This window comes from Ixodes scapularis, unplaced genomic scaffold (genome assembly GCF_016920785.2).
Source record: "Ixodes scapularis isolate PalLabHiFi unplaced genomic scaffold, ASM1692078v2 PGA_scaffold2__306_contigs__length_199485367, whole genome shotgun sequence".
NCBI lineage: Eukaryota > Metazoa > Arthropoda > Arachnida > Ixodida > Ixodidae > Ixodes > Ixodes scapularis.
In genome coordinates this window covers 163,832,210-164,034,131 of record NW_024609857.1, presented here as the reverse complement: position 1 = coordinate 164,034,131, position 201,922 = coordinate 163,832,210, and the positions used below count along the sequence as shown (strand labels likewise).

Here is a 201,922-nt window from a genome sequence, read left to right as displayed (position 1 = left end):
TTCACGAGTGGTAACTTTGGCGCGCACCCAAGTTTCCCACAAACTTCAAGTCGTTCTAAAAAGAGTTGATTTAGCGGTTTTCGATTACGCTCAGTAAGTTTCTAATTGGAACCATAAGTTTATTTGCACTAATTATAAAGTTAATTAACGAGCTTAGTTATTTACTCACCACACTGTGACGGTTGTTTGCCGATTACGAGACGGAATGTCCAACGAGCCTGAATGTCCAACGAGACGAAAGATCCAATAATGGATATTCAGGCACGTTGGACATTCAGGCTCGTTGGACATTCCGTCTTGGTTGGATCTTCCGTCTCGTTGGACATTCAGGCTCGTTGGACATTCCGTCTCGGTTGGATCTTTCGTCTCGATGGACATTCAGGCTCGTTGGACATTCCGTCTCGGTTGGATCTTTCGTCTCGTTGGACATTCAGGCACGTTGGACATTCCATCTCGCCTGTCACGTGCTAGAATGATTTGCCCTCTTAAATGTACTATCGGGGAAAAACGAAATGCGAACAGAGGAGCGCGTGGCTCGCGGTACAGGCTGCGCCGCCTGGAAGTGAGCCTAGGAGCGAGGGTGCGTGGCCTACTCCGACGTGTTCACGCCCTTCCCTCTGCGCTCCCCAAGCTTCAGCAGTGCACCTCTTAGTGCGCTGAAAGCTATCACCGCTATCTTTGCTGGCTCAGCGCGTGCAGCGCAAAGAAGCTCGCCGCACTCGCCGAGCAGGCAAAGATAGCGGTGACAGCTTTCAGCGCACTGAGGGGCGCACTGCCGAAGGTGGGGGAGCGCCAATCGAGAGGCGTGAACGCGTCGGAGTAGGCCACGCACCCTCGCTCCTAGGCTCACTTCCAGGCGGCGCAGCCTGTACCGCGAGCCACGCGCTCCTCTGTTCGCATTTCATTTTTCCCCGATAGTACAGACTTGTGTGTATATTTAGTCCGCGTCCCTGCAGGCATTGCCGTAGTTACATCATACTAAAATGTCGTGCCACAAAAGCCGACGTAGACGGACCGACAAAGAAGCAGAGCAGACACAAATATTATAATTTCATCGATAGGAAGGCTTGATGGTTAGTTAGCTGAGTGCCGATGCGCAGCTATGTACCAATCGGTTAAAGGTGTCGATTGTACGACGCCAAACGCTCCTTTGATATTAACAGTTCAAATGTTTGGAATATTCCGATGATATAGCTCAGCCAATATGAAATATATAATAGGGATGCAATGTACGGGTGTTCTAGTGGATCGCAATTGGGGGACGTCTATAAAAGCCGCGCTTCAGAACCCAGGAATTTCTAGTTCAGTCCTCATCCCTGACCGTTTCGATCTATAGATGAGCTACGTACGGAGATCCGCATCGCAAACATATGACCGCCCGCCAGCGCCACTGACTTTGCGGAAAGTCAATATTTAATTTTTTTAAAAGGAGCTTTGGGAGCTGTGGGTGCGAGGCATCAAGAGTTTCCACAAGCGTAATTTCCCACTAATAAAAAAAAAAATAAAGATATTTTTTTTTTAAATAAGATTTACATTTAACGCGCCTGTAAATGCATGGGAGTGGTGGCTGGTGTGACCCGACAATTCCTGAGTAAATGCGGAATAATTGTGTGAATTTGAGAAATTTTTATTTTGGTTCGTTTATCTTTGGAACAGACAACTACTCACTGTACAGTGCAATTCTCTGTAGTTTACATACGCATCCATTCCCTACCAATACGTTTGTATGTCAGTGACTAGAGCGATAATACTAGTATCACACAGTACGCATATTTTTTTTCCTTTTTTTTTTTTTGCATGTGACATGCATAGTGGTTTCCAGAAGCCCATGTAATTTAACTGGCTTCTGGAAGCACTCCAAAGCTCGCCATTTTGTCGAGGTAGTTCATGACGTCTTGGTAGGTCGGAGCTTGACTGCTGATAAAGGAAGCGAACGCATCCATCTCGGCGGGCAGCAGAAGGTTCACACCCGGATGTACTAATAGCCTGCATCATGTGTGAATATAACAAAAGATCGTTCCACGTGGCTTTCTATTCTTGTAGGGGAAGCGTATTGCATCACGAATCCGGTCACTTCGTCGAAATTCCATTGGTCTCTGGACAACTGGAAAGAGGACAATTCGTCCCGATTCGCCAAATGAAGAATGGGGCGAAAGTCCCCGCTTGTCGAACTGTCGACCATTTCCATTTCGTTGTTTACCCTGAGACTGGGGTTTTTTTTTGAAGAGCAGAAGTAACAGAAAAAACAGACAAGTCTAGCCTGTCTGTACCAGCTAGCCTGTACTTTGACTCTTTTCTCGTTGTCGAAAAGAGTTGATTAGGGTTGGGTGTGTAAATTGCCGGTGACAGTGGGGGTCAACAGTGAAACCTTTTTTTTAAAAGAGAGGATGACAAATGCAGCTCTTAGGATTGGCAAGGGTCCGATAGTGAATCGTACCCGGGTTATTCAAAATGATAAAAGTCGGGTTCTTCGTGAGTATGCTCACTCGCAACTCTAGCATTAAGGAATTTGGGAAGACCGAGCGAGGGGCTGACCTCCTGATGCCGTGGACATACGTGCACTTGTAATGTACGCATATGAATAAATAACGGTCGCACTGTCGCAGCGGCTCTGTGACAGAGTTAGAACCAGTTGAAATCCGATCGCAGCCTTGGTATGATACCTGGGCGCGTATCGGTGCGATTGCTGCATGCCACGTGACCAGGAAAGGCAGAAACGACGGAAGCCGACCCTTAAAAAGTATTGTAATAATTTTTAGTGTTACCTACTTGTTGCTTAATACATGGTTCACTGCGACAGCAATCGCTTTGGTGGCCGAAGCATACGAAACTAATCGTCGCGATAAGCGTCAACGCACAATTACCGGACAAAAGCTCACCAATCGAGGAGATTAGCTGCACAAGGGCTTAATGGAAGGAACGTTGTATTCTATCACTGATTTTGATATGAGGATCGAATTTTTGTTTCTGGGGACCGAGAAGTTTAATCAGAAATGTCTAAAACTTTCACGTACGTTATGTAAAAAAGAAGAAAAAAAACTGCAATTTAGAGTAATTACACATACTACACCGACTTCACCTAATAATAATCATAATACTAGGGACACGAATAAGAAAAATACAGCAACTCGTACAATACGGAAAAACGGTGGCTGAGGACAGTAGGGTGGAAAGTTGGGCTAGTTGGTAGTTATTCATCTTGGTTTTAAAAGTGCACAAAAGACGAGGACAGAGTAAGAAACACAAACGACGGACGAGCGCTCGTCCGTCGTTTGTGTTTCTTGCTCTGTCCTCGTCTTTTGTGCGCTTTTAAAACCAAGATGTGGCTGAGGACGCTCGTGGGTCCCACATTTGTTTCCGCTCCAGAGGTACAACCTTCTAAAATCAAACGCGTGACAGCTAGGTTGTCAATGGTCAACGAGTTCGGTCTTTGATCTTGTAGGATGTGTGACCTTTTAAACATCTTTTTTTTTTAATTATAGATATCATCTTTATATTTCGATATATAAGACGAACAATAAATTAATTGTTTTGGGGATTTTATGAAGTCTACAAAATATACGAGCATAGTTTTAATTTCATTTTGGGGACTTCACGGAGGTAACGTCAGTGGGACAAACTCAGCGGCATACCAAAATAGCCGTGCATCAAAAATCCCGGTACTGAAAAGCCCGGTGCCGAAGCGACCACATACCGAAATAATCGCGTACCGATATCTCCGCACCGAAACGTCCGGTTCTCCATTTCATCGAACGCATTTTTCACCGCCGTAACTATCAGTAGTCCTACAATTCAACAAAGAAATGTCTCCTAAATTCTTTGCAAGGTTCATTCTATATCCGTTGGATATTCAGGCACGTTGGACATTCAGGCTCGTTGGACATTCCGTCTCGGTTGGATCTTTCGTCTCGTTGGATATTCAGGCACGTTGGACATTCCGTCTCGTTGGACATTCAGGCCATAAGCGTTGTTTGCCCCTCGAGTATCCGCCGAGCTCGAGAAACAGATAGCGAAAACGGCATTAACGTAGCACCAAATACGACGTCTTTCAAAAATCTGTTCGGAATAAAAAATACCACCCGACACACACACATATATATATATATATATATATATATATATATATATATATATGTGTGTGTGTGTGTGTGTGTGTGTGTGTGTGTCGGGTGGTATTTTTTACTATATATATATATATATATATATATATATATATATAACATGGGCACTTTTCCTTTTCCATCATCGTACGTGGTCTCCGAGGAGGAAATAAACGAACACATGCAGATGAATGAACCGTACCTAATCCAATGAATCAAAGAATCAAAGTTTCCACGAACCCGCCGGCAAACTACTTATGCCGAAATGGCTCTTTAGTTTGCCGAACGGCAAACAAAAGAGTCATTTGGAACACATATGGTCCACAGTCCTATCAAGCGTAATAAGGTTTCAGGCGCACGACGTGGACGACTTCAGGTCGTGGTGGGCGGCGTGATGCACTTTGTAGGGTCTGAAGTTGCGCTTCAGGAGCTTTTTGCTCTGCCTGCGCCGTCGTATCGGGGTCCAGAACCGCACACGGTCTCCGGGCTTGAAGCGAACGTCGATCCGCCGAAGGATGTACCGGGTAACGTCGTTACGTTGTTGGTCTTGAATCCGGAGTTGGGCGAGCTGGCGAACTTCTTTAGCTCGTTGAGCCGCCACCCAGGCGTTGTGGCTCCCATCGCCAGCTGGTTGGTGGGGCAGCATCGCGTCGAGCATGGTCGTTACTTTTCGGCCGTGCGCCAGCTGAAACGGTGTTACTCCAGTGGTCTCTTGCACCGCCGTATTGTAGACAAACGTCACGTAGGGTAACACCTCGTCCCACGTCTTGTGCTTTACGTCGACGTACATGAAGATTATATCGGTGATGTTTTGTTTCGCCTTTCCGTTAGTCCATTTGTTTGTGGACGGTACGCAGTGGTTTGACGGTGGCTGGTGCTACTGATACAAAGAATTTCTTGCGTCAGCTGAGCTATGAACGATGATCTACGGTCTGTAATGACAACTTCGGGAGCGCCGTGCCGGAGGACGATGGACTCGATGAAAAACTTGGCGACCTCCACAGCAGTCCCTGAAGGAATGGTTTTCGTTTCAGCGTACCGCGTGAGATAATATGTGGTGACGATTATCCGACGGTTTCCTGATGTTGACGGCGGGAAAAGGCCACGTAGAGCCATTCCGATCTGGTGGAAAGGTGCAATAGGCGGAGGAATTGGCTGCAGGAGACCGGCCTGCGTCGCTGGCACTCGTGACATGATCGAGTATATAGGTGGACGGTATTGGGGAGCTTGGGCCAGTAATACTTTTCTCGAATACGGACCAGTGTCCGACCGTAGCCAAGGTGTCCAGACGTCGGGCAGTCGTGGCAGGCTTGAAAGAACAGCTCTCGAAGGTCGGTCGGGATTACCACCAGCCATGGTGAGTTGTAGTTTCCGAAGTTCTCTTTATAGAGTACACCTTGTCGAATGGCGAGGGTCGGCAGGGTTCGTGAGAAAACACGTGGCATGGTACTCCCGCGTCCTTTCAGGTGCTCTATTAGGGCGCGCAGCTCAGGATCGTCTCGTTGACGTCGTGCCATGTAATCGGTGTTCAGTGCGCCTAGGAAGCACTCGTCGTCATCACCGTCGCTGCTGCCGGGAGGTGCCTCGACTGGGGCTCTGGGCAGGCAGTCGGCGTCGATGTGCTTGCGGCCTGATTTGTAGACCACGGTCATGTTGAACTCCTGTAGTCGAAGACTCCATCGAGCGAGGCGTCCTGACGGGTCCTTGAGGTTCGCAAGCCAGCAGTGCGAGTGGTGGTCCATGACTACGCAGAACGGGCTTCCGTACAAGTACGGGCGAAACTTTGTGATTGGCCAGATGACCGCAATACACTCTTTTTCAGTCGTGGAGTAATTTCTCTCCACCTTGGAAAGTGTCCAACTCGCGTAGGCGATGACTCGCTTGGTGCCTTCTTGCACTTGAACCAGTACCGCTCCAAGTCCTTCGTTACTTGCGTCCGTGTGATTCTAAGTTTCCGCATTCTGATCGAAGTGTTCAAGAACTGTAGGAGCCGGAAGTCGTCGCTTCAGCTCGTGGAAGGCCTGCTGCTGCTCCTTGACCCATTCGAACTTCTCGGTGTCCGTGAGGTTTGTGAGCGGTGTGAAAATCCTGGCGAAATCCCGAACGAAACTCCGACAGTAGGCACATACTACCAGAAATCTTCGCATGGCCTTTTTGTCTGTCGGCGGTGGAAATGCTGTGACGGCGCGAGTCTTCTCTGGGTCTGGATGAACGCCTTCGTTACTAACAATGTGACCTAGAAACTTCAGTTCGTCATAGGCGAACCGACACTTTGACGGCTTGAGGGTGAGTCCGGTGGTCCGTGTGGCTCGGAGAGCAGATCGGAGTCGTCGCAGGTGCTCGTCGAAGTCACCGGAAAACAGTACGACGTCGTCGAGGTAGACGAGGCAGCTCTGCCACTTCAGTCCTGCCAGTACGATGTCCGTGACACGTTGGAAGGTTGCTGGCGCCGTGCATAGTCCGAAGGGCATCACCTTGTCGACTTCAGTCCCGTTAGCACGGCATCCATGACCCGCTGGAAAGTCGCCGGCGTCGTACAGAGTCCTAAGGGCATCACCTTAAACTCGCAGAGTCCACCGGGCGTGACAAAGGCAGTCAGTCTTCTCGCGGTCCCGTTCATTGACCTCAATCTGCCAGTAGTCACTCTTCAAGTTCATCGACGAAAAGTATCGGGTGTGGCGTAAACGGGCGAGGGTGTCGTCTATGCGGGGAAGCGGATAGACATCTTTCTTCGTAACAGCGTTTAAGCGCCTGTACTACACGCAAAACCTAAGGGTTCTGTCCTTCTTCTTAACCAGCACGACTGGAGAGGCCTACGGGCTGCTTGAAGGTTAGATAATATCGTCCTCAAGCATTTCTTGGACTTGTTTTTGGATGGTTTCTCTCTCATTCACCGAAACTCGGTACGGCGACTGATGAATAGGGGGCACGTCATGGTCAGCAACAATTCGATGCTTCGAAACCGCTCTTTGGCGTAGCCTTGACGATCTGGCGAAGAACTCACTGAATTCAGCTAGAACGTCAGTCAGCTGTCGTCGCTGTGGGGCTGGGAGAGACGAGTCAATGTCGAGCTTTGACGGCGTGGTTCTCTTGTGCTGCGTCGGAGGGGCGTCTTCTGAGATCACGGTGATCGCGGCTGAGTCCTGAATTTCTTCGGCGTAGCCCACAGCTGTACCCTTTATAAGGTGCTGCTGCTTTTGCAGGAAATTGGTGGCAAGGGCTATGGTACGCCCTTCCTGGAGCTCGGTTATGCCTCTTGTAATGCCAATTCGTCGTCGAAGGAGAAGTTGAACGCTTCCTTCCAACAGTGCTACACCGCAGATGGCTTCTTCTGTCCCGACGGGCACAAAGACACTCGACAGCGGCGGCAGGTTTACGTGGCTGGTAAGGACTCGCACTGCAGCTAAAGTCGCTTCGGGATCTTCCGGCGATGGAACAGGTTTCCGAAGCGTCAGTTGTTCTCTGCAAGGTAGATGACGGCGCGGTATTCACACAAGAAGCCCATTCTGAGAATGACGTCCCTTGTACAGTCTTGCAGAACGACGAACTTCAAGGGCAGGTTTCACTGTGGATCTCAACGCGAGCAGTGCACCTGCCGACAGGTGTGATGAGATGTCCGCCGGCGGTTTGTATCTGCGGTCCGTCCCACGACGTCGTAACTTTTCGAAGGCGACAAGAGAGTCTCCCACTCAAAACGGAGTAGTCTGTTCCGGTGTCGACGAGTGCCGTCGCGTCGTGGCCGTCGATGATAATGTTGAGGTTATTCGACACTGTTAAAGAAACGTCGTTTCGGACGTTGCGGCGTTAGCGCGGGAGAGCTCCTACGATCTTGAAGGATCTTGGCATTCAGCGGAGTACCAACTTCTTTTAAGGGGGGGGGGGGGGGGCAAACCAGACTCCCCCCCCCCCCCCCCCCGGAGTAGGGACTTCTGCCAACAAAGACCAGGCAGCCAACGAGCCCAAATATGGACCACCAGTCGTCGCAGCCCCCGACCGCCGCCGCTGTCGTTTACCTGCCCGTCGCACCGCGGACGGCTGCTTCGTTCCACGGCGAACAATACGAAGACGTCGAAGACTGGATCGACCATTACGAACGCGTTGCGCGCCATAATGGGTGGACCGACGAGCAGTGCCTGCACAACCTCTATCTCTCAATGGGTGGACCGAGCTGCGCGTGCGGCTGGCCTACTTGGCCAGCCGCGCGCGCAGCTGGCCAAGTAGGCAGCGCGGCCGTGGCCTAACGGTTGTCGTGCTTGCCTCCCACGCGAAGAGAAATGGAATCACTTAAAAAAAAAGGGGGGGAAGGGTTCTGTTATAACAAAATTCATAAAAAAATTTCTTTTACAAAAAAAAGAAGGGACGACAAAATGCTCCATCCATCCAGCCAAGGTTGGATTCCTGGGAGCGACGTGTCTTTTATTTACTCTTTCTACCTGCCATTCTCGCAAGTTCGAGAACTTCCTCGTCTCACCGAGTTCCGAATGTACTACGCGCCGAACGTTCTAGGCCGAAATGTTTCAGAAGTCCACGCCGGTTCAAAAGGTGCTCCACGTGGCGAGCCAGGGTCAGTCTCGCCCCAGAGTACGATCCTGCTGTTGCGCCGCCATCGACGCCCGCGACGCTCTATTGTTATCGTATGTTCCCTTTTTGTTTTGTGTTGCATCGGGTCGATGCACTTTTTAAAGGGGGGAGTAATGCCGCGCGCGCAGCTGGCCAAGTAGGCAGCGCGGCTGTGGCCTAATGGTTATCGCGCTTGCCGTCCACACGCCGCTCCCAGGAATCGAACCCTGGCTCTTCGCGTGGGAGGCAGGCACGATAACCATTAGGCCACGGCCGCACTTCCTACTTGGCCAGCTGCGCGCGCGGCATTACTCTCCCCTTCAAAAAGTGCATCGCCCCGATGCAGCACAAAACAAAACAAAGCAAATGAAAAGACACGTCGCTCCCAGGAATCCAACCCTGGCTCTTCGCGTGGGAGGCTGGCACGATAACCATTACGCCACGACCGCGCTGCCTACTTGGCCAGCTGCGGGCGCGGCAATATCCAAGGCAGCAGCGTTTCAAAAAGTCGGTGCTAATTTGTAGCTAAGTAGGAGGTTGATGCTTCGAATGAATAATAATTTGTCATACCTGTTATTTTGGCTGATTTGCAATTGACAAAAATGCCCTACATTCATTAGTTCTGCCCCAGGGAGATGTCACTGATGAAATGAATTTAATTCACTAAAACATTTGATGTGTTTCATTTCACTTAGGTAAATACAAACATAGATGACTTCACTTTCATTTAATCCGACATCGACTGTTTTAAAAACAAACACATATGATACAATAAATCTTCGTTCGTCATTATTTATATTAGCTATTTATACAGGATGTTTTTGCCCAACAACTGTCAAATCCCAGCTGAAAAAGGTGGCCATTATTGGCGCAGTCGATTTTATCTTGCTGAGCATAATAGAAAAGCTCGGTTAATAATAAATCATAAGATTATAAAATCTGGGATAATAATGAATACCAAGAATTTAAAAATGCTTTATCATTGGTTGCCAGTATAGGAGAAAACTGGTATGTAACTGGATAATTACATTGGAGAAATTGGTTTGTGATTGGGTTACAATATTGGAAATGCCGGAATATAAATGGTTCACATTTTTGCACCAACGTGGCGTATCTTTAAATATCAATATCCGAAATGTTTGCATGAATTTGAATGTCATTCTTGAAAATCGAGGCATAATATTGGATATTAATATCGGAAATCCTGGTGTATTATTTGATAACAATTAATATACAAAATATTTGCCTATCATTGGACACCAATATTGGAGATCCTTGAGTACTACTGATATACAATATTGAAAATAATGCCGCTATATTGGTTAGATATATTTGTATTTCGTTGGATAAATGGGAATGCCAATATTGCAAGAATAATGACAGTAACCCCTGATCGGCATTGGCCCAATATCGGAAATATCATTAGTTCAACGTTGGAGCCGGTTGCGCTCCAACACTAGGTTCAATATTGGAATCCAATCAATCCAATATTGTGCAAATGTTGGGCTAACACTGGTGGGCTGATTAGGTAGTTCCAAAAGAAAGAGTCGTTGACGTCATAAAGTAGTTTATTTTTCTCATATAAATATACATTTAATAGAGACGTTATGTATTATCTTACACTACATGCTGTTAAGGCTGCCTTATTTATGAACGGTCATACATTTTTGCTGTATTTTTTTCAGTGGCTCTTTTTCAGTTTACAGTATTTTTTACATTTGGATATGCTTGCGTAGTATACCCTTTTCAAGGAAATATTTTCGGACTAAATGTTACTTCACTGAAGAAAAAAAAATATTTTCCCTCTGGACGAGGGTGAATCAAGCATAATTCGGAGTTTTGTGCTTCCTCAAACTGTACGTGGAAAATGGGTGCGGAAAAGTTTTAGACTGAATAATAATTTCCAACCATGCTCATGGGTGCTACGTGTTCAACTTCGAGAATAGTTTGCCTATCTCTTCATATCTCGCCATATCTTGTTTCATGCAGCCATCTCGACGAGTATCGAAAATATTCTTTGTCACCTCACCAACGGCCTGCTTTATCTTTTATGTTTCATTCAGGGTTTTTATCTTACATGAGACACCCATGTGGGTTGCAGGGGCAAAAATACAGACGTTTGACTTCTCCTATTGAATACCTAGCTACTCCCAAAATCACCAATTGTGGATCTTGGCAAAAAAAAAAATTACGTTTTCAGTACACCATTTGTGAGTATAGGTATATACTCTGAAATGACGTGATTCAATCTATCAGTAATCATTTTATATATTGCATGCCTTTCTATTATAGAATGTATTTGTCTGTACAGATTGCTAGTCGTCGAGGCCATATTAAGACGGTCGTGTGTTGTTTTTCGCAGTTACATTTTCTGTCCGGCCTCATCTCGGGTTTATATGCTGGCAAGATCAATGTAGTTTTTTTTTGTTTTTTTTATTATTCGTGCAACAAGCAGAGTTTGATTGTTTAGATTAGGTGCGCAATTTGTGCATCCAGATATAAAACCTAAGAGGGCCCCGGCATGCGCGTTCACTCTGGGTCATTTGTAGCGGTCCTCAGGAGGGGCCAGCTTGAGGCCTCGTACTTGAGTCAGGGGGAGGAGGAGGTGCTGAAGTTTTAGGCAATTCCAGAGAATGTTTAGGAGGACAACTGCGGACGCCCTGGCAGATCAGTATGGGCAAGCCGGGCTGGCATCATCGGGGCCCCGGCACCAGGATGCCAAGACGGCTGGGGTGACCGCGGAATCCGTCCTGATCCTTGTGAGGAGGACCTCCTCCTGCCGGGGCAGGCCCTCCGGAGGGGGGGAGTGGGCACGCGGGAACGAGTGCACGCGTAGTTACCCTTCTGCGGGCCTTGCCCACGATGAGTGAGGCCTCCGGCTCATCTAGAGTAGAGGCGGGATCAAGGGGGTGGGGGCTGTTCAATCGGGGCTCGAGCGACTTGGTGGGCTTTGTCCTGGTGAGTACCGTGCTGGTGACCAGAGGTCCAGAGAATCCGGACTTCTTTAGCAGATGTACGATGCAGGGCATGAATATCATGGCGGATATGTAGCAAAGATCGCGTTGATTTAAGATGTCAGGTGGCAGAGACACAATCTGTGTGAACGCGCACCCGAGTGACATCGGGCATCCGCGTTAGTGCTTGTATGGTGTCTTGAATTACGTATAACTCCGCGATAAGCGGATCATCCGACTGTGTGGCGTAGAACGGCGATGTGTCAATGGAAGGCTGAAATGGGCAATGCACTGTGGTAGCGATCCCATGTCGGCACGTTGCTCAGTCGGCGTAGAGATCTATCGCCGACTCGTCCGGGCTCGGGGCCGCGACCTGCTCCCCTCGTGGTGGCGCGGAGCCTGACGGATGCGTGCGGACGGTAGCAGGCTTGTTCTTAGTAATCGTAGTGTAGTACCAAGGTGGCGGTGGAGCCCCAATGTACGGAGAGCAGCGGGGATGCACCTCGTGCAAAGGAGTGGTGGTATGTTTCAAATTGCGAGCTTCTCTTCGTTAAGTGACAAGCTGCTCAATAGTGTTTAGTTGCGCATACTCGCACAGGAGCCATGTAGGGGTACCCCGAGGGAGACCAGTAATGCCGCGAATGACGTCTCTATGGATGATTTCAATAGCTTTCCACTGAGATGCAGTGAGACGCTGGGATTGAGCTTGGTATATCGATCGAGATTGAAGGAAGCACTTAACCAGGCGTTGGGCTACTTCAGTCCCCGCTCCGCCACATCGTTGAGAGGTACGTAGGATGAGGTGTGTTGTAGACGCCGCCGTCTTGCGTGCCGCTTGAAGCCACTGCTTGGCTGAGCCGGACTGGTGGATGAGGAGTCCCAAGATCTTGGCTTGTACAGCCATCGGAAGCTGTGTCGCTCCTATCCTGAGGGGCGGTCTAGTTTATTCAGCCCGCCCTGTGAGGCATTTTGTTCCATCTCTAGGAATAAGGTGGACTGACCACATTGTGACATCGTCAGCGTAAATTAAAAGGAAAGGAGGTCTTGTATATCAGCAAGAGCTCAGACCAGGGGAAGGAATGCAATGTTATATAGAAGTGGCGCAAGTACTGAGCATTGGGGCACGCCATAGTTTGATGGTAAATTTGACGACTCGCCATATGATAGGCGGACGGCTAAAGTTTTGTCGGTAGTAAAGGCGTGGACAGCAATTACGATATCAGGTGGGAGGCCGAGGGCCACCATCGCCTCCAGCAGTGGGGCCTGAGCGATATTGTCATAGGCCTTTTATATATCAGTAGCTACAAGGGTGCGAACCAAGTGGCTATAGGATGACAGATGAAGGACTTCCGTTGCAAGGCGGTCGAGGCCATCTTCCGTTCGGAGATGTTGCCGGACTCAAATTTGGTTGGGGTGATAGAGACACTGGGCCTCAAGCTACCAAGAGATAAGTTTAGCCATCATCCGTTCATAAAATATGCAGATGGTCAGAGCCAGTGATATAGGCCGCAGAGATGTGAGGACGGTCGGTGCCTTGCCCGGTCTGGGAATGGGCACGATGTAGTTAAATGGACTAGAATGTTCATAGTTTAAAAAGTACAAAGCGCTGAAACCAATAAGGACCAAGACGATGAACGAAAACACAATGTGCACTCGCAACTGTTTATTCGAAAGAAATACGAATATTATATAATTCCCGTCGGCCTGTCTAGGAATCACTAGTCGGTGCAAAGCTGGCATTTGCTTGAGAATTGAGGCCCAACTATCCCTGATGCCGAATGAACAACCAGCAGTGAAGCCTAATTCTAGCATTTTCTTGAACATTGAGGCGCAAAGATGCCCGATGTAAACCAAACGAACCGTAATTCTGATATTTGCTTGGGAACAGAGGCCCAAAGATACCCGGTGTCAACTGATCAAACGGGTAGTGGAGCCTACATAATGTCCGATGTCAAACGAACAAACGTGAACTGGAGCCTGCATTTGACATTTGCTTAGAGTCTGAGGCCCAATAATGTCCGATGTCAAACGAACAATCTTGTAGTGAAGCCTAATTCTGACATTTGCTTAGGAGCTGAGACCCAAATATGCTCGTTATCAGCCGAACAAAGGAACAGTGAAGCCCAGTTCTGGAATTCGCTTGAGAATTGCGACCCAAAGATGGCCTGATGTCAGTCGAACAAACCGGCAGTGAAGTCTTATTCTGGCATTTTCTTGGGAATGGATGCCCAAAGATTTGACAGCCGAACAAACGGTCAGTGTAGCCTAATTTTGACATTTGCTTAGAAAATAAGAGCCAAATATGTTCGCCGTCAGCCGAGCAAGCGGGCGCTGAAGCCTAATGTGCATCTTCTGCAGGTTTTGAGCAAACAAAAAACAAATCTGGTTTGTTTTGTTTGTATATTTTAACCCGCGGGCTATAACGAAAAAATACGGTTATACGTCTAGCAATTGCCGCAGCCTTTGTCCGTCAGCTTTCTTGATTTTCGCAGGTTCTACAGTGGCCATGAGACGAGGCACGCCGAAAACGGAAGCATTTTATCTCGGTTTTACAAGCGGAGCCTAAGCTGTCTGAATTACCGATAAGCGTTTTTCTTATTCGGGGCTTTTAGTTTGTAACAACCCCGCTGTCAGACACTTTGGTAGCCTCCGCACTCGTCTCAAGCAACCTTACAAGATCACTGTTTGTTTGATTCTACTTTCTGGTAAGTGTAGCACATGTAGTTTTTTCGCAGTTCATTTCAGAGCGCAGTTCTTAGGTGTCCGTTTCCGGCTTGAGCGGCGTCGGCGTCACCGTGGCATCACGTGACCCTTTATTTATTTATTTATTTCAGTACCTTCAAGGCCCAGGGGGCGTTACAGAAGGAAGTGGTGGAAAACATAAAAACAAAGAGCAGGTAGTTAATTCAAAAATTTAACAGAGAATGAAAAATGTAGACAACGCAGGTTATTGAGAAAGTACATAACACTCAATGGCGGATCTGAAAGTGAAATCGTCAGAAGTCGTTGCGATAGAGGCGGGCAGGTGGTTCCATTCGTTACTAGTCCTTGGGATAAATTAATCGAAAAACAAGTTAGTGCGACAATGTGGCACGCCTACTTTGTTATGGTGGTCCAAACGAGATGAGACGTATGATGGCTTTGAAAAGAGTTCGGTTTTGAGGTGCGGGCTATAATGATATATTTTATGAAATAGCGTGAGTCGCGATATTTTTCTACGCAGAGAAAGGTTCGGAAGGTTCAACGTTGCCTTCATAGAGGATGCGCTAGATGAACGGGAGTAGTTTGACAAGACCAAACGCGCGCTGCGATTCAGTATCGATTCTAAGTTATTAATAAGAAATTCCAGGCCTGGGTCCCACACCGAGACGCGTACTCCAGTTTAGAGCGGACGAGAGTTTTGTAGATGAGAAGCTTTAAAGATGATGGTGCCATAGAAAAGTTACGACGCAAATATCCAAGCATACGGTTAGCGCTATTTGCTATATGTTTGACATGCATTTGCCAAGACATATTAGCTGTATGTGAACCCCTAGGTATTTGTATGACGTTACTCGTTCAAGTGCACTGCCTGAAAGTTGATAATCGTAAATGCTGCCACAAACGGTCTGACGCGTAATTCTCATTGCTTTATACTTGTTAGTATTCAGACGCATTTTCCAGATTTCACACCAGTTAGAGATTATGTTCAGGTCATACTGAAGAACATAGGAAACGGAACTAATAGAAATGACTCAAAAAATGACACAGTCGTCAGCCAACAACTTGATGGATGAGTAGATAGAGTTAGGAAGGTCATTAATGTAGACGAAAAAGAGAAGAGGGCCAAGCACAGACCCTTGTGGCACACCTGAATTAACGGGGGACGAGGATGATTTGAAGTCATTAGCAACTACAAATTGGGTTCTGTTAGACAAGAAACTTTAAATTCATACGAGCATGTTAGGGTCAATATTTAACCTGCTTAATTTCAAACAGAGTAGCTGATGAGATACGAGGTCGAAAGCTTTAGAAATGTCGAGAAATAGGCAGTCAAAAGCAGCAAAAAGTTCATCTGTAAATGAAATGAGTTGTGTCTCACAGGAGAACGCCTTACAAAAGCCGTGCTGGCATGATGTAAAAATGCATTACTTTCAAGGAAACTAACAAGCTTAGAATAAATTATATGCTCTAGTATTATACAAGGAACACTAGTTAAAGATATCGGTCTGTAATTAAGGGGAGAATGCGAAATTCCTGATTTAAACAAGGGTACCACTTTGCCCACCTTCTAATCGCCGGGCACAATACAGGTATTTAGGGACTGTGAAAGAAGTTTCGACAAAATTATGGAGGAGTAGACTTCGGTGTTCTTCAGAAACTTTGAGTTAATATTATCAGGTCCAGATGACGAAGAAACTTTTAAATTTCGGATTAAATGCATCACACCAACCCAGTCAATCAGCACAGGATCCATAGGAAAAAAGCTCGAATCAGCAACATCAGGAAGACAAACGGACTGTAGATTCAAGAAAGACTTTGAAAACACTTCATTAAACACAGAGCAGAATTCATACTGAGGAATAGTCACACCACTGTCGTCGTTTAGGTATATCTTATTCTGTTTCGGACCACCAACGACGTTCCAGAACTTTTTAGCGTTGTTTATCAGTAACGAAGGAATTGTGTGATTAAAAAAAACCTCTTAGCTTCTTTCACTGCGCTTTTAAACAGAGCTGTAAATTGACGATAAGCACACCAGTGGACATGAATTTGACTTTGTTTGGCTTTGCGATATAATCGCTTTTTCTTATTTGAAAGACGCTTTAATGGAACGTTGAACCAAGCGGCTCGATGCTTGCACGAGTTTACGCGTAATGGCGTGTATTTTTGTACTAAATAATTCACCTTGTCCCTAAAAAGATACCAATTAGTTTCAATAGTACGTTCCGAAAAATCCAGCATGTATTCACCTAAAAACGCTTCAAGCTCTCTCTTTATAGAATGATAGTCGGCCTTGTAGTCCCTAATATATTTTGGTTTACTGACTGAACGATGAACAGATCCTTTAAGAGTGAAATTAATAAAGCAAGGATCACTTAGACCGGGCAAGTAGGTTATTGAGCTAACCAAGTCAGGAGATGTCGTCAAAATGAGATCAAGAATATTGGCACTCGATGATGAAGTTCGTGTAGGTTCTGTTACCATTTGGGAGAAATTAAAATCAGAGCGAAGGTTTACAAATGCCGTGGATTCACTATGTGACTCGGAAACAACCGGGCATGAATCGTTCCAAAGCATTTTCAGAAAAGTAAAGTTCCCTAACAAAAAAAAAAAAACAAAAAAATAGGCGAGTGAGGGTACCTTAGACAATATTATTTAACAAGTCATGAAGGTCATTACAAAACGTGGAAGATGCGTGTGGTGGCCGATAACAGGCGCAGAAAATCACGTGACGGTGGTTAATACGTATACCTGCGCAGACCACCCCTAAACACGGAACAACGGGGACATAAAAACATTGTATATGATCAGCAATACCGATTAGGGCACCTCCTTCCGATCTAGTACCGCGATCATAGCAATAGATACTAAACGATTTTTCACACTCAAACACTTCATTGTTAGAAATCTTGGCAGATAACCACGTTTCTGTTAGTATGCCGACATGAGCGCTACAAGTAAAAATAAGGGACGACAAGTCATCACGCTTGTTTTCAACGCTCTGAATTTTTGAAAAAAGAAAGCAGATGTCACGGAAAGGATTATATGCACGAGGTGATTGCTATGTCGAATACGATTCAGGCTCGTTTGGCACAGTTTCAACATGGCTGGTGGAATCAGGTCCATCATTGTGGGAATTAAGGCATTTCACAAACACTGTCAGATGACGAAAGATAAACGTAAGACCTCTTGTTAATAAATAATTTATCGTACCGAATTGAAAACTGCTGACCGCTAGCCTTGCTGTATTCAGTTAGTTTCCTGCGTGAAGTGCGAGAAGCAATGCAAAAGTCTTAGCTGACACTGATACCGGCAATTTTCAGTTTTGATCTCGCCGCAAATATAGCATCTTTAACCTTAAAACTGGAAAATTTAGCGATCACTGGGCGACACTTGTTTGGTAGGTACTTTCCCAATCTATGTGGTCGTGCAATCGACTCTTCAGAACGCTGCATGTTCAGCGTGTACGAAAGGACTTCACGGACAAGTTTTTCTGAATCAGACCACGACTCTGAGGGTACGTCGGGAAAACCGTGAAAAAGCAAGTTTTCTCGCCGCGATCTGTCCTCGATTTCGTCTAAACGACGTGCAAGTCTAGCTGTTTCAGAGCGTACAGCAACGGATACAGTGCTGGCAATGTCTTGCTCAGAGCAACCCTCTGAGGCAGCCATCTTTTGCTCAACGGTTGTTTGCCGCTCATTGATGTCGGTCATTTGTTTTTCCAGATTTATTGGAAATTGTTTAACTTCACTAAGTTGCGAGAGGACCTCGGAGTGATTTTTATCCATTTTCGCCAACAGTTCTTTCAAAAAGAATGTTACATCGTTGGATTTCACGCCATAGTCCCCCTTATTAGGCCTGGGATTTAGTTCAATGTCCCCACCCAAAAGTAGAAGCTTCGTAACATACAGGCATTCACAGGCAGTGTTAAGAAGAACGGTTGGGCATGGAAAGAGCAGCAGATTCACATTGTTTGTTCGTTTACAATGCAAAGAAGAGCTTGGACTAACCTGCACAAGAAAGCAGAACATGACCTGGCGCGTCTGCATGGCTGCCGCTCTTTCATGCCCACTGGTGAAACAGGTCGACAGCACTTGCTTTAAAGGCCGCTGGAAACATGATGTCTGTGCCGATGGAATCGATGGAGCCGAAGATGGTGACGTAACGTAGGCGGAGCCAACTAATGAAGACGGTGGACAACATTGACTTGTCCGCGATGGGTGATCCATGAGATTTGACGGACTCGCTGACACACCACGCCCAAAAGGAGGGAGGCACGTGCCGTTCCCCGAGAAAACCTGCACAAGAAAGCAGAACATGATTTGGCGCGTCTGCATGGCTGCCGCTCTTTTATGCCCGTGTGACCTTCGTGAGGTCACGTCACATGACGTTACGAAGGTCACATGACGTCCCGACTGTCGCGTGACCTCACGAGCGTCACGTGACCTCACGGGGGTTACATGACGTGACGCCACCTGACGCGACGTCCCGCGTTGCATTATGGAAAACGTCCGATGATGCAACGCGCGGAAAGGAGCAGGAGCGAGGAGGAGGAAGGAGCAGGGAGGATATGGAGGAGGAAGGAGGAATGGCAGGCAGGATGAGAAGGTGAGGAGGAGGGAGGAGGTGTATACCCTCCCCTCAGTACTCTTGCCTCCTTCTTCTGGGGGCTTTTATCGGCTAATGCCCCCATCTCATTGACTTTTAAGCGATAATATGCTACCATTCCCTCACTACATCCTGGATTTTTTAAGCTGTCAGAGACTTTAGGCGCCAGAAGGAGGCAAAAGAACTTTATCCAGATCCCTGATGGTTGTGGCGGAAAGTTCGCCTACATCATCGGTGGCGAACGTTATTGGGTACCAGCTGCATCGAGTATTTAAAGAAAATGAACTTTTCCACCAATGTTTTTCTCTGAGTTGAACCCCATTCGTTTTATATTTCTCCGATGCGCTGTACGCCACATTCAGAATAGTGTGTTTTCAAAATTATACCTACTGCTTTAAGCTTTGGGCGTCCGTCACAAAATCTGGCCTCCAGCCTCATTGACGAGGCCACTCTATACACACTTTATATTGAAGGCGTGACGGGGGCATTATTTTTTTACCACAGGCCATGTCTTAGCGGGCATACCTTCCCTTGAAAACGCGTTCTTTCATGCCCAGTTTTGGAAACGTTTTTACTAGTATTATATTTATTGAGAACTTAAGAAGCACGTATGGAGCGTATCATCGCTCCGGAATCAACAAGATTTCAATCAATTAGAGAATTGAAGATACGAGGAACAAATCACAAGGCAAGAAGCGTCATCTTAATAGACCACGCAGCACTCGAAAACAACAAAATAAGGGTGTAGCCGTTACACTCCTTGTCACATGTAAGACACCCCGAAACTTCAGTTGGATGTACAGCGTACTGACATTGAACTGACGGCCCTAAATTTTACGAGAGGCTTGATGACGGTGCGATGTAACATTGTTAACAGCTAAAAAGTACTCATCAAAGACTACAATAGAAAGAGAAGAACAACAACAAAGGTTTTGCGGTACACGACCAAGAAAACCCGGATTACTTTTTTTTTGCAGTCAGTCACCCGTACATTAGCTATTTTAAAAAGTTTTACAACTCCGTGATTAAGCCGCTCGTGAAAGTTGGTACCGTCAGTTCAACTGCGGTACGTTGAACTGGAGTTTTGGTGTGTATGACGTGTGGCAAGGGGTGTAAGAATATACCCCTTTTTTATTCTGCCTGCGCCTATTGAGCTGTAGATGAATATGCAAAAATGCTTATTCATCGACAGAATATGTAGCGTGTTTCCTCTACATGGAAACGCAGAGTTTGTGAGTGTGTCAGCCGAGTTCCGATGACTTTATTAAAGGTGCTTAAAGGGACCATGAAACAATTTTGAAATTGAATTTCATCCCTCGCACGTCGTAAAATGTGTGAAAAGAAACCCCAAAACGCCAAAATAGAGAGTCAACAAATTCTTTACTATATAACTTTTTAAAAGAAAACCGGACTCTTTTACGCCTTCTTTCCTTCGAAAGCTCTCTGCCTTTTCACTGCGATGCTCCGCGGAACCGCAGCACGTCAGCCAAATCTACGTCGCCTATTGGGTAAGAGCCTACCTCACTAGCACTGCGATCATAAACAATAAATAGCCGGCGAATGTTTCCTAAAAGTGTTGTTAAATAACATTCAGATCCACATTTTGTAGCATATTTAGAGATGTGACGAAAATTGCCGAATTTGATAATGCTGAGAGCCAAGCGCCATCTATCTTGTGGTAAACGAAGCAAGAAGAGGACCCGATTGCGCTTGCGTAGTCAACCCAGTCAACCCACGAGCGTCATCTGCTGCTTGGGTTTTCTCCTGGTCGCGCTCGCAGAGCAGACTTTCGTCTGGATGGTGGAGTAGTGTTTACATTAAGGAATTGTAGTAGATCGTTTTGCTCCTCCGCTACGGTATCCCTGAAGAAAACGACGCAGCTGCGCAGGCGCGCCGCCAGCCTTATCTGCATAGTTCAAGGTCTTGTGGCGGATTACGGAGCGCTATCCGGGTGCTTAGGGGGCTGCGGAAACGGTCTACTACAATTCCCCATTGTTTGTGATCGATCGCTCGGTCGCTATGCCGAAAGGCTGCAGTGTACCGAAGTGCCCGAATCAGAGTCTCTGCAGTCCGGTGGTTAAAAAGAAACAGTTGCAGTTTCACCGCTTGCCACTTGATGAGCCACGTCAAAGCACTTGGCGCAGGCTCATCGGTTTGAGCGATGCCGGATCTGAGGTCATTCTTGTATGCGCGGAACATTTTGACACTCAGCGTATTTACAGCACCATTCACAGTGTTCTCCACGAACGCGGGAGGTTCCAAAAGCCGCCCGCCTAAAACCCGATACGATTCCGACGCTTCGGCTACCGTCGCCCCACAAACAGGAGAGAGTTGGTGGCATCAGCGCCATCAGCGCAGCAAAAACCTACCGGCACACCGCCAACTCGCCGTCGCTAACGCTCCCATTCTCCTACTGCCGAGAAAACTTTTTGTTCCGGTGCCGGCGGACGTCACGACCGTCAATATTACACCGCAGCTTGTTTTGCGGTGAGTTGGAGGGGAAGAAAAAGTCGATATTTCATTATGTTTTTGTGTAGAAGTTAATAAACCGAAACGATAACGGATGCCTGTTCGGCAATTAGTGAACATTGAAGGTTTAATGTAAAAGTTATTTGGCAAAGGTAAAAAGGTAATTTCGTGTTCTCTTTAATTCTTAATGGGCGTTTTTGTCTTTAATTTAAGCGTAGTTTTTTTTTTTTCTTGAAGGAGACGAGCACGCTTTTTCGCCCACGCATTCTGTGATTGTGCTGCTCTTAGCAGCCTGCTCGGGTATCTGGGTTGGAAATGTTTATTGAGTATGGAAACGAAAATGTTTTATTTATTTTTTTTGGTTTGTTGATGATCCTGAGGTCATTTGCCCTTGACCACACGGGGAATTTTGATAATGTAGGTTTTCTGTCTCCACGACAGTAAGAAATAGTCGTTAGAATGCAAGATTAAATGCAGGTTTCTGAAAATATTTCCAAGATCGTTCACATCTTTACGTTGTGATTGCCTGAAGCTCAGCAGGTTAGTTATTCATGCTTGTGAGATATGCCAGCATTCAAATTGAAATAACATTCAAAAACTGCTAAACGAGAATTGGCTACTACAGCTGTTGTCTCGGCACTACAGAAGTCTTGCTCCATAGGCGCGAACACAGTTTTCAAACACAGATATCTAGGCTTCAAGACTCCAGATACATGAGCACACTCCTCCTACCTGTTTGTGAAAACATCTGCAAGCAAGTACGACGCAAACCAAGGGAGACTGCACAACCATCAAAAAAGAAGTTTCCTAAACCTCTAGTAGTCTTCCCATATATCCACGAGGTTACGCATCATCGGAAAAAGATCGCTGGCCGACATAGAATACAAGTCGTCTTCTCAGCTCTCAACAAGGCATATGCCATGTGCCGCAAGGTTCGCGGTAAGGCCGACAACGAAAAGAACACGTGCGGCACCGCACTCAGGACTCAATACGCGTCATGTGAAAGCGCTGTTGTTTACAACATCCCGCTGTCATGTGGAAAATGTTACATCGGACAAGCTGGGCGCTTTGTCAATGACCGCACCAGAGAACACGCCGCCTCCATGCGCACAATTGCAGCAGCGGGCCATCTTCCGGCGCATTGTCGCCAATGCCAATGTGCTCCCTTTTTCTCAAACATCACCATCGTGAATAGACATAAAAAAACAGATCGCAAGGGGAATTCTAGACTCCCTAGCCATTAAGGAGAAGAAGGACGATTGTGTAAGCACTGCCTCCATTGTGCTACATACAAAAGAAAGGAAGTATTTGCAGGAAACGCCCCCTGAGTAAAATTACCTGAATGAGCCCACAGAAGACGTTAACTCTGGGGATGCAAGGTTTTTCAAACTGAAATTGATGCAAATATAAATGTATGCAAGAGACACAGAAAAGGTTACGCAGGCGACCTAGTACAATGTACCAATGGACATTGTACCATTCAATTCACAAAACCGATCAAATCATAAAATTGTTTGGACATAAAAGGCGAGCTTAATAACGGGAACATTTATGGACAGGTGTCTTAGTTATTATTTTCTAAACGAAATTGTTAAAACAAGTTGGGAAACTATGTCATCCTTGTTGACGACTTTAGCATTTTATTTAGTCTGCTTAGGATGATTTGTTGTCGATGAAGTTCATTCCGTTTAATCCAAAGTAGGGAACAAATCCTAGAAACATATTTTATTATATTCCTTTTCTTATTCACTTGCGAGATTCTAAAAATCTCTAGAAAGTGGGGGAAAAAAACTCTTGCTCGAAACGAAGACTTTAAATTATCTCCATTTGTGCTGTATCACCGCCCTGCATGTTCTCAGGATGCTGCGTTATCAGGTATCAAATCCCTTCACACATGAAGGAACGCGCATTACCTGAACTGAAGGTCTCAACATTTCTCTTTGTGTAAGCGCTAAAAAATGCTGAAGAGTAAAAAAATATGATTAAATATCACTTACATCCCCCCTCATGTCTATTTGCTTTTCATTTCTCTCGTGCCAGAAAAGCAGCCGAGTACCCGCTTTTCGTGCGTTCCGAGCGTTGCCAAGGACGCCAAAATCAGCATCTGCACCTATCGCCTGTGACAAGAAATAGTGAGTTAAGTTTACGTGCTATTCAACCAACAACTTGAAGCAGCTAACACATAACCACATAGTGGCGAGACAACTTCTTGAACATTCGTTTTATTTATTTACTTTTTTTTTCAGAGAAAGAAACAATCGAGGTGCTTTCCTAAATGCGGATTTAGCCAAGTCCCGTGACCTTGTGCGAGGATTGCTTATCATAGCCGGGATCTCCATTAATTATGGCTGTGTCCTCATTCGGTTTGTTGGACTATCTGGTTCTGGTCGGGTTCCTTGTGCTGTCTTCGGCCATAGGCATCTACTTTGCCTGGACCGATCGGGCCGAGCAGTCTAACCGGACGTTTCTCACGGCTAATAAGCAACTAGGCTGGCTTCCAGTCTCACTGTCTCTGATGGCCAGCTTCTTGTCGTCTAACAACATCTTAGGGTTTCCCGCTGAAGTGTTTGTGCACGGCACTACGCTCTGGGTGGGAGCTGTGAGTTCCAGCGTTGCAATTCTACTAGCCACATTTGCCTTTCTGCCAATCTATTACGAAATGGATGTCACAAGCATCAATGAGGTATGATATTTGCTTCAATTTCTGATAGATGCCAAAATAACGATATTTAGTTTCAGTGTAACACTTTTGAGTCGTTGAATTTGAGAGCCATGGAGTCAAACCACAATGCGTATTTGAGGTCGCTATGTTGGAGTTGAGTAATTCATATTCCCTAAGTTATTAGCGTACTGGTAAAGTTTATGTATTAATGACCCTAATCATGCAATGCGATGAGAAGTATTATTCCATCGACCTATTTGTTAATTGCAACTTATCTGGATGCTGTATCTTTTCATTTGGAGGTATCTAAAGTTTTTTTTTTTTAATTGCTACAACTGTTATCAATGTTTTATATGCATCTGCAAACTGAATGGGAAATAACTTGCACACAATGCTTTGCTGGCTGCTTCTTATAGTACCTCGAGAGAAGATTTAAGTCGACTGCAGTCCGAAAACTGGCGTCTTTTCTGTTCCTCCTCGAAACGGTAAGCACCAAACTTGAACATTTAAGTATTTTTAATTATTCACAATAATATGTTGAAAACGCTTTAAAATAAAGTTAAGATTTTTTTTATGCAAATTCTATTAACGCATTCTGGAAAACCTAGATTTATAATCATGCGCAGATTTTTTTTTTTTTTTTTTTCTATGGAAACGCTTTTTTTTTCGTGATATATTTTTAGAGGAGCACCCCGGGTGTTCGGTCGCGAGTTCAGTGCAAAGAAGGGCCGTGCATGATTGCAATTATGGTCTCTTTAAGATGCATAGTGTAGTTACATTAATAAAAAGGCCATCTCAAAATTCACTGTTGTGCCCATTTAGCAAGAAAGATACTGTGTGCTGTATATCTCAAGAGTTGTTTGCCATTCCAATCTTGCAGCTAATGTACCTGGGTGTTGTGCTTTACGGTCCATCCCTTGCCCTCGGATCCGGTATGTTGGGAAACTATAAAACTGAATTTATGTAATGAAATCACTATCATTATTATGACACATATTTATCTTTACTAAAATAAACAAAGTGTAATTAGCAGGAGAAGCTTTTGTTTCATACATGTTGTAAAAGTTCTAGAGTATTTTGTATGCCGCCAGATACACACACACACATATATATATATGCAGTGTGTTTCAGAGAACGCAGGCCAAATTGCTCCTGCAGAAACTAGTTATCATAACGAAAAAAGGCTTGTGGCGTTTGGTCGCCCGGGCCGAGATGCGCTTCGATAGTGCACCGAAACTTAAAAACCCGGCGAATTTGTGCGGTTTTTTCAGAAAGCCATAAAATGCTGCGCGTGCCTTCTATCGTTCTGCAATTTGTTGATTTACTGTTTTTCGACGATGCTGAACAATTTTCTAATTGAAACCATGCCCTTAAACACAATATTAAAAAATTAATTACGCAAAAATAATTAACAACTTAATTATTCCGGACTTGAATCATTTTTCTTAATGGGCCCCTGGCCCGGGACCAAAACGACACAAGCCTTTTTTTGTTGCGATAAGTAGTTTTCGCAGGAGCGATTTGGCCTGAGTTCTATGAAACACCCTGTGTATATACAGGTGTTTCAAGAAAGGTGGACAAATTCGGTATTGCGAAAGCTATGCGTCTCAACAAAAAGGCTTGTGTCGTTTTGGTCCTGGGCCAGGGGCTTATTTAAGAACATTAATAAAGTCCGGGCTAATTAGATTGTTAATTAATTTTGCGTAATTAACTTTTTTTAATATTATGTTTAAGGGCATGGTTTCAACTAGAAAATTGTTCAGCATCATCGATAAACACTAAATCAGCAAACTCCAGAAAGATAGAAGGCACGCGAAGCATTTTACGGCTTTCTGAAAAACCTCACAAATTTGAAGGGTTTTTAAGTTTCGGTTTGCAATCGGAGCGCATCTCGGCACCGACGGGACCACGCCCCGTGGAGAAATAGTGCAACCAGCCTCTGCTGCGTTGCGCGAGAACAGCGCAGCGGAGGTAATGTCCTCTAATGCACCGCGCGAGACGCTTGTGACGTCACACGTGACGTCACGAGGTTCCCCCGCGGTGCATTAGGGGACATTTCCCATAATGCACCGCGCGGTTACGCCGACGGCGACGCCGCTGAAGCCGGAAACGGGCGCCTAAGAGCTGCGCTCTAAAATATCATTTTCTCTGGACAGCTTTACTCGTGGTAGCGGACGTCAGAAAATGTGGGATACTTACTAATTAGTTCATTGATTATTTAAAATTACTAATTAACTTTTTTATTAGTGAAGGTAGACATGATTCAAACTAGAAACTTGCTGCGTGTCATCGCGAACATCACTAAATCGGTAATTTTCAGAAATACTTTAAGCGCGAGAGAAGCGTAGTAGTGCGCTAAAGTTACCAATCGTCGAGCAGGTACAAGCCTAGCGGCTGTGATAAGGCGCCCGCGTGATTTTTCCGTCTGTTAACTGAGCCCCAGTCTTGTACCTGCTCCATGAGTGGTAATTTTAGCGTGCTACTAGCTTCCCACTTGTTTAAAGTGTTTCTTAAAGTTACTACTATAATGGGGTTCGAGGACGCTCAGAAAGTTTCTAATTGAAACCATATATCTATATTCACTGATTAAAAACTTAATTTGTCATTTGTAAATAATCATCGAACTAATTAGTGAGTATCGCGCATTTTCTGACGTCCGCTGAAGCATTTTTTTTTGCACCAGTTTTGGACGTTGATATCGGATTCTAGTGCCACGCGCAAAGAGGTTCCTATACGAGTATATCCAATTTTTAACTTGACGTTTTTTTTTCTTCTCAAAATCCCAATCTACAATCGTTCACACACGTCTCCGGGCCAGGGGCGTGGTGGACGATAAGCATTGCTGCGCGTTTTGATGCCGCGGCGCCTGCTGTCGAGACCGGCGCTTGGCGCACGTGCGTGTTTTCATAGTCGGAGGGATGCCAATTTTCTCGCTTGCTACAGTTGCGCTGCGATTGTCGGGAACTTGCCCCTGGGCGCCGCTTCGTTGGAAGCCGCTGGCACCGACGAAAAAGCTCGCGCGATTTACGAATCCTCCCTCTGCTGATTCACAAGAGTGGCCTGCTAACGCGGGGTCTTCTGGAGTCTGAATTCGGTCTAGGTGAGAGCAAGAACGTTCTGGGCTGCTGATTGGACGAGGCGCAAGAGCTTTGTGCGTAATCAACCAATGAGAATTCTTTGACCCGTTCGAAAGTTCACACTCGGGCAGTGTTTCGGTGAGAACTCACCGGCATATAAATAGGGAGAGAGGTCTCGAGCCTCCCTGTGCTTGTCCTTAGTATTCCTTCACCAGCCTTCAGCCACCGGTCGATGTCAGCTTGTGTACGGCAACAGTAAAACTTGAGATTTGTAAAGGAAGCGCAGCGTCGGTTGTCGGTGGCTTCCAACACAAAATTGCATATAAGCACAATCCCAGCCTGCGTCCGGTCTCGCTTCATCGCGGCGCTCGGATCGTACAAAGGTTCCTTGTTTTATTTTCGTCTGAGGATGACGCTTTGTAGCCGACGAATTGCCATCTTCACTTGCGTAGGCAGACGAACTGTCTACGGACGATACCTTAGCTCGATCCGCAAGAGACGCAGAAGATATTGATCTCCCTCTTGCGGTGACTAAAACCAGACCACTGAAGTGCCACCACGTGGCAAGTGACCGACAATCCAAGGGCGGTTGCCGCAAGCTAGGTAATAGGCGTCCATGTGAGTGTACAAGAACGCCCATATGTCAAGCACCGATATAGTCAGCATGGTTCCGCGCCATTAGGAGGCGGAGCATTGCGTTTCGTTCAGCCATCTTTTGGTCCGGAAGAATGACTCCTAAAGCATACACATACTAGATGCTTTCTAACGGAGTCTTTATTTCGTTCGGAATGATTTTACCATCTTCCAGTCACCGGAATCCCTGTCTGGTCGTCCATTCTGTTCAATGGCCTGGTGTGCACTTTCTACACTGCCATTGTAAGTTGTTGTTTCTTTGTTGTTGTTTTTTTTTTCACCTTAACAGATCACACTAACCTGTTGAAGGCTAGTGCTGTTTAACTTTCCTGAACAATGCAGGTTGGTTCCCCAATATTGAGGACATGTACATGACAAATTTGTATCCCAAGCAACAACCCGGCTCGTTCAAATGAATGCGTCCGTGGCTCACCTTTATACGTATACTGCGCGACCCTAACAGCGGGTGATACTACATCGGCTAGTTTCCTAGATTTTACTCAGAATAAGGACGGACAGCGTGCTTTACGCTTGGATTACTTCCCTGAAGGAGGACTTTCCGTCACACTGGCAGTTCCTATGACAGCCGTTTAAGTTTATTAAAAACAGGAACAACAGGCGATCGCTTGTTCAGATTACCCATCCCGTAGAAAAAAATATATTTAACACTCGCATTTCTAGCTTTGCACGTTTCGTGAGCTTGACCTTGCAATATTGCACTTGGTCGTTTTTCTTTCCTTTTTCTTTTTGGATGATCACTTAGCACGGTAGAAAGTGCATTGGTTTTGTTTATATTCAAATGCACCATAAAAACACACAAAAAAAACAATGTCGCGCTGTGCACATGTGCTAGCGAGATGGGTGTAACGGAATAACCAACGCAGGCTCCGTCCCGAGTTTTCAGAGATAAATGGCCGAACTATAGGTTAAACAGCACAGACGTACAATTTTCCTGACGTCACGGAAATGGACAAGCATTCGGCAGCGTTAGTTTTCAAGATCGGCGCACACAAAAACACTTTGTGCTGCCTAAAGTCACTGACAGCTGAAAGGGACCATGAAATCAGTCTTGGGATGCGATAGATTATTTTAAGACTATAATCTTACCGATCGTGCATCGTTTAGTAGTAAAAAAAAAAAAGCTAGTTGCTGAAAGTAAAAAGCCAAAAGCCTGTTTCTTAAGTACGTACATTTGAAAATATAGCCTGGGGCAACCCTGGGACAAGACTGTAAGCGCGCAGTCGAGCTGGTGGTAGCTAATCGTGCCGTTTAACATTCGAGACGTTCCGTGTCTGTTCCTTTCACTAAAAGATTTTTTTTCCTCTTCTGCACCACAGCATAGCGGGTTTCACATGCAGCGATTCCACGGCCGAAATCGCTGCTGCTAGCGGCGCTGCGTCACGGATCACGAGGTTTCATTCCACAGGAGCGTTTACTGCCGTTCCGATGGCCAATGTTGCTTGCAGCAAGCAGATGCGCACTGTCGATTACAGTGGCTTCTAACACTTTTAATGCCTTAGTTTTCAGTTTCCCCTTTAATTTCACCTTAATAAAAAAACAAGCGTTTACAATACTAAATAAACGTTAGTCTTATTTTTTTTATGGTTTCTGTTCCCTCTGTTCCGATACCAATGCCCTTGACATTTGCTGAATACTTCATATGGTTAAACGGTGTAAACACTTTAAAACCCGTAGAAGTGCAGTGGTTTCATACCGGTATTGTCGATCACTTTCACGGCCTCAGTCACCTCTACCCAAAGTTTCTCTTTGGTCCCACTGTTCCCAAATTCTTTGAGGAGCGCGTCCCAAAGAACCCAACGCTTGTACACTTCACTGAAAAGCAGTTCATTGAACTGGGCGGGATACATTTTGCCTTACTTGGTGTGACAATCTGTGTTGAAAAAGACACGTCAATGTCGCCCAGTTCTTCTTCTTCTTTTTTTGTTTTTCTCACTAGCGCTCGCACAAGCCGCTTTCAATTAGCGTCTCTTGCGCTCCCTACAGTTGGTACTCAAGCAAGTAAAGTAAAAAAGAGCCGCGGATTTCATTCTGCTGAACAGTTTCGACGTGACCACTGAAGCAAAGAAACTCCACCCGCCGGAAAAAAGAAACCGTAAACCAGTCGCTTGCGTACTTTCTCTGCTTGTCGTCTGCTTCAAGAACGTGAAAACGCCGCCGTCCTGTGCGCCAGCTTTCCTGCAATGTTTCTCTTCCTGTCACGTGACCTCCCGCCTCGCTGTAAGTGGCCAGCGCGGAAGCTGCCGCTCTGCCGCGGCGAAAAATGTCCAACCTGGTAGAACCGTGCCGCTCAGCTGCTGCGGCTGGCCAGAGCGCCGCCGCGACGGCAGAAATCGCGCCGCTTTAGGGCCGAAATCGCTGCATGTGAAACCCGCTTATCAGGCGTTAATCGACATGATTAACCCTGGGACGTATGCGCTCGTCAACATTCAATCTGTCGACGAACATTTCGATTCGCGTTCGTGACCGCTGAGTGTCGTGGCGTCACTTAATATGATCACACGCGAAAAACAAATTCTATATTCTACATAAAAAGAAGAAAAAAAGTTTAGAAGCTTGGCGTCATCGCACGTGGTGAAATACTACGTCACGACCATCGGATGTTTTGTTTCGCTTCTAGCTGAAAAAGGAAAGCTAAGGATGGAAGAAGTTGAAAAAAGCCTTTTGCGGTCTCTTTAACACACGCATGGCGTGGCTCATTTCCTTCGTGCTTTTTGCTCCGTAACTAGTCTTCAACGTTCTTGTCGGCCAATGCTCTGAACGTACGCGGAGCGACACTAATGAGATCACGGAGATAGGAAAGCCTCAGGAGGTGACATGACATCACCAGAGGTGAAGCCACAAGTGTGGCGAGGCACGTTCCCAAAGCGCTTGTCCGTGTCTACTCGCTTGTGATTGTCCCTTGTGTTGCGCAAAAAACCACCAGACTGCATGACCAAAACCGCAGCAGTTTTGGTCACATTCGGTTGTCCGGGCGCCCGAGGGTGAACAGAACAGCTGTGGTTTAAGTAATCGTTGGGGACGTGTCCCTCCACACTTCTGGCTTCACCTCCGGTGACGTCATATCGCATCCAGAAGCTTTCCTACCTCCATGACAGAGAGGCTCGAAACTTGCCACACACCCCGAAAACAAGGACTGCACATCACGTCATTGTCTAGCGAATCCCCAACGCGCCCCAAGCGTCAACAACGCTGCATCTGAACAAGTGTATCCGCAAAAAGTGGCAGACGCGTCCGTCATGGCGTCACCACGTGCTGAGGTCACGCTCATTGTGAGACGCTGCAAGACGCGCAGACGGTGACGATAGGCGGCGCTGCATGGATCCACTGTGCGAAGAGCGAGTCGTCTGCTTCTTGCGCAGGGGTTGTGGTGACGTCAAAACGACGCTGAGTTTTAATTGACTTCGATTGGAAGAATAGTGGGTATACCCTAATGCTAAATGTATTGAGGTCTACCGACTGTTTTCTTTTGTTTCTTCAATCAGCCAATAAGAGCTGGGCGTTCTGACATCATCGCAACCATTGTGCAAGGAGCAGACAAACCTATGCTCCGCATAGCGATGGCGTTTGGAGGTAAAAGGACTTATGTTGTTAGTGGTATCCAATAAGCGGGACGTCGTGTTTGGCGAGTGGAGTCCTTCGTAGAGTTTTTACTCAGCCGAAGAAATCTGGACAGACATTGAGGGAGAGGCGGAAAGAGAGCGCACGGAGACTCCAGAACGTCGAGCTCAGACTGCAATGATTAGTGGGTAGAGGCAAAGCTAGCTGCCTTTTTCTCCGCTGCACTCGTCGAACGCTCTAGAATGCGAAACGACGGCGTTAGAAGTTTAGCACTTGCGTTAGAACGCGTTTGACGAGTGCAGTTGAGACAGGAGAAACTAGCTTTCCACTAATCACTCCAGTAAGAGCTTAACGTTCTGGCGTCCCCGCACGCTTTCCTTTCATCTTTTACCTCTGTTTTTGCTGGCATAGGCAAAGTTCCGCTTAATTCATAAAAAAAAAAAAAATGCAAGCCACATTCTTTATAAAAGTAATGTGGCAGTTTGATACTTTAGCCCCATTTTTCATGGGAAAAACCCGGCCCTCAGATAGCCGAAAAGACGTGTTTTTTTTCGTTTAAGGATCGCAAAAGTATTAGGCGCTGGAGAAAATCAGCCATCTGCGTTAAGCCCTTATCTCGAACTCTTTTTGTTCAAGTTACGCCCATTCAAACGCACGGTGAAAGAACCTGAGTAGACACCTGATTTCGCTACGCCCTCGTCTCCTTGCTACCGTCACCGAATGTAGACGCGCACGCGAACGCCGCGACTGAAGCCAGGCTGCAGCCACGACATCTTCCGAATTCCGTCTGCTTCCAACGCAGCAACTCCAGCTTCGGCTCCGAGCTAGGTAGAACCACTAAATGAGCTACGCTTAGAGTGTCAGTACTCTGTTCCTGATATTGTAGTGCGCGCCGCCATCTTGGTGCATAGTACAAAGCAGACGCAACTACCGATCGTTATGATTCAAAAGTGCAACTATCTCAGCATTAGATTTGGAGCTAGGAGGCTCACGTATACTATTGCTTTCCTCTGTCGCGAGCTTTTTAAACATTTGTGGAGAAAGGAAAAGTGTTTCCTATAATTTCAGATGCAATTTTAGATAAGTGGCCATCACGATTTTAAGCCCCGGGTCAGTATCGTTACTCTAAAGCGTAGCTTATATAGTGGATCTAAAGCAGGGGTCCCCAAACCTCTGCCCGCGGGCTGAATTCGGCCGGCAGAGGTCTTCCGACCGGCACTTAGCTTCCAATGAAGGCCGGCCCGAGGCCCGCTCCCAGCAAGTCCACTGCTGCTGAAGGAAAAATAAACGCGCGTAAAGAAAAAAAGAAAACACAAAAAAACGGCACCACGGCGTGCATTGAAGTGTAAAAAAAAGATGTCAATTAAGTACAAGAGGAAACCGCCATCGCACTGACTGTACTCTCATTATATTATTCATCAGACATTGTCATTACCAACATCATTATTCTTAGTCTTGTGTTTCATATCTGGGGAACTACGGATGTTTAAATTCCCCTTGTGTTTCCATGTATGAAGTGCTGAGTGTCCTTTAACATATCTCTTGAATATTGCCTTTATTATTTTTCCTCTAGTCTTTCTCCCCTATGTGAACATGCCCAAGTTTCTATTCTCTTTTATTTATGCTTGGCGATTGTTTGGGGTCCCTTGTATTGTGTAATATCATAATTAGCTAGATATTGATTTTTAAAATCATGTATATGTATTCATCCAGCTTAGATTTTTTTAACTCTTATTTTGTACTTACTTGCTTACCTATGATAATAGATTTAGATTTTCCTCATTTACATTTGCTTCTTTATCTTCCGGCCCTGGAGGCAGTGACAGATCCCTTATCCGGCCCCCCAGCAAAAAAGTTTGGAGACCCCTTCTAAAGCCAGGTTGCGAAACAGACTGCGCTGCGCGCGGTCACCGCTCGCTTCGCTCGGGGAAGCTTTAATATAATATCAGGCCCGAGCATGCACCAGGCCTCGCCGGAACCGCCAAGGGTTCGCCAGGCGACCGCCTCCCGCTCTCGGCGTCGAGGCTCCACAACGGCGCGTCCGACCTTGGACCTTGGCGTCGAGGCTCCACAACCCCGCAACGTCCGACGTTGCGGCGTTCAAGTTAGCAGACAACATTCGAAATATGGCGTCTCCCGTTGCTGGCTTCAGACGCTGTCTTTGCGCGTTCCTCGATCAAAAGACGCTTTGCTGCCATGGCGACGCTGACCACAGGAGACGGACCATGGAGGTAGGAAGCCTCAGAAGGCGGCACGAGGTTACCGGAGGTGAAGCCAGAGAAGTGAGGAGGGACACGCCCTTAACGATGACCAATACCAAGAGACGCCATTAGACGAAAAGGCGAGAGCGTTCCTTTTCGTCCAATAGTGTCTCTTGAGTTTTGATCATCCTCGGGGACATGTCCCTCCTCACTTTTGGCTTCTCCTCTGGTGGCCTCATGTCGCATCCTGAAGTTTACTGTAGGGACGGTGGGGTGGCGAGAACAGGCGTGTTCTTTGGCCCCTTCACCGCGCTTTTCAACGGGCGGAACGTGAACGAAAAGAGTTGGAAATAAGGACTTAACACAGAGGGCTGATTGTCTTCAGCGCCTCGTATTCTCACAAGTTTTACCCGAATAGTATCTTTTTAGCTCGCGATTTGGACAAAGTTTTGTTGTACTAAAACATGGGGCTAAACTACCGATGTGCCCTCTTCACTAAAATATCTTGCCGTGTGACGTCGCTACCAGTGCAGAGATCCCTGGCGACCCCTAGCGTATACGCCAACACGCGGTTCTAACGTCACGCCGCTGCAGTGCAGCGGCTGTCGTCAGAGCGCTTGTGCAGATCGCAAATCTGGTGTCTGCGCATGCGCATGCGCATGCACGAATCTGGTGTGGGCAAACGCTGGCTTGCTTTTAAACAGTAAATTGGCCTATCTATCTATTCAAAGCGCGCCGGTCTCACCCGTCAGTTCTTGCGATAGACAAAGGGAACCGGTGAATTGCAACGTTCCTGATTCAACAAGCGATTAGAGTGGGACTAATGAGCGCTTGAATGTCATTATCAGCGCCTCTGAGCAGGACGCTGTTTTGAATGTTATCGGTCTGATCTTTATTTGCTTTCTGTGGGGGAGACTAGGCAAATGGGCGCAATTAATACAAAAAAAATTAGAGGAATGTCCTAGTTTGAAATAAAAGTAGACGTCTGGAGTAGCACCTAAAAGGGTCATAAAGCGATAACTACAGGTTTTCCCGCTCATTTTAATCCAAGCGACGGCCAAGTTAATCCAAGTGCCACCCAATTTGATCCAGGCGCCACATATTTTAATCCCGGGGTCAGTCAATTTAATTCATAATATATATATATATATATATATATATATATATATATATATATATATATATATATATATGGGTGATTTCATTTCAAATCGGGCAGGCTAAAAGGGTCTAATTTTTAATTTTCACGAAAAAAATATATATTTTGGGGGCATTTTTCAAATGAAGGAGGGCGCAAACCGCATGTTCTCCGGATTTTTTGTTCTCGATGTACGAGCCGTAGAAGCCGCAGTGGCAGAAACTAGTGTTTTTGCCTGCCGTCGCAGGTCGCGTGTTTGACACCCTCTGCTGACGCTAGTGTTTTATCTACACCATTTTAACTTTTCCTCCTCGTTTAATAGGTACTATGAAAATACCTTACCGTGTTCAAATATTTCTAACAGTTTGATTGTTTTCTAAAGAAAATGTCAAACTCGTCACTCAGGTTGATTTTTGGTCAACTTTGACAGGTCATTACTTTGTCTGTACTTAAGGTAAATTTTATTTCTTGGACTGAATAGAAAGCTATAAGCATGCCTAGTATGGATATAGTAATATCATTTTGATCAGCTGAGTATCCGCTCCGCTATCTTCACGTAAACGTTGTGAAAAATAACAAATGTTCACACATTTCACGCGATTGCGGCTCGAACAGAGGACATACAACAAAAATATTACATTTCTTGACTGTTTTTTTTTTGTAGTTGACTAAAACGTCTAAAAGAATTTAAAAAATAAAAATTTACAAAAATGGGGTTTTTGAGAAAATCGACCTCAAACTTTCAACATTTGTTATTTCTTACAACGTTTATGTGAAGGTAGCGGAGCGGCTAGCCGACAGATCATAATTATATTATTATATCTATGATGGGCTTGCTTTGGGCTTTCTGTAGAGCCAAAGAGAGAAAATTTACCTTAATTACAGACAAAGTAATGACCTGTCAAAGTTGACCAAAAAGCGACCGGAGTGACGAGTTTTACACATATTTTAGAAAACAATCAAATTCCTAAAAATATTTGAATACGTCAAGGTATCTTTATAATACCTGTTAAATGAGGGGAGAAAGTTGCAAGAGTGTAGAAAAAACACTAGCGCCAGCAGAGGGTGTCAAACACGCGACCTGCGACGGCAGGCAAAAACACTAGTTTCTGCCACTGCGGCTTCTACGGCTCGTAACTCGAGAATAAAAAGTCTGGGGAACATGCAGTTTGCGCCATCCTTCATTTGAGAAATGCCCTCGAAACATATATTTTTTTTCGTGAAAATTAAAAATTAGACCCTTTTAGCCTGCCCGATTTGAGATGAAATCACCCATATATATATATATGTGCACTTATTGGGGGGTCTTCAGTGGTCGTGTTTTGCTTGCACATTTGTAACTTCGAATAATTGTTTATACAATTAGACTTTTTGGGGGACAACTGATCATTTTATCACTATTGTGATTACTTGCAGTTACTATTCCTACTATTGACGAGGCTTAATTGCTATGTTGATTACTTGTTTTGTAACCTCGAATTATTGTGGCGCGCTCGAATTTATTTGAGCTGAATGGACGTTTTGTTTAATTTTTCTTATTACTCGACTAACATTGCTACAGTTCAGATGATATAATTATAATTGCAATTTATGATGACTATTTTGATTACTTCGTATTATTATTGCTCGAATTGATTTATAATGAACTCCATCAGCATTAATATTCCTCTTTTGATTACTTCGAGTTACTTTTGACCCATTGGCCATAAATTCGAATTAAATGTCATTGTGATGACTCTTCATTACTTTTAGCTAATCTTCAACGAATTGCATTTTTATGTGATGAATATTGACATTATGATCACTCTTTTGATTACTTTGAGTTACTCTCAATTCAATAGACTTTAATTCGGCCTAAATGACATTTGGTGACTCTTGTTTACTTAGTGTAATTATAGTGCCAACTTATCGGTTGTGAGCGCAATCATACATTATTATTAGTCTTGATTACTTCGGGTTACTTTCGATCTAAAGGACTTTAATTCGGCCTCATTGATATCGCTATAACTGTTTTAATTTTTTGGACTAGTATTTAATAAAATTATGTATTATTAGCTCAGTTGACATAACAATTACTTGTTTGATTACTTTGAGTTACTATTGACCGAATGGACTTTATTCGGCCTAATTGACATTTTGGCTACTCTTTCGAGTACTTCGTCTTATTATACCTCCAATTGATCTATTATGAACTCAGTTCACATTATTATTATTCTTGATTACTTCGAGTTACTTTTAACCAGTGGACTCAAATTCGACCGAAATGACATTGGGATGACTCTTTTGATTGCTTTGAGTTTATCTTCATACGAACTAATTTATTATGAGCTTAATGTATATTATAATTATTATTCTGGTTACTTTGAGTTACCTTGACCCAATAGATTTGTACTATTTCACAATTTGGTAACTCTTCTGATTACTTTGAGGCCACATTCAACCAATTGGTCTTTTAAGAGCTCCATTCAAATTTGTATTACACTTTTGTCCCAATTAATCTTAATTCGGCTAAATTGACATTGTAATGACGCTTGATTATTTTCTGCTAATTTTCAACCAATTGATTTATTGTGAGCATAATTGACATAATTATTTTTTATTTACTATTGACCCCATGGGCTTTAAATCCGCCTAATTAACATATTGGTGACATTTTTAAGTACTTGGAGTTATGGCGCCACCAATTTATCTGTCATAAGCTCAATTTTGATTGCTGTTACTCTTGATTATTTCGAGTTACTATTAACCCAACGAACATTAATTAGGCTTAATTGACAGTTCGATGACTCTTGATTACTTTGAGCTAATATCAAACCAATTGCGTTCTCATGAGCTAAATTTGAATTATGATTATGATGATCCTAGACGTCGTTCTCAAGGTCTTCCCCGAGGTCTTCCTAGAAGGAAGTCGTCCTTGAGGTTGTGCTAGACGTCGTCGTCTAGGCGTCGTCCTTGAGGTCATTCACGAAGTCGTCCTTGAAATTGTCCTAGACGTCGCCCTCTAGGCATCGTCCCTAGACGTCGTTAAAATAGCCTCGCTGGTCCCCCATCTTCAGGTGAAGTGGAAGGGCTCAATATTTGCTTTTTTTTAAGTATCGGCATCAAAGATTGCTTACCTCGGAAGTATCTCGGACACCAAAGGCAGCCGTCGGACGAGGAGAAGGGCTCACTGGAAAGACTTCTCGTCCGACGCCGCCCTCTGGTGTCCGCGGTGATTGAAGGGAAGTATAAAGTAACTCCAAGGTTACTAGAAGTAATCGAAAAAGTAATCAAATCATCAATATAGCTAATAATTATTACATTTGCTGTATAATACCCAAAGTAATCAAAATAGTAACCAAACTGTCTCTTAAGCAGACTGGTCTACTGGGTCAGTAGCAGCTCAAACCTTCGGCGGCATCATTCTGGCGAATGATGCCGCCGAAGGATGACGTGTCTAGCGGAGAGCCCTGCCGAAGGTCGTTTGTGGCTCTTGTGCTGCACGCTTCTACTCGAAGCAGCAATTCCTTGTGTGTTTGGCAGGCTGCAGCTGAAAATTCCACTGTAAGTGCCTCAACGTGGGGCTCGTGGAGTACAACACGTATATGGAAACCGGGACAATCACTTTCATGTGCTCTGGCTGCACTCGGCGTTACAGCTTGTCACCGAAAGCTGCTCGCGCTTCAACGTCCGTCAACAACGAAAACTTGAACGTCATGGACGGTGAGTCGGCCTCTGCGCAAGAGAACTTACTTTTTCCTGCAAGTTTCATCCGTGTCTTGGAAACTTTGAGCGGCAAACTGGACATACTGACGGCGGAATTCCAGTGCCTCCGCGCTGAGAACAGAAGTCTTCGTTCTGAAGTTCTGCAACTCCGCAAGAACGTCTTTGACAGAATCCCTCTCATTCCCTCTTCCCGGCCGCTATACGCTACTGTCACTGGACTGCCGCCAGCTACGCCTACACCTGTACCCAACAGCCCTTCTCGGTCAGCATGGCTGCCCCAGAACGTGCAACATCAACCCTCGTCCACCCTCCGTCAAGAAAAGCACCCTGGCCAAGCGACTTCACATCCGGACGAAGTGAGTGCTGTTGAACGTGATTTCCCAACGCGGAACTTTGGTTCGAATGGACTACAATCAGCGAATACGGTGGATGACGGTTTCGTCCCTGTCAAGTCTCGGCGACGTGTGAAACCTTCGACGGGCACCGCTAAACCTGATAAGGTAAATGCTACGCCACCGCCCGTACGCCATATGGCGTTATTTGTATCTAGACTCGACCCAGAAACGTCTGTGAATGATATTGGAGCTCTGATAGAGCCTTTTCTGGAGGGACGAACACCTGTCTGTTCAAAGATGAAAACTAGATTTCCTTCATACTCTTCACTTGGCTTGTGACGAGGCAGTTTTCGCAGCGCTAAACAAACCCGAAGTCTGGCCGGAGGGTAGCATCTTCCACCAGTTTTTTGGCCGACTTAACTGTACGCGTGTTTATAACGTGGAAACAGTAGCACCCGATAATGGAGTCAACGCTTAGCGTTTTCCACCAAAACGTGAGGGGCCTTCGTACAAAGGCCGACGAGTTTATGTCTAACTTGATAACAACTAAGCTTGATATTGTCTGCATTACAGAAACATGGCTGTGCGATGGGATACCTACCTCAAACTATTTTACACCTAATTACAAAGTGTATCGAAAGGACCGAGATTATCAAACCACTGGTCAAAAACTTGGTGGTGGTGTTTTAATTGCTGCCGAGGCATCTCTTTGTTCTCATCGTCGTTTCGACTTATAATCCTATTCTGAATGTGTATGGTTAGAAATAAAATCTCGTGATGGTTTTAACTATCCTAGTTGGTAACTACTATTTCCCACCACTCTTTGATCAAATGGTCTTCGTTGAGCATCTGGAGGCACTTAAGATTCATATCGATTTCAGCAAGTATAGAGTACAGATTTATGGCGATTTCAACCTTCCAGGAGTAGACTGGACACTTGGTTATGTAAAGAGCAACAACCTGATAACACGCTATAAGGCCACATGCTTGTTGGAGTTTATGAACTTTTGTGGGTTGAATCAACTGAAAACAACTGAGAACACCGCTGGAAATACCCTTGATCTTGTTTTATCTAACGTGTCTGTTGACTATGTAACTCCTTCTTTGAGTCCAATTGTACAAATGAATCTGTTTCACACACTTTTTTACAGTTGGGCTCTTTCTTCCTCGTAAGAAGCCAGTTTCAAATCCCTACACTACGTACTGCTATCATAAAGGCGGTTACCTGAATATGTACAAATACTTCCAAAACTTTGACTCGAGTGAACTTCTTGTCATAAATGATGTTGAGCTGGTGACCGAGACGTTTTCGTCCATAGTTAAAAACGCAATTGATGCATTTGTATCACGGCGCATTTCCAAGCCTTCAATTCACCTTGAATGGTTCTCCAAAGAGTTGAAAATCTACCTTTGTAAAAAAAGACCATTTTCAAAGATTTCAAACGTACTGGTTTGTCTCTATTTTATACTGAGCTTAGCATTTACAGGGCTCTAGTTAAAAAGCTGTACGCTAGGGACAAACGCTTGCACCTTGAACAAGTGGAGTGTAGCCTAAACAGGTGCCCTAAAAACTTTTGGCGCTATGCCAATTAACACACACGCATCTTAAACCAAGGTCTTTGTCTGCGCACAGATAACAACGCTAACTATGTATCTTCACCTACAGAAGTTGCCAATGTTTTTGCTGATTACTTCAGCAGTTGTTATTCAACCTGTTAGCAGAGCACCCAGCCGCAAGAAATAAAAAAACAACTGCCATGATTTCTTGTCTGGTATTAGAGTAGATGCCGTTGAAATTGCGGAAGCAATAAAAAAATTAAAACCGAAGCTATCTATAGGTGCTGACTCTATTCCATCCTTCATTACTAAAGCATGTAGCAAATTATTTATACCTATTTTGTTGCGCATCTTTAACCTCTCTCTTATTTCTGGTGTTTTTCCCTCCCTTTGGACAAAAAGCGGTTGTTGTACCAGTTTTGAAAAAAAGGTGACAGCTCTGTGAAAAGCAACTACCGCCCAATATCTTTGCTATCTGGATTTCCTAAAGTTTTTGAACGGGTTATGTATTCCCGGATTTTTTTTTTGTTTTCGGCATAAGTTTGTAGATTGTCAGCATGGTTTTTTGAAGGGACGTTTGGTTGAAACAAATCTTTGCTCTTTCTTAAATTACTCTGCCCCTGTTGTTACAAACAGAGGACAAGTTGATTGTATCTTTTTTGACATGTCTAAAGCCTTCGATAAAGTAAACCATGAATTGCTGTTACACAAATTATCGTCATATGGTTGTTGCCCAGAGCTATGTAACTGGTTCCGTAGTTATTTATCATCTCGACGGAACACAGTTCGTGTAGATAACAGTCATTCCGACCACTTCTTTTCCACATCTGGTGTCCCTCAAGGCTCCATCCTTGGCCCCTTGTTGTTTTTGATATTCATCAACGACTTGCCGTCATATGTTAATAACGCTCAAATTTTGTTGTTTGCCGATGACATCAAGCTTTTAATGAATATTCACTCTTCTATCGACTGCAACGCTCTACAGCATGATGTTTCACAGATTGCTATTTGGTGTACAGCGAATAACTTATCTCTGAATCCATTGAAAACAAAAGTCGTATCTTTCTCACGGCGTCACATCATAATAGACTGCGATTATGTTTTAGAGGGGATGCCTATCAAACGTCTTTCTGTTATAAAAGACCTCGGCGTATACCTTGATAATGTTCTAACGTTTACTGCCCATGTGTCACTTGTCGTTGGCAGTGCAACAAGAATGCTTGGTGTTATATCTCGTATTACGAAGCACTTTCAATAACCCCGCTTCCTTGGTTCGGTTATTTTGTGCCCTAGTCAGGTCTAGACGAATTTGCTTCAGTAGCTTGGAATGCGTTAAATAAAACTCAGGCATTGAACATTGAAAATGTACAGAAGAGGTTAATACGCATTGTGTATGATCGATACTCTCATCGTCGCTTCTATTTTGATTATGAATTTCTTCCTAAAAACGTTTCGTTGACAAACTTGTCCGATAGAAGAGCGGAACGTGGCTTAGTCTTTTTTCATAAGTTAGTAAACGGTGTATCTGTTTGTGGCTCGCTTTTAAGTGATGTTAATTTATATGTTCCCTCCCGACCCACTAGAAATCATTGTACTTTTTACATTAATACTGTCTGTGATCTCTCGCCTTTATCACGCTGCCAACTGCTTTTTAACCGCATCAACAATGCTGAAGTGGATATATTTAGCGACTCTCGGGTGTTCGCGATGAAAATGAAAGTACTTGTTGCCAATTTGTAACGTTTGTGTATTTTTGCCATGTCTCTGTTATTTTAATTCCTCATTTATTATGTGTACCAAAGAAAAGACCTGTTGGTTATGAAAATAATCCCTGGAGAAGGGGAACAAGAGGGACAAGGGACAAACATAAATCTCCAAACACAGCTAGGCGACTGGTGAGCGACCGAAAAAATCCGCCTGGTCCGGGTATCGAACCCGGGACCTCTCCATTACAAGTGGAGCGCTCTACCAACTGAGCTAACCAGGGGTTAGACGTCAGTAGAGCAAACGGGTTTTATCAGCTGCCACCAGTTTAACACCAACAAGGGTGAAGCTTGCAATTTAATGTTATAATTATAATGCAATTAAATGCAAAGGGGCAAGCGAGCTGGACAATAGTGATGAAAATAATCCCTGGAGAAGGGGAACAAGAGGGACAAGGGACAAACATAAATCTCCAAACACAGCTAGGTGACTGGTGAGCGACCGAAAACATCACTATTGTCCGGCTCGCTTGCCCCTTTGCATTTAATTGCATTATAATTACAACATTAAATTGCAAGCTTCACCCTTGTTGGTGTTAGACTGGTGGCAGCTGATAAAACCCGTTTGCTCTACTGACGTCTAACCCCTGGTTAGCTCAGTTGGTAGAGCGCTCCACTTGTAATGGAGAGGTCCCGGGTTCGATACCCGGACCAGGCGGATTTTTTCGGTCGCTCACCAGTCACCTAGCTGTGTTTGGAAATTTATGTTTGTCCCTTGTCCCTCTTGTTCCCCTTCTCCAGGGATTATTTTCATCACTATTGTCCAGCTCGCTTGCCCCTTTGCATTTAATTGCATTATAATTATAACATTAAATTGCAAGCTTCACCCATGTTGGTGTTAGACTGGTGGCAGCTGATAAAACCCGTTTGCTCTACTGACGTCTAATCCCTGGTTAGCTCAGTTGGTAGAGCGCTCCACTTGTAATCGAGAGGTCCCGGGTTCGATACCCGGACCAGGCGGATTTTTTCGGTCGCTCACCAGTCACCTAGCTGTCTTTGGAGATTTATGTTTCTCCCTTGTCCCTCTTGTTCCCCTTCTCCAGGGATTATTTTCATCACTATTGTCCAGCTCGCTTGCCCCTTTGCATTTAATTGCATTATAATTATAACATTAACTTGCAAGCTTCACCCTTGTTGGTGTTAGACTGGTGGCAGCTGATAAAACCCGTTTGCTCTACTGACGTCTAACCCCTGGTTAGCTCTGTGGGTAGAGCGCTCCACTTGTAATGGAGAGGTCCCGGGTTCGATACCCGGACCAGGCGGATTTTTTCGGTCGCTCACCAGTCACCTAGCTGTGTTTGGAGATTTATGTTTGTCCTTTGTCCCTCTTGTTCCCCTTCTCCAGGGATTATTTTCATCACTATTGTCCAGCTCGCTTGCCCCTTTGCATTTAATTGCATTATAATTATAACATTAAATTGCAAGCTTCACCCTTGTTGGTGTTAGACTGGTGGCAGCTGATAAAACCCGTTTGCTCTACTGACGTCTAACCCCTGGTTAGCTCTGTGGGTAGAGCGCTCCACTTGTAATGGAGAGGTCCCGGGTTCGATATCCGGACCAGGCGGATTTTTTCGGTCGCTCACCAGTCACCTAGCTGTGTTTGGAGATTTATGTTTGTCCCTTGTCCCTCTTGTTCCCCTTCTCCATGGATTATTTTCATCACTATTGTCCAGCTCGCTTGCCCCTTTGCATTTAATTGCATTATAATTATAACATTAACTTGCAAGCTTCACCCTTGTTGGTGTTAGACTGGTGGCAGCTGATAAAACCCGTTTGCTCTACTGACGTCTAACCCCTGGTTAGCTTTGTGGGTAGAGCGCTCCACTTGTAATGGAGAGGTCCCGGGTTCGATACCCGGACCAGGCGGATTTTTTCGGTCGCTCACCAGTCACCTAGCTGTGTTTGGAGATTTATGTGTGTCCCTTGTCCCTCTTGTTCCCCTTCTCCAGGGATTATTTTCATCACTATTGTCCAGCTCGCTTGCCCCTTTGCATTTAATTGCATTATAATTATAACATTAAATTGCAAACTTCACCCTTGTTGGTGTTAGACTGGTGGCAGCTGATAAAACCCGTTTGCTCTACTGACGTCTAATCCCTGGTTAGCTCAGTTGGTAGAGCGCTCCACTTGTAATGGAGAGGTCCCGGGTTCGATACCCGGACCAGGCGGATTTTTTCGGTCGCTCACCAGTCACCTAGCTGTGTTTGGAGATTTATGTTTGTCCCTTGTCCCTCTTGTTCCCCCTTCTCCAGGGATTATTTTCATCACTATTGTCCAGCTCGCTTGCCCCTTTGCATTTAATTGCATTATAATTATAACATTAAATTGCAAGCTTCACCCTTGTTGGTGTTAGACTGGTGGCAGCTGATAAAACCCGTTTGTTCTACTGACGTCTAATCCCTGGTTAGCTCAGTTGGTAGAGCGCTCCACTTGTTATGGAGAGGTCCCGGGTTCGATACCCGGACCAGGCGGATTTTTTCGGTCGCTCACCAGTCACCTAGCTGTGTTTGGAGATTTATGTTTGTCCCTTGTCCCTCTTGTTCCCCTTCTCCAGGGATTATTTTCATCACTATTGTCCAGCTCGCTTGCCCCTTTGCATTTAATTGCATTATAATTATAACATTAACTTGCAAGCTTCACCCTTGTTGGTGTTAGACTGGTGGCAGCTGATAAAACCCGTTTGCTCTACTGACGTCTAATCCCTGGTTAGCTCAGTTGGTAGAGCGCTCCACTTGTAATGGAGAGGTCCCGGGTTCGATACCCGGACCAGGCGGATTTTTTCGGTCGCTCACCAGTCACCTAGCTGTGTTTGGAGATTTATGTTTGTCCCTTGTCCCTCTTGTTCCCCTTCTCCAGGGATTATTTTCATCACTATTGTCCAGCTCGCTTGCCCCTTTGCATTTAATTGCATTATAATTATAACATTAACTTGCAAGCTTCACCCTTGTTGGTGTTAGACTGGTGGCAGCTAATAAAACCCGTTTGCTCTACTGACGTCTAACCCCTGGTTAGCTCTGTGGGTAGAGCGCTCCACTTGTAATGGAGAGGTCCCGGGTTCGATACCCGGACCAGGCGGATTTTTTCGGTCGCTCACCAGTCACCTAGCTGTGTTTGGAGATTTATGTTTGTCCCTTGTCCCTCTTGTTCCCCTTCTCCAGGGATTATTTTCATCACTATTGTCCAGCTCGCTTGCCCCTTTGCATTTAATTGCATTATAATTATAACATTAACTTGCAAGCTTCACCCTTGTTGGTGTTAGACTGGTGGCAGCTGATAAAACCCGTTTGCTCTACTGACGTCTAATCCCTGGTTAGCTCAGTTGGTAGAGCGCTCCACTTGTAATGGAGAGGTCCCGGGTTCGATACCCGGACCAGGCGGATTTTTTCGGTCGCTCACCAGTCACCTAGCTGTGTTTGGAGATTTATGTTTGTCCCTTGTCCCTCTTGTTCCCCTTCTCCAGGGATTATTTTCATCACTATTGTCCAGCTCGCTTGCCCCTTTGCATTTAATTGCATTATAATTATAACATTAACTTGCAAGCTTCACCCTTGTTGGTGTTAGACTGGTGGCAGCTGATAAAACCCGTTTGCTCTACTGACGTCTAACTCCTGGTTAGCTCTGTGGGTAGAGCGCTCCACTTGTAATGGAGAGGTCCCGGGTTCGATACCCGGACCAGGCGGATTTTTTCGGTCGCTCACCAGTCACCTAGCTGTGTTTGGAGATTTATGTTTGTCCCTTGTCCCTCTTGTTCCCCTTCTCCAGGGATTATTTTCATCACTATTGTCCAGCTCGCTTGCCCCTTTGCATTTAATTGCATTATAATTATAACATTAACTTGCAAGCTTCACCCTTGTTGGTGTTAGACTGGTGGCAGCTAATAAAACCCGTTTGCTCTACTGACGTCTAACCCCTGGTTAGCTCTGTGGGTAGAGCGCTCCACTTGTAATGGAGAGGTCCCGGGTTCGATACCCGGACCAGGCGGATTTTTTCGGTCGCTCACCAGTCACCTAGCTGTGTTTGGAGATTTATGTTTGTCCCTCGTCCCTCTTGTTCCCCTTCTCCAGGGATTATTTTCATCACTATTGTCCAGCTCGCTTGCCCCTTTGCATTTAATTGCATTATAATTATAACATTAACTTGCAAGCTTCACCCTTGTTGGTGTTAGACTGGTGGCAGCTGATAAAACCCGTTTGCTCTACTGACGTCTAATCCCTGGTTAGCTCAGTTGGTAGAGCGCTCCACTTGTAATGGAGAGGTCCCGGGTTCGATACCCGGACCAGGCGGATTTTTTCGGTCGCTCACCAGTCACCTAGCTGTGTTTGGAGATTTATGTTTGTCCCTTGTCCCTCTTGTTCCCCTTCTCCAGGGATTATTTTCATCACTATTGTCCAGCTCGCTTGCCCCTTTGCATTTAATTGCATTATAATTATAACATTAACTTGCAAGCTTCACCCTTGTTGGTGTTAGACTGGTGGCAGCTAATAAAACCCGTTTGCTCTACTGACGTCTAACCCCTGGTTAGCTCTGTGGGTAGAGCGCTCCACTTGTAATGGAGAGGTCCCGGGTTCGATACCCGGACCAGGCGGATTTTTTCGGTCGCTCACCAGTCACCTAGCTGTGTTTGGAGATTTATGTTTGTCCCTTGTCCCTCTTGTTCCCCCTTCTCCAGGGATTATTTTCATCACTATTGTCCAGCTCGCTTGCCCCTTTGCATTTAATTGCATTATAATTATAACATTAACTTGCAAGCTTCACCCTTGTTGGTGTTAGACTGGTGGCAGCTGATAAAACCCGTTTGCTCTACTGACGTCTAATCCCTGGTTAGCTCAGTTGGTAGAGCGCTCCACTTGTAATGGAGAGGTCCCGGGTTCGATACCCGGACCAGGCGGATTTTTTCGGTCGCTCACCAGTCACCTAGCTGTGTTTGGAGATTTATGTTTGTCCCTTGTCCCTCTTGTTCCCCTTCTCCAGGGATTATTTTCATCACTATTGTCCAGCTCGCTTGCCCCTTTGCATTCAATTGCATTATAATTATAACATTAACTTGCAAGCTTCACCCTTGTTGGTGTTAGACTGGTGGCAGCTGATAAAACCCGTTTGCTCTACTGACGTCTAACTCCTGGTTAGCTCTGTGGGTAGAGCGCTCCACTTGTAATGGAGAGGTCCCGGGTTCGATACCCGTACCAGGCGGATTTTTTCGGTCGCTCACCAGTCACCTAGCTGTGTTTGGAGATTTATGTTTGTCCCTTGTCCCTCTTGTTCCCCTTCTCCAGGGATTATTTTCATCACTATTCTCCAGCTCGCTTGCCCCTTTGCATTTAATTGCATTATAATTATAACATTAACTTGCAAGCTTCACCCTTGTTGGTGTTAGACTGGTGGCAGCTGATAAAACCCGTTTGCTCTACTGACGTCTAATCCCTGGTTAGCTCAGTTGGTAGAGCGCTCCACTTGTAATGGAGAGGTCCCGGGTTCGATACCCGGACCAGGCGGATTTTTTCGGTCGCTCACCAGTCACCTAGCTGTGTTTGGAGATTTATGTTTGTCCCTTGTCCCTCTTGTTCCCCTTCTCCAGGGATTATTTTCATCACTATTGTCCAGCTCGCTTGCCCCTTTGCATTTAATTGCATTATAATTATAACATTAACTTGCAAGCTTCACCCTTGTTGGTGTTAGACTGGTGGCAGCTGATAAAACCCGTTTGCTCTACTGACGTCTAACCCCTGGTTAGCTCAGTTGGTAGAGCGCTCCACTTGTAATGGAGAGGTCCCGGGTTCGATACCCGGACCAGGCGGATTTTTTCGGTCGCTCACCAGTCACCTAGCTGTGTTTGGAGATTTATGTTCGTCCCTTGTCCCTCTTGTTCCCCTTCTCCAGGGATTATTTTCATCACTATTGTCCAGCTCGCTTGCCCCTTTGCATTTAATTGCATTATAATTATAACATTAACTTGCAAGCTTCACCCTTGTTGGTGTTAGACTGGTGGCAGCTGATAAAACCCGTTTGCTCTACTGACGTCTAACCCCTGGTTAGCTCAGTTGGTAGAGCGCTCCACTTGTAATGGAGAGGTCCCGGGTTCGATACCCGGACCAGGCGGATTTTTTCGGTCGCTCACCAGTCACCTAGCTGTGTTTGGAGATTTATGTTTGTCCCTTGTCCCTCTTGTTCCCCTTCTCCAGGGATTATTTTCATCACTATTGTCCAGCTCGCTTGCCCCTTTGCATTTAATTGCATTATAATTATAACATTAACTTGCAAGCTTCACCCTTGTTGGTGTTAGACTGGTGGCAGCTGATAAAACCCGTTTGCTCTACTGACGTCTAACCCCTGGTTAGCTCAGTTGGTAGAGCGCTCCACTTGTAATGGAGAGGTCCCGGGTTCGATACCCGGACCAGGCGGATTTTTTCGGTCGCTCACCAGTCACCTAGCTGTGTTTGGAGATTTATGTTTGTCCCTTGTCCCTCTTGTTCCCCTTCTCCAGGGATTATTTTCATCACTATTGTCCAGCTCGCTTGCCCCTTTGCATTTAATTGCATTATAATTATAACATTAACTTACAAGCTTCACCCTTGTTGGTGTTAGACTGGTGGCAGCTGATAAAACCCGTTTGCTCTACTGACGTCTAACCCCTGGTTAGCTCAGTTGGTAGAGCGCTCCACTTGTAATGGAGAGGTCCCGGGTTCGATACCCGGACCAGGCGGATTTTTTCGGTCGCTCACCAGTCACCTAGCTGTGTTTGGAGATTTATGTTTGTCCCTTGTCCCTCTTGTTCCCCTTCTCCAGGGATTATTTTCATCACTATTGTCCAGCTCGCTTGCCCCTTTGCATTTAATTGCATTATAATTATAACATTAACTTGCAAGCTTCACCCTTGTTGGTGTTAGACTGGTGGCAGCTGATAAAACCCGTTTGCTCTACTGACGTCTAACCCCTGGTTAGCTCAGTTGGTAGAGCGCTCCACTTGTAATGGAGAGGTCCCGGGTTCGATACCCGGACCAGGCGGATTTTTTCGGTCGCTCACCAGTCACCTAGCTGTGTTTGGAGATTTATGTTCGTCCCTTGTCCCTCTTGTTCCCCTTCTCCAGGGATTATTTTCATCACTATTGTCCAGCTCGCTTGCCCCTTTGCATTTAATTGCATTATAATTATAACATTAACTTGCAAGCTTCACCCTTGTTGGTGTTAGACTGGTGGCAGCTGATAAAACCCGTTTGCTCTACTGACGTCTAATCCCTGGTTAGCTCAGTTGGTAGAGCCCTCCACTTGTAATGGAGAGGTCCCGGGTTCGATACCCGGACCAGGCGGATTTTTTCGGTCGCTCACCAGTCACCTAGCTGTGTTTGGAGATTTATGTTCGTCCCTTGTCCCTCTTGTTCCCCTTCTCCAGGGATTATTTTCATCACTAATGTCCAGCTCGCTTGCCCCTTTGCATTTAATTGCATTATAATTATAACATTAACTTGCAAGCTTCACCCTTGTTGGTGTTAGACTGGTGGCAGCTGATAAAACCCGTTTGCTCTACTGACGTCTAACTCCTGGTTAGCTCTGTGGGTAGAGCGCTCCACTTGTAATGGAGAGGTCCCGGGTTCGATACCCGGACCAGGCGGATTTTTTCGGTCGCTCACCAGTCACCTAGCTGTGTTTGGAGATTTATGTTTGTCCCTTGTCCCTCTTGTTCCCCTTCTCCAGGGATTATTTTCATCACTATTCTCCAGCTCGCTTGCCCCTTTGCATTTAATTGCATTATAATTATAACATTAACTTGCAAGCTTCACCCTTGTTGGTGTTAGACTGGTGGCAGCTGATAAAACCCGTTTGCTCTACTGACGTCTAATCCCTGGTTAGCTCAGTTGGTAGAGCGCTCCACTTGTAATGGAGAGGTCCCGGGTTCGATACCCGGACCAGGCGGATTTTTTCGGTCGCTCACCAGTCACCTAGCTGTGTTTGGAGATTTATGTTTGTCCCTTGTCCCTCTTGTTCCCCTTCTCCAGGGATTATTTTCATCACTATTGTCCAGCTCGCTTGCCCCTTTGCATTTAATTGCATTATAATTATAACATTAACTTGCAAGCTTCACCCTTGTTGGTGTTGGACTGGTGGCAGCTGATAAAACCCGTTTGCTCTACTGACGTCTAACCCCTGGTTAGCTCAGTTGGTAGAGCGCTCCACTTGTAATGGAGAGGTCCCGGGTTCGATACCCGGACCAGGCGGATTTTTTCGGTCGCTCACCAGTCACCTAGCTGTGTTTGGAAATTTATGTTTGTCCCTTGTCCCTCTTGTTCCCCTTCTCCAGGGATTATTTTCATCACTATTGTCCAGCTCGCTTGCCCCTTTGCATTTAATTGCATTATAATTATAACATTAAATTGCAAGCTTCACCATTGTTGGTGTTAGACTGGTGGCAGCTGATAAAACCCGTTTGCTCTACTGACGTCTAATCCCTGGTTAGCTCAGTTGGTAGAGCGCTCCACTTGTAATGGAGAGGTCCCGGGTTCGATACCCGGACCAGGCGGATTTTTTCGGTCGCTCACCAGTCACCTAGCTATGTTTGGAGATTTATGTTTGTCCCTTGTCCCTCTTGTTCCCCTTCTCCAGGGATTATTTTCATCACAATTGTCCAGCTCGCTTGCCCCTTTGCATTTAATTGCATTATAATTATAACATTAAATTGCAAGCTTCACCCTTGTTGGTGTTAGACTGGTGGCAGCTGATAAAACCCGTTTGCTCTACTGACGTCTAACCCCTGGTTAGCTCTGTGGGTAGAGCGCTCCACTTGTAATGGAGAGGTCCCGGGTTCGATACCCGGACCAGGCGGAATTTTTCGGTCGCTCACCAGTCACCTAGCTGTGTTTGGAGATTTATGTTCGTCCCTTGTCCCTCTTGTTCCCCTTCTCCAGGGATTATTTTCATCACTATTGTCCAGCTCGCTTGCCCCTTTGCATTTAATTGCATTATAATTATAACATTAACTTGCAAGCTTCACCCTTGTTGGTGTTAGACTGGTGGCAGCTGATAAAACCCGTTTGCTCTACTGACGTCTAACCCCTGGTTAGCTTTGTGGGTAGAGCGCTCCACTTGTAATGGAGAGGTCCCGGGTTCGATACCCGGACCAGGCGGATTTTTTCGGTCGCTCACCAGTCACCTAGCTGTGTTTGGAGATTTATGTTTGTCCCTTGTCCCTCTTGTTCCCCTTCTCCAGGGATTATTTTCATCACTATTGTCCAGCTCGCTTGCCCCTTTGCATTTAATTGCATTATAATTATAACATTAACTTGCAAGCTTCACCCTTGTTGGTGTTGGACTGGTGGCAGCTGATAAAACCCGTTTGCTCTACTGACGTCTAACCCCTGGTTAGCTCAGTTGGTAGAGCGCTCCACTTGTAATGGAGAGGTCCCGGGTTCGATACCCGGACCAGGCGGATTTTTTCGGTCGCTCACCAGTCACCTAGCTGTGTTTGGAAATTTATGTTTGTCCCTTGTCCCTCTTGTTCCCCTTCTCCAGGGATTATTTTCATCACTATTGTCCAGCTCGCTTGCCCCTTTGCATTTAATCGCATTATAATTATAACATTAAATTGCAAGCTTCACCCTTGTTGGTGTTAGACTGGTGGCAGCTGATAAAACCCGTTTGCTCTACTGACGTCTAATCCCTGGTTAGCTCAGTTGGTAGAGCGCTCCACTTGTAATGGAGAGGTCCCGGGTTCGATACCCGGACCAGGCGGATTTTTTCGGTCGCTGACCAGTCACCTAGCTGTGTTTGGAGATTTATGTTTGTCCCTTGTCCCTCTTGTTCCCCTTCTCCAGGGATTATTTTCATCACTATTGTCCAGCTCGCTTGCCCCTTTGCATTTAATTGCATTGTAATTATAACATTAAATTGCAAGCTTCACCCTTGTTGGTGTTAGACTGGTGGCAGCTGATAAAACCCGTTTGCTCTACTGACGTCTAATCACTGGTTAGCTCAGTTGGTAGAGCGCTCCACTTGTTATGGAGAGGTCCCGGGTTCGATACCCGGACCAGGCGGATTTTTTCGGTCGCTCACCAGTCACCTAGCTGTGTTTGGAGATTTATGTTTGTCCCTTGTCCCTCTTGTTCCCCTTCTCCAGGGATTATTTTCATCACTATTGTCCAGCTCGCTTGCCCCTTTGCATTTAATTGCATTATAATTATAACATTAACTTGCAAGCTTCACCCTTGTTGGTGTTAGACTGGTGGCAGCTGATAAAACCCGTTTGCTCTACTGACGTCTAATCCCTGGTTAGCTCAGTTGGTAGAGCGCTCCACTTGTAATGGAGAGGTCCCGGGTTCGATACCCGGACCAGGCGGATTTTTTCGGTCGCTCACCAGTCACCTAGCTGTGTTTGGAGATTTATGTTTGTCCCTTGTCCCTCTTGTTCCCCTTCTCCAGGGATTATTTTCATCACTATTGTCCAGCTCGCTTGCCCCTTTGCATTTAATTGCATTATAATTATAACATTAACTTGCAAGCTTCACCCTTGTTGGTGTTAGACTGGTGGCACCTGATAAAACCCGTTTGCTCTACTGACGTCTAACCCCTGGTTAGCTCTGTGGGTAGAGCGCTCCACTTGTAATGGAGAGGTCCAGGGTTCGATACCCGGACCAGGCGGATTTTTTCGGTCGCTCACCAGTCACCTAGCTGTGTTTGGAGATTTATGTTTGTCCCTTGTCCCTCTTGTTCCCCTTCTCCAGGGATTATTTTCATCACTATTGTCCAGCTCGCTTGCCCCTTTGCATTTAATTGCATTATAATTATAACATTAAATTGCAAGCTTCACCCTTGTTGGTGTTAGACTGGTGGCAGCTGATAAAACCCGTTTGCTCTAGTGACGTCTAATCCCTGGTTAGCTCAGTTGGTAGAGCGCTCCACTTGTAATGGAGAGGTCCCGGGTTCGATACCCGGACCAGGCGGATTTTTTCGGTCGCTCACCAGTCACCTAGCTGTGTTTGGAGATTTATGTTTGTCCCTTGTCCCTCTTGTTCCCCTTCTCCAGGGATTATTTTCATCACTATTGTCCAGCTCGCTTGCCCCTTTGCATTTAATTGCATTATAATTATAACATTAACTTGCAAGCTTCACCCTTGTTGGTGTTAGACTGGTGGCAGCTGATAAAACCCGTTTGCTCTACTGACGTCTAACCCCTGGTTAGCTCTGTGGGTAGAGCGCTCCACTTGTAATGGAGAGGTCCCGGGTTCGATACCCGGACAAGGCGGATTTTTTCGGTCGCTCACCAGTCACCTAGCTGTGTTTGGAAATTTATGTTTGTCCCTTGTCCCTCTTGTTCCCCTTCTCCAGGGATTATTTTCATCACTATTGTCCAGCTCGCTTGCCCCTTTGCATTTAATTGCATTATAATTATAACATTAAATTGCAAGCTTCACTCTTTTTGGTGTTAGACTGGTGGCAGCTGATAAAACCCGTTTGCTCTACTGACGTCTAATCCCTGGTTAGCTCAGTTGGTAGAGCGCTCCACTTGTTATGGAGAGGTCCCGGGTTCGATACCCGGACCAGGCGGATTTTTTCGGTCGCTCACCAGTCACCTAGCTGTGTTTCGAGATTTATGTTTGTCCCTTGTCCCTCTTGTTCCCCTTCTCCAGGGATTATTTTCATCACTATTGTCCAGCTCGCTTGCCCCTTTGCATTTAATTGCATTATAATTATAACATTAACTTGCAAGCTTCACCCTTGTTGCTGTTAGACTGGTGGCAGCTGATAAAACCCGTTTGCTCTACTGACGTCTAATCCCTGGTTAGCTCAGTTGGTAGAGCGCTCCACTTGTAATGGAGAGGTCCCGGGTTCGATACCCGGACCAGGCGGATTTTTTCGGTCGCTCACCAGTCACCTAGCTGTGTTTGGAGATTTATGTTTGTCCCTTGTCCCTCTTGTTCCCCTTCTCCAGGGATTATTTTCATCACTATTGTCCAGCTCGCTTGCCCCTTTGCATTTAATTGCATTATAATTATAACATTAACTTGCAAGCTTCACCCTTGTTGGTGTTAGACTGGTGGCAGCTAATAAAACCCGTTTGCTCTACTGACGTCTAACCCCTGGTTAGCTCTGTGGGTAGAGCGCTCCACTTGTAATGGAGCGGTCCCGGGTTCGATACCCGGACCAGGCGGATTTTTTCGGTCGCTCACCAGTCGCCTAGCTGTGTTTGGAGATTTATGTTTGTCCCTTGTCCCTCTTGTTCCCCTTCTCCAGGGATTATTTTCATCACTATTGTCCAGCTCGCTTGCCCCTTTGCATTTAATTGCATTATAATTATAACATTAACTTGCAAGCTTCACCCTTGTTGGTGTTAGACTGGTGGCAGCTGATAAAACCCGTTTGCTCTACTGACGTCTAACTCCTGGTTAGCTCTGTGGGTAGAGCGCTCCACTTGTAATGGAGAGGTCCCGGGTTCGATACCCAGACCAGGCGGATTTTTTCGGTCGCTCACCAGTCACCTTGCTGTGTTTGGAGATTTATGTTTGTCCCTTGTCCCTCTTGTTCCCCTTCTCCAGGGATTATTTTCATCACTATTGTCCAGCTCGCTTGCCCCTTTGCATTTAATTGCATTATAATTATAACATTAACTTGCAAGCTTCACCCTTGTTGCTGTTAGACTGGTGGCAGCTGATAAAACCCGTTTGCTCTACTGACGTCTAATCCCTGGTTAGCTCAGTTGGTAGAGCGCTCCACTTGTAATGGAGAGGTCCCGGGTTCGATACCCGGACCAGGCGGATTTTTTCGGTCGCTCACCAGTCACCTAGCTGTGTTTGGAGATTTATGTTTGTCCCTTGTCCCTCTTGTTCCCCTTCTCCAGGGATTATTTTCATCACTATTGTCCAGCTCGCTTGCCCCTTTGCATTTAATTGCATTATAATTATAACATTAACTTGCAAGCTTCACCCTTGTTGGTGTTAGACTGGTGGCAGCTAATAAAACCCGTTTGCTCTACTGACGTCTAACCCCTGGTTAGCTCTGTGGGTAGAGCGCTCCACTTGTAATGGAGCGGTCCCGGGTTCGATACCCGGACCAGGCGGATTTTTTCGGTCGCTCACCAGTCGCCTAGCTGTGTTTGGAGATTTATGTTTGTCCCTTGTCCCTCTTGTTCCCCTTCTCCAGGGATTATTTTCATCACTATTGTCCAGCTCGCTTGCCCCTTTGCATTTAATTGCATTATAATTATAACATTAACTTGCAAGCTTCACCCTTGTTGGTGTTAGACTGGTGGCAGCTGATAAAACCAGTTTGCTCTACTGACGTCTAACTCCTGGTTAGCTCTGTGGGTAGAGCGCTCCACTTGTAATGGAGAGGTCCCGGGTTCGATACCCGGACCAGGCGGATTTTTTCGGTCGCTCACCAGTCACCTTGCTGTGTTTGGAGATTTATGTTTGTCCCTTGTCCCTCTTGTTCCCCTTCTCCAGGGATTATTTTCATCACTATTGTCCAGCTCGCTTGCCCCTTTGCATTTAATTGCATTATAATTATAACATTAACTTGCAAGCTTCACCCTTGTTGGTGTTAGACTGGTGGCAGCTGATAAAACCCGTTTGCTCTACTGACGTCTAACTCCTGGTTAGCTCTGTGGGTAGAGCGCTCCACTTGTAATGGAGAGGTCCCGGGTTCGATACCCGGACCAGGCGGATTTTTTCGGTCGCTCACCAGTCACCTAGCTGTGTTTGGAGATTTATGTTTGTCCCTTGTCCCTCTTGTTCCCCTTCTCCAGGGATTATTTTCATCACTATTGTCCAGCTCGCTTGCCCCTTTGCATTTAATTGCATTATAATTATAACATTAACTTGCAAGCTTCACCCTTGTTGGTGTTAGACTGGTGGCAGCTGATAAAACCGGTTTGCTCTACTGACGTCTAACTCCTGGTTAGCTCTGTGGGTAGAGCGCTCCACTTGTAATGGAGAGGTCCCGGGTTCGATACCCGGACCAGGCGGATTTTTTCGGTCGCTCACCAGTCACCTAGCTGTGTTTGGAGATTTATGTTTGTCCCTTGTCCCTCTTGTTCCCCTTCTCCAGAGATAATTTTCATCACTATTGTCCAGCTCGCCTGCCCCTTTGCGTTTAATTGCATTATAATTATTACCTGTTGGTTGTTTTGGGGCACTTGAAAATAAATATTATTTATATATTTATTATTATTATTATTATTATTATCGATCTTTGTTCCTAGAGACGGTAGTGCTCAATTACAACTGGAAGGACGACTTTAATTCTCCTCACCTCGCCACGCGGCAATTACGGAAAGTTCCACTCTACGCCGTTCCAACATGTTATACACGGTATGGGAAAAACATGCATTCCCTTTGTGTCCCTCAAATTTTCAACGAGGTACTACCAAGTTTCTCGAACTTTACTTTAAAAAAAAACTTAAAAAAGAACTGCGCAATATATTTATCAACGAAGCAACAAAGTGATCATTTTTTTGTAAATTTTTTATTGTTTCGCGCAGAAACTATCTTGTCTATCAATTATTGTTCTCATTTATTTGTATGTGAGTGGCGCACTCTAACGTCTTGCTATACGAGTAACTACTTTAGCTTCTCTGCAATACACGTTCGTGTTCATTTTCTAGTACTCTATTAATCTGCTTGACATGAACTTGATCCTTTGAAACTTGACTTTTGATGAAGTGTGACTCTGAACTGGTGCATTTCTTATTGCCTTGTATTTTTGTCTTTTTTTCTATTACTTTCTGAAACTCTCCTGTGAATCACGAAAACCTTTAGGTTCAGTCCCACAAGCCCTTGTTGGCTTAGACGAACCTGCCTTCTGCTCTTTTGAACTAACACAGCGTAAATAAATTTACTATTACTATTATTTAAAAGGGTAATCATACTGCAAAATTAGCTCATATGAACGCAATTGGTTTGATGTTAGCTCAAAGTAATCAAGAGTAATCAAACGGTGAATTAAGCCGAATTAATGTTTGTTGGGTCAATAGTAACTCGAAATAATCAAGAGTAACAGCAATCAAAATTGAGCTCATGACAGATAAATTGGTGGCGCGATAATTCCAAGTACTTAAAATTGTCACCAATATGTTAATTGGGCGGATTTAAAGCCCATTGGGTGATTAGTAAATAAAAAATAATTATGTCAATTATGCTCACAATAAATCAATTGGTTGAAAATTAGCAGAAAATAATCAAGCGTCACTGCAATCAATGTCAGTTATTCTAAATTAAGATTAATAGGGACAAAAGAGTAATAAAAATTTGAGTCGAGCTCTTAAAAGACCAATTGGTTGAATGTGACCTCAAAGTAATCAGAAGAGTTACCAAATTGTGAATTAGAACAAATCCATTGGGTCAAGGTAACTCAAAGTAACCAGAAGAATAATCATAATATACATTAGGTTCATAATAAATACGTTCGTATGAAGATAAGCTCAAAGTAATCACAAGAGTCATCTCAATGTCATTTCGGTCGAATTCAAGTCCGCTGCATTAAAATTATCTTGAAGTAATCAAAAGTAATAATAATGTGGACTGTGTTCATTATAGATCAGTTTGAGGTATAATAAGAAGAAGTAATCGAAAGAGTAGCCAGAATGTCAAATCCATTTGGTCAATAGTAACTCAAAGTAATCAAACAAGTAATTGTGATGTCAATTGAGCTAATAATCAATAATTTTGTTAAATATTAGCCAAAAAATCAAAACAGTCATCGCAATATCAATGAGGCACAATTAAAGTCCTTTGAATTGAAAGTAACCCGAAGCAATCAAGACTAATAATAATGTATGATTGAGCTCACAACTGATAAATTGGCACTATAATTACACAAAGTAAACAAGTCACCAAATGTCACTTAGGCCGAATTAGTCAATTGAATTGAGAGAAACTCAAAGTAATCAAAAGAGCAATCATAATGTCAATAATCATCACACAAAAATTCAATTCGTTGAAGATGAGCTAGAAGTAATGAAGAGTCATCACAATGACATTTAATTCGAGTTTATGGCCACTGGGTAAAAAGTAACTCGAAGTAATCAAAAGAGGAATAGTAATGTCAATTGAGTTCATTATAGATCAATTCGAGCAATAATAACACGAAGTAATTAAAAGAGTAATCATAAATTACAATTATAATTATATCATCTGAACTGTAACAATGTTAAGCCGAGTAATAAGAAAGGTTAAACAAAACATCCATTCAGCTCAAATAAATTCGAGCGCGCCACAATAACTCGAGGTTACAAAAAGAGTAATCAACATAACAATTAAGCCTCGTCAATAGTGGGACTAGTAACGCCAAGTAATTACAATAGTGATAAAATGATCACTTGTCCCCCAAAAATCTAATTGTATAAACAAATATTCTAAGATGTTTAAGCAAAACACGACCACTGAAGACAATGAGAGCATTTATATATTGTGGATTAAATTGACTGACCCCGGGATTAAATTGGGTAGCTTAAGGATTAAATTATGTGGCGCTTGGATTAAATTATGTGGCGCTTGGATTAAATTGGCCGTCGCCTGGATTAAAATGAGCAGGAAATCTTGTAGTTGCAATGTTCATGACATTGCAGAGGCGTACTGGTCGCAGTCTGACCCAATTATCTTGGTTTTAAAAGCGCACAAAAGACGAGGACAGAGTAAGAAACACAAACGACGGACGAGCGCTCACTCGCAACTAATAGGTTTTATTGGAACCTCAGAAAACACAAAAGGCATCCCCCCCCCCCCCCCCCCCCCCCCAGATCGCTCATGCGCACCGCAGCTCCTTGTTGTCAAACTATACATCTTAAAAACTGTAAAATCACGATGTTTAGCTTGTTGACACGTGTCGTTGTCTTTAGAAACGCCAACTCAGCTTCAGTCAGTGCAAGGGAGGCTTCGCTTATGCATCCCTCTCCCCGAGAAGCTATCTGAAAGGCCTCCAAGATCTCTCTCGCCCTCTGTTCTTTATACGTGCCCAAAATATTTGTGTCACCGAACGCTGGAGAGCAGCCGCACCTGTCACAGTGGACCGCCAGGTGGCCCGACGGAGTCGCTCGAAGAGAGGCACGGTGCTCCCTAAGCCTTTCACTAACACAGCGACCAGTTTGGCCCACGTACACTTTGCCACGGGATAGAGGAATGCAATACACCACACAAACCCGACATCGATCAAAACAGTTCACATGTTTTTTTCCACAGGAAAATTCACCCCTCTTCTTCCCCTCCCCCGACTCTCGGACTCTCTTATACAATTGAAGTAATTTGTTGGGAGCCTTAAACACCACCTCTACGTCATACTGCCGCGCGCGCAGCTAGCCAAGTAGGCAGCGCGCGCGTGGCCTAATGGTTATCGCGCTTGCCTCCCACGTAGAAGGCCAGGGTTCGATTCCTGGCCGCGGCTACACATTTTTGTTGACAGTGTAATTTGATGTTCTGGTGAATTCAAGAACCTTCTTGCTGATTCGAGGTTAGAATATTCTACGCGTCGAACTTTCTACGCCGAACGATCCAGAAACCCACGAGGGTACATACGGGATTCCGCAAGGCGAGCGGAGTCAGTCTCGCCCCAGCGTTCAACTCTGCTGCCACGCCGACTTCGACGCCCGCGACGCTCTATTATTATCTTTTGTACTCTTTTATTTTTGGCACAAGTTCGCCACATTAAACGTTTATTTCTTCCTGTTTATTTCCTGTTTTTTTTGGTCACCACCCGTGACAATGCCGCCTCGCAACATTCTTAACATTGTGCGAAACACCGTGGAGGTACGGGAGCACCACCGTCTCTTTGACCTTTCCCGTGGTGCCCAGCTGACAGGACCTTTCAAACCCTTAATCAGCCCCGCCGACACTGAAAGGTCCTGTCAGCCGGGCACCACGGGAAAGGTCGAAGAGACCGGTGGTGCTCCCGTACCTACACGGTGTTTCGCACAATGTTAAGAATGTTGCGAGGCGGTATGACGTAGAGGTGGTGTTTAAGGCTCCCAACAAATTACTTCAATTGTGTAAGAAGGTCCGAGAGTCGGGGGAGGGGAAGAAGAGAGGTGAATTTTCCTGTGGAAAAAACATGTGAACTGTTTTGTTCGATGTCGGGTTTGTGTGGTGTATTGCATTCCTCTATCCCGTGGCAAAGTGTACGTGGGCCAAACTGGTCGCTGTGTTAATGAAAGGCTTAGGGAGCACCGTGCCTCTCTTCGAGCGACTCCGTCGGGCCACCTGGCGGTCCACTGTGACAGGTGCGGCTGCTCTCCAGCGTTCGGTGACACAAATATTTTGGGCACGTATAAAGAACAGAGGGCGAGAGAGATCTTGGAGGCCTTTCAGATAGCTTCTCGGGGAGAGGGATGCATAAGCGAAGCCTCCCTTGCACTGACTGAAGCTGAGTTGGCGTTTCTAAAGACAACGACACGTGTCAACACGTAAACATCGTGATTTTACAGTTTTTAAGATGTGTAGTTTGACAACAAGGAGCTGCGGTGCGCATGAGCAATCTGGGGGGGGGGATGCTTTTTGTGTTTTCTGAGGTTCCAATAAAACCAACAGTTGCGAGTGAGCGCTCGTCCGTCTTTTGTGTTTCTTACTCTGTCCTCGTCTTTTGTGCGCTTTTAAAACCAAGATGAATAACTACCAACTAGCCCAACTTTCCGCCCTACTGCGACCCAATTATACTCGCACAGACCGCGACTGATTCAGAAGCTTCTTTGTCGCCGTAGAATTGCGAGGATAAAAGGGGACTATTTATTTTAGTCTTGCCTTCGCAAAGATTGACGACGTAATTGCGGGATCAAAACCACCCGCCTGTCGACAGTCGCGCGCGGCTCATGCATTGGACACGAGAACTGCGTGAGCACTCGACTTCGGCCCGTAACAATCAAGGCCTCGGCGGACATTCGGGTAGTGGCTCGTGTCCAACCGCTGCGGTGATGAGAATAGCCGAACTCTAACAATGCCTGGCGCAGCAGGCGTTTTCTACTTTTCCAACTCCAGCGCGTGGGTATTAATAACGTTGGCGGCATAGGATAGGCACCAGGCCACGTGGCCGCTTGTTCTGGCTCCGAGTTGAAGGGATGAACGGTGCTAATATTTTTGGAATTTATTTGGTGACTGTCATTTCCCAGAAAGAAAAGCTAATGCAAGTTTATTCAGTTATTAACGTTATGGAGTGATTCTAAGTAGTATTTAGCAAAAGTCGACAAATCGTTTCACAAATGCGCTTTAAGTACTTCAGTTTCACTTGAATTACCACATTACCTTTTGAGTGTAACCCAAGCTGGCGCAAGTTCAAAAGTAGGCACCTGAAGAAACTAGTTTTGACTTTTATTTTTAAGTTTATATGATAGACAGAACCTCTTACTCGACACATCTGAGGTGGAGCTGGACACTGCAATCCCGCTTACAAGGTTAGCCCATTTGTTGAATTCATTTAACTGATATTTCTCTTGAATGTAGCTGGTTTATTGTATTAGATATTAAAACAGAGGCTACTTCTTATTATACAAAAATATTGTGAAAGGTTTTACAAATTAATATTGGGTGAGTCATATTACTGTGTAAATAGTGATAATGTTATTTTGACATCCAGGGAGGCATCAAGGCGGTCGTCTGGACGGATGTGGTGCAAATGATTCTGATGTATTCTGGTTACGTCATGGTTATTATATCGGTGAGCTATTTTCATGTACGTTTATAACAATTTTTTCAGCTGTAAGATTTCTTCTTTCGTGAGGTTGAGCGTTGAGGAACTTATTTTGTTACTACTGTACTCAGATGAGAAATTAATTACAAATCGATTGTAACATGAAACCAGAGAAAGCTCTAGACTGTTAGAAAATAAAAAGGGCGTGTTGGTGATGAAAGCACATTTGTCATATTTATTATGTCTAAAAGAATTGCGCCACACGTCCGACATTCTTTACAACTTTCGGCATATATTGATTGCGGTAATGACGAATTGAAGAGTAATACAAAAAGTACGAATGATTATGATTCGTATCGTCTACCGAGCTTGTAATGTTTGAAGGAGGCCTTAGTAATGTCAGCTTTGGATTTTTTTTTAAAATGAAACTCTATTAGGTTAGTTTCCTTCTTGCTCTTACCTGGCTCCTCTTACAGGTGTTTCTACAACACATAAATTGCGTGATTGTTTTGTTAATTTGAGTACGGACAGAGAAAAATTGTTAAATTGAATAGCTGAAGAACTTGATGTTTCAATGATGCACGTCTATAATTACAAATGTACTAATAAAAATATGCTGGGTAGTGGACCGTGCCTTATCTATGAAACAAACTCTACGATACCACCGAAAGAAAATTTCGGTGGCTCGAAACCTTATGGCTGACATCACGTCAAAATAAACATGAAAAAGTACGCCATTTCACAAATTGTGTTGGAACTCTGCTATTTTAAATTGTAGTTGAGATGTTTATTGATTTGCTGCTCCCAGACTTTTTTATGTGGCTTCCCTTGGATTCATTACTCTTTTATGGCGTGTAATCATCTTTGTAATCCTCATTTCTTTAAACTCAGCCCTTCTTTCAAGAAAGTTGAATAGAGTGTTTACAACTGGCTTTATAATAAAATGTTCATCCATCATAGGGACTTCACCACCTTGGAGGCTTCACGAATATGTGGAATCTTGCCGAAGAAGGTGGCAGAATCATCTTTTTGAAGTAAGTTAACAGTTGTTAAACTTGCAACCCTATTAAAAAAATTCATTTTTATGAAAAATTTTTGTGTCCAATAAACACATATGAATCATACAAGAAATATAAGAACATTGAAGAACCATATAAGAATCATATAAGACCTATATAGGAACTATATAAGATATATAAGAACATACAAGAACCATTAAAGAAATTTGTGAGAAGTTTCCTCTAAATTTCTTTTATGGTTCTTATGATGATGATGATGATGTTTGGGGGTTTTATGGCGCAACAGCTACGGAGGCCATACTGCGCCAAACAAAATTTAAGAAACCAGCTGTTGTTGTTAACAAGCTACAGAATAATAATTCACGAATGCTTCACGTATGGCCGTTTCTAGGCGCACCAAACGATCCAAGGTGGATCGTCCTCGGCGGATCCCGCACTGACTGTTATCCAAAATGCTTTCCTTTTCTAGAACGTACACCAGCCGCCTGTTAATCAATCTTTCACATGTTTTCCCTTTTCCCTTTTCCCCCTTTTCCCTAGCCTTTTCCACAGTGAATTGAAGAAATTAAGAAGGGATTCGAGAGATTCTGAAGAGAGATTACGCAGCATTTCGTTATGTAGTCTATCGGGTCCAGGAGCAGAGAGTTTTTTTATATCAAGGGCACTCTTTAGCTCGTACTGTGTGAAGGGCTGATTATAAAATTCAGCGTTTGATCCCGTTGTAATTATATTATGCTGTTCTGCACGTCGTTTAAACAACTTGAAGGAATCAGAATAACTAGAGGAGCTGGTCACAGAATAAAAGTACTCCCCAAGGACGTTAGTTGTATCTTTCAGTGAAGCAGATGGAGGATTGAAAACGGGAATCCTAAACCCCCTGTAGTCCCCTTGGATTCTCTTGAATCTATCCCAGACCTCCTTAGCAATTACAAAACTGCTCAGAGACGGCACATATTTAATCCAGGTTTTCCGTTTCGATCGCTTACGGGTCAACCGCGCTTTAGCTTTTCGTTTTCTAAACTCAACCAGGTTTCTTGAGGTGGGATACCGCCTGAACTTGCCCCATGCCTTATTTTGCTCCGTGCGCGTCGTGGCACACTCCTTATTCCACCAAGGTTTGCACTTACGAGGCAGATTACCGGTAGTTTTGGGGATTGACTGATGAGCGGCTTTAATTATCTGCTCTGTCACATAAAACGTGGCTTCATCCGCAGTCATGGAGAAAAACAAGGATGCATCCAGCGTGGAGCTTAACTTGAAAAGAGACCAGTCGGCTTTGTCTAACTTCCACCGAGGCATTCGTTTTAGCAGAGTGGGAAGACAAATGTCGCTCTCTAAAGTACTAGGAAAGTGGTCACTCCCAAAAGGGTTATTAAGAACCTGCCAAGAAAAACAAGGCAGTAATGAAGGTGATGCAATAGATAAATCAATAGATGTAAATGAATTGTGAGCTGAACTAAAGAATGTAGGCTCCCTTCTATTAAAAAGACATATTTGAGAGGATAGTAAAAACTGCTCAATTACTCTGCCTCGAGAGTCGAGACAAGTACCACCCCACATAGGATGATGGGCATTAAAATCACCTAAAATTAAAAAGGGTTGAGGAAGTTGTCTCACGAGTCCCTGGAGCTCAGAGAGATGGAGGGGAACAGTCGAAGGCAAATAAATAGAGACAACCGTTATAAGGCGGTCTAAAAGAAGACTTACCGCTACGGCTTCCAGTGGGGTGCAGAGTGGTACCTCGGAACAGGCAACCCCACTCTGTACAATCACTGCCACGCCCCCAGAAGTGGAATTAACACGATCTTTACGAAAAACTTAATGACGCCTTAAAATCTGTGTATGACGAGCTTGGAGACGAGTTTCTTGTAACGCGAGGGCAATAGACCGAAGATCATCCATAAAATAGTTAACGTCATCAATATTGGGTAAAAGACCACGACAGTTCCACTGCATAAAATGCAAATTCTTCATTTATCTAAGAAGGTGAAGTGTAAAATTAAAAAGAGAGACGCAATGAAAAAATTGAGAGTGAAATTAATAGTTATTTGGAGGGGACCACTGGCTTTTTCCCTTTAGACTTCAAAGTCTGCCACTCCATGTCACCCTCGTCGGATGAAAGAGTGGGTGACTCTGCGGTATCATCCATCGCCTCTATTTCTGGAGGCGAGCCTTTACCTGAAGGTTTTGGCTGGCTCGTTGCACGGGGTGGCTTGCCCCGGCCACGACCAGCCGAAGAGGAACTGGAGGTGCTGGCCAGAGTGTCCTTCAACACTGCCCTCTCCGGCCCCTTGGGTACTGGGGGAGCGGCAAGAGGGTTGTGCCGCTCTTTCGAAGAGGAGGTCCTCTCTGAGGAGGTCGGGCATGAGCTTCGCCCCTCTCCCCGGGAGAGGCCCGCGATGTGCGGACAGGTGCGGCATTCGCCGGCCTGTCTAGAACCAGCGAAGCAGCATGTGCACTCCCTCCATGAAGAGGGGGGCACTGCTGCCTTAGCTGGGGGGTTGGGGCCCTGAGGGCTGCCTCCAGAACGTCAGGAGAGACCTGGGTAGCCCTCGACTCCGAGCGTGTCACAAGACCCCTCCGTGCCACGTCGGCGTATTCCTTCAACATAAAGGAATACCTTTTCTTTGCTTCGCTATAGCTGATATTTTCTTTGGCTTTAATGGCAATGATTTCCTTCTCTTGCTTCCATATGGGACAGCCACGATAGTAGGTAGGGTGTGGTCTATCGCAATTAACGCAGTGGGCAACATTCTCACAAATGTCAGAGGCGTGATCTCGACTGCCACACTTTGCACAAGTCTCCTTCCCTCGACAGCAGCGCGCTCCGTGACCAAAACGCTGGCAACGGAAACACCGCTGGGGGTTGGGGACATAAGGGCGGATGTGGCAGTTGAGGTATCCAGCCTTGATTGTTTGTGGTAGTGTATGCCTTTCAAACGGGAGGATGACGTGTTTTGAAGGGATTTCTTCACCATCTTTTCTGAACATAATCCGTTTTACGGCGACAACGCCGGCATCTTGGAGTCCCTCGAGGAGTTCTTTCTCACTAGTGTGCAGGACGTCATCCTCAGAGAGGACTCCACGGATGGTGTTAAGTGTGCGATGAGAGCTCACCGACACTTTCACGTCAAGTATGGTGTTCAGCTTGAGCAGCGCTTCACTTTGCTTTTTCTTACTTATCTCAACTAGAAGGACTCCTGAGTGGAGTTTTTTTAGCCTTGTAGGAAAACCCTACAAGGTGTTCAAGTACTTTGGCTACGACAAATGGTGATAGCTTTGACACAGGTTTCTGTTCATCGAGGGAATGAACAACGAAAAACTTCGTGAAGTTTTCTATCTCTGGTTCTTTTTCAATAGTTTTGTGCTCAGGACAGCGCCTTTTAACGGCTTGCCCTGAGCGGGGTTTGGAAGAGAGGGGCCCCATAGGGGGGCAAAGAGTGTTCGGAATCCGCGGTGCACCGCCCACCACCGAGCCCAACAAGGGGTTAGGTAACGCACCATAACAAGAAGGGCTTGGCTGGAGACGTTACGCTAACCGTGCTGCCGGGAAACTATACCCAAGTGTGGGTCAAGACAGAGGTCCATCGCCACCCATGGTTAGCCCTTGCCGCCAAAGAGGGGTGAAAAGGGAGTAGGAGAAATGAGAGAGAAGTAAAAGAAACAGGAAAGGTAAAGGTAAAAGATTGGAGGGGATGGTAGAAGAAAAGGCGACTAGACTGAATCATCCTGGCCGGGCCTTACCAGGACTCCCGTCTACGAGAAGCGGGGGCCGAAGTGGTGTATTGCCTCACCACCCCGAAGGGTCCAAACCTACCCCGGGCTCGGCTTAACCACCAGGATGCTTTTTTCCCCTGACAAGGAAAAGCCACGCACAGCCAGACGTGGGCGGGCGAACCCGCATGGCTCGGGGTCCGTGGAGACGCCACTCTCCAAACACCTGCTTTCACAGGTGCACCCTGCGGGGTATGATTCTTATATGCTCTTATATACCTTATATAGTTTTATATAGTTCTTATATGGTTCTTATATGTTCTTATATATCTTTATGATTCATGTGTGTTTATTGGACACAAGAAATGTCTCATACAAATGGCTTTTTCACTAGGATGAGCATCGTACCGGCGTGCGGTCGTGTATCACTACTGCGTGATGCACATTAAAGACCCCAGATTAGCGGTTGTACCGCACTGGGTAAATTTCTCATCTACAGCTGAGACACCAGACGCCCACTGAGGCAGACTCACTTCCGGCTGTATGAATATACACACAACAATAGGAAAGCACGGTGAATGTCCGAAAATGTCACTGTTCAACTGACGCAAGTTCGTTAATATAAAATACAATCAAGACATTCTACAAGCATTGCATGGCAATTTATGGTAATGTTATACATAGTTACGAAGAAACCTTGCGTGTCTTTTGTCGTTACCTCTTTTTTGTATTCACGTAGAAGTGGACTCGAGAACTCGCCATGAGTTTTCTCATCACTGCTTACAATTAACTCGACTTTGTGAAGTTGGCCTGTTATATTCAGTCCCATTTACTGGTTCTACTCGCGAATCTGTTTGTGACGGCTCTTCATTTCTAGCATTATTATTGAAACGCCCCTTACTGCCCAATACGCTTGTCGTAATCGATCGGAGCTTTATATATGATGTCGCTCTAAAAGTGTGACACTTGAATGAACCAAGCAAGCTACTGCAGTATTGCGCCATTTTCAGTTACAATATTTGCCCAATGCAGCCTCAGCCCCAGCGTGTTTGAAACGTACACGACCTGGAACGTGCTTCTGGGTTTGATTGTGCTCTGGATGTCAGCTTACTGCGCGACCCAGACACAGGTTCAGCGATACACAAGCATCGGTTCCCTGCGCGGCGCAAGGAAGTAAGTAAAAACCTTGCGCACTCTTAGCGCATTGGAATAATTGTTAAACGGCCCCTTACGTATGACGCTGCTACTTCGGGGTGCAGTAACAGCCTCTACCCCTCATAAAACATGGAGCGTAAATTTTTATTACAAATCTTTGTTTAATTTATCATTATACCCTTAAAGCGCGCATAGGAATTTCCATAAGGGGGCAAGTGCTAAATCATCAATTTAAAACAAACATAAAAGAAAAACAACGCAGGTGTTACGGTTGCTATGTGTTTAAGTAAGTGGTGAAAGAATCTCTGAAGATAGAGGATTCTTGAATGATTACAATGTTATCATGAAGGAAGTGCCGTTTGTATCTAGACAGCCAAATTGGAACTTTTAAAAAATATATATATTTTCCGTAGGGTGAGTAAATGAATTTTTTGCGAATTATCTGTACGCGCGAAAATGTGTGCTGCAACTCGGCGATACATTTTTCTCCTCGATGGGCAGTGGTAATATGACGTGTGTAATGATGTAAATCTTGAAATTGTTCTTCTGTCTGCGAGAGGTGGTAGTCCAAGTTCCTCTTTTAGTGCGGTAATGAATGTGCGCGTGTAGTTTTTTTTAGAATGAAGCGTTGGAGTTTGTTTTGAACCGATTCAAATTTTGTGCCAAATAAGACTGATGAGGGTTCCATGTACTGTAGCGTATTCAAGTTGAGGTTGAATGAGTGTGGTATGTGCTTCAAGCTTTGTTTCCCTGTTGGCTTTTTCCCTGTTGGCTTTATGAAGATCTCATGCTCGAAAACCGAGGCTTTGGTTTTTCTTCTCCACATAAGCGATTAATGTGCGCTTCCATAAAGATGTTTGATCTGAAATAAACTCTAAGAAGTTTATATGGATGTAGATGTTCAAGAGACATATTAGAGAGAGTCTAGGTTGTTAAAATCTGTGTTGCTTGTGTTGCTGAATACTGCGATAGCCTTTATAGGAACTTCCCATCGGAATTCTTGGCGTCCACTTAAAAGAGGAGTCAAACGAACGGTTATTGACATTTTCTGACAGTTACAGTTTGGTAGAGTGTTGCGCAGGAAACTCTATTTTACCTCTCGGGCAAGAGGTGGTGGGCGCGCTCGCGCAGCATCTTGATATGTTTGTACTTGTTTAGCTAAAAGCGTAAAATGTGCCAACGTATGAGGCCGGTGCCCTCTGCCGCCCTTGGAAGAAAATGGTGGCGCAGCACCCTTTTCGAAAGGGCGCGCCCTCTACTAGCTGCTGCTCCGATTCTCCAAGTCCGCCATTGTGCGGGCATGTACTCTGAGCAGGCGCTGGACACCAGTCCTACGTCAGCATTCGGATAGGACTCGGGTCCAATCACGCGCCTTGTGACCAAGAAATGATGACTATGCCAACGTTTCTCATTGTACTTCTGAAAAGGACCCATGCACCAAGATACGGAGAGAGAGAGAGCAGGAGACGAGAGTGCTAGGGTACGTCAGAACATCGAACTTTGGTTGGAAGGATTAGTGGGTAGACCTAAAGCTAGCTAGCAGCTTTTGTCTCCACTGCACTCGTCAAACGCGTTAGGAAGCAGACGGCGGGCGTCCAGAGTTCGGCTCTCGCATTCGAAGGCGTTCGATGAGCGCAGAGGAGACAAAGGCTGCTAGCTAGCTTTAGGTCTACGCACTAATTATTCCGACAAGTCTGATTATGCTGGAAAAAGCGGTGAAAAAACTGCATCGTGACGTCGCCGGTGGGAGGAGCCTAATCTCGATCGCCAACAAACTGCATCGAAAGAGAACTGCACCGTGACGTGTCCGGTGACGTCGCCGAACTGTGACGAGTGAGTTAAAACTACATCGTTTTTTTCTCCCTGCAGAGAATTTCGGAGAATCGCAAAACTCGGCAATGAAGGCTTCAAGAAAGCAATACTCTTAAGTATCCGAAACGTATAGTGCAGAGCAATTTAATTAAACTATTTTTTGTTGAAATCTGTCGCATGAAATATTTAGTTCACTTAAGTTACAGAAAAACTATTAGCATTAGCTGCAGCCCTTTATTTTGCGCAGACAGGCAGTCATGGCCGACAACACGAAGAAGCGGAAGTAAAGTCCTCGCGTGTCGGTCCACCAGATTAGCCTTCTGAACGACTTTTTGACAGGAAACCAAGTTTTAGTGAGGGCCGCCACTGGCAGTCCTTTTACCAAGCCTGAGCGAGACGAGTTGTGGGACAGAATTGTGGACGAGCTGAATGCCCAAAGCCCGTCGATCATAACACGAGCAGAATGGAAGGACCACTGGAACACTCGTGTGTGCCACGCCCGAGCACGGGATTTGGATATAGCGTGTGCTGCTCGGCTGTGTATCCCTACTGCGTGGTGCACGTTAAAAACCCCAAGCTAGCAGTCGTACTGCATTGGCTAAATTGCTTATCTGCAGTAGGTAACAATTTAGCCATGTTCAGGCAGACTAACCTCCTGCTGTATAAACAAATAATGACAAATTTGACTTTTTGACTTTGTTTGACTGCGTTAGTGCAACTTCCCTCGTGCTGCGCGAGAAAGAAAAAATGTTCCTTCGGGGGTTAAATTGTCGGTGAAGTAGGAAGCAAAAAAGAAGAAAAAAGAATATTTCTCTCAAGTGGAGTTCGTAGTAGAAGAGGAGGGAAAAAAATAAGTTGGTTAGTCCCACGGTGTGTATGGTATTTTCTTTATGTGCATGTTTATACTAGTTAAGCTGTTTACCTGAAGTAGTTGCCTTAAATTTAAATATATATATATATATATATATATATATATATATACTGTATATATTTATATATGATATGCACCAGGGGGCTATCGATATGGAAGGGCACGCTTCACGTCGCTCCCGACATGTGATTCCCTATCTCAGGCACCAGGCCTGATACACTCACGAGATTTTCACTAGAGGTTTCTGACCACCATCCGAATCAGTGAGCTGAATTTCGCTCGATTCCGAGCATTTCCTCCTACTTTTTTGAACCCCGCAAGTTTCGAAGCGGCGAGCTGCCACGTTAGGGTTAGCGCGGCGTCCGGCTCGGCGGCCGGTGGGCCGCATCTGCCTCGGCTATGGCGTCATCGCTCATCACACCGGCGACACTGGAGCTGCCTTCCTGTGATTCTGCGCCACCAGTGCCGGCAAGTATGCACGACGGACATGTCACTACGGATATTCAACGCATGGAAGAAGACCCGCCTGCGCTACGCAGTCGCTCTCATAGTAGAAGCCGCAAGCGCCAGACTTCTGCTCTTCATGAACAATCGGATGACTCTTTCTATGTCAACCAAGGCTTACAAGCGGAGTGGACTGCCCGCGATCCTTTACCCGAAGATTTCACCGGCTTCTAGGTGAAGGCTACGACCAGAACTCAGCGTAGAGCTCAGCTCAAGGCCCAGGGACAGCCCCAACCCCCCCTCAACCGCAAGGCCCGTGCCACTCTCGGAACACATGTCAAGTTTCAGCCTACGGAGCGCTGCGACGTATCGCGCTTGGATCCGGAAGACCTACTCGCCGCCGTCAGCTCCTTCGCGACTGACCCCGAGCTCCGCAGGCTTCAACTTATGCGAGTGAGTACCATGTCCAACGCCGTCACCGTTACTGCATGTGACTCCAAGCAAGCCGGGCATATTCTGCGTACAACCAGCCTTCCACTGAAAACCCAGCACCCTCTTCCGGTCCGAGCCTATCAACTTCCCAATGAAGGAAAGGAATCTCGAGAGGCGTGATTCATGGGTGCAAACCAAACGAATCGCCGGAGAAGCTTCTCTCAGCCCTGCACGCGGACGGAGTGCATATTCTCTCCGCCCGCCCGATCGGTTCCAGGGGCACTGCCCTAATTATTTTTGCCTCCCCTAGACCGCCCAGTGAGGTAACCTACTGGCATTTCCCCAGGCGTGTTGAGCGGTATGAGCAGCGCTCCCTTGTGTGTCAAAGGTGCCACAAACCGGGCCACGAGGCAGCCGTCTGCCCAGCTGAAAAGCCCGTCTGTGCCAACTGCGGGAACCAACACGATCACGCCCCAGAGCAGTGCCCTTACGCTGACGACAAATTCTGCGTGCGTTGCAACGACTGCCCGGCCCGCGCTCAATTCGCCCAGAAAGTGAAGGAACGCGAAGAGGACAAACAGGAACGGCGCTCGCGTAGCCGCACTCGCCGCAGCCGCCGCCGCCGGTCTCGCAACCCGAAGGTCGATTCCACTGCACAGCCCACTTCGCGTTCGCCATCTGAGACGCGAGAGTCCCAGTTTCTACCGCCACCACGTGTACTGAGTAAGGTACGGCTACAACCCAACCCCCTCACGTACGCAACGGCTGTTGCATCTCTACCTGAATTAGACACACCAGCAACCCTCACGGAAGCACAAATTCAGCTCATCCAAGCGGCGCAGCAAAAAGACAAAGAGGAATTTCAAGCAGTTCTTGCCCGCATACAGCAGCAAATTGCTGAACTCCAACGACAGTACAATAACCGCCAGAAGACAAGGGACGGTCAAATCCTGGCTTTAAAACGAAGGCTTGCCGTGGAGACAGAACAGTGCGAGATCGACGTGGTGGGGCGTGCCAAACGGCGCCAGTCTCACTCCCCCGGCCGAGCGCGCTGCGAAGCTGCTGAATCTCCGGCCCCTACAAAGCAGGCCCGTCAGGAACTACCTCAAAGGCTGCCGACTCCGGAAGCACCTCCAGCGTCCCAAGACCCGCCAAAATGGCTACAAACATTTCAGCAGCAACAGCAAGCCATGCTACAACAGCACCACCAGCAAACCCAACTCCAGCTCCAGCTGCTCATTCAGCTCGTCACCCCCAAGTTGACTTCCGCTGCACCTCCACCACCATCACCGCATCAACATGGACCCGCCAGCCAACTCTCCTAGCGACGCGAGCGCCCACCGGGAGGGCCCTCCATAAAGCGGATCGCCCGTGAAGAACGCCCCACGTCCTGCAGTGGAATTGCTGCTCCCTTAGACAGAGCGCCACGGAGCTCAATGAGCTTTTCCGCCTCATTGGCAAACTAGCTGCACTTTTACCGCAGGAAACCAGAGGCATAACACCGGGCATTGCAGGCTGCAATGGATATTTTCAACCGTCCATCGAACATGGACGAAGGGAGGAAACGCAAGATCAATCTCGCGTCGTGGAAGTGCAAGCTGCAGTGTTCGTACACACCGATGTACCTCAGGCACAGCTAGATACAGCCTGCTATTGTGACACTATACAGGAAGTTGTCGCAACACGATGCATGTTGGGGAAGACGCGCCTCGTCCTCATCTCATATTACGTGCGGCCTCAGCCAGCATGCTCCCGCCACGGTCAAATCAGCGGTGCAGGCTTTCAATGGATGCTGGATCTAAGGCGGCAGTACCCCAAGGATCGTTTCCTCGTCACAGGCGACTTTAACGCACATCATCCAGCCTGGGGCTACCCAACATCGGACTCGAGAGGCCTCCGGCTGCAAGAAGCCGCCGAACTGGCCAACCTCATTCTCACCAACGACCTCGACTACCCTACCAGATTCGGTCTCCAACCAGGGCACCGGGATACTACCCCAGACCTTACTTGGGCAGATTCCGGCGTAGTCAAAGAATGGCTCTGTGGGCAGGGCCCTATGGGCTCCGACCATTATCCCATTTGGATAGAAATACATACTACAGGTCGTGCTGGACGAACTAAACAGACTCAAGCCATTGATTGGGGTGCATTTAGGCAAGCTGTCAAGGATTTTGAAGATGACGTGCCCATCGTACGGCGCCTCTCCCGTGCAGCAAACACAGCCACCAGGCTCCACGAAATCTGTGCAGAAGGTCCAGTCCCGGACAAACATCTATCCAACTGGTGGGAGTCCAGGGAGGAGCTACACCAAGCATACCTTCGGAACGGCAAGCTCCACTCAGATCTCATTCGTGTACGCGGGAAGACGGCCCAGGCCAAACGCTACGCCAAACGCCTCTCTCGATCCAGATGGTTCGAACATTGGGCCTCTTTCGACGAGTGCACTGGCCTAAAGAAGCTCTGGTATACGTACCGGGCACTGTGGGGCAAAACTAAGACTCCCAATATAGCGCGCAACATCCTACATGCCGCTAACCTTACAGCTGAGCAACTTGAAGAGGAAGCAGCGAATTACTTCTTCTCTCAACTTGGCTTGGGCACCTCAGGCAACCTTTACGCTCCAAAAGAAGCAGGCAACAGCGGTCCAGATGCACCCTTCTCATTGCAGGAACTTTTTCTCGCTCTTGACTCTGTCAATGAACGTAGCGCCCCGGGCAAAGACGGCATAACATGTTACGTAACCTGAAGAAACCGGAGAAGAAGAAGCTACTAGCCGAGCTCAATCACGCATGGGAAACAGGTGTCATCCCTGGAGAAAGGAAGCATTATGTTGTTCACCTCATTCCAAAACCGGGCAAAAAGGCGGACAGGATACAGAACCTCCGCCCAATATCTCTTACGTCGACACTATGTAAACTCCTAGAAAGGCTGCTTCTCACCCGGCTTACATACATCCTCGAACAATCGGAAGACAGTCCGTACTTCGACGTAGCTCAGACCGGCTTCCGACCTGGGCTATGTACACAGGACAGCCTCTATCTCCTCCGAAATCTTGTCGGGAAGAAGCGTCATGGAACGAATATTGTCCCAGGCATCCTCGTTGCCGTTGACCTTCAAAAGGGCTTCGACACCATAGAGAATTCGGCGATTATTCACTCACTCAAAGAATGCGGGGCAACCCCTCGGATGATTAATTTTATCAAGAGCTTCCTACACAACCGAACCTTTGAAATCTCATCCGGAGCACAACAACCGAAATTTTTTCAAAATTCTCGTGGTGTTCCACAGGGTGCTATCTTATCTCCTTCCCTTTTTAACCTTTTGATGTGGGATCTGGCAAAGGAACTGAGGAAAGTAGAGAACTTGCAGCTTAGGATATACGCGGATGATATAACTCTCTGGGTCGATCCCCGCGATGCATCACTCGATACTCACACCACCATAGTCACTGTACAAAAGGCCCTCGACACCGTCGACCGGTGGCTACCGGCTACAGGAATGAAGCCATCACCAGAGAAGACTGCGGTCCTACTGATTGGCGGCCTTCCTCACCTCCGGGCGCAAGACAGTCTGACCCTCGCAGGGAAACCCATCCACCGACCAGAGGAGCGCTGGATTCGCATTCTCGGAGTTCCCTTTCATGAAGAAGGAGGCGCCGGGGAATGGCTCAGCCAACTTCAGGCTTCGTGGAAACAGCACCTCCATCTCATCCGACGCATCGCCACGCGTTTCGGGGGAGCAGGTACCCGCACTATTCGTATCCTCATGCAGGCAGTACTGACATCCAAAACCTGCGACGGAGCTACTTGTTTTGACCTCACAAAAGTGCAAATCTCCCAATTGGAAGTACTCCACCGCGCGTGCCTCCGTGTCATTACGGGCCTCCCCCGTCACGCTCGGACGGAAGATCTGCACCGCTATGCCGACCTTCCTTCCATCCAAGCGATAATTGACACTCGCGCGCGGGCCACCTCCACCGACGGTTATCCTCTGTGGCTGGACAGCTGCTCCTGACTCACCAACACCAAGTACCTCGCCGTTCTCCACGGAGGCCGCGAGACCCGATCCTCAAGAGTGTCCCTCCATGGGAAGACTTCATGGTGCGTCTCCCCAAGCCTCTCACCCGAAGAACCAGCCGGGAAGAGCATCGAGAGGAAAGAGCATCCCTAGCCGACCGGAAAGATAGAACACCAATAGCCATCTTTACCGACATTGCCTGGTGTGAAGCCACCCAACGAGCCACCCTTGCCTGGGTCACCGGCACTGACGCGCATGCCGAGACATACAACTACTCACAAGACCCCAGCACCTGTCGCCTTGAACTAGATGCCATTCATCTGACACTAGCCTTCTGAAGGCCAACAGACCTCAAGCCAGCTCCCCTGAACCCATCCGGGTTCTGGTTTATACGGACAGCAGAGAGGCCGTCACTAGGCTTGGGCTCACACCCCGTCAGGGCTCCCTCTGCCAGCACATTAAGACCCTATGCGCTGAACTGCTCTCCACCCAGAACATAGAGGTGCGGGTGGATTGGGTACCGGGACCCGCGGGCGGCCGAGGCAATGAGGCCGCTCATGCGTGTGCGAGCGCGCAGTCGAGAATCCGCTCCGACCCGGATATTCCGGTCCCACCTGCACTACTCGACCCCGATCCCTGGGAAAAAAAGGCCGCATCCAAGAAGGTGGATCGCCTTAGTCTCAAGGAGCAGACCCTAGCCAACCCTTCACCGCTAACGAGAGGTCTGTCTAGAGGTGCACAAGTGCTCATTCATAAAGCATGCACCGGGGCGGCTCTTACTGAAGACGTCCTGGCACGACGGAGAACCTACACCCCTAAGAGAGGGCGCCCGCCTGCTACAGAATACTCAGGCGATACATCCAGCTCACACACGAGTTCCCACTCCGAGTGAGCGCAGTCAACCGGGGCTCCCAGCCCGGCGGTGACCTGCTCTACATGTTCTACACGCGTTCCTGGTACGGTCCGACATCTACTGTGAGAGTGTGCGGGGCTCCGAACTGAAAGGAGTCGTTTTCTAAACCCCAATGCGCGTATCTACGAGGACTGGATTAACCCCAAGAGTAGTACCTGTTCGAAAGAAACGCTGCTGTCCCTCTCGGACTTTGCGCGCGCGACGGGCATTGACCGAAGGATATAACCTTAATTTTCGTTTTCTTTAATTCCCCCCTGTAAACCGTCCCCTCCAGGCCGTCGCGCCATTCTTATCTTAATAAAGTGTAACAGCATATATATATATATATATATATATATATATATATATATATATATATATATATATATATATATATATATGTTGTTAGGAAGATGAAGACGACGGCGGGGCAGTGGCGCGCACGGCCATCTCGCGCCAGGCTCCACGGGCCGGCTCGGCCTCCATATAGATAAAGGTAAGGCGCGATATGGAGGCTCGACCTCCATCTCGCGCCACTGCCCTGTCGTCGTCTTCGCCTTCCTAACAATTTATATATATATGTGAAGTAAGGTAAATATAAAAACAATGGACTGGGAAAAGTTAATAAGTCAAAACTGCGTACTGTCGGAGTTACTAATTCGAAGTTTATTACGTCGTTTCGAGCGGGGACAGCTCTTCATCAGGTAACGAGTGCAGAGCCCGTGAATGTTTATATATCTCTAAGAAGAAATTAGAGGGAGTAAAGAGCAACAGTAACTGTTGCTCTTTACTCCCTCTAATTTCTTCTTAGGGGTATATATTTATATTATATATCTATATATATATATGAAGTATGAACCAACTTTGCTTTTCGCTCAGCGAAATCACTTATATGGGGTCACTCAAATGAAAACACAATCGTGTTGAATCGTGTAAGAGTATTTAGAATATTTATTGATCACGCCGCTGAAGTTCCATCACTTGAAGTACTTCCTTTTTGTGAGCGCCTTCTCTGCTTGAGTTTGCTGGAAACACAGCCAATTCGATCTGAGGCAATCGATGATAGCGTTGGTGACATGAACAAGTACGCGACTCACAGAGGTTCTCGTCGGGAGCGACGAGAACCAATGTTCTCGTCGCTCCCGACGGTTCCCTGGAAGCCGCCAGCGGCGTAAAAGCGTAGAGCTGCGAGGACTTGTTCGATCGTCAGCACACGGGGCCCTTCGCGACGCCGCTGGAGCTTTCCGCGAAGCTAGTTGCACAGCCAGCGAGTCACCCTTTTGGTCAGCCGGTATTCGCCCACAAACCTCGTATCGCTCGTCTCGAAAGCATTCGGGTGATCTCTAAAAACTCGATCCGCTGGTGAACCCAACAGTAGAGATTCATATGTTAGGGCCGCCATCTTTTACGATGCAAAACAATCTCCGGCTTCGTCTCGACCACTCAGTCAATTGCATCGTCAAAGTTCATCGTGACGACATTTTAACGTCAACGCCAACTGCATCATTTTACGAGCGACGAGAGTCACGTGATCCGAGAGAATAGCCAGTCAGCGCCCAATTCGGTTTTCTACATCATTTAGTTTGAAAAAAGGACGACGAAGAAGTACAGCCAAAGGATATCTGCGTATCTCGCTCCAAGGAATCTGGCCTAATTTTGCATTACCGCCGGCACGACAAGAAGAAGACCTTTTTCGGATCCTTAACATAATCAGCAACCAGAATATCCCTTCATCAGCAGATAAGGTGGGCCACCCCGTTAAGCCGGCCCAGGCTTGGGGTTCCACATCGACTCAACTAACATGGCCAACCAACCTGGCATTCGAATGGAAACCAATGAATCAGACGCAGAGACCAGTCATGACGACTCAGCTACACAAACCTCGATGGATGAACTAATCGAAGAAGGCAACGCTGCCAACGATCCTGAATCTCTGGGCGCAGATTTCAAAACGGTGAGCAGCAGAAAGAGCGTTAAACAAAAGAAAGGACGCCAGAACGGCAACAAACTCAACAGATGACACCATCCTGTCTCAACCACAACGCCAGACTGGTCTAACCGCCATGTTGGCACCTAAAACTCTAGAAACTCTGATAACAAAACTGAGTAGCATAAAACTTTCCAAAGCTCTCGATGAAGTCATTCCCAAAGGCGTCATTCCCATACAATATAACCTACGCCTAAATCTCATCATCTCATCGCTGCCGATACTAGAAATGGTCAATCAACCAACGCACTTCTCCGTCTTAGCAGCATCTGCGGCATTCCGGTCATACCTTATGAACTACGGAATAGCTCCTGTGTTGTCGGTGTCATCAAGAATGTCTCTTCTGACATAACAGACGCTCATCTCAATACATCGTTACAAGCAAGCTGCCCCATATCGAATGCCCGACGCCTGGGGAGCACTGAAGCTGTACGAATCGTATTGTTATTCTCATGCTTACCGACGCACGTAAAGCTAGCACATGTAAGATACCCTGTGACGCCTTTCAAGGATCGCCCTATTCAGTGCTCTTAATGCGGAAGCTTTTGCCATCGCCCAGCGGTGTGTCGCCGTTCTGCAAGGTGCAGCAAATGTTCAAGCGAAAGCCACACCACGGAACAATGCAAAGAAGACCCGAAGTGCGTCAACTACGGAGAAGCACATCCTTTCAGATCCACAGAATGTCCGAACTGGAAGCGGGAGTGTGCAATAAAACAATATAAGATGGAGAAGAAAGTGTTTTAGCTTCAAGGGAAGAACTCGGTGAAGCGTGGTTTATTCTTTGCTTCTAAGAAAACAAGTCCAAACGTAGACAGGCACGCGGCTGCTCTTATACTGATAATAGCCGCGCTATATATCTATATATAGGAAAGAGTGACGATAAGGGTAACAGACACACGGCACTTGACTCGAACACAATGACAACAATCCTTCCCCTCTACAAAGTTCGTGGTGTCAACGGCTTGTAGCTCTCCGGAGGTCGGCTTGGTCGCGCCGAGGCAGGAGTGGAGAAGCCAGTGGAGCTTCTGGTCTGGAGACCCCGTTGTCCGATGGTCGGGCACTGGGACCAACAGTCACAGTACTAGAAAGGCTGGAGTCTGGGTCAGGCGGCCGTGGTGTCGCGGCTCCGTTCCCTGCTTGTGCCAGGTCATGGTCGTCCGGTGATTCATTGTAAGCTGTAGCCGTGTCGGTCTCGATGCCCGAAAACGGCTCCAGTCGATTAGGTGTCCCCAGGTGAGCTTGACATGATCTCGGCCGCAGATTTTCAGCATGAATGTACTGCTCTTCTTCCCCGACACAAACCAGATAAGTAGCTGGACTCACGCGCTTGCTTACTGTGCCCGTCAGCCATTTGATGTCGCCGGCCCAGCCCTTTACCATAGCTTGGTCACCTCCAGAGAACTCCCTTCAGGCCCCTCGGTGCTAGTCCGGAGACTCTTTGGTTCGCTCGAGTTTTTTTTTCATTCGTTTTTCGATGCCGGGGTGTAGAAGACTCAGTCTTGTTCTGGGCCTCCATGACAGGAACAGCTGGGCAAGAGTTTCATTAGTTGTCCCGGTGGGGGTGTTCCTGTAACTAAACAGGAATTGGCCTATCCGATGCTACAGCGACTTTGCATGGCCGCTTCTCTGCTCGCCCATCACTTGCTTGAACAAAGACTTTTTTACGGTTTGTACACAGCGTTCCGCGCTTCTTGCTGTGTAGGGCGCCATTCCTACTCAAAAACAGTTCAAACTCTGTTGATGTGAATTGGGGTCCGTTATAAGTTACTACCTCTTCCGGTAGCCCGTATGCCGCAAACACGCACGTTTTTCCACGGTCTTCTCACTACTTGGGCTGTTAATCACAAACACTTCAATCCATTTAGAATGAGCGCCCACAAGAACACGAAACCATTGTTGATCGCGATACCCATAGTCTAGATGCACTCTCTCCCATCTACGCGTAGGCCAACCCCCCACAACAAGGTTACCTTAGACGCAGCATTTTGTGACAGCTGACACGTCGCACACTCTTTCACTGTTGGCTCTACATCTTCCGTTAGACGAGGCCACCAGACGTGACCCCTGCACAACATTTTCATTCGCCTCACCCTCGGATCACCTTCGTGCAACATTGTCAACACTTTGCCTCTCATTGACAATGGAGCCACTACGCGATTGCCCCAAGTCACGCACTCTTGACGAACTGACAGTTCGTTGCGTCTAACGAAATAAGGCGCTAGCAAATCCTCTGTAACTTTCGTAGGCCAGCCGTTTTGTGTGTAGAACAGCACTTTCGACTTGCCCCCTTCGCGTTTCCCGTCCTTTCTCTCTTGCCGATAGCGAAGCTTCGTTTAGCGCCGAAAAGAACTGCACGCAATCTGCCTCTTCATCTTTGTTTTGCAGCGGTAGCCATGAAAGCGCGTCGGCATTTCCAATATCACTGGATTTGTGATACATCCATACATAGTCATAAGTGGCAAGCAATAAAGCCCAGCGCTGCACGTGTGCTGCTGACATTGCAGGAATCGGCTTACCGTGGCCCAGAATTCCCACCAATGGTTGATGGTCAGAGTAGATGCAAAATTTTCGGCCAAAGAGGAATTTGTGAAATTTCTTCAAGCCATAAACCACTGCAAGCGCCTCCTTTTCATGGTGCGCGTAGCCTTGCTCCGCCTTGCTAAGCGTCCTAGACGCAAAAGCGATGGGCCTCTCCTCAGTACCCACTTTGTGAAAGAGTATCGCGCCTACGCCGTATGCCGACGCGTCACATACCAGACCGAGGTCCTTTACACGATCATTGTAAGTCAACACTCGTTCGCGCGTCAGCCACCGTTTTGTTTCATGGAACACTTTTTCCTTCACTCCGGTCCAATCCCACCTGGTGCTTTCACTTAGTAGCTGGTGAAGTGGTTTCAGCTCTGCTGAGATGTTCGGAACAAATTTCCCGTAGGAATTCAGCAACCCTATGTATGCTCGCAGCTGTTGTTTGTTCTGAGGGTTTGGCGCCTCTTTGATTGCGCGTAGGTTTTCCTCGGAAGGCCGAATTCCTTTATTATCAATTACGGGACCCAAGTAAGCCACCGGCGTCTCAAGAAACTTGCATGTTTTTCTTTTTTTTAATTTGATACCGCGCTTCTTGAACCTTGTCAGCACGCCTTTCCACTTTCCGGTAACATTCTTCAGACGTTTCTCTGACCATCAATACATCATCAAGGTAGCACGACACCCTCTCAAGCCCCTTCAATGTCTCATCCATTACAGCCTGAAAAATAGACGGTGGACTTGTGATTCCATATGGGAGGCATGTATACTTAAACAAACCGATATGCGTGCTTACAGTTACCAGTGACTGAGAATCCGGGTGCAGTTGCAGCTGCTGGTCCGCTGTAGAAAGATCAAGTACCGTGAAATATTTGCAACCGTGTAAAGTTGCGAATACGTCTTCTATTACCGTCAAGGGATAATGGTTTGCTCTGAGGTTCGGGTTCAGCGTTACTTTATAGTCCCCGCATAAGCTTAATTTGTTATTTGGTTTAGGAACGACGACCAACGGAGTTGCCCACTAACTCTGCTGAACAGGAACAAGGACTCCGATCTTTACGAGCGAATGCAACTCTTGCTCTACTGATTCTCTTAAAGCGAATGGCACAGTTCTATGTTTAGAGAAAACTGGGGTTGTGTCGTCCTTCAACACTAATTTAACTTGCCTGCCCGTGATTAATTCCAGCGCAGGCTCAAACACTTCCGAGAATAATAATAATAATAATAATAATAATAATAATAATAATAATAATAATAATAATAATAATAATAGTAATAATAATAATAGCTTTATTTCCAACAATGAGGTACAGTGTTGGTGGGGGCTTGGGAAAAAAGCTGCTGAAACAGCTTGACTGGTCCCGAGCCCCCAGAAATCAGCAGCGGAAGAAAGAAAAAAAGAAGTTAACAGCAAAATCACATCATACATCAACAAGATGTTCAAAACAGAAAAGTCACAATAGCAGTACTACATATATAACAAAAAATAAACATATAAACATGCCACTCACAATTGACCAGTTTGGCTAAGAATTATTATGTTCCTAAGGTTATCTGCAGATATATTTTCAAGCTCGATATGTTGCGCACAAAAATAGTTGAGGGTGGTTGGAAGAGTAAACGCCGCGGTTTGAAGGCCGTAATTAGTTCTAAAAAATGGAACTACCCAAGGTTCTGTGATTCTTGTTGGATATGCATACACTTTTTTTTTAAGTCAGCTAAGTTCACAAGATGCCGTACATTCATACTCATTTCAGCTTTATATTTAACACATAGGCGATATCGATACAAGTTAAAAATTTTAACTACATCTAGCTGGCTAAATAATTTTTCCGTTCGAAATTCCGGTGAAACATTGCAAATGCTTCGTAGTATCTTTTTTTGTAAAAAAAAATCTTTTGTAGATTTGTATGATTGGTTGTTCCCCAAATTAAATGGCCGTAATTAATTTGTGAGTAAAATAGCGAGTTATATATTAGCAACTTTATTTTAAGAGGCAAAATATCTTTGTGACGATACGGCAGTCCAACAATGCTAAACAGTTTTGACGTAACATAATTTACATGAGCATCCCATGATATGTTCTCTGAAAAAAAGACACCTAAAGTTTTAAATGCTGGTACCACTTCTATTTTAGAAGAATTAAACATTATATCCTCGCCTATGGTAACAATTTTACCCTTCGGACGAAACAAAACAGCCTTTGTCTTATTCACATTTATTTTTAACCCATTACACCTACTCCATGTATTTAACTTTTCTAGCGTGACGTTTGCGTTCTCAACAAGCTCTGCGGGGCTATCTCCATTAAACAGCATGCTCGTGTCGTCTGCGTAGATAATAAATTTTGTTGAATTGTTTATATTTACGATATCATTGATATAAAGATTAAATAAAAAAGGACCCAAAATGCTTCCTTGAGGAACCCCTGATTTGATTGGCTTTACATCGGAAAATTGACCAATGATCTCGACATACTGCTAACGGAAAGACAAGTATGATTGAATAAGAAGCGAAACCCTGACCACGATAGCCATATATTTCGAGTTTTTTAATTAGAAGGTTATGATCGAGAAAATCAAAAGCCTTCGTGAAGTCAATAAATAAGCCGAGAATTAGTTTTTTTTTATTTTCAAAACCTTTAAGAATGTATTCTTTTTGAGTGAAAAGAGCGAGTTCAGTAGATCGTTGCTTGTGGAAACCGAACTGAGATGGGGTGATTAAGTTATGACTATCTGCAAATAATGACATTCGAAGGAGCAGCATTTTTTCTAGTCCTTTAGAGAACACTGGCAAAATGGAAATCGGTCTATAATTACCAAGATCGTTTTTATCGCCCTTTTTATATATGACCGATACTCTTGCGAGCTGCATTCGTTTTGGGAATATGCCGTTTTGAAAACAAAGATAGAAGATATGCGTCAGACAAGCGGAGATAAGATCAATGACATGTTTGACCGGCTTTATCTGTATACCGTCGGGGTCACAGCTTTTACTGTTATTTAATGATTGAAATGTAGATATTACCTCTGTGTCAGTAACGGGTGTAAGAAAGAACGACGAACAATTTCTAAACTGTATATACTTGCAGGCATCATCATCGGGGATTTCATTACTTAAATTGACAAAATATTCATTGAACTTGTTCGCCAGTTCCTTTCCGGCTAGCTGCTGACCATTGTACGTTATATTTTCCAAGTGCTTTGGACTGTCCATATATTTCAACACGGAATTAAGCTTTTTCCATATCATATCGGTTCTATTTCCACAGGCTAGAAAGAAGTTACAAAAATATTTTGATCAAGCATTACGGATTTCTTTGTTTAATTGGTTTCGAAAACGTTTAAAGGCACTAAGTTTATCGATATCTTTCGTTTTTATGAATTTTTGATAAAGCTCGTTTTTTGTGCGTATTTCTGTCAGTAATTCTTTCGTAATCCATGGTTTACGTGCTTTTCTGGGCAACGTTTTTGTTTTATAAGGAAAAAAACTTTCATAGAGGTTTTGAAATATGCTCAGGAACATAATATAAGCCTTTTCTGCGTCTGTCTCGAGAAAAACACCGCTCCAATCAAAATTAGATAGTTTTTTGTCTAAAATCATTTAGACTGTCCGGCGTAATATTCTGATACTTTGTCAACCGTGACTGTTTAATTGGTTTTGTAATATTCGTTTTTTTAATACACAATAAAATACCTAAATGATCACTTATGTCAGTAATTACCACGCCGGATCTGGTTTGCGACTTGTCAAAATTCGTAATAAATAAGTCAAGTAAAGTCGATGGCTCGGTAGTGATCCTTGTAGCCAAAGAGATTACGTTCATGCATCCGCATGCATTAACTAACTCGTTCATCTCTCTTTCACATGGCGACTCGAGTAACATATTTATGTTAAAGTCACCTCCTAAGATTACGTTGTATTTATTATCATTGGCAAAATCAAGAAAAGACTCTAAGTAAAGAAAGATGGAAGGTTTCCGCCCGGTGGGCGATAACAAACAGCGATAATGTTCCGACCGGTCAGTAAAGAAAAAAAAACTCATAATCTTTGTGAACGCAGCAATAATCATTGAGAATTTTACCCGAAATGGTCTCTTTAAGCAATAGGGCCACGCCCCCTCCCCGACTAGCAGCGGCAGCACGTTCGTACGGGCTGCCGCTGCTGCTGTGTCGTTGAATCAGCGCTACCACTTTGTCTAGACTAACACCATACACCCTCATCCAATCTGGCCTTAACGCCTCTAGCCAATCGCGGCCCATTAACAAGCTTTCACATTTCCGCGGCGTTCGCACCACTACAAGCGGCAACACCATAGTCTGCCAATTGTGCTCCACGGGTATAATCAACTTGCCCAATACCTCCAACGGCACGCCCCCATAAGTTTGCAACTTTAGGCGACAGTTTCATTCATTCATTCATTTATTTACACCTTAAGGGCCCGTGAAGGGCATTACATAAGGGGGGGGGGGGGTATTCAAGTTTTATACAACAGAGAAACGCAAGTACAAGAAAAAACAGAAAAGGAAACTAAAACACACTTAACACACTCAACACACTCAGGTCTGCTCAAAGTTACATAACTCATAGCACTAGTAGGACGATAAATGAAGTTTAATACACGATAGAAAATTAATCGGATCCAGAATGGTGACAATGGACGATGGGAGGTTGTTCCAGTCGCTGATGGCCTGAGGGAGGAATGATCGATTGAATGCGCTTGTAGAGCCTGAAATACGCTTGATTGTACATGTGTTGTTAAGGCGTGAAGATGTTCGGTCGGGGGGTGATAGCAACTCATTTTTAAGGACTGGAATGTGGTAGTAGATTTTATGAAGAAAGCAGAGCGGAGAGACTTTCCTGCGGAGCTGCAAAGAGGACATAGTTAGTTGACTTTTCAAGGCGGAAACACTAAATGAGTGATCATAAGTAGACAGGATGAAACGAGCAGCCCTGTTTTGAACTGCTTCGAGGTTGTTAATTAGGTAAATTTGATGGGGATTCCAGATGGTAGCGGCGTATTCTAATTTAGGTCTGACATACGTGTCGTACGCCAGTTTTCGAACCAGGGGTGGAGCGGATCGTAGGTTACGTCTTATTAGTCCAAGGGTCCTTGATGAGTCAGCAGTAATGGCTTCAATGTGATTATTCCAGGAGAGGTCGGGTGTTAGTCTTACACCAAGATATTTATACATAGAAACATTCTCAATTAAGTCGGAGTCCAGGTAGTATTGGTAGGACAGTACAGATTTTTTCCTAGTGAAGCGAATTAGTTTGAATTTAGATTTATTTAACGACATCAACCAGTCATCGCACCATTTGTTAATTTTAGATAAGTCACTTTGAAGTTGGTCGTTATCTTGCACACATGTTACTTTGTTATAGACGACGCAGTCATCTGCAAATAGACGTATTTTAGAGGAAATATTGCTAGGGAGGTTATTTCCTGACCGCTGGCCGGGATGCGAGAGGCAATCCCGGCCAGCACTCCTTATACAACTGTTCAGGCACAATCCACCTGCATCGTCACCCTTCTGCCCCCAACACGAACTTTAGTAGTGTAACCCTCTTTGCTAGCATTGTAAGAACCAATGTTTTACAGCCAAACCTTGTCCTCACCACTACCGTCGTCCATGGCTTGCACCAAACGGGACGTTGCTTTGCATACCCTTGCCAGGTGTCCTACTCGTCTACAAACTCGGCACTTGTACTTCCGGAACGGGCAACTTCACTCGGCATAAGGTGCTCCGCAGCGGAAACAGCCTAACGCCTCGGATGTCTCCGTGGTGACTGCCGTCGTCGCCTTCCTGGTAGCCGCTCCGACGTTCCTGTCTCGGACGAGAGGTCGGACGGCGTTCACCGCCACTTGTTACGGGGCTGCTGGCTGAAATTTCTTGGTCTCTGTTCTTGCGAGTTCAATGCTTCTGGCAATGCCGCACGCTGCCAAGAAAGTTAGTTTTCTTTTTTTAGAAGCCCTCCTTGGGCTGTCTGGTCCTTGAGTCCCGCGACAGAACGGTTCAAGAGTGCTTCATCCAGGAACTGCACAAAATCGCAGGTGGCCGCTAGCCTTTTTAACTCCACCGTAAACGTCGCCACGGTTTCCTTCTCAAGCTCGGCCTTCCGGTTGAATCTGAATGCTCGGCGATCACCATCGGCTTCGGAGCGTAATGCTTCCTCAGGACCATGACCAGATGCGCACAGTCCTTCTCTTCTCGCTTCACTGGGGTTAACAGCGTCTTCAACGTGCGGTATGCTTGCATCCCGATGGCCGTTACGGAGACCGAGACCTTTAATTCGTCGCTTACCTTCGTTGCTCGAAAATGGTGCTCCAGCCGCTCGACGTACGACTCGAAGTCTTCGTTCCCATCCTCGATGAACTGCTCAAACCGGCCGCCGCACGAAGCCATATTGGGGTCCTCCGTCAAGGTGCTTTCGTTGTTGCAGATTACAGTGCTTGCTTCTGTCTTACCAGCCATCCAATCTTCGTCGCCACTGCTTTAACTTCGAGGGCAGAACTCGGTGAAGCGCGGTTTATTATTTGCTTCCAAGAAAACAAGTCCAAACGTAGACACGCTCGCGGCTGCTTTTATGCTATAGCCGCCGCGCTATAGATAGGAAAGAGTGACGATAAGGTTAACAGACACACGGCACTTGACTCGGACATAATGACACAACAGAAAGTAGACCATATTACAGCACGTACAGTAGTTTGCTCTGGAATATATTTGAAGCCTGCAGTGGAATACCCCCCTAGGAGGAACCAGCCAGTTAACCACAATGTCCAACAAACTAAGACAACCCCATCGATATCTGGCTCTACGCGTGGTTCAAACCAACTTGCAACAATTCCATCGTACGGCACTCCTTAGACACCGTCCACAACAGTTCTACAAGTCCCAACAGCTCCCTGTAGCTCCACCCCTCAGACAACGTACACAGCAGCGCTACAAGGAAAATCAAGACAAAGCAAGGCAAAACCTACTCAACATTCAAATCCCGTGCCAAACAACACAGGTGTACAACCCCCCAAGCACGAAAACCTGCATCAGAGTCAACCTTTCGGTGACAAGCCCACGTAAGCTTCCAAGGTATCTGCACCAGCCGAAAAACCCGAGGGCATTGAAGCTCTCCTTAAATTCATCTCTGAAGTAATCCGCAAAATTCTTCAGCGCTTTAGATCCCCCTACGCGTAGATTTCGCTTAAGATCATGGACTCTTTCCCACCCATTATTGAGACATGGTGTGGTTAAAACAGTTGGCCTTCACGTTATTTTGATTTTTTTATTATTATTTCGTCATCTTTACAAAATTTTACGTCTTGCACACTATTTCAGAGGAACGCACGTGGACTTTGTTCAAAGATATCTGATTTCCGTCAGCTAATTAGGGAACATCAATTACCACTTGTTACTATTTCCGAGTCAAGGGTTGCTGACTCATTTCGTCTAAATGGCTATCAACTATATCATTCCGAAAGAGGCAGGGAACAAAGTAGGTTATTCCTTGGTGTCGAACTGACGTTACAGTAGTCGAGCACATTATTGCTCCCCATCCAACAAACGAATATGTCTGTGCCACAGTAGGACTTGCAAAAACGAAACTGACTATAATCACAGCGTATATCAAACCGAATGTTCTTTTTGATTCACGAAGACTTGATCGAATTTTGCAAACACCTCCAACCCCTCACGTCGTCTGTGGAGATGTCAATGCCCTCAATCAACTTTGGGGCAGTAGAAAAACAACGTCACGAGGTACAGTACTTGCCGACCTCATGGAGAAAGATGGGCTTCTTTGTCTTAAAGACGGAAGTGTAGCATTTCTAAAAAATGCGAAATCGGAAAGCTGTCTCGATGTTTGTTTCGCATCCAGTGACCTCTTCAACAAAATATCCTGGCATACGGACCTTGAAACGCGAGGAAGCGACCATTATCCAATACTCATGACATTAAAAGGAATACCCTCAAGGAAGAAGGAAGTACAACCCATCAACTGGGACAAATATAGAGAAATGGCAAACCGAGGCATAACAGCTGCGACAAGTGATGATGAATTAATGCCAACTTTATCATATTCCCTTACCGAGGCAACATTTTTTTTCAATTTGTGTGTCAGGTTGAAAATGTATCCCATCAAGAATACTCAAGACGGAAAGCAGAGCGCAAAGCTCTTCGCACAAAAGACCCGGTAGATATGCGAGCTTCATGACGGGCACAATTACACAATCGGGGACATCTCGAAAAATTATACAAAAAGAGGTGGAGGGAGGTATGCAGAAATCTCGATGTTCGTAACTCATTTACATACATATGGAAAATTATCAGAGGTTTAAGGAGAACGGCCCCCAACAATGACATCCATTAAAAACAATTACTGCGCTTTTCTAACAAGTGGTGGTACACATAGTAGTACTATTTCGACTCCGGGACATATCATACCTGCTGCAACAAACGAAAGTCTAAATTTGCTCTTCACTATTGATGAGCTAAATGCAGCTATTCAAGGTGCAACTAATTCAGCACCAATTAAAGAGGGCATTACGTATAACGCCGTGGCACACTTATCCCAACATTCCAAACTCAGACTTCTTGAACGCTACAGCGCGATTCCTGAATCAAAGGAGCCTTGCCGCAAGAGTGGAAAATTGCAAAGATTGTGCCGATTTTGAAGCCTCGTAAGCCGCCCACTTGTCTCAAATCTTTCCGACCAATTGCAGTCTTGAGTTGTATAGGAAAACTAATGGAAAAAATTGTACTAGGTAGAACTTCAAGCTCTTTAGGACAAAACAAATGTTATTCAGAGCAAATGAATGGCTTCCGCCACGGACGGTCATCCACAGACTGCATTATTGATCTTACAACGAGTGTCGAAAAAGGGAGAGCCAAAGGTCCCACGACCATTGCACTGATTTTAGATATTACAGCAGCATTCGATTCTGTTCAGCATGAGGCAATATTAATGGCTCTCTCAGATCTAGGACTTGGAGGACGCATTTATAAATGGATATACGATTATCTCAAGTACAGAAAAATTTACATCAATACTTCAGAAGGAAATTCCAACTATTTTGATGTTATCCAAGGAGTACCTCAGGGTGCAATACTAACTCCAACTCTATTCAACATCACACTGATAGCATCAAAAAAGTACTTCCTCGAGGAGTTATCATTAGCATATACGCAGATGACATCTGCGTATGGTCCACATCTCGCTCTAGGCTAACTGTAAAGCCGCGGTTGCAAAAGACTCTCGATATATAGGTGACATTCACTTGACGTCACTCGCTAGGTGCGCTGGCATCGGCCACCACGGTCGCCATCTTCGAGGTCTCCTTTTATCCCACGTAGGTGTCAGGTGCCGTCTGGCCGGACCTTTCAGCGAGGGTTAGCAACATTTTACAACTTTTAAGGGTCTTTTTGGCCGAAACTATGGGTTATTCTTAGACTTTGGTGCTTTTAAAGCGCCGTAAGAATATTTTTTGTGCGTGTTTTAGTTCGTTTTTGTCGCTATCAGACTTTTCCGCCGCGGCCGCGTTGCTCCATCGGCTCCATGCAGTGCTCCGTGTCGCGCGCCGTGTCCACGGCGGTAGCTGTTTTACAAGAACTGTGGATTTCTCACGGTCACTCGTCGCGTCGTTCGGTGTTCAGATTTCTGGAAATCGTCGCTCATAGCCTTGGTATAAAGAGAGAGAGAGAGAGAGAGAATTCTTCCAAAAGAGGAAAAACCATCGTTGGAGTGACAGCCATGGGCCGAACGGTCATCGTTGGATTGGGGGGAGGGGAAGGGGATAACAGCTCATAGAAGAGAAATTTGTGAAAAGAGAGGAGGGTTGTTTCGCCAAAGCCGACAAGCGGGGCGCGAGGAGCCACAGAACGTGCCTGGCAGAAAAGCGGGCGGAGCCGAGGAAGGAAGGAGATCCTTTAGAAATGTCCAAGTGTCTTGTCCAGAAGTCCGTAGCACATGTTCACAGTATCCAGGGTGAACGAATCAGGTCGGCACGCGGTGTCCGAATTTCCAAGCACTGTCACCAGTCACACCAGCACCAAGCATACCAGTATTCCGAGCCAAAGTGCAATGGGTCGGCAACCCGATATCTCTCTGCTGCATACACAACACAGCGTTGCGAAAGGATTGGGGGGACCATTAATAGATTCCGTTCCCTCAACAGGGGTGGTCGAGCCTATTGTATGCATAAGGGACATTCCGCAGAGTGCGACGAAATGACATTCTTTGCTTGTGTTTGGCTGAGCTAACCACGCGATTTAGCGCGTGGTTTACCAAATGCAAAGGTAGAAATTACTAGTATGGCATTTTCTGAAAATGCCTAGCCCTTGGCATGCCTTGGGTTTACTAGCTTCCGAATCTATCATTCGAAAACTTTTCATGGTAGGGCGAGGTTAGTCCCCGCCCATTAAAAGAAGAATTCCGAATCTGTTATTTGAAACCCTGGCTGAGCAAGGTTATTCCTTGCCCACAAGGGAGGAATAAAAAACGAAGAAAAAAATTTTAAAAAAATGATAGTACGGAGGCTGGTGCCTCCGCGGGGGAAAATAAATAGGGGGACAAGTATCTTGATTTCTGGTAGTTCTACGGCTAACGCGCCGCGCGAAGCCAGAGAAGCGCAAGCTAGGATATAGCTTGCTCCCGTCGCTTTTATTTGGTTTGCCTCGTCGCGCGAGTGACCGAGCGACAGCGAAGCGGGTCGTTGTCGCTTGTCTCGTCGCCTTCGCTCGTCTCGTCTCGTGGCTCGATCGCTGAATTGCTTACATGCGGTTCAGCCTTTACACACGGTACTCGGCGGCAACAAAGGAATTAAAACGGCCCGTCCCCGAGATAAACTGTTTTCTCTATTCCGTTTAACGAAGCTGCTTCAACAATATGAAATTAGCACACACTACCAGCTGACGACCGCATACGCAAGCCAATCAAACGTCAAATACCGACCTCGAAGATGGCGGATCGACGGTGGCGCTCCCTGGCAAAATCGAACCTGCAGGCTCAGTGAATACCACCTATTGGCAAGTTTTCTAGGTTCTCAAAGGCCTCCAGATCTCTCCCAAGAAACAGTTGCCATGGCATTTACAAAAAAATCTAGGAAAAAGTATCTGATCTTTTTAAGCGAACATATAGTTCCTTACGTCACGGTACATAAATATCTAGGGATCAACATTGATCGAAATCTCTCATGGAAGAAAGAAATTAATTCTCTAAAAAAAAGAATCACGGGAGCAACCAATGTTCTACGCTGCCTCGCAGGAACAGCTTGGGGATCTAACTGCAGAGCAATGATTCCACTGCACAAATCTCTGGTTGAAGGTCTAATAAGACACTCTATTCCACACCTAACAAATACAAGCCTGACGAGTAAACGACAGCTTCAAGGGGCGCTTAAAAAATGCATTCGAATCTGCCTTGGCCTACCAAGAGGTTCAGCTGGACCTTGCACGGTAGCAGAAGCCAGATGCTTTCCTTTGGAAGTATTACAGAAACAAGAAATAGTACGAATTCATTTACGCCATAAAACTCGGCATAAGAATCACTATCTTTCTAAGATACACATAAAACGTCCAAACTCCGGCTATGGGGATGCTTTAGATCAAAATATTGACAATATTCCAAAGCAGGCAACTGTTACTGAATACTCCCAGATACCTCGATGGACGCTTAGAAAAATAGATATTCATCTAAACATCCCCGGAATCCTTGCAAAACGCCAACAGAGCAGCTTAGTTATGCTACAACTTGCAATGAGTTAAATATATGACACTTACACTAGAACAACGCATATATATACCGATGGCTCAACAACGGCGACGATTTCATGCCAGCATTCTTCGTTCCATCGAGATTTCTTCCAAGATCTTGTCGTCTAAATCATCATACACCATCAACAGCCGCTGAGCTTCACAGAATTAAGGAAGCAATCAAGTATATATGTCAACAACCACCACAACAATGGACCTTATCTACAGATTCAAAATGCGCTTTACAGTCGCTCAGTCCTATTGGGAAAAAAATCAATGTATTCGATTTCTTCCCTAGAAATAGCTGAGTACCACCACCTAGCATTCGAATACGATCACCAAATTACCTTTCAATGGATACCAAGACATTCCGGTATACGGCGTAACGAATGCGCTGACAAATCAACCAAGAGGGCTCACCAGCACATCTGAACACGAATGGTTCATTTTACGAAAGGCGATTTTACATCTTTGACAAGCCAAATTGTAAAAAGTTGACGCGAGATGCTTTAGTCCTCAACGAATTCTAACTTCAAATTTCTCTATGACATAGACCCTTTATTAACTACACGACTACCAAGCGACCTACCATGAAATTTAGAAACTCTTATACATAGACCTCTTCTCAACTGTGTGTACACGAAGAACTATCGCTTTAAAATAAAACAACGCGCGACTCCGGACTGTGAGAAATGCGGTGCTCCCGGAAACCATCAGACATATTCTACTTACATATCAAGCATATGAAATGAACGCAAAGCTTACAAAAACTCTACGAATGCTCTGGACTGTAGGCATTTTGATATGCCGAAGCTTCTCGGACCTTCGCCTGCTAAGAAACATTGAGCAGTCTTAAAAGCTCTCTTTAGATTCTTCGAGGACATTGACTTGCTGACAGCGCTATAATTATTGTTCTCATCTTTCTCTCATTTCTTATTCTGAAACTAGACACTATTAGCCCCGAGAAGTTCGCGTGGCGCCCCCTTACGGCGCACCGGGGTGACGTCACGGCGAGGAGAGAATTTTTCCCCGACTCATCTCGCTCGCCCTGTGGAGGCTGTGACGACGCTAGCTGACGGCGCGCTTGTTTCTATTTAATTTTTTTGGCATGTTTTTCGTGGGAAGTGTAAATATTTATATGTGTCTTTGTTGAGGTATGGCCTGTAGTTACAGGCGAAACTTCAACCAACATTTTAGGTATGGTTGACAGGGCAGGCAACGCATGAATCTCAGCTGGTATATGAAAATGAAGAAATGTGGCCACAATTGCAGGAGCACCACTATAGATTTACATATCGCACAATAAATGCTGCTGATGGTCTGAATGAATTGGCAGGTTATGTATACAATATTTTCTTGTATCTCTGTTTCTAAACAAGATCGCCGAAGCAGAAAAGCTGCATGCTGCTCGAGCAACATGCTAAATACAGTCTGGGCCATGGGGAGAGAATCCAAAGACAGCCCAGGTGCAGGGGCAAAGTAAAGAAACAAGGAACATTTATTATATACATTGCTCGCATTTGATTTTTGCTGGACTTCGATAGTATTTCAATGGACTACACGTGTGGTATCTGTGGACTTGTTTATATCAACCCTCATGTAATGTATAACAAACGTAAGCGAAGGTGTCTAGCTCGTTATTAGTCCCTTAAGCCCTAAAATTGAGATTTTACTTAAATCGAATTGTCCTGAAGCTAAAATATCAGAAGCTTTTCTCACGCAGACTGTCGCCCTTCACAGGTTCCACATTTTCTGCTACTAGTGCTGGACAGACGTTCGAATGCTTTCTTTTACTTCTGTTTTCCTCTGTTGTCAGAGAGTCGAGCTGTAGGATGTTTGAAGGCCAAGGAAGCTTGTGGGGACCTGCAGCAGTGTCTCTTTTAAATGAAAATGACAATTTTTCCAGACTAAACGGTGTATTTTCCGGATACCCAAGGCTGGAATAAAGAATGTTAGGAAGAAGTATAAACATTCCAAATTGCGGCACTATTGCTGTGCACATTTTGGGCAGTTCAATACATATCATACGGGCAACTGGAGGTAATTCAGCCGTTTTTGCTGCTACCATACAAACTAATTTCCAGTAGTTGTGCGTCTTCTAATAAATATGCTTGCATACGTGTATAAACTACATAATTAATTCACGAAGAAGCTACGTTTATGTAAAACAGCCCTGTTCCACGAGCACTTCAAAGATCATCAGACGCAGGGCCTTTAATACATCTGCGAACCAGCGCATGCAGAGTAGCAGCGCAGAGTCGGGGTCGCGAGCTAATTTGCCGACCACCCAAAGGCCCATGATATCAATGCCACTTCAAATGCCTTGAAAGCGAGATGTAATATCGTCCCAATTCATGAACATGCAAGGAACAGAATTCCAGCGTCTGAAACACTTGCGCCACCGCTTCACAGACCCCTCACAGGATTGTCTTGTGTCGTGTGGACGGACGGGGAGGTTCATCGGCGGAATTGCCTCCGCCGATAGCTTTCGGGATTTGTAACCCAATTTCAAAGGTAAAAGGAACAAGCAGGCTTATAAAATGTACGGAAGTATGTAAGTATCGGCCTAACTCAACGTCTTGTACATCGGGTAAACGGAGTCCAGCTCCTCGAAGAGCTTGCGGCACACAACGCCAAACCAGGAAACCGGTGCTGGGAAGCTAGCCGATGCGAGATCGCGGAGCGGAGTCCTCCGCCTGACGTCACGGTACACCTCACCCAATCAGGGCGCGGCGACCGCAGTGACGCTTGTGTTCGCTCTCGGGGCTAATAGCGTGTATATATTTTTACATTTCATCTCATCATCATTGACTCTTTGTCGATCGTCTTTCTGTCCCCCCTCCCCTTCCCCACCACAGGAAAGCCTGTTAGAGCGCAAAGCTTAGACTAAACTCTCCGTTTTAATAACGATATGCTTTCTCTCTCTCTCACACTTAGTTTGCGTTCCAGCATAAATAGACAGCACTCGGTGTTTTGACGTACACGCGTGCTCTTGTCTCCTCATCTCCCTTTGATTCTGGGGAATTAGCTGCCTTTGGAAGCACGTGGGAGCGTAGCACTTGCTCGTGGCATGCGTCTCGCGTGTTCCCATAAGGATGGCTGGCGCTACTGGGAAGAAATGCGAAGTGCTAAAGGTCACTACTCACGGTTACGTTTGTAAACGTTTGAGTGCGTTGCTGCTGCGAAAAGCCATGACATCCTTGCTTCTTATGTCGCGTGCCAAGATAGTATCCCTTGAATTAGATCCCATGCTTTATACCAAGTACAGATGTTCCCGTGACTCCCTTTCGTTTCTCGACGCAACGCAAACAAACGCACTCAAACGCTCTAAAACGAAATTGTGCGTAGAAATCTTAATTCCCTTCCCGGGGCTTTACGAGCCCGGGGTCACTAGGCCGCGGGGACTCAAAGTGAACAGCCACAAATAATCATCAATCATGACCGGCGGTGTTCGGGGTCTAGCGCCTTCCTCGGGACCTTCATAAAAAAGAGTCCATGTCACATGATATCAGTTATCCTCTAGGTTTTAGCGTTAGCGTTAGCAGTCCACGCAAAGTTAGAACACCTTTTGAGGGAAGGAGATACATGGCTCATCGTGCCAAAGTCGGTCGTGAAGGCCTGCTCTCATTGAGCTATCGCTGTCAATTCTTCGCACACTGACGAAAAGCTGCGGATTGTTGTTTTCATTTAAAACTCTTTCACGGGATCGTCCGACTTCGCTCGTAATGCCAACCTAAAAGTTCACTTTCCTTTCTATTTTAGAGTGAGTCATGATTGGCTGGGCGGATGACTTGGACGTGAATTTTTTTTCCACGTGAGCCGTAACTGGTTACACAAACAGGCCGGTAGTACAAAATGCATTAGTGTTTAAAGTAAACCTCGCATAATGTTATATTTATATAGGAGTAACTATTTAAGGAGAAGAGCACTATTTTTGTCACATTTGAGTACGAGTAGCGATGTAGAATATTTGGTTAATGTTAACCAAAAAAACTCGCGCTTCTGCATGTAAACAGACAAACTTAAATTTACTTGCGAAAAACAGAAATAGCCTATTTGGACACGTGTTGAAACGATGGTGATTTGGTGTTTGCTGCGTTGGGTGTTTTTCAATAAATATTGAGTTGTCAGGTCAAGGTTCGTCTTGGGTACTTCTCTCCCATCTTCCTTATATTGCGCGCTGTTTCATATATTGCTTAGGAATTCGAAGTTACGGCGACGTGCTGCACGAGTCACAGAAACGCGGTCTAATCCGCAGACGCACATCAAAAAGAGGTTAGGGTACTCCCTGACCAATCGCATCTGCGTATGACACGAGAGCCACTTTTGTTTTTCATTTACTTATACCCCACGTTTTATTTCCCACTGCAGGGCACTACTACTCAACATTCCGGGTGTGGCACTTTTGCTTCTGCTCTCGGTCCTGTCAGGGCTGATTCTATTCGCTGTGTACGGCAAGTGCGATCCGAGACTCAAGGGAGATATTACAAAGGCGGATCAGGTTTGATTTTTTTTTTTTTTGGTTCAAAAATTGTTTATGCTTTTAATAAGAAAAAAAAACGAAACGGTGCTTAAGTTACTAGGATAAACTAAACTGGCAACAATAATCGGAAAAGATAAAGAGCTGGCACAAATTTTCCCGTTGGCTTCTTCTACACTGATTTGAAATGGATGAGGATGACAAGAAAAAGGTGTGTGTATGTGTGGGGGGGGGGGGGGGGGCGGGAGGACAGCCTTTTGCCACTACCAAAAATATTTTAGAGTCCCGCATAGTTAAGAAAGACAGGGCGTGGCCTTTTTCGTGCATCTCATTTTCGCAACGAAGTCAATGCGATTACTGCATTTGCCGGTAAGAACACCAAAGAGGAAGTCACGAAGTAAGAAGTGGGGCCATCACTTGCCAAGCCCTGAATTTGTTAAGCTGTCAAATGACTATTGCACGAATTCCGGCAAAGGCCGTGCGTCAGACGTGAGTTTGCGACCCCTCGATGACGGCAGTGTTGTCTCGCTTGTTGATAAACTGGCGCGAGCTTAACCGACTGTATGGATGAACCGCGACTTCTACCCAATGTAGCCCCTTGTTGCCGAGTCGCTAGGTAGGTCCTGCGCTCTCGGGTACATTCCTTGTTTACTAATATTGGCGAACCGTTGGTCGGTAGGCAGTAGTTGTTTAAGAGATATAGCCCTGTGGCGTCATGTGCCGTACGTTGGCAAAGCGAAGAGCCAGGATCGCACGCCAGGCCACCCGACAGCAAGTGCGGCGAATGCCGGGCTTGCTGATCAAAAATCAAAAGCGTTTTTGTAAGCCCAAAAGGCAGTCGCCTATCATTCAGACGCACTTGGACATTTCAGCACGATAATTTTATGACCCAGTCGAGTGACTCCTTCACGGCTCCTCACGACCTTCAAAGATAATTTCGCCGGACGGTGATACGCCTGCTGCTGATGCTGTTTCCTAAGCATCTGTAGAGGCTTTCCAACTCAAGTTGCCACCTTTCTGAGAAAACAGCACTCGGGCATGGTTCCCGCAAATGGAAGCACAATTTGAACTTTGCCACATCACAGCTCAAACATCGGGATGTACTTCCACGTGGTTTTATCGCTACGGGCGGAGATTGCCGACGAGCTCGAGGGCATTCTTGCGATTCCACCCGCAGCCGACCCGTACGCCCACCTGAAGGCAGCTATCCTCGCCAGGAAGACCGCATCTGAGCGTATCCGTCTTCAACACCTGCTAAACATGCAGGAACTGGGCGATCAGTGTACCCCTCAGCTGCTGCACTGTATGCAGAAACTTCTGGGTAGCAAAGCAGCTGACGCAGATGCACAAGTACTCCGCGATTTTTTCTACAGAGTCTTTCAAGTAGCATGGTCGTCGACCTTCCGGCTGCTGAGGATATGCATTTCGATCAACTGGCAAACTTGGCTGATCGAGGCGCAGAGTACCTTACGCCCACAATTGCCGCTTTGTCAAGATCGTCCCAACAACAAACACATCCTCCGCCCCGGATAGTTATCAGCACTATGGAAACTCGCCTCATACGTTTAAAACAGGCTTTTCAGGACCTACGGCTGTCTCTTTATCTACAAAGCATGCTCCGTCGAAGGTCAAAATCCCGTCGTTGGTCACCTGCCACCGATTCGCTGAAAACACAGGTCACTGCTAATACTACCAGACGTAGTAATAACCAGGCGCTGGTGGCGGCGGGTGAAACCGGTTTACGTGAAAAACACTTTTTTATGCCATGGATCACGTCACCGGCAAACGCTTTCTTGCTGCCACTGGAGCCGAAGTGAGCGTCCTCCCTTTGTCACCAGCTGGGGCGGCTTGCTCATCTTACGACCGCGGCCGCGGTTGCGGCCAAGAAGGAGCTTTATGACACGTAACCAGCACTATGGGTACATGAAAGCACCTAACATCCCTGCCTAATGGCAGAGAAATCCGTGTTGCTTCGAGTACAAGAGTTCGATTTGATCGCAGAGGCTTTTAAATGACTTTATACTTTAGGAGAGGCAGATGAAGTTATGGCCAGGGAACGGCAATATGAGCCAAATAAATGAAAAATCAGGCGAGATAAAAGCGATTGCAGTATGGTTATATATCTGCGCAAGCGACCCGACTTAAGCCGTCTGCTGCAGTCTAGAGGTAACAGAACCAGGACTTGTCGCTGAGGCGTGCCAATTCCGGGTTCCAATCGCGCCACTTTTTTTTTTTCTTATAAATTTATATTTTGCGCGTGCGCCTTACTTTTTAACTGCGATCCATAGAAATCATGGAAATCATCCAGAACCACGGCAGCGCCTTTCACGCTTTTTACTGTTTGTCCCACCTGCTAAATCGACACACCAGAAGAAAAAAAAAGAATGACCAAGTCAAGTTAATGCTCTAAACAATTTTTCATAACGTTCATTAAAAATAAACCAAGATGACAGCATTGGTATAACTTACATACGAGCGGGGCCGAAACAAGCATCCCTTCCCCCGGCAACTACAATTTTATGTGTTTTAAATACACAACGCGCCTGCTACAACACGTTTCAATAGCAACAGGCGCCCGTTTAGTGCAAGCTTCCACAAAAAAAAAAATCTAGCAGCCGTGGATGCAATGATTAAGCGAAAACCTACAGACAAGGCAACAAGTCAAACTTCCAAGAAAGTCGTAAAATTGAAATAATAGGAATTAAACTTTTACTAGCATGGAATGGGGTAAACGTTGTATTATTACTCTTCACGTTTTGCTGTCCCAACCGTTTTGTAATATTAACACACTACTTGTAGCATTCTAGTTAGAATAGCTAACGATCTTAACCTACGCCAAAAATAAATCAGGCGTCGACATTGAAAACCATCTCTGAAACGAATCTCCTAAAATGACTTTGGATCAAGAAATGGAACTAACAAGAGCAATTGGAGAACGGAAACGACACATTCTTTAGAAATTCAGCAGCACAGCTAGCTGTCGAACGAAAATACAGGCAAGGGAATATATTTTGAACAACATAACTTTTCCGCGGAGTGCGCGGCAGCTGCAGGAGGCGTGGCGGAAGTTGGTAAAGGAATAGCACAAACAACGAACTGGTGAGTCAGAACTACCCACCTAATAGTTTCATACAGCTTATAAGGCCTTCTTTACATTTTTAGTGAGAGTACAGTCACACAAGGTATAATTCTTGAAACTGCAGTACAAAAAAAAAAAATTCCCTTTTGCAAACAAAACAAACAAAACTTGTTAATACCGGCGAGTTGCTGCAAGTGTAGGATATAAAACCAGATGCCCATCAGAGTAAATAACAAGACCATACAGATTTAATTTGATTATTACGCTTCACCATAGCGTGGAGGGCTAATACTAGCAAAATACTTGTTGAGTCAACTGGCAGAAAACTATAGTCGGTAACAGGTAGAGAACGAAAAGAGAGAGAAAGGAATGGTAGGGAGGAGGAAGAAGACAGGGCGCTAGGGAGGAGAGGAGATTTCCTCCTCCCTCTCCAGCGCCCCGCTTGCTTCCTCCTCCCCACCCTTCATTTCTCTCTCCCTTCGCTCTTGAACTGTCATTGACTGTTGTCTTTACATTTAGAACACTCCTATGCCTGAACAGGTGCTGGCCCCAGCCCGCATGTAGTGACGCCCATCTTCCAGTCTGTGCTGGACGTCATTAGACAGGACTCACCGAATTTGAACGGCTTGGATGACGTCATTGTCGGCGACACCGGGGTGTATGCAACTAGCATTACTTCAATCTTCAGTAAAATTGAGCAACTCACTGAGGCTCGATTGCCTATATCTTTGTAGTTTCAGTGATATTTTATGAATAAGTCCCAAATTTCTGGAGGCACAGTGGGGCTTATCGCGTGCAAAAGTGTTTAGTTGGTATTATCTGTGTAACCTTGCCTGCTTTCTTCTTTTTCTTAACTAGAAAGGCAGCTGGAAAACAGCGGAAACAAAATGTCATAAAATATTTATTTATCAGTCGGGGAAGAGGGTGGGCATTAACTTTTTAATTCAACGAGTTAGAAGCATTTTTTTATATGACTGCATAGTCGATGTGGCAAAACAGGAGAGTTTGAATTGAAGTTGTAGACAGCTTGCGAAAAAACTTTTTGCACACCTAAGGTGTGTGAGTGCACATGTATTGTGAAAAGGCAGAAAAAAGGACAGGCGATACACTCGTGAGATATTTGAACCAAATTAATCCACTTCTTACACACATGCTGTTAAAGAAAAAATATAACCTACAGCCGCACATCACATAGCGAGAATATGAGTGTAGGAAAGTAAAGGTCAGTAAACTTTGAACACTGACCACACGTATTCCAGGTGAAGGTAGAGTGAAGGTACTGATTATGTAAACATGTTTCTCAAATAACACTGACTTCGCTATAAACACTCACAGGACTGGAAACGATTAAGTCGTTACTACTTTGACCTATACTGCATAAAATTAGCTAACTCAAAGATGGGCTGCAGAATCATTTTGACAACGCAAAATGTGTGCCTTTTTAGCACTCGGCGAAAATCAGCATCAACATGGTTCTGTACACCTTTGAATCTGCTGAAGTTCTGCGGCTACTGGAGTGGACGAACAGGCTGCGAGGCAAGGTGGCCACCCTGGAAACCTTGGCCTTAGGGCAAACGAACCTCTCCGTCCTCCAGGCATCCGACCAAGTCGCTGGTGCAGGACGGCTGCGCGTCATTTCCAGCGGTGAAGTGAGAAACTTCAAGAGATTGACGCAGATAACATTGAGTTAGACAAAGTAGCTGGAAAGAAAGCACTGGACGCCGCTTAGTGACTATATAACCCACCACGGCGGCAAAAAAAAAAAAAGTTACAAGAAGTCCGCGATTGCGTAACGTGTCATTGGTGCGAAAAAGACAGCTGTTTACACTAAAGAAAGCTCAATCTCGAATTGCGAATTAACAAACTTGAAGATCGACACAAAAATTACCGAAAGGATTTTTTTTTTGTAGTGGCATCACTCATTATTTGTTTGGCAATAGTACCCGACATGCTGCCAGACATAACTGTTAAAAAATATAAACTGTGATACGATTTTAGAGCTTGATTGGCTATGTGACATTGCTGTTTTGTTTGATGCAGTATTTTGTAGTCTTTCATTAAGCAAATAAAAATAGTGCTGTTATTTTTATCCTCTTGTCACATCTCTACTGTTCTCCTTGAGACAACGTTGTAATTCCACAAGCAAAATAGGTACCGTTTACAAGTTTAAATAACAGAGGTAAATCCGCAAATCAGTCATAGTCAGTCTTTCGGTCGGTCGGTTTAGCTATGGTTTTGCAATCGTCAAGAAACAGTTAAAACAAAGGCAGGTGCTGCAGAAGCGATAATGGCGAAAACAGGCAACAGATAGCGTAGCCAGACGTTTTGTGACGCAAAAATACATTCGCTGCATTTAGGGAGACTAACTACTAAAATAGATGGTGAGCAAGAAACAAAGACTCAGATATAGCAAGAAAGATTTGTAAAAAGGCTCACAGGTAAAGGTAAGACACACGCGCAAAACAAATTTACAAAACAAAACGTGACGCGATTTGAATCGGAGCTTTCACGCAGCAGCGACAAGCCCCGGCTCTCTTACTTCTCGACTACAGCAAACGCATTAAGTCGGGTCGCTGGAGCAGATATATAAACATACTGCCACCGCTTTTATCTCGCGGGATTTCTCTTTTAGTTTGGCCCATATTCACCTTTCCTGGTCATAACTTTACCAGCCGCTCCTAAAGTATAAGCAGACGGTTAATTGGACTTCAGTTAAAAGCCTCTGCGGTCAGTTTCTGCAAGCGAAATTAAACTTCTGTATTCGAAGCGACACAGATTTATATTCTATGTCCCCGTGGAGCTGGTCACCTGACACAAATATCGCTCTTCGCCGCAAGCGTGGCCGCGGTCTCGAGATGAGCAAACCGGCTCAGGGAAACGTCAAGTCTCCAAAACATCGCCCCTTCGAGCGGCCAATAGTTAATCTATTTATTCATATGGCCAATGCACACTTACCATCGACTTGGGCCTACGTCGTACATTTAGATTGATTTTTACTGTCGCCCACCAGGAGTTCGATCACATGCTCCAGCTTGGCACAATCCGCCCTTCTGCAAGCAATTAGACCTCCCCTCTACACATAGTACCGAAAGCGACTGCTGGCAACTGGCGACCCTGTGGGGATTATCGCGCGCTCAACGCACACATTGGGCCTGACGGGTATCTACTTCCTCATATCCAGGACTTAACAAATCCCGCTGGAATGTCTGCTGAGAGCAATATAGACCTGATCAAGGTATATCACCAGATACCAGATGAACTTTCAGACATCTCAAAGACGGCCGTTACCCCTTCTTTTGGGCTGTTCGAGTACCGTAAAATCCTGAGAGATAGCCTACCTAACATCGAGAACAAATCGGGTGAAAATATGAAGTGAGTAACTTTTAATGTACAATCAAGAAAAGTTTTTAAAAATTGCTATTTTTAGGTCGTGTTCCTTCCAAGCTTGTTATGGCGAGGGCCAACGAAGCAAAGATGATTGTACTTCCCAGTCAGCAACGTTCACTTATATACTGCTATCGGTAACTAGCCGAATTTCCGACGAGGCCATCATTGATCCTAACACTACTATTACTGGTAGTGGGCTGTATTTCGGTGTTTAGAAAATATAGCAAATCAGGCCAAAAATAGAGGTGGGCTATCTTTCGGGGATGGGGCATCTTTCGGGGTTTTACGGTATGCACGCATTTCATTTTAGTTGCACAGCGCAGTACAAACCTTTCAACGTTTTATCATCGAAGTGACGCGGGGCCTGAACCTCATGCTCGCCTACCTCGACGATCTGCTTGTCCCGAGCACTTTGATGGGCGAACACGAGCAACATATTGAATTGATTTTTGGCTGCTTTCAGTGTTTCAGCCTAATCGTCAATCCAACCAAGTGCATATTCGGAGTTCCAGAAGTTGACTTTCTTAGTTATCCTCTTACGACCGCCGGTGTCACACCATTGGAGGACAAGGTTCAAGCGGTGCGTGATTTTCCCCAACCTACGTCACTGCGCAAGCTACGCGAGTTCCTTGGGCTCCTCAACTTCCACCGACGTTTTATTTCGGACTGTGCCCGTATTTTGTAGCTCCTCAGAACAAAGAAAAATCCCAACTCAGCCGTTGACTGGACAGTTCGAGCAGCGTCTGCTTTCTCTACTGCGTAGAAAGCCCTGGCCAACGCAACCCTCCTCGTCCACCCACAAATGGACACCCCTATTCGACTAATGACGGATGCCTCAACTGTCGCCGTTGGTGCCGTCCTGCAACAACACAATGGGGGGAATTGCGCCCACTTGGTTTATGCTCCCAGAAAATGAAACCAGCCGAAACGAAGTACAGCACTTTCGGACGAGAGCTGCTGGCCATCTTCCTCGGTGTAAAACACTTCCGTCACCTCCTTAAAGACAGCATGATTTACTTACTGACACATCATAGTCCTCCAACAAAGTACTCTGCTTGTGAGGTACAACAACTTTGTTTCATCTCCGAGTTTCCTGTTGACATTCGGCACGTGCAAGGGTAAACAAATTCTGCTTCTTAAGCTCTTTCGCGAGTGTAAGCCTTTTTCATTCAGACTGTCACAGTGGTTTTTCAAGCTATTGTGCAAACAAAGCGATATAACCCTGAGTTTTTGGCTGAGCGGGAAAAGCAATCGTCACTGGAACTAAAAGACATTTCATTGCCCCTCGAGTCATCGACAATCACCTGCAATGTCTCAACTGCCGCTCTACCCACCTTCGTACCTCTGTCATTCCGGAAACCAGCATTCTGGAATTCGCTGCGCACAACGACTGACCACCGCTCGTTATGTATGGCCCAGTATAAATACTGATGTACGTCGGTGGACCAAAAATTGTCTCCGGTGTCAGCGCTGCAATGTCACCAGACATACTGTTACCTCTTTGGTTTACTTCAGGCTCCCGGAGGCAAGATTCGACCATATTCACTTGGACCTGGTTGGACCGCCGCCACCATGACAATGTTTCAGGTGCCTGCTCAGATGCGTCGACAGATGCGCACGATGGCCGAATGCAACATCACTCTCAGATATCACAGCAAAAACCGTGGCTGAGACATTCGTGATGCGCTGGACTTCCCGCTACGGTTGTCTGTCGGCCATCACCACTGACAGTGGACGGCCATTTGAGAGTGCACTATTCACAGCACTGACGCAGCGTTTTGGAGCGCAACACATTCTGACCACGGCATACCACCCTTTCGCCAACGGCATGGTGCAACGATTCCACAGGCAACTAAAGGCCTCCCTCATAGCTCAACATGGTCGCACAAACGGGCTTCAACATCTGCCCCTGGTTCTCCTAATATAAGATGTAAGTTCAAGGAGGATCTTGGGTTTACATCATCCGAGCTCTTGTCCGGTACCACACCCAGGCTTCCATGGACGGTTTTCACGTCACATGACCACGATGTAACCTCTTACCTATCCACATGCGTAAATTCATTGCGCAATTTTTTTTAACATATCTAGCCGACCTGTCCCCGGCACCCGACTCGCAGTCAACTTTTCAGGTCTCAAGACTTGGAGATATGTACTCATGCTTTTGTACGCCTTGACCTCGTCAAAGAAGACACTTACTTGGGCGTACGATGGACCTCTTAAGGTTCTAAAGCATTTACTAAAGACGATGACACTTGACGCCAAAGGCCGCGAGCAGGTTGTCACGCTCGACAAAATCAAACCTGCCTACAATGACGCAGCTACTAATTTTCTCATGGAAACCTCGGCAACCAGAGCTCAGTTGCCTCAAGAACATACCGTCCAACAGACTGAAACTAACGTGGGCCCCAAGTTGCTGTTCAACATACCAGTGAATAACAAAACACTATCTAACTTGAAAAAACACAGCTCGTAGTAGTGGACTGTATACGCTTTTCACGCGCAACGAGTATTTTGCCATCGCCGCATCGAAAATGTCCACGTCCATTTCAATTGCAACAAACTAAACGGCCGCTGTCCGCTCAACACCTAACTCCTCAGCCTACAATTTCAAAAGTTCGTCTCCTGATTTCGCACATCGAAAGCCAGGACACCAGGGAGGACCTCTGTGGCGGCATGTGCCATATGTGTTCAAAGAGGCAAGGCAGGCTCCCAGACCACGCGACGGCAGGTGGGGAAAATTCGGGGCTACTCACGCGATTAAAGATCAGAACCGTTTTTGTAAGCTTTTGTAAGCCAATCGCACTCCGACTTTTCAGCCCCGACAGGTACATGTATTTAGACACTCGTCAGCTGGCTTCAAGCGTCATGTGGGATGCCCGATGGCAACGGCGCCAGATTTATGTTTCCTAAATATTCAAATTCAGTTCAATTTCATTCACTCAACTTTATGACAGGAGAAAACGCTACTCAATGCAGCTTGATACACTTTTGCCTCCCATACAGACTTTGAGAGAATGGTCAGCACATATACAAGTAAAAAATATCAAACTAATACCAAGTAAATGCAAGTAGAAGACAGCAATGAAAAATACATACGTATAATAACGAAACGTAATTTCTAAAGTGCAGGGATTTCACTGTATTTCACTGCACTATATATATTTATTTATATTTTTGCTATGTGAATATTCTTTTTAGTAAGTTCGTTAAGGGTGGATAGTACACCATGCTGAAGCATTTGAAATCCGTAATAAGTTCTCGAATTCGCCGCTCTCTAATACTCCGAACAACGTGCATGATAAGACACGGGGTTTAGAACAAGTTATGACATATTAGGAAATTATATATTTCTTGATAAGTACTGCTTTTATATTTCTGGATTAGTGTTTGATTATTCAAATCAACAGCGCGTGTGGCACTAAATTTTGAATGTAAGGCATCTGTATGGCTGTCGTGGTCTACATTGGCCACTAAACGGAGAACAATTTTTGTGCTATATATATCCTTTGTATAGGTTCGTAATAGTCGCATTACTCCATACAACTTCTCATTAATTTAAATATGCCCAAAATATTCAGTAATACAAAAGATGTTTGACCCTTTCCGGCAGATCAACAGGATCAACATAATGATGAGAGGTTCTCCCTCAGCATGACTCTGGGTGGTCTTTCAATGGAGATATGGTTTACGTAGTGGTGTTCGTTATTATCCAGTGATATTATCAAATATATTGTTATCTGTACCCGGTGACAGATTATGAATGTAGTAGATAATCTATATCCAGCTGGAGTATGCTGCCTTCGATAACACTTCGTGGCTTAACCTAAAGCACGGCGGAAGGCAGCGAACACGTGATAAAGGCGGAGCCCGTTGTTAGGAGCCATAATCCACCTATTGTCTGTCAACTCGATGTTAGAGTCTTCATCAACGTCACATGGTATAATACCTCAAACATTTAGAACTAAGTACACTCTATCCGATATACAAAGCCATCAATAAAACAAATAACGAGTTTCTTAAGAGGCTGTTGCTATTTCTTAAATATATTAATTTGGAGCGAAAATTCGCATATAAATACATTATTTTCATTTTGGGAAATAATGTGTTTGATGATGGATGGAACACTGTCCGATGCTGAGATGATGGAACACACTGTCCGATGTTTAGTGAACCAATAACATATTTCAATGAAGTAATCTTGCCAAACTTATATAGTTAGCTTAACTGTACTATAAAACCAAGCACGAAACGTCTTTTATTATATTCATAATAGAAAGAGCGGGAGTTTGTACCATTCATTTATGAAATAAAAGAAATGTACAGGATACTAAATTTTGCTTGTCGTTTCTGAATTGATCTTGAATAGTGCCTGCCGCGGCTGCGGACACATCCTATTAAAAAGGGTGTAATCCTGATCGAAATAATATGTAGTGCAGTTTAATTGCCACTAACTATATGAACAATACAACTTTGGATGTAGCGAACGCAGCTGTGATACAGTTGCCACTCGGATGTCATAATATCACGCATTCATTAAGTCTGGTAGAAGTACCTAAGGAATTGTCATTTCAGCTGATGCCGTACATCGTTCAAGACCTTCTTGGGGATTATCCAGGCCTCTGTGGAGTTCTGGTGGCTGCAGTTTACAGCGGTTGTCTCAGGTAACCTAAGATGTCACAAACGTTTGATATCTCCATAGACGACAGGCAGTATGTACAGATATACTGTTAACTCCAGCAAGGGGATGCAAATATGCCTATCTCGCTCGAAAACGATCACTACGGCTCTACTTAAATGTGAACTAACTATATTCGATGACAGGTTTAAGAGTGCAGAGCAAGCTCTTCTAACTAAGCACTCTACTCTTTCCAGTTTGCCACATTGAACGCTGGAAAAGGGGGCGAGCCCCTCTTCGCCTCCTTTCCGGCATTCACTTCGCTAAAGTGGAAAGGGCAGAGTGCTTCGTGGGAGGAGCTTGTCCTGTACTCTTAATCTGCAACACGCTATTACGTCCTCTGGCAGTTAACAGGTGACAGCCACATTAGCAAACTTGACAAGCAACAACGTTTATAAACATAACTCGTGTTGAATAGAATCATCAGAGGTGAGTTCATTAAAACGCGGCCGTTAGTTTTATGTTTGCATATTTCATATACAACGAGTGACATACAGAACAACCCGCCTGCTGCATACGTTTTTTCTTAGCTACAATAAGAAGTTTCTATTTTGCCTATTAGAGTGATCTTTGAAGCGGAACAAAATTACTCTTCGACTTCGGCAGCCCTGGGTCAGTCATTAAGTGAAAACGGCTGTGGCGCTCCTGTACATTTCTTCAAATCTTTCACCAGCTCGCTGTCGTCTGGGTTCAATGCTATGGCTGCGGTCACGTGGGACGACTTTATTCGGCCATGTGTAAGGTTACCTGAGAAACGGACTGTGCTTCTCACCAAGTGCATCGGTAAGGAGGAGTTAGAAAACAAGCTTCGTTTATTCGCTTTTCCTGAGATAGTGTTCTCTCTCTCTCTTTCTCGCTTAGCTGCATTTTGAATTAGTTGTTAATCACCCGTCCCCACTTTATCAGTAAGTGCATTGCTACCTTAAATTCCAATGTGCCGAGAAACCAAGAGAGAGGACACAAGAGCCTGTGGGGACATCAGTACTCCGAGCTCTGATTCGAGCGATTAGGGGGTAGACCTAAAGCTAGCTCTGCCTTTGTCTTCACTGCACTCGTCGAACGCGTTCGGAGGCATAAGCCAAACGCCCGACACCGGCGTCACAGCTTTAGGCCATTAATCACTCAAACCAAAGCTCAATGTTCTGACGTCCCCTCCTCTTCCTCAGTTTCTCGGCGCGTATACACTCCGTGCTTATCACGATTATTCATACTGTGTTTTACATTAAGTTCGACTGCAACAGACGCTACAATTTGATGGCGACCAACCAATCGGCGCCAAAAAGGCATCGTCATGGCGCTTTTCCTATATCCGGGTTTGCTATCACGGACAAAACTAAACACGCGCCGTGAACGCGTCAGGATCCTGCAATTTGTCTCTGAACGTCATTGGTTTAGCCGGTTATAGTAAACCAAAAAAGAGAAGAAGCGGCATGACGATGCACTTTCGGCACTGCCTGATTGGCTCTATTAGAACATGACTTCGGCTTTGGTCGGAGTTTATATGAAACGAACTATAGACCAGCGCAAAAAATCCCCTTCTGCGCTCTGCCATCCTTGTCTGCTGGGCTGTGGAACGCCTTTAGAGCATGCGCTGTTGCTCTGCAGTGCGGTCGGCCGAAGGAGAGAGAAAGAAAGGAGGGAGCAAAGAGGAAACGACCTCCATTTTGACGCAACGCGCTTTCGGCGCAGAGCACTGTTGAGGCTAAGTGCCGTCAGTATGGGCCGACCTTTTTTTCGCCTGAATAAAAGTTTGCGGTCAAACGTCGAGGAAACTTTATCTGTTCGCTTTTTAACCCACCCAGGGATAGCACTATATCAGTTTTGTTGTCAGAGCCTGCAAAATAAAAGGAAAGAACCAAAATTTTGGGTGTCGGACCTATGCATCCCACAGGGCGAATGAATGAGAATGTCGGCCTTCCACGCTCAGCTGGGAGCAGCCGGGAGTTAACGCGCATGCGCTCGTGTTTCTCGCTCTGCGTTTCGGTCTGACTGTCTCAAGCGGGAGGGGGGCGTTACACCGGAGAGATCATAAATTGGCGAACCTGAACAAATATACGGCTCTGATCCTACTGAAACAGCGGTGCCTGGTGGCAAAATCTTGTACCGGCGACGACGGCGGCGGCTCCTGGCTTTGCTTCTGTTCTTCCAGGCACTAAAGGAATATAGGAGGCACTGTCTGGCCTGATTTAGACACCTCTTTCTTCTTCAATCGTGATTGTGGCCGACCTTAATGTTTTAATAATATTTTAGCCAAATTTTATCTTTGTGCTTGTACTTGAAATAGAAGCATCCATCAGTGTGAGTCGTCACAGCTGACTGCAATAAGCGCCGCTGGATTATTTTTAAATGTACAAATGTACGCTTTCTTTACTTCCATATAGCTGCTGGCTATGGCCTCCTCTCTATTGCTATTGCCTTCGTATCCGGAACGTTCAAGTCCCTTGTTCAGGTAAGCCACCAGGCCCGTTAAAGGGAGGAAAAAAAAAAGGGGGGGGGGGGGGGGGGAAGGGAAGCACAGTGTTTTTGTTTTGTTTTTTTTAGTTTCACGAGCTGTTTCTACGGCTGTACTCTTTGTTTGAACTTGTGGGATTGTAGCGACTACTTTTGCCTTCATATTTCTTCCTCCTGTCCCAGAATTATCAACCAATTTTTGGCTCCTTTCCTTCATCAACCCGATCGCAGGTTTTGCGCGAGTCAATGTAGGGCTGCAGCAGCATCTCCTAGATGGTTGCAAGACCGTTGCGCAGGAGGTGGATACAGGGCACATAGTGGATACGAGTACTTCGTCATCGTAGGGTGGCGACTCGTGTTGATATACAGAGGACCCGAGTGCTATCCGAACGCTGACGCCACCCTCCTGTTTAGTTCGTTCCCCACGTAGGTTTCATTTACTTCATACTTAAACTTCAGCACTACGACCTTCATATTAGGAGGTGTTGGCTGCTGGCATCTGGCGGAAGCGCGGTAAAAGCTGCCCCGATGGTGGAGAATGTACGCTGTAATGTCGGCCGTTTGGCTTGTACGAAGGTCACTCAAGTTCTGAGGTCTACTGATTTATTTATAAAAAAGTGCATGTATCAAGAAGACGAAACTTCGTCACTTCTCTACATTGTGACCCCCCTAGGTCTGTGCATCATGTGCAACGTCAACACCTAGCTGGTCTCGACGAAGTATACCGAGACCAGCTAGGGTTCCTATAGTAAATCGCAAAGTCGGAGCCGAGCTTTGAAGAACGCGCCGGCAGTATTATGGTAACGATGACACGGCGCTTTTGTCGACGGAGTCCAATAGGCACGCTCCTCAAACCTTCGACTGCAACTTTAGGTTAGATGACTCTAGAGCCCCTGGAATTGACTAACGCAATAATGGGGAGGGTTGAAAACTCGACCACGAAAATTGTCTTTCATGTTCGTATAAACAAAATAGTGCCAAACGCAATGTCAGGGCTCTAGAAAACCTGAAGAACCAGTTAAAAGTTGTATTCGCGAAGAATTATTTGAAAAGAAAACGTGTTGCTAATGAGGTTGATCATCCCCGTGATTGAAGGTTACGGCTACGGTCGTTTTCGATCCTTTTTTCTCCGATGCAGAAATATGATGTTTGTTCTCCATAAAATCCTTGTATACAATGAAGCCGTAATTATTGTTCCCTTTGGAATGCGCTGCAATTAGTGAAGACACATTCACTGTCCCAGACCATGACCGCCACTATAATTTTTTCACTGGCGGTAACGCCAAACCTATTTGGCGAATGGGAGACACAGTGTTTCGGCTGATAATACTGACATCCGTTTTCAGTATTGAAAACCGGCATTAAGGTCACGTTTATTCGAAACGTGATGATATTAAGTCACCATTTGTGCCGTTGCTACTCAACCAATATCGTCATGAATGACAACTGATGATTTGATGATGCGACGAAAGACTGACGGAAAACAACCGTTTAATGAAGAATATAAGAAGGCTAGTGTCGCAGGTGTCGATGGCGGCGTAACAGCAGTATCGAACGCTGGGGCGAGACTGACTCCGGCTCAGCACATGGAGCCCCTTATGTAGTAAGTACACGCGTGGGCTTCTGGAACAATCGGCGTAAAAGGTTCGGCGCGTAGGACATTCGGATGTCTAAGAAGCCAACAGGGTTCTCGAATTTACAAAAAAACACGACACAGAAATAACAAAAAGGTGCGTCCGCTTCCAGGCATCGAACCTCCGCCCTATACGTGGGAGCCAAGCACGATAACGATTAGGCCACGGACGCGCTTGCTCAGAGACGCGCGTGACATGACTCCCCCTTTAAGAAAAGCATCGTCTCGATACTATGTGCACGAAACCGAAACAGAATCCCCCCCCCCCCCCCCCCCCCGCCACCCCTAAAAGAAAGTGTAAACTACGGAGGGTGGCAAAACACGGTCTTAGCGAGCGTAGTATGGAATCACAGTTCAAAGCCTTTTAGAGCGTAGTACGGCTTGAGGCGCACAACGTGGTCGACTTCAAATCGTGGTGGGCGGCGCGATAATGTTCTTGTTTTGTCGATCATCAACTCGTAGTGCAAGTCTCCCAGGCGGCGGAGTATATTTTAGGACTTCAATTTAGCGCTTCAGCAGTTTCTCGCTTAGATCGCGTCGTCATATCGGGGTCAAGACCCACACACGGTCTCCAGGCTTGAAGCGAGCGTCGATCCGACGAAGGTTGTACCGGGTAGCGTTGACACCTTTTTAATCTTAAATTTGAAGTTTGGCGAGCTGACGGACGTCTTCTGCACGTTGAGAAACAACGCGGGCATCTTCGTTGCCGTCGTGACCGGGTTCGTGTGGGAGCATTGAGTCGAGCGTAGTCATCACCTTTCGGCCATAGCGGAAACGGTGTCACACCTGTGGTCGTTTACACCGCCGTGTTGTAGGCAAACGTGACGTAAGGTAACACCTCGTCCCACGTTTTGTGCTCTACGTCGACATACTTGGAGATCCTGTCTGCGATAATTTTGTTCAGCGGTTCTGCTAGTCTATTTGCCTGCGGAGGTACGCAGTGGTTCGACGGCGGCTGGTGCTACTGAGACAAAGAATCTCTCGCGTCAGCTGGTACATTATTGATGATCACGGTCGGTAATGAGGACTTCGCGGGCGCCGTGTCGGAGGACGACTGACACGATGAAAAACTAGGCGACTTCAACAGCCGTACTTGATGGAATGGAAGGGCTTTTGTCTCGGTGTACCCTGTTAGATAATCGGTCGCGACGACTATCTATCCGTTTCCTTTAGTCTATGGGGAAAACGGATCAAAAAAGTTCATTCTGATCTGTTGAAATGGGCAGATGGCAGCGCAATTGGCTGAAGAATTCCTGCCGTTCTCGCCGGTGGTTTCTTCCGTCGTTGACACTCGCGGCAAGATCGGGTGTAGTGATGAACTGTCATCGCAAGCTTTGGACAGAAGTACTTCTCGCGTACTCTGGCAAGAGTCCTGCTGTAGCCAAAATGTGCCGCCGTCGGGTCATTCTGTCAGGCTTGAAATATCTCTTTTCGAAGAGTGGAAGAATCAGCAGGCAGCCACGCCATGTTGCTGTCGCTGAAGTTTTTGTAGAGCACACCTTGTCGGATGGAGAAGGTTGACAGTGTTTGTATAAAAACGCGGGGAACCGCACTTTCTTGTCCCTCTGGGTGCGTAATGAGTCCTCGCAGTTCAGGATAATTTCTCTGTAATGCTGGCATGTCACTGACATCAAGTGCGCCGAAGAAAGACTCGCCGGCATCGTCTTCAGTGCAAGCAGGGCCGGCCTCGACGGGGTCCCTTTACAGACAATCGTCGTCACTGCGCTTTCGGACGGACTTGTACACCACGGTAATGTCAGTGATATGTTTCGCTAAGCGAAGAGCAAGAGAAAGTCGAAAACGAGCTTCCATCACGCGCTCAGAAAAAGACCATTTCTACCGACGTCATGAACAGTGGTGTACCTTTAGTTTAGACTTGAAAATGAACGCTTCTCTCTATCGGAAAGAGTGTATCAAATTGGTGACGAGCGAAGTTAGGCAAACCTCGAAGATGGGCGATTACGTCATTCATGGACGTATTAAGGAGTATAACCCCGGAGGTAACTGGAATTCGTGGCTCGAACGTTTAGAATTCTGTTTTGAAGCCAAGGACATCACCAGCCCCGGGAAGAAACGAGCAGTGCTACTGACATCGTGCGGTGAGACGACCTTTGACATCGTACGGACATTACTTGCGCCGAAAAGACCTTCGGAAGTCAAATTTAAACAAATCTTGAAACGCCTCAACGATCACTTTGACCCGAAGTCAGCGGATCTGCTCAGCCGTTTCAAGTTCCACCAAAGAAATCAAGCGCCCATAGAGACCATTTCTGAGTACGTCGCCGCTCTCCGAAAGATAGCAGTACACCGCAACTTCGGAACGGTGACAAACATCATGGCCACAACCGCAACCACGGTGACGCCCGCGACAAGGGCCAGAGCTTTTGGGACTACACCAGAAAGTTCGTCAAGTGAGGAGGCACAGGCGGTCCAAACGCCACAGACGTCGCAAACTCGGGGGGCCGTTCCTTCTACGGTACTGCCGCTAGAGATCATGCTACGCGATCGATTCATCTGTGGCATTAAGGACACACATCTTCAGCAGCGCCTGTTAGTCGAGCGGAACATCACGTTCCACCGAGCCTACACGATAACCTTGGCGACGGAGGCTACCACCATCCAGCAACGCCAAATACAAGTTAGCAAGGAAGGCAAGGTACAGAACTCCACGGCAGTGAAATCCGCAAAAGATGACAAGCCAGCGAAGAAACCCTGCTTTCGCTGTACAAGCATGCGCTCACCGGATAACAGCAAGCACATCAAGGCAATATGCAAATTTTGCCACAAGAAGGGACATTTGGAAGAGGCGTGTTTTAAGCGTAAGGCCAAATTCCAAGAGACTTCAATAAGTCGCACGCATCACGTGACAGAACCGGAACACGAGACGCATGGCGACCTGTTCGCTGTTAACAGCGTCACACAGGGAGACTCCTCGCGGATCATTATGGAACTTCTCGTAAATGGTCGACCTCTCAGCATAGAAGTGGACTCCGGAGCTTCAATCACAATAATCAGCTCCGACACTTTTGAACATCTTTGGCAGGGACGGCCGCCTAAGCTCGATCATTGTGACCTCTCCTTGAGCGTCTGGGCGGGAGACCGCATGCACCTGGCTGGGAAGTTGCCTGTCAATGTACGATTCAAGGACAAATAAGCTCGTTTGAAGCTTTACGTGGTTAATAGAAAGGGAGCAAGTCTTCTTAGTCGAGGCTGGTTTCCTGCGTTGAACATCAAGGTGTCGGAGTATACGCAGTGTCTCCTAAAACTCTGGAAGATCTTCTGACGAAACATAAACAAGTTATCCAGGGACAGCTCAACGGTCATGTCGGCGAACCGATACACATAGACCTACGACAAAGTACATCTCCGAAATTCTCGAGGTGTCGGCCAGTTCCCCTTGCTCTGCGTACCGCAGTATATACTTCGGAATTAAAAACAGCGCGGAAAGACGAGGACCAGACAAAGAAGTGACACGGACGTAGCGCAGCGCTACGTCCGTGTCACTTCTTTGTCTGGTCCTCGTCTTTCCGCGCTGTTTTTAATTCCGAAGTATGTACCAACTCGCCCAAGCCTCAACTTCCGCAGTACATGATGAGCTGAACAAGCTACTAGCGCAGAACATTTTGTAACCTGTGAAATCATCGTCCTGGGCAACACCGTTAGTGATCGTCCGCAAGAACGGTTCACTACGGTTATGTGGATATTACCGGTGCACGGTCAACTCCGCACTTAAGCGATACACATATCCACTTCCCACAACACCGGACTCGCTGTCCATCGTACGAGGAGGGAATATCTTCTCCAAAATAGACCTCCAGCAAGCGTATCAGCAGTTGCGCGACGACGAGATCACGGCGGAGCTACTGACTGTGACAAATACGATGGGGCTCTTCCGCGTAAAACGAGTTCCTTTCGGAATTTCGGTAGCGCATCTGCTGTTCCAACAGTTTATGGATACGCTGTTGGCAGGTCTTGAAGGCACCGGAGCATGCGTTGATGACAATATGGTCACAGGGTCAACCGAAGAAGAAGATCTACAGCGTTTGGAGGCCGTTCTTCAACGCCTCGAGGAAGCTGGACTCTGCAACTCTCAAACTAAATGTAACGTCAAGGTTCCAGTGATAGGATTTCTAGGTTACCACGTTGGCGACAAGGGCGTCAGACCAACATCCGAAAAAGTGAAGGCCATCACCGAAGCACCGGAACCGAGCAACAAAAAAAGAACTGCAAGCTTTCCTGGGCATACTGAGCTTTTACAGTCGCTTTCTGCAGGACAGAGCATGCACTGCCGAAAGGTTGCATCGACTCCTTGACAAGGATGCCAGGTGGTGCTGGGGCGATAAAGAGCGCATGGCGTTCAGACAGCTCAAGACGCTCCTGAGCTCAGAACCAGTGCTTGCACGTTATGACGACAAACGACATCCTGCTTTGTCTCGCAACACCTCGCCTACGGTGTTGGGGCAGTATTGTCGCAGCTGAACGGCGAAGGAGCGGAAGTTACAATTGCTTATGCGTCCAGAACACTGGGCAAAAGTGAACGGGACTATTCACAACTGGACAACGAAGGACTAGCCTTCATCTTTGGCACAAAGCACTTCAATCGGTACATCGCCGGGCGACACGTGACTGTGTACACCGAGCACAAGCCCCTCCTGGGAATAATGAGCCAAAGTCGTCAGATCTCTGCAATGCTCTCACCCCGCATGATCCAGTGGGACCTTCTACTTAAAGGCTATGACTATGATTTGCGCTACCGGCAAGGGAAGTCACATCAAAATGCAAACGCACTCATGCATGGCGGAAAATACGCCTAAAAACACGGACAAAGAAAGAAGCACACAGGACGAGGCGTACGCCTCGCCTGTGTGCTCCTCGTTTTGTGTGCCTCGTCCTGTGTGCTTCTTTCTTTGTCCGTGTTTTTAGGCATACTTTCCACCATGCATAAGTACCAAATAGCCCAACTTGCAGTTTTAACGCACTCAGCCTTTGCCGTTGCCAAGCAAGAAGGACGAAGCTGCACCTCCAGGGGATATACTTCTCCTGAAAGCTAGAGAGTGTCCACTACTGACAGGTCAACACATAGCACGCCTAACCAAAAAGGACCCGACTTTGTCGACTATCTGCCAAGGTTTACAAGGCAGTACCACCTCAAACTGGACCGGGGACGAGTTCACTCCATACAAGCGTCGGGAACACGAGTTGGCAACACACAATGGCTGCGTAACTTGGGCCGCACGTGTAGTTATTCCGCGAGCGGCTCACGAGCAAGCTCTGAAAACGCTGAACGCCAATCATCCAGGTATTGTTGCTATGAAGAGCACTGCCCGAAGCCATTTCTGGTGGCCGAGACTGAACGCAGACATCAGAGCCACCGCAGCTGCGTGACCGACTTGTCAACGACATCATCGCTCCAGGCCGACAGTACCAGCACCTGACTGGTCATCTGCTACCCGACCCTGGGAAACCATTCACATTGACTTCGCCGGACAAATTGAAGGAGTTTCGTATCTGATCGTCGTCGACGCGTACTCTAAGTGGCTGGAAGTCAAGCCGATGCAATCTATAACGTCCGCGCGCATCATCGATGGTTTGCGCACTGTAATGGCAACTTTTGGAGTATCGAGGATCCTCATCTCTGACAACGCACCAAATTTAGTTTCAAGCGAAACTAACGAGTTTTTATTTTAAACAACGGCATCAAACACTATACAAGCGCGCCATGTCACCCGGCAACTAACGGTCAATCAGTACGGATAGTGGGCGAAACAAAGAAAGCTCTTTTGAAGTTTCCGGAGGGAACAGTGCAGTGCAGGATTGCCAGGTTCTTGTTCCGGCAACATACGACAATCTGTTCTGCCACGGGAAAGACACCCGCCGAGGCAATGTTAGGTCGACAAATTTTCACACCCCTCGATTTCATAAAGCAATGGGCAACTGGAAACGAAGATCGAGAAGTTCCTACAGATGGAGTGACGGAAGATTTTGCTACAGGACAAACCGTCTATATAGGAAACTTTAGTGTAAATCCGGCATGGATTCCAGTAGTAATAGTGAAACCTATGGGGATTCGCTCATTCCAAACAAAGACAGCGGACTCAAAGCTTCAGCGTCGACCAGTGGAACACATTCGCCACCCACGAGAGAACGCAGAAGCTGTGGACGTGGAAACATCTCCGTTCATAGCCTACCCGAACGAAGTATCAGCGGTAAAACCACTGGAAGCACAGGAAGGCCACGGAGCCTCCATGGACAGCACTACGGACGCCCAGGCAGACATCGGCCCCAGAACTAGAACTAGATGCGGTCGCAATATCAAACAGCCAGCACATTTGAAGTACTTTGTGTTAAACATTAACAAAGAAGGCGGAACATGATATGCATCGCTAAGCAAAGAGGAAGAGAAAGTCGAAAACGAGCTTCCATCGCGCGCTCAGAAAACGAACATTCCTACCGACGCCATGACCAACTTCCATACAAAAATGTCCTATGGTCGTCTATAGAAAATGTTTTTATAGTCTATTTAGCTATTTGGCCCAATTAGCTAAACAATTTTCTATGACTGTCTTTAGGATTTTTTATGGTCGCCTTTATGGGCCTCTTTAGCTTTGTCTATGACCCTATCGTTGTCCAGCCATAGCGCTTTTTAGCTTGTCTGATGGTTGGCTAAAGACTTGGTAGATATACATATCTCTGAACACACAGAATACACAGAACACAAGGAGAACACTACCCCACACAACCGCAATTGCACAGCGACACCCTCTCTAGTGCGAGCATATGTTATGCTCGCACTAGCTGTATATATGGCAGTCTAATTTTTGAATCCGACTTTGCCGGTGACCCATCATTTGTCGCAAAAACGCGGAGTGGCGGAACAAATATTACTCGTACATAATACATTATTTGAATTGTCTCTTGAAATAGCCCCCATCTCTTAATTCAACACCCTGAAAAAAACAAATGTAGATCATTAGGCTAATTAAGTAAAATGTATTAATTATCTTTTTAATAAGTTTGATGAATCACGTTGACAATGCAGTGATGACACGCAGTACACTGGTGCTGAAGATTGCAATCAAGCTATTGCTTGATTGCAGTGTTCGGCGCCAGTGTAATTTATTTTCACTTTTGGGGGGTAATAATTAATTCTAATTGTTGCACAAGCATTTCAACGGATTTTTCAAACAAACAATATTACTGGTTTTCGGCACTCGTTATAACAGCAGAGAACATATCTTGGGTCATGGTTTGTCACCGGCATTACATAAAGTTAGTATTGATTTAATTTTCTAACGTGGAGTGTTTTTACTAAAAAAAGTAAGCGCCGGTAGTGATTTTCTATGGGCGTGGAAAGAAAATTTATTGGCTCTTAGTCTTTAGACTCGGGGCCATAAATTTTTTTATTGTCGGGTAAAGACAATTTACGGTTTCCAGTCTTTAAACTCGGGGCCAAAGAATTTTCTATAGGCGGGTAAAGAACATTTATTGGTTCTTTGTCTTTAGACATGGGGCCATATAATTTTCCACAGGCGCCTAAAGACATTTTATTAATTCCCAGTCTTTAGACTGAAGGCCATAAAATTTTCTTTAGACGGTTAAAGACAATTTATTGGTTCACAGTCTTCAGACTTGCGACCAAAAAATTTTCTATAGGGTAAAGAAAATTGATTGGTTCTTAGTCTTTAGACACAGAGCCATAGAATTTTTTATAGCTCGCTGTAGCTGTCTTTATGGATTTCTATGGCCGACCATAGAGGGCCATGGGGGGTGATAGCCTGCCATATAATTTTCCATAGACGACCATAGACCATTTTTGTATGGGGTGGCGGACCATCAGTTTAGACTTGTAAATAAACGCGTGTCTTTATCGGGAAGAATGTATCAGTCAGGCTCCTGCAGTCCTAGACTCCACCGGGCGAGGCGTACTGAGGGGTCCTTCAGATTCGCGAGCCAGCAGAGCGAGTGGTGGTCTGTTACCAGTTAAGCGAACTTCCGTACAAGTACGGGCGAAACTTTGTGAGGGCTCAAAATACGGTCAGGCATTCGTTTTCCGCCTTTGAGTAATTACCCTCCGCATTGGATAGTGTCCTGCTTGCATAGGCGATTACCCGCTCTGTTCTCTCCTCTATTTCGACCAGCACTGTGCCAAACCCCGTGTTAATTGCGTCAGTGTGAATTTCTGTTTGTGCATGCTTGTCGAAATGGTCAAGGGGGGAGCCGCTTGAAGCTTTTGTCTAAGCTGGTCGAACACACGCTGGTTCTTTTCTGTCCACTGAAACTTTACGGCGCCTTTTGTAAGGTATTTCAGTGGCGCAGAAAGCATCGCAAAATCTCGAACGAAGCGCCTATAGTAGGCACAGGGGCCTAGTAATCTTCTTGCGGCCTTCTTGCCCGACGGCAGGGAAGATGCGGCTGCGGCGCGCGTCTTCTCGGGGTCAGGACGAAAACACTTTCTGCTCACGGTGTGGCTTAGGAACTTGAGCACCATAAGCGAACCGACATTTTGTTGGTTCGAAAGCTAGTCCAGCGACCTTAATGGATTGAGGTACGGCACAGAGTCGTGGTAAGTGTTTGTCGAAGTTGCTGGCGAACACCCCAACGCCGTCAAGGTAGAAAAGACAGCTCTGAGATTTTAAGCCTGCTAGCACGGTGTCCATGACACGCTGGAAGGTCGCCGCCCCTGTGCATAAACAAAAGGGCGTCACTTTAAATTCGTACAGTTTGTCGGGCGTGACGAAAACAGTTTTTTCCTGGTCATGTTCGTCAACTTTGGTCTGCCAGTAGCCACGCTACAAGTCCATTGACAAAAAGTATCGGGAATACCGCAAACGTCTATCGTCGATGCGGGGATTCGGGGATGCGGGTATCGTCAATGCGGGGATGCGAGTAGACGTCTTTCTTTATCACAGCATTGAGTCGGCGATAGTCCACAAGGAACCCCAGGGTTCCGTGTTTCTCTTTTACAAGCACGACTGGTAAAGCCCATGAATTGCTTGTCGACTAGATGATGTCATTGTCGAGCATTTACTGAATTTGTTCTTGGATGACTTCCATCTCTTTTAAAGAGACACAATATGGTGACGGGTAAACGGGGTGCAAGTCGCCGTCGGTAACGATGCAGTGCTTCGGCACTGGTCTTTGGCGAACTTTCAACAACTTTGCAAAACAGTCACTGTATTCAGCGGGGAGATCAACAAGTCGTCGGCTGCTTGGAGCTGGGAGCTTGGTGTCGATGTCGAGCTGTGGCGGCGACGTGCTCTCGTGCTGAAGACGAGGTTTCCTCCGAGATTGCGGTGACCACGGCTGGCATTTTAAGCTCCTCGATGTGTCCCACAGTGGTATCATTCGTTGGGTGCTGCAGTTCCTCTCGAAAGTTTGTCACGAGAACAGTTATACGTCCTTCTTGGAGATCCGTTACGCCTCGTAGCACGCCCATTCCTTTTTCAAGGAGCAGTTAGGCGCCGCCTTCCTTCACCGCGCATGGTTGCGTCGGTCATGATAGGAACAAAAACATTCGATTGCGGCGGCAGTTTCTCATGATGGGCAATAACTCGGATCGCGACTAACGCCCTGTTGGGCTGCACCGGCGTAAGAACAGGCTTTTGCAGCGTCAACTGGTTTTCCTCGAGGTCGATGATGGCGCCATACTCGCAGAGAAATTCTATTTTTAGGATAACGTTCCTAGCACAGTCTTGCAGAAGGACGAATTTCACAGGACACGTCTCAAAGCGAATCTCGACACGAGCAGTGCCTCTTCTGACTGGTGTAATGAGGTGCCTCAGGCGGTTTGCATTTGAGGTTCATCCCACGGGTCGTCACTTTGCGAAAACGGCGAAAAAGCCTTCCACTCAAGACTGAGTAGTCTGCTCTGGTGTCCCCAATTGCCAATGCGTCGTAGCCGTCGATATTAACGTTTAGGTTGTAGGGAACCTTTGCAGGAGCATCGTTGTGATGTGTAGCTTCGGGAGAGTGGGAGCGCTCCGGCGTTCTTGGAGGCTCTTTACTTCGGTCGTCTTCGGAAACGCCATCTTCAAGCGTTGCTGCAGTTAGTTTTCCCGGCGACGCAGGAGAGACAGGTTCTCTCAGCGCGGTCGTGGCGATAGAGACGCTGAACGTATAAGCGATGATGAGCGGGATTCACGGCGGAGGAACGTCGCGAGGAAAGCGAACGTCGCAGGTACTCCTCAATGTCGCGACGGCGTTTGCCGTCCCTTGGGCGAGGGCTGTTGGTGTAAAACCCGCGCAGAACCAGTTGTAGGTAGGGGCATCGATGGTAAACGCGGTCTGCTTTACCACAGGGATAGCAGATGGGTCGTCGATTCGTTGTGCTTCATACTTCGGTTTTCATTGACGCCGGTTGGTTTCGGCGGTTATACTGATGTCGCTCATCTTGGCATCAGAATACGGCTGTGCTGGTGAGTCCCTTCGTTGCGTCATCGGTCAATGTTGAGCAGCTGGCGGCTCAACATTAACCGAACCCGAAAAATGGGCAAATACAACTCCGCTGCTACCACTTCATGAAATCTGCACTTTACTGCAGCAGATGCCGAAGCACCAAGCACAGGACGGATGTATGCCCCATCTCCGAAACTCCCATGTGCGATCGCTGTGGCCAACTCTACTCCCCAGACTAATGTTTTGAACTGAGATGCGCAGTATGCGGGTAAGCACATCTAACGGAAAGCAAGAAGTGTCGTCACAGACATCGACCCAGGCCAACCAAACCCGAAGACTCCCTCCCTCGTGAAAGGAGCAGAAACCGGCAAAGAAGTGAAATCAAAGTGAAGGCAAAACTCTGCGCCCAGGAACTGTAGTCGTGGCCAGAAGCCGTAGCCGCTCCACGCATAGACCGCAGGTCACCTGGCCCAAGCTCTCCTCTGGCTCACCCTACTCAAGCCCCAATCCAACCCGTTCAGCTAGGGTGGAGTAACTTCTTAAGGAAAACAACGAGCTCAAGACTCTGATTCAAATTCTGCAACAAGAATTTCCAACACGGCGAAGGCTACACCCACCGTCACTGCAACTATCCAAGTCCTTAATCAAGACCGACAAGCCCTATCCTCACCAGCCCCTGCCTCTCTTCCTGTCGAGACGGATGAATCGCCAAAACGAAAAATCCATTGTGCACATCTAACCTAGTAAACCAAGGACAAAGAGGTGGAGACCGATGAGACCGAGAAATCCCCTTTTTAATCTGCATTTTATGCCCAGCAGACCACTCCCCCCTTATCACAAATGCAAAAGCAGATGCGAGAATTTCAACAGCCAATTTAACAACAAACGCAGCATTAACAACTGCAACATCAGCCATCCAACGCCTCCTTCAAATTCAAGATTAACCCCTCAACTTAGGCCGCTCCGTAGAACCATAAAGGACAGAAGGCTGAAGAAGACAATCGTATGGCAATAAAATTGCAGGAGCTTCTCCAACAAAAAAGGGGAGCCGGCTGCAATACTACCAACAAACAGTCTACAATTATACCAGACATCATCATGCTGGAAGACCCCCATGGAAAGACCAAGCTACCTGGTTTTATCTCGTATGAAGACCCTACGGGAAAGACCACAGCCACCCTGGTCAAAGACCAACGTTGCAGCTACCCACCATTGCACAGCCCAGAGGGGCCTCGAACACACCCTCATCTAAGTCCACCCCAAGTCAATCAAGAAGGAGCAAGGAGGTCTCTTCAGTTAAGTTAAGTACAAAACGAGCGTCTTGGCAACAGTAATTAAACATGAGGAACTGTTATTGTCGACCCAAGCCGAATATACCTTACCTGGATGCCACAATCACCGAATAAATTCAACTAGCCACAGCCACTAGACTTCGCACTTCTCATCGTAGGCGACTTCAACGCCGCACACCAGGCATGGGGCTACCATTGGAATTTACCCCGGGGCAACGAAATCGTTAGGCTTCAAATCGACAAATATTTCTCACTTCTCAACGACCTTGACACACCAACCAGACAAGGATCAAGCACAGCACGAGATACATGCCTTGACCTTGCTTTTGTGGCTGAGCCGTCCAAACTCAAGATCACCTGTCGATTCCTGGCCGAAAATCTCGGATCAGACGACAATATCATCAAAGTTGCAACCACAGGGACCCAATACAAAGCAATCATCGCCAAAGGACGTACCACAGACTAGGACAAATTACGAAAAGCCCGGATTACCACTTCACAATCGTACCTACACTACAATGGTTGTGCAACCCAGCTAAAAAAAGACGTCACCGGCGACACAAGTGAACTTACCACTCCTACATTGACAACCATCTTCTTGGCCTATGGGAAGCCCACCGACAGCTGACCAAGAGATGGAAACGACAAAGACGCAACAAGAAACTACAGAAACGCATGGCAGAACTCAACGCCAGAGCTACTGCTTACGCCAAAGACCTGGCCAAGAGAAACTGGCTTAAGATACGCAACGAGGTTAGTGGCCGCTTATCCTTCAATCAAACATGGAATTTTCTTCGCCAGGTGATTGACCCTACCAAAAAAAAATCGGAGGCCAGAAAGGGGATCGCCCGCACTATCAATGCCTACAGGGCACCACCAACAAATTATGGACATTTTGGCCACACACTACCTCCGATGCAAAAGTCCCACATCTAAGACATCACACCCAGACTGCACCGGCCGTCCCAAAGCTACACTGGATGAGCCGATCTTCATGCATGAACTCAAAGACGCCCTTGCATCGACTAATAACAGCGCACCAGGAGATGACTTCATAACGTAAAGCTTACAATTGAAAACGAGCGTGTTGGTTAATAGATACAAAACTTGAAAGTATAAAACAGAGAGGACGAGGACGGGAACAGGAAAGATGTCCTGTTCCCGTCCTCGTCCTCTCTGTTTTATACTTTCAAGTTTTGTATAACGTAAAGGTTCTGGTGAACTTGAAGGATGCCGGCCTCGACTCACTTGTAGGTGCCGAGCACCAAGAATAGAAGAGGAGCGCAAGGTTGGGTAGCGCGCGACACTCTACTGAGCGTGCAGCACGGCCGACGATCTCGGTGGATACCGAAGATATCCCTCATTGGCGACGTGAGCGATCGAAAGCGTCGCTGTGGTCGGCCCACCACAATTGGTCGAATACTGACTATGACATTAGCAAAGGATCTCTCATCGACGTAAATAAGAGGAATGTAAGAACTTCAATTTTGGCTGTGTTGGCAGTGTTGCTTTGAGAGCGCTACGATTTCAGGCTTTCACCATGCCCATTACAAACACTATCGAACTTGTTGTTCACAAGGTAATGACGTCACGAAAGGTAACCGAACGAGGGCGCCACCGAAACATTTCGCCCCTAATAGCGTTAGATATTGTAAAGTGTAAATAGTGTAAATAAATGTGTAGCGCCTACACTTGGTCCCTACACACCCATTAACCACGTGAGCCAAGCCTAGGAACAAGTTTCCATCCATCAAGAACGGACACGCGCAACAGTGGTATTCATCCAGAAACCAGGCAAACAACTCACCATCGAAAGCCTCGGACTCATCTCTCCCACCTTCTGCGTGGGTACGTTATTGGAAAACGTTATCAAAGGCCGACTCCAAAACTTCCTTGAGGAGACGGGGCAAGTCCCACACAACATGTTTTGCTTCCGCCGACACGTTAGCACTCAAGACGTCATCCTCCGACTAAAAAATGACATATTCAAGGAGATCACACGCAACACGCCCGTAAGTATATTGGCAATGGGCCTCAAGGTAGACTATGATAACGTGCTTCACTGTGGAATCTTCTCTACCCTCAATAGCACTGACTGGGGTGTGCGCGCATACAACTACATTCGCTCATTATTCGGACGCACAGCACAAATCAAGATAAGTGACTTGGAGTCGGACATCCTCCAGATCGGTGACAGGGGCGCTCTACCTACCGCAGAAACTACAACGCAACCCAAATCTCAAGGTCGCCTTCTACGCAGGCGATATTGCCTTATAGACCCCCAAACCGGACGCCCTGGGCAAGCTTCAAGATACACTTCAAGAAACTGCGGACATTATTACCAAACATCTGCACACGATGGTCCTCATATGAGCACCCCTAAAACAGAACTACTCATTATAAAGAGATAAAACTTTCAAGACCCCACAGTCCAACAAGTCTACGTCACCATCGTAGGCCAAAGAATATACCGGCAGACAATCCAGTCTGGATCCTGGGCCTCTATATACAAGCAAACAGCAAATAGACTCATCAAATCAACCTACTCAAGCAACACTTGGACATACTAGGCCACATGTTTTGGAGACTAACCACTAGATATAGGGGGATAAGGGAAGCAGACACCTTTCGCCGTGTGGAAGCCTTCGCCGTATTCCTCTAGTCTACGTAGCTCCCTACATGAATCTCCTGAAAGCAGAACAAGTCCAATTGGATACTACGATTCGAAAAGTCATTAAAAGGGCCCTAGCAACAGGTTGTTCGAAGCAAAGCGCAATGTTGTGGCGTCATGAGTTACGGGGTCTATCTGCAACAGTAAACTATCGCCAGTTGAACCTCTAGCGTACATTATAATAACTCTATGAACGACGCGCATCTGGTTCGGAGAAAGGATCTTCCTTCTGCTTGTTTGGAATAGGGGGGACAGGGGCCAGCAGGTTTTTCCAAGGCAGTGATGGTACAAGGTGAACAGAAGTCACGAAAACCAGCGGGGTCGTTCCAAGATCGGCCGTGTCTGCTCTGTTTCATAGGGGGCGCTATGTATGTTTATGCTGACGCCATGACACAGTAGGGGGCTGCGCTGTTTCCAACGCTCCGTTTTTTTTTTTCTTTTCTGTTCTTTTTTTTTTTTTTTTGTTTTTTTTTACGAACCTTCGCACATATCGTAGTGCAAGAAGGACAGAAATGCATAGTCGCGAAGCTCCAAGAACCACACCGATGCCAAGAGTGCTGTAAAAAGCAAAAACCTAGTTTTATACTCAGCCCCTCTTTTCAGGAAGCCTGCAAGTGAGAATATTATTGTCCATTTATTTTTATCGCTGTGGGATAGGATTTCGGGCACTGGCCTCACCGGGCGCTACTGTGTGGCCGTAAATTTTGTTTACAATTAATGGGCCCGGCAAGCGACGATAGTGCGTTCTTATTTGCTCTTGACTGCGGTCGACTGCCTGTCAACGCATTTAAGTGTGCAAGCTTGGCTCAAACGCAGTTCGCAAGGCTCGGCATCCGCCTGCAGCAGCTAAACACATCGCGCTTAGACGTAAATCTGTGGATAGGTCTTATTAGAGCCACAAAATAAGCTACGCTTCAGAGTAACGGCACTTCAGCCATCTTGGTGCTTAAAAACATGGTCGCCAGTTATCTGAAGCTCATATTGAAATAGCAGGAAATGCTTACCCGTCCTCCAGAAATGTTAAAACAGTTCGCGAAGGAGCAAACCAATACCACTTGAGCTTCCTGACACCATATCTGAAGCTCCGGAAGTCGCATCTTTGAATTGTGACGATCGAGAGTTGCGTCTGCTCTGCATCACGCACCAAGATGGCGGCGCCCACTAGCAAATCAGGGAACGGAGTGCCGATACTCTAAGAACACGGTACTCTGAGCGTAGCTTATTTAGTTGCTCTAAGTTTTATGTGTATGTGCGTGTGTGTTCGTGCGCGCGTGTGTTTGCATCTGTGCGCGCGTGTGTGCTTGCGTGTGTGCGTGTGTATGTGTGTTTGTGTTACCCAATAACACCAACTTTAGCATACAAAATAGAAACTTTTAGTAGACCTAAACTCTACTCCGTTCACCCTTAAGGTCGGTTCAGACACTTGCGTTTGAGCACGTTTGACTGCGTTGCGTCAAAAACTAAAAGCGAGTTACCGGGACATCTGTGCTTCGTACGAAGCGTGGAATCCAATTCAAGAAATCATCTTGACACGCGATATAAGCAGCAGGGATGTCCTGGTATCTCGCAGCCGCAACGCAGTCAAACTAAATTGTCTGAACCTAAGCTGAAACTCTTCAGCATGAGCTCGCTGCCTTCCCTAGTGTTTTGGTTGCGCGTGCCTGCGCGTGCACACTTGCGTTAGCAAGGGCAGAAAGCACGCGCAGAAGGCAGAGCTTCTAGTCTCAGCGTAATGGTGAACGGAGTATAGAGCTTCGCTTTGCTAGAGGGACCTCGTGCCGTCACTTGAAAACATGGAATGAGCAGGCGCCCGCTGGGCCTTGTTTTCGCATCTACTAAAATTTACTATTGTCCTCGCTTCAGGCTACCCAGCATCGTTCCGTCATCGCCAGAGAATTCGGTAACATACATTATATCGGATTTTCCTACAGGCCGGCAACAGTCTCGTCGGTGCCATGGCGGGACCCCTCTTCAGCGTCTTCCTTCTGGGCTTTTTCTTTCCCTGCTGCAAAAAGAAGGTGAATAATTTCTCCCGCGTGGGTGTTCGAGAGCACAAAAGCTGACTCCGCGGCACAGAGCAAACGCGATTATAGTTTTTTTTTTTTTTTTTTATCACTTGCATTAGTATCCAAAATCCAGTCTACCGCTCAATATGGTGACGCACGTGAGGTCATTTGGGTACACTAAAATATTTGAGGATATGGCCTCTCGGCTTTGAGGGAACGCTTAAACAAAATCGGGAACAGCGTTTTGTACAAAATGTGTTGCACTCTGTACAGCACGGGCAATTCGAGTGCACAGTCAATTGAATGCAGGCTTGTCTGTTTCAAGAAACGTCATTACGAGATGTTTCTCTCTTTTTTTTTTTTTTTATTGAAGAGAGCAATCGGGCAGCTAAGATTACCGAAAAGCATGTTAAACGTCCCAGCCGTCTGCAGAAATCTTTTTCTTTTTTTTTTTCTGAGACGCTTTAGATTTTAATATTTCCACTGATCCGACAAAATTACGTCGCAAGTAGAGTTTAAGCCTTTTTGTATTTATGCGCGACATAATGTACGACGCTAGACGTTGCGGTGGTGTTGCCCAATCGAATGAAAGTATGATGCGCCACCATTTTGTTGCTACTATCTGGTTCCCCGAGTGGCCCGAACTACGAATGGGGTATAACATAAAAAAAGGCAGAAGAAAAGGACAAAAGCTCAAATATCGTTGGAGGGTCCCTGAAAGCCTCCTTTTGTCACTTTACGGTTTTCGATAAGGAGTATAGAGCGGCCCCTCCTATGGAAGAAACCGGGCACCACTGAGGTACGGTGTCTGGAACGCGTCCCCGATTGGTGTGCGTAGCGTTCTATTTCACTCTTACATCAAAAGCGGTCCACAAGTGGCATCCAAAGGTGTTATGGAAGACGGGGTGTCACGCCCCAAGTGAACATTTTTCCTAGTGGTACCACTTGCAAAAAGTATGCGGAGGGCAAGTTCGTCTGCTTCTTGCGCAGGGGGTAGCGGTGACATCAGAACGCCGAGCCCTGATTGGCTGATCGCGACCCCCTATCTGAGCGTCGTCTGCTCCTTTGTAACGTCGTCTGCGTCTGTCTTACCTTTCCTGCGACTTTCGGAAGTGCAGGTCTTTACGAGCGAGCTCGACTTCGCCTTTCAGAGAGGGCAGACGAAATAACTCGAGCGGTACGTTGTTTTTATCTAACAACTGGTCAAAGGACTCACTGGCGAGGTGTCCCGAGGCGCCGAGGTTTGTTTGCTAAGAACCGAGAGGTGAGAGTGGTTAGTGTCCGCAAGTTCGCTCCCAAATACTTTTCCCCCCCTTTCGTGTGCGGCGAGACTCCTCACTCTTTAACGGCATCGGCGGGTTGGCGCGGTTCGCGCAGTTAACCTCGTCTGCTTTATGTTTGCTAGTCAAAGCAATGGCTGCTTTATCTTTCCTGCGTCTGTCGGAGATTCGCCGCTTTTTCACCGGCGAGAACGTCTAAAGTCTGAGAAGAACGTGAAACCTGTGTGACATATCACAGAAAACAAATTTCTCCAAGTGAGATTGCTCTTCAATAAAGACAGCAGTTGAAGTTACTCCATTCATCTTGCCAGTCACGAGTGTTTATTTTTATATGATGCACACTCACTATACGAAACCAATTCAGACATTTTCTGATCTATAAGCTTTGGCCGATAATCCAAAAGTAAAAAAAGGTCGGTTTTATTAATCCCTGCTACACAAAAGGATGCATTGACACCAGGGCCCGTTTGCTTGAAGCGCTAACCGCGGCTAAAGTTAGCCGCAGTACCTAGGAGAGGGATTTTTAAATCACGTGACTGGCTCGGTAGGGGTGCGGGGAAACACGGCGGTGCCCCGGTGAGTGAGCGCCGCTCGCTTTGGAACTAATATGTCGTTGTAGCTGCAATACCGGGCGCGTTAGTCAGCAACGAATGGTGCAGGAGGCTTTCGCTTTGCCTTACCTCACTTAAAGCGCAAAGCATGAGCAATGACCTCACCGCATTTTTTAGATAGTCTTTCGATTCTGATCGTTCCTAAGCCTGAATGAACGCGATGATTGTCGGCATGGCAACGTCTTTGGAAAGTACAGCTGTCAAAAAATAAAAAAGTTTTGAAACTAAAGTGGAAAAGAACGCATCGCATATCGTATCATTCCCAGATTTCGCTTTCTTAATGCTGGCATATAGGATGAGCTAGACGATCATTATGCTATACCAGCAAAACGAAACAAAAAAAAATCTAAAGAAGTGCGACTATGTATACAATTCATTGCTCCCAAACGGCATTTGCGCTTTGAATATGAGCTTATGCCGCTCGTGCAAGTCACGCTTTTTCACAGGGATGTGAGACAGGATGGAACTTAATATTTCTAAAAACTGAACAGACAAAAACAAAGGAAGTATACGACCATTTCACGGCGAATAAAGCATCCCTGCTGTGACCGCTTAGCTTCTGTCCGGCGTCGGATGGCCACGCTCTGACCTACAGCGCCCTCGCCGGCCTTATTGCACATCGCGACACACTCACGGCCGCCGGGCGACACGCCTCACCATTCTAGTGCACACCTAACGACGTGACACATCTACGACGTCATCAGGACCACTTTTTGAAGGACCACTTTTTCGAACGTGGTAAACCGTAGCCTCCTTTATACTCACAAAGCCTGTCAGTTTGACGATGGAGCCATAGAGCGCCCGGTCGCAGATTTGGAGCGAGAGGATCTGGTGGCACAGAGTATTTCTCGGGGAGCCTGTAGTCAACGCACAGCTTTAGCTGCGGCAAGGACCCGAAACATGGTTTTCAAACCCGCCAAGAAAAGAAGCGGTAGCGCAAAGAACGCGAGGAGCACGAGCGGACATCCCATCGCTCAGGACAAGTGTGATTCGGCGTCTCGCCGCAGCGGGGCGCTCATTACATGCTTCTCCTCTCATCCGTTGTCTGCCTCTCTACTTTTTCACTTTCGGCGGCGGCGTCTCATGGCGATCTGCCAGGCATTGTCAGTGTAGAGGAGGCTATGGGTAAACACACCATTCGGAGTTGCGTTCCAGGCACCATAGAGGCGCGACCCGGAGAGTTGAAAAATATTTAACTCCGAGCGTTCGGGAAAAGCCGAAGCTGCAAAACGTCACCGGCGACGTCATACACCTGGCAAACAACATTTTTGGGTTCGGGACCCGCAATGCAGTTTGATTTCAGCCGCGCTGTAGTCACAACGCACACCGTAATATCCAGAGAAACGGGCCACCTAATATCGATAGAAAATTGGACGAAAATAAGCTGTAAACTAATTTTCATTCCCCCCCCCCCAAAAAAAAAAAAATGGTGGAAATTTTGCAAGTTTAAGATTTTGTGACTATCGAAGCTTGTGATCGCAGGAAGGGGCCATGAACCAAAGATTACTGTCCTTTCAGCGATTTTTGGCTTATCTTCCGCTGTGGTTAAGTAACACAAACAGAGTTTTTCCAAGTTCACCTTTGGCCAGGGCCCTGCAATTCCTGGAAGTGGGCTAGCTTTCGGTGTTTCTGAAGACATAGAAAATAGTGCCAAAAATAGGGGTGTGCCAGCTTTCGGGGGTGAGGCATCTTTGGGGATATTGCGCTACGTTACATTAATAATTTCTAGTCTCCAAACATAATTCAGATAAATAAGCAATCGGCACCGAAAAAAAAATTGCTTAAGTGATTGTCGGCAGGAACGATGAAATCGCCGAACGCGGCGCTGCGTCGTCACGAGTACACCGAGAGCGAGAATGGCTGGGCCGTTTCCACTTTTAAATCTAGGGGTGTTTGCCGGAGAGTTATCATTTGCAAAGCTTTTTGCTGATAGCTACTGTCATTTATAATATTTCCCAGCTTGGCGGGCGTCAATAACGTTAAAGAAGCGAACGATAATAATAAAAAAAAAAGATATCCCTGTTCTCTGCGAGCAAGGGAGGAAAAGACTCGCGCACAGTCTTGCGTGACCGGCGCAAGTTCGAAGCAGAAAGGTGGTGGTTTGAAAGCGCGCTTTGCAAACGGCGCCACACTACCAAGCTCCCCCGTGCTGCAAAGATGGAACCCGCAGGGCAATCTTGTCCCAGCTATGTTTGCTTTAATGTTGGACTGACTCCAGCGCTACGTGTCGACCTTTCGCCGGCCCCGCAATCGTTCGCTCGTGAAAATATATTTTGGTGCCGACTGTATTTCGCGTTAGTGTCAAGCACCAGCACCATCACTCGCAGTGTCATAACACACTTCTGGCTTCATCCAGGGGGTGCTGGCTGGCATGATCACTGGCATCGCGGTATCCATATGGTTCACAGTGGGCTCATCCCTGCACCCCAAACACAACAACTTCTTACCCACGTCGACGACTGGTTGCACGAAGTTTAACGAGAGCATCAGCCTGGGATCCTTTGACGGACCACAAGCGCCAAGGTGAGGGCCAACAGACGGTTGGGCCGACTTTTAAACTTGTACAGATCTTGGATGTACAATGCGTGCAACTGTTAAATAGAACGCGTAGACAGTGACCGAAAAAGGAAGAGAGAGGGATGTGGTGCCGCCAGATCTCACCGGCAGCTGGCGAATCTGGTTGCTTCTGCTTCTGCTACGCTGCCCGGAACGCGTCTTCGATTGGTGTGTTTTTTTACCGCATCCTAAAACGTGGTTCCTCGATTTCCGTCTGATGATGTCACAAAAGTGTCACGCTGTCCCGGGCCTCGATCCTGGCGCTGTCAAAGCAGTTGTGGTGGGCGTGGCAGACCCCTGTTATGTGCTGCACCTCGCTTCCCAGCTTTACAGTCCACGGAAGCTTCGGCAGTTGGGAGATGGGACGCCGTAGCGGCAGCAGCGACACTCGCGTTCGCTCGTGCCTTTTTCTGAAAATTCTACACCCAGCCGCCAGGATCGTACCGCACGGCAGAATGACACTCCGGCTTTTGTGACGTCATATATTGGGACCACTTTCAATGTATGGGCGGAATAAGACGCTAAACGCGCCAGTCGGAGACGCGTTACGGGCACCTCACTTCTGCTGCCGCTCATTTGTCTCGTTAGACAGTACACCGCTCATTCTTTTTACAATGCTCATTCACGTGCTTACTTTTGCCTCAACTGACATATTTATTTGAAATACCCTCAAGATACGTTTTGTGCACATGTTGTTTGAGTATGTTTAAGTGGTCTGATGTCTTTGACAGAATATCAGGCGCATAGCATCAATTTCGGATAGCCGGGCCCCAGCACACGCTCGTTCTCTTCCTTCGTGTTTCGGCGGCTCGTGCACCTCGAAGCTTACGAGAGACCGAAGTGTTATCGAATTCGTAGGAAGCTCACCGTGCGCCAACTGAAAGAATTCCCCGGTGTACTTGTCCTGTCAGTTATATTCAGTGTCCTTGAATAACTGTTTGTAATGACATTTGTTTCAACGCGCAGCAACCACCACTAAAATTGCCCCCCCCCCTCCCCCCTTCCCTCCATAAGGATATTTTGTACCTCTGCTTCCCATGGCTCGCGAAAAGTCACCCATGAGTGCACTTACTCACCCTAACCGATCACGCTTGAGGTGAGGGTGAGTGAGAGGTGCGAGTTCGGTGAGTTCACTATAGTTCAGTGGCTTCATGAGTTCAGTAATTTCATGAGTTCGGTTAGGTCGCGTAAGTTTATGAGGTCGGTGAGTGCAGGAGTTCGGCGAGTGGATTAAGTTTGTAAGTTCAGCGAGTTCACGAGTTCGGTTAGTGGCGTGCGTTCATGAGAAAGGTCCCTGATGTGCCATGGATTTGATGAAGGTTTGCGAGGTGACGTCGAGGAAGGGCGGGTTATGTGACCCTTCTGTACATTTCTGGGGAAGTTAAGTTGACGCTCGCTTCGCAATGGATATGTTAGCTCTCACGGTTAGTTCTCTATGGTTGATGAGAAAGGAAGAAAAGTGCCCATGCGGAAAAATAGTGGGTAGACCTCGAGGCAACTAGCATCGAGGTCTACCTACTATTTTTTTTTTCAATCAGCCAATAAGCGCTCGGCGTTCTGACATCATACCCAATATCCTTTCAATCGATTTTCCGCGTCGTTCTAACGTCACTACAATCCCTGCGCAAGAAGCAGACGACTTGCTCTCCGCATTGACGTATCTGCGCTCTTCGGCTCCGGCTCGCTTCGCGGCGGCTTGGCGTGGTCATTTGCCGCGCGGCAAAATGTGCACAGGAAAATAAATACAGCACGCAGAAAGAAATACAAACATGGCCGGGACACGGATACAGTTGAAGACAAGACATTAACGCTACTATACATACACTTACAAATTACACTGGAAGAGTCAGATATAATTAAATCTAAAAATCGGATGATTGAGATAACCTCGACGCCCTGATAAGGCAATGCGAAGGGAGAGCAGCCAGCAAAAACCGCAATAGTCCTATAGGCAGCTAAGGACGCTTTTGTGATCGCGGTTATAAAGCACCGGCTACGTACGCCCCATTAAGCTGGCTAAATAAAATTCTCGCCTCGAGCAAGCGCTTGAATGATTCTTTTTCACTTTCCTGCCTCTGCAGTGCAAAACAGGTCGCGGGTTTATAGCCTAGGCGACATGAAACACCATTGAGCCGGCTAAAATAATGGGATGGTCGCGAGTGTATAGCTCGAGAGACATACATCCCTCTATAGCCGGCTGAAGCAGATTGAAATGTTGGAGGCCTACTGGCGACGTGCGCGACCGAAAGCGTCGCTGTGGTCGGCCTTCCACGATTGGCCCAAAAGCTGACTATGACGTCGGAAAGGATATACCATCGACGGAAATAAGAGGAATGAAAGAAATTTAATTTCGACGGTGTTGGCAGTGTTTCTTCGAGAGCGCAATGATTTCAGGCTTCCACCATGCTATTTGCAAACACCATCGAACTTGTTGTTCGCAAGGCAATGACGTCACAAAGGGGAACCATAGGAGGGCGCCACCAGAACATCTCGCCGCTATATTGGTGGCATAAAACACTATGGATTCGGCTAAAGAAAATTTAATATTCGCTAGTTTATAGATTTAGGGACGTACACCCCTCTATAGCCGGCTAAAGCACACTGAGTAGTCTAGGACCTATATCATTAAGGACGTACATTTTTCTGCAGCTCGCTAAACGAAATTGAATTGTCGCAAGACTATCGCTTTATAGGCACATATTATTCTATAGCCAGCTATAGAAATAGGAATGGTTGGGATTCTATAGCTTTGAAGTCATAGATTATTCTGTAAATACCTATAGCGCGTTTTATGGTTGCTTATATCATATTATGGCTGACCGTAAAGGGCCATGTACGATGATAGCTCTCCATAGGATTTTCCGTAGACGCCCATAGACCATTTTTTATGGGATTGGCTCCCACAGTCCAATACTGGACAGCTTATACCAATAGTGATGAGTCATTGGCTATGGCAGTGCAATATTGACCAGCTTATGGCAGCACATCACCAAAATTAGAAAACTCTAGGTTTTGACAGTTCAATATCAGACAGTTTTAGTATAGCGTCGCTGGATCTTACGTACGCAATACGCAATAGTATAGCGTACGGTAAAAATGACCTGCTCGGACCGAATTTAGTTGTGCGTTCCGTTTTCGAGTGAACACCGCGCATGATCTTGGTTAAATTTGCTAGAGCCGTAGAATTCCGCGTGCTTATAGCGCAACCATGCTCATGGAAAGAAATATTGAAAAAGAAAAAGTTTCCAATCATTTTATTTCAAATTAAACCAAGCCACAGCTGCCTCGTCAAGCGCGCTTTTCTGCGGGGTACAGAGGCTACAAGTACGAGTGCGTAGCCAAATTCGGTCACGGAGCCTCCGTCACTCGTCCCGTTGAAACGGCACCTTTTATCAATGCTATCGTGGAATGAAATTCATGACCCTGATGTCCAGTGCATAGCGAGAACCTCGGCGATTTCGTTTAGAGTCGTTCGTCCGTCGGCGATGAACTGTGGGAATAGGCTTAGCGTTGAGCAGATCGCAGCGTCGACGCACATTCCGAGTGGCGAATTTTCACTGTGCACTCCTTCAGCTGCACGGCGATCTGATTCGACCGCGGTAGGTCCCAGAAAGAATCGCCGAGCTGAACACCACGCAATTTCACCTAACACAGAACTTCGAAAACAGCATGTCGCCCTTGCTGCGCAAGTCGAGGCAACCGCCATCTTGAAACTGACGCTCTCGTTGGGTCCGAGATCTCTCGAGAGCGTCCCGCAAGGCCCGCTAGCCAGCAACGCAAAATCCCCAGCGTTGCGTGCGTACGCAATACGCTAGCCCTCCTATTGCGTTCTGCGCATGCGCACTCACGAGCCGTAATTCCTTTGCGTACGCAAAGCTATAGCGTACGATCCACTAAAACTGTCTATTAACCAGCTTAGGCCAGCGTATATCCAATATTGGAAAGCAATTGGCTCTGACAGTTCAATATTGTACGAATTATGCCGGCGTATGTGCCATATAGACGCTTTGCAGCAGCTGTGCATGGACGCCGCCATAACTGACCTTCAGTTTTTGTTTCCTCTTATTTCGTTTATTTCACTTCATCATTACCATAGCAGGCCAGGTTATTGCCACATTAGATTCAACTGTGTCCTTTTCTAAAGCATCAGCCTTTGTAGAGGATCGTCAAATCCTGTTTCAGTTGCTCGGCATCTCGGTAGGACAAGAGAAGGTCAGCCATGGCGGCTGTAATTTGGCGCGTGTGTAAAGCGTCTATACTGGAAATCTATTGCATCCAACAGTTCAATCTTGGATAGCTTATGCTGGCGTATAGCCAATATCAGAGAGTCAGTGGCTTCGACAGTTTAATACTGGACAGCTTATGCCAGCGTATATCTCATATTAAAAAGCTATTGGCTTTGACAGTCCAACGTTCACCAGCCAATTCCAACGTATCACCATTATTGGAAAACCAATGGCTATTGTTGGGCTATCCTTTGCCACATCAAATCCAATGTTGGCTCAATACTGTGTGCTGCCTGGGCATGCCTGAACCATCAGAGGAAGTGGAAGTATCCTCATTCTGGGTTGTGAAAAAACACCACTAGGCCGTTGTCACAGGAAGGCGGTAGGCCTCCCGAGTGACGATTTGAAGGAAGGGGACCGCTGACCGAGCGATAGGGCCACGCTCTGGTGGAGAGTCTTACCAATGAAGAGAGACGGAGGCGTGTGTAGGATATATAAATGACGTTTAATTTGACAGGGATAGGGTAGATAATTAGGCGCTATATAATATGCAAAAATCACGTAGACATCAAACGGCAGAAGCACAGGTACACACAGTATAACGGTTTACAATTTCATGCTCGGGGTTGCCTAGACAGTACTCGAAAAATACTAAGTTTAAGAGAGTCCAAATGGTAAACTAAAATAAGAGGTGGCTTCGACAGAAGCCACCCGCCGGAATTTCTCCACCTCCGTCCGAGGTGGAGAAATTCCGGCGGGTGGCTTGGCACACCGTGGGCGCGGCTCACTGGCCCCGCACGCCCACTTTTTGCGGTCGCACACTCACTGGAAGCTTCGTCCGATGCCTGGCGTGGGGCCGTCGACAGGGTCTCGCCGCATCCTTCGACGTCGCGATGCGTCCGTCCGCCTTAGAGTTCTCTCTCGCACTGTCAGTCCTGGCGACCCCGCGGTTCCCGCACTTTCTTCGTTCCCACGGTAGGTTGTTGCCCCCTCGGTCTGACCCCTGACCCTAAAGCAGGGTTCTTCTAAACACTAAGACCCGCCAGGCAATGTGAGCGCTGACGAAAAAACACATTCCAACAGCGAGCCGCCAGCTCGCCTCGTAAATCTGGGGCTGCAGAGACCTGTGTACCCCCCAAAACCACTCTAGGTTGTGTATACGAAGAAACACCGAACATGCGGTCGCTTCACCGAAGCGCTCCCTGCGTAACCTGACACGCGCCTGGCCGCGAGCTCATCCGCCGAAGGCGGTCGTTTACTTCACTGGCCATTATTCTTCCGCAGACGTCAGCACGACCCCCGTCGGTTTCTGGAACAGCCGGTCTCTGTGACAGCGGTGATACCCAAACTTCTCGCCGCGAATAGTATTGAGATATTATTTATGTTTTCTGTATATTAATATTTATAAACCTGTACAGCTCGCCCCGGTGCACGTCTCAGTTGTTTACAACGAACGCTATTGTATTTTTAGCAACATAATTTATATTTATACGAGTAAGTAAGCGCAAATAAAACGTTTATAAACACCTTCAAGCCGGAGTGAGCTGCCTTCGAGGTTGACAAGCAATGTTTATAGACGTTTTATTTGAGGATCTCGTGTCGACGAGTGCGTCCTTTGTTGAGAAATAAAAACCGCGAAGTCGAGATGTGCCATTTGCCAGAGCCAGTCGATCAATGATTCAACGCTTCGCAATCGATGCATGAGCATGTTTCAGCTTTCAGCAACAGAAATTGAAGGTTTCTTCCCAGCTACATTATGTACTAATTTTGAAAATAAAAAGAATGTAGTCGCGTTGTGAGGATCAAGATAAGTTCAGGGCTCTCTGGTATCGCGCAGGAGATCACGATTCAGGAAATTCGATAGAACTAACTTTTTGACAATTTCTAGCCACATCCGGCGGCGGAACTGAGCCTTCAACTAAGTGTTGCAGATGATAAAATCGAGTCTGTGTCACCATTCAAAATATCAATATTAAGATAAATTCAGTTACAAAAAGGTACAAGCTAAAACAGCAATTATCACGAGAAAGCTCGCACGCACCTTGCGAGCGTACCCCATGTTCATTGGCGGTACAGCGTTCGGTGCGCGCTCCATTCACAAAATGTTCCGAGCACAGTCGAGTGAATGGCGTTGAGGAAACGTCTTTTTTGGTTTATGGACGCAACCCATGGCCATGGGCGTACCAACCAGAGGGGGGGGGGGGGGGGCAAGGGGGGGGCGCTTGCCCCCCCCCCCCAGTTCTCAGAGTGGGGGGGGGGGGCAAGGCATGTGTTTTGCCCCCCCCACCTGAAACAGCCGCCACTGGGCAGGGCAAACACTGGCCGGCGCCGCCCAAGGAATACCAAGGGCACCGTCCCCCGACCCGCGGGGCATATTGTTAACGCGAAGGCGATACACACCCCAGCAACGGCGCCCACGCCGGATTGGATGGTACGTGGAGATAGGCGCTGCCGCCGTCAATATAGGCAGCGGTTGCAACGCGAGTTTCCAAAGCGGTAGCGTACACCTTAGTGGCAATAAAGAAGAAAAAAAAAAGTAGCGTACACCTTAGCGGTAAAATATCTGCCTCATGCGTAGCGGACCCTGGTTCGATTCACGGTGTGGGGTTACTTCTTCTATATTTTTTTTTTTTTAGCATTTTGTTTTGTCGAGGCGTTTGGCGATATTTACAACATTTATTTTGTGCGATTAACACTGCAGAAAACGAATGCTGTCGACGAAACTTCGCTTAACTAAACGGTATGGGTCTCTATTTACCGAGGTTCATGTAGGACAGTGGGGCTTGGGTTGCCGGCTGGACACCGCTACGCGGCGTGTACGGGGCGGGGGGGGGGGGGGGGGGGGGGGGGCCTTAAGTGGGTTTATAATTTTGTAATTAGTAGCTGCATACTGCCGCCGCAAAGCGGCGTGAACGCAGGCGGGGGGGCGGGTTAACGCGCTTCGAGTGTACATGCACCGTCCAAATCCGAAGTTTAAGTCCCCCCGCGTTGCCGAGCAGCCAATTGTGCGCGTCGTTGCTAGGGGGTCAATCGTCTGCACCATAAAAATTAGAGATGAACCGAATCTGTCGAACTTCAGATTCGGCAAAGTCCGGCACACGTCGAAATTTTTAAGGAAAGTTTGGCAAAGATTCAGCGAAAATTCGGCAAATGTTTGAGCCCGCGCGCGAACGCGACGGGGGCCATGGATTGCAAATGGACGCCGAGCAGTCGTGCTGTTACCATCGTACAGTTTAGTACAAACAGCGGTTACGGCGAGGTGCGGAGTAGGCAACACGGTAACTGTGCGTTTGTGAGCCTTTGCGAGTGTGGTTCTCTTCAATATTCTCTGCCTCAAGAACAGAAAATCTACCAGTAATTTAAAACAAGAAGGTAAATTGGGCGAGTTGGTTGAGCATCTTCAAACGTAAAAACAGCGCACAAAGTTTGACAAGGACAAGAGACGAGTGAAAGAAGTGTACGGACAAAGCGCAGACTATCAACTAAAGTTTAATTTTCAAGCGAACCAGAAAAATTAACGCAGGGCGCATAGGAAAGAACCAATCAAGAAACAAAAATACAACCCAACCGACAATATTTCTACACGTCATCACCCTCACACGTGCCTGCCATTCTCCTTGATAAAAAGGACTTCATCATCCCCCGAGTGCACCGACGGTGCGCTCACACATTCCCGGCCCTTCCCCTTTTGATAAAATGAAAAATGACTCTTCAATTTCTCTGGCGGTCTTACTTTTATTACGGGCCAAGATCGTCAAGTCATTAAATATAGGTACGCAACCGCACCTACTGCAATGTACCGCTAAGTGGCCAGCAGGGGAGGAACGGAGAGAAAGGGTATGCTCCCTCGCCCTCAGGTTCACGCACCTTCCCCTTTGTCCAATGTACACCCTACCCTACCACATGTGAAGGGGATCTGATACACAACCCCTAGTGCGCATAATACAAAAGGAGTGCGGTGGTTGACATCACATTGCAAATCACTGGTACTCCCTCAGTTAACGATAGACTGTCCTCACACCCATGGTAGCATGACTTCAGCAGAGAAGCCCTCATACACGCCGTAGTAACCGCCCTCTTCAGAAGCTTAGAATGCGCTGACCCGAATGGAAGAACCCCTTTCTTCGAACGTGGCTCATAGGACCAACATGTATGCGACGGCTGCATAGTAAGCCTCAGGTCCAAAAACTGTAGTGCTCCTCCTGAGGGTGTTTCGAACTTAAAGGATAAACCGAAAGAGCACTTCGTAAAGCAGGCCAAGAAATCCAAACGCACGCCTTGAGGGCTAGGGCTCTGGTTGTCATTGTACAGCACTAGGTAGTCGTCCACACACCGAAACACTCTCAAAACCCGACAACCCAAAGACCTTGCTATAGACCTGTCACATCTTGCCAGATATATATCACTGAGGACCGGTGCCACACTCGATCCGATACAGATCCCACTCTTTTGCAAGTAAATTTCACTTTCAAACGTGACATAGGTGGAATTCAAGTAAAAACTCGATAATTCCAAAAAGGAATCCACCGCAACACTCGTCGAGTTCATGAAGGCCAACGAACCACTTGCCAATACGCACTCTCCACAGCTAGCATCAATTCACCATGAGGGATCGAATAAAACATGTCCTCAACACCGAAGGACACGAACTCACAGCCTTCCGGATTGTCTTTTTTTTAGGAAATCCGCAAGGGCCTCAGAATTGCGAATAAGAAAATTGCGAGATGTGACAAGTCTACAGAATTGCGAGATGTGAATTGCGAAATTATAAAGTCAAAGAGAGCACCTCGAAACCGCTATAGACAATTTATTAGGGAGGTAAACGTGATGGGGGGGGGGGGGGGGGGGGGGGGGGCTGGGCTGTTGACTGATCGTATACATAAAATCTTCGTGCACTACTGTACATGCGTTATCCTCTCATTACACACACTCTGGGGAGAAAGAAAAACCGAAAAACTTCTACATTATCTATTGCGTTCGAACATTTTCATCTTTTAACGTAAGAATACGGAGTTGCCACCGAGGACGAGGATGCGGAGAAGCTCCTGTTTACGCTCGTTCTCTGATAATAGCAATAAGTATACCTTCCTAAGGGAAGGTACACGGTCTGGATGTGGTGCAATCAATTCCTGCGTTGAAAACAGCACATAAATGGCTGCACCTCATTCTTCGTTATTTCGAACGTCTGCCGCCAAAGCCAATGGAGCAAACGAGCTTTGACGACTGTCACCGCAGGAAGCAGACGACGAACAGATCACGTGACGTATTTACTCGATTTGATCCGGCTTTATCCCCCGATCGAGGACGGTAGCGTTAGTAATTACTCCGGAGTGAACAACCCGCTTGTGGAACGCGAGTTCTGACGTCATCGAGTAAGCGTGAATAAATCTTGAAACGCCACGGTACTGAATCTTTACTCCGTAGTCGGATCGAGCAAATTTCAGAACACGGCCCTAGACGCCTAGAAAATGTTTATTATTTTTCTGTCAGGATGAAAGATGGTGTACTGATACAGTTTTAATAATTCCTGATGATGTGTTCGGCGTCAATAATTTCTCGGTAATTGAGTACTGTGCCTAACTGAAATTGTACAAGATGGCTGGTTAACCTCGCATTCACAATCACGGCAGTGTATGCCCAGGTGGCCAGAGTTAGCTCTGGTACTATTGTTTTTGTATTCACGGAGCCTATCATTAAGGAATCGTCTAGTCTGCCCTGTGTACGTTTTAACGCAGGAAGGGGAATATGAATACACCACTTCCTCTGCGCACTCGACGAAGCTGTTTTGATGTTTTTTGGTACAGCTTACTGTTCGATCGGAATATGGTAACATAGAGTAGTATACGGTGAGTTTACTTGTTTGCACAGGTTGGCAAGCCTATTAGGAGCAGAAAATGCGACGTCGATGTTAAACTTATCAGCGAGTTTTTTGATGTCATGAGAAAACCTGTGTATGTAGGGAAGAATGACAGGTCTCGTGGTTGTATCTCTGGCTCTTGGTGTCACAGAAGTTCCTTTATTTTTGGTTTTCAGGATACTCTCTGCAATCGATGTTAATAAAGAGATGGGATATCCGGGAGATGTTAATCTTAAAGTTTGCGCATCAAAGCTTACTGAAATGGAGTTCTTGCAAGATTTTTGAAGAGAGTTGTTTATCACTAATTATACGATTCCTCTTTTTACCAGCCTAGAATGTGCTGAATTGAAAAGAAGAATCGGTTTGTTACCCCTTGGCTTCTATTTCACTGAAATGGAGTGCTCGCAATAACACTCCATTTCAGTAAATTATGTCTAAACAACTATCTTCAAAAATCTTGCGAGCACTCCATTTCAGTGATATATGAGCCAAGGGGTAAAAAAACGATTCTTCCTTTCAATTCAGCACATTCTTAGCTGGTAAAAAGAGGAATCGTAAAATTATGTCTACACAACTATCTTCAAAAACCTTGCGAGCACTCCATTTTAGTGACATATGAACCAAGGGGTAAAAAAAGCGATTCTTCCCTTCAATTCAGCACATTCTAAGCTGGTTAAAAAAGGAATCGTAAAAATATGTCTAAACAACTCTCTTTAAAAAATTTTGCGAGCACTCCATTTCAGTGACATATGAGCGAAGGGGTGAAAAACCGATTCTTCTTTTCAATTCAGCTCATTCTAAGCTGGTAAAAAGAGGAATCGTAAAAATATGTCTAAACAACTCTCTTCAAAACTCTTCCGAGCACTCCATTTCAGTGACATATGAGCCAAGGGGTAAAAAAAAAAACGATTCTTCCTTTCAAATCAGCACATTCTAAGCTGGTAAAAAGAGGAATCATAAAAATATGTCTAAACAACTCTCTTCAAAACTCTTGCGAGCACTCCATTTCAGTGACATATGAGCCAAGGGGTAAAAAAAAAACGATTCTTCCTTTCAATTCAGCACATTCTAAGCTGGTAAAAAGACGAATCGTAAAAATATGTCTAAACAACTCTCTTCAAAACTTGCGAGCACTCCATTTCAGTGACATATGAGCCAAGGGGTAAAAAAACGATTCTTCATTTCAATTCAGCACATTCTATGCTGCTAAAAGAGGAATCGTAAAATTATGTCTAAACAACTATCTTCAAAAACTGTGCGAGCACTCCATTTTAGGGACATATGAGCCAAGGGGTAAAAAGCCGATTCTTCCCTTCAATTCAGCACATTCTAAGCTGGTTAAAAGAGGAATCGTAAAAATATGTCTAAAACAACTCTCTTCAAGACTCTTGCGAGTACTCCATTTCAGTGACATATATGAGCCAAGGTGTGAAAAAAACCATTCTTCCTTTCAGATCAGCCCATTCAGAGCTGGTAAAAAAGGAATTGTATAATTATGTCTAAACAACTCTCTTCAAAACTCTTGCGAGCACTCCATTTCAGTAAGCTTTGATGCGCAAATTTTAAGAATAACATCTGCCGGGGTTCCCATCTCTTTATTAACATCGATTGCAGAGAGTATCCTGAAAACCAAAAATAAAAGAACATCTGTCACACTAAGAGCCAGAGATAGAACCACGAGACCAGTCGTTCTTCCCTACATACACAGGTTCTCTCATGGCATCAAAAAATCTCTAATAAGTTACACGTCGACGCTGTCTTCTCTGCTCCTAATCAGCTTGCCAACCTGTGCAAACAAGTTAACTCATCATATTCCCACCGAACAGAAATTTGTACGAAGAAACATCGGAACAGCTTCGGCGAGTGCGCGGAGGAAGTGGTGTACTCATTTCCTTTTTCGTGTGGGAAAATAAAAATAGGGCAGACTGGACGATTCCTTAATGATAGGTTCCGTGAACACAAAAACAATAGTACCAGAGCTAACTCTGGCCACCTGGGCATACACTGCAGCGATTGTCGGTGCGAGGTTCACCTGCCATCTTGTACAATTTTAGGTAGGAAAACTAATCAATTAACGAGAGAAATTATAGAAGCCGAGCACATCGTCGGGAATTATGAAAACTGTATCAATATACCATCTTTGAACCTGACAGAAAAAGAAAAACATTTTCTAGGCGTCTAGGAAATTGATGCGCGTGATTCGGGAAATTCAGTAGTTCCATACATAAAAAAAGACAAAGTATATAAAAACGAGTTGTCAGTCAGCGCGGTTCGTTCGAATTTTTCCTTTCTTTTTCGTGTGTAAGGAATGAGTGTACTTTTGCAGTAGTGCGCTGTAGTGTGTTAATCTGAGTAAGGGTTTTCACCTATATGCCTAGCCCCGCACACCACCACATGGGCCCCTTCAAGTACGTGCAAATAAAAATAATAATATTATTATTATTATTATAACAATCCTGTTTTCGGCTCACAAGTAGTTTGTGCTAACAGAACAATGTTGTTTTTTAGTTCGCGTTATTTCGCGATTTTCAGTTGTCTGCATAAAGCCAAACACAAAACTATACACGCTCGACGTTGCACATTCGGCATTCCTAACTCTTCCCATCTTTCTAAACGTCCGCGTGTGTCCTAACATCAGAAACCGGAATTTTAAAGGTTAAAAACGGCACATTGCGAATATGGGACACACACTTTCAAGCAAAGCTGACATCAAGTGACTAAGATGGAAGACATGCGTATTTACAATATTGTTATCTCTTCTGGTGAAGGGTCAGCAACCGTCGCATTCGCTTTCACGCACGGAACGGTGACTCCCAGAGAAAGTAAAGACGCAGTGTTAGTGCATTTGCATTTACACCACACACACTTGCAGGCCGCGCTGATAAGGCCTCAAAATTGAAACTCTCGTAGCGCGATTCGTGACTGCCCCGGCTATTACCCAACCTCGTTGTCGCGCCACATTCTTCAAGCAGACACTAAAATTGCCAGTAAACATTAAAAGCGACTCCGACACAGCTATCTTGTAGAATCTCACCTTATTTTCTGAAATTGGGAAACAGCGCGCAAAAAAACGAAGACGACGAGAGAAGAGCACAGGACAAACGCTGACTATCAACTGAAGTTTTATTAAAAACGGCTCAAGCAAGAAAACACCACACAGTCAACCAACGCCAAACAACCAATGGCGTGTCGCTCACCAGTCATCTATAAAATCTATCTTTTTTTTTGTGAAGATAAACAGAAGGTTGGCTGACGCAGTGCCCCGCGCCAGCTTTTTCGATAGCATGCGCCTCCAGCACCTCTCTTTGCACTTTTGTGCGCCCCCTGCCAATGATTAAGGTATTTTGGAAGACGGGGTGACACTGGCAGTCTCTGCAATGTACGTACAAGTGACCTCCGGACATTGACCGCAGGGAATTCGCATGCTCACGCATTCTCTCGTTGACGCAGCGTCCCGATTGTCCAATGTAAACCCGTCCGCATGACAATGGAATTTTGTAGATGACACCCACAACGCAATCCACGAACTTGTTGACATGCTTAACAGTACATGTCATCTTGTTACTGCTTGCCTGGTTTACGCGCGGGAAAAGTTGTGCTAATTTTTGAGGCGCTGAAAAAACCATTGGCACATTGAACCGGTTAGCCACTTTTTTTTAAATTATGTGAAACCTTATGTAAATATGGGACAACCTGAGGCCTTTGTTTAGACTTTACTTTTGGTTCCCGAGAACCGCTCTTGACTTTTTTCAAGAGTGTCTGAGAGACACCAAGCAAAACAGAAAGAGGAAATCCTGCTCCTAAAAGTCGCTTGACCTGGGCTTCATAGCTGTCAAGCATGGCATGGTGACAGGACCTGTACAGTGAAGCTTGGAGGCATGACGTGGCAATATTTCGTTTCACAAGTTTGGAGTGGGCGGAATCGTATGGCAGAATTTCCTTCTTGGTTCGCGGGTTGTAGCGCCAACACACATGTTGCCCAGTGAATTGCAGCCGTAAATCCAAAAACTGCAAGAAAAAGCTGGCGCGGGGCACTGCGTCAGCCAACCTTCTGTTTATCTTCACAAAAAAGAGATAGATTTTATAGATGACTGGTGAGCGACACGCCATTGGTTGTTTGGCGTTGGTTGACTGTGTGGTGTTTTCTTGCTTGAGCCGTTTTTAATAAAACTTCAGTTGATAGTCAGCGCTTGTCCTGTGCTCTTCTCTCGTCGTCTTCGTTTTTTTTGCGCGCTGTCTCCCAATTTCAGAAGTCATGAACCAACTCGCTTGCATCGCCACCTTAATACACTCACCTTATTATTAGTAATAATTGTGTCAATAGGCACTACATGTTGTATTTAAGTTAAGACAAAAAACAAAACCTTTTTTTTTTTGTTAAAAAACTAAATAATAACGTTAAGTCTGGTAACAGTGTATTTTTTGCTGTACCTTTGCCGAATCTTTAGAAAGTTTGGCAAAAGTTCGGCTCCGCCGAATTTTCGAATCGGCAAAAGTTCGGCCCATCACTAGTAAAAACGTGCGCCCCGGGGAAGGGGCGGTCTGGGGTCTGCCCCTCCCCCCCACTCATAAACGAGTTGGTACGGCACTGCCCATGGCCACCGAAGATCGGGGTCATTTGGGAAGCGATGGAGCTTGAAGACATTGCAGCCGCACTTGCCGGATTCCGTGTAAGCTACATAGGTCCTCGGACAGTATTCGACGCTTTTTGTCTTTATTTGTGCACCCTATGACCGAGCAATGGTGTCCCGATGACCGAAGGATTGTCGCCATCCAAGCCTGTGGCTCTAATTGGGTTTGCGAGTTTAAAACAGAAATGAAAGAGCCAACAAAGTTCGGGCTCTGCAGACACCCAAAATCGGCGAAGCCTCTCATCCGGGACTTTCACTCTTTTTACCGCTCCAGCAAGAGGGAAAACGCCGGTGGCCCTTTTCCTTCTTCTCTCGTGCAGTCAAAATGGCGGTATCCACTATAAAACGGTCTATAGCGTGGATATCCGAATTAGTCTACCAATAGTTCCAAGTGAAGATATTTAATAATCGAAAGTATAAGGACCCGCGCCTCCACTAGTAAGCCGTTTCTTCCTTCAAATGAACGAAGACAAATTAAACATTACCCAATCATCAAAAACTATTCAAAATTTTAATAGAAAACACAACTTTGTACGTATAGTTTGCAGATATTCGTATTCAACATATTGACAGGTTTCAACACGAGCACACATTGTTTGAGCAACAAGAATACCGAAGGTATCTGCCTTCAATCACGATTTTATGGCAGGATCTTTAAAGTACATTATTTTACGAAGTGCAAAGTCGGTAGACTAGAACGTTACAGATTTATTTGCAATGTGCGGTGCAATAAAAAACGAGAGATAAGATAAGAAAATTTAATATACAATAATATGATACCAAGCTTGTAAATCGTTCCTTCTTCCAGAGAAAAAAAAATGTACCAGACAGTTATTTTATAGGGAAATAAACTGTGTGAACAACGATAAATATAAAGACAGAGAGTTTCGAAATAGTTCTACTTGAAAACGAATTGCCTCGCAAACCGTCCTACGATCAAGGAGAAGTTCGCAACATGCTCTGCAGAAACAAAATACAAACAAACGGTGGTGCGTGTTGGAATAATCATAATTCACCCCTGAATAAACAGCGATGCAGACGCTAACTGAGTACTTGAACGAAGTTGCCGCGAATGCTTGAATCACACAGTGCACACCGTGAAGATTACTTCTTCACGAGACTCGCGATGATACGCCCTTGTATCCCAACAAAGCGCGCCTTCTTCAAGCGCTCGGCCGACGCGGGACCGGCGCGCGGAAGGAGTCGAAGCGAAACAAACAAAAAGGCGAAACATTTCATCACATGGCGACGTGACGACTGGCGCCGGAGCGGCGCAAGACGGCAACGACCGTGGCGAAGCTGTAAAAGCCGCACAACGCGCGCGCAACACGAGCGCCAGTGGCGCGACTACGGTGAGCGCGAGGAGTACTTCTGAATTATTGATGTCGCTGAGTGAGTAAGTGAGTGAGTGAGTGAGTGAGTGAGTTCGATGAGGGGCGTGAGTTTGTGATTTCGGTGAGTTCGGATATGGGCGTGAGTTCGTTGAGGGGCATGTGCTCATGAGTTTGGTGAGTACATGAGTTTGTGAGTGAGGACTTGAAGGTGAGTGCGGTCGTGAGGTTGAGGGGGAGTGTGTTTTTACCTTTTTATCTTGAGCTAGCTGTGAGTGAGTGAGTTTAACCAAAAAGGGCGACCTCTGCTACTTCCCCGAGTAGAACAGCCGACCTCAATCATTGTAAATTATTTCAGACCGATTATAAAATCATATTCTATGGGACATGTGTACAAGTCGGTTTTTAGAATGAAGGATAACCTCCCTGGCCTCGCTCTGTCCGTGTCTTTCTTTACCTTGTCCCTCGTTTTTTGCGCTGTTTTAACCTTTTAAGAATGTCATACCAACTCGCCCAGGCTTCAACTTTAGCAACCTCGTGGTACGTTGGGATAAGTGTACGACGTAATCCAATAATCTCCTCAAGCACACGAATTAACCTTTTCAATATTCGTTTTAAATAGCACATTGTTACGAGGAACAGTTCGCCCCTCGCTGAATTAAGTCAGAGCAATCGTTAGATTTCTTCAGATTGAGATTGACCAAGTTGAAAAGTGGCTGATTTGTTCGCACAACGGCTTTGTCTCTCTTTTGACCAGCGGCATCCTGATGTTCTACCACATCTCGTTCGTGTGGACAAGTGTTATTGGATTCGTGGCAACACTTCCCGTGGCACTGCTCGTCAGCCTTATTTTCGGTATGTGCAAGTTTTACGCTCCAGTGACAGTATGACATTTCTGAATACTAGTCAGGATCGATTTTCAGGGTGAGAGCGACGCATGTGTTTATCAGGCAAGCAATGAAATAGAGTTGGTTTCTAACGCATCTTCGTACAGATTACAGTGTCTGAGCCGATTTTGTCTTGTGTCTGTACGTGTTCCCGGATTGCGTAGATGTTTATTATCTAAGCTGATTACCAAAACTGTCCATCGAAGACTAAGGATTAAGTAAATATTTGCTGATATTCCTTTCTCTCAACTGGCTGTTCTCCCTCCCCTAGTAGAAAGAATATAGACCAAGGCATTGTTTACAAACGAGTCTGCGTTTGGCCACACCAGGTGTGGGCAATGCGCGTGCACAGAAACCAGATTCTCGTGAAATGAAGCTTTTGCGCATGCGCCGTGTCCCAAGCAGGGCCACCGCAGCGCCGTGACGTCATAGTCGGGCGTTAGTGTATACGGAGCGCAAGTTCGTCTGCGTCTTGCTCAGGGGTTGCGATGATGTCAGAAAGCCGAGCTCTTATTGGCTGTTCGAGAAACTAGTGGGTAGACCTCAAGGCGTCTAGTATTGATTTCTACCCACTGTCCTTTCAATCGGAGCCGATGAGAGCTCGGCGTCTCTCCGACATCACCGCAACTCCTGCGCAAGAAGCAAACGGCTTGCTCCCTGCCTATAAATGCTTCCAATGTGATCAACTAGCCTGGGTAACAAAAAGAACGAGAGCTTGAGAATATTAGGATAAGAAAAATATTGACTTTAGATGATTAGGATCTCTGGTAATCGCAGAATGGGGAAACATATCAGAATCTGGCAGTTCCGTCGGCAGTCCAGAAGAAGAACTCGCGGTAACTAAGAACTTGATAGCTTTGAAGCTACAGAGTTTTTTTTAGCTGGCTAACGAAGGGCATTCAAGGTTCCGTAACGTTTCCATATACTGCGAACGCCATAAAAGATCTTAACCATCTCGAGACAATATTGTTTTAAATGTGTCCCATAAACATACACGAGAACATACGAAACCCTATAATAACTTTTATACGTATTATATAATTTATGTAGATCTTGATATGTTTATTAAACTAATTCTGTACAAATTTATTGTTCTTTCTATTGGGTGTTTAGCTTGTGCTGTTTAGTTTTAGTAATCATTCTTAGTAGAGAAGAAAAAATGACGTTAACCTTAAGGTGTCTTTTTCTGCACCAAAACAAAAACTCGCCAACATCTAGAAACTGACGGACCTCGTCCACAAACGCCAGGTAGGCTGCCGGAAAAAAAGCGACGTAGCCCGTTAATAGCATGCGTGGAAGGCGAAGTTTATCAGATCCCGCTGACGTGCGGCAGGAAATACGTGGGGCAGACGGGAAGATGTGTCAACAATACATTACGCGAACACAACCAAAAAGTGAGTGGGCAACGGTATGACGATTTGTCAATGCACTGTCATGAAAATGGGTGCAAACCTGAGTTCAGGTTGTGCACGATCATCGGTAGACACGAGGATAAAACGGTACGGGAAATCACTGACGCAGACCTGAAAAAAAGTTACGGAGATCGGTGCGGCTGCGTGGCTTCGATTGACCTGTTGGATCAAAATACCCAGTTCTTGCGAACAGCGGCCGGGTAGGATGTTAATTAAGTGACAGGAGGGCGCAGAGTTTCTCCTCTATACCCATGTGAATCCCGGAGACTATTATTCTCTGCTGTTTTGCTTTCTTTTTTTTTAATGGTATGCACATCTTGTTTGACCCTCATTTCAGAGCGAAACGACGAACAGTCTGTGGATCCCAGATACGTGTGTTCATTTTCACGGAAGTTCATGAAGAACGGATCCAAGCCAGATAAATTAAATCTCAAGGTATCGTGACGTGCATTTTACTACCGTAATATACCGAGAGATGGCCCACCTAGAGTCGAAGGCATATCGGGTAAAATTAAATAGCGGGCTAACTTTCGGTGTGCTATCAAAAAGAGGAGACAAATTGTAGTTTTATATTCCGTAACCTGCGAAACTTGTAATTCCAGAGAGGGGTGATGAACCAATGATGAATGTCCCTCCCAGTCGGAAATGTTCGCTTATCTCCCGCCGTGGCTAAGTAACACCATTTCTGCCCGGGTCACCAATGGTCAAGTCTCTGCAATTACGAGAACCTTTCGGTGATTTTTAAAAAAAATAACAACTCGTGCAAACGTAGGGGGGGGGGGGGTCACAATTCGGCGGTGGCGCATCTCTCGGGATGTTACGGCACGCTTGATTTAATTTCTGAATGGCGTATTTTATTAAATATTTCTGATGCAATAGAAAAAAAAAAGTTTCCTTGAACTTTTCTTTTTGTCCCAAAAGTCAAATGAGTGAGGCATCTCAGAAAACTGGTGAACCGCTTGGAAGTCAACGATGACTATAGGAATATAAGTTTTGGAACTTTGTGAAGGTTAAAAGGAATAACAAGACAGTATTCTTACACTAAACCACGAAATGACTAGACATGAAATAGATTTAGCCCACATCCACTTGGCCTCACAACACCTACATACACCGTAGCAGTGGTGCACTTGCAGCTGTTCTTTCACCAAAGAAAAGAAAGCAACATCAACGCTACAGCTTGTCTCCTTTTATTATAATGCAATTAAATGCAAAGGTGCAAGCGAGCTGGACAAGAATGACGAAAGTAATCCCTGGAGAAGGGGAACAAGAGGGACAAAGGACAAACAGAAATCTCCAAACACAGCTAGGTGACTGGTGAGCGACCGAAAAAATCCGCCTGGTCCGGGTATCGAACCCGGGACCTCTCCATTACAAGTGGAGCGCTCTACCAACTGAGCTAACCAGGGGTTAGACGTCAGTAGAGCAAACGGGTTTTATCAGCTGCTACCAGTCGAACACCAACAAGGGTGAAGCTTGCAATTTAAAGTTATTATTATAATGCAATTAAATGCAAAGGTGCAAGCGAGCTGGACAAGAATGACGAAAGTAATCCCTGGAGAAGGGGAACAAGAGGGACAAAGGACAAACAGAAATCTCCAAACACAGCTAGGTGACTGGTGAGCGACCGAAAAAATCCGCCTGGTCCGGGTATCGAACCCGGGACCTCTCCATTAGAAGTGGAGCGCTCTACCAACTGAGCTAACCAGGGGTTAGACGTCAGTGGAGCAAACGGGTTTTATCAGCTGCTACCAGTCGAACACCAACAAGGGTGAAGCTTGCAATTTACCAGGCGGATTTTTTCGGTCGCTCACCAGTCACCTAGCTGTGTTTGGAGGTTTCTGTTTGTCCTTTGTCCCTCTTGTTGCCCTTCTCCGGGGATTACTTTCGTCATTCTTGTCCAGCTCGCTTGCACCTTTGCATTTAATTGCATTATAATAATAACTTTAAATTGCAAGCTTCACCCTTGTTGGTGTTCGACTGGTAGCAGCTGATAAAACCCGTTTGCTCTACTGACGTCTAACCCCTGGTTAGCTCAGTTGGTAGAGCGCTCCACTTGTAATGGAGAGGTCCCGGGTTCGATACCCGGACCAGGCGGATTTTTTCGGTCGCTCACCAGTCACCTAGCTGTGTTTGGAGATTTCTGTTTGTCCTTTGTCCCTCTTGTTCCCCTTCTCCAGGGATTACTTTCGTCAAGCTTGTCTCCGCAGCTGGAATAGAAATGTGCTATATTTTGAACGACATGTCGACATGTAAGGCGCTGATTATTTAATCAGCGCCTTTCATGTGAATATAATTTGTTCGCCATCAATTTTTAATGTGGCAGACTTTTTTGGAACGCAAGGTATAGATTGTTCTGTGTGATCCGCCTTTTATTTTAACACCTAAGCTGTTGTAATAATGTTTCGAATCCCGGACAAAAGCTCACCGGTGAAAATCTTACCGGACAAAAGCTCACCCCTTTTTCACAAACCCGGACAAAAGCTAACCAGAAAAAGATTTCATGTTCGGCTCAACACAAGCGCGGACAACTTAGGTGCATGCGTCGGACACAGAAATTCAGCGATAAATTAAATTTGATATGCACATGATTTGGTAAATGTGAACAAAGATATTTATCAATTGGTTAAAAGCGAATGTACTCCTACACTGCTTCCAGCAGCCCTGGTAGATCTCGGTGCACTTGGAACCTCTCACAAATATTTTTCAAACGATTCCGGCGTACTTTGAGTTAACGTATACCTTGATCTTACCAACTCCACTCAGCTTCGGTGGCCTAAATGTTGGTCCCAAATCGTTGCTTCTGTGCCTGTTACGGCTTATCTGTCGACTCCGTTGCATAATATAGGGTTCCAGTTCTACTAGAAATAATGCAAAAAAAAAGAGGTGTGCTTTTCTCCGGGTTTGTAAAAAGTACAAAAAAAAAAAAAACGGTTGAGCTTCTGTCCGGTGAGTTGCTGTCAAGTGAGTTTTTGTCCGGTTACCTATTATTTCATTCAGAATTGACGAAACTAGCGTGAACGTAGCAATATTTAACTTTCTTTTCAAACTGTAAAGGCCGGTTCACAGATACAGTGGAGCGCTAAGTTAGCGTTACGTAAGCGCTCATGTGGCGCTTCTTAGCGCGTGACGTAGCGCTCGGATAGCGCTTCAGCAGCGCACTGTTTGCGCTACAGAAGCGCTCTGTTAGCGCTGCAGAAGCGCTCTGTTAGCGCTTCAGAAGGGCTGTGTTAGCGCTCTCACGCTTCTTGTGCCGTGCTTGCTGCTGCGGAACAGCGCGTGCACGGCGATTCCGTTGTTGTTTTTCCTTTGTTGGCGAAAGAAGAGAAAGTAAAAGGGCCGCTCTCCAAGCAAACGGTCGGGCAGATGATCCAGAGTCATGGACTCTGAGCGACTAATTGATTGAGTACGACCTCATCGATTTCTATTCGACATGCGTGACCCTGGTTTCAAAGACACGCAGTTAAAAAAATAATTACCTTCGAAAGAACTCTCGTCCTTCAGCCTGGGAACAAGGTTCGCCGGATACGCGTCGGTATCTCGGTGGCGAAAGATTTCGCGCACCCAGAAGGCTCTTCTGGGTGCGCGAATTGCGTATGTAACGGCATTTGTCCCGTTTCTATTTCAGCGTCCCACATGTCCGCCATAGTGCTGCTGATGCACCCAACCACAGGAACCGGAACCGCAGTGCACGCGCTAATCCGCAGCAGTAACCGCGGCACAAGGAGCGCTACAAAAGCGCTACAAAAGCGCTAATCGCGCGCTATATTAGAACTAAGTCACGCGCCAGGAAGCGCCACATGAGCGCTCCTTGGAGCGCTCACGTAGCGCTAACATAGCGCTCCGCTGTATGTGTGAACAGGCCTTAACTGTAACGCTCACTTCTTTTGAATCAATGTAACTTTCTGTAAAAATCGTTACTAAGGGAAGGAGAAACGAGAGCCGAGCGTTTGTTACTGCTTACACCATACAGGAATTGAAAATATAAAACCCATAGAACCAGGCGAGTAGGAAAACGTTCCATGCTCCATGTCCCCATTTGTGTGAAGTAATATCAAAGGCTACAGATGGGGGCGTGAGAGCCTGAATGTGCGAAACGGTTATTGTGACTAGGGTGCCATGATGTGTGATTTGCTTAAAGTGGTGTCATCTGGTAAGTTTAATGTGAAAGCATTAACTGTCCCATGGAGCGAAGCCTGCAACCATCTGTGGCAGAAACATGGCACCTAAATTCCCATTTCCAATAAAACACAAAGAAAAGCACAGCCACGCAAATGCCTCGTCAAGGAAGCCGGTGGGTGCGCGCAAGGTCAGAGCGGACGCGCTTCAGAAATAAAACACAAAGAAAAGCACAGCAACGCAATGCTTCGTCGCGGAAGCCGTCGTGAAGCTGGCAGGGTTTCCCGCACCTGCGCAGTGGGAGAGCCTGATGTCAGCGCCGGAGCGCCGTGTGCGAAAGGTGGACGTGGCGCACTGCTTGTAGGAATGCGCTGCATGCAAGAATGCTTTCGCATTTATACACGTAATCAGTCTTAAGTGCCTCTGCCTAATTTTTGTTCCTGATGATTTTTTTCTTTTTTTCTGTTCTGGAGCGCGTGAAAAAGCTTGACCATGCGCGTGCTCGTGGCGCTGACTGTGCACAGCGACATTTTGTTTTCCGCGGTTCCTTTGTATTTTCCCTGTGACCGAGTACGGTCGACATCGGGTACTACAAATGATGGTATCACCCTACACAGAATAACATTGTGGCACCCTAATTGAAACCAGCCCTACGGGGGTGAGAGAGAGGAGGGGGGAGGGGTTCTTTCTGAAACCACAGCTTTAGAAAGAGCCTTCGCAGCAATGCGCAGAACATTCCAGGTGGTGCATGTGCGTGTATTTCTAAATGCCGGAGTGTTTACGTCCATGCCTGTAAATGCCGATACGTTGTTGTTTTCGCCTTAACTTGTGTGTGTATGTGTGTGCTTTTCGTCTTGCTTTTTCAGACTCAAGTGTCACCAGCGGAACTGAAGAAACTGATTGTATAGCAATAATAAAGTCTTCGGCGTCGCCTAATTAAACGTTTAAAAAAAAAAGAGTTGCGGAATATATAGTTAAGAAAACACAGCAAAATATGCTTTCCGAAAGACAAAGCAACTAAGGCCCCTAAACTCAAAGTGACGACAATCTCGCTTCGTTTGTTAAGGATATACAACGCTTCATCGGAAAGTTTTTTTTCAAAAGCGGCACTCACGCGTCAGACCTTCCAGGAGCGACGCACCCCTTCTGAGGTGCCTGGGTGCCAACTGAGCACTTTACGGTCTGCACTGTACCAACCCAAACCGCTCTGTGATCCATACTGTGTGAACTGTAGAGCTCATGAGGAAAATATGAGCGTTCTCTTTGTGTGTGCTGAGTGCGAGGCCTCGCTGCTCTTGTATGTTTGTGGAGAACGAGAATCACAAAAACGTATGCGAATATTGCCGCGCGCGTGACCGAGCAAAACGCGTTCGTGGCCAAATGGTTGCCGCGCTTGACTTCCGCGCAGAGACCCCAGGTTCGATTCCTGAAAGCGGGTGCTTCTTTTATTTATTATATTTTTTAACTGGGAAAACAGAAACGTTTAAGGCCACGGTCCCACTGAATGTGACAGTTTAGGTACTTTTTGGCAGGTCACCACTCATCTTCTTTTGAGTACTGTTTTGTGGGATTGATGTAGTTCGAAAGGCAATGCCATCTTCTTTCGTTTGATATTATGTATGTATTGGTTTATATTGTTCATGCACATTCGCAGCGTTACGAATATGATGGCGCGGATTCTCACATCCTCCGCTGGTTCATATTTCATGAACGATCTGTTAAAGATAACACGGTTCCAATAGAGCAGTTTTGTTAAGATGATGTCGGAGCAGAATGTAACTATATACTTTCTTGTTTGCACTACTTTGTTCTGTTCATCTCTCCCAATATTGCCCTAAAATTGTAATTTTTCAGCACAAATATGTTTTTAATGAAATGCGCTAGGGCAATGAAATTAGCTACGAGAGTACTTATAATTGCATGGTAATATGAAGAGAAAGATCTAACGCTGTGTAATTTTTTTTCGTTTAGATATTTTATATCAAACAGCAATTTTTTTTTGTGCCTCGAGTCACGGTGCTTCAAATGCCGCTGAGGAAATAGTTAAGCTATGATAAAATATTTTATAACATTTAGAATTACAATGGTTGACCAAGAAGTGGACACGATGGCTTTTTTTTTTATTTTCGAAGTCATAACGCTCCAGAAACCCTCCAAACGTACCAGTTTTTGACGCATTTCTTTTATGGACATCAAACAGATTTATTGGCATCTGATAATATTTATTGTATGGAATCGATACACATTGCGATGTATTAGATTTTCAAAATGATTTTGCTTTGGTTTCTTGATAGGTGTAGAGCTTAGCTAATTTTAAGAACAATAAAAACTTTTTGGGTGTTTTGTTGCACTACCTACCGGATGGCAGACAAAACTCCTGATTTATAATGTTCAGAAAATCGTCGAGGGGGGCGTTGGCGTCTGTATCATCATCAATGTCCGTGTCTTTTTACCTGCACATTTGGAAAATATATTGCACGATTTACTATCGATAAATGAATGGTTTAAATACTGGGACAGGTTAACAAATCTAAGATCAATAAGTACACAAGCGTAGTGTGATATAATGTGTTCGTTATGCGATATGATTGAAATCAATAAACAATAAAGACTAAAATGAAAAAAATACACACGAGTTCACTTCATGCAGCCTCTAAATGAGCTGCGCTTAGAGTTTCGGCATTCCGTTTCCTGACATTGTGTGGGCGCCACTATTTTGGGTCTTGTGCAGAGCACACGCAACTGCCGATCGTCATGATTCAAAAGTGCGACTTCCTCAGCATTAGATCCGGTGTTAGGAAGCTGATGCAATATTGCTTTGCTCTGTAGCGGACTGTTTAAACATTTGTGGAGGACGGAAAAGCGTTTCCTGTGATTTCATATAAAGCTTCAGATAAGTGGCAACCATGATTTTAGGCCCCAATATGGCCAAGTGTCGTTACTCTGAAGCGTAGCTTATTTAATGACACTACTCATGCCCTTGCTTAAGGAGCTTGTAATACCTGGAGGGGCCATGACGTAAGCCCCGTGCGTTCCACAAGCCACTGCCTTTTGACGCCTGCCTCTTCCTCATTGTTCTCGCTAGTGCCACTAAATTAGCCGCGCTTCAGAGTAACGACGCTTGGCCATATTGCGGCTTAAAAGCATGGTTGCCAGTTATCTGAAGCTTTATCTGAAATCACAGGAAACGCCTTTCCGTCCTCCACAAATGTTTAAACAGTTCGCGACAAAGCGAAGTAAAATTACATGAGCTTCCTAACACTAAATCTAACCCTGAGGAAGTCACACTTTTGAATCATAGCAATCGGCCGTTGCGTCTGCTCTGTACGGGCACCAACATGGCGGCGCCCACAACAATGTCGGGGAACGGAGTGCCGATACTCTAAGCGCAGCTCATTTAGTGGCTCTAGTTCCCGCGAAGCTCCTTTCCCCTGACTGAAAATAACTATAAATATTACACCATTATTATAGCTTAATTAATTATAACCAACTACACATAATGAGAGGAGGAAGCGGCCGGGTAGGAGAAACGCGGGTTTTATGCGCGACCGTTCTAACCTAACCGTCTCAGAAGAGAGAACGCCCGAGCTTGAGCTGGTTTCAAAAAGACAATCTAAAGAAAAGAGGCGGCACGTCGTGTTCTTTGTGATTTTGTGTCTGATTTATATAATAATAATAATAATAATCTTTATTTGCACAAGCAGGTGTTTTCCTGGGGGCGTGCGAGGCGAAACAGAAGGCGGAAGCCCGTACGCTGGTGCGCCTGTTGGCCCAACCCCCAGGAAACGAAAACAAAGCTAAACGTTACAAAACAAGAAGCACGTAATTTACAAAAAAGGCTACGCAATCTGTGGCGTTCGCGAGGCCCTAGCACGGCCCGAGTGTCCCCAAAGGGCGTCCAAACCGAAATCACGAAGCGCGCGCGAATCCCACCGCCGCGACGGGAGGCTCCGCCAGCAGGGAGAGACCGAGGAATGCCCAGCATCCTGGGAGGGCGAGTCAGGTGCTTTACAAGTCAGGTCCCGAACCCGATCCCTCCCCCGCGACAGAGCCCCCCATCACCGCAAAAGTCGAGGGCCACGCGCGCACCGCAATCCCGACCCGAACGCAACTCCCCCACACAATTAATTCCGCGCTCGCGAAAACGCCCGGCACAGAAGCGCGGATCCCGCCCGGTCTTCTGGGATGGGGAAGCGCACGTCCAGGGGCGCTGAGGGGAAGGCCTCGATCGCAGCTGGGAGAAACGTGCGGCAATGCAAACTGTGCGAGCCCGTAGCCGCTCGGGTTGTCCGAACCGCTTACTGATACGGAGGACCGAGTTGAGATAAGTGTTCTCTAGCGAACCGTCCAGGAGGCGGCACAACAGTCTTACACGTGCAACGGCCCGTCGATGGTCTAATGTCTGCCAGCTGAGGCGCCTCAGTCGATCCTCATAGATCTGGGAGGTGACCAGTGTACAGTCCGTCCGCGACAGGAGAGTTCGTGTTGCGCGACGCTGGGTCCCCTCCAGACGCTGAGAGAGGTGGGCTTGGTGGGGGCTCCAGATGGAAGCGCAGTATTCTAAGCGCGGGAGCACCAGAGCGGTGTACAGGCCGCGAAAGGCCTCCGGACCGCAGGAACGCAACACCCTAGTAACAAACCCGAGGGTTCGACGTGCCTTTGCCACGATGCTGGAAATATGTAGGGCAAAATCCAAGGTAGGTGCAAAGGTCACCTCCAGAATCTGAAGGTGTGTGGCGACCGACACGGGAGTGCCAGAAAAAGAATAGCAAGGGGGGTCCACACTCTTTTGCTTACCGAAGCGCATAGCAGCACTTTTGGTGAGGAATTAGTCGTTGGTGTTTGGCAGCAGACCAGTCTGCAATCAGGGAGAGGTGGTCTTGAAGGCGGGAGCCAGAAGAATGCTGGTTCAAACGGGTCAAAATGGTTGTGTCGTCAGCGTATTGGATAAGCAGGGTGTTCTCTGTCTTCGGCATGTCATTAAAATACACTGAAAAGAGAGTGGGTCCCAGCACGGAGCCTTGCGGCACACCCGAGGAAATGGTGAAGTACTCAGACGAAGACCCATGGAACACCACCTTATGAGAGCGACCAATAAGGAAGCGAGCTATCCAACGTAGCAGGGAGCCGTGTACACCAACACCTACGAGCTTCTGGAGAAGAAGGTGATGGTCCAGCGTATCAAACGCATTGCTGTAGTCTAGTTGGATGAGGTCCGTGGAAGTGTGGTCGTCCAGCGCATCGCTTATGTAGTGCGTGATGGTGGCCAGGGCAGTTTCACAACTTCTTCCTGGCCTAAACCCGTGCTGCGACGAGGAGAGTATGTTGTTGACGGACAGGTAATCTAGAAGGGTCCGATTTAGCATCCGCTCGAAAGTTCGGCACAGGATCGACGTGACTGAGACTGGCCGATACGATGAGACGTCATTCACAGGCTTGCCTTTCCCCTTGTGGATGGGCGTCACCAGGGCCCGTTTCCAGAGGTCTGGAACAGCAGCAGTGTCCAGGAAAGACTGGAATATTGATAATAAAGATGGGGATACCTGCGGACAGAGCAGCCTGAGGAATGCCGGTGGGAAGTTGTCAGGGCCTGGTGAGAGCGAGGGCATAATTTGTCGAAAAACTTCGTGGAGGTGCTCGAGTGACGGAGTTATGTCAGGCATCAGGAGGCTATGGCAGGGCGTGTTCTCCTCAATGTTTTGCACGAGGTGGTCAATGTCTGGTGTAAGCGTACCAACGTTGAAAACACTGGCGAAGTGCGGGGTTAAAGACTGTGCAATATCGCGTGGGGATGTGAGAGGGACGTTGTTGTTCACGAAGGTTAGCTTGTTGCTACTGGTCTGTAGCTTGCTCATGTACGACCAGAACAGCTTCGGATCCTCCCTGGCCTTGAGTGCAACGTTACGGGCATAGCTGATGTGAGAAGTGTGGATGGCAGCTTTCAACGTTCTCTGAAGGTCCTTTGCTGCCCGGAGAGTCTCCGCACACTGCAGCCGCGCTGCCTTCTTGAAATGCGCTCTTTTCTGATTGGCCGCTTTTATAATCTCGCACGTAATCCAGGGGGCCCTCTTCCGCCGGGTAGAACGAAGTGAATGAGGAATGGACTCGCGCTGGATGGCACTCGCAAAATCGCACCCTAAGTCAAAGTTTGAGAGACAGTCCCTTCCTGCGGTAGTCATGCACCAAGGCGCAAGATGAGCTAGATTAGCGAGGTGAGAGTGGTCGGTTTCATAAAATCTCCAAGTAGTACGAGCAAAGTGGCCCTTTCTGGGCAAGGAGGTTGCAAAAGACACCTCCACGGCCATATGGTCGCTACCACTGAGGCCGGGATAAACATCGCAGGAGAGGACCTTTGTGATGTCCGTAGTGAAGACCAAGTCGAGGAAACTGCTCCAAGGCAGGTAAGTGGGGCTGTGGCAGACTTGCAGAAGCCCAGCTGAAGAAGTTGAGTCCAGGAGAAAATCGTCAAGAGCATCACCAGGAAACGGTTCGTCGTGACTCCACCAGTCGATATGCGAGTTAAAATCACCAATGATCAGGACGTCACGGTACGGTTTCAGCAATGCACAGGTGAGGGAGGCGTCGAGTAGCTTATAGGCGGCGTCCCGCGTGCAGGGGGGGGGGGGGGGGGGGGGGGGGCAGTACACGCACCCGAGGAGGACAATACCTTGTGGCGTGTAAAGATCGAGGAAGATCGCCTCCAGGTCGGGGTGCTCAAGGTCGTGCCTCCGGTCGGCTGTGATGCCGTTAGGGACGGCAACGAGCACTCCTCCCCATCTGCCACCTCTGTCTCGGCGGTATATGGCGTGTGCAGTGCCCAAAAGCTCGCCGCCGTGCACACTGGCGTCGAGCCAGGTCTCCGTGAGCATGAAGATCGTGTTGCTGGTAGTGAGCTTACAATAGTCTGAAAATCCTGGACCTTATTCTTCATGCTACGACAGTTCGTGTACCACAGGTTGAGAGACTTGCGCAGCGTGCCACCGGCGCTAGGCCGGCTGCCGACGCGTCCAACTCTGCGCGCGCGCACCGCTCACGCCGCCGCCCGCCAGAGAATTGTATATTTGAAGATCGACGATGGATGTCGATCGTCTTGAGGTAATGTAACGTAATAACGTATAAATAATAACCATAATGGAGGACTGAACGACTCAATTTTGCAATTTTTGGATTGTAACATGGCGGTAGCCTATTGTACTTAAAGTTGATGAAGAGCAATATGAGATGACGAGGTGATGATTAGATGATAAGGCTCTATATAAGGACGACGACATCAGTGGGCGTCGATCCACAACTTACAGTGCCGGACTTGTTTCAAGTATCGTGTACCCAAATACTTCACCCGCAACAGAATATGGTAAAATCAATAAGGATGCTGCTTTACAACTGTACGTAGAACAGCAAAACTGCGCTGTGCAAAAGTGCAGTTTATTCGTTAATATGATGCACGGATTTCTAGCAGCATCCCCTGATGGATTGCTTGGAACAAATGGCCTCGTTGAGGTAAAGTGTCGACTGAAACCGCAAAAAAGTATGAGGTAAAGCTAAGAAAAAGGAGCCTGGTGTGAATGGTCTAAGTCACCACCATAGCTTTTACTACCAAATACAAGGACATTTACACAATACGCAAAAAGAGTTTTGTGATTTCTGTTTACTTACACTGAAGGGCATTGATATCCAACGCATTCAAAGGGATGACACCTTCTGGTCAACCAACATGGAGCCTTTTCTACTCGAGTTTTACTTGGAAGGCCGGACTTCCGCTGAAATTCCTCCCGTAGACGAGTTGTCCGATCGAATAAACTGCCATTACTCCGCATCTTTGAATCTCCCGATCATCGTTCGTAGGCCATAGTGTCATAAGATCGAGGGGTGTGACCTTTCGTCCGCCAAACATTGCTTCGGCGGGTGTTCTCCTCGTGGAAGATGAGACCGTCGCATGCTGCCGGAACAAGAACCTGGCGATCCTTCACGGAACTGCTTCTTCCGTAATCTTCAAGAGGGCTTTCTTCATTTCGCACACCATCTGTTCTGCTTGCCCGTTAGATGCAGGATAGTATGGCGCACTCATGTGGTGCCTGATGCTGTTTTTTTTTTTTTTTTTCAAAAGACTTTTTTTATTTTGCTTGAAACAAGATTCAGCGCGTTCTCAGAGAAAAGTATTTTCGGTAAGGCCGAAGTAACGAAAACAGAGCGTAGAACTTCATTGACATGTTTGGACGTCGTGGCATGCATCTTGTAAACTTCCAACCACTTAGAGTACGCATCGACCTTGACTCCGCAGATGCGGATACGTTTCGCGCCACCTACCGGCTGAATAGTGGATCATTTTCAGCACTGTTTTCAGCTACTATTCATGATGGCGCTGGACTCGAGGAAGACTTTGAGTCTTTCCGCAAAGTTAGCCGAGGTGCCAACACTTTTGTCGAAAGCGGTAAGTGTTCGAAACGTCGACAACGTCGGTAGCGATGTGCTGTGCTTGACACTGGACGCTTACCATTCGCTGAATAGAAACTTGCTTGTTCGTCTGCCACGAGTCGTCCGATATCAGGTCATCACCGCACCTCCATCTCCCGACAAAACAGGCCTTCATTGTCCGCATGTCCACAGTTAGCAATCATGTGAACGCTCATCGCTTGCCGTCGCTTGCCCGAACACTCATCGCTTGCCGCCGCTAAACGCCGCCCATTCATAGCGTCTTTATTGCAAATAAACGTCTTCCTATTTATTCTGATGCTTTTCATCATATTCCTTCTAAGCTGTACTTACAACATTATATCTGTCGGTACTTCCGAAAATATTGCGACGTCCATTCGTTTTCTGGGAACCTATAACGTAACAACCTTTACAACATCTTCCGGATCCCGTAAAACACAATATTTCGTGACGTCACTTTGCAGTCGTCATTATAATGGTGAGGTAAGTACCGTAAATCGCGAAGCATTTTACTAGACGTCCGCTTCCACAAGAAGAAGAGATCACCGAGAGTAATCGTCTTTCTGATTGCTCTCCCATTTGTCACTAGAATTCACCCTAGTTAAAGCCCAAATACACCCAGCAAGCAGTCCGAAGCGTAAGTTCAAATCACAAAATCGGTCCTCGATCAAGACGGGACCACTGTGCACCGTCTTCAATAGCCTCGGTTCCCGGATAGGGTTCCCCATTCCCTCCTTTCTACATTCTTTGTGGTGAGCTAAACATCTCGCGACGCCCGACGAGCGAGACCATTGACGAATAACCCCAACCCAGGTGGTATTTTTAGCCTCGCCAACTAACAAGATGTCGCCATTCCAACGCTTCGTAGTGGGGCTCGCAGTAATTTCAGCTATTCACTCCCGTTTCCTCGGTGCTGTCGCTTCACGTAAGCAAAGTGCGAGCACACGCGCCGGCTCCCTTGCACATTTCAACGAAGATATTATTTGGATCTGCGCTCTTCTGTGCCGGACCTCCACTGGACCAATGTCGACTGGTGTGCCGGCGAAGCTCTGTGCCCAGATACATCATGAACGCCGTCTCCCGACTATCTCATTACTTTCCTGCCGCAGTACCCGGAATCTTGCCATCTGGTGTCTTGTCCTCTCTGGTGATATCGCGTCCAACCCTGGTCCCAGGCGCACCTGCTGCCGATGTGAAAGAATGGTATCTGCCAACGTGGCGGCTCTTCAATGTGACGGCTGTGGACGATGGGCACACCGGAAATGCGAGCTCATGCCCCTTCCTGTGTACCGACGACTGTCAGCCTCAACAGAGTCCTGGTTTTGTGGTTCGTGCCAACTGCCCCCTTTTCACGACTCGTTTTTTGAGCTATCAGAATGCACGAGCCCCTCTAGCATCGACACGAGTGCCACAACCGGTGTGCCCGATGCATCTGTGCACTCAAAGCCAACGGGCATTAACAGATCTTCCACTTTCTGGTATAATAACTGCCGCAGTGTAAAAAACAAGATTTTAGACCTTCAGTCACTTGCTTCCTCCCTCCCACCGTATTCGACCATCTTGCTAACCGAGACGTGGCTTGACGCAAGTGTCGCTGACAGTGAGTTACTTCCTCTCGACTCATACACCGTGTTTCGCAAGGACAGAGGTGGCAGAGGTGGAGGTGTGCTGATGGCGATTCCATCAAAAATCCATGTTAATCGCCGCTGTGACCTCGAAAACAAGGAGCTCGAAGCGCTTTTCGTTGAGTTTCTTTTTTTTCCTCGTGGAACCATCCTTGTGGGCTGCATTTACTGCCCGCCCGCTTCACGAGAGGAAGCCTATAGACTACTAGAAGCACCCCTGGAATCTGCCGCCTCTAAACCTTATGCAAACATACTTCTTTTCGGCGACTTCAACGCGCACATTGACTGGCTTTCTTACGGGGACCCAGTCCCTCGTGACCGTTCCGACGACGTCCTTCTTGAGACTATGAGCGCCGCTGGCCTGGCCCAAGCATGCCAACAGCCAACGTATACGACCCACGACGGTACACCAAACTTTCTTGACTTGGTGCTCGTTTCCAACCAGACGAGCATCGAAGCTGTTGACGTATCGTAAGGCCTCCACGGCAGTGACCACAAAGCCGTGGAACTTCGCTACGCAGTCTCCCTGCCACTCACACGGCATTACGCTCGTATGTTGTGGGGGTTCCGGCAACTTGACTTTGATCACATGGTACAATAGGCCCACCTGGCACCGTAGTGTATGACCTCTGCAGGATCAGACTGGTTATCCAACTATGACCTGTGGTGTGACTTCATGGTCGCCATTCAGAAGGAATGTGTTCCTTGCTCCGTCCGCTCATCAAAGCGAAAACACTCGCCGTGGATCACAGCCGACATCGTCAAGGCCGCGCGAATCAAGCGATCACTGTTTCGGCGGGCACGCCGATCCCAGTGTCCTGCCACTCTACAACTGGCAAAACATCACCAACGGACACTTAAGGCTACGATCTACATCTCCCACCAAAACTACGTTAGCGATATTGCTGAAAGGGCTAAGAAAGATCCGAAAGTCTTCTGGATCTACACTAGATCCCTACGCCATTCATCCCAGCGACCATGTTTCGTCGTCCACGGCAAGATGGCTGACTCCCCACAAGAGATCGCTAATCTTTTCGCCGACCACTTTTCCTCTATAAACAACAATGGCCCACCCCCGAATTGCCCTGGACTGATTTTGCTCAACGAACATTACGCTGATGCCCCCGACATCCCCGAAGCGCGACCCTCGACAACAAGGGCGGGAAGCCTCGCCCAGTCGAAACTTGACACTGTGTCCTTCACCACCGAGTCATTACAGGAGGAGCTCTCCAAAATCAAGCCCTTTCACAGCTGCGGTCCAGACGGTATCGCGCCGACGTGGTTCCAAAGGCTCTGTCCGCTAATGCTGCCGACCACCTGCCAGATTCTGCAAGGGCTGTTTGACAGCGGTACTGTGCTAGGACCGTGGCAACGAGCTTTGGTCACTCCGCTACACAAGGGAAAAGGGAAGCCGACGAATGAACCAAAACATTACCGTCCTGTCTCAATCACATCGATTGTCTGTCGAACATTTGAAAGGATAGTTAGCGGCCAGCTTCTCAACCATTTTGAAGAATCCGGCTATCCCTCTGACAGTCAGCACGGCTTTCGAAGAGGTCGCAGCTGCGAATCAGCACTGGCAACTATTACCCATTTTATCAGTGATCACATGGATAATCGAACCATGACAGATCTAACCCAACTTGACCTAAGCAATGCGTTTGATACGCTCGACATTAATCTCCTGCTTGAGAAGCTCACACACGCAGGCCATACACGGTTTCCTATTCACCTGGATATCAAGGTTTCTGCGGAATCGCAGGCAACAAGTTGTGTACTGTGGGGCACGCTCTACAGAAAGGGTCATCTCATCAGGAGTGCCACAGGGCTCTGTCGTCGCTCCGACGCTCTTTCTCATGTACGTGAACGACATGCCACGCAACGACAAGTGTATTCTAGTGGAATACGCAGACGATACATCGATCACGACGACAATTTCGTCCCAGTCTGACGCACGTCACTTGCAAAGCTATCTAGAAGATATAGAGAGATTGATCTCGAGACAACGCCTAAGCCTGAGCGCATCAAAGAGTTCCGTGATACGTTTCTCAAACTGCAAAAAACGACAAGCCCTGTATATACTGTAGAAGGCGCTCCATTACCCGCATCAGACCACCTGTCCATCTTGGGTGTCACGTTTTCCCAAAACTTCGATTTTTCCGCACATATTGCGGGCGTTATCGCGAAGTCCCGCACGACGCTTGGCTTCATCACCCGCGTCGCAAATCCAGGTGGGCCGGCGGTCCTGCAGGCACTATATACATCCTTATTCCTGCCTTCATTAGAATACTGCTCTGCAGTTTGGTCTCCCCCTCAACGACACATAATCGAGAGACTGGAGAGTGTGCAGCGCCGCGCAACCCGCAAAATCTGCGCCTCGTCCCCTGGCACGACCGACATGCCGCACCACACACGGCTCGGAACCCTTGGCTGGCGGCCCCTCGATCAGAGACGGCGGATTTCTCGAGTTCGCGTGCTGTGCCGATTGCTCGACGGATCTCTTTCGGGGACTCGCCTATCGGCAGCCGTACGTCTCGGTAGAAGATCAGGTCAGCCCGAACTTCTTCGAGGCAGGACTGTTCGTCACAGCGAATCCCTGCTGCCTGCCGCCATTAGAGACTTTTTGACCATACCATTAGCTTCTCGTAGCCCTCTGCCCACATCACACGATGAATCCCGGGAACTTTGCAAGGTATTTGCTCGACGAATGCCTTCGCTTCTGCTGCCATCATGATCCTCACTCGCTCACTCCCTCTTCCTCTTGAATCATAATCATCATCATCGCCATCGTCATCAGCAACATCATCGTCATCACCACCACCTCCATCATCACTTCCATCATAATTTTAACGCTTCTAAAGCTGGGTAGTACTATAACTCCCAACGCACGCGGCGGCAGGCTGGCAGACGCACACGCGTAAGGGTTTTTGCCTATCTGCTTTGCCTGGCACGCCGCCGTGTGCGCACCAATTTAAGTGCAAATAAATCACTTACTCACTCACGTACTTACTTACTTGTCTTGGAAGATGGAGTCTACTGAGCGTGCATTCCTGCAGAATAATTTTTCATTGACAGAATATTGACAAGTCAATTAACAATTGATTCCTTCTTGGTAAGATTTATTGCGAAAGCCCGTGGCAACCGCCGAACCGCATGTCCCTATATCAGAGAACAATTATTACCCAGCCTGACATTCTCGCATCAGAGGTCGGCATTTTAGGTCGCCCTCACTCACCCTCACCCTCACAGTCACACTCACCTAAGCCCCTCACTCACCCTCACCCTCACAGCTACACTCACCTTCAGCCCCTCACTCACCCTCACCCTCACAGTCACACTCACCTACAGCCCTTCACTCACCCTCACTGAACCTCACGGCTTTCACGCACTCACCGCCCTCACGGCCCTCACGCCCCTCACGGCCCTCACGGCCCTCACCGCCCTCACGGCCCTCACGCCCCTCACTCACTCATGGCCCTCACGCCACTCCCCGCCCTTGCGGCCCTCACCGCCCTCACGGCCCTCACCGCCCTCACCGCCCTCACCGCCCTCACGGCCCTCACGCCACTCGCCGCCCTCACCGCCCTCACGGCCCTCACCGCCCTCACGGCCCTCACGGCCCTCACGCCACTCACCGCCTTCACGCCACTCACCGCCCTCACGCCACTCACCACCCTTGCGGCCCTCACACCCCTCACGCCCCGCACGCACTGATGGCCCTCACGCCACTCAGGCCAGCTTCAGATGGGGCAATTTCGCCCAGAAACTTTACGTCGCAACACCAGCAACACGGGCCGCCCGCGATCACACGCAGCAACCCATTGCTGCAATTTGCCATCGTCATCATAAAATTTTATTTTTCCTGCTCTATTTAGACACAATTACGCGTTATAAACGTGTTTTTGTGCATTTAAATCTCGTTAAGAATACTAATGCACATTTCTGAAACAGTTTATTTCCAAAAAAACGATCGATTTCAAACCAGAACCAGGTCTTTCGGTGTCATCATCCCCGGCACGAGGTATCACGTGAAAATTTTGCGTCCCTGATTCGATGCAGCCGCTTCAAACGCATTTGGATTGCTCCGAGTTGCTTGCTTATTTCGAGCCGGACCCGATCTCAGCAATTCGTGTCGATCTAGGGAAAGCTAGAAAACAACCCGCCATTACCACCAAAATTGCTGAGAAAGATGCTCGATCTGAAGGGGGCCTCACGCACTCACCGCCCTCACGCACTCATGGCCCTCACACCACCTCATGTACTCACCGCCCTCACGGCCCTCACGGCCCTCACGCCTCTCATGCCACTCACTGCCCTCACGCACTCATGGCCCTCACACCCCATCACGCACTCACCGCCCTCACACCACTCACGCACTCATGGCCATCACGCCACTCACCGCCCTCACGCCCCTCACGGCCCTCATACCCCTCACCGCCCTCATGGCCCTCACGGCCCTCACGGCCCTCACCGCCCTCACAGCCCTCACGGCCCTCACTCACCCTCACACTCATGAATTTTCCTGGTTCAGAAACTCACTCACCCTCACCTCACCTGTGAAGATGAGGGGAGTGAGGGTGAGTGAGGGCCCTCATGAGTGAGGTTTGCCGAGGTATGTCTCGCATACATGAGTTTGCTGGGCCACGCTATAGACCTTTCCAATGTTTACAAATCCACAGCTCAGCGTGCGATCTTCACAGCGCAGCACGCGCGTGTGCGTCGCTTCGGAAAGCGAGCAAATCACGCGCGATACGCACGAACACTGAAAATGAAACCGGCCAGCAGCCCTTTTCTGGAAAGGTCTATTGAGCCAGCTAGTGCCACTAAATAAGCTACGCTTCAGAGTAACGACACTTGGCCATATTGTGGCTTAAAATCATGGTTGCCAGTTATCTGAAGCTTTATCTGAAATCACAGGAAATGCTTTTCCGCCCTCCACAAATGTTCAAACCGTTCGCGACAGGGCAAAGCAATATTACATTGTACGCCACCGTGGTGTGTGTACAGTTAGGTCTTTGGACCTAACTGTACACACACCACGGTGGCGGCGGTGAACTTCGAGGATGGAAAGATGCAGTTCAGCGATCGGAGGGCACCCAGGAAAGACCGGACGCACATAGACCGGACGGAAGAGAACACGCCGCGGAGAGCGCAATGGCGAAAATGGCGGGAGGTCTACCTCGAAAATGTTCGACTGTTGTGACAGAGATTGCAAGGTGGGAGCGCTACCGCATCTAATCAGGACTTCACCTGCGCAACGCAGGATCACGGGTGAGCACCTTTCTTCACGAGATGGGAAGAGAAGCTGAGGACGTCTTCACTAACAGACGCCAGCGGCTGATCTTCCTTCATCTCATGAATACCACCTCTGAAAAAGCGATTCAACCGTCGCAAGCAAGTGACTAAACCCGGAGCGTATACGTCACCGAACCTATTTAGTTTCATTCTCCAAGTTTTTGACAATAAAGTACTGTCAACCTTCCATTTTGTGCCGTGTTTCATTGTTGCTGGAGTTGGTACCAACTGCAACTGGGACCAGTTGTAACTGGGACCAATTCCAGCTGGGACCAACTCCAACTGGGACCAGTTGCAACTGGGAATTGTACCATAAACCAGTTGCAACTGGGATTAACTGGTCCCAGATGGACGACTCCAACTGGGACCAGTTGGTCCCAGTCGCAACTGGTTTATGGAACAATTCCCAGTTGGAGTTGGTCCCAGCTGGAATTGGTCCCAGTTACAACTGGTCCCAGTTGGAGTTGGTACCAACTCCAGCAACAATGAAACACGGCACAAAATGGAAGGTTGACAATACTTTATTGTCAAAAACTTGGAGAATGAAACTAAATAGGTTTGGTGACGTACACGCTCCGGGTTTAGCCACTTGCTTGCGACGGTTGAATCGCTTTTTCAGAGGTGGTATTCATGAGATGAAGGAAGATCGGCCGCTGGCGTCTGTTAGTGAAGACGTCCTCAGCTTCTCTTCCCATCGCGTGAAGAAAGGTGCTCACCCGTGATCCTGCGTTGCGCAGGTGAAATCCAGATAAGATGCGGTAGCGCTCCCACCTTGCAATCTCTGTCACAACAGTCGAACATTTTCGAGGTAGACCTCCCGCCATTTTCGCCATTGTGCTCTCCGCGGCGTGTTCTCTTCCGTCCGGTCTATGTGCGTCCGGTCTTTCCTGGGTGCCCTCCGATCGCTGAACTGCATCTTTCCATCCTCAAAGTTCACCGCCGCCACCGTGGTGTGTGTACAGTTAGGTCCAAAGAAGCGCAGCTGTAGTTTTGACATTTTCATAACGACGCCAACTTGGGCGATGGCGACCCTTCTCGACCGCGTCCGTCCGACTCCGGCGTCAGCATAGGCAGCGCCATCTGTCGACAGCGCGTACCACTAATCCGCACCCGCGTGCCACGGCGGCCGGCTAGCTCAGATTAGTCAAAAGATAAATTTATTTATTAAAAGAAAAAAAAAATACTGTAGGTATTTAAATAAATGTTTTAATATATTTTAATAATGCACTAAATGTTCATTTAGGTGAACACATTTTGTCACTAATTATATTTTCCAATTAAAAAATTATTTAGTTAATTAAAATTTTTATATTATTTTTATAAATATATAAATGTACCCCAGTAATTAAAATTCCCTATTTGTATAAATCTAAAAATTTAAGTGTTTTTAGTTTTCTTCATTAGCATAGGTCAATACACCCCCAATTTGTCCAAATTGTTGCCCAGTGTGAACTGGGAACGGGAAAGGCATTTGGAGTCCGACTGGGAATCGCTCCAACCAGTTACTTTCCTAACTGGTTCCAGTGCACTCCATTCCCAACTGGGAGTCAAACCAGTTGACTCCCAACTGGGAATGGTTCAAACCAGTCGACTCCCAACTGGGTATGGTTCAAACCAGTTGACCCCTCAGCTGGCCCTAGTTGGGCTCCTATTGGTCCCAGTTGATTTCCAGTTGGGACCAGTTAGTCCCAGTTGATTCCCAGTTGGGACCAGTTAGTCCCAGTTGAAACCAGTTGAGGTGCCAACTGGTCCCAGTTAGAAATTTTCGCCTGGGCTGGGACCGGCGGTTCGTCTGCTTTCTAATCTGTTCCGGCGTGTGCTTCACGAGGCTAGCTTTCGATGCGGTCGGCGCCCGCCGTGGGCGTCCACGATGCAAATGCTTTGCAGCGTGAGTGTTTATACTTAGTTCCACATTATGTGCGAGCGAAGTCAGAACTGGAAGCGCGAGCCCGTTCTGTGCGCTCCTGGCTTGCATGCGCGCTCGTGCGAACTGCTGCTGCTGTTGATTAAAAAATGCGTTGCGCACCGCCAAGTCCTTCACGGTGCGTCGTCTAGAGCGTCTCAATTCTAGTCACTTACTTTCTGCTGGGCAACCAGGCGTTCGTTTATAATAATCTCTACCGGTTTAAAAGTCTCCCGTTAAGCGCTGTTTCAAATAACAGTGGGTGCCGCCATTACTTTCGGTGCACACAGTCGCGTTGCCACGGAAATGTCATGGCAACGCGGTTGTTTGCACCGAAATTAATGGCGGCGCCCACTCACTAGGCTTCCCATTGGTCAAGAAATGCTCGTTGCGGCTCGTGGCCACGCCTACTTCCGTTACACTTCGCTCCATGCATTGGAGATAGGGACGCCACCTCCTGCCCATTATAACCTCCTTGCATCCCACCGTGAACCCATATTTCAGCCATCCCATGGGCGCGTGTCGCCATCTATTGGTTTAACTAACGAAAAAATTGTAAGGGTGCAGGCGAGCTGGTGGAAGTTAACCATAGTTTTGTTTAACCCGAGACTGGGGTTTTCGTATGGACCCACGTTTTCCCCACCACCGACTACGCTACTGGTACAAGCGTACACGATTTTGGACATTTTGGGACGCCGCCTTGCCGTCCTACAGGCAGACATGGCGTTCTTTGGGATCTCTCTGAGAAAGCGTCACGTGGACCCTGGGCTCTTCGGGCATCTTTCGGCGACCCGGATTCCCTGGAGCTGCAAAAAGAAGATCATCAAGGCGTACAGGGATGCCACAAGTGCCAGGGTGCTTGAGCTGAACAGGGCATCGGTTCGGCTTTGGACGATTCTACTCGGAGAGGGCTACAGGAACCACCAGAGGTTTCGACTGTGGGACACAGGAAGAAGACAGCATTTTGAACGAAACTGGTATGTGCGACGAAGATTAGTGTTGGACGCCGTAAAAAGGTCGAATGTTGGGTTTGGAAATAGTTGTAGTTTTGTGAATGGTGACCAATCCGCTGGGGCTCGGAGGTGCGGTATTGTGAATCCTTGTAAAGTCGCATTTACAGAGAGGACGGAGGAATTGTTGAGAGGAGGACCGAAGTTTTGTGTAAATGTAAAACCGTCGAGAGTAGATGTTTTTTCCGCGATCCAGACAATTGCTAGAAAGGTAGGGTTAGACGAAAGGGTTGCTTTTGTGGACTACGCGGTCAGTAGAATGGAAAGAGTTCTGGATGATTCGTATAAAAAAGACAGGAGGAATTTTCAGGCTATCACGGAAGTAAGAAAGGACTTTAAATCTAGATCACTGGAATTGTTACAGACCGATAAGAGCGGTATGTTTGCCGCCCTTCCATTGGCGGTTTTTGAAAAAAAGTCAACAGAGGCATTGGACTCGGTATTCATGGCATGGCAAGGCAAGTTGGGAAAATTAAGGAAGGACATCTCAGCTACACTTAAAGACGAGGGTTTAGAGACCTTAGCCAGGAAAGTCCTGAATCAGCCGAGAAGCACTTTAAGTTTAAAATTCTTCTTAAAGGACCACAAGCCGGAAATGCCGTTCCGCACGGTTATTAATGAGAACGGAACGTGGCAAAGCATGGTTTCGAAGTTTCTTCAAAAAGGTTTAGACTTCGCTAAATTGGAAAACAGTCTTTCGTTAAGGAACTCAGACGATTTTGTTCAGATTTTAGATGCTCACCATGGGAGGCAATGCTCGTTGATCTCGATGGACATTAAAGATCTGTACTATTCTCTTGAAAAACAGCTGTTGATGAGTAGGGTTAGAGAGGCTTTGGAGCGTAATTTGGTAAAATTTCAATCAGGTACGGGGATTCCGGTAGATAGTTTTTTAGCGATCCTGGATCTTTATCTTAAAGCCACGGTAGTGGAGTTCAAGGAACGCATGTGGATTCAAAAGAAGGGTGTGTGTATTGGGTCTGCGGTGGCACCTATTTTGGCAGAAATTTATTTAAACTCTTTGGATAACGCGATCTCGGAAAGGCTGGCAGTTTGGGGGTCGGGTGAAGTTTTAGTGAGAAGGTATGTTGATGACATTGTGGTCATGAGCTTTCATGGGAAGGATACGGGAGCAATAGAGAGTCTGGTGAGAGCCTCAGCACCGGAACTTACCTTTACTGTTGAAGGGCCAGACAGAGGAGTTTTACAGTTTTTAGATTTACGTATTCACGTGCAAGAAGGAGTGTGCTGGGAGTACGGAAAAGAATCGGCAAAGCCAGTTTTAAGTAGAAGAAGCTGCCATTCAAAGACTGTGAAGCCTTGGGTGGTCAAATCAATAATCGGAAACGCTCTAAAGAAGTCATGTCTTCATCATGTAGGCCAAGCCCTCAAAAGGCAGTGGGTGAGGTTAGAGGATGCGGGTTATGATAAAGTTTTCATCACGAGGCAGCTCTCCCCAAGTTTCGGCGAGAGAAATGGAACAACGAGAGAAAGAAGTAAAAAGATTGCCGTAGTCCCGTACTACCACAGTGTTTCGCATAACCTTAAAGCGAGTGCTCACAGATTTGGAGTTGACGTAGTGTTTTCATCAGATTACAAATTAAACAGGATGACTCCGTTCTTTGCACCTCCAAAGGAATGCAGAAGGCAACATCAGGACAGGTCAGTGGCTTGCAAAGGAGGTGTAGTCTATGAGATACCCTTAGCATGTGGTTTTAGATATGTGGGGCAAACTTCGCGGTGCGTGAATGACAGACTGACCGAGCATAAAAGAAATGTAAAAAACGGGGCACCGAACTCGGAGATCGCCAAGCACGTGTCTGAGTGCAACAATTGTAAGGTGTTTTGGTCGGAAACGGAGGTAATACATCGAGAGGAAAATGAGATAAAAAGGGTAGTGAAAGAAACAGTCCGAATTAAGTCGATGGGAAATTGTATTAGCCAGCCATCAATGCATCTAGGAGAAAGATCAAGAAAATTCCTCAAGATGTAAACCCCCCGGTTCCTTTTTTTTTTTTTTTTTTGTAAGCTATTTAGCACTTTGTGCGCTGCCTACAAAGATGCAGTACAGGTGCAGGACATATTGTTTGTTCTGGTATTCCTTGTTACTTCTTTCAAGTGTGTAGTTGAGGTTGGAACTTTTGCATTCTCCCCTTTGTGTATTTTGGTTCATGGTTACCCTCTTCCGCTTTCCTTCAATGTGTAGTGCGGGTTAGAATGATCGGTTGCCGTTTTTTCCTTTTTTTTTTTTTTTTTTTCTTTATGGTGACTAAGTACCGGTGTCCCTTTGGTTCCGTGTGTTTGCGGGTTTGAAAAAACCTTTTAACGGTTCTTTGTTGACTTTGTGTAGTCGGAGGCTTATCTTGTCCTTTTGTCTGGCTGAAAGATTTTTCTTTTTGTAATGTTTTGGGCCTATGTTTGGCTTAGTGTATTCCGGGTGTTATGTTGTCATTGGTCGACTTGGTTGGTGGTGTGTGGACGTGGTGTGTATAAAAGTGCATACGATGGAATAAAATCCTTAGCTGTGTTTGAGACGTCGCCTCCTTGTGGCCTCTTTTCTTCTCGTCCCTTTTCCGAAATACCCCAGTCTCGGGTTAAACAAAACTATGGTTAACTAACGCCTTGTTCAAGATGGCTGCGATGTTTTTTTCTGCCCAAATAAAATAGAATCAACACAGTTGGCAAAAGTTAGTAGAATAATTAGTATGTACAGTAGGCTCGCGACAATTCAAACTGAAATATTTCTTACTTTGAATTATTCATGTTCAAACACATTTAAAAAAAATTTGGTTGTCCCGCTATGTATTAAAAAAAAAGTTGCTTAAAGGGCTTCTGACACGCCAATTTTTTTTTTTTTTTTCATGCTAGGTGGTGAAATGGCATATTAGGACATTACAAAAAAATTATTTCACTATAGAGTTGCGTAGTTTCTTTTATAAAAAATAGAAATACGAGGCCCATTTCAAAATTCCCGCCAGAGCACTGTGATGTAACAGTGTACCGCAAGGTGTCGGGGCGGTCAGAAGGGAGGCATCGCCGGAAGTCACGTGAGTTGTATCCCTCCTCGTGCTTACCGCGAGCGTGTGTAATATTTTTTTAATATTTTTGTTATTCTCCGCACGTCCACGAGCGATCCAACCAGACAAGGTTTCTTTTATTTGCTTTTCATCGCTTAAAGGGGCCCTGCAATCATATTTAAGCGTCTACCTTTTTTGCGGTTTCCACGTCTCTTGGGGTTGGGGCAAGCCAGCGGGCACGGACAGAGTAACTAAATATCAGTGCGTCATATTTTAACCGGACGACGCGGAAACCTCCTCCACCGACGAGGGCGACCCGCGGTACCGAAAGCGCGCAAAATGTGACGTCTTTGGTCCTGGGCTTGCCACTGGTCAAAGCCGCTAAGAGCTTTTTTTTAGTCGAGATACAAAATATAAGTGTCGTGAACCGTTTCAATTATGTATGAAAGTAGTTTTTGTTCACTATTTTAGGTCAGAAAAGAAACAAATCCAGTTTAGAAAGTACGGAAACGAGAAATGACCCGTCGACATACCCGCCACCAAGCAGCGGAAAAAAACGGCGCATACTAGAAAAGGCTAGTGGGATGAGGCTACGACAAACGAGGAGCGTAGAAAGGTCCCGGATGTACGCGGCAGCGCTGTGGTCGTATACCGGCTCAAGAATCCGACCGGTTCCGAGCGTTCCGAAGGCCTTCGGCGCGGGCCCTGCTGGCGATTCGGCCATTTGGCGGTCCGTCAGCGCGAAGTGGCTCTTGTTCTGAACTGATCTTTACCCCGTGTTTGCTGTCGTTTGTGGCCAATGAAATGTTAGGCCGAACTAGTGTTTAGTCGCGCTGCAAATGCAATACGAGCTGCCCTGGCCGTCCGCTTCATACAGCCTATCCAACACGTGCTTTAGTGGCGCCCTCTCGAGCCGTCGACACGGAGTGCGGCAGCCGTGTGCGCTCGATGAGCTCACTACTCCTCCTCTAGTTCAAGGCTACTCAAGGCAGGACCTACGACGTCATGAAGGAGGTTATTTTTTGCTTGTTTTTGTAATTCTAATTTGCCTATAACTTTTAAAATAAAGCGAAATTTGAGAAAAGAAAAGTTGGATTAAGTTACTACGTTCAGTACGCTCATGTTCAGTGCAAATTAAAAACCAGTCAAAAAGTCATTGCAGGGCCCCTTTAATGTTTCTGTAAAGGTAGAAGAGGAGTCAGTGAATTGACGTGATCAACTACAATGCCTAGAAGGTGCTGCGTGAGGTACTGTCCCGGTAGTTCAGAAACTGAAGAAGAGATTACACTGCATACATTTCCGAGAGACATACAAGAGATGGACCGGTGGCTGACTGCGATTCCCGCAGGACAGCTATTAGAATCCGTGGGTAGGCGATCGATATGCTCGATGCACTTTAGTGATGAAGATTACAACCCTAGGCGAAGTTTACTGAAACTCACAGGTCTCGATGTGAGACCTCAACTGCAGGTCTGTAAGTTTCCTGCTCATCTCCTTGCAGCAGCGGCACTCAAGAGGCTTGAATTCAGGCATCACGACGCATCGGCTGCATGTGCACCTAGCAAACAAGTTCTACTCATGTTCTAGGCAAAACACGTACTTTATGCTTGACGTTTACTTGTACTTGGTACACTCACCAGTTCGTATTCTTTAAACGGCAGGCATCTTCAGCCTGGAGAGTATCCGATGATTCAACGACCTCGGTGTCTGAACCTTCAGCAATGCGATCGGGCGTGTCGTATGCTAGCAATCCTAATTTCTGCAAAAGTTCTAAATTTTTTTCCCTCAAAACTTGATAGCTTGTTTTGTATCATCGGGCTGACCGCATACACTCGTACACTGGCTTGTACTCGCAACGCTTTCATCATTGACCTCCATCACGTCGATCCACTGACTCTTCGTCCTAAACTTTTACAGCACGCAAACTAATCAACGGTGCAGCAATAAAGAGCTTTTTTTTTTTTTTTTTTATTGACAAGAAAAAGGAATTCAGAGAAATTAGCCGGGAGTCATCTCCTGACTGGCTACTCTGAGTAGGGACGGGGAATGAGGGATACGAAGGTTAAAGAAAGAAATAAAGTATCACGCACACACACACACACAAAAAAAGGAGGAAGGTTAGAACTTGTGCAGTTTTAAAGTCTCTTGTCCAGGCCTGTCTCTGACAGGAACCTGATGAGGGCGTTCGTGGCTCTTCCGGCAAAAGCCTCATTTTCCCAGGGACCTAGTACCATTTTCATGGTGAGAGAAGTTCCAGGAGATAAGTTGAGATGTACGTGCAATTGAAGTCGTTCATCTTCGTAGTTAGGGCACTCTGTCATTATATGTTTTAAATCCTCAGTAATCCCACACGTGGTGCAATTTGGAGAGTCGATTTGCCTAATGCAAAATAGGTATCGTTTCGTATATGCAACTTTCAGGCGTATCCTATGAAGCACAGCCTCACGTCGCCGTTTAAGACCTGGAGGTGCTCGAAATGTTAAATGTGGGTCAATGATTCGTAGCGGTGTACTCTTGTCAGCGGCATCTTCCCAGAGACGTGAGGCGGTTCTTTTTCCGAGTGTGTTCACCACGCTTCTGATGTCCGTCCTGGTAAATGGGGCTTGCATCAGCTCAGTGGATGTCTGGGCTCGGTTTGCGACAGCATCAGCCATTTCGTTGCCCGGAATTCCACAATGGCTGGGTATCCACTGAAAGCACATCGAGTGGCCTTGACACGCCCCGTCGTAATGGAGTTGAAGTATTTGTAATAGCAGTTGCTTATAAGGGCTGTTCTTGCTTGGGCAGTCTAGGGACTGCAGCGATGACTTAGAGTCTGTTATTATCGTCCATGAACGAGGAGGCATTGCAATAATAAATCTTAACGCTTCACGAATTGCTACAAGTTCAGCAGCTGTTGAAGACATTCGATGTGAAAGCTTATAACCATTTCTACGGGTGAGGGCGGGAATTACAATGCCAATAGAGGAGCTAGTATGAGTCGTGGATGCATCCGTGTAGATGTGACAGGAGGAGGAATGTCGTGTGTACAACACAGACAGAGAAAACTGCCGCAAGGCGACTGCAGGAAGAGTTGCCTTTTTAGGTATTCCCGGGATGGTTGTATACACCTGTAGTGGGAAGAGGAACCATGGGGGCGTTGTAGGTAGCATATATTCTTGAAACGTAGTCGGTATGCTGTCAGTATGGTCTAGAATCTGCTGTCCAATACGGCTATAAAAACACCTTTCTGGTAAGTCAGCCAGGTGATGAGCGCGATGTTTTGTTAAGTGTCGAATATGATTCCGAACAGTTTCCTGGGTTCGAATGGCTATTATTGGAAGGCAGTGAGATTCAGCAATGGTGTCAATGGTGGATGTAGATTTAGGGACTCCGAGACATACTCTGAGTGCTTGTGCTTGAAGAGATTGGAGTTTTTTCAGGTTGGTAGGACTAAGTCCATGCATGACAGGAAGGCTGTAGCGAAGAACTCCAACAAATAAGGCGTTGTATAAACGAAGGAGTGCCGCTGTTGAAGCACCCCAAGTTGTGCCGCTTATAAAGCGTCCTAAGGTAATAAACGCAGAGAGTCTGTTTTTGAGATGTGACAAATGGGAGCTCCACGTTAACCCTTTGTCGATATAAACTCCAAGAAATTTATGAGATGGAACGTATGGAATAGTAGTACCGTCAATTGATAAGGTGTAACGATCTACTTTCATTCTAGTGAATGCAATAGCAGCAGATTTTGCAGGGCATAACTCAAGGCCTCGCATGGCCAAAAACCTCGATATGTTGTGGAGAGCAGCTTGCAGGCGTAAATGTATTCTCTTAGGAGACGCTGCTGACGTCCAAAGACACACGTCGTCGGCGTACAGCGAGATATGGATAGAATCCGGGATGAGTGCATGTAGACCAATGAGGGCGATATTAAATAGGACTGGACTCAAAACCCCTCCTTGCGGAACACCTTTGGTGAGAATATGGTGGCTGGTATCTCCATTACTCGTGCGGACGAAAATTGTCCTATTGGGGAGGTAGTCGGCAATCCAGTCATAAAGACGACCTCCGATACCTATTGATCTTAGGCCTTGCAGAACTGCTGAGTGCTGAACATTATCAAAGGCTCCCCGAATGTCTAGAAATACAGCCGTTGTGAGCTTGCCACGGAGCTTCTGATCATCGACATGAGCAACTAGGTCAATGACATTGTCGATAGAGCTGCGGCCTTGTCTAAACCCTGTCATTGATTCCGGATAGAGTGAGTTGGATTCAAGAAACCATTCCAGACGCGAAAGAATCATTCGTTCCAGGCATTTTCCGATACAGCTTGTAAGCGCAATAGGTCGGTAGGATTTGATATCTAAAGGAGACTTACCGACTTTCAGGATGGGTACTACGCAAGCGGTTTTCCATTCCTGAGCGACACAGCTGGACAGCCAGGAAGCATTAAATACGTCTAAAAGATGGTGGCGGGCTTGAGGTCCAAGGTGTGCAAGTGTACCATACGTAATACCGTCTGGTCCAGGCGATGAAGAGTGAGTCAAAGATGCCAGAACTTGATCGAGTTCAAATGCGCTAAACATATTATCCATCGCTCTTAAAGTATGATCAGCAACCTCTCCAAAGCTCACACTTGTTGGGTCGATAGCATTCACTGTTGATGGGCCTACAAGTGAAGCACAGAAATCCTCAGCAATTGCAAGAGCTGGCCTTCGTAAGAAGATTGAGAGAGCATTAAATGGTGTTCTCTGCTGTGGTGCAGATCGTAACCCTCGCGCTATATGCCACATAAGTGACAAGGAGGCACGTGGGTCAAAAGAAGCGCAAGTGCGTCTCCACTTTTTCTTGGAAAGTTTGTTAAGATGACGGCGCATGTGCTTTTGAGTTCTTCTATCATTGCGGATATCAGCAGGTAATTTTGTGCGCCTTGCACGCCTCTCTGCGCGTCGGCGGATTGCCCGCAGTCGCTCATATTCTGCGTCCACCGTGGTGCGGGAGGGCGAAAGGTGAACAGCTTTCGTTGCTTCCTTTGCTGACAGTTGGATGGCAGATATAAACTCATGATAGGTACCAGTGGTTTGGAGGCGCACTTCCACATCATCTTTAAACTTTTTCCAGTCGGTGTATAATACAGAATGAGGCTTGGTGTTGACTTGGAAACCAGAAATTGTGGTGTAGGTTGGTATGTGGTCACTGCCATGGCACTCGACATCTACGAACCAGGAACTCCGTGAGACAATTTCGCGTGACACAAAGGCGACGTCTAAGCAACTACTGCTACGGGTGCCTCGAACAAAAGTCGGTGGCCCATCATTTAAAACACAAAGGTCATGATCGTATGCCAGATCAAGCAGCTCTCTTCCACGACGCGTAGTTTTTGCGCTCCCCCAGGCCGCGTTATGAGCGTTAAAGTCTCCTGTCAATAAGATTGGCCCTGGGCACTGTCTAATAATAGCATTTAATCTAGAAACGTCAAACACGCAGGACGGGGCTACATATGAAGCAATTATGGTGAATGAAACTTTCCCCCTACGAACAGTTACAGAGACGTATTCATTATTCGGGTGTGATGGGACATCATGGTGAACATAAGTGAGGTCTTTCCGAAGAGCTAGAAATAACCGACTAATGCCAGAATCCCGAGCCGACTGAAACACTTCGTATCCGGACAGGCGGAAATCTGCGGCTACACGTGATTCACAGATGGCTAGGATCGGGAACCGGTACTTGAATACAAACTGCCTGAAGTCTGAAAGACGTGAAGGTAACCCTCTCGCATTCCACTGAAATACTGTGGCTTGTTTTACATCATCTTCAAAAGAAGAGGCATTAGCCATTAGACTGATGCATGCTGGTGATCATTGTTACAATTGCGGGTTTAAAAACCAGAATTCCCTCGAGGATGCTCTTAAAGGTGCAGGATGGCAGCTTGGAAGTAAAACTTTCAAGGACAGAGAAGATAAGACTTATTATGTCGCCGACCGTCATCAATCCAAGCGCTGGGAACAGTGGCCCCCTTGTGGACCCAGCATGGGTATCTGTGTTCTTGTTAGACTGCTTGTTGCGTTTAGATGGAGGTGGCGGAGCAGGTCTTGATGTTTCTGTAGCTCCTTGTGTTTCATTGGTGGACTCATTCTGAGCCCCCTGCTTGTTTTTCGAAGGAGTACGTTTTGGCTTAGCTTCTTTAGGGGTTCTCTGCTGTACTTGCTGCAAAGGGGCCGTCGAGGTTGATGATTCTTGAAGAACATCCAATGGCGGGAAAGACGACAAAGGTGGAGGGTCGTCCTTAATGGAAGGGGTCAGTCGCGGACCGTGCACGAAGCTTTTTGTCTTGTTGAGCGCAGCCAAACGTACTTTGCAATTTGCATAGTCTGCTGGATGCTCTCCGCCGCAGTTAGCGCACTTCGGTGGTGTCCCGCCTACACAGTCTTTGGTAGAATGTGGTTCACTACATTTCTTGCATTTTAAGGTGTTCTTACAATATTTCGCCACATGGCCAAGGGCTTGACAATTGAAGCACCTCGGAGGAGCCTCAATGTACTCGACGACTTCGTGCCGAGTAAATCCTAGATTCACTTTTGTCGGACGCTCTGTGTTCGGACGAAACGTGAGAACGACGCGATCTGATGGACTTGCGGCGTCGCCAGGCTTCCCTCGGCGACGATAAAGGCGGCGAGCGGCGATGACACCTTCTGGTTGTAAGTAATCTCTTAATTCTGCATCCGTGTACCACGTGGGCACTGCCTTGATCAGTCCATAGTTCTGAAGATAGGCGCTGGGTATGGTTACTTGTATGGGTATGTCACCAAGACAGCGAACTTGCAAGAGCTTGTTCACTGAAGTGGCGTCCGCTACTTCCACCAGGAGACCCCCCCTGGCAGTGAAGCGATGACGTATGATGGGGCCGCCTGCTGCCGTATTGACTTGGGTGCTTAATATCAGCGGATTTTGTTGCTGGAGGCGATGCGCCTTGTCTGCTGGTGTCAGTAGTACCGGGACTCCTGATGTTCTTTGTCGGCGGTGCTCCACAAGAATGAATCCTTCTAGGTCACCCTCTGTGAATCCTTGATCCATTGCGTCGTTTGCTCCAGCCGGCACTTTGGCTGGTGTCAGCGACGACTCGGGGGAATCGCCATCAATGTCATTGGGTCGTTTTCTCAAAGCTGAGGTGCCCGTCAGATTTCCCTGGAGGACATGATAGTTGTGGTCGCCTTCAGCAGGAATTTGCTGGGAGAGATCCATCGCTGATGCCGGTGTAGGCTTACCGGGTTGAGAGTTCATTCCGTGTCGGTTACCCGACGCGATCCGTGCCGCGATGAGCTGTGGCCGGTTTCCGGTCACGACTGATCCCTTAGATGCCAGTCAGGGACGTGTAGACGGGCTCAGATCTATCAAAATAATGAAGACGGTAGAGAGCAAGCAAGGGAACGTCCGATCAGGTCGGTAGCTTCCTCTTCCTCCCAATAAAGAGCTAATGGAAATTAAACTTCGTTTTCTACGATCGCTCGTACGAAGAGCAGAATAAAAAAAAAAAAGTCTTAGGTACGGTCGCGGAGAGCACGAGGAGTGAAACTCACGAGACTTCCGGCGAACCCACTTTTAGTTTGGTGCCTGGAGCGCGTCTTCGACTGGTGTGTTTAGCGTCCTATCCCGCCCATACATCAAAAGTGGTCCCGATGTGGCAACAAATGACGCGAGTGTCATGCTGTTGCCTGTCGCGATCCTGGCGGTTGGCCGTAGAAATGCTGACAAAAAGCACGAGCGAACGCGAGTGTCGCTGTCGTCACGGCGTCCCTTTAGGCGTCCCAACTTCCGGCTGCACTAGATTCCGTGAACTGTCACAGTGGAAAGCGACCTGCAGCAGAACAGGCATCTGCTACATACACCATAACTGTTGAGACGCCACCAGGGTCGCGACCGGCGACAGCATGACACTTCTATGACGTCATCAGGCGGAAATCGAGGGACCACTTTTTTGGCCGCGGTAAACACACCAGTCAAAGACGCGATCCAGGCACCATACTTTTAGTGACGTAGGTCGATGCCTCCCTTCTGACCGCCCCGACACCTTGCGGTACACTGTTACGTCATGGTGTACTGGCGCTAACTTTGAATTGGGCCTCGTATTTCTATTTTTTATAAAAAGAGAACTACGCAACTCTATAGTGAAACAATTTTTTTGTAATGCCCTGATAAGCCATTTCAATGCCTAGCATGAAAAAAAAAAATTAGCGTGTCAGAGGCCTTTTAATTCAAACGGCGTTTTCCTGAAGTTTCCAGGAAGAAAAGGTGTTTTGTTCATTTTGGGTCGGGGTGACAGGGTTCAAAGATAAGAGACGAGGAAGATGTCGCGAAGGACGTCATTGTCCTGCTAACTGTTTAAAATGTACATTTGTGAAAAGAGGTTTTTTGGCGGTTTTCCTCTTCCCCCTTTTCATTGTTCCTTTTTTTTCCTATTTAATTAGGTTTCGGGAAATAAAATTTCAGCTCTTTGTGAGACTGCATTCTCGGGGTTTTAGAATCATGTTTAATGTACACCAGCTCGTGTGCGTCCTTAAATTTATTTCACGCGGCCCCGTTGAACGCGCTTCTTTCTGAGCACACGGTGCACTGCGGAGAAGCAACACTCGCGGAGCTCGTTTCCGCGGGTGTTGTTTCCCGTCTATTTGGGGTTTTTCTTTCCGTTTACTAGATTCCTATTACCGAGAAATAAAACAATGCCTCGACCGTACGTGGTAACTTGTTTTCTAACAAAAATCATACGTTGTCATACGTTCTCAGCGCAGGCTTGGTGTTTTACATGAACCAAACAAGGTAGGTTTATCCCAACCACATCCTGATAGGCTCAAAAGTCGCCGGCGGCAAATCCGAGTTTGCACACAAATATGAACACGTTCGCGCGCGCTTATCTTGATCGGCTGATGTGGCCAAGCAGGCGAGTTGGTTCACGACATATGAAATTAAATGCGCTAACAAAAATAAGGACAAAAAAAAAAGGAATGCGAACAGGACCAGCGCTTAATAGACCCTTTTCGAAATTCAGTCTGGCCACTTTGATCACTATCATCATCTGTGGAACGGCATCTGTGCCATACGAATGGCGGCCTTCTAGTGACTGATAAAGGAAGACGTTGAAGATGCTCCTAAGCGGATATTGCGAGGCCTGTACGTTCGGGGGTCAGTAGGAAGCGAAGTAGGGCTGGAACACAAGAGGCACGTAAGCGTTTATTTCTAATTGCTCAGATTCAGTCAATCTGTCGTGGCACACAATCGGCTTTAAAGCACTTTGGTGTATAGAATTTTCTCGAGGCATCTGAGTGGGTTGGAGCTTTGTTCTGAATGCACGTTCTTGGTCACCATCGACCTGAAAGTGATCGAGAAAGAACTCACACTGAACAATTCCTCGCGTGCCGTCGACTTGCGAAAGTGACAGTGCCGATACAAGTTCATTTCCGCCATTGATAGGGCAAAACCTAAACTGTTTTACGAACCACCAGATGGCACTGAATTTCTGAAAGGGTCTATTACTCTCAACTGAACATTTATTTGAAAACAGCTAAAACAAACAACTTCCAATAAAAAAAAATACACAGAATCACCCAGTGACGTCACTCATCACCCCTTGACAATAAAATCACTCTCTTTTTGATGCAGAAAAATAGACTACTTCCATAAATCCCTGCGAGCGACACTGCGCGCGTTCCACTCTGGGAACTATACACCAACTCATGTTTACAAACAAACCGGAGCGCCCCTAGCGGACGCCACCGGCGCCGCGCATGCGCGAGGGGGGTGTGGGCAAAAAGCTCGACGTCGCCCATAGACAAACCATTGAAACGCGATGTTATCGGCGTCGGTGTGAGTCCCCCTGCTCTTTTTCGCGTTCGAATTGTTGATTTTACGTCTTCCTGGCGATATCCGACTACTTGAGCGGCATCAGCGAAATTACCGAGGCTCGTTACACCGCGAAACTTCGCGCGAATAATGTGACATGTGGCGATTCATTCCGCGTGGACGCCGCACTATGAACGCTAAAACCTGATTCGCATGATGAGATTTCGCTCGCTATTTTCAGTCGCGACGCCGCTCGGGCTGCAAAAGCGTGAACCGTAGCTGAGATGATCGACGTCAATACTGAAAATCGCAAGCAGAATCGGACCAAGTCAATTAGGCATAGCAAGTCAGTGACAGTCACTGGTAACAATGATCAACATCTTCTATTTACTGTTTACATCGAGCCTGCTTACCAACCTTCAAACGTAAGTCTTTTGAGGCCTGCACTTACTTCTTATCGCAAGTACCGGGCCAACATATACGGGCCGGCGTCGTCTAAGAGAGCAGACGACAAGCAGAAACGTTTGAGAGAGCAGACGACAGCTCGAACGATCAGGCGGCCGTTTGAACTTGAAGACGCACTGAACGTAGTCCGCAGGTGGTCCGCACAACTTGATTGTTCTCTGGCGTTCATGTTGCAACAAAACAAATAAATCTGATGACCACAAGTATCCGTGAATTCAACCCAAAGTGCTTCCCGCCCAAGCAATCGTTGTCCGAAGGCGTCTGCTTTTTCCTTTTTACGGCACATATCCAGATTCTCGGACGAATCGAGCACCTGAAAACTGACCTTCAAACCTTTCTCGACATTTTTGGTACGGCCCCAGTCGCGGCGTTTTGACGAGAAGGCAGGTTTTTGTCTGGTTCCTTTCAAAACAACGCAGGAATACACGTCTGGCATGGGGACTTCTGCCCACAGCCCCAGACCGGAAGTGCGACCGACGCGCCACCACCGCGCCGTGACGTCACAGAGATGAGTTGGTGTATAGCTGGCCCTGGAGGAGAGCGGCATTGTTTCGGTTTCAATCGACACGCCGAGAAGAGGTCATACACATAATGTGCATTATAAGCAGCCGTTTTCTCCTGTTTCCTGGTCCCGAGCGCATCGTTTTGGTTCACTAAACTAACCTAAATGGCCAGACCTTGAAGCTTCAGCACAAGCCCGAACCATACACTGTAAAAATGGACTGTAAAATTTACGGTCAAATACCAGGCAGCTGATGCTGCCAAACTTGTACAGTAAAAATAACGGTGCACTGTAAATCTGGTTTACGATAAATTTAAACGGGGACCGTAGAAATCTACGGTCGGCCTTCAGATTTACGGTAAAAAGATTTACAGCGCGTTGTTATTTTTACGGTGCAATTTAAACGGCGACCGTAGATTTCTACGGTCACCGTTTAAATTTATCGTAAACCAGATTTACAGTGCACCGTTATTTTTACTGCACAATTTTGGCAGCATCAGCTGCCTGGTATTTGTCCGTAAATTTTACGGTCCATTTTTATGCGACCGTAAAGTGTTGAAAACTATGGTACTGGACCACACCATTATAGTCATTTGAACAAAGTAAAACATACAACGTAAAAAAAAAGGTTGGCCGAGTATTTTGGGGCTGTTGTGTTGCACAGTTCAACTGTCTTTAATCGCGCATATTTAAAGTGAATAAGCAGTTATGCGCAGAAAATATTGTCTGCGGCGAGGTCGGCTGCTCTTGCAGCACCCGATGCATTAATATTCGTGACCGTGCTGTCAAAGAAAAGTAAAAAGATGTATCTATTTGCATTTCCATTTATATTCCGACATGTCAATTAACTCAAGAACCTTTTTGTTTATGTATGTTTCTAGTTTTTTATTCGAGTCCCGTTCCTCGATCAGGGTTGATCCCAACGACATCTGTAAGAACAGATATACGAAGTAGTTTTTTTTTTTACAATCTTAGCTTATAATACGCGTTAAAAAGTAATGAGACAATAAATACATAAATTGGCCAGTGATTAAAGCTTTTGAAACACTGATCTTTTGAATATGCCTAAGTAGCCTGGCACTTCATCTTGCAAGTTAATAAAACTCACCCATATGAACTTTTAAATTCACATAGACACTTTTTTACCAAACTCATACCAGGTTAAGGACTGAACAGCCATTCACCGAATTACATATTTTTTTGACTTGTAAAATGCAAATAAAGAACGAAAGGTAATATCTGCCAGTTCTCAACTATAGTCGTTTATAAAGCAACACATTATAACATGTTACAATTGTAACGAAGGTTGCTATATAGGGAACCGCATTCAAAACTGTATAATAGATCATTGCTTTTTTTTTTTTGCTCGTTCTGCGCTAGAAATTACTCTCAAATTAGTTGTCTTTATGTTAAGCAACTTGCTTATCTTGGAATGTACACACTGGTATTATTATGTAACAACAATATTCAATCGAGCCACTTTTAACAAGACATTTACATCTTCGGGATATTGAAAATGTTTAAGTTCAGAATATCTCTACTGGATTCAAAGCTGCAACAGCAGCCCTTAGAACTGATTTATATTTTTGTTCTGTAAAAATTAAAAGTGGAAATAAAAGCCTTGTTATTTTGAATAAACATTTTAAGTCTTTTTGAATGAAGACTAGTCGCCAGTGGCGTCGTGAGGCAGGTACAGTCATTTCTTAGAGTATATAGCTCATCCTATAGGTTATAACGGAGACAATGCTATGAAGAGAAAATTATATTTGAATTTTTTAAACGAAAAGTACCACTCATTAAAATATAGTTTGGTAGCATGTATTCGCACACTACAAAATATATTTCAGTAAGCGAAGGACAGGGAACACAAAATAAAATAATCAGACTTGCTTTTTATTCTACAATATCTCACCATAGCATGCCTCTAGCGTTGATAACAACTCTCGCTGCACAAGTTTTCATGCAAGCAATGGACATTCTAAAACAAGGAGCTCAGTCTGGAGCCATTGCTGAAATATATGTTAGATCAGATGAAGTATACAAAGGAATAAACAAAAAAACACACCGAATGATGCCAAGAAGCACAAATGAGCTCAATACCTTTGAATAAACTCCAAGGTGATGCAAATCTCTTCTGTGTACGCAATGTTGAAAACGTAGTACGCGCTGAATAGTACAGCCAGTGCGTGGTCGAACATATGAATTTCGTCCATCACAGTTATTCCATCAATTGAGATCGAGTACATGCTGGCTGAGTAGATGCTTTTCCCTAGAAAAGAAACGATAAAGCAAAGGGCGTGAAGGCAGATATAAAATGTAGGAAATTGCAGAACTATAATTGTAATTTAAAATCATTATAAAATTATAGGCAATATCGATTACTTGGGGTTCGGAAAGTGATCAGTGAATGCTCACCATGCACTAGACTGCATGAGGAGATGGGTGGTGCACCTTGAATCATGTCAGTTACAGACTGGCCTTACTGACAGGCACCATCACAAAATTCCTCCAAAACACCGGGTAAGTGGGACTCGCTGCGAGGCTCGGTAAATACGTGGCCCATATATTTCTTTTCTAGGGGGTAATTTAGTGCGTCTTTAACGGGGACATGCGGAGCAAACCGGTCCTTTTGGCCACAACGACGTCCTATGTACATACTCACCGTTTCCACACAAGGAAAGTGCTTTCTCAAATATGCAGATTTCATATGTTCTGGAAGAAAGGTGGTAGATTTCAGGTTCGTAACATCATTGTATAATGATGTTATGAACTCAATGATGTTATGAACCTCGACTGAACCAAGCACGTTTTAAAGGCTTTCAGCAAGTTAGCCGAACATGTATTGTTTGTACAAGAAATGCCGACGTTGAAATTCATAAACGGTTTTTTGAACTGTTGATACAGGCATAAGAAGCTTTCCGTTAAACTTCAGGCACAAAAAAAAAAAAAACAAGATCGCATTTTACGGCCGTTCTTTATTCTTCTGCAGACAGAGACATTAACACGTCGTAGTTATCATTAGGGGATTGCATCACGTTAACAGAACCGTCTTCATTAGAATCCACACTAGTCGACTGAGTCGAAGAGTCCTCAACCTGAAGCGGGCCTGCAGGCGATGCGCCGTCGCCCAAGAAACCCGTCACTCGTAAATGCGCCCAGTTCAAATGTGCCGTGAACTATGATTTCACACCTTCTGACAGTAGGAGCACGAACAGGAAACCAAAATACCGTCGGTGATGTGGCCTTTTAGATGTTTTAGCAAAGCCTCCCTTGTGTGGCACTCCTCTAAGCATGCTGGCAAAGTGCACTGAAAGCTTTCCAAACTCCTCGAAGCAAACCGTACTTACCCTTAGGCGTTCAAATGCCCATGTCTTCTCAAAATATGACACCTGAGAGCATAATACGTAACAAACTAGCGACAGCATCCTTCGTCCACACACGGAAGAATTCAAGAGCTGAAAACGTATGAAAACGGTGTCGCACTCGAAAATGAAGACCGAGAACAGCAGGCATTGCTGGTTCCTGGTTTTTGCAATTTCCTAGAGTTCGAACATACGAATTCAAAAAGGATCGGTCGCCCTCCGTAAGGAGGCAACGTGAATTACTCGCGGTCGCAACAATGGAGAATACCTTGACAAAGATTTCGACAAGTAGAGTTTCGGGTAAGTGTCAGCACGGATGACCTACTTGCAGAAACAAAGTTTTATTTTGACAAACAAGATGCTAGAGAGACTGGAATGGAAGTTCCTTACCGCAGGAGCAGCAGAAAATTGGTATTGAAAGACACCACTGCTCGTGGGCACGCATTTCTTTACCTGGCAGAAATCTTGAAGTCTGTTGTTGCCCTTAGCTGTCACTGCAAAAAATCTAACACATTGCACGTTCTCTCCTTTGGCTCTTTTTTGATTGATTCGGCATTGTGCAAGCACTATATCAAATTTGATGAGTACAGTTCCGATTGGGCAAGCGAGTGCAAGATTGGGCAAGCGAGTAGAATTACTCGCTTGATGCATGCGAGTAATTCACGCTGCCCGCTCAGGGAGAGCGACTGAACCTTTGCGAGGTTATGTGTGTTACGATTCTCTGGATCGGAGTCCGCAATGCCTGTTGTCCTCGGTTTCCTTTTTCAAGTGCATCCTAGGTCCTCGTACCACAGCCGACTGCCACAAGTGACACCGTTTTTGTGAACGGTGTCACCTCAACCAAAAAAAAGTTTGCCGAGTAACATATAGCTCTTGCGGCTGTGCAGGCGCTGCCATTTGCTATCACAGGCACATAATTGGCGAACTACTCAGAGTGCACCGTCTGGTAGCCATGTGTGGATACGTCCTATACATAGCTTGCAACTGTCAACATTCCTGTGTACTGCCGGCTATTTCTACATACTGATTCCTTCATACTTTGCCTGTTCTGGTTCCGCCCCTGCCTCCACATCACAATACTAGAAGTGTTTGTTCTAGTGCTTGCTAATAAACATGCTGTCTCTGAAATGAGAATGACTTACAAATGGCCAGTGTACTGTTTTTGATAACTTGCCGAAACGAAAGAACAACCCTCACGACAGTATTTCTTCGCAGTAAAATCGACCCCAACTTTGAAATGAAAACCACACCAATAATGTAAGTAGTTTTTTTTTTTTTTTTTAATTTTTTGGAGGGGGAGAGCTTTAGAAGTTCAAATCTCTCGTGACAACTTTACAAATTTAACTTGACATGCTTTTGTTTTTCTTCTTTTTTGTTGATTAGAGCATCGTTGGCTCATTCACGCCGGCGATGTAAGTAGTCACGCGATGCGACTAGATCGTATCGCAAAAAAATTAGATTAGATGGCGTGCGCGATGAGCGAGTCCAACGCCTTCGTTGGCGAGTCGCTTCTCGAAAACTCTCGCTCCGAACGCCGTTGACTGGCTGAGCCGCTCTGGTGCGACTAGATCGCGTCGCAAAAAGTCGGGTCAGCAAGCGACTGCTCAAATCGCGTCGCTTTTTGCTCGCGATGAAAGTTATCGCGCGACTAGATCGCATCGCCGGTGTGACGAGGAAAGGTTCTCACCTTGGGTTGATGATCTGGAGGACCAGCGTTGAAACTGACCGAGGGCTGACGGCCGTGGACGCGAGTAGCTAAACAGTGTAGGGACATAGTCCGGGTGTGCCTTCTCTAGCGCCGGCTTCCCTGCAATCGAAGAGATGTGATCATCGCCGCACTTCGCAAAGCTCTATCGCTTGCAAAAATGACAAGTCAACTTACCTGTAATAAAATGGGCGCTACATAGTCTGGACAGCTGACTCGGCTTCCAGTTCTTCGAGGGGTTGGACTTGTCAACTCTCCTGACTGCACGAATCCAGGCTGCCCGCTTAACGGGATAAAGCTTACCACACGGAAAGCGAAAAAAGCTAGTTCCACAACCCGGGCGATAATAGTTTCGACAGCCGAAGGCTACACAGTTCACCGGCATGATTGCGGTGCACGTCGTTATCTAGAACGGGCGTCGTCAGTACGATCACTCGTGTTCACCTTGTTCGCAACATCAAAACTTGAGTCTCGATGGTCTCCAAGGCGCGCAAAGGCGAGAAAAGCAAGATGGCGGATTGTTTAGAACTAGATACTCTCGAACCCAGGCGCATCAAATACTCCGCGCATGCGCACCGCGTATTTCAACAAAAGGTCCAAGTAAACATCTTTTAGGGTCACTGGCGGATCCACGGGGGGGCCCTGGGGGCCCGTGCCCCCCCCCCCCCCCGAGAGATATCATCAACACCCCCCCCCCCCCCCCCCCCCCCCCCGCCCGCGATGCTGCGCGGACTGCGTAAGCCAGAACCTGGCTCGAAACTTTGACGGATTCGGAACGTTGGTATCCGAGTACCGGCAATTCGAAATGTCGTTTCCTGTGACTTGCCAGTTAATTAAGGTGATAAGCAGAGGCCCCAAGCGTCAAAGCGCACCGGCGCACCTACACCCTCGTGACAACGCGGAGTAGAAAAAAAGAAAAGCAACGAGCCTGTTTCCATTTGACAATGGGCTTTTGAGCGTAACGACCTTCTGTCTCGAATTTCAGTTTTTTTTTTTTTTTTTTCCCCTTTATTTTGGTCGCATCCATGGAAACGTAGCCAGAGGCTACGTTTCCATGGATGCGACCATGGCGCATCGAATCGAGATGTGACCAGTCACGCGCCCGCGATCCTCCTTTCCCTTCCTCGTCTACCCAATCATAGGCGGTTAATCTCAGCGCGCGTTTTTCTTTCTCACTAAAACCCCCATATGGAACTCTTTGGAATCCATCCCTGTCGATTCCCGCTTCCATTTATCGGATTATCTTTGGAGGCGCCCGCGTCTCTGCCGCTAGGACAAGGCCGCCGGGCAGCTCATTGCCTCCTTCCTGAAAGGGAGAAATTGTAGACATCCGTTTCTGTCAAGGCCAGTTGCCGGGAGATTTTATTTTTATATTTTGCTCCGGTAGCTTGGTGCGAGTAGGAAATAATTTCCCCCGACCTCGAGCTCGGAGACCCTGGTAGGTGGCGGGAGAAGGGCGGGCCCCCGGAAGGCCGGTCAGGTTGGCTGGTCGCTCCTCCCGTCGTCTGTTCCCGTAAGTTGTACGGGCTTCGGTTTTTCCCTTTTCGGGGAGTGAGTGTGTGTGCGGGGCTGCGTTGCGTCGACTGCCGAGCACCCAGTCCACCACGCCGGAAAAGTCAAGCCTTCGTCGTCCGTCGGACCCAAGACGTCGGTGAGTCTTCGGACTTCGTTTGAACCACGGTTGAACTTTCCCCTGGACTTTGGGTTAACCAGTGGAGCTTTTCCTTCCTCGGAACTTTTGTTTTCTATGCATAGGTAAACGTTGTTCCCGGCTGCATTTGTGCCGCGAGCGGCGAGTTGTTTCGCGTTGTTTTGTTCTTCGAAGCCCCGCCGCCCGAAGTTTCATCAGTGTGTTGTGGGTGTAACGCGTGTTGCGTTTGGTTGAGTTTTTCGTGCGCAGCCGTGCGCGGCTTTTTATCGCTTCTTATTAAATTTCTTGTTCTTTTATCCCTGCGTGTCGTCGCCTTTCTCTACTTTACACCGGACGTGGACCTATCGCTTGCCACCGGTCAGAGCCGGACGGAGATGGCCGGACCCGGATGAGACCTTTCCTCCTTTCACCATATTCGCGATACGCCAGCACGTGGCCACGCGCTCGCTGATGGGGATCCAGCGGAACTCGGCGCGACCCCCCTTGACGTCACAGCGCACGTGACTCGGGAAGATGGTGACGTAGTTGAGAGGTGCCGAAAGCCTCAATCTTTGTCTATTTTTAAAATAAAAACTAGGACATGCAGGCAAAAGCGGTTTTTTGATCTTTACTTTCGAAAGGTCGAGACACCAACTCCCAAATTATCTAAGCAAAGCACTGAAATTGTTGCACAGCTCCTTTAAATCAAGATTCCGTTATCCCTTGCTTCGAAACGGGAGATATTGCAATCGTGTTTTGAATTGCGACACTTCGTGTCGCTGAAAAGGAAAGGCCTCTCTCTACTTTTTATACGTGTGTTTAGACAAAGATCCAACACACAATGTGGTGTGCAGCAAGTGTCCCCTCCCCCCTCTTTCTTTTTATGCTGGGGCCCCCCCTTGGGGGATCCTCTGGATCCGCCCCTGTTTAGGGCGTTGTATTTATGCCACCGTTACACTATCCTTGCCAAGCAAGCAGCAGATTGATAATGAAATCCCTGTCTCGAGTATCCAGTTGCCTTCCGCTCCACATTTTCAGGTGCACAAAAATCCGGGAATGCCACGAACGAACGAGGACAAAATGGCACGGAGACGGGCGGGAAGGCGGGAAAATGAACTGAACGTTCGTTGTTCCAACCAACGTTGCTTTATTTTTTCGACGCTTCTAGCTCGTCGCATTGTTGCTCAACTGTTTGCTCTTAATTTTTTTTTTTTTTTTTTTTTTGTTTTTGCAGTTTTAAGGCAGTTACGTTCTGCGTTGGCACGGACAAAGAAAGGAGGTGAAGGGGCGAGAGGAGGATCTCTGAGTTCCCGCAGCTTCCGAAGGTCAAGCGTGGTGACCAATTAGCGATGCGCGTCTTTTCTTTCTGTTTTCTTTCTCCACGAAGTTTTGCGTTTTCCTCTCGCTCTTTTTCGCTCGTTTACGGAGCATTTCAGGTAAAGCGCGAAACACATGTACGACGAAACTGTCCGATCCGACGTCCGACCGCGCAATACGACGGTCGGAGGCGAGGGTTTTCGTAGCATCGGAGAGCGTTGAAAACCCTCGCCTCCGACCGTCGTATTGCGCGGCGTTCTTGCAGTTTTTATTAGCTTATAGCGCCGTAAATTTGACGGTTATTTTTTACAGTGTACGTAAAGCTTGTTTACTTTTCTACTCGAGCCTTCCTGTTAGCGTCTCGAGGTACAGTACGTAGACGAGCCAGTGCTGGGAATCTCGACGCTGCGAAGCTCGGGGATCTTGCTTGTGTACGAGTCAACACGCTATTAGGCAGGAGATCGAACTATTGGGGGCGCTCTGACCCGTTTGTTTTCCCCACGCTTGGTGTTTACTCAACACAAGGCCTGTGCACATGCCGACAGGCCTTATGGGCATGGCCATGTCATCTTCTACAATAGAGCGCGGGGCGCAGTTTAATAAAAAAAAAACTAACAATCGACGAAGCGACGTTAAGTGCCGGATCTATCCTCAGAGAATGCGAGCTTGACCCACTTCGGCTTTTGTGATGAGCTGGGATCGTGCATGCTGCATTGTTCATGCAGGCCGAGTGGAAACAAAAGAGCCCCTCCTCCCCTTCGCCGGAGAACGCGAACTCCAGCCGAACGCTGACGCCGCGTTCGGTTATGTCGGCCGAGCGCTGCGTCATTGTATTTGTTGTCCCCATCCGTGTAGTTGTTAGGTTAACCGCTTGGGGCGTCACGGTCTGTCCTCCTCCCCAATAGGGGGCGCTCTGACCCGTTTGTTTTCACCACGCTCGTTGTTTACTCAACACAAGGCCTGTGCACATTCCGACAGGCCTTATAGGCATGTCCGTGTCATCTTCTACAATAGAGCGCGGGGCACAGTTTAATGTGAAAAATACTAACAATCGACGAAGCGGCCTTAAAGGGGCGGTGCAACGATTTTATGATTAAAAGAATTTGCATCTCGTCATTTTTACGTTGTTTATCGTGTCCCAGAGGATAGAGAAAACACTTCCTTCATTAAAAATGTCGCGATTCCGCTGCATAATCGCAAAGCAAAAGTCGAGCTTTTTCCCCCACCTGCAACCCCAAGTGGCAGCCGAAGGAACTACGGCGGAAAGATTACGTGACCTCGCTCGGCTCTAAGCTGCAGCATAGCGCCCGCTAATGAACGCAGAGAGAGGGAGGGGAAGCGTCCTCCGAGATAGCACACGGGAAGCTACACGGCACTCCGAATGACGTCACTGGGAGTGCGACCAGGTGTGACCCTGAAGGCTGGGAGTGAGTTGAGGGGTGCCCGAAATACCAATCTTTATCTTTTTTTTACGCAAAAACTAGGACATGCAGGCGAATTCGGTTTTGTGTTCTTTACTTCAGAAGTGTCAGGGGGCAACTTCCAGAAATCTTAGACCGAAGTCCGAAAATCGTTGCACCGCCCCTTTAAGTGCCGGATCTGTCCTCGGAGAATGCGAACTTGACCCACTTCGGCTTTTGTGCTGAGCTAGGACCGTGCATGCTGTATTGTTCATGCAGGCTGTAGTGGAAACAAAACAGCCGAGCTCGCAACTTTACATTAGTGTTGCAAATAATTGTTACTTGTTTTATGCATCCATTGACGAAATTACCTTTTTTCAATTACTGTTTTTCTTAATACGCCCGAGTACACAAGGTAAAACTGGGAGACGCCGCTGGAAAGCTGAACTCGAACACTTCTTATCCCTTCATAGCTCCGACTCGCCGCACGGCACGAAGTGAAGTCCCTACAGGAAGCGAGCAAGCCGGCCGTGTCGCGGCGGTCGCCTATTGTTCGCCGCGACCTAGCGGTAGCCGCCGCAGGAGAATCGGGGAGCAATGGCAACGAACAGCACGGCGGCCAGTGTCCCCGTCGTGATTACAAAGGAATTTAAGGCAGTTACGAACTCGGAAAGTTCCTTCGGTAGCGAGTGCCGTCGGCGCAGAATCATTGGGAAGTAATAACAACGATCACCACAGAGGAGAGTGGGCGATTCCGAATCCGGAAAGCTTCTTCGGTAGCCAGTGCAGAATCATCGGGGGGAAGCAATGGCGATGAGCAGCACAGCGGACAGTGTTCCGGGCGTGATTACGACGGGGTTTAAGGCGGTTACGAATCCAGAAAGCTTCTTCCGTGGTACCAATATGACGAAGGGAAAACTCCTTCGTGAATCTGGCCGCGTGTACGACGTGAAGGAGGTCCGTTTCGACGGACAAGTGGATGTCACGGAGCGCCGTACACCGCTAACAAAATTAAGCGCGCCCGCAAAAAATGTAGTGGGCGTTGAGTGGACTGTGGTAATTATGTAGTACGTTTATTTCTGAATCAGCTTGACAATAACTGGGCGATTTTTTTCGCGCCGTTCCGCGATTCCCACTGTAGGTTGATGGAAACATCCAAGGGTAGGCTTAGGTGGGCGACCGCATTCCGCTTCTCGATTCCGGTGAAGTAGTTGCTGCATATTTTAGAGTTTGCCGTCGGTGTCGATGCTGTTCCATCGTAGCTAGAGTAGAAAAAAAAGTTAATTATATTATTCGTCAGCAGCTTAAACAAAGCGCGAACTGGAAGGTAAGAAACACCACTAACCTGTATGGACGCACAAGTCGCACCCAGATCGCGCAGTACTCCGCCTCGTACGGCTTCGAAGGGGCGATGTAGTACTACGTGCCGTGCGCGATCTTCGACGTACTGTTGCAGCCGACCACGCAGCGATTGTTGCGGCTTTCTTGGTGTGGAATAGCCATCTCAGAAATTACAGCGCTAACCCACTTCAACGCACAGCCAACGCAGCGACTGGCAGAAGCTCCCCGATGCAATGGACCCGTTTGCCGCTGGGGGCGCCCTGGGGTGCTATTCTGGTCACAAACGGTCACGTTCGAGTTTCTCGAAAACTCCTCCCCCCTACGAACCGCGCGCTCCTATTGGCCACAGCCCGAGTGATAATTCCACGCGGTTCCCATGGAAACGTTCGCGAAACACGAAAGCAACCGTTTGCCGTAACTGTCGCTCTTCGAGTTCGGACCGTGACGACAAAGTGACGTATGACCACGTCCGACCTACGTAGCACATAGCGGAAGTCGCGTCACTAGATTAACTGCGGTATTACTCGACACACCCTACTCTCTGTTTCACTATGAGTGCGAGCTAGTGCGGGTGTAGGAGCTACAAGAACGTGCTCCGGGCTTTCAGCGTCCCTGTCGAGCAGGCGCGCTTGCGCAGTGCAAGCCAACGTTCGTGCAAGATCGTTCGGGGTGATGCGCTCGTGCTTTTAACCTCTCTTTCTATTGCACGAAGCGGAACAAGCTTTGGGCAGGATTCTAGAGCGTAGAAAATGGCGGCGATGCTTGTTGCTCAACGACGGCTACGCGTACAATGACGGGTTTTCCGCGAGCACCCGGTTGCCTTCGCGATGCACAGCACGACGACTGTTTCTGACGACAATACCACTTGTCGAAAAGCACCGTGTGATCGCAGTGTGACAACGAGAGACGGCGACGGTGAGAGATGATGACCGTCGAGCAGCAGCTACTAATTGAATCGCACTGAGATTTTTCGCAACAGGGAACTACAAGGGCGCGGTTGCCCCCGATGATCACATAGCTAATGCCCAGTGGATGGTGATCAGAGCCTTGACGGCCGTCGTGAGTGTCGCTGTCAACCGGCTGGGAAGAGACGGTTGGGTCGACAAAACCCCGGACCGAGGCAGCTGAGGCATGTGCGAAAGAAGGCTTTCGTCGCCACCATGACAAGCACACCGACGTCGTCGGGTGCGTTGACTAAACTTAGACTCTAAGTAAACCTTTGTCACCGTCATCATCGGTCTGAAGGAGACCGTCACCATTCTGAAGGACTCCAACACTTTGCCGCAATCACCATTTTGCCATTAACAACATGATGGTAAGTTGACGTTTAAACTTCAGGGTTTCTACCGCTTCGAAGTTAGTGCACGCTTAGTACCTATGTCTTTAGTTGACAATTTGTTGCGGTCTGTAGCTACTGTCAATTACGCAATAAAATCTGGATGGGTTGCTGATGGCATTTCGTTGTATCAATTAGATGTTTTACCTTTTCACGCCAAGCTGCTGGAATTGCAAGTCAGTCATCGGAAAGTTATAAGAACACTTTTCAATGTCCTGCAATAAACTACGAACAGGTCTGTCCTAAAATTAATCGTTACTTGTCTATACAGCAGCAGTTTAGTCTGACAGAGTATGGTAACATTGTTACCCACTGTAGACAAGAAATTTAGCCAGTGTCTTGTGGATGGTTGTCATCTTCGTGACCAAGAAAAACAATAAAAATAGAATTGTCCTACAGTCAACATACGTGTTATGATAGCAATTCAATAGATTGTCGTTTCAAAAGTGACAGTAACTCAATGAAATTAAAGAGTAGTGTGAGCTGGATTTTTGAAATTTGCCTGTGATGCAGAGCAAATACGCACTGTTGGCCTATCACCATCAAGCATAAACGACAAGCGGAGGCAGAGTAGATGTGGGAAGGAAAAGCGAGCATATGTACAAAAAATAAAGAACTGCTACGTAACGTGAAGAATGTCAGCAACTATCTTGCCATTGTGGTACGAGCTCAGTGGCTATGCACATGCTTATAGCAGCCTGTGAATGTAGGATGCTCCCCTTATGTGGCAAAGCCGGGGATTGGGGGGGGGGGGGGGGGGCGAGGGGGGGGGGGGTTTATAGGGCTTCTCTCCTTCCCTCCCCAAATCGGCGGGCCCTAGAATATACACACAAATTCCGAAACCATCCCCCTCGCACCCCAAGTCATGAACATCCCAGCCACCTCAACCCCCCTCCATCCTCACCCCCTTAGAAGTTCCTGGCTACGCCACTACTATCAACAGCACTCAATAGATAGTCAACATTATCAAGATAAACGAAATTGCTTTTATTTTATGCACCATATAGGCAGTGTTTTGGTCTTTATATGCATGCAGCCAAAGCACACACTGTAGAAAACACTTGTGTGAAGCCTGCGTTCACAATGCGGTCCCCGTCAAACTTTCAAGGCGTTAACGAATTCCACAAATTAAATTAGAGAGTTTTAGTAATACGTATAGGGGCATACGCAAACCCCCTACGTTAGCGTTAACGTTGCGTCGACGGAACGTTACGGAGCGCGTCGAATACGCACTTTTAGTACAGCGGAAGAAGAACGCATACGTGAAGACTTGTAGCGCCATCTAGATGTGCTCCTGTAAACTGCTTCAAACAATCCAAGGCCGGTATTCGGTCAAGCCAATCCAAAGCCCCGATTCTCCTCGCTTTGTTACGGAAGTGCGTGTTTCCGTGTGCCTGTTGTGTACGTGTTTTGTCTTTTTTTTTTTTTTTTTTTTTTTTTTGTACCGACCGCACGGTAAGCACCTTTTCGAGTTCCACGGCGTCGCCAACGTTCTTGGCTATCGACACCCATCTTTGTGGGTGCTCGAAATTGTTCGTCGCGTTGACTTCTTTGAGGAGGTTGATGTCATCTTCAATGGTAAAGCGAACCCGTACAATGCGCGTAGCACTTCCGCTAGTTTGCCTCACCGCCGCCATTTTTCAAACTGGACTAGTCTCGCGCTCTCCCGTGCGCCACGAGAGCAACGAGATGGCACGCAGGGGACCGCTACGTACGTTCGCAAAAATCGATAGCGAGCGTACGTACGCAAGGCTCGCCGCAGTACGTACGTATGGCGCATGCGCAGTGTGGAGGACGCAACGTTAACGTTAACGTGTGGGGTCTGCGTTTGCTCCTATACGTATTACTAAAACTCTCTATTTTCAACGAAACGAATTCGTTTTGCAAAACGCTGGCAAACTTACGTTGCGTTTTACATCATTCACCTTTGTCGTCCGATGAATCAGTAGTCAGCACTACACAAACCTCAATGAGCTTGTCGTTTGTTTTCTTGCCGTTGGGGCGATCGCTGGCGGTCGTGGCGGCGGCCCAATTCTTTCTCAGACCGTTGGCTGCTGCCTCCGTGCTCGCGGAAACGTCGTTCCCTTTGCGCCAAGGTGAGGTTTTGAATTTTAATGCACGGCAACGCTGAATAAAGGTCTATTACTGTCTTCATAATCTCAGCAACGGTACCGTACGAGCTACAACAACGCCACCACTTTCAAGCTTCATAACACCGGCACAAATAGAAGCCAAGTCTTGCATCTCTTCAAGCGTTACATCGGAGACGTTAAACGCCAGCTCACTGTGCTCTTCGACCCGGTCCTGTCGCCGAATGGGCTCATCCAACAGCAGGAAATATTCGTGTGCGCGTTGATCAATGACCGATCGCATGTCAAACCCCAGCCGCGGTCGATCCGACGAGCATCGCGGCCATGTTCTTTCGAGTTTAACTCGCCAAGGGTACGGTTGTCGAGTTAAAACAATGCAAATAGTCCCGTGCATTCTTGTTCTTACGTCATTTTGTCGTCACAACCCGAACTCGAAAAATGACTGTTAG

At 46.6% G+C, this 201,922-nt stretch overlaps 3 protein-coding genes and 1 non-coding gene across 4 annotated transcripts; 2 read left to right on the top strand and 2 right to left on the bottom strand.

Annotated features, from left to right (window-relative positions):
* The first annotated feature begins 23,738 nt into the window (after nt 1-23,738).
* Nucleotides 23,739-151,551, top strand: LOC8029574 (sodium-coupled monocarboxylate transporter 1). Its single transcript, XM_040219960.1, has 15 exons — nt 23,739-24,077; nt 24,473-24,541; nt 24,937-24,988; nt 27,942-28,009; nt 61,584-61,664; nt 62,598-62,671; nt 67,403-67,543; nt 96,619-96,748; nt 107,766-107,854; nt 108,542-108,651; nt 110,250-110,317; nt 128,242-128,328; nt 132,564-132,730; nt 149,566-149,663; nt 151,445-151,551. Exons 1-15 carry the CDS (start codon nt 23,739-23,741, stop codon nt 151,549-151,551), a joined length of 1,680 nt encoding a protein of 559 aa, XP_040075894.1.
* A 1,194-nt stretch (nt 151,552-152,745) lies between these two features.
* Nucleotides 152,746-152,818, bottom strand: Trnar-ucu. Its single transcript has one exon. It is a non-coding gene; the product is annotated as a tRNA-Arg (tRNA).
* A 7,236-nt stretch (nt 152,819-160,054) lies between these two features.
* On the bottom strand, nt 160,055-165,828 carry LOC115309781. The gene is made up of 4 exons (XM_040219959.1): nt 165,539-165,828; nt 161,894-162,108; nt 160,374-161,662; nt 160,055-160,084 (listed from the first exon to the last, which is right to left on the bottom strand). The coding sequence occupies exons 1-4, from the start codon at nt 165,826-165,828 to the stop codon at nt 160,055-160,057; spliced, it is 1,824 nt and encodes a 607-aa protein (XP_040075893.1).
* Nucleotides 165,829-173,202: 7,374 nt separating this feature from the next.
* On the top strand, nt 173,203-175,485 carry LOC121836649. Its single transcript, XM_042291608.1, has one exon. It carries the CDS (start codon nt 173,203-173,205, stop codon nt 175,483-175,485), a length of 2,283 nt encoding a protein of 760 aa, XP_042147542.1.
* Nucleotides 175,486-201,922: the final 26,437 nt, after the last annotated feature.

What these genes read in the sequence shown, in the direction of transcription:
- LOC8029574 (XM_040219960.1), top strand. Translation starts at nt 23,739, where the DNA reads ATGGCTGTGTCCTCATTCGGTTTGTTGGACTATCTGGTTCTGGTCGGG. An exon ending in GCACTTTCTACACTGCCATT is followed by an intron (nt 28,010 to 61,583) that starts GTAAGTTGTTGT and finishes TTTGACATCCAG; the next exon opens with GGAGGCATCAAGGCGGTCGT. An exon ending in GACGGACCACAAGCGCCAAG is followed by an intron (nt 132,731 to 149,565) that starts GTGAGGGCCAAC and finishes TCTTTTGACCAG; the next exon opens with CGGCATCCTGATGTTCTACC.
- LOC115309781 (XM_040219959.1), bottom strand. Translation starts at nt 165,828, where the DNA reads ATGCCGTGTGAGTGGCAGGGAGACTGCGTAGCGAAGTTCCACGGCTTT. An exon ending in CGATCTTTACACGCCACAAG is followed by an intron (nt 161,663 to 161,893) that starts GTATTGTCCTCC and finishes CAACTTCTTCAG; the next exon opens with CTGGGCTTCTGCAAGTCTGC. An exon ending in ACCTTCTTCTCCAGAAGCTC is followed by an intron (nt 160,085 to 160,373) that starts GTAGGTGTTGGT and finishes CCCTGATTGCAG; the next exon opens with ACTGGTCTGCTGCCAAACAC.
- LOC121836649 (XM_042291608.1), top strand. Translation starts at nt 173,203, where the DNA reads ATGGCGTTCTTTGGGATCTCTCTGAGAAAGCGTCACGTGGACCCTGGG.